The sequence below is a fragment of the Nomascus leucogenys genome, chromosome 7b (genome assembly GCF_006542625.1).
Source record: "Nomascus leucogenys isolate Asia chromosome 7b, Asia_NLE_v1, whole genome shotgun sequence".
NCBI classification, from domain to species: Eukaryota; Metazoa; Chordata; class Mammalia; order Primates; family Hylobatidae; genus Nomascus; species Nomascus leucogenys.
The window spans coordinates 104,839,476-105,093,434 of record NC_044387.1 but is presented as its reverse complement, the minus strand read 5'-3'; the positions used below and the strand labels follow the sequence as shown (position 1 = coordinate 105,093,434).

At 43.5% G+C, this 253,959-nt stretch overlaps 5 protein-coding genes and 1 pseudogene across 18 annotated transcripts; 5 read left to right on the top strand and 1 right to left on the bottom strand.

Moving 5' to 3' along the window:
- Nucleotides 1-14,344: 14,344 nt before the first annotated feature.
- ACSL1 (acyl-CoA synthetase long chain family member 1) lies at nucleotides 14,345-85,856 on the top strand. 3 transcript variants are annotated; one of them, XM_030816382.1, is made up of 22 exons: nucleotides 14,345-14,523; nucleotides 37,845-38,071; nucleotides 52,633-52,747; nucleotides 57,302-57,366; nucleotides 59,842-59,943; nucleotides 63,320-63,419; nucleotides 63,632-63,810; nucleotides 67,388-67,420; nucleotides 67,552-67,603; nucleotides 68,109-68,182; nucleotides 70,870-70,947; nucleotides 71,018-71,095; nucleotides 72,939-73,073; nucleotides 74,640-74,774; nucleotides 75,409-75,504; nucleotides 76,469-76,541; nucleotides 78,142-78,230; nucleotides 78,869-78,985; nucleotides 80,887-81,030; nucleotides 83,472-83,573; nucleotides 83,745-83,816; nucleotides 84,184-85,856. In XM_030816382.1, exons 2-22 carry the CDS (start codon nucleotides 37,877-37,879, stop codon nucleotides 84,322-84,324), a joined length of 2,175 nt encoding a protein of 724 aa, XP_030672242.1. In that variant the 5' UTR covers nucleotides 14,345-14,523; nucleotides 37,845-37,876; the 3' UTR covers nucleotides 84,325-85,856. The 3 variants fall into 3 exon arrangements, with proteins under 3 accessions (XP_030672242.1, XP_030672244.1, XP_030672243.1); XM_030816383.1 differs by lacking the exon at nucleotides 14,345-14,523 and adding an exon at nucleotides 32,871-33,099; XM_030816384.1 differs by lacking the exon at nucleotides 71,018-71,095.
- LOC100587309 lies at nucleotides 42,370-43,114 on the top strand (annotated as a pseudogene). The gene has a single exon (XR_001116128.1). The product of XR_001116128.1 is annotated as a proteoglycan 3 pseudogene (transcript).
- Nucleotides 85,857-106,770: 20,914 nt separating the features above from the next.
- On the top strand, nucleotides 106,771-147,258 carry CENPU (centromere protein U). Of its 3 annotated transcripts, XM_004088572.3 has the most exons (13): nucleotides 106,771-106,876; nucleotides 109,909-109,957; nucleotides 111,844-111,961; nucleotides 116,141-116,246; nucleotides 123,988-124,048; nucleotides 124,550-124,786; nucleotides 128,164-128,233; nucleotides 130,995-131,103; nucleotides 138,951-139,029; nucleotides 139,256-139,303; nucleotides 140,502-140,563; nucleotides 143,546-143,702; nucleotides 145,939-147,258. In XM_004088572.3, exons 1-13 carry the CDS (start codon nucleotides 106,836-106,838, stop codon nucleotides 146,050-146,052), a joined length of 1,251 nt encoding a protein of 416 aa, XP_004088620.1. In that variant the 5' UTR covers nucleotides 106,771-106,835; the 3' UTR covers nucleotides 146,053-147,258. The 3 variants fall into 3 exon arrangements, 2 of the variants coding, with proteins under 2 accessions (XP_004088620.1, XP_030672237.1); XR_001116129.1 differs by lacking the exon at nucleotides 140,502-140,563; XM_030816377.1 differs by lacking the exon at nucleotides 145,939-147,258 and having other exon boundaries at nucleotides 143,546-144,231.
- Nucleotides 146,389-190,697, bottom strand: PRIMPOL (primase and DNA directed polymerase). Of its 6 annotated transcripts, none has more exons than XM_003271478.4 (14): nucleotides 190,398-190,697; nucleotides 188,198-188,275; nucleotides 183,193-183,431; nucleotides 181,420-181,517; nucleotides 178,973-179,102; nucleotides 174,835-174,982; nucleotides 168,147-168,431; nucleotides 162,866-163,028; nucleotides 158,921-159,009; nucleotides 155,779-155,868; nucleotides 155,593-155,701; nucleotides 149,798-149,880; nucleotides 149,667-149,713; nucleotides 146,395-146,815 (listed from the first exon to the last, which is right to left on the bottom strand). In XM_003271478.4, the coding sequence occupies exons 3-14, from the start codon at nucleotides 183,370-183,372 to the stop codon at nucleotides 146,558-146,560; spliced, it is 1,680 nt and encodes a 559-aa protein (XP_003271526.1). In that variant the 5' UTR covers nucleotides 183,373-183,431; nucleotides 188,198-188,275; nucleotides 190,398-190,697; the 3' UTR covers nucleotides 146,395-146,557. The 6 variants fall into 6 exon arrangements, with proteins under 6 accessions (XP_012363630.1, XP_003271526.1, XP_030672233.1 ...); XM_030816373.1 differs by having other exon boundaries at nucleotides 190,519-190,697; XM_012508176.2 differs by lacking the exon at nucleotides 183,193-183,431 and having other exon boundaries at nucleotides 146,389-146,815.
- Nucleotides 190,698-190,714: 17 nt separating this feature from the next.
- Nucleotides 190,715-223,058, top strand: CASP3 (caspase 3). 4 transcript variants are annotated; one of them, XM_030816380.1, is made up of 7 exons: nucleotides 190,715-190,970; nucleotides 200,768-200,835; nucleotides 203,838-203,962; nucleotides 206,832-206,960; nucleotides 207,291-207,466; nucleotides 208,074-208,194; nucleotides 209,718-211,514. In XM_030816380.1, the coding sequence occupies exons 2-7, from the start codon at nucleotides 200,783-200,785 to the stop codon at nucleotides 209,945-209,947; spliced, it is 834 nt and encodes a 277-aa protein (XP_030672240.1). In that variant the 5' UTR covers nucleotides 190,715-190,970; nucleotides 200,768-200,782; the 3' UTR covers nucleotides 209,948-211,514. The 4 variants fall into 4 exon arrangements, with proteins under 4 accessions (XP_030672240.1, XP_003271520.1, XP_030672239.1 ...); XM_003271472.4 differs by lacking the exon at nucleotides 190,715-190,970 and adding an exon at nucleotides 191,683-191,909; XM_030816379.1 differs by lacking the exons at nucleotides 190,715-190,970; nucleotides 209,718-211,514 and adding exons at nucleotides 195,110-195,316; nucleotides 222,362-223,058.
- LOC115836088 (keratin-associated protein 5-5-like) lies at nucleotides 216,466-217,137 on the top strand. The gene is made up of 2 exons (XM_030816381.1): nucleotides 216,466-216,783; nucleotides 216,900-217,137. Exons 1-2 carry the CDS (start codon nucleotides 216,610-216,612, stop codon nucleotides 217,008-217,010), a joined length of 285 nt encoding a protein of 94 aa, XP_030672241.1. The 5' UTR covers nucleotides 216,466-216,609; the 3' UTR covers nucleotides 217,011-217,137.
- Nucleotides 223,059-253,959: the final 30,901 nt, after the last annotated feature.

Sequence of the window (253,959 nt, the reverse complement as noted above, 5' to 3'; positions counted from 1 at the left end):
ATTTTTGATTAATTACTTTATCTACATAGAAATTTACTATTTGAGCTGGGCACAATGACTCCCCCCTGTAATCCCAGCACTTTGGGAGGCCGAGGTGGGTGGATCACTTGAGGTCAGGAGTTCGAGACCAGTCTGGCCAACATGGCCAAATCCAGTCTCCACTAAAAATACAAAAGTTACCCGGCATGGTGGCACGTGCCTGTGATCCCAGCTGCTCAGGTGTCTGAGGCATGAAAATCACTTGAACCTGGGAGGCAGAGGTTGCAGTGAGCTGAGATCGTGCCACTGCACTCTAGCCTGGGTGACAGAGTGGAACTCTGTCTCAAAAAAAAAAAGAAAGAAAAAGAAATTTACTGTTTGAGGAATTGACTACATTATGTCAGTGAAAGCCATAAAGGAGAAAATGAGACTATTATTTTACTGTTGTCATCATAGCAAATTGTCCAGTTGAATTTCTACCATTTCGACTGTATATTAAATCTTTAATAAGCTGATATTTAATATCTGTCCTATACATTGAAAAACTATTTACAAACTCCATTTGTAAAACAGGAGCCATGCTTAAAGTCAGGATTTGATGTTTCACTTTTCGTTATTATTTATTGTGCTCCATATGACATTGAACAAACAGCAAGTGCCCGTTAAAAAATAATTCACTGTAATATTTCCCTATATTTCAATGGTTAATTTTCTTGTCTGACTTTGCCATTGCTTTCTGATTTACTCAAAGGCAAGATTGTGTTTTGTCCACTGTGGCATCGGTGGTACCCAGGACAGGCCTGTTACTGACTGGAGGGGAAAAGATCAATGAAGGTGATGGATGGATGGAACAATGGCTGAATAGACAGATGGACAGATAAATGAGTGAGTGACATAGAGCAGTAGAGACTTCTCCCAGTCTGGGGTACTAGAAACTTCCTCAAGGAACTGGCATTTGAGCTGAATCTTACAGGCGAAGGAAGATTTAGCTGTGTGAGGTGATAACAAGGGCAAACCCAGGCAAAGCCAACATCCTTAGCAAAAGCTCAATGGGCCAGAAAAGTGTGACTGCAGGAGAGTTGGCAAGCTATGGAGACATGGAAAAAAAGATTGACGAGAGAAGATACGTTTGATGTCTTTTGGCCAGGCGTGGTGGCTCACACTTGTAATCTCGGCACTTTGGGAGGCCGAGGCAGGCAGATCACAAGGTCAGGAGTTCAAGACCAGGCTGGCCAACATAGTGAAACCCCATCTCTATTAAAAATACAAAAATTAGCCAGGTGTGGTGGTACGTGCCTGTAATCCCAGCTACTCGGGGGCCTGAGGCAGGAGAATTGCTTGAACCCGAGAGGCGGAGGTTGCAGTGAGCCGAAACCATGCCATTGCACCCTAGCCTGGGTAACAGAGCGAGACTCTGCCTTAAAAAAAATAAAAATAAAAAAATAAAGACACGTTTGACGTCTTCTGAGCCCCTTGGAAGGGGTTTAAGCTCCTTGAAGGCATGCAGTTCATGGTTGCATTCCCAGATCCTAGCACATTGCGTGTGGCACTGAAAGAACGAAACAATAAACAATCCACGAATGAAGGTTGGTCCCTGGCCACTTCTCTGAAGTCATCTCCCGTCACCCTTTTCTGGCCCCTCCACGATGTCATGTAGATATTCGTGTCTTCTCTTCAACATGACTCAGAGCCTTTGTGTTTGCTTTTCCCTCTTCTGTGCTCCACCCTCACTGACCTGCCTGCTCTTCCTCTCACATGCCCGGAGACCTTCCCACTTGCCATTTCTTTGATCTTTCTGCTTGGAAAATTCTTCCTGCCTATCTTCACTTGATTCCTCCCTTCATTTGAATCTCTGTTTAAAATCTCTTTCACTTCTTTGAGAGGCCGCCCTGCCAGCCTATGAAGAGTTGCCTCTCTCCGGTCACTCCCAAATCCCCCCAACCTGCTTTATTCTTTATAGCACATACCACCACCTGATATCACTAGACAATTGTTTCTTTATTGTTGACTGCCCCCCACTCCTCTTGCTAGAATCTAGCTCTCATTCAAAAGACCTCACATAGTGGTAAGGACTTTTCTTATTTACTGCTAATTCTCTGAAGCCTAGAACAGTGTTTGAGACAAAAATAATAGTCAGTAAATATTTGTTGAGGCCAGCGCAGTGGCTCATGCCTGTAATGCTAGTGCTTTGGGAGACCTAAGCAGGAGGATCACTTGAGGCCAGGAGTTGGAGGCCAGCCTGAACAACAAAGCAGGACCGTTGTCTCTACCCATCCCTGCCAAAAAAATTAACTTAGCAGGATGTGGTGGCATGTGCCTGTCATCCCAACTACTTGGGAGGCTGAAGTGGGAGGATTGCTCGAACCCAGGAGTTCAATGCTGTAGTGAGTTATGATCATGACACTGTACTCCAGCCTGTGACAGAGTGAGACCCTGTTTCTAAAAATAAAATAAAATAAAAATAGAAATGTTTGTTGAATAAGTAAACAAGTAGTTCAAATACTTTATCCCGCAACTTAAGTTTTTTTAATAGTCGTACTCCAATTTGCCTTTACAGTAACAAAGTCTAAACTTTGAAGGTAGAATGGACCACATTAGAATTGTCTTTTCCAATCAAAGCACTTTAAAAGATGAAAATAATGAGACAGGTTAAGATCAAGTTGGAGGCCAGATCACACAGCTAATTGGAGAAAAAGCCAGAATGAGAAAACCTGGTCTCCCCAAGCCTGGCTTACCCCAACCCACACCAGTTCTTGCCATCCACTCTCCATAGAGGGACCAAGGTGAGCTTTCTAAAAGGTAAATGTGACCTGCCTCTGTCTAAAACTGCTCAGTGTCTCTCCGTACCACAGTCCAATGGTCTAAGCTGGCTGAGAAGGGCAGCCAGTTCTGCCCTGTCTCCTTTCTTTACTCCTCCAACCTCACCCTCTGTGCTGTCTCATATATCTGGGCCTCTGTATACATCAGCATTTATGCCTGAGCTTATCATTATCTGCATGGTGATTCTTATCCATTCCTCCTTCAAAATTTTATTTAAAAGTCTACTCCGCTGTGAGGCCTACCGTTATTTCTCCAGTAAATAATTAATTCCCACTGGGCACGGTGGCTCACGCTTGTAATCCCAACACTTTAGGAGGCCGAGGTGGGCAGATCACTTGATGTCGGGCGTTTGAGACCAGCCTGGCCAACATGGCGAAACCCCCTCTCTACTGAAAATACAAAAATTAGCTGGGTATGGTGGCATGCATCTGTCATCCCAGCTACTTGGGAGGCTGAGGCAGGGGAATCACTTGAACTGGGGAGGCAGAGGTTGCAGTGAGCCGAGATCACGCCACTGCACTCCAGCCTGGGCAACAGAGCGAGACTCAAAAAAAAAATTTAATTCCCCTTGTCTAAACTAATTCTAATGCTAGTACTTGTCTTATCATTGAACAAAGAATGTGGTGGAGCTTTGTCATTTTTTACTATCCAGTATTTAATAACCTCTTCCTACTTGGAGGGGTCACATCACCCTGTCTGCAACTACAGACAACAAAGCAAAGGGATCCTCTTCCTCACTCCACCCCTGGCGGCCAGGGCACAGGTGCAGGACCAAAGACTGGCAACCAGGAGCTCTTGCCTAGAATTCTGACTCCTGGGTGCGTGCAGCAAAGACAAAAGGTGGGCTGGAACCTCCTTGTGCAGCAGCTGTGGCCTGCAGTGGACTCAACCTGGTAGCAGTTACTGTGGCTGTGGTGGCTGGCAGCCTTCTGAGCAGCCTGTTCTTGTTAAGAGATGGCTGTGGTTCTTCCTGCTTCTTGGACCACACACCAGCCCAGGTCTTTCAGTCTCTGAAAGTCTCTAATTTCCTTTCAGTGAATTCTATATCTACTCATATTGCTCATGGTAAATTTTTGTTGCTTACAATCAAGAAGGCAGCTGTCTCATACTTACAGCAGTTCCTGGCCCAGAACTGTACAAAATAATAGGTGCTCAGTAAGTAGGAGTTAATAGTAAAGGTGAAAATACTTGAAAAGGAGATACATTGAAGTAGGCCAATTAACCTAAATTGTAAACTAGACCACTGTGGTTCATTTTTTTTCATTTAACATCCAAATTATGGAACCCGAATGGCATGAGCAGCCTCAGTAGGAACGACACCAGAGAGACAGAGCTTTCAAAAAATTACAATTATCGAAGTCTTTAGGAATCTCTCCAGATTATTACCAAACAGCCAGGTTCTTGGCAAAGTGGGAGCTTAGTGCATTCTGGTAGACTGTTCGACTTGAAGAAGAGACTGTGAGAGCTGAGGTATTCAAATGTGTTCAGTAGTGAGCACAAATGCCCACAATGCCATGAGCTGTCTACATTTCCAATCAAGAACTATGCTGAAAAGAACAGCCTGACAAGCATCTTAAAAATGGATTTTTAGCCATAATAAAAAATCGTTTCCCCAAAAGTTAACAATCTTTAGCTGTGTGGAGTGCAATATTATAAACAATTTTATTCAGTCAGTGAGAACATTGATATTTACCACATTGAACTAATTTCAAAAGCTGTACATTCAATATATTCATGCCAAAGACATCTCACTCAATTTTGACTACACAAGAATATCCCTAATGCAGGCTCTTGGCATTGAATTTAACAGACTCAAGGAAGAGAATGTATTTTCACAGAGATATATGGGTGTCAAACATAGGCCAGACTTTGATCCCACAGCCAAAATGCTGGAGATATCAATAATCAGATGTCTTTTTAGTGGGTTCATCAGGTAAAACATTTTATGCTAAACATTTTAGGCAAATGGCATTCTGTGGATAGATGGGAACTAGGTCATCATACTACAAGCTCCCTGAGGTCTCATATGATGTTCAACTCTGTATACCTTTCACAGCCAGGTATAAACACACACTTGCATACTCCAGCACCTACCACTGTGGCTAGCACATAATAAATGCTCAGTAAATGGTTTCACCTGATTGCATGAAGACCTGAACTTGGAATGAAACTTCCACCTATTAGCTCCAGGCTCTTGCAAATGGTAACCACGTACCTAGGAGGCTGAGATGGGGAAGACAAAACTGAGGACCTATCATGTAGCAGGCCCCTTACAACCTGCAGTGCTGGCTATACCTCATTTTCAGATGTAGAAATTGAGGCTCAGAGAGATCAGCCACAGAATTAGTGAGAGGTAGCATCAGACCTTGAACTTAGATCTCTGCAAGTACAAATCCAGTGCCTTTTCTATTCCACTGGGGCTCTTAACTGGGGACCCCAGGGAACCCATAGAATGTGGGAAATGTTTATGAGGAGGGTCTGAATCTTCCATTGCATTCCCAAGGTGGTACATGCCTCCAAAAGGCTGAGAAGTGAGCTCGTGGCTGTATGCAGGCTCTGGGCCGGTGTCAGCCTGCTGCAGGAGAGAAGAAGAGGGTGCAAATGAAAGTGGAGGATGGTGGTACGCTGCTCCACTCACAGTTTCAACATCCCTCCTAGCCAATATGCCAACTCTATGGGGTCCTGGGGTCCTGCCCCCATAGGGTATCATAGGGTGACAAATGACCTGATCCAAGTCCCATCCACTGTCCATGGTGTTTATAGACACACTCTACTCACATAAACTTAAAATACTGATGTTTGTGAGCATGTGTGTGTGTGTGTGTGTGTGTGTGTGTTGGGGTGGGGGTGGGGGATCAGAGAGACCACCGGGGCATGGATAGGGCCTGCAATGATTCTCTGTGTTGTGGTGATGTCACTGGGTTGTGATCTAAAGAGGAGAGAAAAGCCAGCAGAGTTCATACCCTAGGGATGCAGTAAGAAACAGCTATTGATGGACTAAATCTAATTTTACTCCGGATCTCTGGGCCACAGGCCTTCTTGGGTGTAAGACAGATATTGAAAACTCTGTTTTCTAAATTTAATGGGTGTTGGCCAGGCGCAGTGGCTCATGCCTGTAATCCCAGCACTTTGGGAGGCCAAGGTGAGCAGACCACCCGAGGTCAGGAGTTTGAGACCAGCCCAGCCAACATGGTGAAACACTGTCTCTATTAAAAATACAAAAATTAGCCAGTCCTGGTGGCAGGTGCCTGTAATCCTAGCTACTCAGGAGGCTGAGGCATGAGAATCACTTGAACCAGGAGGTGGAGGTTGCAGTGAGCTGAGATTGCACCACTTCACTCCAGCCTGGGTGACAGAGTGAGACTCGGTCTCAAAAATAAATAAATAAATAAATAAATAAATAAATGTAACAGGTATTTATAGAGTATTTGCTGCTACCACTAGTCATGGTACTGGGGAGCTCTGTGTAATATAAAGAAATAAAGAAAATTCTTTATGTGTGCACGTTACACAAACAAGTCATCACAGCTCAGTGTCACAAGTCCTATACTAGAAAGATGGTAGGGTGCTGTGGGAGCACTCCCAGAGGAAAGGAAGATGATACCCAGGGGAATGAGAAGGAGTTCTGTTGGAAGTAACATGTCACTTCAATTAAATAAACACATATCAAGTGCCAGGCACTGTATTGGGGATGGAAGGTGTCTAGACACAGAATATCTGCTACCAAAAAGCCCAAAGCCAGGCCCATGGAAGCACAAGAATGACAACCTGCTGCAACAAAGGCGATGTGTGTAAAGTACAGGGTGGCACAGCACTGGGAGCAACAAACTGTGTGTTTGTCCTAGGGAGAGTGATGTCTGAGTTAGGTTTGGGAGGATAAACATGAATTTACCAGCTTTCTGGTAGAAAAAAGCACAGACACAAATGTGATAGTATGTATAGAACATTCACCAGGGGCCACACACCGTACTAAGTGATATTACTGACATTATCTCACAGAGCCCTACTACTCAACTCTTTGAGGCAAACACTACTACTCTTAGTACTTGTGCACTCTTAGTACAAATTTCTTCAGACTTTATTATGTACACAGTCACGATGTGGGTAGATTGCAAAATACCCAGACAAATTCTCCTCCTTGTACCCATGTGCTTCAGTAGTTCTTTCCCATACTGAGTCTTGACTTGGTCATGTGGCTTGCTTTAGCCAACAGAACCCATCCCTGCTGTCATTCCCCTCTCCAGCAAGATGGAACTCTCCGCAGGTTAAGAGTCAAGGGTCTGGAGCCAGACTGCCTGGATTCAAGCACACAAACATGATGCAAGGGGTTTGAAAAGCATTTATGCCCTGAGGCTTGTCCCCTTTGCTGTGCTTGTAGCCATGACACCACTATTTGAACACGCTTGAGCTAGCTTGCTAAGATGGCCATGGGAAGAACTGAGGAGCCTCAGCAAATAGCCAACCATCAAACATGTAAATGAGACTATCCCAGAGCATCTGACCCCAGCTGATCCACCAGCTATTGGTGGCTGCAGGATGGAGCCTAAGAGAGACCAGCAGGAGAACCACCCAGCTGAACCTAGCCCAAGTGTCAACCCACAGAATGATGAGCTAATGAATGATTGTGGTGGTAAGCCATTAAGTTTTGGTGTGATTTGTCATACAGCAAAAGCTAATTGATAGAGGGTGCATCTTCCGAAGGACAATGTTTTGCAATTAAAATCAGCAGAAATTCTTTTCTTTATCAGGGCTACATAAATTAATAGTGCATCTTACAATTGATGATTTAGATTTGATGCAATACAGTATTATATTTACTCAGCAGATAAGAAAGATAGGGATTTGACGGTTACTTGCCTTGAGTCTCAACTAGTAAGTAGTGGAATTGGATCCAAGCTGTGTGACTCCAAACTTTTTACTCTTGACCTACAGATAGCTGGAGAGGAAAATGATATGAACTTGTTGGTGGGGAAAGCAGGGTCAGGTTTTGAAGGCTGCCTTAGAAACCCTTGCAGAGGTTGAATTTTACTAGTTGGGAATAAGTGGCCAGTCGAGTGGGAAAGATGAAGTAATTATCATTTCTTTTTGACACTGACTACATAAAATCTTCATATCACTTCCAGGAACAAAAAGGTAGAGTGCTGTGGGGATGCAGGGTGGGGTCTGGAAGCCCTGGTTTGTCAGCTCTGTGTTGGGGCAGAACTGCAATGCAGGAGAGGGCCTGAGCAGTGAGTCTGGGAGAGCTGGAGGCCTCTGACCCAGAAAAGAGAGGGGAAACCCTGGGCACCTGCGGCCTAAGCAGCTGTGGATTGTTCTCCCTCATGGAGTGGATGAAGCCAGTGGATCAAGTGCATGTTAAAACTAAAAGGGTGTGGAGAAATGGACTATGGCTTCATTAGGGCCACTGAAGACCACGAGACAATTGTCAGTAGTGTTAGAACAGTGTCAGTGTGGTGGAAATGCCTCTTCTTCACTACTGCTGAAGCCCAGGAGAGTTATACCAGCAAATCCAAGCAGTGGCACAATAACGGTGCAAGAAGCATTGCCAACTGGAGTAGATTTATTGCGAGGCTCACATAGCTTAATTTTTAGGGCTTCTCACTTATAGAAGCCCCTTGTGAGACCTTGGGAGGGGCTCTGGTAACCTAGTCACATGGTTAAATGTTTCCACAAAATTTGCAAAAGTAAGACCACATAGCTGCAATCAGTTGATACAGCACATAGCACAGTTGGTGCACTCTATGCAAAGTCTCTTCTGTCACCACCTCATCCCATTATGGTGCTGAAGTGGCCAAGGTCATCTTTGGAACCCAGTTAAGAGGAGCTGGAGCTGAACATACATTTCTTTGGGTCTGGGGAGATGTAGTTATGGAATTCACAGTGACTTGCATGTATAGCTCTAGCTTTCTCTGCACAGGAATGCCTTCAGGGGTATTTCTCCACCCTCTCTGTCAACTTATCTAGCATCCTGGCAGGAGGTTCAAGGCCAGAGATCATATCTCCACTCTCCTAAGACATCTTAGGAGATGGGCAGGGGAAGAGAAACACGGAGTGAAATGGACATAGCCGGTAGGTTTACCACTGAAAATTCTTCCAATCAGCATTCATTTAAAATGAAAAGCAATGAATTTGGTACTCATCAACATAGTTTTGATTTTGAATCGAAACTAACAATGTAAGAAAAGCCCATCAATCATGGTAAAGTCCGAATTTTCTTCCTGCAGAAAATTATATTATAAAAATGTCACATGTGGCCTTCCTCCTAAAAACCTATAACTCCAGTCTAATCGTGAGTAAAACATCAGACCACTCCCAATAGAAGTATGTTTTACAAAACACTCACCAGGATGCCTCAAAACTGTCAAGGTCCTAAAAAACAAGGATAGTCTGAGAAACCATCACAGCCAAGAGGAACCTAAGGAGGCGTGATGAGTAAATGCAGTGCCATATCCTGGTTGGGGTCCAATGCAATGCCATATCCTGGTTGGGATCCTGGGACAGAAAAAGGACACTGGGTAAAAACGGATGAAATCTGAACAATGGATGGGCTTTGGTTACAATAATGTGTCAGTATGGGCTCAATCATCATCACAAATGTTAATCTAAGATATTAATCAGTGGAAATTGGGTGGGGGATTTATGGAACTTGGCAATTTTTCTATAAATCAAAAACTGTTTTATAAAGTTTATTTAAAATGTCGCATGAAAAAAACATTCATGAGTATGCAGCCCAAAACATAGGAAAAGAACTTATTAGAGTGGTAGGAAAAAAGAATTAATAAAATTTTTAAGTTTTTTTTTCTGGATTTTGTGAAATATATGATTGCAATTATGTGGGCAACATTTTTTCCCCTTCCCTACTGCTGGAGGCCCTAGAAAGCCCAAACTTTTAAAATTTGTAGTTTACTGTGATTTCTGTTCTAATTCTAAAGGAAACATTCACTTTTGTATCCAACTTTGTATTTGTAATTTTCTTATAGAGGTTCCTTAAATTGTGTAAGTTTAAGGCTCCAAACGTGGATCTACCCTTGGTTGATATTGATCACTTCTGAGTAGTTAGAAAAATGTGTCCAACTCCACAATTGAATACCTACTCTGTGTAAATGAAGAGGACGTGCAGGGGAGTAAGAAAGACTGGGATGGTTCATGAGGATTTACGGGACACACTGCCTCCTTCCAGGCCCTTACAGTTTCACGGGGGCATGGATGTATGCCTAATATAGTTGCAGCCCCAAAATGGATTGAACAAAAAGCACTCAGTTATTGATGCCAATCTTCCTTTAACCAGCCAATTACCAAAGTCTGTAATTAAAAGCACATTGGCCATTATTAATTGATGTGGCTATACTTCAGATAGCGATGCTCAAAAGCAATAGATGCAGAAGATTAATAATAATCACAGCTTCGTAGTTCCTAATCACAAGTGGGAACTTTTGAGACAAGGCCACTGTAAACCTGCTAATCAGCTTGTCCCAGCAAGACTTGATTCTTTTTTTCTTTTCTTTTTGACATGGTCTTGCTCTGTTGCCCATGCCAAAGTGCAATGGTGCAATCACGGTTCACTGCAGTCTCGACCTCCTGGGTTCAAGAGATCCTCCCACCTCAGCCTCCCATGTAGCTGGGACCTCAGGCTACAGGTGCACACACCATGCTGAGCTAGTTTTTGTATTTTTTGTAGAGACAGGATCTCGCCATGTTGCTCACACTGGTCTGAAACTCCTGGGCTGAAGTGATCCGCCGACCTTGGCCTCCCAACATGCTGGGATTACAGGCATGTGCCACTGCACCCGGCCCAGCTCTCTTTAGCTTCTCCAGGAGATTGATCAATCAGTGTTAGGCAGATGCCAATGTGGATCTAGCCAGAATTAGCCACAACATTTTAATCAGGCCAAAATGTAACAAGGGCAGGAGAAACCGAAAAGAGACTCAAATTTCCACTAGGAAATTTGCACTACTACAATATCCAATTGGCTCTTATTCCCTTGGCTAGAGAGATGTTTGAAAAAAAAGGAAGTAGAAAGGAGGGTTAAGACTGGTTTCTTAAAGAAGTAAGTACAAAGAAGTATAAGTTCATGCTGCCTGCTTCTAAAAGAATTCTATTCCTCATAACTACATAACATTATAATGCTACTGATTCATAAGGAGTTTAAATTAATTCTATTGGAGAGGACACCAGGATTATTAGTGTTTAGTTTCATCTAGGATCTTTATTGTTTAATGTTGTTGGTCCCACAGACACATTTCAGTATACAAAAACGCTGCAGTGTTAATAGCCAAAAGAAAAGCCATTATGATGTGAATAGTGGTCATTGTCATCACTGTGACACAGTTTTTAAAAACTTTTTCTTAGAGACAGGGTCTCACTGTGTTGCTCAGGCTGATCTTGAATTCCTGGACTCAAGCAATCCTCCTGCATTTGGCTCCCAAAGTGCTAGGATTACAGGTGTGAGCCACCGCACCTGGCCCAATTTTTAAAAACAATGATGTCCTCCATTAAAAAAAAAAAAAAAAGGCTGGGCACAGTGGCTCACGCCTGTAATCCCAACACTTTGGGAGACCGAGGCAGGTGGATCACGAGGTCAGGAGATCGAGACCATCCTGGCTATCACGGTGAAACCCTATCTCTACTAAAAATACAAAAAACTAGCCGGGTGTGGTGGCGGGCGCCGGTGGTACCAGCTACTCGGGAGGCTGAGGCAGGAGAATGGCATGAACCCAGGAGGTGGAGCTTGCAGTGAGCCGAGATCGGGCCACTGCACTCCAGCCTGGGCGACAGAGCAAGACTCCGACTCAGAAAAAAAAATAAAAAAAGACTGGTTTCTTACCTAAGTCACAAACTCCCAATTATAGAGTCTGGAATCTTCATTTAACGAGAACACCAAGGGCATGGCTGTCAATCCTATGACACCGGTCTGAGGTTGGTATTATTCCTGATTTAAGGAGGATGCAGTGAGGCTTGATGCGGATTCACCCACCCCAAAGCCTGTGTTCTTAACCACTATGCAATACTGCCTCCCATCAAAGTCTCTATCTCAAGGCCACAAGACAACCCCATACATTGTAAAACTTTTTGGAGTGATTAGATAAAAAGTTTTTGTTTTTTTTTTAAGTGTTCATGCTGAAAGAGACCTAAGAGATTATTTAGCCAAGCTCCCTTATAGCCTGAGGAGAAATCTAGGTTCTAAGGAATGAAGTTGCTTCCCAATATCACCTAGAAGTTCCTGCCAGAAGGAGTCTGAACTCAGGTTTGATTCTGGGTTGTGTGCCTTTCCCACCCTTGAGTTGCAAAGCACCTGCATTAAGGGCTAGAACCCAGGGAGAGGCACCCAGTTTAAGAGAAAAGTGTCTTGAGAAGAGATAAGGTGAGACAGCCAGTGACGACCATCCACAAGTTACAGGTTGAATTGTCACCCCCATATTCCCCAAGTTCATATGTTCAGGGGTTTGTTGTTGTTGTTGTTGCTTCGAGACAGAGTCTTGCTCTGTCTCCCAGGCTGGAGTGCAGTGGCATGATCTTGGCTCACTGCAACCTCCACCTCCCTGGGTTCAAACAATTCTTCTGCCTCAGCCTCCCGAGTAGCTGGGACTACAGGTGTGCACCACCACGCCCCGCTAATTTTTGCATTTTTAGTAGAGACAGGGTTTCACCATGTTGGCCAGGCTGGTCTTGAACTCCTGACCTCAGTTGATCTGCCTGCCTCGGCCTCCCAAAGTGCTGGGATTACAGGCGTGAGCCACCGTACCTGGCCATTCAGGTATCTTAGAATGAGAACTTACGTGGAGATTACCTCATGATTACAGAGGTCATCAAGTTAAAATGAGGCAATTCGGGTGAGCCCTAGTCCAGGATGACTGGTGTCTTTATAGAAAGGAGGGATTTGCACACACACACCACAGGGAAGATGGTGTGAGGAGACATAGGGAGAAGATGGGCATCTGCAAGTCAGAGTGGCCGGGCACAGATGCTCTTTCATGAGCCTCGGAGGCAGCCAGTCCTGCCCACGCCGTGATTTTGTACTTCTAGTCTCCAGAACCAGGAGAGACCATACATTTCTGTTGTTGAAGCCACTCAGTGTGCGGTACTTCGTTCCAGCAGCCCTTGAAAAAAATAGACCACAGAACTTGGGAGGTGCCTGCAGAGGTTCTGGGGCTGAGGGACCGGTTGGAGAAGAGGAAAAAGGAGAGGCAAAGATGACAAAATCACGGGTGGGGAGGCGAGCTCTGGACAGAAAAACCAGGGATTAGCCAAGCTGGAACCAGTGAAAACGAACGTGGAGCCCATTTTTTCTAGATCTGGAAGATACAGATCTAGAGGAGATCTAGAAGGACTGAGCCGCTAGAGAGGTTGCTGGTGTGTGTGTTGCCCTCACCCCACTGCATCACTGCACCCAGCACACTGTGGGAGACACCCAGGGAAAGTCCTTCACTTATTTGTGGGAGTGACCTGCAGGGTGGCTGAGGCCTGGAGAGAACCCATGGTCAGCTTCCCCTGCCTGCAGCCCAGACATAGCCCTGCGGTGGTTGTGCCCACACTCTGGGGGCAGCCTCAGTGCCAAGTGTGGTACTGCCCTCACTAGCATTTAGCCTCTGTGCCCCAGCTTCCTCTTCTGTGAAAGGACAGTAATGACAGTACCTACCCCACCGGGTTATGAAGATTAAATAGAATAATGTGTACGCAGTGTTTGCAGCAGTGCCTGGCATCAAGCACTGGGTAAACAGTATCTGGTATTATCAAAGGCCTTTATGACAACAATCATTCTTCAAACGGCCCTCCAGCGAACGCTGGGCGCAAACCCTATGGTAACGGGGACCAAGGTTGTTAGAGGCTGAGGTTCCTGGTAGGTCCCAGGTGCTAAAAGGAAGAGCAGCCTTTGGGATGTGAGCCCGAAAACCATCGTGTTGGCTTCTGAAGCCCCCAGATGGGCCTGGCAGGGACGCGGAAGCCCTCAGAACCGCGGAAGCCCTCAGAACCGCACAGCAGGTGGCCGCCCTGGTGCAGCGCGCAGTCGGCCCTCAGCTCCCCTGCACCGGCGCGAGCTGCGGGCGCTGCCCACGTCAGGCTCTGCAGACACCAGACAGAAAAGGTCTTCCGGCCAGGCAGCGTGGGGAAACTCTGTGGGGCCGCGGTGAAAAGGGGCTCAAAGGGGCCGCGCCCGTCCGTGTCAAGGAAATACGGAGAGGAAAGCCCTTGCCTCCAGGGCCCTCGCAGCAGAATTCTGCCCGGCCTGCCAGGAGGGCCAGCAGGGCACGGGCTGAGGGTGCAGGATCCGGAGGGCGCCGCCCGCCCCTCGGGCATCGCGGGGCCCAGGGTCTGCGGGGCCTCTGAGCTGAGGCGGTCCAATGTACCCTTTGTCCTTCCTCAGATTCATTATGAAATCCGAGGCAGTCTGGGCGGCTCCAGCTGCGTTCGCCCGCCGCCGCCTCTCGACCGCCGGCCACCCGCCAGCCACGCGCGCCCAGACTGGAGGGCGGCCGGGCTCTCGGCGGGGCGGGGCCTGCCGGGGGCGGGGCCTGCGGGCGGGGCGGGGCGGGGCCGCGGGAAGGCGGGGCCGGCGCGGCGAGCGCACCAGCAGCATCCTGGCTCAGCCGCTGCGGTGGCGGGGGCGCAACGAGCTGGCCGAGGCGGCGGCGCCAGCGGCGCCTTAAATAGCATCCGGAGCCGGCGCGGGGCAGGGAGTGGGCTGCTGTGACAGCCGGCGACGGAGCGGCCGGTCCACGGAGGAGGTGAGTGCGCCCGCCGTGCGGAGCCGCGCCTGCTCCCGCGGCGGTGCCCGGGCCCCGGCCGAGGCGCTGGCTGACGTTGCCCTTCAGGGCCGAGCCCGGAGCAGCGGCCGCCGCGGAGGCGCGTGAGCCGCCCCAGGCTCGTGGGGCCGCGCCGCCTTTCCGGCCTCCTGCCCGCGGCCCCTCTTCCCTTGGCAGCCGGAGGCCTCCTGGGCGCCCGTACCGCCGCAGCTTCCTGTGTCTGAGCCGCGGGCGGCGCGGGCGCGGAGCTGGTGCGCGGCCGGGGATGCGCGCGGGACCGACCCCCGTGTGTGCGGCGGCGGGGACCGGCCGGGCGAAGCAGCCGGACGTCGCGCTTCGGCTGGGAGGAGGTGGCCCCGCCGGGCCGCTGACGTTGCCCTCGGCCGCGGCCCCCGCCTGCCCAGAGGCCGGGCTCGCGGGCGTTCGGACCGTGCGTGGGGCGAGACTGCACTCGCGCCGGCTGAGATGCCGGCCCCACGCCGCGCGCCGGCACGAGGCCCACGGGCAGCTCAGAGGCCGCTGCCAGAGGCAGACATTCTCTCGGTGTCTCCAGAGGAGTGCCCGTGGCCCCTGCACTTGGCCGTGGAGTCATTGATCTAAGGAGTGCCGGCATTTTTTGAAATTGAGAAGCAAAGATGATGTCTGTCACCTGGCAGCGTAGACGGAGAGTGGCGGTAGATGACTTGAATGGACACGTGGATTCGAGTCTGGGGACAGGCGTTCCCCCAGTCAGTGCATTGTGAGAGTGAGGAAACCCCTTCCCCACTCGTCCAATTTCAAGGTTATGGAGCGTAATTAAGAGTGACCATTCTAAAAACGTCCTCTAGTGCCCTGGCTAAGACTTTTAAGCTTCTTGGTGCAGGAGTGTCTGAAGTCCCGCGACTCGCACTGCCCTGCCTTTTATTTTCTTGACCTTTGATTAGCGTTGAGGGAAACTGGTTAAATCTTGCAGTTTCTGCCACACGTTTCACAGCTTAACCTGTGATTGTCCCAAAGAAAACAATTACTGGCTTCATGCAAGCAAAAAAATCAGACTTCTGGTTGATTGTTTCTTTCTTTTTTTTTGTTTTTTTCAAGTGGACGTGGAAGGTTAGGTTGGCTAAAACCTAAAGTTTGAGTTGTAGGTCTGTGCCGGGTAGGCTTGAGAAGATGGAGCTTTTTAAGGAACCACTGCTCGCCATCAGATTGGAGCCAGACAGTGCGGTGTGATATAGTGGAAAAGGACCAGGTCTGGGGAGACTTACTTTCTTGTTCTGACTCAACTCGGAAAACACCTCCCTAGTCTGAGGCCCCCCTCCTTATATTTGTGAACAAACTGCATTAGACTAAAATCTTTCATGAGTCCAAATTCTGTGACTAGAAAAATAAACTTGTTAGCAGCACACCTTATACCTCTCCCCTTTAAAATAGACATATTAAAGACTTCTGTTTTCTGAATTTACTGTAAATAGAATACTTAAAAAAAAAATTACCCAGACGGGCGTGGTGGCTCACTGTAATCCCAGCACTTTGGGAGGCCGAGGCGGGCAGATCACTTGAGGTCAGCAGTTCGAGACCAGCCTGACCGACATGGACCCTGTCTCTACTAAAAATACAAATAATTAGCCAGGCGTGGTGGCATGCATCTGTAGTCCCAGCTACTCGAGAGGCTGAGGCAGGAGAATCGCTTGAACTCAGGAGGCAGAAGTTGTGATGAGCTAAGATCCCACCACTGCACTCCAGACTGGGCGACAGAGCAGGACTCTGTAAAAAAAAAAAAAAAAAAAAAAGTTACCCTTCCCCACAATTATAAGCATTTTGACATACCCTTCCCCACAATTATAAGCATTTTGACATATTTACTTCCTGTCTCTGTTGTTCATATTTTGGCAGTATTTTTATTATTGTCACAGGCAGCCTGACTAAAAAGAAATCTGGGCTTTTAAGCTTTTGGTATTTGGGAGGTAGATACAAGTGACCCATGCATGTAGGGATAGGTATCTATTTATACCATACAGGTAGAGTTTTCATAGCCACCTCTACTTTTGTGTGAAGTTTAGGCTAACTGAAAGTGTACCAGCATGCCGTGGTGTATGCAGAAAAATGAACATAATTCAAATTGTGTGATAGTTTTCTCTTGTTGCCATTATATATAACCCAGGGCTTGCCACAAACTGAAATTTCTTATGCATTTACATTTAGTATTAGATGTAAAATGACTATCTCAGAGTTGCTGCCACAAACACTGGTAAAACTGGTAAAACTTTCTAGCATGCTTAATGTCTAGGTCTTGCTACATCTGTTTTGATGTAACCGTTTTGTGGAAAATGGTTGTGTGTTTGGGGAGGCTTTTGAGAAAAGATAAGGTTGTCTTGTCATCACAGCTGGGTATTTCTCCTCCTCTCTCCCTTCCAGTTTCACTTTTCTGGAAATAGCAAGACTATAGGAATAGTAATTTCTAGATATTTATAGTCAGTAACCCTAGAGGAATGTTTAGTTTTTAAGATCAATTGAATTTATTGTGTAAGTTTGCCATTTAAAACAGGTGCCCATTTGTGTTTACTGTCTCTTGTAACCAAACTCTGTTCAATTAGAATCCATTAGTAATGTTTTGTGGACAGTCTTGTTTGGATGATGCAGCACATGAGGCTCCTGTACTACAAAATAGAAAAGAAGTTTCCCTAAGGCAGCTCAAAGCTGTTGATATCCTAAAGCCTTTTTAGGCCTCACTCTCTGACGGGCAGTGATCTGACAGGAGGTAGATAAAGGTGCCGGAGTTTTTAGTGAAGGTTGGGAGTCCAACTTGGTAGTCAGACAAACACGTGATGGTCAAAAGTGCCTTTGACACTGGGGCCTGGAGAAGAATTCTCAGTGGCCAGAGCTGATCTGAAGCTGCAGGCAGTTGAGTTTGAGTTTCAACATGCTGGTACTTCAAGGGGCTTCTGAAAAGTTTTAAAGGAGCACAAGCCCTGAAGGAGAAGCTGAACTTAGTGAACTGGAGAAGGCAGGGGCAGTTTTACCAGGGTTTGTGGCAGCAACTCTAAGATTGTCATTTTACATCAAATGCTGAACATCAACGCATAAGAAATTTCAGTTTGTGGCAAGCCTTGGGTTGTATATAATGGCAAGAAGAGAAAACTATCACATAATCTGAGTTATGTTCATTTTCTACATCATGACATTTTCACTTTCTTTTTTTTTCTTTTTTCCCAGATAAGGTCTCACTCTGTCGCCCAGGTTAGAGTACAGGCACAATCATGGCTCGTTGCAGCCTCCACCTCCCTGGGCTCAGTTGATCCTCCCACCTCAGCCTCTCCAGTAGCTTAGACTATAGGCGCACATCACTATGCCCAGCTAATTTTTATATTTTTTTGTAGTTAAGTGGTTTTGCCATATTGTCCAGTTGTCTTGAACTCCTGGGCTCAAGCGATTTGCCCTCCTTGGCCTCCCCAAAGTACTAGGATTGCAGGTGTGAGCCACTGCACCCAGCCCACTTTCTCTTTCTTGACTGTGTTAGAAACAACACAGTATTCATTCACTTATGACCTTTGAGGAATCAAGAGGGGCGGGTGAAATATTGGAGACTCCTTGAAGTGTGGCTGGCTTGGAGGGTGTCACACCCTTGGACAAAAACTTAAGTGGAGGTGAGTAAGGGCCCTGCTCCCCTGTGCTGCATGCCTTAGAAGGATGTGATCATCTGGAGGCAAATAGCTTGTTGTTTGAGGCCAGGAGTTCAAGACCAGCCTGGGCAACACAGCAAGACCCCATCTCTAGAAAAAAAAAAGTAAAAACAATAAAATAAAATCTCAAAACTGGTGGTTCCATATAGGTGCCTGGGCTGATTCTCTTTATGAATTATTTGCTGGTCTTCAAGTTTAAATAAAATTCTGAAAGCTGTCTAATATCTAAAAACCACTTGCCACAGAAAAGCTGTATTCGTTTTTCATATTTTAAGAGTCATACATGCTTATTGGAGAAAATTTGGGAAATAGGAGAAATGAAGCTCTTCCAGAGATTAAATACTATTAACGTTTTGTTGTATTTCCTTCCAGTCTTTTTTCCCTTTACAATAAACAAATTTTAAGCATACATTGTTAATTAAAGATTACAATTTTGACAATTTAATCACCTAGGTTATATTGTGGGCTTTTTTCCACGTTGTTATGTATTCTTTAGAAAATAAGTTCTGAAGACAACTGCATTATTTGCTGTATGGGCCATAATTTAGTTACTTCTCCCCAATTGTTGGATATTTTTCAGAACAGTTTACCAACCTTTGTTATATGTTTAAACACGTCTTTAAAAGATAAAAAATGTTCTGCTTTAAAACTCTTGAAATTAATAATAATTTGAAAAGTGTTTTTACTAATGAATAGGTTTAATGGACTTTTGGGTTCATGTATTCTAGTCAAAAGCAGTTGAAATAGGGATTTCATGGTTTGGAAAGAGAAATGGAAAGAAGTTAGGGCATGAGAGGAGGAAACGGGGCTGCCTGTAGACCATTTCTCATTCTGGAGGGGACTTCTGATAAACGTAGGCTCTATCCATTAGCACAGCTTTGGCTGCTGTAGAAATGGGCACTTTCCCCTTAGGTTTGCTGTGGGAGAAATGTCCATATTAAGAAGGACTGAAATACTCTGAATACTATTTATTCCTTTATTAAGCAGAGTCATGAGAAAGTGCTTCCGGAGCTAGTTTCTCCCTCAGGGCCCAGGTGTCTGCCACGAAGCGGGGCTGTGGTATAGGTGACCGAGGTGGTGGCCACAGCCTGGACACGGCCAGGCTTAGGAAAGGAGCAGTGATGAGAGCAGCAGACAGAGCCAGGTGCTGCTAAGCTTCTGATGGGTTAACTCTTAGTACCCCCAGCAACCCTGTAAGGTAGGTCCTGCTGCTGTCCTTACTGTACACAAGATAAAGGAACAGGTGCAAAGATTAAGTTGCTCAAACCAGAATTTGAACCTAGGCAGTCTGGCTTCAGGGTCTGTGCTCCTAATTGCTTGGCTCTACTGCCCCTCCAGAGCTAGAAGTGTCTCAGTCCAGGAGGGCCTGGAAAGTTCCAGGGTTAGGCCGGGCGCAGTGGCTCACGCCTGTAATCCCAGCATTTTGGGAGGCCGAGGCAGGTGGACCACCCTGACAATATGGGGAAACCTCGTCTCTACTAAAAATACAAAAATTAAATGGGCGTGGTGGTGCGCGCCTGTAGTCTCAGCTACTCAGGAGGTGGAGGCAGGAGAATCGCATGAACCCAGGAGGCGGAGGCTGCAGTGAGCCAAGATTGCGCCACAGCACTCCAGCCTGGGTGACAGAGTGAGACTCTGTCTCCAAAAGAAAAAAAAAGAAAGTTCCAGGTTATACAGCTGGCAGTAAGACAGGAAGGACAGAGCTGGGTCTCCTTCGGTGTCACTGCTCCTTGATTTTACCCCCATCTCATTTACACTCTGCCTTGAATTATCTCTTTATACCACTAGAGTGCTGAAAGAGACCACAAATTTTGATTCAGCTTGGCTTAGGGAGTGATAAGATCACTTGCTATGTAGCTGTGACTTTCTAGAGAATTAAAAAATAAAAGGCTTTGCCTGCCCTGAATATCGGTCTTGTAAGGCTGGAGAACAATTGAGACGCATGATTGGCAGGGTGCAGTGGCTCACGCCTGTAATCCCAGCACTTTGGGAGGCCGAGGCGGGTGGATCGTGAGGTCAGGAGATCAAGACCATCCTGGCTAACACGGTGAAACCCTATCTCTACTAAAAATACAAAAAATTAGCCAGGCATGGTGGCGGGTGCCTGTAGTCCCAGCTACTTGGGAGGCTGCAGGGCTCGGAGGGGGGCGACTTGGCCAAGGTGACACAACCTGCCTGCCCCTCTGGCCATGCACACGTGTGGAGTTTGTTCCCAGGCCCTGTGCCTGTTCAAAGAATGGCTGGACGTCGGTATTGCCCTTGGTTTCTGCCCTGAAGTCCAGTCAGTCAGCAGTTCTGCTTATTCTGACCTACTCTCTGTGCAGTATTGCCCAACACACATGTATTTCCTCCTTGCCTTCTCAGTATTGCCATCGTGATCCAGAATTGTCACCTCCAATTTAAACAGTGAAGGCCTTTGTTAGAAGGAGGGGCAGGATGCAGAGGGGGATGGTTGCTTTTTCTAAATCACAGCTCTGATCAGATCCCTCCTAAGCAGAAGCCTTCCAGGCTCCTCTCCATAAGGCTCCAGGTGTTTATTTACCTTGCCTGTCAGGGGCTTCTGCAGCTTGGTTCCTACCTGCTATCTCCACTCCTTTCCAAACCACCATATCCTGAGGCTTCTAGAAAGCAAACTCTAGTGGCATGGGGTTAGTGGGTCTGTGTACCCAAGACACTGTACCTGGGTGCTGTCATCTGCCCAACTGACCTTCCTATGTCCTGGTCCAATGGTGTCCTTGATCCTATAGCTAAGATCAAGACACTGAAAATCTCTAGACTCAAACCTGTGCTTTTGCTGGGATAAAGTTTGTGTTGAGTACACCTAGGCTGGGTGTGGTAGCTCACGCCTGTAATCCTAGCACTTTGGGAGGCTAAGGCAGGTGGATCACCTGAGGTCAGGAGTTCAAGTCCAGCCTGGACAACATGGCGAAACCCTGTCTCTACTAAAAATACAAAAATTAGCCAGGTGTGGTGGCAGGTACCTGTAATCCCAGCTACTCAGGAGGCTGAGGCAGGAGAATCCCCTGAGCCTGGGATGCGGAGGTTGCAGTGAGCCGAGATCATGCCACTGCACTCCAGCCTAGGGTATAGAGTGAGGATCTGTGTCCAAAAAAAAAAAGTACATCTAAATGGTATGATGCCCACGTTGGCCTATTTGGAATGCCATTCCTTGTCCCACAGAGCCCTGCTCCTCAGAGGCACTTTTCCTGGAGTGACTCTCCCCTTCCTCAGCTACGCTGACTGTCATTCAGCTGTGGATGCACCAGCGATCACGCTAGTGGTTAAAATATCGAAATACTCCCATCCTGGCTAGAGAATAGCTGCTACCCAAGTGCCCCACCCTTCATGTGGAAACTAAAGGGTTAATACATGGGGCGGGCAGCAGAGGAACTTCGGAGCCCTGTTTTGGTGCACTGGCCTGTGTCTTTTCTGACTGGTTGGTGTCTGTCCGTACTGGCTATTAAATATTTTGATGAGCATCCCAGCCTCTGTCCCACGTGCGTCTTTTCATGAGTGCATATCTGGCTTCCACAGATTGGCACCCCAGCCACACTCTAAGCTCTGGGCACATGGGAGACCTAGTCATTGTCATCTCTGTGTTTTCAGCAGCGTTTAATACAGGGCCTTAGCGCTAGTAAGCAGGTAAGATTATCTAATGATGGATTGAGGGTAGGGCAGGTTCCGATGGTCAGATGTCCCATAGAAGGTGGTCTCTAACAAGAATATACATTGTAATGTTCCAGGTTTGTCTATTCTGATACTGTGCAAAACTTAGATCTTATAGCTAAGATCAAGACATCGAAAGTCTCTGGACCTAAGCCTGTGCTTTCACTGGGTGAAGTTTGTGTTTCGGAGTACGTCTGAGGTGTTTCTTTCCGTGTAGTTTCAGTTGTGTTGGAGAAGCAGGTGGCTGTGGTCTTTGCAGGGTGTGGGAGGGGAGGAGATTAGTGTTGAGCTCCAGCTAATGTTACATAACTCTACTGTAGTCTTCCTTTACCTGGTATTCTTGTGTTCAAATTGCCCCTTGTTTCTGTGCCACTAGTGAAATGGTCAAATGGCTCATTGTTCCTTCTGTAGGACAATTACCTACATTGTGCCTCAGGCAAGCTTCTGAGGCATCCCAGGATGGGGAGCTGGCGGGGGGCCTTGTCTGTCAAGCAGCCCAGCCAGGCACCTCACAGTGGACGGAACTGAGTTCTCGAGGGGGTGGCTGAGCAGCCCAGATTCCCAGGTTAGACTCTGAAGACAGCCAGTCTGTGCTTTTCTCTCCTGATGTGAGTCAGAGGCAAACTCTGCCGATGCCAAGACCTCCCTAGAGTTCAGGCAGGGTGAAGATCCTTGTCCTTGGGGTCAGGGCTGAAGCTTCAGGGTGTCTAGGACAGACCTTCAGAGGAGGCCAGCCCTGGAGCCTGGCATGGGTCTTGGCCTCAAGTCTCTGTCCTCCAGAGAGGCCGGCTCAGTCTCCTCATCCTCTCAGGCAGGCCAGGTGACAGTCACCCGTAGTGTCCTGCTCTCTCTAGCATGCTTCCCTCCATCACTGGGTGATGCTCAGTGTCTTTGCCTCCCTCTTTGATGTGACAGTCCCTTTTTGCAGGGTTTTGCAGGCACTGTCCCTCTGCCTCGCAGGTGTGGCACGCATTTCAGGGTGCTTCCATTAGCAGTTTCATTCGTTGTTGCCCACGGTGGGGAACAGATGGAGACACTAGCCAGGCAAGCCACCAAAGAGGCTGCAGGGCTGCTCAGGAGATTGAAGGACTGTCTCCAGAGTGGGGTGTATGCCCCATAGTGGCTGGCTAGACCATCCATTAGGGTGTAGAATAGAATAGAAACATTAGAACTTCTATGGATAATTATTTTTTGGCCATCTTTTAAATTCATATTTGTGTGTTTTCTAATGTTCAGAAAATATTTGCAGGATGTACATGTATATAGTTTATAGATAAAAGCATTTAATGTGAGGGGTGCATTTATTTATTAGAGTACATCATCAGAAGTTTAGAGAACCAGAAAGTTAACTCCTTCTCTAGCACCAGTATCATGAGAGACCTCTGAATGCCATTTTTTAAAAAGGAAAGAATTGGTCAATTAAAGGGGAATAGAAACTGCTCTCTGGCCAGGTTGTGATTCATGTCAAATAGGCCTGTGACTTCAGGCGAGTCAGGTTAACTCCAGAGTGGGTTTTGTCTCTGGTCCCAAAACTTAGCAGTGTGGAAGCCTCATTGGGATCAGGGTTTTATTTTTTTCTCTTTTGTTTACTATCCTATCCCCTAAGGCTGGAGCTGACTTGCATATCCTCAGTATTTGCAAATGGAATATATGGGCGTTTTTCTTGCATGATAATTAAGTATTATGCTGAGTTGGATGCTTCAAGTCAATATTCAGGTTGCCTCCTTTTGTTTAAACCTTTGGGCAGTTGGCAAGATGCAACCTACATGCCAGTCAGTTTTACTATCCCGCACATGATACCCCCACGCGGTAGAACCATAGAGCCGTGGAGGCCTCAGAAATGTCACCTGAGAGACAGGCTGTTGGGATATAACTTAAATTTTTTTAAGAAGTGGGTATAATGAAACAGCAAGATGTTGATCATTACTGAAGCTGAAGTTGGAGTCATGGGTACATAAAATATAGTTTTATGATACTACTGTGTCTACATTTGAATACATTTGAATTTTCATAATAAATTTTAAGTGAAACATGAAGGGAATATGGAGACCTGAAACTAGTGTCACCCATTCCGAGCAGGTCATGGCCGAACTGCATGGTCTCTTTTGCTTTCTGTCTTTTAAACACTGGTCGTTATTCTATAATCTTCCGCAACTTGTTAGGTTTGTTTTGATTTTGGCTTCCCCAGGGCCAGTCACCTCTTTTTATAGTTACCTGAACTCTTTGTGTAATTTTAGCACATGTCTCATGGTTGTCAACAGCACCTCTCTTCTTCCCCATACCATGAGCTAAATCCTGGTTAACCTTTTCGCTATTTCACTTGTTGCTTCCTCCAACACCACTGAAGTCTTCTACATAACAGGCACAATTTAGAGGTCAGAACAGGGTCCCATGTTTTTTGCAGGCTATGTCCAGTCCTGGGGAGCCTCACAGCCTGTGATTATCTTGTAGATTCCATTCATCTCTGCTTTTTTTTTTTCCTTTTGACGGAGTCTCTGTTGCCCAGGCTGGAGTGCAGTGGTGCCATCTTGGCTCACTGTCACCGCGCCCCCCCCCCCGCCCCCCCCCGGGTTCAATCGATTCTCCTGCCTCAGCCTCCCGAGTAGCTGGGACTACAGGTGCGCGCCATCATGCTTGGCTAATTTTTGTATTTTTAGTAGAGACGGAGTTTCGCCATGTTGGCCAGGCTGGTCACAAACTCCTGACCTCAGATGATCCACCCACCTCTGCCTCCCAAAGTGTTGGGTTTACAGGCGTAAGCCTGTAAACCTGGCCTCATCTCTGCTTTTTAAAGTAACAGCAGGTACCTTTTGAAATCTGTAAAAACTCAACTCAGAAGTGGATTTCTCCAAACTTGTGAGAGGCTGATCTTCCTCTCCCTGGGCAGAGAGGTCTTTGTGTTCTGTCTTCTCACTCATGTCCTGCTAAGCCATTTCTGTGGTTATCAGTCTCTGAAACCTTGGTCTATTTTAAGAGGTGTAAGTAACTCTACCCAACCTGTGCCCTCTTTAACCTTCTTATCCAGGTCACTGATACGTGATAGCTGTGACCTCTGTGAGCTGCGGGGTGGTGTGGACTCCTTGAAGACAAGGACTGTGTCTTGCTCTTCCCAGTCTCCCACCCCAGGCCTGGGTCCTGGCGGGGACAGGAGGGCTCTGTGAACTAAATACCCACTGGGCGAGGGCGAGCCTCCTGCAGCCAGCTGTTTCTTACTCAGCCGGTTGACAAGAATGCTGTCATGGGAGAGAGAGGCAGAAGCTCCTGGCGGTTGCCTTACAATGCCGCTGCGAGTCCCCAGTCCACCTGCTGCTCCTGCAGGGCCTCCTCCCTGTCTCTTTGCTGGCAGCACTGTCTGGCTGTTGCTAGTGTTTCTCCACCCCCTCCTGTCTCTGCCTGTTCAGACTTGGGCTGGTTCCACCCTCAGCTCTCTGGACAGCCCTCCCTGGGATGCCTGGTGCATGCGTACTGTTTTCTCCCTCCTCTAGATTCCTGGAGCACCAGGGCCCTACCTGCCGTGGTTATCAGATCTGTCTTCTGTAGCTCTGTTAACTCTTGCAGGTGTGTTTGTCTTCATTGATATCCTAAACTTGCTGAAGGCAAAGAAAACCTTGTAAGTACTTTATCCTCAGGCTTTCTGTTTGTCAGGGACTAAAGAGAGTTGGTTATCCCCCTGGAATGTTCAGAGTGTCGCTTCTTTTTTTGTGGTGTGACTCCTTTTTCAAAGAGGCACGAAAGTGGAAGTGGCTTACATAGCAGGTCAGTGGCTAAGCCGGGTCCAGCGTGGGCAGATGGGGCAAAGCATAGCTACGTATTTTCCAGCAGGGGTTTATATCCTATCTGTCATTCTGTTCTGAGGACGGGTCACTACCTAAATCCTTTGTGGAGCAGGTGGGAGATACATAAATACAAGAGGACTTTAACTGACCTGACTCACTTATAGCTTCTTTATCTGGAGAAACTTTTAAAAATACAGCTAATAGTTAGGATGGCAAGTTTTATATTATATTAATTTTTCCACAGTAAAAAATTGGAAAAAATATAGCAACATACAAAGAACAACAACATAGTAGTAAAAACACCCATAGACTCACCACATAGAATTGAAGGTTTTAACATTGACTCTTTTCTTCATATATCACTGTTCCCTGGGGCTTTTGGGTAAAGGTGGAGACTTGATTGTTTAGTCCTGGACGCCAGGATTGTGTGGCCATCTTTTCCCTTGTCTTACATAGTCTTGGAGAAGCTACCATGATGTCCATGCTGGAAGGAGGCGTAGCTCTCCCCCCTACCCGCTCTCTTCTTTTTTTTTTTTTTTTTTTTTTTTTTGGTGAGACAGAGTCTCACTCTGTCGCCCAGGCTGGAGTGCAGTGGCACAATCTCGGCTCACTGCAAGCTCCGCCTCCCGGGTTCACGCCATTCTCCTGCCTCAGCCTCCTGAGTACATGGGACTACAGGCGCCCGCCATCGTGCCCAGCTGATTTTTTTGTATTTTTAGTAGAGACGGGGTTTCACCATGTTAGCCAGGATGGTCTTGATCTCCTGACCTTGTGATCCGCCTGCCTTGGCCTCCCAAAGTGCTGGGATTACAGGCGTGAGCCACCGCGCCCGGCCATCCATGCTCATATTCTGTTTATTTCCATAGTCACCATGGGAAGATGGGAAGATCCTGACTTTGGGCAAAGCACCTGAGAGGACCCCAGGATCTAGGTACCTTCTCTGTGTGCAGTTTCTCAAACAAGTGGAGCTTCCTCTCCATCCGTGGCCCTCGGAGGAGGAGAGTGTCTGCCTAGCTTGGGGCCAGCTCTGGCTATTGTGAAAGGATGTTTGATCCTCTCTGCTGTTCAGTTGTGCTGTCTTCTCCTGGTGTGGTCTCTTGCTTCAGGGCTTACTTTGTGGTTAGCTGAGTCCAGTAAGGTGAAGAGTCTTCTGGATTATTTCAGTGGCAAAAAGCCTTTTATTTCCTTCTTTAGCTTTTGTAATAACAGGCCCTGCTTGTCTTGCCTAATACCCTAATACCCTTAGAACGTGCTGTCATGTTCTTCAACTTGCGGTCATAGAGACACAATTCCGACTCTTCCTGTGCTGAACGTCCACTGAAAGAACATGCCGTATTGATCCAGTTCGTGAGTGAGAAGTTTAATCTACACAAGCCTTTTCTGTCTTGCTCTTTGCAGAAGGGTTGCGTCAGCCTAAAAAGCGGATCTTTTCGTCTCCATCCGCTGCCACAAAGCTATTGACTGAGGCTGTCTGCCCAAGTCGGCTGCCTTCTCTAGCCCTTTTTTTTTCATTTAATATTTTTAATTGATGTGTAATAATTGCACATATTTATGGGGTACAGAGTGATACTTTAATGTGTATACAATGTATATGATCAATTTAGGGTAATTAACGTATCCATCGTCTCGAACATTTATCATTTCTTTTTTTTTATTTTATTATTATACAAGTTTTAGGGTACATGCGCACAATGTGCAGGTTTGTTACATATGCAGCCATAAAAAATGATGAGCTCATGTCCTTTGTAGGGACATGGATGAAACTGGAAATCATCATGCTCAGTAAACTATCGCAAGGACAAAAAAACAAACACCACATGTTCTCACTCATAGGTGGGAATTGAACAATGAGAACACATGGACACAAGAAGGGGAACATGACACACCGGGGACTGTTGTGGGGTGGGGGGAGGGGGGAGGGATAGCATGAGGAGATACACCTAATGCTAAATGACGAGTTAATAGGTGCAGCAAAACAACATGGCACATGTATACATATGTAACAAACCTGCCTTCTCTAGCTCTTATCAGTAAACTTCTCTGCTTCATTGTGACATATCTACAACAGTTGCTTAGCCTTATTCAATCAGTCTCGAAGACAAGTGGAGTCATCTTGCTTCTCTTAGGAAATTTTTTGAATGGAAACTTGCCCTCTTAAATATGTACCGCCAAAATTTAGTCCTGCTGTCCCACGCAAAGGCTGTACATGACCCGGATATCTTCATGGGGCATGTCCTAACTCTAATCATCATTTTCTCAAGTGGATGTACATGACAGATCTTTGTAGCTGTGTATGGAGAGAGAAGGGAGGAGAGCTATATGTTTTGTTCTGTTTGCTCTGGAGAATGCTGGGCAGGTCCTGTTGTCAGCATTCCGTGCATCTCAGGTGGCCGCCTACTAGCTCCGTGTTTCTGGGAGCATTCACCTCACTAGAGCCCTCGCTTGGGACTCTGGATCTTGTGCTTGAGTCTTGTCTGTTTCCCTGGTTTGGAAGATTCTCTTTTCTGTCACAGAAAACTCACAGAAGTTGGAATCCAGCCCTGGTATGGGGCTCTGGGCTCAAGCCTTTCTGACATTTGCTGTTTTACCTAAGAAAAGTACTTATTTGATCTCTTCCCCGGGGGCAGCCTTGATTTGTGTTAAATGAATCATCAGTCGTCTGTCCAAATCTCAGTGTATCTCAGTGTCTTCTAAAGACACTTGCCCTTAGAGTTGACGGCAGTCTTGGGCTGACATTCTACTTAAGTGAAACAATTTGAGAAATATAAAACATGATCAAAATAAGAGCAAAAGGATATTTTTATGTCCCCTTTAAATCAGTGGCTCGCACCCTTTTCTTTTTCCCCGAGTCAGCCAGGAGATGCTCTCTACTCCTTTCTGGTGTGCTGTGTGGGAGTCTGGTGGGGGGTTAGCCGGAGACTACTGAAGTTGGAAAATGCTTAATACCCCCTTTCTTTTTGGAGAATCACTGTTCTATGAATATATCCTCCAGGGACTTGCTGCAGAGATGCAGTCAGAATCACAGAGGGTCTGACACGGTCAGAATCACAGAGGGTCATTCATGACTCAGTAGATGTTTGTTAAGCACCTGTCCTTGGCTCGGGACTGTGTTAAGCACCAAGGGCATATAAAGACAGATGGGAGGAGACCCTGGCCGGGGAGAGGAAGAACCATCTACGGAGGTACTAAGTACCACTCACTGTAAGTGTAAAACAGGAGGTGCTAAGTACCACACAGGTTTACAAATAAAGAAGTCCTGGAGTTCAGAGGAAGGACTGATTGCTTCTCATAGAGGGGATTGTGTAAGACTTCTGGATGGTTGTGGAACTGCCGCCTCCTCACACATGAAGGAGGGCTCTGAGGACCCTGGAAAGTTGGGCTGGTTGCTCACAAATCACCCTCCTGTCTCCTCTTCCCAGTGTCTCTTCAGTGTTTTGCCATTCATTCTCAGGCTCAAAATTACTTCTCTTTTGTCCATTTGTATCCACTTAAGCAATTTTTAAAAATAATTAAACTTTTTTTATTGTGGTAGAATATATATAACATACAATTTGTCATGCTAATCATTTTTAAGTACACAGTTACACAATGGTATGAAGTACATTCATAGGGTTGTATAACCACTACCACCATCTCATTCCAGAATGTTTCATCATCCCGAATTGAAACTCTGTACCCGTTAAGCAGTAACGCTCATTCCTCCTCCCCCTGCCCAGCCCCCAGTAACCTCTCTGCTGCTTTCTGTCTCTGTGAATTTGCTGATTCTAGGTACCTCCTAGAAGTGAGATCATGCAGTATTTGTCCTTTGCGTCATCCATATCATGGCATGTATCCAAATTTCCTTCTTTTTAAAGGTTGGATAATATTCCATTTTATAGACTACATTTTGTTGATCCGTTCATCTGTTGGAAATTTGGGTTCGAATCCTGGGCTCTTAAAGCATTGTGCAGCCGGGTGCGGTGGCTCACACCTGTAATCCCAGCACTTTGGGAGGCCAAGGCGGGCAGATCACGAAGTCAGGAGATAAAGACCACCTTGGCTAACACGGTGAAACCCCGTCTCTACTAAAAATACAAAAAAAAAATTAGCCAGGCGTGGTGGTGGGCGCCTGAAGTTCCGGCTACTCAGGAGGCTGAGGGGGGAGAATGGCGTGAACCCGGAAGGCGGAGCTTGCAGTGAGCCGAGATCGCGCCACTGCACTCCAGCCTGGGCGACAGAGCGAGACTCCGTCTCAAAAAAAAAAAAGCATTGTGCATCGTGGCTTGTCATTATCAGTGTCACCTATGCCCTCTGTCTAGACTTGAACACCCACGCACGACTGGGCTGTTGTGCTCAGCTCTTGAGGTCTGTGGGCTTTGGCTTCAGACCCAGGCACTCATCCTGTTCTCATGTGGAACAAGGGCAGGACATTTGACTTCTGTACAGTTTCCTGATCTTTGAGCTGAAGGCAGTAACAACCCCGTGCAGTAAGGACTGTGATGAGGACGCATTTAGCCCTGTGTGCGGTCCCTTAGCACAGTGCCTGACACACAGCAAGTGCTTAAGCACAGTGGCTCCTAACAAAATCATAGCTAAGTGGATTTCCCCAAACATCTTCCTTCCCCTTTCCTATCCTGTCCTGTCCTGTCCTGTCCTGTCCTGTCCTCTGTCCTGTCCTCTGTCCTCTCCTCTCCTCTCCTCTATCCTCTCCTCTCCTCTATCCTCTCCTCTCCTCTATCCTCTCGTCTCCTCTCCCCTCCTGTATCCTCTCCTCTCCTCTCCTCTATCCTCTTGTCTCCTCTCCTCTCCTCTATCCTCTCCTCTCCTCTCGTCTCCTCTCCTCTATCCTCTCGTCTCCTCTCCTCTCCTCTCTCCTCTCGTCTCCTCTCCTCTCCTCTCTCCTCTCCTCTCCTCTCCTCTCCTCTATCCTCTCCTCTCCTCTCCTCTATCCTCTCCTCTCCTCTATCCTCTCCTCTCCTCTCCTCTCCTCTCCTCTTCTCTCCTCTATCCTCTCCTCTCCTCTATCCTCTCCTCTCCTCTATCCTCTCCTCTCCTATCCGCTTGAGCCCTATTGTTTGTTCCAGATTAATGTGCGAAAATGTGAGCCCTGAGGTCAGGAGGCACTTCTAGTAGCCTTGTCTCTGTCCCTGTGACATGAAGGATAGCTCATTTTCCTAGATGATTCTCATGTGTTGAGGACCAGCTCAGCTGTGCCTTCTCCATGCAACCCTCCCTGAGAGCAAATGCTCCCTGGTCAGATTCATTTTGCACTTACTGCTACTTTGTTATCCACTATTTTGTGTATACATTTATGTTACGTCTTTTAATTCCAAGCCCAATATAAGATTCCTGCCCCAGTATAAGATGAAAGTGTCCCAAAATTCTCCTTCGGCCTTCCTATTTAAGTCTTACCAAGGCTGTCATAGTATGAGGTGCTCTCAGCCCCTGTATTTGGAACAGCCTCAGGGAGAGAAGGCACCTTGTCCTGAAACCGTCTCTGCCAGTCCTAGTCATGGGTCCTTGTACAGGTCAACTAGCTGAATTAGACTTTTTCTAAGGCAAATTTAATGCTAGCTGGGTAATTATTTCTTAGGGTTTCACCTTACAAAGGCAAATGTTGGTTGTTACTGTAAAAAGTGCATTTAAAAATGAGTTTAAAAAGCAATAGAGTATGAGGTTTAGTTAGATAAATGTGGACCCATAGGACAAAATTTCTCCTGTTCTAATATCATTCAAATGTGTTCTTGTGACTTGGGAGAATTTTTTCACTAGTAGCACATACATGACTTCAAAAACTGCTTCAATTTCAACAACTTCAATGGAAGAGGAAAATGTGAGTGTATGCCACAGAAAACTGTTTTGATGCCTCAAAAAGTGGCTGTAGAGATGCTCCAAACCCTGTTTGAAGATGCATATTCAAAGAACTCAAATAAAATATTAATGAAATGTGATTTTTTTTTTTTTTTTTTGAGACAGAGTCTCGCTCTGTCGCCCAGGCCGGAGTGCAGTGGCGCGATCTCGGCTCACTGCAGGCTCCGCTTCCCAGGTTCATGCCATTGTCCTGCCTCAGCCACCCGAGTAGCTGGGGCTACAGGCACTCACCACCACGCCCGGCTAATTTTTTTTTTTTTTTGTATTTTTAGTAGAAACGGGGTTTCACCATGTTAGCCAGGATGGTCTTGATCTCCTGACCTCGTGATCCGCCCGCCTTGGCCTCACAAAGCGCTGGGATTACAGGCGTGAGCCACCGCGCCCAGCCTGATGAAATGTGAATTTAAAACAGTATTTGTAAAGTAATTTAGTTCTTCATGTGACTTAACTATAGATGTAGTTTAATGAATACAGAAACTGCTATAAGATATTTGACCCTGCATCCTAAAAATTTATCTGTTCAAATTCGACATGTTGTGTTTGAGATCTCTTTATTTTGGGGGGCATATATGATATCTGTGACCAATGTGAATGGTTGAGGTGTGGTCCTCATTTTACTGGTTAACAGTTAAAAGCTTTGTGTCTCACTCTTTCTCTGGTAACTTTATAAGGGGATGCGCAGGGAGTGGTTTAAGTGTAGAAGTATTCAGCTGGACTCGAATATTTCAATAAGCCAGATTTATAAAATCAGGGCATCTGCTTTGTTTCTCCTTTTTAAGTCCTTAGGAAATTCAATTGGTGATCTATAAGATCACTTTAATGAAAATTAAGTGGGTTTAAGATTTATTATACTTAGTTGGGAAGAAAAAGCCACAAGGCAGTAGGTGGGAATAACTAACTCACTGTGGAACCACCTGCATGTTTGTGATGGGATCCCAAAGGTACCCCAAATCTTTCTCCTGATGCTCAGAGTGAGGAGATGGGGCCAGAGCAGTGACCACAGTGTGGGAGATCAGTGGGATAGGGTTTGGACAGCAACCTCTGCTTCCCTCTCTAGCTGGGAGACTGGCATCTCTTTTGAGCTGCTGTACCTCCCTCTTTCTAGGGAGAGCCTGACTGCTCTTTTGGTTCAAAAGGGAATGGCTTGAGCAAATCTAACTTTAGGGAATTTGCCAAGCCAGGGTTAGGGAGCACGAATCCAACGGGTTTGGAGTGGTGCTTTGAAAGAACAGCAAATGGCCTGGCTGCTGCTCTCTTGTTCCTCCCTGAAGCCTGAGCTCTGCCCAGCTAGTGAAGGACAAAGGGGGCGCTTTCAGCCTCTGTAAATAGCCTATTGTACAAGGGGAGGAGGCGGGGCACGGAATGGCAGCATCTTGCCAGCTTGGGTTGCTGCGTTAAGGAAAGATGTCAGGCTTTCTTAATTTGCCACTGCTGGGGCAAGGGTGTTATCTATGTGGGTTTGTGTGAGGGCTGCATTCCTAGTGAAATATTCCATCAAACTGCCATTATTCATCTTGATGAAAGCTTGAGGAACTTTAGAAGGAGAGAAACATCCAGACCACCCGGTTTTTGGTTTCTAAATGGTATGAAGAGAGTACAATGTTAATGTAAGTAGAAGTTTGCAGAATTGCAGGGGAGTGTGTGTGTGTGTGTGTGTATGTATGTTTGTGTATGTGTCCTCAAGAGAAGGATGTCCTTGTGAGTCACCTCTGGCCCTAGCCACTATTTTCATGGTACAGATAAAATGGTGAAGAGGTGAACCTTTGTGTATAGTGGGCCTTGAACTCACCACATGTTCAGAGGCCAGGGTGATGGAATAAATGCTGACGTTTTTGTAAGACATTGAGCATTTAGATGGACCTCAGCACGGAGCTGTCATAATACCTGGGAGTGTGAGTACTGGCAGGGCTTTAGAAACCTGACCTCATGGTTCCTCATGGTTCAAAGGAGACTTGTGATAGTTATGTGTGTTCTCAGGGGAGAGGGTCAGTGGCTTAGCATAGTTCAGAATTATTAGCATAGGTTGGATTTAGAGTCACATTGGTTGGTGTCCCGTTCTTGACTAACATCCTGGGGAAGCCTTACGGGTCTCTGGCCTTGGTTTCTTCCTCATCAGTTTGCTTTTGTGATGTTCAGATAAGACACTGGATATGAAAGCCGTTCCAGAACACTAAGTAAATGCTAATTGCATTTTTAGTTCTTCTATCCAAAGTTTGGGTAGACGGGTACCAGGATTTCGGTTTCTGACAGTCAGTGCAGTTCAGTTTCCATCAGTGCTGCCTCGCTATGCCTGTCTCTGCCCAGGTCTATTTAAAGGAATCTTCTGTGCTGGATCTTAACACTGGGTTTGTGCCCAGATTTCCTTGGCCATTGTTACCTTCCCTATCCTTCTGTGGTTTTAGACTCCAGGTTTATAGGAAATTCAGAAAACTAACTGAGCAAACCCACTTTCTGTAAGAGTGGGGAGGAGGGTGCACAGGAGTGGCTGTAGAGGAAGGAGAAGCTGGCTGTCAGTAGCCTTGTGTGTTCCCGGCTGGGAAATACTGGCTCCTTAAGCCTTTAAGCCAGTTGAATTATATTTTTGGCAAACAGCAGCATGATTTATATGCCCAGGCTATGAGTTTATTTAGATGTTTATGTGGAAATTTGATTTTGAAAGAATAAAGAAATATTCAAACCAGAACACTATTGAAATAAGAATATAATCTGTCTGAATTTTACCATTTGTTAGCAAGTGTATGAGCCTTCGTCCTTCTTAGAGACCCCTTAGCCTAATGCTTATGTTCACATCCAACATTAAAAGGCTATTTATTGTGCCTGATTTTCTTTGGATGTTGGTCTGTCTCCATTTTTAAATACCCCAAGTGTCTTTCCCTTAATAGCAGTTAAATAGAAGGGAAAAGATTTATCATGCTATCAGTGTCTGTCTAAGAGTTGTTCTTCACGGAGATCTGGATGAGCTATTGTCTTAGTTCTTTATGCATAGACTATGGTTTTCCTATGTATAGCATTAATCAGTTTGTTCAGTGAAGTTGGCTTGCAGCTTGTTATCTGGCTGCCATCTAAGAGGCATGAATTAAACTGCTATAGTTTGTCATTATCATCCACTAAATATAGGAATTTGGCTGGATTCAAACCCTTAGTATTATAGATTAGTATCTAATGAAATGTTCTTGTACACATGCTACTAAATATATAATTTTCTAAAGTTTTTTTTTAAAGTGTTCTTTCGTAGATTTAATAAACTTTCTTGGTGTAACGCAGTCTATAGCATGGCTACTGTTGATGCTTAAAATAGACCAATTAATCCCCTGTGTCTGACTGTATTTGTTTACAGAGGAATTATTTAAGATTCTCACTCAGGGATGTGATTCTGTTGAACAGCACCTGCAAATTCACACAATCTAGGTGTTATGGGAGTTACTGTAGGAGCTTTGGGGAGAGAAGAGAGAAAGGCATGGCAGTGTGTGTCAGGGGTGAGTACTTCCTATTCAGACCTGGAGTGCTGCAGGGTGATGAAGACAACTAGAGGTGGAAGGATTTGAGGGCAAGGCAAGTTTGCACATTATATTCCTAAGGCTGCTTTGAGGTTGTGGAGTTGCAATACTGTTTCTGGAATCTGAATGCTCAGTGTCAATAGGACATGGACTTGATTTGTCTGCTTATCCCACCTGGTGTACATCCCTTCCTCAGAAAGGCCTTCTCCTGTGCCTTGCAGACCTTGCTTGTTTGATTTTTATCTTCCCTGCTAGAAGGTTAGCCCACTGAAAGTCTAGACCAGGTCATCAACACTGTCTCCCCAGCGCCTGGCCAAAGCCTGGCTCACACTAGGTGCTCAGATATGCAGAGTGACGGGAGTAGCTCAATTCCTATGTATTCGTGTATAATAAATCTGCTGTCAGCATGCTCTGGGCAATCTGTTTCTTTCTTGGTATGCCTTACCTTGGTTAAACATACCACCCAGCATCCTATCCTTCATTTCAGCGGTTTAAAAAATACATGCCCATTGTCTCTTATTGGGAAGCTGAGCAGAAAGAAAACAGTGTCTGTTTTCAGAACCGGTCCTGGCAGCAACACTCACTGATGCCTGTCCCTGCCCATGGGTGGAGCAGTGGGGTGACTTTGCTGCTGGCTGCCCATTGGCCTATCCTCCACCCCTCTGCTCTCCTGAGAAGTCAAGTGTGGATTTTGTCTGCTAGTTACCTTTAGCCCAGTGGGCAGCAGCGTGGGGCTCGGCATGTGACTTATGCCCTGAGGGACCTTGATAGGCTGGGGGAGTGCGGCTGAGCCCTGCTAACCCCCGCCCACCCCCAGGCTCACTGCCCTCTTCTGTGTCTGCAGTGGGGTGTCACCTAGCAGTCAGCTGTTGGTGGCACAGATGGTGAGTGGTTTTGTAAGTGCTGTTGCCTTCTTTCCAGAACCATGGCCTGAAGAAATCTGCTTATCTGTTCTTTCTTTGCTGTCAAGGTAAACCTTGAAATTTCGTGTGTGTGTGTGTGTGTGTGTGTGTGTGTACACTTACACGGATTCATTGTAGCAGAGATTGAATGAGCAGAGCAAATACATTATGTTGGTTCTGGTAGTATTAATGGCCTGTAAAACAGAGACCATTAAATTTAAAATTAATTTCATTTAAATTTAAACTTTAGCAGAAAATTTCTATATTTTAACAAAGAAAAAGAAATGCAAATCAAAACCACAGTGCATTTCTCTGATGACCAGTGATGATGAGCATTTTTTCATGTGTCTGTTGGTGGCATAAATGTCTTCTTTTAAGAAGTGTCTGTTCATATCCTTTGCCCACTTGTTTGTTGTTTTTCTTGTAAATTTTTGTTTTTTCTTGTAAATTTTTTTGGGTTCTTTGTAGACTTTGGATATTAGCCCTTTATCAGATGGGTAGATGGCAAAAATGTTCTCCCATTCTGTAGGTTGCCCGTTCACTCTGCTGGTAGTTTCTTTTGCCGTGCAGAAGCTTCTGAATTTTGTCTGAACACTCCTCGTAGGCAGTGTTTTTACCTGCGTGCTTTGCTTATTCTGCACTCGGGGTGAATCACAGAGCGTTGGTAGAGGAACTAATCATAACATCTAACATTTTTGAGCACTTTCTAAAGTATGTGAGGTCATTCTTACCTCTTTACATGAGTCATCTAGCAGTCAGAAAAGCCCTGCGAGATAAGGTGCTATTTCCATCTCCATTTACAGATGAGGAAACTGAGGCACAGGGAGGTGAGGTCATTTGTCCCAAATCATACAGCCCATAGGCCAGGGAGGCAGAATTTGGCTCTAGCATCTAGGGTCTTTTTTTTTCTTTTTTGAGACGGAGTCTCACTTTGTCACCCAGATTGGAGTGCAGTGGCACGATCCCGGCTCACTGCAACCCCCTGCCTCCTGGATTCAGGCAATTCTCCTGCCTCAGCCTCCTGAGTAGCTGGGATTACAGGTGCCCACCACCACACCCAGCTAATTTTTGTATTTTTTGAAGAGATGGAGTTTTCACCGTGTTGGCCAGGCTGATCTCAAACTGTTGACCTCAAGTGATCCACCTGCCTTGGCCTCCCAAAGTGCTGGGATTACAGGTGTGAGCTACCGTGCCCGGCTGCATCTAGGATCTCAAATACTATTCTGTACTTTCTCTCAAACACTGTGCTGTATTCCCTCTTTAGATATCTGGTGGTTGGTTTAAAGTTTATGCACACCAATTTATCTGTTTGTTTCTTTTGGCTATAATGTCTTGGGGAGTGTAAAAGAAACTGATCTTACCAGAATAGCCAACTATGGGTTTCCCAGCATTTATATTGCCACTATTGTGGTGTGAGGAGTACAGGAAGGTGAAATTTAGATTGATGTGTTTAACCAGTTTGGGAACTTGTTCTGAGATCTGTTGGAAGAAATAGAAACTGATGGCCCTTAGGTGGTTTGGGCTTGTACTTCCCCTTCACTCATATTCCCATTAGCCTTGACAATGAGAGTCGAGTGTTTTTGATTAAGTGGACAGACGAGAGCAGAGACATAATAGCAAAGAAGAAAATAGAAACTTAAATCTACTTATTTGAGTTTTTATGGGAAGACTTCTTCCTGAGCAAAATCTTTTTAATATGGTTAATGAAAGGAAGAGAATGGGGTTTTTTCAATACAAGGTAATGGAGAAATAGAATGAAAATGAAATCCTAAAGTGTTTTTAGAAAAATGACACTTGACAGCCAGGAGAAGCCCCGGATCATTAGATTGTGGGTTTAATGCCTGGACTGGCCGAGCAGCTACCCAATTAGATGGCTGGCCTTTGGGAATTTTGGAGTTCTGGAGAGGAGTCCTGCTTCCCTGGAATGAACATGACATTTTCCTCTTCCAACAGAATTCAGCTTAGAGAACTATCAACACAGGACAATGCAAGCCCACGAGTTGTTCCGGTATTTTCGAATGCCAGAGCTGGTTGACTTGCGACAGTACGTGCGTACTCTTCCGACCAACACGCTTATGGGCTTCGGAGCTTTTGCAGCACTCACCACTTTCTGGTACGCCACGAGACCCAAACCCCTGAAGCCACCATGTGACCTCTCCATGCAGTCAGTGGAAGTGGCGGTAAGTGGAGGGCCCAGCCTGCCTTGTGTGTTTTCTCCGCATTTCCCCAGATGAGCTAAGCCCTGTTGAATGTGATATCCATCAAGATCACAGTCACAATCAAATATTTGTTTGTAAGTGCACTTTATAAATGGAAATGTGCCCAATTACTGATGGTGGTAAATAGAGGTACAGGGCAAAATATAGGCACAGGGACAGATGAGAGGGTGTTGGTTGGGTGTCTACCTCCCGTCACATGGAAGATCATTCTAGAAATGATGTTGAGTTTCTATCCTGTGGTAGGCACTGTGGTCAGCCTGGAGGATTCCACAAGGAAAAATACAGCACAGAACCCCTGTTCTCACAGGGGTTAGATTCTGGTAGGAATGAGAGTTTTCAAACAAATGTTACCGAAAGAATGCACTCGTGGTACATCTGACACTTAGAACACATCCCTAGGCTGTTGGAAGGGACTTTGGGATTTCAAATAGAGTAGGGCTGGAGTGAGAACTTGACAGAAGAACGTGGCTGCAGAATTCGGGGCAGGACATGAAGAAACAACCCTAAGAGGCGCGTCTGGCTGGGTTGCCGAGCGCCGTGGTTGTGTGTGACTTGGGCACGCTGGAGGCTGTGCTCTCATGTTAGGAAAATGAAACTGGAACGCGGACAATTAGGGCTTAATAGGAGGGATGGCGCAAGGAAACCTTAGGATCCTTTCAGGAAGATTCTTAGTGCTCCTGTTCTCCCTGCCTTCCCTAGTGAGAAAGGCGGGGTGTGGAGAAGATGAAGAGGCCGCATGCTCACCGGTGCTTCCACTCCTCACCTGTTCTTTGCTTTTCTCTGTGGTCGCTTGCTTTCCCCTACCCAAGTCAGTCACCCTTCAGTGTTTCCCGCATTCAGCAGATACGCAGAAGAACATTGTGAAACACAAGATCCCCCCCATTTACTGCTTCCAGATGTAAGAGATGGAAGGCCTTCCACACCCTCCCGGGCTGACCACCGCAGAGGGAGTGTGTGCCCTTCCACATAAAGCCCTGGCTGGAGTCAGCATTTTTGTTATTTATGGGATTCTAGGTCTTTGTTTTATTTTAGACAAGTTCTTGGATTCATTAATGTGAAACTCTTAAAATATATAAAAGATTCTTCATTTTTATGAAAAGATTCATAAATATAGAATGACTGAACTACAGCTGAGAAAAGTTAACTTTCTACTTGATTTCTATTTAGAAGGTCAGGGTACCTTAGTATTTCACCTCAGCTAATCACACAGGCTGAGGAGTGAGTGGAATCTCCCTTTTCCTAAGGGATTCCTGTGAGGTTCTGGCATTCATTCTCTACTGGCAGAGCACCTGATGTATCACGGCAGCACTGCCATCTCTATGAAGAGTTGTTGGCAAGTGCAGTGTTAAGACATGTATAACTTAGCAGTAACTGTTAAGAAATGAGTAATTCCTATTATATGAGAAATTGTGGGGGCACTTACATGTGGTTTTAAGACTTTAGCTTAGTATAAAGGCATTGTGCCTTATTAAAATAATTACGTATGTTCTCTCTAGAACAATTGAAAACTTTAGATATGCAGCAAAAAATGAAAATCTGTAATTTTACTGCCCAGTATAGAGGCTTCCTGATTTTTCTCTCTTCATAGACATTGATTTAGCTCTGATTTTCAGAATTTGTGGGGCTCAGAAATAGATACTGAGCTTGCTTTGCCTTTTTAAAAAAGAAGTTAAAAATTTAAATTTAAAAGTAGCTCTGGAATTATGGTGCTTAATAATTACAGATGCTTTGATATAGCTAGCATCATCCTATGGACACCTAGGGCAGGGAAAGAGGAACTTGATTCACTTCATAAGGTACCGGTGAAGACCCTGTGCATCTGGCGCTGCTGCGGGGGTCTGGTGGCCGGAGTGGAATATTGTTGCTGTGTTCCTACTTTGAAAACAAGTAAGCAGGGTTTGCCAGTTCCCACCCTCACTCTGCACCCCCATCTCACATGCACAGTTTTTATCACCCTCCTCGTCCAATAACGTTTACACGGATAATAAACTGAGAAGAATCCGCACTTTTTGGTTTGGCCACTTCTCATCACAACCCACGCTGGCTGTTTCCCAGCTACTGATTTTTAAGGCAGTAGCACAGAGGTTCTTTGTAAGTTACACCTTCTGAAATTTCCTTTTAAAAATCAGGATTGTAGGGCTGGGTGCAGTGGCACATGACTGTAATCCCAGCACTTTGGGAGGCCGAGGTGAGAGGATTGCTTGAAGCCAGGAGTTTGAGACCAGCCTGGGCAACATAGCAAGACTTCATCTCTATAAATTTTTTAATTTTAATTAGTTGGGTGTGGTGGGCTCATGGCTGTAGTCCCAGCTACTCAGGAGACTGAAGTGGACGAATCATTCGAACCCAGGAGTTGGACACTGCAGTGAGCTATGACTGTGCCACTGCACTCCAGCCTGGGCAACAGAGCGAGACCTTGTCTCTAAGAAAAATAAAAATCAGGGTTGTAAAGAGGAGGTTAACACTCATGCTGGTCACCTCTAATGAAGACCTAAATTAGAGAACGGGACAGACAAGCTGGGTTAGGAACAGAATCCAAAAAGTGTTTCCTAAGTGTTGGAGCCTGGACTGATCAGGGCCCTGTCTGGAGAACCACGTCCTTGTGTCTGTAGTGGCAGCTCACAGTCATAACTGTGACGCCCTGCGTGCCAAGGAAGAACTTCCATCTTCTGAAGGATTTTGCTGCTGCTGCTCTGTGACTTTGAGAAATGGATGGAAGCAGATTTTGTGGGTTTGCTTTCTTTTTACATCACTGTCACAGATAATGCAAGATTTCCGGTGTTAGCCAGTGTTCCGGTTTAGCCTGGCTAAATGTTTTAGCCTGTTCTCTGAGATTGAAGCGCCATGGCGCCCTAGTGACAACGATCTTCACTGGAGTGACTGGAAACCTTTTGGGATTGTTCAGAGCCCAGACACACGTGGTTGCAGTTAAGCAAAGTACAGGAGCGTGTTGGAGCGGAAAGGGACCAGGGAGAAGAGGGATGGGGCAGATGTGGGACTGGACTCCAGCTTAGACCAGGCAGCCTTGGGCAAGTTCACCAGGCTTTTCTGACCTTCAGATTCCTCATATGGAAAACAGAAGTGACAGTACCTTTCCTCCTTCAGTGTTGCTAAGAGGACTGAATAGTTACACAATGTCTGCTTGGCCCACAATAAGTATGCAGCAAATGTTAGTTTTTCTCCCTTTGTCTTTTAATCTTCATATTTTATACACAAGAAAACTGAGTCCAAAGAGGTAAAATTGTATCATACAGTTAGTAGAAGGTCCAGAACTCTGTTATGCTGCCTTCATTATGGTAGTAGAAAGTTGTATATTGTAACTAGGGCTTTGGGGAAGGGGGCAGTAAACCAGGATAATAAGGAAAGTTTGGATCTGTCCAGATCAATATGAAGAGTCAGTGGCTTGAGCCTCTGAACCCAGGAGCAGGCTTGTTTGTTTGTTTGTTTATTTGGAGATAGGGTCTCACTCTGTTGCCCAGGCTGGAGTGCAGTGGTGTGGTCATAGCTCACTACAGCCTCAAACTCCTGGGCTCAAGCTGTTCTCTCACCTCTAACTCCAGAGTAGCTAGGACTGTAGGCATGCACCACCATGCCTGGCTAATTAAAAAAAATTTTTTTAGAGATGAGGTCTTGCTATGTTGCCCAGGCTGGTCTCAAACTCCTGGGCTCAAGCAGTCCTCCCACCTTGGCCTCCCAAAGTGCTGGGATTACAGGTGTGAGCCACAGCACCTGGCCTAGAGCAGGCTCTTTTGAAAATGGATATGCAGGCAAATGAGTCTAAAGGTAGTGATGGAAATGGAAGGAGCAAAACGGAGAGGTAAAATAAAAACAGAGTCTAGGCTCTGTTGGGTATAGGATCAGAAATTGTCAAGAATCGGGTAGTGGGCTAGGCACAGTGGCTGACGCCTGTAATCCTAGCACTTTGGGAGGCCAAGGTGGGTGGATCACCTGAGGTTAGGAGTTCAAGACCTGCCTGACCAATATAGTGAAACCCCGTCTCTACTAAAAATACAAAAATTAGCCAGATGTGGTGGCATGTGCCTGTAATCCCAACTACTCGGGGGGCTGAGACATGGGAATTGCTTGAACCTGGGAGACGGAGGTTGCAGTGAGCCGAGATTGCGCCACTGCACTCCAGCCTGGGCAACAGAGCGAGACTCCATCTCAAAAAAAAAAAAAAAAAGAATCAGGTAATGGTGAGGACTGGTATGAAAGGGGCACAGGACTGTGAAAACCTGAGTGGCTCTGCCCTTCCCTCATCCTCTATCCCTGAACCAGGTCAGACATAGATGGAATCAGAGCAGAAGTTGGTGTTGATGTGGTTTCAGGTCCACCTATCAGAGTTTGAGAGATTTAGGCTGTGAACCATTATGAATATAGATGAGAACCTTTATAATTGCTGAAGGAGGTAGTAGTGCAGGCAAGTCCTGTGTGCAAGACCTGCTGCTCCCAGTTAGTACGGACCCCTGTGACATTCACAGAAGCTCAGAATGTCTGAGATGCTCTGGAGGCTACCTTATCTCCGTCTGCAGCTACAACTCCGATGATCACAATCAGTGCTACGCTGGCACAGCCAGTCTGGCCCTGCTCTGGATTGGAGGCATCCTCAAGGGCTGCTTCCTGTGGAAGCAGTTTTGCTGGACTGAGGGGAGCCCCTGGAATTTTGGATACTGGGCCTTAGGGTCACCTGGGAATGGGAATGGCTGCTGTGTGGCCCTCTTTGCCAGAGGGGGCCGTTGGTGATGAGCCCCATGCAAGTGGCACCTGCCCTTCGCCTGCTCCTTCTAAGCCAGTGAGATGGAGACCCTCCAGAGAGAATATGTGAGTTTCTCTCCTTATGAGAGAGGTGGTATGGGCATTGAGATGACTGACTTGTCAAATTAGTTCAGAAAGATTTTTGACAACTACTACAAGATCATAATGTACTTGAACAAAAACCTGTGATATGTGTTATTTGTTTGTTTTTAGATATAAGAGAAGGGAATAAATTTTAGCAAGTAAAAACTTTTTTATGCCTTCAAGTCTTTCCTAAGACTTAATTTTAAGAATATCAGAACCTGGATTAAGGTTTACTTCTGGTGACTAACCCAGTTAGTCTATCACAGATTCACTGTAGATTGTTATCAGACCTTGGTTCCAGCATGGGTTCATATCTTATAATACACAGAACCAGTGCCTTGGGTATAACTGATCTTGTTTCCTAGTTGGATGACTAAATTCCACACCAAATGATCTCATGACCTCCAGGTCACATGCTGGCCGGTGGTCCTTTTGCATGAGAGATTGAAATTTATACATCCATATGTTAGCATATATATGGTTAGCAACTTGCTTTAGCATTTTAATCCTGTGCTTCATAAAGCCTGCCACAGAGGATGTGGCGCTTTGGGTTTAATTCTCCACAAGTCACAGAGAATAGTTAGCAGATCTATATTCATTCAGCAAGGACTTGAGTTTTTCTGGCATGATGTGCACAGTACCAGGGCAGAGAAAGCTGCTGCCCCCCGGGGAGCCCCAGGCCAGCAGGAAGTACCGCTCAGACCCCTTGTCCTTGGCAGAGGGTGAGAGCCATCTTGAGACTAGAGCAGTCAATGCAAGTGACTTGTTTTCATGCCATAGAACTACAGCTGTGGGTTCATTCTCAGGTAAGGATTTTGAAGAAGTAAACTAAAGGCGGCATATCCAGGCTGTGGAAGCCGTGCTCAATCAACAGCATGGTTTACAATTCAAAAGTCACACTCCACCAGAGGCCTTCTCAGTGTCATGGCCTGCATGAACAAACCACAGACCTCCAGCTCACATGCACACTGCAACAAGGACTAGCATCCTTCATCCATGTTTAGAGGGTGTATATGGAGCATATTACCAAGTAGGATTTCCCCATGTGGCTGGTGGAATCCCTCATTTCCACATAACCATACTTCACACGTGTATGCATGTAAAGGCCCACTTGCAAACTGGGAGAAGTAATTTTTACAGGAGAAGAGAACAGCTCATTGATTCTTAAGTTTTTATGAAGACTCACACCAGACTTGTGGAGGTAAAGTAAGTGTGGGCCTATAGGGGTCATGCCAGTGGAAACGCTGAGGGTGGCGAGACACCCTTCTGGACTGGAGTGGCTGGGGCCCGCTCTGAGCGGGAGCTGTTGTTGATCTTGGCAGGATTACACGTGTCTGTGCGGCAGACATTTAGAGACAAGCCTTAGTGGAAACTGCCAGGAGTGGGCAGGAAGGGAGCTGTCCAGGAAGGGCAGCTGGGGTTGAGTTGGATGGTGGTGTCACTTGCCCTCACTGACCCCAGCCTGGTGGGTCTGAAGAATGAGTGTCACAGTTAGTTGCAAGATGGGGCAATAGATGGATGATTTTGAACCAGGTGGGAGGTAGCAGGTGAATGCTGAGAGGAAGGGACGAGTATTAGGAACAGTAGTAGCATCTGGTTGTTTCTGTAGTCATTTGTAAATATGACCTAATAAATACTGTTTCTACAGTCATTTGTAAATATAAACCTAATTCTCATCTCTGGGAAGCTTCGGAACAGAAATCAGTTATCCGATGTGTAATTAACTAGAAGTGTGTGTGAGACTTCAGAAGAATCTCCTGATCCAGTGCTCTGGCTTCATCCCTATCCTTCATCCTTATGGAAATCTGGGCTGTTTTTAGGCATTAACTTCCATTTATTAACATGTGCGATTGCAGATTCCGGGTCACTATTCCCCATGGCCTGTTATTGCATGGTCTTGATAGCAACATAATTGTGCAGATGGTCAAATGAAGATGGGAGCAAAGATTTCCCCTTTTAATTCTACCCCAGCAACTTTGCTGACATGGTACTCAGAGAATTACTGAGAAGTATTCCAGCATTTGAGGACATTTGCGGCAAGCGATCCTGGCAGTTGGGGCAGTGGGGTGGTGTATTAGTCAGGGTTCTCTAGAGGGACAGAGCTAATAGGATGGATATATAGGAGTTTATTAAGGAGTATTAACTCGCACAATCAAAAAGACCCAAGTAGGCCATCTGCAAACTGAGGAGCAAGAAAGCCAGTCCAAGTACCAACACTGAAGGACTTGGAGTCTGATGTTCGAGGGCAGGAAGCATCCAGCAATGGGAGAAAGATGTAGGCTGGGAGGCTAAGCCAGTCTAGTCTTTTCATGTTTTTCTGCCTGCTTTTATCCTAGCTGTGCTGGCAGCTGATTAGATGGTGCCCACCCAGATTAAGGGTGGGTCTGCCTTTGCCAGCCCACTGACTCAAATGTTAATCTCCTTTGGCAACACCCTCAACAGACACACCCAGGATCAATACTTCATATCCTTCTGTCTAATCAAGTTGACACTCAGTATTAACCAGCATAGCTGGGATGGAGAGAGTATGCTTAGAGGGGGTGTTTTTGTTTAGAAATGTTATTCTGGCAGGGTGCAAACATCAGCATTTTCATGCCTTGAGGTGCTTCAGCACCTTTTCTAAAACTTAATGAGCTTCTTAATAAGTTATGAAAAACCTTGCTAAATTACTTTTTCTTACAAATCTCACATTACAGGAAACAACTGAGTTGCTTTCTAAGAGACCATAAGACCTGTCTGCTGACTTAGGGATGCTTTTAGGTGGCTGAATTAGGTGGGAAAAGTGTTAGAGCTGGTAATGAGCAGTGGTGATTGGGTGGGCGGCCTGCAGGGTGAGAACTGAAGGCAGAGTTTCTGATCTTTATGCCAAGACCAGGCCACCGGAGTATTAAGTGCCTGTCTTAGGAATTCAAAGAAAGAAAGAGGTTGATTGTTATATTTAAAAAACTATTTCCAGGCTCCCTTTACCCAGAAAGAAAAAGCTAAAGGTCCCTACAGATACATAGGGAATATGATAAAGCAGGTCTGAAAACACAATTTGATTTTGTACAAATGATGTCGCTTCTCACAGGCTTCATTAAACAGAGAACGTGTTTAATGACAGAAATGCGTGCTGTAATATTTACTTATGTTTAGAAACAGCCAAATGGAACCAACTGGTGCCAAATGAAAAATGACCAGCATAGGCTGTGTTTCTTGACAAAACACGTTCAGCACCCATTGTCCAAAAGCCGACCAAAGGTGGTAGATAGGAATGTGGCTCCCTTTTGAACTAGGCAGAAGTGAAGCAGATGCCTTGTATATTCAAATGGTTGGCATATAAAAATTCTACTGGCAGTCCTGTTTTCTGGAACAATGTGTATTTGTAGGAATTTGGACGTCGTGACTTCAAATTTTTTTCCCTTTCGTGGAGGCGGGAGGGTGATACTTCCCCTGTGGTCAGCTGATTTTTTTTCTGGTGATGAGATGTTTTGCGAAGTACCGTGTCAGCCTCCTACCCCCACCCCCCGTCCCTCTTCAGCAAATCCTCTGATTGGGATAGTGGGGAGCTGGGAAGTTGGAAACTGGAGATGAACTAGGAATGAAAAGAAGAAAGGTTCTGAGGGTTAGGAGCAAGTGTTGAAAAATGAGAAAACCCAGCCAGGCACAGGTGACCTGGACCCCACCTCCTCAAGGATGAAGGATGTCTCCACACACAGACGAAGGAGGTGTGGGCATGTTTGGGACCTGCCTGTGAACCGCCAAGCAAACCTTGACGTATCTGGATGTCTCGTTGAGCTAGGTTCGAAGCTCCGCTCCACCACGTGGTGGACATGGGACTGAGAAGGGAAGCGGCCCCCCGAGTCTGAGCTTCCTCATCTGGAGAGGGGCTGGCCTTTAGCAGGCTCCGTACACATTCACTCACCTTCCATCTTTCCTGCACGCCGGTGTCAGGATAGTTCTGCCCTTCTGTGCTCAGCTGGGAGGAAAGGATCTTGGGAAGTCAGCTAGTTCAATAGTGAGTATGAATAGTGAGCGTGAGGCCTCATTGTTACCTTGTGACATTTACAGTTCACTGTATTGGGGGGAAGCTGGGAATTTTAAAAATATCTGTCCATTGTCATTTAGAAATTACTGTGGAGGGGGAGTTGCCCAGGGGCTGGCCTTTAAAAGACCTAGTGTAGTATATCAAAGATGTAGTCTGCTAGATATGAGAATTGATGGCCAGAGTTCCTCTCTGAAAGGTCACTGGATGGAAAAGTAGTTTTGTGTCTGTTTACAAAAAGAAGCACATGACGGAGTTCTGAGCAGGCTAAGATGCGTGTAAAATGTAAATGCTGGGAAGGATACGGCTGGCGCTCTGTATCCGTGGATTGAAAATATTCCATGAAAATAAATGGATGGTTTTGTCTGTATTGAACATTGCCAGACATTTTTTCCTTGTCATTATTCCCTGAACAATACGGTATAACAGCTACTTATTTACATCATATTAGGTATTGCGAGTAATCTAGAGACCATTTAGAGTATACAGAAAGATGTGCATAGGTTATATGCAAATACTGTGCCATTTTATATTAGGGACTTGAGCATCTGGATTTGGGTATCCTGAAGGGGAACAGCTGTATAGACCACGTATTAGGTATTAGAAAGAACAAAAAGGAATCATTTTTACCCCCGGACTGTGGTTCTACATGCTCCTTTGCACCCTAGAGATGGATCCCGCATTAGAACCCAGCCACGTCTTTGGCAGTCTCTTTAGAAGTTACTTGGCTCTGCCTCTTCCCCTTCTACTCCTTTCCCTCCTCTCTCTCACTCTCCCTTCTCCCTTTCACCCTGCGTCCACCTCCCTATCCCTCTCTTGCATAAACAATAGCAACACAAGGGGCATTTAACTGCTATGGCCTGTAGATGCCCATTTGGAAATGGAAATGAACGAGCCTATGAGTGGTAAAGCTTGGGCTTCTCTACCCCTAAGAAATCCTCAACGGCATACTTTGCTTTTGCACTTAAATAGGGGAGTGGTACAAAATAGCTGGCCATTGTGTTCCTGTTAGTCAAATATTGGTGAGAGTTCTGGCCTTGGAAACCTTTGATATGCAGATGTTCACGGTTTTCCTGCCCTTCCTGCCCCCAAGGGGAACTTGGACTTGTTTCCTAATTCAGCCCTTGTGGGGAGACTGACCTCAGGAGGAACCTGAGCTTGTAGAGATGTTGCGGAATATACTCATGACCACCATTTCACTGTAGTGGGTTTGACTCACCATATTTTTTTTTTAACTGGGAACACTATGAAACCACATTAAAGAGGTCTATAGCAGGAGGAATAAAAGACCCATAATGCCTGCTGACTCACTGGCTCATGACTGATTTCCTACACATTCAGCTGGGGTTGTCTGCTTTGCTTGCCCTGTTTCTTGAGCCCAAGCGAGCCCCACACACTGCCCGCTGATGAGTAGGTTATGTCAGAAGGCCATAAGGGCCAAATTTAAGCTATTTTTCATCTAAATAGGCATCCCTAGAAATAGCCACGTGGACTTACCTAATACAGTATTTAAGTGCCCAGCTTTTGAAGTGGGTCTATCTTGTAAAACCTACAGGCATTTTAGGCTCCAATTGTTACAGCTTTGCTTCCCAGCACTCAGCTTGCAACCCCTTGCTTATGTAGATATAACTAAGATTGCTAACACCCAATTTTAAATATAGCATTTTTGTTCAAAGAATAGCAACACTGGGCCAGGCGCAGTGGCTCACGCCTGTAATCCCAATACTTTGGGAGGCCTGGGCGGAAGGATCACTTGAGCCCAGGAGTTTGAGACCAGCCTGGGCAACATAGTGAGACCTTGTCTCTACAAATAATAAACAAATTAGCCAAGCGAGGTGGCCTGTGTCTGTGGTTTCAGCTACTCGGGAGGCTAAGTGGGAGGATTGCTTGAGCGCAGACGGTTGAGACGGCAGTGAGCTCTGATGATGCCACTGAACTCCAGCCTGGGCAACAGAGCATGACCCTGTTTTGGAAAAAAAAAAAAAAGATTCATTATTGGAATGTGTGGTCCTTTCATAGAGCCACAGATTTTGAAGCACAGATCCTAATGTTTTGTGCCCTTCCCCTTCTTATTCAACCCCCTTTCTTGAAATTACAGTTATGTCTGACAACTGAGTGACAGTGTGACCTTTTATCCCATATCATCGAGCCTTCAATTAGTGTCTCCTTTTGGCAGATGTCTCATTTACTGCTTCATTTTCAAGCTTTTCTCATTATTCTAATTGCTAATTAGGGTAATAATAAATATCTTGCCCCAGGTTACATGTCAAGATGTTGCTTTATTGGGGATATCATTCACTTCTTTAACTTTGATTTAGCTCATTTGCATTCATGTTTCTCGGATTCCAGAAGATTATACACCACCAAAAACTTAAACCTAACTAAAAAATTACTTAGCTAAAAGTGTGTTATAAAATGGTCCTCTAGAGCAGTGGTTCTCAAAATAAAATTTAGGATGTTGACCAAGGTGGTTGACTTGTCTTGAAGGGATATGGTCTCTGTATGTCCAAAGCTAAACTTCATCTCTTTTCTGAAGCCTACCCCCAGTGCCCAGTCTTCTATTTGATTAAAGGGAACAGTTTTTCTTCTCAGCTCTCCTTCTTTCTGCCTACACCCCATTCCCTGTCAAGTCCTGTTCTGAGTGCTGCAGCATGCCCAGTGCTTGGTCCTTCCCGGCTCCCAACTCCCACTGCCCTATCCAGGTCTGTAGGAGTTGGTTTCTCCCCAGTCTCTCCCCTCCCTCCTGTTCCTCACACTGCTTACACTTCTTGTAGATTTCTTTCTAACCCCATTAGCCCATCCTCACCACTTCCCCGCTGGAAACCTTAATGTCTCTAGGAAGGTGCTTCTCAAACTTTAGCATCCCCTGGATCGCATCCCCAGAGTTACGGATTCAGCAGGTCTGGTGTGATTTGCTTTCCTAACCAGTGCCAGGTGTTCTGCAGACCACACTTTGAGAACCTTGACTCTAGGATGAGCCTGTGCACCTGAGATTTCAGGCTTGCTTCTGTCTGTTCATCCTGACTCTCCCTGCACTCTTCTGCTCAGCCAGGGCTCCCTGGAGTCCCTGTGGTCACTTAGAGACACGACGTGGGCTCCTTCAGAACAAGCTCGTGTCTTGTTCACCTTATCCCCGTCTGCCCGTTCACAGCTAGGGGAAGTCCTCCGCAGAGTGCAGAAAGTGGTGTTGCTTTTGAAGAGAGAGTGCTGAAAAAGACCGTGAATGCATTTCTGTTGTGTCAGGAGGTATAGAAAGCACCTTGTAAGCAGAACTTGGTGAGGACTCCCTGTGGGCGGCCAGGCTGCCTGCATCTCGAGGCCATGCTGAGACAACCACACTTCACCATCATACTTGATACTTATCTCTTTTCACACCCTCTCATTCTTCCTGTTTTCTATCATTTTGTTCTTTTCCCCTTTCTCTTCCTTCCTTAGCCTTGGTGCCTTAGGTGTTTCTGGTGGCTTCATGGGTTGAAAAGGCTTCTGATATTCACTACAAAGCCCCAAAATTGCTTCTGAATTTCAGGCTATTTGTTGGAGTCAAGATTGAGGTGATGGAGGACTTGTACTGTAGTTAGAGCATGTTATTGGGTGCACAAGTAATATTCTACACCATCATATTTTACAGGAAAGTTCTTCTTTAACAAAAAATAACCCTGGAAGTGGACTCATGATGTCTCCATTTTACAGAAAAGAAAACAGACTCAGCGATTAAGTAACAATAATGCATGACACTAACACGAAGATATTCTCCCATTCTTAGGCACACAAAGAATAATGTTTTTGCTTTATAAAGTAGCATGCTGTTGTTAGTAAGTATGTTTGGAATCACAGCCATAGGTATTAGAAAGTTTCTGCCAAGAGAGAGAAGACATTGTGATGATTAAAAGATATGATAGGGTCATATTTACTCCAGAAAACTATTTGCAGTTTTGGATCAAGAGTTAAAGACACATATGTAGCACACAGTAGATATTGACAGAATGTCTATAAATGTATAAGCGTAGAAAAAAGACTGGGAAGAATTTACCAAACTACTAATAGTAATCATTTTTCCTTGATATACTTCTGTATCACTTAAATGTTTTTTAAACAGTATATACGTTATAACAGGATCAGTCCTCTGTGCCGTGGATGGCAGTGGCTTGAGAAAAAGCAAAAGAGCTTGTAGGAAGAGAAGTGGATAATCCTAATAAAAATAGAAGAGTCCATGGAAACAGATCAGGCAGTCATCACCTTCTAAAGGGTCTCCCCATGAGTTCATCCCCTGGCACCCATCCATTTTCTCCTCAGCGCTGCTGCCCTACTCTGAGACCTAGCTTTTCCCCACTTCTTTTTGGTGTCTCCTATTTTCTTTCATCACACCTTAAGCCAGAAATGATTTCACTTTTGGACAGTTCTCTGCTGTTGGTACCAGAAGTTATCATATCACAGTCTAATTTCTCCAAGGGTTTCCAGACTGTTGTAAAAGTGAAGGCCTCTCTCTGAAATTAAAAAAAAAACAAATGGTAGGCTCTGACGTCATAGTCACTGAGCTTTTATTTATCAGTCTCTAAGGAGTGCTTTTTGGCTTTCTGTGGATGTCTGGATGCCTCACAGTGTCCTTTGGCCCCAGAGGACTCAGCAGCTCACACTGGAGACCTGCTACCTCTAAAGACTGCTGCTGCTACTGTGGGAGGCTAGGCCCTGCCGCCTTAGCCATCAGTCGGAGTTCTTGCACATAGCAGATGTACTCAGGAAGCCAACAGATGAAGACGACTTAGAGGAAGGTGCACAGCGACGTCAAAGCTGCACACCTAGAAATGTCGCACCTAAAACTAGTAAAGACCTGTCTCCGCACATTCATATGTATTGTAGCTGATGACTTTAACTGTTAGAGATGCTATGCAAGAAAGTGAAGTTTCTAACAGATTATATTGCGCTTGGTGAGGAGATAAAATAGTGGAAGTAGCCTCAAAAAGAATATAGGTAACATTTTAGAACTATAACCAAATGGGGTTTCATTTCCACCGGAGCCGAACAGGATCAGTCCTCTGTGCTTTGGATGGCAGTGGCTTGAGAACTGTCAATGTGTGTAGTGGTGGCAGTTTCTGGCTCTTCTCTTGCTCTCTTTGGCCTTATCCGGCAGGACCAGCACTTACAGGTCTGTGAACCTGTTTTCTTTCTTCAGGCATCTTTTTGACTTAGCCGTGGTTCCCCAAAGTCTGTGCTTACCTCCAGGCGAATGATGGGTTTACATCAGCACATCTTGCACTGCAGTCTTTCAGCACGCACTCACTGAGCAGCTGTTCTGCAGGTGGCCGCCTGGAGGGGTGCGGATACCACAGGGGCATATTAGACTTTATATTTAATTTTTAAGCATTTTATTTTTTAATGGACAAATACAAGTTATGTGTATTTATGCTGTATAATAGGAAAGAGTTCAGGACATCTATTTTTAATAAAAATGGTGACTATGTTCACTATTAGTTGATGACTGTAGTTAATAACAATGTACCATATACCTGAAATTACTAAGAGAATAGATTTTAAGTGTTCTCACTACAAATAAGTGACAAGGATGTAAAGGAATGGATGTGTTAATTAGCTTGATTTAGCCATTCCACAGCGCATACATGTTGCATCGCCTTCTGACATGCCCCCCTTTCTTTTTTGATAGGGTAGTGGTGGTGCACGAAGATCCGCACTGCTTGACAGCGACGAGCCCTTGGTGTATTTCTATGATGATGTCACAACGTTATACGAAGGTTTCCAGAGGGGAATACAGGTGTCAAGTAAGCGTTTTCCTGCATTTGTGTGGCTCCCACTCACCATGTTTCATGAAGAACGAGTGGCCTTTCAGAAATGCACATTTGCTCCTATCTTTCGCCCCCTTAGTATCGCTCAGGCCCCTCTGTGTCCACTGTAACTTTCCCAGAGTCAGTCCCAATGCTCACTGGACCCTCTAGATGTTCCCTGTGGCCCTGGGGGCTCCATGGTCAAATATGTGAGTGTCACATCCTGTATTTTATGGTGAGTCACATGTTACACCAGTGCACAATAGGCTCTGACATTTCCTGCAATAAAGAGGTCTGTTAAACTGGGCTCGATCCAGCATTTTTCATGCTTACTTGACTGTGAGACCCGTATTTTGAGAAAGAAATACTGACATCCCAGGATGGCAGTGTTCTGTTAAAGATACGTGGGAAATGTTGGCTCATGGAATTACCCTTAATTATTAACTGTGGCATAAGAAACCCTGTGATATCCAGCATACCTCCTTTCCAGCCTCTGTCCCTCCCAGGCCTCCTGTATATGGCCCTCAGGTCATACTGAACTTCTTGCAGAGCCACGACTACCTCTGCTCTCTCCCAGCCCTGAGCCTTTGTGCAGTTTTATTTTGTTTTTTAGAAACGGGGTCTTGCTATGTTGCCTAGGCTGGACTCAAACTTCTGGCCTCAAGTGATCCTCCTGCCTCAGCCTCCCAAAGCACTGGGACTACAGGTGTGAGCCACCATGCCCAGACTTGTGCACTTTTTTTTGTTTTTTGAGACAGAGTTTCGCTCTTGTTGCCCAGGCTGGAGTGCAATGGCGTGATCTTGGCTCACCGATGTAGAGTAGCTGGGATTACAGGCATGCACCACCACGCCCAGCTTATTTTGTATTTTTTAGTAGAGATGGGGTTTCTCCATGATGGTCAGGCTGGTCTCAAACTCCCAACCTCAGGTGATCCACCCACCTCGGCCTCCCAAAGTGCTGGGATTACAGGCGCGAGCCACCATGCCTGGCCATGCACCTTTTTTTCTTGATCATAAAGCCTCTTTCTACCCCCAGCCTGGGTGCTTGATGTATTCTTTAATCTTATAAAACTCACTGCATTTCACCTTTTCTCTAAAACCTTCCTGGTCTATCATTTTCATCCCCTACCCCTAAGTGAGGCGTTTCTTCCCTTTTCGCTCCCAGCACGTTATATTCCTTCTGCATAACCCCTGATGGCACAGAAGTGTTCACCTGGCATTCTGCCCCCCTTGCCCGAGCTCCTTGAGAACAGGGTGGCTGTCAGTCATCTCTTTTCACAGCACTGACAGTGCCTGGCACACAGTGAGCGCCCCACTAATGCATCCTCAGTGAAGGAGGGAGTACCTCTGGTTTCTCCACCCCTCTTTCTATTTTAGCCACTTCATTTTTGCTTATATCAGGTACTTCTCTAAAAATGGTCTTGGAATCTGTGCTTTGTTATTTTAAATCCTCTGATGCTTAGCTTTTATTTGAGCCACTGCTAGCTAGATTGTAATCTCTTTATGGTTAGGAACCATGTGGTATTGCTGGCTCTATCCCTCATGATATGTTGCATGTAGTATGCACTCAAGAAGTGCCTATTGGCCGGGCGCGGTGGCTCACACCTGTAATCCCAGCACTTTGGGAGGCCGAGGCGGGCGGATCACGAGGTCGGGAGTTCGAGACCAGCCTGACCAATATGGTGAAACTCCGTCTCTACTAAAAATACAAAAATTAGCCAGGCGTGGTGGCATGTGTCTGTAACCCCCGCTACTCAGGAGGCTGAGGCAGGAGAATCACTTGAACCGGGGAGGTGGAGGTTGCAGTGAGCCGAGATTGCACCATTGCACTCCAGCCTGGGCGACAGAGCGAGACTCTGTCTCAAAAAAAAAAAAAAAAAAAAGTGCCTGTTGTTTTTTACTTGACCCTGGTGACACTGGATGTCTCAGCTTGGTGAGTTTGTCCCAGTGTTCCCATAGCAGGTCCATTAAGCCCCACTACAAAGGAAAAGCAAGCTTACTTGTGTATTATTTAATTTATGAACATTTTCAAAGTTGGCATCAAGGTCAGGGTTTGTCTGTGGTAGTAAATATCTATCAGGTGGATCAGCCTAACATATGGCACATGAAACTGTGTGTGTGTGTGTGTGTGTGTGTGTGTGTATGTGTGTGTTCTTTACCACCACCACAGAGTGTGTATACGGTAAGTCCTCAGTTAATGTCTTTGATAGGTTCTTAGAAACTGCAACTTGAAAACGACTATAATGAAACCAGTTTTTCCCATAGGCTAATGGATATGAACAAGAGTTAAATTCCCACAGCATATTTCTAGTCACAAGAACATCACCAAACTTCTAAATAAAGACCACACTTCTTATATTAAACATGAAATAAATGTGAGCAATACATACATTTAGGAACAATTAATAAAAATAAGTAAGATAAATATTTACCTGTTTATTCCAGTTCAGGGTCATGGGTGGCTGGAGCCCATCTGGGCAGCTCAGGATGTCAGGTGGGAACTGCCCTGGCCAGGACACCCTCCCATTGTAGGGGGACTCATACTCACACCCACTCACACTCACACACTCACTCCGCTCACCCACACCCACCAGGACCATAGAGATGCACCGGTTCACCTCACAGGCACAGCTTTGGGATGTAGGAGGAACCCAGAGTTCCCAGGAAAAACCACACAGATGTGGAGAGAACTTGAAACGAAATGCCGTTATTTGAGGGCCTGCTGTATACATGTATATACATTCATGGAGGAGCGTGGCGACTTACATTGTGCTTTTGACTCTCCTCTGATCTGAAGACAAGTCTCATAACTTTTCTTTGGTCACTTGCTCCCACCGGAAAATGAAAGTCCTTCTATGGATGTGTCAGAGGTGAAGGAAAGTAAGTCTAGTCTTCTTGATCTGTACTCATTGAAGGGAGCTGCTTTGCAGGTCTCGATTTGCTTCCTTTTTTTTTTTTTTTTTCCCCAGAGGATCTTTTTATTCTAAGCTTTGATTTTCTTAAACTTAAACAAAAGAGCAAGACCCAGCACTTGGATAAGGGGTCAGAAGTTTGTTGAATGATAGAAGAAGCCCGCCTAGAGTTTTTAAACCTAGTACTTTAAAACTGCACCAAGGAAGCCGTTTATAGAGTGAGCTCCCTGCTTCTCAGTGGCTCTCATCTCTAGCTGCACTTTTGTGCTATCGGGGAGTTTCTAAAAAATACTGAGGCCCAGGCCCCCTCCCTATTCAACTGAATAAAAAATTCTAGAGCCTGGGTATAATAGAGCCTGGTATAGTATTAAGTTCCCCTGGTGAGCCTGCAGCTTAACAACTAGTTCTAGAGCTGGAGCTGGCATATGTTTTCTGTAAAAAGCCTGATAGTAAATATTTTTGGCTTTGGTGCCATATGGTCTTGGTTGCAACTACTCAACTGCAGCCTCACACAGAACAAAAATGAATGAGCGTGGCTGTGTGCCGCTATCACTGTGTCTACAAAAACAGGCAGTGGGCCTGATGTGGCCCTTGGCTGCAGTGTGCCCGTCTCTGTTTTTGAGGAATAAAATTGCATCATTTCATATGACTAATGCAATTTTTTTCCCATCTGGAAACAACATCTGATTGGACTCATCTTGTATGGCGCTTGTTATAGTCTCTGTAAATTGGAGAGGGTCCGAGAATAACTCTTCCTGTTTTCATCAGGACTGTTTTTAGGGATGGCAAAGAAGTCAGTGTGTCCAGCCTGCAACCTCCCCAGCCACACGGCTGATTCCTGAATCTGCGTGTGCAGCACACTGCCATTGTCTGGGGCATGATCCGTGTTATGGGGCCAGCCCTGCCTTCTGTCCTACTTCTTTAGGTCCTCACGTCAAATCAGAGCCTCCTCACGAACACTCAGACCTAACATGCTAAAGCCAGATGCACTATGGTCCTCTTTTGCTTCTTTGAAACCTGAATAGAAATCAGGAAACATCCCGGTATTTCCTAACTTTTGCTTCACAGATACCGCTTCATGTCCCCTCATTTTGCACCTTTTCTTTGTTTTTGTTTTTCTGCAATCGTGACTTCACCCATGTAAACTAGGATTCCAGGTAATTCTTGATACCTTTGATCATCAAAGTTTGTGCACATGAAGAATTATATTTTCCTTTCCATATTCTGAGTTAGAATGCTTTAGACTTCTTGAAAAGTTTTGATGAATACCTCTTCTGAAAAGGTATCTGTTTATCACTACAGCAGGTTCTCTTTACCACTCATCTGCTGACTCCTGGTCTAAACCAGTAGGGTGTTAAAGAGGAATCACAAATTAAATGCCCTTAAGAGTTGGATTTTGCCTTTTCTCCCCTTTGTCACCCTCTCCTGCCTCACTTAAACAAAACAGAAATAAACAAGCAAAGAAGAAATCAGACCAAAACTGAGGGAGAAAACATTTCCAATCTGAAGCCACCATTTCTTATCTGAGGACTAAAGTAGAGTCTAGCTGATGTTTAGTAGAGTGGGGTTGGGATACAAATTAAAATCTAGGAAAATTTATGTATTTTCAGCCCGTCCATTGTTTCTTATCTTTTTTTAGATAATGGCCCTTGTTTAGGCTCTCGGAAACCAGACCAACCCTATGAATGGCTTTCATATAAACAGGTGAGTTTGTATGAGACAGGCTCTGTGGACTCCGCTTGTAAGCAGGGGTGCTTCTGTATGTGAATTCTTGGAGCCGGAAGGTTTCTCCAGGGTGTATGTGCTGGACCAGCTCAGAGCCTTGCCGTAAGCATGGGTCGTCCAAGGAGAAACTTGACACAAAGGTTTGGGGAGAACAAGTTAAGGAATTTAACAGGTGGTTCAAAGCATTGTATTTCAAAGCTGATATGGATACATTGTGAAGTCAAGTATAATTTTTAAGATAAAATTCTAGAAACTCTCTCGGTCCCCCTGGCGGGATAGGATTGTTCCTCTCCACTTGAGGGGTACTAGAAAAACTCAGAAGCCGGAACGTGGAAACATGTCCTCAGTTTACAGATGAGGAGGACCTGTGTCAGGAAGAGAGGTGACTCACCCAAGGTCATGGCTGGTTAGTGGCAGAACCAGGACCAGAAGCAAGGCCTGCAGCCTCTTGTGTAGGCTTTCCTAGTGCGTGCTGCTGACCCTCAAAGCTGTCCTTGGCCAGCTCACCACCTGTGTGACCCTTACCCCCAGGCAGCTTTAGGGAAGAACACAGATGTTCGGGGAAGACACTTGTGTTACTGTATAAGCACAAAGGAAGCTGGGATCTGAGTATGGTGACCCTTGTCAGTCTCTAGTCCCCACCCATCGATGGCTACAGCTGTTGAAACAGCGGTTCATGAGTGCCAGTAGCAGTGCAGGAAGACATTGCTGTTTATTTTTATTTTATCGTGATTACAATGAATGTGGATGCCACGGCTCTTCCCCAGTCCACAGGGCACCCCGGGACAGGCAGGTGCTCCAGACATGCCAGCTCTGCTGCCTGCTGCTTCCACACAGCTGTCCTGGAAAGGCTCCCACCCCTGGCTCCCCTTCTCCTGCTCTAGGGGCAGGTAATCATGCGGATTCATGAATACAAATGCACTTCCTCCTTCTAGGTTTTGTGTGAAAGGCAGTTTAGGAGCTGGTGTATTTGGGGTGCGTCTGTGGAAGGGGTGGTTTTCTGCAGCCTCAGAGCCACACTCCTGCAGTAGTGCTTGTGGTTCTTCTTAGACTGAAGTGCATGATTTCTCCCTGTCCGTCCTCTGGGTCGACAGGATGCAGAAGGCTTTGCTTGAGAGGTGTTCATCTGTCTCTCAAGAGAAGGGGAAGCAACTTCTCACACCTCCCCTGTAGAAGGAGCTAGGAGCAGTATCTCACATGATTGGAAGGATTTCCCATTTTTATTCTGTCCTGCCAGAGCCAAATAGTAGTTTCTTGCACAAATAGTAGTTTCCAGGATCCCTCATTTTCACAAGTGTAAGAACAGCCTGTGTGTGTGTTGAACATGTGTGTGTTGTGTGTGATGGTCCTGAGGCATCATGGAATCCTCTGTGCCTCCTGGGTTACTTCTGTTGTTTATTGGCTGGAAGAGAGAAGACACGTCCATTGCAGATTGGCATTTTCAAGGCAGATTGAAAATCACTGGGGTTTCTGAAGGTGTGAATCTGTGACTTGGATACTTCATTTGGAAGCAAGTGAAGATACAAAACTGAAGCCAACTTTGGATTTGTACATTCAAATCTTTTTTTTTTTTTTTTCAATCATCCAATGAATATGACCTTTTCGTGGCTAGGAATGCCTTAAAGGTTTTTTTTTTTTTTTTAAGAATGTATGACCGATCTAGAACTATAAATGTGAGTGTATTATTCAATCATATTTACCAGCTATATAGCATCCAATTGCAGGCATTTCTCAGGTTCCGATTCCTTAAATGCAACCAAGACTTTTGAACTCATCTCTGAAGGAGAGAGTAGTAATGAGCCGGTTTGTGTCATCCTATTGTCACCTTACCACGATCAGCCTGTTCCCTGTAGGCAGGGCCAAGATGGGGCCAAGGCCCCGAACCGGTAGGGTTCCAGGCCAGGAGTAGGTATGGCCTTATTTCCTACGGGTACGTGTGTGCTTTAAGAGTGCTCTTGAGAATTTGCGAACTGAGAATAAAGAAAATAACTCCAGGCCAGGCACGGTATGGCTCACGCCTATAATCCCAGCACTTTGGGAGGCCAACGGGGGCAGATCGCCTGAGGTCAGGAGTTCAAGACCAGCCTGGCCAACATGCAAAACTGCGTCTTTACTGAAAAATAGAAAAATTAGCTGGGTGTGGTGGCAGCTGCCTGTAATCCCAGCTACTCTGGAGGCTGAGGCAGGGAGAGTTGCTTTGAACCCGGGAGGGTTCTTTGAACCCATGGGTCTTGAACCCAAGACCATGCCCTTGCACTCCAGCCTCTGGGCAAGAGAGTGAGACTCTGTCTCAAAAAAAAAAAAAATCTATCAATAAAGGAATACCTACATGTTCCCTCTCCCCTTCTGTGTGCAGCATTGCTTGCTGGCTGAGATACAAGCCTGTTGTCTGGTCAGCTTTGTTTCTGGAGTTGGGGCCCAATGCTGCTTCTGACTTTCTCCTCTCCATTTTAGGTTGCAGAATTGTCGGAGTGCATAGGCTCAGCACTGATCCAGAAGGGCTTCAAGACCGCCCCAGATCAGTTCATTGGCATCTTTGCTCAAAATAGACCTGAGGTAAGAACCAGTAGGTACTTGCTGTGCATGATTTTGAGAATTCTCAGATATAAGAGCCTAACTTCTGCTAGAGACCAGATTTTGTAGTCTGATTTCTACTAAAAGTTTTGCTTTACATTACACCTTAGAAAGTTACACATATGAAAACCTCAACCAGGGCTCACAGTGGCTCACACCTGTAATCCCAGCACTTTGGGAGGCCGAGGCGGGTGGGTCACCAGAGGTCGGGAGTTCCAGACCAGCCTGAGCAACATGGAGAAACCCCGTCTCTACTAAAAATACAAAATCAGCCAGGCCTGGTGGCACGCATCTGTAATCCCAGCTACTCAGGAGGCTGAGGCAGGGGAATCACTTGAATCTGGGAGGCAGAGGTTGCAGTGAGCCAGGATTGTGCCATTGCACTCCAGCCCGGGCAACAAAAGCGAAACTCCGTCTCAAAAAAAAAAAGAAAGAAAAGAAAACCTGAAGCAGGGCCTTTTAATTTCCTTTAAGAGAAAAAAGAAATCATTTTTCGGGGGGGATTATTTTAGTTTTTTTAAAACCAGGTTCTCAAACAAAATCCTTAGAACAGATAACAAAGGAGTCTTTTTACTTGAAGAGTCACCTCTGTGGTTAGAAAAATGTCAGTAATAAGTTATAGAGAGACTTAGATACATTTTTGTTATTAGCAGGTTCCTTTTTTTCCTTTCTGAAAGGTGTGAGGCTTTCCCTCCGGTTGGTTTCCAGAGTTTAAAATACCATGGGTGATGGGGACAGTACTCACTGCTAGCCGGCCTTCCTTTGGGCAGTCTGTCATTGGCAGTCTAGGCCCAGCACAGTTTCTGTAAACCAGTGTGTAAAAGTGTATTAGTCCATTTTCATGCTGCTGATAAAGACATACCTGAGACTGGGAAGAAAAAGAGGTTTAATTGGACTTGCAGTTTCACATGACTGGGGAGGGCTCAGAATCATGGCAGGAGGTGAAAGGCGCTCTTTACATGGTGGCAGCAAGAGAAAAATGAGGAAGAAGCGAAAGCAGAAACCCCTGATAAACCCATCAGATCTCATGAAACTTACTATCACCAAAATAGCACGGGAAAGACCAGCCCCCATGATTCAATACCTCCCCCTGGGTCCCTCCCCTCCCACAACACGTGGGAATTCTGGGAGATACAATTCAAGTTGAGATTTGGGTGGGGGCACAGCCAAAACATATCAGAAATTGAGTTTAAATGAGCAGCTCTTTTGGAAGTATTGCTTATGGTATGACTCCACAGATTAGTAGATCTAGCTGGCTTAGAAAAATGGAAGCATCTGGCTTGAAGAAATCGAATTTATTCTTATACCTGCTTGTGTCCAGAAGACCTGGTGGCTCAATCCCTGTGCTACTGACTTTTTTTATAAATGAAGATGGCTTCTTAGCGTTTTGTGGTCTTTCAAGGGGAAAACGGCATTCTCCACAGCTGGACTGTGACTGGGCTTGTAGAATTTATTTTTTTTCATCCCAAATGAACACGCATCAAAATGTTCGTTTTGATGGAATTTTATCATGAATCTAGAACTGCAAAACTAATATCTTCAAGAAGTAGGTTCCTTCCTATATTTATGGGTTCGTTCAACAAATGTTTGCTGAGCACCCACTGTATGTCAGACACTGTGGGGGTGCCAAAGCACAGTGACTCAGCCCCTCTTCCTGGGGTACCACATAAGGAAAGACAGACCTAAACACTGGTGCTTTCTCTGTCATGTGGTAAGTGTGGGCGCAGGGCAGAAGGATTATGGGAGCTCAGTCAAGGAGGACTCCCTGGAGGTGGCACCTGAGTAGAATCTCAAAGGAAATACAGGTGGGGAGGCCGAGGGAATGCCCATGTTCACACCTGTGTCGGGAGTGGAGCATTTTCCTGTGGTGGAGTGGCAGGAAAGAGAGCCTTCCTTATGCGTCACATGTGCCGAAGGAGCTTGGGCCTGATCTCCATGTTGTTGGCTGAAAATTCCTTCTGGGAAAAAACCGAAACTCAGAAGCCCAGTTCCAGGCCAAGTGGATGTGAGTGGGTTGTGCCCCCTTCCCCGGGCTGTGCCTTTATCTGTCCTGTGTGTCAGAGTTCTGCAGATGATTTCATTAGAAAGGTGCAGCCGGAGGCAGTGGGGTACCCTTGGGTATGGTAGTGAAAGAGTGATCTTTCACCTTTGTCCGGTACGTAGGGCAGTGGCTATGTGGCCAGTGCCTTCAGACACATCTTACTGCGTCTTGCATGTGGCACTGTGGCCAGTTATTGTCTCACTTCTTTCCTTCACTTTTCTAGAGGGATTTTATCAAAACAGTTTTGCTGCTAGACAAGGTACTCCTTCCCCTATTCCAGGGCATACAGTGCCCTGCTGCCAGAGGGATCTTCCTTGAGCCCCACAGCCACTGTTTTGCTGAGAAACTCTCAGTGGCTGCTCCCTGCTCTCCAGCCAGAACCGTCTGTGCCAGTCAGATCGCTCTCACCACTCCTGCTTTTGATCCTGCCGTCCCCTCTGTTAGCATCTCCCTGCCTCCCTCCGTCTCTCTCTCTCTCTCTCTCTCTCTCTTTTTCTTTCTCTTTCCAAAGGCAATCTCAGTTACACCCTCCCAACAGCATCTGTAGCTACCTTGGCCGATGGTGGGCTTTCTTATCTCTCAGTCAGTCCCTGTCTGATAATTATTGCTAATTATCTTTAAACATATTTGCCTCAATTCTTCAGGCGGATTTTAATTTCTCCTTCTTTCTTTCTCTCTTTCTCTCCTTTCCTTTCCTTTCTTTTTTCTTTTCTTTCTCAATCTCTCCTCTTTCTCTCTCTGTCCTCTCTCTCCTCTTTCTTTCTCTCTCTTTCCTTCCTTCCCTCCCTCCCTCCCTCTCTTTGTACATACATACATACATACATACATACATACATACATACATACAGGATCTCACTCTGTCACCCAGGCTGGAGTGCACTGGTGTGATCACAACTCACTGCAGCCTCAGCCTTCTGGGTTCAAGCAATCCTCCCACCTCAGCCTCTCAAGTAGCTGCGACTACAGGTGTGTGCCACCATGTCCAGGTAACTTTTGTAGAGGCAGGGTTTTGCCATGTTGCCCAGGCTGGTCTTGAACTCCTGTGCTCAACTGATTCCCCCAACCTTGGCCTCCCAAAGTGCTGGGATTACTGGTGTGAGTCAGTGTGCCTGGCCTTAATTTCTTTTTAAGAAGGGGGCAGGTGTTTTGTTCTCATTCTGAATCTCTCATAGCACCTGGCACAGAGTAGTAGATAACACAGATGTTAATTTTGCTGCGTCAAACGTTTTCACTTTGAATCTCTCTTGAGTATTGTTCTCCTTATTGATTCCATGATGACGTCTTGTTTTTTCTCCCTGACTGTTACTGTTTGTTTAGTGGGTGATTATTGAACAAGGATGCTTTGCTTATTCGATGGTGATCGTTCCACTTTACGATACCCTTGGAAATGAAGCCATCACATACATAGTCAACAAAGGTACGTTTGCCTGGATTATTGGCATAGTTATTGGTTAGGTTCAGTGACTTTACATTTGCTTACATTTGATTTGACAAAGATTTTACATGTAAATGTATATCTACCTTTTTATTCAAAGAATGTAGTACTTCAAGTATCCTTGTGCTGGATATGACAGAGTCAGTCTTTTAACATCCCAGAGCTTATTCTTCATTGTATCTCTTCGTTTACAGCTGAACTCTCTCTGGTTTTTGTTGACAAGCCAGAGAAGGCCAAACTCTTATTAGAGGGTGTAGAAAATAAGTTAATACCAGGCCTTAAAATCATAGTTCTCATGGATGCCTACGGCAGTGAACTGGTGGAACGAGGCCAGAAGTGTGGGGTGGAAATCATCAGCATGAAGGCGATGGAGGTGAGTTCCCCACCTCCTTTCCGTCTCTGAAGGCTTTTCCTGGGGCCATGTTGGCTCACATGTGCTATCCAGTGCTATCTAGTGCTATCCAGTGCTATCCAGTGCTATCCAGTGCTATCGTGCAGTCCCAGCGCTGGCCGGTCGCCTCCACAGCCCATGAAAGAGAGCAGAAACTTCTGTCTCATTGCTGGAAAAAGGATTCTACATGTGTGCCCAGTGTTAACACATCACACCTTACCCAAGTGCTTTCGGCACTCCAGTATTTATTCCAGAGCACTGACAAGCTGTGCCCAGAAATGCCAGAAATGGGAATTACAGCTTCAGGCAGGTGGAACTTTCAGTTTCTGTGTCTTCTTTGGGGTTTAATGCCTTTTACTTACTAATTTGTCTCTAATGCCAAGCCAAGTATAGAAACAGCCTCATCGTTCTTTTTCCTGGATGGCTTGTGGAGAGTCCTGGTGAATTTCCAACATACATGTTTGATTTGGTTTATTTTCATATTGACTCTTTTCAGAGTCATACCAATCACAACTTTAAAGGCAGCCATTCCAGGAGAATGAGCGTGGTCCATGCTCAGCCTGGGTGCCTGATGTCAGATGATATAAGAAGTTGATCCCTGTCAGTTGGACTTGGATTAGAGTTCCATCCAAGGAACATGGCCAGAGGAAGATCTTTTTATATGCATATCATAGCAAGTCATAGGAAAACAGAGTCAGTCCTTCTCTTTCTGAAGGCGTTAGAAATATTTTTCTGAAACTGTTATAAATAGGATTTTAAATTTTTATGTGTCGTTTTCCTCCTTCTACAAAGAATTTGAGGCTATAAGTAAGGATCCGTAGAACCTTTCCTGAGGAACCTAGTAGGCACAGGGAAGCGCGTGTGTTCTAACAGAACCTTCCCTCTTGTGCATGTATGCGCCCCTGCCCAACTCTCTCTCTCAGTAGCATCGAACGTGATTCCACAAGTGCTGACCCGGGTGCTTCCTTGTTGAATTGGGGTTTTATAGCTTGTTACCCAGCGTTTCCCCACTTCTGTTTTTTTACTTTTAACCCTCTTTTACTATAATGTAATCTCTTTTTCCCTTACCTTCCCTTTTTCTCCCCTCCCTTCCCTCAGATGCAGGAATTTTTCTGGTGTTTTTTGACTGCTGTATGATAAAGAAGTAATGTTGAAATTCAAAAATTATTTAGATGATTGAAGATTATAATATAAAGTTTATATGAAAATATTAATTTATAGAAGACATTGTTTTACACTTACCTGCTTAATATGATTTATACTTAGTTTTTAACAATATTCTGAGCAAAAGGTGAAGGTCTAAAAAAAGAATTTAAAACTAGCGTTATGGTTGATCTTGTGTTGAGTTTATATTAATGTATATTTTTACAGGATCAAAAATAGAATCATTGGTATTTGGAATGTTTGCATTTTTCAGTGTTTTAATTATGAAAATTTTAAACATACAAACAGTTGAAAGAATTGCATAGCGGACAGCTGTATGCCCAGCACCAATTGACATGACAGCTGTATACCCAGCACCAACTGACACGACAGCTGTATACCCAGCACCAATTGACAGGACAGCTGTATACCCAGCACCAACTGACACGACAGCTGTGTACCCAGCACCAACTGACACCACAGCTGTATACCCAGCACCAACCGACACGACAGCTGTATACCCAGCACCAACTGACACGACAGCTGTATACCCAGCACCAACTGACACGACAGCTGTATACCCAGCACCAACTGACATGACAGCTGTATACCCAGCACCAAGTGACGTGACAGCTGTATACCCAGCACCAATTGTCATTTTAGTATATCTGCCTCATCGCATATCAGTCCATCACTCAGTCCCTCCATTCATCTATCCATCTTATTTTTTTGATGCATTTTCAGTAAGTTGCAGATTTTATTACCCCTAAATATTATCATTAACTAGAATTCAGTTTTTGTTACGGGTGGTTTTTTTTGTCTTGGAACATAAAGATAGCAACTTTTTTTTTTTTTTTTAATAATTGTAGTATTTGGCCAGGCGCGGTGGCTCACTCCTGTAATCCCAGCACTTTGGGAGACTGAGGCGGGCAGATCACGAGGTCAGGTTGAGACCAGCCTGGCAGCATGGTGAAACACTGTCTCTACTAAAAATACAAAAAATTAGCCTGGTATGGTGACGCACACCTGTAATCCCAGCTATTCAGGAGGCTGAGGCAGGAGAATTGCTTGAACCCAGGAGGTGGAGGTTGCAGTGAGTTGAGATCGCGCCACTACACAGCAGCCTGGGTGACAGAGCGAGACTCCATCTCAAAAAATAATAATAATCATTGCAGTATTTTTCCTAAGTGATACCCTAAGAGAGATGTAAGGCTGTGAAACTTTCGTGGCAACAGTGCACTAATTTGGATAATGTTTGTTCCCAATAAATTAAGAGCCAAATTGTATGTAACTGGTGCTTTATTTTATTTAACATCAATTTTTGAAGAATTGGGCATCTCCAGAAGTTATGTAAGAATTTTTAATAGACAAGTAGAAATCTGGAGCTAATAAAGGTTATTTTGAAAAAAATGTACAGAATTATTGCTTTAGCTTTTGGCTGACCTCTAATTGGATATATTAGTTCCTGTTCTTAGTCGGTGGTCTGTCACTTACATCATTTAAAATGTAATTAAGATTGAAAACTTACTGTATGCTGGGCAGAAACTCACTAAGCCCTGAGGACACCCATCTAATTTCCACATGAACATGCTCAATGGCATGTTCGTTCCATATCCTCATTCAAGCTGTTCCATTTTAATAGGAAAAGAGTATAAATAGTTCATTTGTTAAAATTAATAGATATTAAAGTGGCCACCAAGACTGCCCTAATGCGGTACACCGAACCCCATCAGTGGTAGTGACTGGAAGCCTGCCGCTGGGAAATGCTGTGCCCGTGCAACGCGTCTGTCATTCTTAACCTTCAAGTCCATTCAGGAAGTAGTCTTAGAGGGTCTGCTGTGGCCTGTTTTATAATTGGAGGCTCCCAAATCCTATCTCCACTCTACGAGGGGAGATATTTGAGCCTTTCCAAAATGGCTAGCATTTCAAACAAGCAGAGATTGATTTTTCTTATTCTGAGATTGCAGATGTCAGTTGTGCAGAATGTGGGGGTGAGGTAGTGCTGTGCTCTGATTTGAGGAGCCTACGGAGTATCTGCAGTATCTCGTTATGGTTAAGAACAGGGCTTTATTAAAGGCCCTGATACGAAGTGGAAGCAGGGACCAGAAATGCGTGGTAAAGACTTTGGCTGCTGTTTTTTAATACATCCTATTTCAAAGACCAGTCCTAGTACCATTTATGTAGTTTTATGTAAGAGAAGAGGTAACTGGAAAATGGCTTCTCAGAACAATGAATAAATATTTTGGTACTGGTTAATTAAAACTGCCATAGTTTCTTTAATTAGAAAATTATGCTGTTTTCGAGCCCGCTGTGAATGAACCCCACAGTAAAGCCAGCTTTAAGTGACTTGATGTGACCTTATCCTTTACAGTTAGAAAACGTTTCCATTTAAGACTTTTTTTCTCTTCTAATTAAGGACCTGGGAAGAGCCAACAGACGGAAGCCCAAGGTAAGCACACCGTGTCAGACCCTGCCCTGTCCTCTTTGTAGTGTTCAATATCTTGCCTGGTACCTTGTGGCTTATAGTTCTCTTTACTGTTCTGATTTATACCAGCTTTTTTTTTTTTTAATCTTCTTTAGCCTCCAGCACCTGAAGATCTTGCAGTAATTTGTTTCACAAGTGGAACTACAGGTGAGTTTTGAGATAGAATTGCTTCCACATGTGGCAGCCAGTGGTCTGTACTCTCCCCCACCTCTTTTGGATGACTTATCAGCTAACAGTAGACGGACCGAAAGCAGAAGAGAAGGAAGCAGTTCAAGTGCTGTCTTCTTGTTGCTCTGTAAGATCTTCTCAGAGTCCAAGAGTGCCGGATAATTCCTCAAACATTTATTGAGGGTGATATTAGATTCACCTATCATCCTAGGACAGACTATATCGGTGGCTCCCAGGAAGATAATTTCTGGTTTTTCTTCTCTTATGACACGTATACCCTTTAAAATGTGTCCATATTAATAAAGGTTTTTAAAGATAAGTCAGTGAAAGGATTGCAGGTTGCTTAGGAATTTAGTGTTCAACATTTGGCTTTCACGATGTATCTAACAGTAGAGGTGTCTGAGGCCCTAATTATGTGAGGTTTCTGGGCCTCCTTCATTTCTGTCATTCTTTAACTTTGTTCTGCTTCATATATGCTCCACAGGCAACCCCAAAGGAGCAATGATCACTCATCGAAACATAGTGAGCGATTGTTCAGCTTTTGTGAAAGCAACAGAGGTAACTTTTTGGGATGTCGTCATCTTTCCTCATTGGTTGACATTAGTCCTTGAGAATGAAAGTGCTGAAGGTGGCACCACTGTGTTAGGTCCGTGTGGTATTTAGAAATGATGTGACATACGGATAAGGTCAGAACTTTAGGCCTAAGTCCACCTTCTCTCTTTTTTCACTTTGAACCTAATCGCTAACCCTTGCATGTGATAATTAAGGTGAATTGACCGATGAAGTTCACTGCAACATTTATATAGAGAAACTCTATTTGGATATCGCCCTAGAAACATGTCCAAGAAAGGACAGAGAACAGATGGACTCTCTTGTGTTTTTATCCAGTGTCCCTGTATTTGGGAAATAATTTATTTTAAATTGGCAATGATATGTTAAAAGTTTTTGAATTATTATCTGTTGTGGTCAGTGTGACTTCCATTGCACTAGAAGTATTAAAGCCTTGCACTTCAACTAATTTCCCATACTTTTAAAGTTTACTATCCAGTGTCTTAGTCTATTCAGGTTGCCATAAAAAAAAAAAAAAAAAAAAAAAGAAAACCAACCCACAGACTGGGTGGCTTATACAGCAGACATTTATTTTCTCGCAGTTCTGGAGGCTAGAAGTCCAAGATCAACTGCTGGCAAATTTGGCTTCCAGTGAGGGCGCTCTTCCTGGCTTGCGGACAGTCTCCTTCTCCTGTATCCTCACATGGCCTTTCTTCCATACATGCACAGAGAGAGAGCACTCTGTTGTCTCTTCTTCTTCTTATAAGGACACCAGCCCTATCAGATCAGGGCCCACCTCCAAAAACAGTCACAGCAGGGCCCCATCTACATTGGGAGTTAGGACGTTAACATATGAATTTAGAAGGGGGTGATGTGATTCAGTCCATAACACCAAGAGCCTATTCCAAACTTGCCTTTTAAAAAGGTGCTTACTGAACAATATAATGCCTTTTCCTTATACTCTTTTTCACATTTAACATAATTGGCTTTTGCAGTCTCTTTGGAAGTATTCTGCAGCTCTGATTTTTGTAGCAGGAGCCTGAGCTTAATGGCTTTGGGGAATGGATATGTTTGGTGGCTGCAGAAAACTGATCTTTGAGGGATCTTGCCACTTATTTTACTTGGCTCACACTTTCCAAATGCCCTTTTTAAAGGTGTATACTTTCTAAACAGAGTTCAACATTTAGTACCTTACCAAAGTGAAATTTTAATGTCCTAATTGGCCTTCAAAGAAAACTTAAAATGCATTGGTCGCTCATTGAGGCAAATGATTACAGAACTTTGTTTAAAGTCAATTACAATATCAAATCGATTACAATATCAGTATCTTCTCAGTTTTGTAAGATGTCTAATCATGATAATGGACAATATTTTTGTTCTAAATAAAAAAGTTGAAAAGTATAGATAGAATGGAGCCTGATTTCTCATTGTATTAATATAACAATTTCATCCTGAGAAGTACTACTTGGGATGCCTGTCAGACTTGAATAAAATCGAGCTGAGACGATAGCATGCTCAGCCCACATCCAGTGCTTCTGCGGCTGCTGTGTTTGCTCAGGATTCATGCTTTCATCCATTGTCACATTATCATCAAGGGTGACCCAGCTTTAGGAAAGGAAAGGGCATGGCTCAGAACTTGGTACATCATCCCCTAGGTAACGACAATGCCCTCATTTCTTAGTTGGTGTGACAGCATCTGCTGTTGGACACCCCCTGTTTTGGCCAGAATTCTTTATGTTAATAACGTGAATATTCCATACAAACTCTCACTGTGCCTGCCCTTAGTAAGGCCCATTCAGAGGGAAACCAGATGTCCAAACTTAATATCTGTGGACCCATCATGATCAGCATTTTATAGGAGAGCAAATTCCTAGGTGCCAGATCTGAGGTTGCATTAAACAAATTGTGATATGTAAAGTAGGGCTTTAAGGTATTAAAAATATTGATCAAACCCAAAATACTCTAAGGACCTTGGAAATCTACCTTCTTTTATCTTCTTTCCTCCTTTCCCTTAGCAACATAAAATGCAATTTTATGTTGAAATGGGTCCTGTATTTCTTAAGGTAAAATTGAACTTGCTGGGTACTAGGATACTGTAGTGATGAAATACTAACTGATTGGAGCACATAATCCCTTAACCTTCCAATTTGGGCAAAATTTTCCTTGTTTTGATTTAAGCCCTGAAGTGGATTTACTTTGTCATTGGGAGTGACTTCCACTTTATTCGAATAATTAAAGTATTGCTTTTTTTTTTTTTTTTTTTTATTCAGAGTCTCACTCTGTTGCCCAGGCTGGAGTGCAGTGGTGCAATCTCGGCTTACTGCAGCCTCTGCCTCCCTGATTCAAGCGATTCTGCTGCCTCAGCCTCCTGAATAGCTGGAATTACAGGCATGTGCCACCATGTCTGGCTAATTTTTGTATTTTTAGTAGGGATGGGGTTTTACCATGTTGGCCAGGCTGGTCTTGAACTCCTGACCTCAAGTGATCTGCCCACCTCGGCCTCCCAAAGTGCTGGGATCACAGGTGTGAGCCACCATGCCCCTTGCTTTTCATTTTATTCTTTGGTGAGAAGAAATTGCAAACCATAAGCAAAAACTGTTTCTCCTCAGTGTTGAGGTACTATGTGCTCAGAAATAAAATGGAAAGTTACTGGGAGTCTTAATGCTTTTCTGCCTTGCTGGTGTCTTTGCTTACAGAATACAGTCAATCCTTGCCCAGATGATACTTTGATATCTTTCTTGCCTCTCGCCCATATGTTTGAGAGAGTTGTAGAGGTAGGCATTTAATTTTGTTTTCCTTGCTTGCTTGTTTGTGTCTGTTCTGCTAAATCGTTGTGTTTTACAGAAAGCACTTCCCTTGAATGCCAGTGACACACACATTTCATTTTTACCACTTGCACACATGTATGAACAGCTCTTGGAGGTAAGTGTGACGTGCAGACTGTCGGCCCTATAGAGAATTTTTTGCTCAGCCCCGTTTTAGAAATGGTGCAGATTATTTGAAAGAATATAAATTCTTTTTCTGAGTATGAACAGGATACTTGAATTTAATCACTCATTTTAAAATTAGGAGCTCAGACTTTTGAAGGATGCTAATATGGACATGAGTCCAGAAAGACCAACTATAAAGGTAAAGTCATGATTAATTCAGTTCTACAAAGCCCAGTGAGGCTTCCATTCTGTGAGAAGTCGCTATTTTTGATTGTGCTTGTTCATAATGCACAAGTTGGCTTGCGACTAATTTTTTCAGCAATATTCTAAGTGCCCTTGGAAAAAGAGGATGATCCTTGAGTTGACCTTTGCCTAGGCTCTCTGTAATCAACCGTGTGACTAATTTTAAAACTGACCAAGAACCACCTTTTCTCCTTCTTTGACAATTTTGGATTTTATGCTGTAGGAAAAAACAGTGAGCACCATTCATTCATTTAGGGAGTAGTTACTGAGCTCTAGCTGTGTGCCCGCTGCTGTATGGGAGACAGAGGTGACTATCAGCCGCTGCTTTGGATGACAGCTGCCCTGTCGGATTTGCTCAGCCCAAAGGATCGAAGGCGATTAGATCCCATCTGCCATCTGTTCCTTCTACTTCCTGCACACCTCAGGATCTTCTGGGTTTATAAAGCAATCTCAAAGGAGTTGCTGTACCTAACGAGTTTTAGAGGTGTGCCTAGAAGGCAGGCCACACTGAACAAAAGCTTTCTGAGCTGTAATCGTTAAACAGTGAACCATGGTGTCCCTTTCTTGTGGTTTCTGCTTCTAAGCCAGAGAACATTTGTACTTCCCTTGTGTCATCTTTTGAATCTTTTCTTTTTAAATTTTAAAATAGGCAAACTGTCAGGTCCATATGGCTTGCCAGCACAGTTTGTACTAGACAGGAAAAAAATTGTGCAGTGTATTCTAGCTGAATGGCAAGCCACTCTGGTGTTAGATACCCTGGTGTCACAAATTCATCATACTTGGTGGCCTTTCAGAAACTTCTAGTTAGATTCAAACAAAAGAAAGTGAGACTTTAACAAACTTGAACTCTAGGCAAGAAGTTAAGTTTTTATTTTGAGAATAATTTAAATGTAAAGTTCTGGAAGGATATATATATATATATATATATATATATATATATACATATATATATATATATATTTTTTTTTTTTTTGAGACAGAGTCTCCCTCCGTGGCCCAGGCTGGACAGCAGTGGCACAATCTCAGCCCACTGCAATCTCCGCCTCCTGGGTTCAAGCAATTCTCCAGCCTCAGCCTCCTGAGTCACTGGGACTATGGGCACCCGCCACCAAGCCCGGCTAATTTTTGTTTTTTAGTAGAGGTGGGGTTTCGCCGTAACATGGCCAGGCTCAACTGGAACTCCTGACCTCAAGTGATCACCTGCCTCAGCCTCCCAAAGTGCTGGGATTATAGGCGTAAGCCACCGCGCCCAGCCACTAAAAATATTTAGAATATGTAATACCATGTCATTCATTGAACAGATACTTATCACCGCACTAAAAGAGTAGAATCTCTGTGGTCATCACTAAAAACAACATAGCCTGGGTTTTTTACTAAGTCCTGTATCTTCAGGATAACCCAGAGAAATACCACATTTCCATGTTGTACAATGACTAGTAAATGCCCATTTTTTAAAGTTACCTATATTTAGGAAATTTGGGATTTCTGGAAACTGGCCTGAAATGCTAAAACTGAAGTGTTGGATGTTGTCCATAAGTTGTGTAACCCCTGCTGTGATGATAAAATGTTTGTTCTTCCCATTACCCCTGTAGTGTGTAATGCTGTGTCATGGAGCTAAAATCGGATTTTTCCAAGGAGATATCAGGCTGCTCATGGATGACCTCAAGGTGCTTCAGCCCACTATCTTCCCCGTGGTTCCAAGACTGCTGAACCGGATGTTTGACCGAGTAAGTTCCAAGCGCAAAGTCCCAGGACTGGGCACTGACTTGGACGCAGGGGCTTGGGCTTGAATTGGGCTGTGCCATGTGCCGTCTGTATGACCCTGGACAGTCCTCCCAATCTTGCAGAACTTCAGTTTACTCATCTGTAAAGTTAGAATGTGTTTACCTCTCAGAGTTGTTGATAAGGATTATAAGAGAAAATGCATGAACACACTTTGTAAACCATGGTCACAATACAAGCATAAGGTGGGAGGTCATTTTATTTTTACGATAAACACTTTGAGCCTCTGCCTCCTCATGTATAACACGGACTGTTACCTCTTCTCTCCTACTGTTTGTCTCCAAAAGTTGCTAATGGGATCACATAAGAATAGTAACTATGAAATGGTTTTCTTCATTGTAAAGCTCCTTGCATGGACATGTAAAACATTACTTAATTGGCCACACTGAAAGAAGTGACAAGCCACAGCAGAGCCCAAGAGAGCACCAGCCCCTCTGCGGTGGGTATCATCACGTGGACCACACAGCCAGGGTCAGGCGCGTGGGGCATGAGCAATCTCCAGAAAGAGTTTTCACTTACTCTTTATTTTGAGGCAGGACTTCTGTTATCTCTCAGAACCTTCTTATGTTTTTAATGGTTCTTTTTAAAAGAACAGCTTTATCAACATATAATACTCTGTATAATTTGCTGATTTAAAGTGTGTAATTCAAAGGTTTTGAGTACTTTCACAGAGTTCTGCAGCCATCACTACAATCAATTTTAGAACATTTTCATTACCTCCAAGAGAAACCCTTACCTATTCCTTGTCATCTCCCAGACCCCCTCCACCCTTCAGCATCTGCTCATCTGTGTTCTAAATCTGTGTATTTCTCTATTCTGGACTTTTCTGTGGATGGAATCATGCCATATGTGCTCCTTTGTGACTGGCTTCTTTCACGAGCATCCATGTAGCACGTATTAGCACTTCATTCATTTTAACGGCCAAATAGTATTCCACTGTATGGATATAACACATTTTATTTATCCATTCCTTTTTTTTTTTTTTTTTTTTTGAGACAGGGTCTCTCTCTCTGTCATCCAGGCTAGAGTGCAGTGGTGTTATCATGGCTCACTGTAGCCTCCACCTCCAGGGCTCAAGCAGTCCTCCCACCTTAGCCTCCTGAGTAGCTGGGACCACAGGCACGTGCCACCATGCCCGGCTAATTTTTGGAGAGATGGGGTCTTACCATGTTGGCCACACTGGACTCAAACTCCTGAGCTCAGGAGATCCACCCACCTCAGCCTCCCAAAGTGCTGGGAATACAAGCGTGGGCTGCTGCACCTGGCCTATGCATTCCTACTTGATGGGCATTTGGGGATGTATGCGTCCGTTGCTCCTGGGTGTATACCGAGGTGCGGAATTGCTGGTCCTGTGCCGACCATCTGGGACCATTAGAGGACTGGCCAGGCTGTCAGAGCAGCTGTGCCATTTTGTGTTCCCCAGCTGTGTATGAGGGTTCTGATTTCTCCACACTTTTTGACTCTGGCCGTCCTAGTAGGTGTGAAAACCTTCTCATGTCTTGCCTCATTAGATTTTCGGACAAGCAAACACCACACTGAAGCGATGGCTCTTGGACTTTGCCTCCAAGAGGAAAGAAGCAGAGCTTCGCAGCGGCATCATCAGAAACAACAGCCTGTGGGACCGGCTGATCTTCCACAAAGTACAGGTAACACGTGACTCGCAGCCACTGCTCCATGGAAACCCACTTCGGTGTTCAGAGTTCTAGGAGGGCTTTTTTTGTGAGAGGGAGAGATGAAGGTAAGGGAGAGAGTAACATGTTTTTGTTAATTCTGGCACACGTTTAAAAACTAAAGGCAAAGCCATTAAGGAGGGCTCAGCTTCTAAGATCAGTAGTATTGCAGCCATTTAGGGGGGAAGGGTTCAGGGTAGTGGAGCCTTTCTCATTCTCCATTTTGCTTCATTTTTCCAGAACAAGCGTGTCACTCTTGAGGTAATTTTTCAAGCATGAGTGATAACGTGTAACAATATTATGCCCCCCAGAAGGCCAGAATTGTGGTAGTTACCACAGATCCGCCCAGTCCTGTTCTAATTCCCTGAAATAGCTTCTGCAGAGGTGGGGCTGACTTCCATCCCCGTTGGGAGGGAACAGGGCAGTCACGGGTGAAAACAAACTGTCGCCCTGTGTTGCCGTCGTGAGGGCTGTGAGTTCTCTGTGTGGCCTCCGTGTGGCCTGCAGCTATGGGTTAGGGAACGGGGTCCCAAGCAGGCCTCCTTGGTGGAGAGGCCGCTGACCGCCAGGTGTGTAACCCTCACCTTCTCCCACTCTTCCTCCCTGAAAGTCGAGCCTGGGCGGAAGAGTCCGGCTGATGGTGACAGGAGCCGCCCCGGTGTCTGCCACAGTGCTGACGTTCCTCAGAGCAGCCCTGGGCTGTCAGGTGAGGTGGATGTCACGGTGCCTGATTCTCCCACACTAGGACACCCAGTCCTCTTCTGCACCAAAAGTCGTCTGTACTCTGTGTGTGTGTGTGTGTGTGTTCTTTCTTAATTGACAAGCATATCTATATTTATGGCGTACAACATGATGTTTTGATGTATGTAATATGTAAACATTGTGGAATGGCTAAATCAAGCTAATTAACATGTGTCTTATCACCCATACTTTTTTTTTCCCACGTGGTGAGAACACTTGGAATCTACCCTGTGGGCGGTTTTCAAGTATATGATACATTGTTAGCTGTAGTCACCACGTGGTGCTATGGAGCTCTTGAACCAGTTCCTCCTGATGGAGACTGTGTCCTTTCACCAACATCACCCCTGTCCTTCCCACCCCCTACTTTGTGTGCGTGTGTTATTTTTGTTTGGAAGATATGTTATTACTTGGTTGCTTGGAGAAGCAACCATATGTATATTTTTTACCCGAGGCAGGGGAATGTGTATGTCTGCCATTTGTTGAGTTTTCTCTAGGATCAGGTACAAGACAACCTTTAGAAGCAGGTATGCAGCTGTGGAGTGGGTCACAGGTGATGAGCCTACCTGCACACCATGCTGACAGCCTGTAGTAAAGGGAGAAAGGAGGATTTGGTGACAGATGGGACATGTGTGGGGTACACATCCTGTGAATTGGCCAAGGGAGTTCACTGCCGCTGGGTGGTGACCAGTCACATAGGGGTTCTCCCTAGCTTGGCCACAGGAAGTTAAGTAGAAGGTGTACCTGGGTGACGGCTGGTGTTGGCGTAAAGCACACTGGACCATCGAATGAACTTACTGAACAGACCATTTGAAACGAGATTTCACCAGTCAGCCTTGACTTGGGAGTTAGTGAGACTTCATTGCTTGTGCACTTCCAGCAAAGGTGCGATTGTGCTCTCCTTAATAATGTTCCGTCTCTTGGTGCCCCAGTTTTATGAAGGCTACGGACAGACCGAGTGCACTGCTGGGTGCTGCCTGACCATGCCTGGAGACTGGACCGCAGGTATGGCTGGGGGAGGCTCCTTTTTGGAATTTTTTTATTCATATTGGATTATTGGTATGTCTGGAATTGGGTTAATCACTGACTGGTTCATTAACCATCTTAAACAAAAGTGCTGTGTTTCTGATCATTAGGCCCTGGGGGCAAACACTCTTGTAAGTCAGGGCACTGTGGGGAAAACACCTCCTGCAACTGAGGAGTGGCGTTGGGGATCTGACTGTAAAGCTGGTGGCAGCAGAGACTTGCCTAGACTCTACTAGTGACATCTGAGAGGGGGCCCTGTGTTCCAGATTGAGAATGTCTGGCCCAACAGAGCTTCCTGGTAATTGAGTAGGGTCTCGTTATTTGCTGGTCATTTTAAACAACAGATAGTTACTAAATTTGTACTGTGTGCTGTGCTAGGTGTTGGGACTACTGATAGGAATAAAGACAAGTCCTTTTTCTCCAAGAGTCTTTTCTCAAAAGGAAAAAGGAGGAGGACAAACAAAAATAACTGAGTATCTGTCATGGGTAAGCCTCTATGATGGGTGCTTAGGACGTACCTAATGTCAGTGTAACCTCAACAGTGTCCCTGTGAGATAAGTTCTGGTACTTCTCAGAGGAAATTATAGATTGTTGCTTAAGTAACACATAAATAATGTATGAGAATTTACGCAGCATTATCCTTTGGAGCCAGGATTTCAACCCCGGCCTGACTGCAGAACTTCCGTGCTTCCTCTCTGTCACCTGAGTAGTAAATTCTACACTGTGATAAATAAACTTCCCCAGCTTATCTGGAGTATTATAAGTATTAGCACCATTTAGTAACATAGATTCTAGAACCTAGCACTGTCTAGTGACATAATTCCACTGGAATTGATGCAGACAGTCTGTGAATCTTCTTTATGGTATTTGTTTAATTTTTAACCTCAGTTTCCTTAACAGAGAATTCGGAATACTGATCTCTAGAAGCTCAAATTATTAAAACTTAGGAAGAATGATTTGTGATATCTAATGTGATATCTAACATATCTAATGTCTGTTGTTGCTGCTTTTGGAAAAGACAACCCAGTCTTGACAGCCTTTGGCAAGAGAGTTAAGTTAGCTGTAGAAATAAGCACTGTCCCATCTTAGTAAAAACTGCAAGACATGCTTCTTCATACGCAAGGAAATAAAGGCCGTGTTGATCAGAACCAGGTGGTGCGTGAGGTTTGCCAAAGCTGCATATGTTCTCTCTTCTTACAGAGAACAAGGATGCTAAGAATTCTGTGTAAGATGAGTGCAAGTAATGGGTGGGGGCGATCGGAGGGTGGAAGCCGGGTGAAGGTTTGAGAGAGCCTGCTTCCAGGTGTTTGTAGGAACCTTCACATAGAGGCCAAATTACTCATAAATAACTCAGAGCATCACACTTGGAAAAGGTCCTGAAGACACTAAATATGTTCTTCCCTAGTCTAAGAATAGACTCTCTTAAATTATACTAGGAAGAGAATGGCTATAATTGCAGAAATCAGAAGTTTATCCCAGCTGTTTTTCTTATGTGGAATCCTGTTTGCTATCAAAATAATTTGACCTGAGGTTATGAATAGTTCCCTTAGGAATGACCATTTGCTTATTTAATATACAGGCCATGTTGGGGCCCCGATGCCGTGCAGTTTGATAAAACTTGTTGATGTAGAAGAAATGAATTACATGGCTGCTGAGGGCGAGGGCGAGGTGAGTGAAAACCATCAGTCATTTTCCCTCGCTGCCGTTTCCTGTGATCGCTGGCCTTTGCGAATGCTGTGGTATTTCCCAACAGCTCAAAGCCATTGAACTTGACTTCATTGGTGATGCTGGAGTCTGCCAGGCTTCTTTCTGAGGGTACATTTATGTTCAGCTCTCGGGGAGTGGGCAGAAGGGACACTGACGCCTGCCTTCCTCTGCCAGGCCTCATAGGGATTTGGGCTTGAGAGCCTGCAAAGAAAGGCCCAGTGGCCTCAGTTCCTGGGATGAAGCTCCTGCCTGTTGATTCCCTGGGTACCTATTAGTGAGCTGCTGGCTACTGGATGGGAAGCCTAACTACTTAAAAGTGATTTCATCTCCTGCAGGGCTTTCCAACAGCTTTGAGCCAGAACCTAAGGCAAGCATTTGCCCTACAAATTGGCCAGAGCTGAGGTAATTCAGGAAGGGAAGTAGGGGCACCGGAGATCCCTCGCAGACCGGGTGGGGCTCTGGTAACTCCCTCTGCATCCTGGAGTTTAGGGCTTCCAGTTGAAGGGTGGGGCAGACACACACGTACACACATGCACACACCAGTTTTCTCTGGAGAAACCCCAGTAAATGCTGTTCACTGATGATTTTCTTTTCTTTAGGTGTGTGTGAAAGGGCCAAATGTATTTCAGGGCTACTTGAAGGACCCAGTGAAAACAGCAGAAGCTTTGGACAAAGACGGCTGGTTACACACAGGGGACATTGGAAAATGGTTACCAGTAAGTTGCTGCCTCCTCTGGCCACAAACAGTTCTGTTCCACTGTAGGGAAGAAAATATCTTGTCTGCTGTACAGCTGCCATGTGGCAGTGGCACCCTGAATTTTCTCTTTCCCTTCCTCCTTGGTGAGTGGTATGATGTAGACTGTTCATTTCCTGCAGGGGACAGGGTTACACTTAGCATCCTTGGTTGGATTTTCACTTTCACTTCAGCAAATATGTTTTTGTTTTGATGCTTGTTTGTTTGTTGTGTTTTTTGTTTTTTGTTTTTTTTTTGAGACGGAGTCATGTTCTTGTCGCCCAGGCTGGCTGGAGTGCAATGGCATGATCTCAGCTCACTGCATCCTCCACCTCCCGGGTCCAAGCAATTCTCCTGCCTCAGCCTCCTGAGTATCTAGGATTACAGGTGCCCACCACCACACCTGGCTAATTTTTATATTTTTAGTAGAGACAGGGTTTCACCATGTTGGCCAGGCTGGTCTCGAACTCCTGACCTCAGGTGATCCACCCGCCTCGGCCTCCCAAAGTGCTGAGATTATAGGCGTGAGCCACCATGCCCGGCCTGTTTTGATGCTTAACATCAATTCTGGTTGTTGCTTCTCAACTGGAATACAAAGAGACAGTGGCTTTTTTACAATATCCGTACTGAGCTGTGATGTTGAGGCCTCAGTTAAATAAGATCTGGGGGAAGTTATGGTAGACTTCCAGCAATGTAGGATGGGCATGAATTTGGGAATAAATGTGTTTCTTAGATTTGTCATCTCATTAAAAATAGGGTGTTTCACAGATTAGACGAACTCCTTGAATTTAGTTGAATTTAGTCTCAGAACCATTTACTGTAGAGAAATTCTGAAGAGTCTATCTTAAGAGTGAGAAGCTTGTTCATGAAGCCTGACCTGTCCTACCTGTTGGTTTGACCAGTAACCTGCTGTTTTGAAGTTATTACAGTGCTGATTGCAAGCCCTAAAATTACAAATATAATTTTTATTATTGTGTATTGGCAGATTCTTGTAGATTTTAGGTGCTTACTTCTCTGGAATTTGTATTGATTAGAAAAATACCTCCCAAAATTACTTCAGATTTTGCAATACCCAAACTATTTAGAGATAAATTAAGTCCCCCTCTTCTGGTTCAAGAGAGATTAAATGTCAGTTCTAATTCTACTGTGGCACTCACGAACACATCCCATAGTCTCTCTGGACCTTGGTTTGCTCCTTTTGAAAATGGAGAACTGGTGTGGAACAAAAGAACCCTAGACACTTTCTACAGATGACTTTTGGAGGCATGAGAGTGGCCCCGGGGTGGGGATGGGTAAAAGTGGGACTAGGGTTTTGCTTACGGCACTACTGGGATGTGGCTGGTCTGGTCCAGAGATGCTAGGGCACTTCCACAGTTGACTCACTCTTCCCAAAGGGCCAAGAGCGCCCCTCCAGACATCGAGGAAGAAAACAGGAATTTGGCCTTTGCGTAGGAAACATTTCTTGAACTCTTACTCTGTGCAGAGCACTTTGAAAGGAAAAGTTGTGTGCCTGCTATTAAGGAACTGAGTCACTTGGTGAGCCAGATGTGTATGCACCTAATTCAGACAGGAGGCTACATGAGCGAGCGAAGCCTTGCTAGTGTTGACCAGTCAGTGGTGCCAAGTGGTGATGCTGAATGAGCACGGGCTCTGGGACCCCTTCTCTATCTCTGCACTTAGCCAAATAGCCTTGGACGAGTTCCTCAGTCTCTCTAAGGCTTAAGTTTTCCTCTCTGTAAAATGGGATCATAACTGACCTCTGTGGGATGTTATTAGAATTAATCAATAGTGTGTATTAAATACCTTTCACTGTTGTATTGGGATCCATCCTGGTTGGAAACCAGCCATCAGCCCATTCATAACCCCCTCCCTTCTGATCAACAGAATGGCACGTTGAAGATTATTGACCGGAAAAAGCACATATTTAAGCTGGCACAAGGAGAATACATAGCCCCTGAAAAGATTGAAAATATCTACGTGCGAAGTGAGCCTGTTGCTCAGGTGTTTGTCCACGGAGAAAGCCTGCAGGTATGTGCTTTCTGGGCCTTGAATCTTGCTGCATAGACATTGCCATTGCCTGCTACTCCAGGGGCTTTCAATGTGATTGGAAGTTTGAGACGCCTATAAATTGGCTTTCATGTCTAATCTGCTAGAATATCATTGACCTGTTACTGATTTTTGTTGCTTGGCATTTCCTACTCAGAAAAATTTATTCTCTTTAATTTCCACATTTTTATTTTACTTAGGTCTGATGTACCAAGGGAGGCTGGATAAACATACTGGGGGAGAGGGGCGTGGGTAATACATGTTTCCAATTATGAAAGAAAATATTGACATGGGTTATAAGAAAGTTTACAATTTTCAAACATATTAAACCCAGCCTATTGATGATATGCTTCCTAATCATTTTTGAGCAGATGGTGGTTGTGAACCAAGAATAGTCAAAGTTGAAAATCAAAATCAGTATTGCAGTGAAACATGTATGGTATTTGCCAAAATGTTGGACAGATGATGCCAAGGAAGAGAGGATCTGGTTTCCTGAAAATTAACCTTTTGAAAAGTTGGGTCAAATGGTATTTCTAGTTCTAGATCCCTGAGGAATCGCCACACTGACTTCCACAGTGGTTGAACTAGTTTACAGTCCCACCAACAGTGTAAAAGTGTTCCTATTTCTCCACATCCTCTCCAGCACCTGTTGTTTCCTGATTTTTTAATGATGGCCATTCTAACTGGTGTGAGATGGTATCTCATTGTGGTTTTGATTTGCATTTCTCTGATGGCCAGTGATGATGAGCATTTTTTCATGTGTCTTTTGGCTGCGTAAATGTCTTCTTTTGAGAAGTGTCTCTTCATATCCTTCAGCCACTTTTTGATGGGGTTGTTTGTTTTTTTTCTTGTAAATTTGTTTGAGTTCATTGTAGATTCTGGATATTAGCCCTCTGTCTGATGAGTAGGTTGCAAAAATTTTCTCCCATTTTGTAGGTTGCCTGTTCACTCTGATGGTAGTTTCTTTTGCTGTGCAGAAGCTCTTTAGTTTAATTAGATCCTATTTGTCAATTTTGGCTTTTGTTGCCATTGCTTTTGGTGTTTTAGACATTTGACCCAGCAATCCCATTACTGGGTATATACCCAAAGGATTATAAATCATGCTGCTATAAAGACACATGCACACGTTATGTTCATTGCGGCACTATTCACAATAACAAAGACTTGGAACCAACCCAAATGTCCAACAGTGATAGACTGGATTAAGAAAATGTGGCACATATACATCATGGATTACTATGCAGCCATAAAAAAGGATGCGTTCCTGTCCTTTATAGGGACATGGATGAAGCTGGAAACCATCATTCTCAGTAAACTATCACAAGGACAAAAAACCAAACACTGCATGTTCTCACTCATAGGTGGGAATTGAACAATGAGAACACATGGACACAGGAAGGGGAACATCACACACGAGGGCCTGTTGTGGGGTGGGGGGTGGGGGGAGGGACAGCATTAGGAGATATACCTGATGCTAAATGACGAGTTAATGGGTGCAGCACACCAACATGGCACATGTATACATATGTAACAAAGCTGCATGTTGTGCACATGTACCCTAAAACTTAAAGTATAATTAAAAAAAAGAAAAGTTGTTAGATTTTAAAATTATTTTAGGATATTTTCTTATAAGAGAATGTACTTATTTTTCTTTGAGATTGCAGCTATTTTCGTTTGATCCAGAATCTCGTTCTTTTGATTTTTAATTTTATTGATAGTAGATTATAAAGAATGGGATATTAGAGATTTTTCTCTAAAAATGAACCTATATAAATGTTATTTATTTATTTTCTTAAAGATAGGGTCTCACTCTGTTGTCCAGGCTGGAGTGTAATGGCAGTCATCGCTCATTACAGCTTCAGACTGCTGGGTTCCAGGGGATCCTCCTACCTCAGCCTTCTGAGTAGCTGGGATTACAGGTGCAAGCCACCACACCCAGCTGATTTTCAATTTTTTGGTAGAGATGGAGTCTCACTATGTTGCCCAGGCTGGTCTCGAACTCCTGGCCTCAAGTGATCCCCCTTGGCTTCCCAAAGTGCTAGGATTACAAGCATGAGACAGGCTCCCTTTTTTTCCCTTTTTTTAAAAGCAGTTATCTGATATCCATCACCTTGTTTATTTGACCCTGCTTTTAAAAAATAAGTATACAAAAGTAAATACAAATTAGAGATTTGTTAGATTGGTATTTCCAGTGGTTTTTAAAAAACATTCATTGCAAAATTCCTGATGCCTACCACATTTTAGAGCCAGGAGTTCTTAATCTGGGCCGAGTGAACTCCTGGGGGAGGGGGTAGTATGTTCTGAAGAGATGAGCCATAACTTTCATCATATTCTCCCAGGGGGCCATAAGATGAAAAATAAAGAACCACTATTTTAGAGCATTTGGATCAAGCTATGTAATAACTCATTTGTCTGTGTTGAAGGCATTTCTCATTGCAATTGTGGTACCAGATGTTGAGACATTATGTTCCTGGGCCCGAAAGAGAGGATTTGAAGGGTCCTTTGAGGAACTGTGCAGAAATAAGGTAAGGTTCTGAAGGGTCCAGTCTGTCCTCATCATAACTTGGCATTAAATGTACCTGTAGATATTCAGGGACCTCCTTTATTTTTCTTACCCTATTAGGATGTCAAAAAAGCTAATTTTTTTATTTATTTTTCTTACCCTATTTATTTATTTATTTTTCTTACCCTATTAGGATGTCAAAAAAGCTATCCTCGAAGACATGGTGAGACTTGGGAAGGATTCTGGTCTGAAACCATTTGAACAGGTATGGCCTTCATCTGAGGGCATGAATTCCTGTAAAACAAATTTTCCACTGAAGATTTTTTTACAGGTGGATTATATAAACATATGGGGTTTAAAGACATACATGAGGAATAAATAATGGAGTGGTTTGACAGGGGAAAGGTTTTTAAATCAAAAGCATTTATTCTCTTTTCCTGGACATCAGAATATGATCCTGAATCCTATTCTAAGAATAGGATGCCTGTCCTTTGTTGAGAAAGTGCAGCTTGGCTGAAATGAGAGGATGGATTGGATGGCTGGAGAGTGTTGATCCCCTCCAAGGCTTCAATGCTTTTTAGACTGGTGGCCTGTGTCCTCTTTCCTCTTTTAACTGCCTTGTTTATTGGCAGGTCAAAGGCATCACACTGCACCCTGAATTATTTTCTATCGACAATGGCCTTCTGACTCCAACAATGAAGGCAAAAAGGCCGGAGCTGCGGAACTATTTCAGGTCGCAGATAGATGAACTCTATTCCACTATCAAGGTTTAGTGTGAAGAAGAAAGCTCAGAGGAAATGGCACAGTTCCACAATCTCTCCTCCTGCTGATGGCCTTCATGTTGTTAATTTTGAATACAGCAAGTGTAGGGAAGGAAGCGTTCGTGTTTGACTTGTCCATTCGGGGTTCTTCTCATAGGAATGTTAGAGGAAACAGAACACTGCCTTACAGTCACCTCGTGTTGCAGACCATGTTTATGGTAATACACACTTTCCAAAATGAGCCTTAAAAATTGTAAAGGGGATACTACAAATGTGCTAAGTTATTTGAGACTTCCTCAGTTTAAAAAGTGGGTTTCAAATCTTCTGTCTCCCTGTTTTTCTAATCAAGGGATTAGGACTTTGCTATCTCTGAGATGTCTGCTACTTGCTGCAAATTCTGCAGCTGTCTGCTGCTCTGAAGAGTACAGTGCACTAGAGGGAAGTGTTCCCTTTAAAAATAAGAACAACTGTCCTGGCTGGAGAATCTCACAAGCAGACCAGAGATCTTTTTAAATCCCTGCTACTGTCCCTTCTCACAGGCATTCACAGAACCCTTCTGATTTGTAAGGGTTACGAAACTCATGTTCTTCTCCAGTCCCCTGTGGTTTCTGTTGGAGCATAAGGTTTCCAGGAAGTGGGAGGGCAGATCCAACTCAGAACCATGCAGATAAGGAGGCTCCGGCAAATGGGTGCTCATCAGAACACGTGGATTCTCTTTCATGGCAGAATGCTCTTGGACTCGGTTCTCCAGGCCTGATTCCCCTACTCCATCCTTTTTCAGGGGTTATTTAAAAATCTGCCTTAGATTCTATAGTGAAGACAAGCATTTCAAGAAAGAGTTACCTGGATCAGCCATGCTCAGCTGTGACGCCTGAATAACTGTCTACTTTATCTTCACTGAACCACTCACCCTGTGTAAAGGCCAACAGATTTTTAATGTGGTTTTCATATCAGAAGATCATGTTGAGATTAACTTGCCTTTTTCCCCAAAAAATAAACTCTCAGGCAAGCATTTGTTTAAAGATATTAAGGGAGTAAATATACTTGAGTACTTATTGAAATGGACAGTAATAAGCAAATGTTCTTATAATGCTACCTGATTTCTATGAAATGTGTTTGACAGGCCAAAATTCTAGGATGTAGAAATCTGGAAAGTTCATTTCCTGGGATTCACTTCTCCAGGGATTTTTTAAAGTGAATTTGGGAAATTAACAGCAGTTCACTTTATTGTGAGTCTTTGCCACATTTGACTGAATTGAGCTGTCATTTGTACATTTAAAGCAGCTGTTTTGGGATATGTGAGAGTACGTGTATTATATACAAGCACAACAGGGCTTGCACTAAAGAATTGTCATTGTAATAACACTATTTGGTAGCCTAACTTCATATATGTATTCTTAATTGCACAAAAAGTCAATAATTTGTCACCCTGGGGTTTTGAATGTTTGCTTTAAGTGTTGGCTATTTCTATGTTTTATAAACCAAAACAAAATTTCCAAAAACAAAGAAGGAAACCAAAATAAATATTTCTGCATTTCAGGTGAGTGAGGCATCTTTTTAATGTCATGTTTAATATTCGGAACAGCCTGTGACGTGCACAAGCAAGGAGCAAGAATGGCCCTGGGCCCGGAATCCTTCCCAGTTGTCTCCTTTTCTTCTTAGTCACCCTCCTCTAACTCAGCTGGCCTCAGGCACTGACAGACACTGACCCGAGCCTCCCACCAGGTTGTCTGTGGCAAAAGTCCTAACTGGTTGTGGAAAAGAAAGTCATGGTGTGAATAACAGAGAAGGTACTGAAAATGCAGCTTCCTTGCTGGAAAATATATTTCAGGCGATGCTGGCTGTAACTGGTGATTCTGTGGTGAATTTAATTCCACTATTGTATTTTAGCACTATTTAGTCATTCTCTTACTGTAGAATTATTTCAGATGTCTCTTTATAGCAGCCAACTTTTTCTTATTTCTTTTCTTCTATCTCCACCCTATTCCTTCTGTTACCTTTTTAAAGATTTTCTTTTCCACAGGTATTAATGAATCAACCCCTTAATTTCTTCCAAGCCTGTTGTGTTTAAATCAAGTTTCCTCTCTTAAATTCTGTTTGGTGTGATGATGTGCACATCAAGCCCTGTGCAGGTGCTATCTCGTCCATTCTTCCACTTTTATTTATTAAGATCCTTATCTTAGCAGGGGGCAGTGGCATGCACCTGTAGTCCCAGCTACATGGGAGGCTGAGGCAGGAGGATCCCTTGAGCCCAGGAGTTCGAGTCCAGCCTGCCCCTTAAAAGAATTTTTTTTGAGACAGAGTTTCGCTCTTGTTGCCCAGGCTGGAGTGCAATGGCACGATCTTGGCTCTCCGCAACCTCTGCCTCCCGAGTTCAAGCTATTCTCCTGCCTCAGCCTCCCGAGTAGCTGGGATTACAGGTGCATGCCACCATGCCCGGCTAATTTTTGTATTTTTAGTAGAGACAGGGTTTCATCATATTGGTCAGCTGGCCTCAAACTCCTGACCTCAGGTGATCCGCCCACCTTGGCCTCCCAAAGTGCTGGGATTACAGACGTGAGCCACTGCACCCGGCAGGAATTTTTTTTAATGAAGATCCTTCTCATGTCTTCTCAGCTTACCTTCCTCCCCTTCTCTCCTGATGAAGTGTGAGGTTCTTAAGGCCTTTCCTTTCTCCCCTCTCCCTTAGCACTGAACACAGGGCTTAGAAACTAATAGATGTTCATTAAATAAACCTTTTGAACAAATACTTGAAATTTTGAACAAAGCTCCTCTTGCAATGAGGTTGATAATAAACACTGGGCTCTTTTAAAATCATGGTGAAATACACAAAGTTAGCACCGTCACCATTTTTCAGTGTACAGTTCCGTGGCATTCAGGACATCCACACTGCTGTGCTGTCATCACTACCATCCAGCTGCATAAGCTCTTCATCTTGCCAGGCAAACTCTGTACCCATTAAACGACAACTCCCCATTCTCCCCTCCCATTAAACTCCTGGCAGCCACCACTTATTTTCTGTTTCTATTAAATTGACTAGGTACCTCATATAAGTGGAATCATACAGTGTTTGTCCTTTTGTGACTGGCTTATCTCACTCAGCATAGTGTCCCCAAGGTTCATCCATGTTGTAGCATGTGTCATAAATTTCCTTCCTTTGCAAGGCTGAATAATATTCCATTGTATGTATCGGCCACGTTTTGTTTATGCACTCATCCATCGATAGACACTCATACTGTTCTTACCTTCTGGCTGTTGTGAATACTAGTGTACAATTCTGTTGGAGTCCCTGCTTTCAATTCTTTTGTGTATATGCCCTGACGTAGAATTGCTGCATCATATGGTAATTCTGTGTTTAATTTTTTTTTGAGGAAATGCCATATTGTTTTCCATATCAACTATATCATTTTACATTTCCACCAACAATGCACGAGGGTTCCAATTTCTCCACATCCTCACTAACACTTGTTTTCTGTTAGTTTCGGAAGTAGCCATCCTAATGAGCGTGAAGTGTTGTTTCACTGTGGTTTTGATTTGCCTTTCCCTGATATCAGTCATGTTGAGCGTCTTTTCACATGCTTGATTACCGTTGGTATCTCTTCTTTGATGAAACGTCTATTCAAATCCTCTGTCCATTTTTAAAAACTGAGTTGCTTGGGGTTTTCATGCTATTGAGCTGTGGAAGTTCTCTATATGTTCTAGACATTAATCCCTAAACACTGGTTTTAATTCTTAATTTTCACTGCCCTGCTTGGGTTCCGTGCCGCCTCAACAGCACTAGAGATGTGATGGTGCTTCTTCCCTCACATGAAAACCACCTCAAAAGCCCAGTGGTCTCTCTCCAGCTGGAACAGAAAAGAAAAAATATGATTGATCCCAAGATGGTTGTTTGCCTGGCTGTGTGGCAGTGCTGTCTTCCGTCCAGGCCCCTGGCATGCTGATACCACTTCTTTCCCCAACTTCCCTGAGAGCTGAAGTCTCCAGCAGGGCCTGAGTCAGGAGGCCCAAGTGGGGAAGTGAGGGTCTGGCAAGAGCAACCCTGCTGCCCTCGGAGCTCCTCAGGGACCCCTCCCAGGCCCCAGCTCTGCCATACCCTCATTTTACATCTAAACTCAGAAAGCAATCTATTTTTAAGTCTATTTGGCATGTGGTTGTTAAATATTTTTGTCCCATTCCCTATTTGTAGATTATTGGAATAATTGTGTTGCTGCACGCCAGGAATATTTTACACAGATTACCCATTTTATACTTACAAACTTTTGAGCCAAATGCCGCCATTATTCCAGTTTGCAGATGACGAAATGGAAGCACACCAATAATTTCGTCCGTGTCATGCCCCTAGACAGAATTAGAGCTAGCCATCTGCCTCCAGAGACTGAACTCTAAACCTCATGCTGTGGATTGCTGTTCCTTCTTGTGTATTTTTGGCACTGAACTTCCTGACAAGACCTGAACTGCTTGGTGCCAACAGTTCTGCCTCCAAGCTTCAGTACAAATGGTTTTTATTCCGATCTATTGACTTTTCCTTGCCCCAATAGAGGCTAATGCCACTTCCCAGAGTTTTATTCTGGTTTTATGACTTAGCAAAAAGTGAAACCCCAAATCCATCAAGAACAAAAGCTTGATAGAAACACCACTCACCAGGTGTGGTGGCACACACCTGTAATCCCAGCACTTTGGGAGGCCGAGGCAGGAGGATTGCTTGAGCTCAGGAATTTGAGACCAGGCTGGGCAATACAATGAGACCTCATCTACAGAAAATAAAACAATTAGCCAGGCATGGTGGCATTCACCTGTAGTCCCAGCTACTTGGGACGCTGAGGTGGGTGGATTCCTTGAGCCCAGGTGGTCAAGGGTACAGTGAGCTATGATCTGCCACTGCACTCCCGCCTGGGTGACGGAACAATAACGTGTCTCAAAAACACAAAACAGATACTCTGTATTAGGAAGAACATATGCATGAGTCACAGATATGCAGGTTCATGTGATTCCCCAGAACTTCCACGAATCACCAACCATGGAGATAGTAATAGCCATAGGTATTGTGGATTTGCTAACGGGCAGTATGCTATGCTGTGCTCTTTATGCTCTCATTTAATTCTCACAAAACCCCTGTTAGATGGGTGGCCAGTCTGTGATGATGTATTTACCATCAACTGAGTGCCAGGCGCTCCTGTATGCTGTGGAGGCGCAGCAGTGAGTGTGGCAGACGAGATCCTTGCCCTTGGGAGGCTTACTTCCTAATAGAAGGAGGCAATTGACAAGAAAACAAACGAATACTGCAGATTGTGATGGATGCTTTGAAGAAAGCAGTTGTATTGACAGTGCCCATTTTTAAGTGTTGTGGTCAGAAAAAGGTCTCTTTGAGGAAGTGACATTTGGGGTGATAAGCCAAAGAATGAACAGAAAGCCTTGCAAAGCTCTGGAAGAAACGTTTTCCAACAAAAGAAGTAGTGGGTGCAAGGCCCTGGGGTGGGAAAGGGCTCGATCTATTCAAGGAACTGAAAGGAAGCTGATGTGTCTAAAGCATCACGAAGAAGGGAAAGAGTGGACTGGAAAGAAGTTGGTGATGCGGGGCAGGTTACCAGGCCCTGCTGCCCTGGAGGGAATCTCAGTTTTCCCATGGTTCAGGAGAAAAGGGTTTGGGGCAAGGAGTGACATTCCTTGAATTCCCCTTTTGGGAACAGCTGCTGAGGGATAAGAGGAGAGGCACAGAGACAGGTGAAGATAGTGTAGTGTGCGAGGGCAGCTTGAGCCAAGGGAGTGGCAGTGGCTGGAGAAGGAATTCATTTGAAAGCAGTTTGGAGGTAAAACCACTGCATGGGAGGACCCAGGAGCAGAGAGGGCTTGGGGTATGAGCATGCTGGGGTAGATGGTGGGGCTGTGCTTACTGAGGCGGGGAAGATGCCAAGGCATGTGTTTAGGAGGAGGGGATCAAGAGCTTGGACTGGAAGTTTTCCCTTGAGGCTCCTGTCAGACCACCACTTGAAGATAACACACCAGTCTGCGGCTCTGACTCAGGAGACAGCTCCAGCTGGAGAGAACAGTTCAGAAAGCCATCAGCTAGCGAAGGGATTTAGAGCTGTGGGACCTTACGAGGTAACCTGGGGAAGATGTATAGATAGGAAATGCAGTAGAGGAGGACCCAAGACAGAGTCCTGGGGCCCTCTGACAAGTGGGTTAAAGAAGAAGCCTGCAAGGGTGATTGAGAATTACCTGCCTTGCAGGAACGACCAAAAACCAAGAGTGGTGTCCCCACAGCCAAGGCAGAAAGGCATTGCGAGAAAGGCATAAGGGGCACTGGTTAAGGCATATGCTGTTAAAAGTGGAATATGTTGCCAGGCACGATGGCTCATGCCTATAATCCCAACACTTTTGAGAGGCCAAGGCGGGAGGATTGCTTGAGGCCGGGAGTTTGAGGCCAGCCTGGGCAACCATAGCAAGACCTCCGTCTGTACAATTTTTTTTTTAAGGTAGAATAATGTGGGGCTAGTCCACTGCATTCAGTAGTGGTGGTGACCCTGCCAGTAACTGCTCCAGCAGAATAGGGAGGACAGCCTGCTGGAGCACATTGAGGAATGAACTCCCAGGAGGTCAGGACAAAGGGTAAATAGCTCTATCTTGCTGTGAAGAAAGTGGAGATGAATGGATAACTGCAGAGAGATGTGGGGTTGAGAGGTTCGCTTTTGCTTGCAGGTAGTGGTGGTTTCTAAGATGGGAGATACTGGAACAGAATGACATGCTGGTGGGAGTGATCCAGCGGAGAAAGAGAATGATTTAGGAAAGGGCTACCTCAAGAGGTGGGGAGGGTTAGAACTGAAGGATAGTGGTGAGACTGGCCATTGATAGGACTCTTCCATTACAACAAGAGAAGACTTGGCAATGCGGGTTAGATGTCAGGCAAACCCGTGGTGATTGGAGTGGAAAGATTAGGGAGCTATCTGAATATTTCTGTGTCTTTGTTTGTTTGTTTGTTTGTTTTCTTTGAGACAGAGTCTCACTCTGCCGCCCAGGCTGGGGTGCAGTGGCCCAATCTCGGCCCACAGCACCCTCCACCTCCTGGGTTCAAGCGATTCTCCTTCCTCAGCCTCCTGAGTAGCTGGGACTACAGGCGTCCACTACCACGCCCCGCTAATTTTTGTATTTTTAGTAGAGATGGGGTTTCACCATATTGGCCAGGCTGGTCTTGTACTCCCGACCTTGTGATCCGCCCGCCTTGGCCCCCCAAAGTGCTGGGATTACAGGCATGAGCCACCTCGCCTGGCTGGTGCTTCTGTTTTTTGGGGTTTTTTGTTTAAGTATTACCTCCTTGTTATGGATGAGAAACGACTTGGAGGGATCAGCTATTTTGTCCAAGTTCAGATGCCTAGTAAGTGGCTGAGCTGGATTTGCTGACTCCAAGGCCTCTGAGCGCCTGGATCACCTTTTTGCTGTTGCTTCCCCTCTGATGCAAAGCCCAATGCCTTGAGCACCCTGAGTGCCCGATCATTGTTGAGTAAGTTCTCTTAAGCAGCCAATCCTCAGGTGCAGCTAAACTTTCCATTGTAATTATACCTGTTTGCAGTTCTATGTTAGTCGTGCCATAAAGGAAGATAAATGCCAGGGACTCCGGAATTTCCTTTTTATGTTTTCATATTTCCAGTTGCTGTTTCATTTCACAGTAGCCTACGCAGAAGAGAAACCTGCCACTCTGACCCCCATCGGTGCACAGCAGGTGGATAAAGAGCAGAAGGTCCCAGTAGGGCCAGAACAGGCAAGGGCCGTGGGTCAGTTAGACTGGTCAGGCCCACAGCATCCCTCCCCTTCTTCAGCCTCCAGCCCCCTCTTCTTGTATTCTGAAAATGGTTTTGCAGCCCAGAATCTGCCTGGAGGGAACTCTCCTCAGGCTCCCAGCACAGACACAATCCTTCCAACTCTTGTCAGCAGAGCAGCGTTGGCGCCCAGTGCTGAGAAACCTCCACTCCAGCTTAGTCTGGAGCCTGCCAAAGGGCCCCCTGATCCAGTGCCCTACCCTGGCCTACTCTTCACCACTGTACCCTGCAGTAGATGCCTCGATATGTGTTGGTTCAGGTTAAACTCACTTCTTTACTCAGCAAGAGTAATTAGGGAAATTTTCCCATCTTATTATTCATGCATTTGGCATAAACAGCGATCTGGAGTTTTCCTTTGGGCTCAGTCAACTCCTTTGCATGGTTCACTTGCTCCAAAGGTAGAAGTCTTGCTCAAGGAATTTTGCTTCTACACAGTGTTCTTCAGGTGCAGAGGGATTCTGTTCTTGGCCTGCAACAGGATTTCTTTTTCATAAACATATTTTGCATATAAGTTCTTAGTCACTCTTTTTTATTGAGACTTTTATCGGGTAAGGGGAGTGGGTTTGACTGTCAAATTTCTCTGGCCGAAATTGTCCTTGCTCGATACTAACTAACGCTGCAGTATTTCTCCCCAGGAACTCCAGGCAGGCTTCCTGCTTTGCATGTGGCTTGTTCAAATTGGAGAGTGAGCAACAGAAGTACCAACCCCAGAGCCCAGCTGCAGGGACAGCGAAGCACCACGCATTGAATGGGACACACACTGAGCATATGTGAAAACCAGTTTGCTCACATTCTGCACCAGGCGACATGTGCAGACACAGAAGGACTCTGGTTTTGGAGTCCCACACCCACTGATACTGCATTCCCCACCCTGCTGTGCTGCTGCCAGCGCCTGGGCCTCACCCGGGCCCAGCTGTCAGTGGGCCACACATTTGGGAGAAGTTCCAGGGCTGTTCCAGGCAGCCTCAGCCACCAGTTCCTGCTGCTGCTGTCTCCTATTGGCTACCAAATCTGGCCACCTCTCTCCATGCCCCATTCCCACTCCTTAGGGCTGAGGCCATGTCTTGCCAGGACCGTTGCACCAGCCTCTTAGTTGGCCCCCTTGCTGCCTATATTGGTCCCTGCCACTTTACCCATTCTGCAGCAAGCAAGATTTTTCTAAATCACAAGTCTTACCATGTGATTCTCCTGCTTCATTGTCCAGAGGCTTCCTATTGTTCCCTAGTCGGAACTGCTTAATGGAGTGAGAGGGGGGCTTCTCGAAATTGATTGTGCATCCAGTCACCTCAGATTTTTTTTTTTTTTTTTTCAGACAGGGTCTTGCTCTGTTGCCCAGGCTGGAGTATGTGGTATGATCACAGCTCATTGCAGCCTTGACCTCCCAGGCTTAAGGATTCTCCTGCCTCAGCCTCCCAAGTAGCTGGGATCACAGGCGTGCACCACCAAACCTGGCTAATTTGTTGATTTTTTTGTTTCTCACCATGTTGCCCAGGCTGGTCTCAAACTCCTGAGCTCAAGCGAGACTCCAGCCTCAGCCCCCTAAAGTGCTAGGATTACAGGCATGAGCCACCTTGCCCAGCCACCTGGGGATCTTAACATGAAGATTCTGATTCAATAAATCTGCAATTCTGCATTTCTAACAAGCTTCCCGGGAACACCAGTGCTGCCGGTCTTTGTGCTACACTTTGAGGAGTAGGGGACTGAAGGGCCCCTGCTTGCCTCCCTGGCCTCATTTGTTGACACTTCCCCAACTCTGTTCCAGCCATGCCTCAGTTATTCCAGCTCCCAAAGTGCATCCTGCTTTATGCTCACTGCAAAGCCTTTGGACAGGCTGGCCTCCCTCCCCAGAGCACTCTCACCCTGGCCTGGCTGCTCCTACAGGATTGGAGATGGCGCTTCCCTTAGAAGCCTTCCCTGATTCTCTAAGCCCAGGAAACAAAGAGCATGTTTGTGGCCTGGGTGAGAATGATCTTTATGCTCAGTGACAAGGGGTGAGAGAGCTGGCCTACGAGGTGTAGGGGAGCAGCCAGAGGTTTCGTTCTAGAGCAGGTTCTAGGAAGAAGGTTGCTGTGTCACCTGGGAGGCGCGTCTGCCAGGTACCATCTGCTGAGTCCATTCCTGCCTGAGCAGTAAGGGCTCCTGAGGTCAGGACACTGGCCAAACAAGGTCAGCCTCACAGCTGCGTGTCTTCTCAGGTCAACCAAAAGTGCTGTCAGAGTGAGCAGGTTCATTACAGAGTTGTGAAAACCTTTTTCAGAAAGTTCTTTTCCAAGCACAGCTTGAGGGAGAGTTATAGACACAAGACTCTGCTGTAGACATTTTACTTCTTATTTTTCTGTCCTTATTTCCTTAAAAAAAAAAAAAAAACACCTTTTCTCTGGGATGTGCTTCCATTTTCTCTTTCTCAGGTTATGCACTCGGTTTTTTACATCCGTTTCAGTTATAAAGTTACTGCTTATGCAGGTTGGAAGTCTGCCATTCCTTGGCTAAAGAAATCCTGAATTTTGCTAGCATGCTCCTGCCAGGATCCCAGCACCAGACTCTCCTGGCCCTTCAGGGAGCTGAGAATGGAATCTGAAGCATGAGACATTGCATGGTCATGATGTACTGACCAGACCTGTTTAGCCGTGTGATTGCAGCTTGGCTAGGAACAGTGCCAGTTAGGTCTGGAACAAGTAAAACAACATTAGTTACACAGCAAATAAGTTTAGCAGCCGGGTAACAGCACCCAGGAAATGTTGAAAAGCATGTGACATAAGAAGAGATCTAATGTCGTTGTTTGCTACAAAAAATCTTTCTGCCCTCTAACTGTAAAAGGCGAGGAGTGCTTCCTTTCTGGATTTTATTTCCTCTTTTTCTTAAAGGGAACATCCAAGAGAAAGTATCCTCCTCTGCTCCCCCATGCCCGCCCCCTGGGATGTGTTAAGTCTGTTTTGCAGTGTCATAGTTACAGAGGTTGAATAATGTGTCTGCTTAAAACAGATAACAACTTCATGAAACTGCCAAGTTGAGTGAGATGTTCCTGTGTACTCAATAATTAGTAAGTGCTGTAGGAAGTTATATAAGAAAGTGGGGAAATTTGAGACATCAGTTCTTTTCCTCTCCGTCATAGAGAATCATACTCTGCCTTATGGGAAATTGACAGGAATGGATTGGATAAATTGTGGAAGAATATCATTTATGTGAAAGAGGAAAAGGGTTAAGCAAGGGCAGCTAAAATGTCTAGCCTTATTCATCTTCTTGAACTGACTTTGAAGCAGTATTTACCATGTCTGAAAGTGAGCTCTGTGCTCCGATGACATCGTCCAATCTCCAGGCCTTTCTTCATCTGCCCCCTGGTGGACCCAGTGCTGAAAAGAAAATTCAACACAAAAGCTCCCTGGAGAAAAGCTTGAGTCCAATAAGAAATGGCACCCCTTCTGTGTATCGAGGGACGCCTGCATTCTTCTCTTATCTTCATGAGAATCCTGTAAGATAGCAAATAATATTCTCACTTAAAATCAAACTAATGAGGCCAGGCGCAGTGGCGGACACCTGTCATCCCAGCATTTTGGGAGGCCAAGGTGGGTGGATCTCCTGAGCCCAGGAATTTGAGACCAGCCTAGGCAACATGGCGAAACCCTGTCTATGAAAAATACAAAAATTAGCCAGGCCTGGTGGCATGTGCCTGTAATCCCAGCTACTTGGGAGGCTGAGGCAGGAGGATCGCTTGAGCCCAGGAATTTGAGACTGTAGTGAGCTATGAAGTCACCAGAGCACTCCAGCCCGGACAACAGAGTGAGACCTTGTCTCAATCCAATCAATCAATCAAAATCAAACAATTCCAAAACATGGAACTCATATATACATCAACCTCTGTCACAGGGAAGATATATTTCCACATGGAAGTGTCCAGGCCCAAGCACTCAGTTTATCCCAAGCCTCCCAAAAGTTCTGTCATTATTTTCTATAGTTTGTATAATAAAAGCAATAGTTGTTTTTTTTTTTTCCATTTCCCAAATATGAAAGCATATAACTTAAGGACCCGCCACCTAGGTGTCCTCCAGTGTCCTGAAGCCTCTGGTCCTCTAGTGTCCCTGAAGTTCCTTGCAGTTGCTCACATTGCTCCAGGTCACCTCTAGGACTCCTGACCCCGCTGCCTCCACTCCTGCGTTTTCAGCCCATCCCTTCCAGCAAGCATGCTTCACCCCATTCTGAACACTATCTCGTTAACGGCAGCGAATCCACACAGGTCTGCAGCAACCTCAGTTCTTGCTTCCTCAGAGGAAAGAATTTGAGCAAGGGGCATAAGGCAGAGTGAGAGACAGAGGCAACTTTTAGAGCCACGTGAAAGTTTATTTAAAAGTTTTAGAGCAGGAACAAAAGGAAGTAAAGTACACTTGAAAGAGGGCCAAGCAGGGACATGAGAGATTCAAGCGCTGTGTGGCCTTTGACTCGGGGTCTTATGCGTTAGCATGCTTTGAGGGAGGGGGCGGTGTTACCTCTCCCTGGATTGTTCCCTTGGGGTGGGCTGTCCTGATGTGCAGTGGCCTGCCAGCACGTGGGAGGGGCCACAAACGCAGTGTGTTTACTGAAGTTGTGCACATGCGCAGTTGAGACGTTCTCCCATCTACCAATTAAACACCATCATTTTGCCTCTTACTGCGTATGCTTGAGCTCACTCACCCAAATCCTGAGATCTTGTCCGGAAGGTGCTAATCACCAGCTTCAGATATTTTCTATTGGGAAATTGCCTTTCCCTCGTGCTGGCTGTGACCAATTATTATTGGTCTAAAATAGAGAAACAGTTTAACAGCCGTCTGGCCATCCCCTGATGGCTGCCTGACATTCCTGGTTGCAGGGGCCCTCTCCTGCCCTGCTCACGTCTGCCTGACTACCTACTGTAGCGATCCTTCCTTCCTCACTGCCCCTTAGACACACAAGGCTGTGGAGTTTAGCAAACTTTACTAACGGTTAACTGGTGGAAAGAGACCAGCACAACACAGGCACTATCTTAAAATGGAAAATATTGGCCATGGCTTCCCTAAAAAGTAACCTATCGTTCTCCTTGCGGGGAGTTTCTTTTCTGATTGGTTGGAATCTGCTGGGCACCTCCTATCCCCTCTACAGATCCTTCTCCCCTATGGCCAGCCCCCAGCCCCCACATTTTTATCAAGGGCTTATAATGAGCCTTTGTGTTCTCTTCCTGCCACCCAAACCAGGCTCCCCACCTGGTTTTCCATATCTAGAAGCTCGCAGAGATGCTGTGGTTTCCATCCCCAACAACACAAATCACTACAGAAACTCTGAGATGGCTCTTCTGGGTCAGAATCATAGGTAGGGCTCTCACACAACCTCTGCCTAGAGCACCCCGGGAGTCTCCTTCCTATGATAGCATCCACTGGCTTTATCAGGTCACCCCGCCCCAGGCATCCTGGTAGACTCCTTTCCCTCTTCCCTCTGCCCTCCCCTCACCCAAGCTGAGAATCATTGCTCTAAGCTGACAGTCTAACTGCGGAAGCAGCATGGAACAAAGTGGGTTGGAATCTAGCTTCCCTATGAATAGCTCTACAACCCTGGGCAAGTTTCTGTCATGGATTTATCTGTTTCTGCAGCATGCATTTTCCCCTTTCCCAATTTATAGCCCCCTACCCACCGCTCCAGTTCCAGCGGGAATCCAGGTGGTCCTAGGAAGCTAACGAGTGTATTCCATTTCCCTGGCCACGGGGATTGGTTCAGGGACAGTGTGGTGGTTAATGTTAGGTGTCAACTTGGCTATGCTATGGTGCCCAGTTGTTTGGTCAAACACCAGTCTAGGTATTGCCAGGAAGGCATTTTTTAGGTGTGATGACTATTTAAATCAGTAGGCTTTCACTGAAGCACATTACCCTCCGTAATGTGGGTGGGCCTCCTGCAATCTGTTGAAGGCCTTAAGACTGAGGTTTCCTGAAGAAGGAATTCTCTTCAATCCTGCAACACAGACACTCTGCCTGAGTTTCCAGGCTGTTGGGCATGCTTTGTGGATTTTGGACTCCTGATGGCAAAATCAACTCTTACCTGAATTTCCAGCCTGTGGGCCTGTTCCTAGAGATTGCAGACTTGCCAGCCTCCACATTCGCATGAGCCAGTTCTTAAAATCTCTGCCCGCTGTCCCCATATGTACATTGGTTCTGCTTTTCTGGAGAGCCCAAATACAGGTAGGTGTGGCAGCCCTTTTTCTGGGAAGGCTGGGAGATACGGAGTCTCTTTCTCTGAATGGTAGAATTCAGACAGACATGGAATGGCCCCGGGTTTCAAGCTCTGGACCAGGCTCCCAGTGTGTCTGGAATTGGTGGGTTCTTGGTCTCACTGACTTCAAGAATGAAGCCACTGTAACTGTAACTGAGTGTTACAGTTCTTAAAGGAGGCGTGTCCGGAGTTTGTTCCTTCTGATGTTCGGATGTGTTCGGAGTTTCTTCCTTCAGGTGGGTTCGTGGTCTCGCTGGCTCAGGAGTGAAGCTGCAGACCTTCGTGGTGAGTGTTATAGCTCATAAAGGCAGTGCGGACCCAAAGAGTGAGCAGCAGCAAGATTTATTGCAAAGACCGAAAGAACAAAGCTTCCTCAGTGTTGAAGGGGACCCGAGCAGGTTGCCACTGCTGGCTCGGGCAGCCTGCTTTTAATCCTTTATCTGGCCCCACCTACATCCTGCTGATTGGTCCATTTTACAGAGAGCTGATTGGTCCGTTTTGACAGGGTGCTGATTAGTGCGTTTACAATCCCTGAGCTAGACACAAAAGTTCTCCAAGTCCCCACTAGATTAGCCAGACACAGAGCACTGATTGGTGCATTTACAAACCTTGAGCTAGACACAGGGTGCTGATTGGTGTATTTATAAACCTTGAGCTAGACACAGAGTGCTGATTGGTGTATCTACAATCCCTTAGCTAGACATAAAGGTTCTGCAAGTCCCCACTAGACTCAGGAGCCCAGCTGGCTTCACCTAGTGGATCCCACACCAGGGCAGCAGGCGGAGCTGCCCGCCAGTCCCGCGCCATGTGCCCGCACTCCTCAGCCCTTGGGCGGCTGATGGGACTGGGCGCCACGGAGCAGGGGGCGGCGTTTGTCAGGGAGGCTCAGCCACACAGGAGCCCACGGTTGGGGGAAGGCTTGGGCATGGCAGGCTGCAGGTCCCGAGCCCTGCCCTGCAGGGAGGCAGCTGAGGCCCAGTAAGAATTCAAGTGCAGTGCTGGCAGGCCAGCACTGCTGGGGGGCCCGGTGCACCCTCCACAGCTGCTGGCCCAGGTGCTAAGCCCCTCACTGCCCAGGGCTGGTGGCGCCAGCCAGCCACTCCGAGTGCGGGGCCCAGCGAGCCTATGCCCACCCGGAACTCACACTGGCCGGCGAGCACCACACAGCCCCAGTTCCTGCCCGCGCCTCTCCCTCCACACCTCCCTGCAAGCAGAGGGAGCCGGCTTTGACCTTGGCCAGCCCAGAGAGGGGGTCCCATAGTGCAGCAGCGGGCTGAAGGGCTCCTCAAGTGTGGCCAGAGTGGGTGCCGAGGCTGAGGAGGTGCTGAGAGTGGGCGAGGGCTGCTGGCATGCTGTCATCTTTCAATCCCCCCTCTAAATAGGACACCCCAACTGATGTTGGGAATTTGGCCGATGACTGTTCTAGCTACTTCCTGCTGGATAGGGGCGATGAAGGGGCCCTGCAGTTGTAGTGTCCTCCAGAGGGGAGCTCTCCAGGCCAGTGAAGGTGCCAGTGGATTGGTCCAGGGGTCCTCGGTAGAAGTAGTTAGTTGAACTCATTTGGGGTTCCATTTGTAAGACCATCTGTAGCTTGACGGCCTCAATTCTAGAGGAAACAAATTTGACAAGTTTAAAAATACAGGGTCCAAAGGCAAGTAACAGCAAGATGGCTGCCACAGGACCTAGAAAGAGGAGAAGCCATGTTGCCCAACTCCAGAGGTTGGTATAAGAATTTGAAAGGCATTGCCTGATTTCAGAAGCCTTTTCCTGTAAACGCCGGGTGGCATCTCATACTATCCCTGACTGGTTAGTGTAAAAACAACACTCTTCCCCTAAGAAGGTGCAGAGTCCTCCTTTCTCAGCAGTGAGGAGGTCTAGGCCTCGGCGGTTTTGGAGAGTCACTGCTGCCAGAATCTATTTGGGATTGTAGAGTAAGGATAGATTCATTATTTCTTGCAAACTGTCTGAGAAATCCTTTGAGAGTGTGTGGTAGTAGGATAATGAAGTAGATAAACCAGCTATTCCAGTTCCTGTAGCAGTAGCCATTCCTAACCCTATAAGTAGGGGTGTCAGTTGTATGGCTCTGCACTGATGGACTTGACCTTTGAGGGGTACTGATAGAGTCTGATTTCCTGGGGCAATGTTAATGTTGGGACTTAGAAAGACTAAGGTGCAGGTGCTGGTCCAGTTAGTGGGGAGGCAGATATAGGTCGATGTTCCACATAAGAAGAATATGACTTGGCTGGGTAGACAGAATTTTACCCTGGCTTTTAAAGGAATAGGGTACACTGTTTTTTCTTTACTATTTCTATCTCTCTCTTTCTCTGACTTCTTTGTCTCTCTCTTTCTCTCTGACTCCCTCTTTGTCTCTTCCTCTCTTTCCTTCTTTTTGTCTCTGTTTCTTCCTCTCTCTCTCTGACTTCCTGTCTCTTTCTCTCTTTCCTTTGACTCCTTCTCTTTGTCTCTCTGTTTCTTCCTCTCTCTCTTTCTGTCTCTTTCCTTTCTACTGGTCTTTCCCTGCCTCTGCCAGCTGCTTATGCTGCTGTTCTCCCCTCTTCTTCCCCTTTTTGATGGCTTTGGTAGTGTAAGACTGCCACCTCCTTGGGTTCCTGCACTGCATGCAATAACTCTGTAATTTCCTTGTGGTATTTAATGGGGGTTCCCCCAGAGGTTAGGAACTCCCTTTCTTTCCATATTGCAGCATGGGCATGTAGGATTAGATAAGCATACTTGCTATCTGTATGCACATTTATTCTTTTTCCCTTTCCCAGTTCTAAGGCTCGGGTTAGTGCCACTAGTTCTGCTAACTGGGCACTGGTCCCTGGGGAAAGAGGCTTACTTTCAATGTACAGTAATATACAGTTACATTACTAACTATGGCATAACCTGCCCTTCATATACCATTCTCCACAAATGAACTTCCATTGGCATATAGGTCAAGGTCAGGACTAGCTAAGGGGACTTCTAAGAGATCATCTCGGGTGGCATAAGTCTGGACTATCATTTGTTGGCAGTCATGCTCGATTGGTTCCCCATCCTCTGGGAGAAAAGTGGCAGGGGTGAGGGCCACGCACATGCGTATTTGAAAGTCCCTCAAGGAGTAGTGCCTGTATCTAAGTAGGCGGTTGTCTGATAGCCATAAACTTCCTTTGGCACCTAGTATGCCATTTACATCATGAGTAGTGCAGACAGTGAGATCCTTTCCTTGTATTATTTTGATAGCCTCTGACACTAAGACGGCCACCGCTGCAACTACCCATAAACAGTGAGGCCAGCCTTTTGCTACTACATCAATTCCTTACTTAGGTATGCCACTGGTTGTGGGGTTGTCCCACGACTCTGAGTAAGGACTCCAAGAGCTATCCCAGCTCTCTCTGTGACGTATAAAGAGAAGTTTTGTCCTGTGGGAACGCTTAAAGCTGGAGCTTGTACTAGGGCCTGCTTTAAGGTTTTGAAGGCTGTTTCTGCCTCTGATTCCCATTCGACTAGATGAGTATTTGCCCTCTGGGTCTCCTTAATTAGAGTATAGAGGGGCCTGGCTATCTCACTGTATCTGGGGATCCATAGTCGGCAAAAGCCGGTGATTTCAAGGAATCCCCGCAACTGTTTTCATGTCTTAGGGTGAGGACAAGCCAGTATAGGCTGTATTCGTTCCTTGCTGAGGGCCCTGGTCCCTCTGGCTAAGATTAGGCCTAGATACTTGACCTGCTGTAGGCAAGGCTGGGCCTTCAACCTAGACGCCTTGTACCCTTGATTAGCTGGAAAGTTCAAGAGACCTAGAGTAGCCTGCTGGCATGAGGCTTCCGAACTGGTAGCCAAAAGTAAACCATCCACATACTGAAGGACCAGAGTGCCTGGACTTGAGAAGTGGCCTAGATCTTGGGCCAGTGCCTGAGCAAATAGATGAGGGCGATCCCTAAACCCTTGGGGTGAGACCGTCCATGTAAGTTGGGACGTGTGCTCTGTGGGATCCTCAAAGGCAAAGAGAAACTGGGAGTCAGCGTGCAGGGGAATACAGAAGAAGGAATCCTTCAGGTCCAGAACAGTGAACCATTCTGCTTCCTCTGGTATTGGAAAGAGCAGAGTATAGGGGTTGGGTACAACTGGATATAGAGGAATTACTGCCTCATTGATGAGTCTAAGATCTTGCACTAGTCTCCACTGACCATTCAGTTTTTGTACTCCTAGAATTGGGGTGTTGCAGGGACTGCTGCATTTCCTTACTAAACCTTGAGCTTTTAAATGTTTAACAATATTCTGTAATCTTTTATGAACTTCAGGCCTTAAGGGATATTGCCTTTGATAAGGAAAAGTGGTGGGATCTTTTAACCTGATTTGGACTGGGCGGGCATTTTTTTGCCCTTCCAAATTGTCCTTCCAATGCCCAGACTTCAGGGTTGATTCCCTCCTCAAGTAGGGGACAACAAATGGGTAACTTGTTCCCCATATTCATGTAGATAATAGCTCCAGCCTTGGCTAATATATCCCTCCCTAATAAGGGTGTGGGACTTTCAGGCATAACAAGAAAGGCATGTGAAAAGAGCAAAGTCTCCCAATTACAACTGAGGAGTTGAGAGAAATACCTGGTTACAGGCTGTCCCAGGATTCCTCGGATGGTAACGGACCTTGAGGACAGTCATCCAGGACAGGAGATTAACACTGAGAAGGCTGCGCCAGTCAATTTCCTGGCCCTCAATAGTTAAACATACCCGGGGCTCAGTGAGGGTGATGACATGAGCTGGCGCTTGCCCCGGGCACCCTCAGTCCTGTTGTTGGATCATCTGGTTGGGGGCTTCTGACCCAGGGAACCTTTGTCCTCTGGGGCAGTGTACCTTCCAGTGATTGCCTTGGCATAGTGGACATGGACGAGGGGGCAGCCTGTTTCTCATTGGACAATCTTTTTTAAAGTGTCCTAGTAAACCACACTGATAAGCCCTACCAGGGGATTGGCCTGCTCCATTTTCTGTCCTCTCTGAACCACCAAGGTTTGTTTGTCTGAGGGCCATGACTAAGGCTGCAGCCTTTCTCTGATCTCGCTTTTCCTTTTGGGCCTGTTCCTCTTGGTCCCTATTATAGAACACCGAGGTTGCCAGGTTTAATAATGCCTCTAGATTTTGTTCAGGGCCCAGGGCTTGCTTTTGGATCTTTCTCCTGGTATCTGCGGCTGATTGGGTAATAAACTTATCTTTTAGAATCAATTGACCCTCGAGTGATTTGGGTGACATGGGAGTGTATTTTCGTAAGGCCTCCCGTAGCCACTCGAGGAAGGCAGAAGGATTTTCTTCCTTTCCCTGAGTTATGGTGGACATCATTGAATAATTCATGGGCTTTTTTCTAATTCTCCTTAGTCCTTCTAGAACACAGGTCAACAGATGTTTACGACTCCAGTCCCCATGATCCGAGTCAAGGTCCCAGTGGGGATCCATGCTGGGGATGGCTTGCTGACCAGTAGGGAATTTGTCCCTTTCTTTAGCTGTCATTTTATCATTTACTTTACTAAGATACCAGGTATCTCCAAACTCTCGGGCTACAGCTAAAGCCGCATTCATTTCATTAAAGGCCAGGGTTTGATCTAACAGTGGCATGACCTCTCTCCAAGCAAGGTCAAAGGTTTGCCCTAGACCCTGTAGGACATCTATGTACCTATCAGGATCATCTGAAAACTTCCCCAGGTCTGCCTTGACCTGTTTTAAATCAGAGAGGGAGAAGGGGACATGTACCCAGTTTGGGCCAAATTCCCCTACCCCTACAGCTTGAAGGGGACATAACCAATACCCCGGGGGGTTTTGTGGTCCTTTGGAGATTCCTTTGCTTATTTCCTTCTGGGCAGGGGAGATTAGAGGAGGATTATCATTAATAGGAAGGGGAGCTGTAGGGAGGCTAGGATATGGGGGTAAGCTGACAGGTCCTCCTGTGGGATGTAAATTGTAAGCTTTGCATAGTTGTGTATTTTCCCTCAATGAAAAGAAAGCTTGGACATAAGGTATTTCACTCCATTTGCCTTCCCTCTTACAGAAAAGGTCAAGCTGCAGGATAGTATTGTAATTTGTACTTCCCTCAGGTGGCCATTTTTCCCCATCAGAGAGAGAATATTGGGGCCAAGCTATAGTGCAGAAAAAAATAAGCCACCTCTTTTTCAGGGTTTGTGGGTCAAATTAGTCCCAATGGCTTAGGATGCATTTCAAGGGTGAGCCTGTTGATGCCTGAGTGTTTCCCATCTGAAAGACAAAGCCACCCGCGGTTTTGGTTTGTTTTGTTTCTCCCCGTCCAAGAACCCTCAACGGTCCCTGGACCCTGCTGATCGGAATAGTTGCGCTCACCGACGCAGCAGCAGAAACAACCCCTGCCCAAGAACCCGCAACGGTCCCTGGACCCAGATGATTGGAATAGTTGCACTCACCGACGCAGCAGCAGAAACACTAGTTTTCCTCCCAGATCACATGGAGGACCGAGGAAGGTCGGATTTAGTGGCCCTTACCAATGCATTCTTGAAAACCTGCACCCTTGCCTGTCCTCCTAGACCACAAGGAGGACCAGGAAAAATTGGATTTAGTGGCCCTTACCGACACATTCTCGAAAAACTGTTAGAGTCCTAAGCATTCTCCTGTTAGTATTGGGACTTTACCCCTGTCCTATAATGATGTTATGCCCCAAAAATGAAGTGGAGGGCCATACCCTGAGGGAGGGAAGGGATGTCCAGGGTTGGAAGAGTGACACCTTTTGTCCTCACTTACATGAATAAGAAGGATACAATTTCTGAGGCTCCCTATATCATACCTTCAGGAATAGCTTTTGTTAGGCCTGCTTGTCTGAGGACAGATCCTAAAATTCCAGAAAAGATAGTACCCCCCTGCCAAGATTGTGCCACTGCACTCCAGCCTGGGCAACAGAGCAAGACTCCGTCTTGAAAAAAAAAAGATATTAAAATAAAAATAAATAGGCTGAGCACGGTGGCTCACGCCTGTAAACCCAGCACTTTGGGAGGCTGAGGCGGGCAGATCACGGGGTCAGGAGATCGAGACCCTCCTGACTAACATGGTGAAACCCCGTCTCTACTAAAAATACAAAAAAATTAGCCGGGTGTGGTGGCGGGTCCCTGTAGTCCCAGCTACTTGGGAGGTTGAGGCAGGAGAATGGCATGAACCTGGGAGGCAGAGCTTGCAGTGAACCAAAATCAGGCCACTGCACTCCAGCAACAGAGGTCCTCCTGTGGGATGTAAATTGGGCGACAGAGCAAGACTCCGTTTCAAAAAAAAAAAAAAAAAAAAAAGAACTTACTCAGGTAACCAAATAGCACCTGCACCCCAATAATTTATGGAAAAATAAATAAAAAATAAACGCAAAGCAATAGCGTTAGTAAGGGCACTTGCAGAATACCTACCAAATATCATATAAAGTTTAGAAACATACAATAATCAATACATTATTTGGGGCTATATCAAGGTAGAAAACCACAGGAATGATACACATAAAATCAGAAGAGTGGTTATTCTTTGGAGGAGGAGGATGCCATTCAGAGGGGTACCCAAGAGTATATAACAATGATTCATATCCCCATCTAGTGCTGGTTACACGAATGTTTGTTTTTATCCTTACATTACACGTTAGATTCTTTTATATGCGTGAAACGTAGTATTTTTGTCGTAGTAAAATCTACAGAACAAAATTTAGCACTTTAACAGTTTTGAAGTTTACAGTATTGTGGCATTAACTACCTTCACCTTGTGCATCCATCCACCACTATTTCCAGAAGGTTTTCATCATCCCAAACTGCTTTTGGTATCATATCCAAGAAATCATACCAAGTCCAATGTTATGAAGCTTTTGCTCTGTTTTCCTCTGTTTTAATTTTAATCTTTATATTTAGGTCTTTGATCCATTTTGCGTTAATTTTTATATGCGGTGTAAGGTAAGGGTTCAATTTCATTCTTCTGCATTACACGTTTTTAAACACAAACAAAATAAAAGAACAAAAGGAACCCTGGCCATTTACAAATGAAGGTATTGGGATAGAGGTAAAGTAACATGCTAAGCTCAGACAGCTGATAAAGGCAGCAGGGGCTGGAAGCCAAATCCTGTCGGCCTGGCAAGACGACTGTGGCCTCATACGCAACAGCTGCGAACACGGGTCTGCGCCCCCCCCCCCTTCCCTGCCCACGACTCCGGGACTCTAGCTCCTCCCCTTTCCCCACCGCACAAGGGGCCGTCGTCGCACGTGGCTCCGGGGCTTTCGGGCGCTGAAAAACTGGCGATGCGGGTGGGCGGGAAAGCCCGGAAAACTTTGGCATGATATGGACCGTAGGTAACTGGTTGTGCGGCATGGACTCCAGCTCCGGTGCGCTGTGATACCCAGGCCCAGTTTTCCCTCACGCTCCAGGCCGGGGAGGAGCCCGGGGCCGCTCAGAAAGTCCTGCGCACGCGCGCGTGCCCGGCCCGGATTGGCTGCTCGGAGCGGCGAGGGGCTTGGCGGGAGCTTCCAGTCGCTGGGGAGCGGAGAGCGGCACCATGGCTCCGCGGCGGCGGGCGCGCCCTCACAGGTCTGAGGGGTAAGTACTGCCGACCCTCGGTGCTTGGGGCCGGAGACCAGCTTGAACTGCTTCCTCGCCTGCCGCGGTTTGCGCCTCCCGGCGCTGTTCGTGCTCCACTGTGGAGCTCGCCCGAGTGGCCAATCGCCCGGGTCCCCGGCTTCCTCGTCAGTCTAGTGGGGATAACGGTGATCCCACCCGCACGGGCCTATCGGGGCCTTACACTGCCTGGCGGGTGGGAGAGACCTTAGCCAGTGTCGTGTCGTTTTGTAGGGGGGCAGTGCCGTCCAAAGTAGTGAGTCTCAAAGTGCTAGCTTGAAAGCAAAATATTCAGCAAATACTTATTGCCTACGATTTGCCAGACTTTATGTTAGTGGAGTTTACTCTGACTGGAAATCAGTTTTCTTATTTTGAAGACCCTGGTGTTTTCGTACTGCAAACCACAGACCTTAGTAAACTGGAGCACAAATCCGGCTGGGGGACTAAGCTGCCGCTTGCGGTTCTCCGGGATGGGTCATGGGTCGAGCAGTTTTTGTTTACAAAAAAAGCGAGCGTTTGGTCGGTTGTAAAGCGCGCTCTAGAATGCTGGTCGCTGATTGGTTGGCGAATGGCCATCCGAGGCCCGGCCCGGATCTGGCGGGAAGGGTCTCGGCTTGCTGCAGACGATGCACAAAACCATAGCCAAGACGATCTGAAGAGAACAGGAGTTCCCCCGGGCCTGGGAAGGCTGCCTGGAGAAGGAGGTGCTGGTGGATGCGGAGTTAGGGTGGAAAAGCTGGAGCGGGACGCCGCAGGTGGGTGGGGAAACCGAGACCAGACTCCTGTGGCCAGTGGAGGAGAATGAAGACTCCCCCAGGGCAGAAGAGGAGTAGAAAAGAATGTCCGCCTTCAATGTCAGCTGAAAAGAGTTTATCTGAAAGGCTAGTGGTTTTTGTTGTCTTTTTTTTTTTTTTTTTAACATTTTTGGGTTTGAGACTCATGAAGTCTGTTCATGCCTCCTCCCAAAACACACTAATGCACATACAACAGAATTTTTTTGTTGTTGAGACGGAGTCTCACTCTGTCGCCCAGGCTGGAGTGCAGTGGCGCAATCTCCGCCTCCCAGGTTAAAGCGATTCTCCTGCGTCAGCCTCCAGAGTAGCTGGGATTACAGGCGCTCGCCACCGTGTCCAGCTAATTTTTGTATTTTTAGTAAAGACGGGGTTTCACCGTGTTGGCCAGGATGGTCTCGATTTCCTGACCTCGTGATCCGCCCGCCTTGGGTTCCCAAAGCGCTGAGATTACAGGCATGAGCCACCGCGCCTGGTTTACCTGTGGGTTGTCACAGAGGTTTCTATCCCTCAGAAGCTCCACCTCGACTCCAGCCTAAGGCAAGGAGGAACCTTGACTTTTTTTTTCTCCCCCAAGAAAGGACAAGACAGCTCAAAGAGTTTAAGAAGTTTATGTGGTCTAGTGTGTAGTTGTGTTTCTGTTACTTGGCTATGTGACCCTTGGTAAGTCACTTAAATTTTCTGAACCCCGGAATCATCATCTATAAAATTGCCATAAAACCAATACTTGTCTTACCTGCTTCCTTAGGTTTCATGAATTAAGTAAATAAATCATGAACTTGTTAGAAATGCAGAATCCCAGATCTCACCCCAGAGGGACTGAATCAGACACTTCTGGGGTGGTGCCAAGCAACCTGTTTAACAAGCCCTCCTGAGAATTTTGATGACACTCAAGTCTGGGAACCACTGCTCTGAACAGTTTTCTAACTTTTTTTTTTTTTTTAACTGTGATTCACACTAATGATGTTTTACATCACAGTACATGTGTGGACACATCCACACATAAAACAAAAGGCTTGTGAACATAGTATATCCAGTGCAATGTTTCATTTTATATTTTCCTTTTTTGCTGTTTGTTTTTTTAAAATGCTGGCTTGGCAATCTTAAAGGACATTATAGGACAATTGATGTGATTTGGGTATGGACTGTAGATTAGCTTATGGTATCAGTGTTAAATTTCTTGATTTTAGAAATTGTACCATGAATATGCAGTATAATGCCCTCTTAGGAAAGACATATTGTAGTATTTAGGGGTGGAAGTGCACAGTATCTCCAGACACACACACACACACTCACACACACAGCACATGAGTAAAGGGCATACAGAAGGTCCTGGTACTATGTTTGCAACTTTTCTGTGAGCTTGAAATTATATCAGATAAAAGGATACTAAAACATTGGTTTAGACTAAGCTGATTTTGCTATCTACAAATGAGAAAAATATGGCTGCAATCTGCATGGCATATTTTAAAGTCGAATTATGTACTGTATTATCCCGGAGTATTCCCCCATACCCTTGTACAATGCCTGGTTGGTGGAGGATAGTCTGTACATATTCACTGACTCCTGGCACTATTATTAGTAATAATAATATATAATAACTGCCACTGTTATTTCCCGTTTTTATTATAGTCACCATTGTTACATCTGTTTTCTTGAAGCTTGTTGAAGATATATATACAACTTTATCATTTGAAGCTATGGTCCAACTGAGAGAGTGTGAAGGGAGGTCGAGGGCAGGCCCTGGATTTGAACTGATGTAAATTTTAATGCGGGCTTGTCTCCCTCCTGGCTCCGTGTTGCTGTGGGCAAGCATACATCTGTAACATAGGATTCACTTCTACCTTATAGGACTGTTAGAATTAAATGAGAAAAGGACGTAGGAGAGCAGGCACAGGATGGAGTAGGTGTCGGGGCTTAACGTTCGCCTACCTCCCCCTTGTTCAGCTCTGCAGAGAATGTCAATCACTGCTGATTGGTTAAGGCCTCAGGGAAAAAGTTAACAGCAGGATTCCAACTTTTACATGTCCCTGAGGGGGAGAGGTATGTTATTTTATACATTGGTGGTAGAATTTGACCTACAAAAAATAAATTTGTGGAATATTGGTTCTTTTTTTTTTTTTTTTTTTTTTGGTAAAAACGCGTGGAAAGGGTCATAACTATGGTGTTTCCTCAGTTATTTTAACTATTTCCTAACTCTTGTGTTTTTTTGCTGTTTAATAGCACAAGACGTTCAAAGAACACTTTAGAAAGAACACATTCCATGAAAGATGTAAGTTATCTTTTTGTGTTGTGGTTTTCTCAAAATTGACAGTACAAAATAACATTTTTTGGGTACCTCAGTTTTGTAGACTTCACTTGGCAAGTTCAGTGTTTATTGTAGTGAAAAAGTGTGTGCATTTTCCTCACACTTTTTCCGGTGTAGTGGATAAAATGACTTTTGTTAATGTTTTAGAATTTCCTTTATTTCTGAGCCTAGTTTGGTTTTATTTTCGTTTAGACAATTGACTTCATGTAACAACTGTACAGTGCTGTAAGCTTTTTTCACTTAAAGCCATTTCTCCTCATTGTACTTTTCAAGAATTGTTTGATTTCGTGATACTCCACTTAGTTCACATTACAGGTTTACTTTTCTTTAGAGTCTTAGAATAAATGTATGTTAAAGGCATGTATATTTCTTTAACTATCTTGATAGCTAATTCCAATTTTTTTTTTCCAGTGGCTTGTGTGATTGACATTGTAATCTCACATTAACAGTGTATGACAGTGCCAGGCACCCCAGAAGGAGTTCCTTCTGCTTGTTCTGCCCTGGGCTTTCTCTGTCCTGCATAGTCAACCCCAGCCTGCAGAGGATTGCTCTCTTCCCCTCTGGGAAACCCTGGGATCCCCCTGCAGGGTTTTGCTCAGCGCTCTGCTCCCACCCCAGCATTACTTCACGGGTTCTTTGGGTGGATTTCTCTCAGCTGTCCTGCCTTACCCCTGCCGTTGGTAGCCAAAGTACAGTGTGCCTCGGAGGGATTTCTGTAAGCTCCAGCCTTAGCTGGAAGCCCAGAGTGCCTGGAATGGATTCAGCTTTCCTGTCCTTCCCTCTGCAAGGCAGTGCCTTACATGTGGTGGAGGCCCCCTATGCCTTGGGAGGGGCTGGAAGACCTGCCAGCTCTCTCTGCATTCCACCCCCAAGCACTCCAGGAATGATTCTTTCACTGGGGGCATCTGAATGGTAAAGTTTTTGTATGGTTTGCCAATTTTATTTGACCTCCTTTATACCTTCCAGAATTTTCTTATTTTTGTATCTGTTAATAGTACCCTTCCACATTTTCCGGAACTACCATGAAAGTTTTTCTCATTTTATATATGTTTTCATGTTTCATTAGATTTGGGGTAGCAGACTTCATGGGTGTATCAGTATATTGAACTATAAACCCTGGTGTCCTTTAGTCAGGAGTTTTTACCCATGTGTACCCTTAAAACTGTTTATGAACTTTTGGGTATATGGGCATATTTCTGGAGACAGGACCCATTACTTTCCCTAGGTCAGAGTTTTAGGCAAACTGGCCCATGGGCCAAATCTAGCCTGCCACCTGTTTTTGTATATCCCTGCAAGCTAAGAATGGTTTTTACCTTTTTTAATGGTTGAAATAAAATGAAAAGACTATGTCATAACATGTGAACATGATATGAAATTCAAATTGCAGTGTTCAAAAGTCAAATTGTATTGGAACACAGCCATGCTCATTCTTTTCTGTGTGGTTACTGTCTGCATTCACGTGACAGTGGCTGAGTTAGTAGTCAAAACAGAAACCTTATGGCCTGCAAAGCCTAAAATAATTTACTTTCTCTTCCTTTATAGAAAAAGTTTGCCAATCCATGCCTTAGGTTATCAAAAGATTCTGTGTCCCCAAAAAGTGTTAGCTTGCTTCTTTCTTTTTATTTTAACTGAAACATTGTAATTGTACACATTTGTGGGGTACGATTTGATCTTGCCATATGTGTCTATGTTGTATAATGACCCAATCAGGGTAGGTAGTGAATCCATCACCCCATGCATAAGGATTGCTTCCTTAGGCAGCAGTGATTACAAGAATATTCTTGCCGCATAAATCAACCTATTGTTCTTTGTGAGAGCCAACTCAATGACTCAACTTTATTCACTTTTAGAAAGCTGGTCAAAAGTGCAAGCCTATTGACGTGTTCGACTTTCCTGATAATTCTGACGTTTCAAGCATTGGCAGGCTGGGTGAAAATGAGAAAGATGAAGAACCTTATGAGACCTTTGGTTAGTACTTTAAATCTTTATCCTAACATAACTCTAAAGCAACAACATTTAGGCCAGATATAATAAAAAATAGAAGTATCTTCATATACAAAAATGAGTTGCCTGCATGTAAATGTAATGTTCTCTGGGGAGTACCTGATAATTTGAATTAATTTTTCTCACTTACAGGTACATTGAAACTAAGAACGTTATCAAAGCGGCCCTCTTCTAGTAGTATTCGTTAACAATCCGGTCACATGAGGACACTTACTATAGTACTCTGTAACAAGAGGAACATAGAATACATTTCTCACTTCACTCTACCATTTGATAGAGCCATTAATTTAGGGAGGAGAAGAGTATGGGTAATTTTCCTTTGTGCTAAACTCATGGAGGCAGGGGATGCTTTGGGAGAGCCAGTGGGAGAGCTTCACCTGTGTTCCTTGGAGTGTGAGGTAAAAGGTCAGTACCTGGCTGGCCAGGAGTGTATGAGTTGTCATAGTGGGCTGCTTGTGTCACTGGGCACTCCAGAAGCCAGAAATGACAGAGAAAATGCCATTTGCCTCCACATCTAGAACTTCAGTAGTCAGGCATTTTTGCTGGAATAAGTTTTTTTTTTTTTTTTGAGACGGAGTCTCGCTCTTTCACCCAGGCTGGAGTGCAGTGGCGCAATCTTGGCTCACTGCAGGCTCTGCCCCCCAGGGTTCACGCCATTCTCCTGCCTCAGCCTCCCGCGTAGCTGGGACTACAGGCGCCCGCCACCTCGCCCGGCTAATTTTTTTTGTATTTTTAGTAGAGACGGGGTTTCACCGTGTTAGCCAGGATGGTCTTGATCTCCTGACCTCGTGATCCGCCCGCCTCGGCCTCCCAAAGTGCTGGGATTACAGGCGTGAGCCACCGCGCCCAGCCTGCTGGAATAAGTTTTAAGAGAATTTTGAAGGCTTTGGTTTAATTTTTTGTTAAAAGAAAGTATTATACATTTTATAAGGTGAAATATTCACCAGAATAATGTCTTTTATTATGACTTGATAAAAATGTCCTATTTGTCTAAAATCTAAATCTAAAAGATCTGAACCTAAAACCCCATAATTTTAAAAATGGAAATGGATTCACATACCATAAAATTCACCCTTTTAAAGTGTACATGTCATGGGTTTTTAGTTTATTCACAAGGTTGTACAACCGTCTGCATTATCTAATTCCAGAAAATTGTTACCCTGTAGAGAACCCTGTACCCATGAGTGGTCACTCCCTCCTCCCCCTTCCTTCAAGCCCCTGGCAGCCATGAATCTCCTTCCTGTCTCTACGGATTTGCCATTTCTGGACATATCAGTGGAATCCTAGACTCTGGTTCTTTGTGATTGGCTTCTTTTACTTAGTTTGTGTTTTCAGGGTTTGTCCATGTTGTAGCGTGTATCTACCTCGTTCCTACAAGTTTTTATAGCTCAGTGATACTCCATTGTTTGGATATACCACAGCTTGTTACCCATTTATCAGTTACATTTGGGTGGTTTCTATTTTTTGGCCGCTATGAGTAATGCTGCTGTGAACATTTATGTATGAGTTTTTGTGTGGACTTTTTTCACTTCTCTTGGGCATATAGTGGGAGCAGAATTGCTGAGTCCTATGGTAATTCTATTTTTAACTTTTTGAGGAACTGTTTTACAAAGCAGCTACACCACTTTACAATTCCATGGCAGTGTATGAGAGTTCCCGTTTCTGCACACCTTCACCAAAACTTACTGAGTTTTTTATTCTAGCCATCCCAGCACCTCATTGTGAGTGTGAGTGTGTGTGGTGGGGTATGGGTGGTAAAATATAGTTTACCATATTAACCTTTTTTAAGTTATTAACTCTGTAGCAGATAAATACATTCACGTTGTTGTGCAACCATCATCACCATCCATCTCCAGAACTTTTTCATCTTTCCTAACTGAAATGCTCTACCTATCAAACAACTTCCTGTTCTCCCCTCCCCTCAACTGGCAACCATCATTCTGTTTTCTAGGACTCTGATGTAAAAGGAAACATAGAATAGTTGGTTCTTTGGTAACTGGCCTATTTCACTTAGCATAATGTCTTCGGGGTTTATCTGTGTTGTAGCCTGAGTCAGAATTTTTTTTTTTTTTTTTGGAGACAAAGTCTTGCTCCGTCACCTAGGCTGAAGTGCAGTGGCGCGATCTCGGCTCACCGCAACCTCCACCTCCCGGGTTCAAGCAATTCTCCCTGCCTCAGCCTCCCGAGTGGCTGGGATTCTAGGCGCCCCCCCGCCCCCACCCCCCACAACCACCACCACCACGCCTGGCTAATTTTTGTATTTTTCAGTAGAGATGGGGCTTTGCCATATTGGCCAGGCTGGTGTTGAACTCCTGATCTCAGGTGGTCCACCTGCCTCGGCCTCCCAAAGTGCTGGGATTACAGACGTGAGCCACTGTGTCCAGCCAGAATTTCCTTTTTAAGCTGAAGAACAGTCTGTATGTACCACATTTTATTTATCTATTCATCTGTTAATGGACCCTTGGGTTACTTCTGCTTTTTGACTGTGAATAATGCTGCTATTAATACTAACATGAGTGTATCAATATCTGTTTGAGTCCCTGCTTTCTTCTCTTTTGGGCATTTACCCAGAAATGGAATTGCTGGATCGTATATATTTTATATTTTCAGGAATCACCATTTCCACAGTGCCTGTGTTCCCACCAGCAGTGCCCAAGGGTTTCAGTTTCTCCACATCCTTGCCTGTATTTGTTTGTTTCTGTTTGTTAAATAATAGCTAACCTAAGCTTAGGGTGTGAAGTACTATCTCACTGTGGTTTTGATTTGTATTTCCCTAATTACTAATGGTGTTCAGCACCTTTTCAGTGTGCTTATGGCTGACCATTTGCTTTTTTTTTCCCTTTGACCTTCTGATACGTGATTATTGGCCATTTGTATATTCTTTGAAGAAGTTTCTGTTCACCCTTTGCCTGTTTTTAAATTGGATTATTTGTCTTTTTATCTTGAAGTTGTAAGAATCCAGTTTATATGAGTGGTTGTCTGTGGACATTTGGGATTGTTCTATTTCTTTTTTCCACCCTTGTTATTCACAGCAATAGAGTAAATAAATCCCTTTGCCTCGTTGAGGGCAATACAAAGTAAACTACTAACTTAAAAATTGTGCAGTTGATATGTTCATTATTTAAGCAGCTGTTTAGTTGAAAAAATGCTGAAGTTTGCACTGTCATGCTAAACTTTGAGCATGAAGAAATGGTTGCTTGGCTCTTACCAGGCCCCCTTACAGCAGTTCAGCTCTGTCACTACTGGCCACCTCTTCTCCAAGCTCTCTACCCCTGCGATAAGTCCTGGGTCTCTCCTGTTACTCCTCTTTCCTGAGCACCCGCTAGGAGCATCTTTCTCCTCTTAGCATCTTCTTTCTGTGCCTTTCCACCAAGTTCATTTGCTCTCCTTCTCTTTTATCTTCTTCCTCATTCAGGGTATCTTTTTATGCTATCTAAAGGCTCTGGCATCCCAGAGTAAAGCAGAGAGGAAGTAAGGGAGGCCTGGAATCGCCCCAAAGGGCTTTTCATTAAAAAATACTGAGTGCCCACTATATGCAGGGTACTTTGTGAGGTGACCTCTCTAGGCCTGTAGAGTTTATAGTTTAATGCAGTGGTCTCTCATGCAGAGTGTATGACACCTGACAGGGATGAGGAAAGAAAATATTAGACTGCCGATTTATATTTTTATCTCATTAAAATTTCCCCAACCTGGGCAACATAGTGAGACCCTGTCTCTACAAATAATTAAAAAGTTACCTGGGCATGGTGGCATGTGCCTGTAGTCCCAGCTATTTGGGAGGCTAAGGCAGGAAGATCGCTTGGGCTCAGGTGCTCCAGGCTGCAGTGCGCTGAGATCGCACTACTGCACTCCAGCCTGGGCAACAGAGTGAGGCCCTGTTTCAAAAACCAAAAATAATTCCATATAAGTGCAGTAATAAAGGTTTATTATTCATAAATATTCATGTATTTATTGGTGATAGGGTTTAAAATTTTTATTGTTGAGGTGTGAGATCAAAAACATTTGGGAAGTGGCCTGTGTAATTGATTTTGATTTTGTTAGTTGAACAAAGATTGTTTTGTACTCCATTGTAAGGGAATAAACTTCAGTACTGCCCAAATAGCCAGACTTTTAAAGTTGTGCTTCTTTTTTGTCTTTTGAAAGATCCTCCTTTACATAGCACAGCCATATATGCTGATGAAGAAGAATTCTCCAAACACTGTGGACTGTCTATCCCTTCAACTCCTCCAGGAAAAGAAGCAAAAAGAAGGTACTGGTGTATTTCAAGCAATTGTTTATTCACGGTTAATGGGATTTCTGAGAAACTCTTTAAGATAGAAGCTAATAAAACAAAAGCGTTTTAAGATCCTTTGAGCCAACTTGTTATGCTTTTTCTCAAGAGAACTGAGGCATAAAAACTTTATTAATAACTGACAATTACTTATGACAATTATAATAGCTGTGATAAATGACAGAATTCACACCTGATTATCCTAGAAATCATGCCTGGGAAGATAATTTAGCTTTGAGTCAAATAAGAAAGGAGGGAAAGATTTTACAAGCATAGACTTTTAGGTGATTTTTGGGAGGTTTCCTTCATTTACAAATTCTCTAATTATCACAAATGAGATGTTTCCTTGTATATGGTAGGTGGTAATTACAAAGCAATAAAAAGCCTGTTTCAGATGCATTGTCCCTGAGGTGCATTGGTTTGAGTCTTTCAGATTTGTGTGAAGCTATAGGTCCAAAAAATCTCTATAAAAATGATTTCATAGAGAAAACTTGGGAGCAAGTTATATAATGCAGAAGAACTCTTCAATAACTAGTACTCATTTTAAATTATTATCTAGAGCAGCTCTTTGACTTAGGGACCTCTGTTGGGTAATAGGTCAGTTCTAGTTACTAAATGTATTTACCAAGTATCAAAAGTGCAGTGTTTTTTTGTTTGTTTGTTTTTTTGAGATGGAGTCTTGCTCTGTCGCCCATGCTGGAGTGCAGTGGCGCAATCTAGGCTCACTGCAAGCTTGGCCTCCTGGGTTCACGCCATTCTCCTGCCTAAGCCTCCCGAGTGGCTGGTACTACAGGCGCCCGCCACCACGCCCATCTAATTTTTTTTGTATTTTTAGTAGAGACGGGGTTTCACCGTGTTACCCAGGCTGGTCTCAATCTCCTGACCTCGTGATCCACCTACCTCGGCCTCCCAAAGTGCTGGGATTACAGGCGTGAGCCGCTGCACACGGCCAAAGCTGCAGTTTTAAAACAAATATCCCAGCTGGGCAGAAATCTGAGAAGTCATTTTGAGATTGTCTACACTAGGGAAGTTTTATAGTACTTGGTTATTTTGGAGACTCCAGCTTTTTTGTTTGTTTTTTGTTTTTTTTTTTTTTGGTTGAGATGGAGTCTCGCTCTGTCACCAGGCTGGAGTGCAGTGGCGCCATCTTGGCTCACTGTAACCTCCGCCTCCCAGGTTCAAGCAATTCTCCTGCCTCACCCTCCCGAGTAGCTTGGACTACAGGCATGTGCCACCATGCCCAGCTAATTTTTGTATTTTTTAGTAGAGATGGAGTTTCACCATGTTGGCCAGGATGGTCTCGATCTCTTGACCTCATGATCTGCCCGTCTTGGCCTCCCAAAGTGCTAGGATTACAGGCGTTAGCCACTGTGCCTGGCTGACTCCAGTTTTATATGTTACTGAAAATCAATAAAATCATACATTTGGAAAACGTGCTCTACTTTAAACAGTGGTGAATGTAATTTTTAAGCAGGAATATTTTGAGTAGGTAACACATTCACATGGTTTAAAAATACAAAAAGGTGTACAGTAAGTCTTCATATCATGTCTACTATCCACCTAGCTCCTAGAACCTGCTTCTTCCCTCTCCCTTATTATTAATTTCTCATACGTCCTTCCAGAATTTCTTGGTGCATTAAAAGTAAGTATGAATACACATTTTAACCTTTTTTTGTGTACAAAAGGCAGCATAGGTTGCTACCTAGCTTTTTTCACTTACTACATCTGAGAGATCTTTACATATCAATACACATGGAGCTTTCTCATTCTTCTACCCTTTCCACAGCATGGGTGTTCCTTAGTGTGATTATCCAGTCCTGTATGGATGGGCAGTCAGGCTGTTTCCAGTCTGTGCTGTCACTCCCAGTGCCACTGGGAGTGCCATTTCACACTTGTGCCTGTGTATCTATAGGATATAGTCATAAAAGTTAAATTCTGAGTCAAATGAAATGTGTGTTTGTCATTTTTATAGTTATTGCCACATTGCCACCTAAGTGAGATCAAACTTGGATTTTTGCCAATGTGATAGGTCAAAAATGCTATCCCAGCCTAGTTCTAATTTGTATTTTTAGGAATGATTGAGCAGCAATCATTTAAAAGCTCTTGAATTTCTCTTTCTGCAAACTGTTTATATCCTTTTTCCTATTTTCTAGTTGATGTTGGTCATTTTCTTCATGACTTCATTTAAACATTAGTGAGATTAACCCTATGTTACAGTTTTTTTTTTTTTTTTTACTGGTTCGTCTCTCTTTTGACAAAACATCTAATGGTGGTGTTTTTTTTTTCAACACAGAAAATGTTTAGTTTTATTTGATGCAGTGATATATTTATCACTCTTAGCGTTTAGGGATTTTGAGTCATAGTTAGGAAGACATCTCCCTTCGTGTTTTCTTTTAGAACTTGTATGATTTATTTTATATTAAAATCCTTGATCTTTTCTATATATAAATGCAGCTTTTCTCATTTTTTAATAATGACTTTTAAGAGCTACTTGTTAAGTTAAAAGCAAAGTTACTATCTTTATTGGGTTGAGGTAAATTTATACATTTATTTATAAAAGCTGATCTGTTAGTTTTGGATTGGGTTCTTGCTTTTCTAGTTCTTCAAGATGTATCATTAGGTTATTTATTTAAAGTTTTTCTTTTTTGATGTAGGCGCTTATAGCTGTAAACTTCCCTCTTAGTACTGCTTTTGTGGTATCCCATAGGTTTTGGTATGTTGTGTTTCCATTATCATTTGTCTCAAGAAAATTTTCAGCTTCCTTCTTAATCTCTTAATTGACCCACTGGTCCTTCATTAACGTGTTGTTTTATCTCCTGTGTTTGTATAACTTCCAAAATTCCTCCTGTTATTGATTTCTAGTTTTATTCCGCAGAGAAGATACTTGATATTTCAGTTTTTAAAAAATATTCTAAGACTTGTTTTGTGACCTATCACGTGGTCTGTACTTGAGAATGATCCATGTGCTGAGGAAAAGAATGCGTATTCTGCAGCTGTTGGATGAAATGTTCTGTAAATATCTGTTAGGTCCATTTGGTCTACAGTGCAGATTAAGTCTGCTGTTTCTTTATTGAGCTTCTGTCTGGAATATCTCTCCAGTGCTGAAAGTGGGGTGTGGAAGTCTCCAGCTAATGTATTGGGGTCTGTCTCTCCCTTTAGCTCTAATATTAGCTTCATCTATCTGGGTGTTCCAGTGTTGGGTGCATGTATGTTTAAAATTGTTATATCCTCTTGCTGAATTGACCCCTTTGTCATTATGTAGTGACCTTCTTTGTCTCTTCTTACAGTTTGTCTTAAAATCTAGTTTGTCTGAAATAAGTATAGCTACTCTGTTCTTCTTTTGGTTTCCATTGACATGGAATATCTTTTTCCATACTTCTGTTTTCAGTCTGTGTGTATCTTTATAGATGAAATGTGTTTCTTGTAGGCAACAAATCATTGGGTCTTTTTTTTTTTTTTCCCAATCAGCCACTCTGTGTCTTTTGATTGGAGAATTTAGTCCATTTACATTCAATGTTATTGCCAAGCAGGGACTTACTCATGCCGTTTTACTATTTGTTTTCTGATTGTTTTGTGGCCCTCTCTTCCTTTTCTTCCTTTCTTCCTTTTAGTAAAGGTGATTTTCTCTGGCAGTGTGATTTCTTGCTCTTTTTATGTATTTGTTGTATTTTTTATTTGAGGTTACCATATAACATATAACATATGAGTTTACCATATAACATATATAGCAGGTACTGCCATATAACCCATTATTTTATGCCGTTAACAACTTAACCCTGCTTGCATGAACAAGCAAAAAGAAAACTAATAAAAACTACACTTTTACTTTGCTCCCCCACTTTTTAACTTTTTGTTTTTACTTTTATTTTACTGTTTATGTTTTGAAAAGTTATTATTTTTGATTGGTTCATCTTTCAGTCTTTCCACTTACAATGAGAGTAGTTTACACACATCAGCTACAGTGTTATCTTTTTCCATGTACTTCATATTACCAGTGAGTTTTATCCCTTCAGATGATTTCTACTGCTCATTAATGTGCTTTTCTTTCTGCTTGAATTACTCCCTTTAGCATTTCTTTTGGGACAGGTCTGGAGTTGATAAAATTTCTCAGCTTTTGTTTGAGAAAGTCTTTATTTCTTTTTCAAGTTTGAAGGATATTTTCACCAGATATATTCTAGGGTAAAAGTTTTTTTCCTTCAACACTTTAAATATGTCATGCCACTCTCTCCTAGCCTGTCAGGTGTCCACTGAAAAGTCTGCTGCCAGACATATTGGAGCTCCATTGTAAGTTATTTGTTTCTTTTCTTTTGCTGCTTTTAGATTCTTTATCATTGACCTTTGGGTGTTTGATTATTAAATGCCTTGAGGGAGTCTTCTTTGGGTTAAAGCTGCTTGGTGTTGGTTGTATAACCTTCTTGTACTTGGTTATTGATACCTTTCTCTGGTTTAGGAAGTTCTCTGTTACTACCTTTTTGAATAAACTTTCTACCCCCTTTTCTCTACCTTTTCTTTAAGGCCAATAACTCTTTGATTTGCCGTTTTGAAGCTTTTTTCTAGACCCTATAGGCATGCTTCACGATTGTTTTTTCTTTTTTCTTTTCTTTCCTCTGACTGTATTTTCAAATAGCCTGTCTTCAAGCTCACTAATTCTTTCTTCTGCTTGATAGATTCTGCTATTAAGAGACTCTGATATATTCTTTAGTATGTCAGTTACATTTTTCAACTACTGAATTTCTGCTTGATTTTTAAAAATTATTTCAATTCTTTGTTAAAGTTAATCTGATAGAATTCTGAATTCCTTCTCTGTGTTATCTTGAATTTGAGTTTCCTCAAAACAGCTATTTTGAATTCTCTGTCTAGAAGGTCACGTATCTCCTGTTTCTCCAGGATTGGTCCCTGGTGCCTTATTTAGTTCATTTGATGAGGTCATGTTTTACTGGATGGTCTTAATGCTTGTGGATGTTTATCAGTATCTGGGCATTGAAGAGTCAGGTATTTATTGTAGTCACTGGAGTCTGGGCTTGTTTGGATCCATCATTTTTGGGAAGGCTTTCCAGATATTTGAAAGGACTTAGGTGTTGTGATCTGCATTAGGGGGTCTCATGACCCTGACTGGTGCCCTGTGCTACTGTGGCTGAGCTCGTATCCAAGATGGAAAACAAAGTCCTCTCCACTCTTCCCTCTCCTCTCCTCTCGCAGAAGAAAGGGGTCTCTTTTGGAGCCATGGGCTGTGCTGCCTGGGCCTGGGGGAGGGGTGATGCCAGTACACCCTTAGCCACACTGGTTGGTGTCTCAGTAGGTCATATGCCCCCACAGTCCACTGGCTCCAAGTCCAACTCAGCACTAGGAGTTGCCGTCCTTGTGGCCTAGACTGCCCCTCAGGCTCACCTAGGGCCCCAGAGCACTTTAGCCCATAGTGGCAAGGCTTGTCAGAGCTCAAGCTCCCACTGCTAAGATGGGCGATTCCTCTCACACCAGGACTAGTCCAAATGCTCCTTCTGTGTGTGGGCATCAGTTTAGTTCAGCCTGGTTCTGCTTTCCACTGTTACAGGACAGCACTGAATTCAAACCAAAGCTTCCAAATCACTGCACTCTCCTCCCAAGAGCACAGATTCTCGGTGCCACACAGCCACTGTTGGGAGATGGGGAAGGGGTGGCATCAGCGATTGTAGACTCTTTCCTACCCTCTTCAGTGCCTCTTTCAGCAATAGGAAGTCAAAACCAGGCACTGTGAGTACTCAGCTGACTTTTGTTTCCTGTGAAGGTGCTCCCTTTGTGTAGATAGTTGTTAAACTTGGTGTTCCTGCAGGGGACAGTCAGCGGAGCCCTCTGTTCAGCCATCTTGCTCCTGGCTGTTTCCTCTCCTGTTTTTTTCTTTATGTATAGGTGATTCTGCTCTCAGCCCTCTCTTCATCCAACCCCAGTTCACGCTCATGGTTTTAACTACCTGTGTGCCACCATTTCTCAAGTTTGTTTCTTGTCCAGCCCCTCTCCTGAGTTCCAAGATGTCTTGCACATTGGCCATATTTCTCTAGATGTCCACAGGCACCTCACTCAACAAAGGCAAAACTGAGCTCCATCCTTTTCCTTCTCATCTAGTGTCAGTGAACTTTTAGTATTCTCTAGATTAATAGTCTTGCCATTCACCCAGTCCCCCCCTTTTTTTTTTTGCACCAATCCAGCAATCTGGGAATCAGTCCTGGTATGTTCTGTCTGGCCAGTCCTATTTTTCTGGCCTGTGATTGCCTTGAAAATCCGTTTTTCCTCTCCACACCCCTGCCATCTCCCTGTGGCTGCCATGGTTTGGGGACTTCACTCTTACCAGCATTCCTGCGGTAGTTTCCTGTCTGGTCTTCTTGTCTCTTGTGCCAGCTCTCTCTGGCCTACCCTCCCATACACCTTCCAGAGTGATCTTTTGAAACCCCAGTCTCATCTTACTCCTATGTCCACCTCCTGTTAGGGCTCCCCTTTGCCTGTATGCATGGCGTAGAGGGCCCCTGTGCCCGTTTGGATCCTTGGGTGAGTAGACACTGAGGCAGTTAGGAATGGAAGAGGTTTATTAGGGATACCTGTGAAGGGTAAAGTTGGAAGAAGCAGGATTGGGCAGAGATGGCCTCAAACTGCACTGCAGCGCCTACAGTTCTGAGCAACCCACTGCGGAGCTCTGGAGGAATGAAGGCTGTTGAAAGGAGGCCTGGCCTGTACTGGGCAGAAACATCGAGGCCCCAGACCCTTGCTGTGCTTACTTGTTGGCTAGAGACTGCCCACAGCTGTGGCCTCTGCCCAGATGCTGCAGTGGATGCAGAAGGCGCTGCAGCTGGAGGCTGGGGCTGACTATAGGAGATCCATGCAGCATGCGTATGTGGGTGTCCTGCAGCCCGTCAGTCATAGCCTTTGACTTTTCCCTAGCGTTCGTTATCTTCTCTTAGAAAATACATTCTATCTGTGATCTGTTGCATCTTTCTTGAACATGCCGGGCTGTTTTACACCACCATGCTTTTACATTAACTTTTCCATCTGCTTTAAATGTCCTCCTCCACACTTGTTTTCCTGAAAAAGGTTTTTTACCAGTCAGCGCCAAGTGTCATAACTGTGATGCTTTTCCTAATACCCCAGCCGTGTCTCCACATCATCTTCTCTGTCAGATGCTTGCCAGGTCATCACTCTGCACTATCTTTGGCCTTCCCACTAGGATAGTGAACGCTTTGAAGGAAAGCCTCTCAATTTTAAAGTAATTTTATTCACTGTACTTTGCATTTTGAGTTTGGTGTTAAATAAATTTGTTGTATTGAACAGAATGAAAAGATGAGTTTTCATCTCCCATCAGAAGTTAGGGCTATTTTTTTTCCTTTTTAAAGGATAAAAGGTGTTCCCTTTTCTATCACCTAAGGATGGGCCTAGTGGATTAGCTTTTAGTACAAATGATGGCCCATATTCCTGGGACTGGTAACTTGGAGAAAAGTGCAGTTCTCAGATATCACCACAGGTGCTGCAGTAATGGAACAGGTTACTTGCTTGCCTGGGATAAACTCATATGGCCTGGGTATGGGAAGATGTGGGAGGCAGCAGTAAACCTGGGAAGGTGGCAGGCTTGTATGTGACAAATAGGATATTTCCTCATTAAATTGAGTCTGTTTTCATGTTGCATGAGCAAGTTAGACAAGACATGTGAATGTAAATGGAATGTGTACAAGATATTGATGGCTTGTACTTTTTACAGTTCAGACACTTCTGGAAATGAAGCAAGTGAAATCGAATCTATAAAAATTAGTGCAAAAAAGGTATGTAGAAGTATTCACTCTTCTACTTTAATTTGTAATATAGTTTGATTGGATGCAAATGCAGAAAATGTTCTGTAAAATATTTCGTTTCCTCTTTAGATTGGATGCAAATAGAGAAAACATTCCGTAGCAACATTTTTCATAAAGTTCTATTTTTAGAATATACTTTTATAGTAAAAAGCAAAATATTTTTGTATCTGAAGTGTTTTTCATTAAAGAGGCCTCACATCTCTATGTACTTTGTCAATTTTCATAGCATTCTTGTACTGTGGTTAGGTTGTGATTTTAAAAGGCAGAGTGAATTGTTGGGAGTGTTTATTGTAACCTTTGATTTAGGTTTCCTGTCCTATCCACTAATTAAGTTGCCGTCTTCCTAGTATGTTCAATTTTGAAGTTTAGAAGTGAGAAATGTGGACTATATATATGGTTTCCTACTATTAAGTAAGAATTATAAGCATTTCTATTTTCTAAATAAGTACTGCTGTTTTTTCTTTCTCACAGCCAGGAAGAAAGCTCAGGCCCATTAGTGATGACTCTGAAAGCACTGAAGAAAGTGATACAAGGAGAAAAGTTAAATCAGCAGAGAAAATAAGTACACAACGTCATGAGGTTATTCGAACTACAGCATCTTCAGAACTTTCAGAGAAACCAGCTGAGTTGGTCACTTCTAAAAAGACAGGACCCCTTACTGCCCAGCCCTCTGTTGAAAAAGAGAACTTGGCAATAGAAAGTCAATCGGTAAGAATGTCTGCCATCCCCTAGGAGAGCAAAAAAAGTTTATTGAAAAATTTTGGGGAAGAAGATGAAGCATTTTCTCTTTCCTTCAGATCTTTTCAGAGATAAATTTTATATTTTCCTTAATGTAATAAAAGTATTTGTTTTAGAAAATCTAGATGGTATGGTTGGGTGCGGTGGCTCACGCCTGTAATCCCAGCACTTTGGGAGACCGAGGCAGGGGGATCACCTGAGGTCAGAAGTTCAAGACCAGCCTGGGCAATATGGTGAAACCCCGTCTCTACTAAAAGTACAAAAATTAGCTGGATGGAGTGGCGCATGCCTGTAATCCCAGCTACTCAGGAGGCTGAGGCAGGAGAATTGCTTGAGCCTGGGAGGTGGAGGTTGCGGTGAGCTGAGATTGCGCCGTTGCACTCCAGCCTGGGTGACAGAGCAAGACTCGGTCTTAAAAAAAAAAAAAAAAAACTAGAAGGTATGGAAAAGAAGATAAAATCACCTATAATTCCATAACCCAAAATAACCACCATGTTTTTTGGTCTGTGCTGTTCAGTCCTTTCAGTGAGCTTTAATTACCCTAAGTGAGATCATATACTTGTTATTAAGTATTCAACAATGCATAACATTCCATTCATGGATATGCCATAGTTAATCTCTTACCAATGAAGAATTGCTATCTAAAAAATTGTAAGTGCTTTGATGAATTTTGTTGTAGCTAAATATTTGTGCATTCCTTAGAGCATTTCCTTAGAAAAAAACTGCTGATAAGAATTCTAGGTCTTAGGCAGGCGCGGTGGCTCATGCCTGTAATCCTACCACTTTGGGAGGCCCAGGCAGGCAGATCACCTGAGGTCAGGAGTTCGAGACCAGCCTGGCCAACATGGCAAAACCCCATCTCTACTAAAAATACGAAAATTAGCTGGACGTGGTGGCACATGCCTGTAATCCCAGCTACTCAGAAGGTTGTAGCAGGAGAATCAACTTGAACCCGGGAGGCGGAGGTTGGAGTGAGCTGAGACCATGCCACTGTACTGGGCAACAGAGTGAGACTCCGTCTCAAAAAGCAAAGAATTCTGGGTCTTATTGGTTCTAAAATTCTTGACATATAATATCTTTTGGTCAAGTTCTTAACATGTGATTAATTCATTTGGGCTTAATTGAATAAGTAAATTATGCTCATGTTTGAAAACTTTTTGAAGTATAATAAGTTGTCCCTGCCACCCTGTCTTCTTCACCTTTCCACCTGATAAACGTACACACAGGTAACCTTATAGTTTCTTATATATCCTTCAAATTTCCTTTTGTACATGTAAACAAATATGAATATATTTTCTTATTTTTCCTGTCTTTACACAAATTGAAGCAAACCATGATCTCTGTTGTTGATCTGTCTTGGTGAACATCCCATGTGCACTTGTGTTCTGTAAATGTCAGTTGAGGTCAAGTTGATTGATAGTGTAGTTCAGAGATTTGGTCCCCTTACTGTTTTGTTTTGGTGATGGGGCATGGTCTGCTTGATCTATCAGTTACATAGAGGTGGTATTTTTTTAACTTCTGCTAAAAGTCCATTGACTTTTGATGCAATTTTAAATATGGTGAGGTTCACATCTACCATACTGTGTTTTCCATTTGCTCCTATTTTCTCTCTCTCTTAGAACTCATTTTGGATTAGTTGAATGTTGTTTTTGTATTCCATTTTATTTTCTCTATTGGCTTCTTAGCTATACCTTTTTAAATTTTTTTCAGTGATTGCTCCTGAGTTAAAAATATACATCCTTAAATTAGCAAAGCCTATTTAGAATCAATGTGTTATCACTTCATACATTCTACTTAACAACTACCTTCCACCACATAAATGTAATTACATAACAATATTATGTATAATTCTATTTATCCATCCCCATCCTCTGTGTTGTTTTGTCATATGTTTTACTTCTATGTTACAAATTCTAACCTTACAGTATTGTCATTTCTGCTTGAAAGAGTTTTTTTTTTTTTTTAAGAAAAGTATGAGAAGCAGCAGCTCTATAGTCTTTTACCTGTTCCTCTCTCCAGTTCACTGATTGCCTGCCTGTAGATACTAGTTTCCATTTGTTATCTTTTTCCATCAGCCTACAGAATATCTTCTAGCATTTCTTTCATGGCAGGTCTGCTGGTGACAAATTCTCTCAGATTTTGTTTATCTGGAAGTGTTTTTATTTCAACTCTGTTTTTGAAGGATATTTCACTGGCTGTGGAATTCTGAGTTGACAGATTTATTCCCCAGCTCTTTATACCATTCTGTTGTCTTCTGGTCTCCATGGTTTCTGATGAGCCGTGAGTTGTCTCTTTCCCATGTACATTTACCTTGTCCTGTGCCCCCAGTGCTGCTTGTCCTTTGTTATCGATTATGTTGTTATCCCCATGATAGCGCTTTCCGGTAGGCTTTTTGTGGTCTCACCTGGCATATGGGCAGTACTCAGACAAGGACTCTTAGGACCCCCCCACCCCACAGGCACCTGTGCTCTCCTGAGCAGCTTATTCCAAGTGCCTCTCAGCTGGGTAGAATTGTCATGCCCTGCTTAGACTTCAGCTCACTGTACCCCATCTAGAAATTGTATGTGTGTGGAGTGGGGGTGGTAGTCATGCAGGTCACCTTCCAAGTTTCCCCTTTCTCCAGGAACTCAGTCTTGTGTTGCCTATTGTCCAGTGCCTGAATAAAATTGCCACCTCCCTTTCCCCCATTTTATGGTTGTTTATGGCAAGAGAGCTAGTTTGGAAGCTGTTACTTCACCATAGTTGAAACAGAAATTTGAGCTGATTCCACGTGTTGTTATCTTAAGTAATAAAAGTTCAACTTTTCCATCAAGACAACAATTGTTAAAAGTCAACTGAAAGTTTTATTTTCTCTTACTTTGTGATAGTTTTGTTTGCAATGCTTCCTTATATTAATGTAGATAATTTATATAACTAATCTGTTTTAGAACTAAATGAGAATTGTAGCTAAAGTTTTTTTTCTTCTTGAGACGGAGTCTCGCTCTATTGCCCAGGCTGGAGTGCAGTGGCGCAATCTCAGCTCACTGCAACCTCTGACTCCCTCCAGGTTCAAGCAATTCTCCTGCCTCAGCCTCCCCAGTAGCTGGGACTATAGGCACGCGCCACCACACCCTGCCAATTTTTGTAATTTTAGTAGAGATGGGGTTTCACCGTGTTGGCCAGGCTGGTCTGGAACTCCTGACCTCAAGTGATCTGCCCACCTCAGCCTTCCAAAGTGCTGGGATTACAGTCATGAGCCACTGTGCCCAGCTAAAATATTGAATGACAGTTTGGTAACAGTCTTAATCCTTATGTTTTAAGAGAAAGAAAACTTTTCTTAAAAACTTAATGCTTTTTTTTTTTTGTAGAAAATTCAGAAAAAAGGGAAGATGTCTCATGACAAAAGGAAGAAATCAAGAAGTAAAGCCGTAGGCTCAGGTAGAGAATGATGTTTTATACATTGTCACTCATTCAGGAATTTCATGAGAGAAAGAAGACCCTATTCTTAATTTGTTATAGTAGTAAATTGTAAGTACATAAAATTGCCACTTTTAAAAATTAGGAATATGTGACTTTGGAGTAACATTTTTTTCTAACGTTTTGTCATGAAAATTTTCAACATACAACTAAGGTGAAAAAAAATTATAGTATATATTCATATACCCACTACTTAGATTTTACAGTTAACATTTTATTATTTACTTTATTAGATAGGTAGTAAAGCAAGTATTAATCCATTAATCCAGTTTTTAAGGCATTTTAAAATAATGTAGACATCAGTACTTCCTCTGGAATACTTTAATATGCACATGATTAACTCCAGTTCAGTGTGTGTTTACAGTTTTTTCTTTGAATGTAAAATGTACATACAGTACAATGTGTAACTCAAGTCACTGTCAACATGTAAAGTCTTTACTCCAGAAAGTTCCCCCATGCCTCTTTCATGTCAGTCCCCACCCCATTTTCTCCAGAGGCAGTGACTTCAGGGGCGCTTTTTCTGCCATGGATTAGTTTTGCCTGTTCTGGGATTTTGTATAGATGGAATCACATAATGTGTACTCTTTTGTGTAAGGCTTCTTTCACTCAGGATAGTTTTTTTTGCAATCCATCTATGTTGTTTGGTGTCATTTTTATTACTGAGCTTATTCCATTGTGTGATTACACCACAGTTGATCCAGGCTCTTATTGATGGACAACTGAGTTGTTTTCAGGTTTTGGCTATTTGAATAAAGCTGCTGTGAACTTTTTTTTTTTCCAGACTGAGTCTTGCTCTGTCGCCAGGCTGTAGTGCAGTGGCTTGATCTCGGCTCACTGCAACTTCCGCCTCCCAGTTTCAAGCGAATCCCCTGCCTCAGCCTCCTGAGTAGCTGAGACTACAGGCCCATGCTGCCATGCCCGGCTCATTTTTTGTATTTTAGTAGAAACGGGGTTTCACCATGTTGGCTAGGATGATCTCAATCTCCTGACCTCATAATCTGCCTGCCTTGGCTTCCCAAAGTGCTGGGATTACAGATGTAAGCCACCGCACCCAGCCAGTGAACATTTTTATACACATTTTTTTGCGAACATATGTTTTCATTTCACTTGGGTAAATAAAAAGGAGTGAAGTTGCTGAGTCATAGGGTAGGCATATGTTTAATTTTACAAGAAACTGCCAAACTTTGCAAACTGCATTCCCAAAGTGGTTGTATAATATAATTTTATACTCCTACCAGAAGTTTAAATGTTTAAATGCACAGTTTAAATGTTACTAAGAATATAATGAACAACTTCATGTGAATAAATTTAAAATAGTTAGGGGAGGCTAGTGGGGAGCAGGGGAGAGGGAGAGGCTGTTCAGCGGGTACAAAGTTAGAATTAGATAGGAGGTGTAAGTTCAGGTGTTCTGTTGCACAGTAGGGTGACTATAGTTAATATTACACATTTCAAAACAGCTAGAAGAGATGATTTTTAGTCGTCTTACCACAAACAAATGATAAATGTATGAGGTGATGGATATGCTGAATACCCTCATTTGATTTTTTTACAGAATACATATATGTATTGAAACATCACACCATACCCATAAATATGTACAATTACTATGTGTCAATTAAAAACAAAATTTTAAAAGTGAGTCCACCCATCCCCCTAAAATAGAGGAAAAGGAGATACTAAACAAGGAATTAATTATGGAAGAAGAGTAGACTATCCTGCCAATGGCTTATGTTAACATACAGAAAATTGAGGGCCGGGCATGGTGGGTGCACCTGTAATCCCAGCACTTTGGGAGGCTGAGGTGAGAGACTGCTTGAGCCCAGGAGTTCAAGACCAGCCTGGGCAACATAGTGGGACCCTACCTTTACAAAAAATTTTCAAAACTAGCCAGGCATGGTGGCATACACCTGTAGTCTCAGCTGCTTGGGAGGCTAAGGTGGGAGGATCACTTGAGCCTAGGACTTCGAGGCTGTAATGAGTGGTGAGCGTGCTACTGCACTGCAGCTTGGGCAACAGAGTGAGACCCTGTCTCAAAAAAATTTTTTTTTAAGAAAAAAAATTGGGGTCTGCTTTGGAAATTGATAACAACACCTTACAGATGTATAGTAATTTATAGTTTTTGTAAATGCATTCACAGATATTTTCTTGCTTGAGTCTCAATAAAAGGGAGAGCATTGTTTTATTCCATTTATCATTGAGGAAACGGCCTCTGGAAGGTTAAATGACTTGCCTGAGATCTTATGACTAGTAAGAAAGAAGCTCAAACTAGAACCAAGGTCTTCAGATTCCTGTCTGATATATTACTGTATATTACTACAATTACTTAAATTACTACACTGAGTAATCTTGCTGTATCCTACAAGTGGCCTATCAGATAGATTAAAATTCAGAAAATACAGCTAACAATGAAGAGCTTATCCCCAGTAATGTTAAATAACAGCACAATACTAAATATACAGTAAGGTGATTAAAAGGCAGCAATGCTTTTGGTTGCTTTAGCAGAAATAGAACCAGCGAGACAGCAGTTAGAGTGAAAGTGTATGTAGGGGTTTGCGAGACTGTGCACAGGGATAAGAAGGGAGTATGGCGCCTCCTCTCTGATTGTTCAGCTGTAGCTATCTTTTACAATTTGTTGAGACTATTTTTGTGTCAGGCTTTCAGAACCCTGGACCTACAGCCAAAATATGAATAACCAGCATGTTAACTTACCTTAATATTCTAGATACTTCTGACATTGTACACATTTGGTGTCCAGAAGGAATGAAAACCAGTGACATCAAGGAGTTGAATATTGTTTTGCCTGAATTTGAGAAAACCCACCTAGAGCATAAGTAAGTCTTTTGATGATATGGTATATTTACCTAATAAATTTCCCTTGAAGCACCATTTTTGCTCATCCTACAGTTTTTGTTATGTACTATTTTCATTATCATTGTTTTAGATATTTTTACATATTATTATAATTTTTCTTTGAAGAATTCATATGTTTTTATATGTCCCAAATATGTAGACTTTTAAATTTATATTTTTGTATTAACCTTCTATCTTAGATATGTTGTGGTCAAAGATCATGGTCTGGTGATACCTTTTGTTTTTTTTTAAATTTTGAGGCTTTTTTCATGACTTGGTACGTGATCTTTGTGGAATTTCTAATCATTGGATCTAGATAGAATCTCTAATTATTGGATCTATGTTCACTTTTTCTTGGTACTTCTATTCATTTGTGCTGTATGTATTTAGAGACTTAGGAAAATCATGTTTAAAATTGCTCTGTCTTGCAGATTGAACACTTTAGTTGTCATCCACTCTATTCCTAAACATACTTTGTCTTAAAATTTATTTTACCTGATACTAATATGCATCATAGTTTTCTTTTGCTAGCATTTGCCAGATTTTTTTTTTTTTTTTTTTTTTTTGAGATGGAGCCTCTCTCTGTCTCCAGGCTGGAGTAGAGTGGAGAGATCTCGGCTCACTGAAACCTCCACCTCCCGAGTTCAAGCAATGCTCCTGCCTCAGCCTCCCAAGTAGCTGGGACTACAGGCATGTGCCACCACGCCCAGCTAATTTTTGCATTTTTAGTAGAGACAGGGTTTCACCATGTTGGCCAGGATGATCTCGATCTCCTGACCTCATGATCTGCCCACCTCAGCCTCCCAAAGTGCTGGGATTATAGACGGGAGCCACTGCACCCGGCCAGATTTTACATTCTTTTTAATTTCTTTTACTTCCAACCTTTTTGCGACCTTAAATTTTAATTTCCTTATTAGTCTTTTTAAATACAGTGTATCAGTCTTTGAATTTCAACTGTTGAGTTTAGTCCATTAACATTTATTGTAATTATCGATATATCTTGAACAATATGTTGATATATTGTTACTTCTTTAACTTTTTTATTCTACTTTTTGATGTTCTGAATTTTTTTTAACTTAAAAAAATTGTATTTGTAACTCCCCACCTTTAATTCTAAATTAAGGTAGATAGAATTTCCCCTTCTGTTGTGTGTGTTTGTCTCAGTTTTTAAGACAATAACAAAATTTACTTAGGTGTTTGATCACTTTTATCTCATGTATTTTCTTGCAATATCCTGTAGAAAAGTATTTTCTCTTATTTAAACATTTCATCCAACACCTCAGTGTGACTCTTTTATGTTGCAAAACTTCTAAATGTTCTGATTATTTTGATTATACCCTTGAATTTGAATGACAGCTTAGTTGGATATAATACTTTAGGTTCTAAATTATTTTCTTAAATACTTTGGAAACTTTGTGTTCTTTTACATCAAGTGTTGCTTTTGGAAAATTTGATGTCTGTCTAATTCTTATTTCTTTGAATGTGATCTGTTCTTTAGCTCTCTGAACTGTTATTTTTTTCTTTGATATTCTTAAATTTCACTTTATTGACTGACCTTTTCATTCCAAGGTTTTTAAATTTTTTTTATTCTATTGCTGCTGAACAAATTACTTTTTTTAATTCTAAGAATTTAAAATATTTTTATCCTGATTTTCTTTTTTGTTCTCATATTATCCTTTGCTTCATTCACTGGGAGATTTCCTCAATCTAAGAAATTAGATTTGCTGATTTATTCTTAGAAATATCCATTCTGCCATTTGTCCCATCTGTTGAGTTTTTTATTTAACTTAGCTTTTATATTAATATTTCTGCTTTTTTTTTTTTTTGAGATGGAGTCTCACTCTGTCATCCAGGCTAGAGTGCCGTAGTGCGATCTCAGTCCCTGCAACTTCCACCTCCCAGGTTGACGTGATTCACCTGCCTCAGCCTCCCAAATAGCTGGGATTACAGGCATGTGCCACCACGCCCAGCTAATTTTTTGTATTTTTAGTAGAGGTGGGGTTTCACCATGTCGGCCAGTCTGCTCTCGAACTCCTGACCTCAAGTGACCCACCCACTTTGGCCTCCCAAAGTGCTGGGATTACAGGTGTGAGCCACCACACCCAGCTATTTCTGCTGCTTGTTTTGTGTCTTGTATTCATGTTTTAAGCTGCTAATATCTTCCTTAGAATATTTGTTGGGCTAATTTCAAATTACTGGATCAGATATTCTAAAATACCTGCTTCTGGTAAGGTTTCGGATATAATATGTGTTTTCCTTTTGAAATAGTTGGGTTCCTCCAGCATCTTGTTATTCCAGCCTCTGAGCTTATTTTTCCCCTGGGCCTTTCAGCTTCTGTCAGACAGTATGTATAGAAGAAGGCCAAACCCCAGTCCCTGTTAGTGCCCATGAGTGCAGGGGGTGGGGTAAGCCCTAGGGTGGGCAGCCTCAGCGACTCATCTCACAAAACAGCCTGTCAGGCCGGGCGCAGTGGCTCACGCTTGTAATCCCAGCACTTTGGGAGGCCGAGGCGGGCGGATCACGAGGTCAGGAGATCGAGACCACCGTGAAACCCCGTCTCTACTAAAAATACAAAAAAATTAGCCGTGCGTGGTGGCGGGCGCCTGTAGTCCCAGCTACTCGGAGAGGCTGAGGCAGGAGAATGGCGTGAACCCGGGAGGCGGAGCTTGCAGTGAGCCGAGATTGCGCCACTGCACTCCAGCCTGGGTGACAGAGCAAGACTCCGTCTCAAAAAAAACAAAACAGCCTGTCAGGTCAGCACTTCACTCCTTGCCCTCCAGAGAGGAGCAGCAGGAAGAAAAGATGGACTCTGTGGGTCATCATTCTCCAGCATGGGGGTTTGGCTGGGGAAGGGTGAGGAAACAGCTGCCCAAAGTCAGTCAGCCTTCCATGTTTTTCTCTAGGCCCCACAAGTCCAACCCCAGTTTCAGTCAGGGACAGAGGTCTCAGTTGCTGCAGGGGGCAGGGGAGCGGGGCCGAGCAGATGAGAGCGGTGATGGGAAGAGGCAGGAGTCAGTTTCCTGCAGTTCTCTATTCCTGCCCTGGCCACAGCGCCACTCCTCACAGCAGTCATCCTGTCTACATGACCTCCCGCTCAGGGTTTTCACAGCTTTCTCCATTTTCTTGGTGGTATTCCCTCTGTAGCTCTGGGTGAGCTTGGGGAAAGGAGCCAGCCTGTCATGCCAACTCATTATCATTGTGAGAAGTGCCTGTTTTACTCTTCTTTATATTCCAGAGCCAGTTTCCTGTTAAAACTAGCACAGTTCTGTTAACACACCCAAGACCATCTTGCTTGTGTCATCCTTTACCTATTCACAAATCTCTTACAGGAAGCTACTGATGTTTTAGGGAAAATGGCATTGTCCCCTTCTAAATCATTTCTTATATCAAGAACTTACCACCCAGTGGGTAGTAAGGACACAGGGACAGAGGTCTGAGTTGCTGCAGTGGGTAGTAAGTTCTTGATATAAGAAAGGATTTAGAAGAGGCATAGTATTTTTCTTAGATTTATAACATTGCAGTACAACCTTGTGTTTTTGTCATACCAAATAAGAATTCTGGTGAATCACTGATCTCATTTTGTTTCCTTGACAATATGGTGTTCTCAGCCACGTGAAACACTTCACTCTTTCAAAATTAAGTCAACAACTGTTTAAGGGTCTGTTTGTAATATCCTGTACCTAGCACTCACACCTGAATAGCTTCACTGTTATATCAGTACAAACTGATGATAAGCAGTTTATGTATAAGTAGGGAAGTATGCCATGAAATGCAACATTACAAACTCTTAGAATATTCTATAACTGATTCGATTAATTGAATTTTGCCAGATGTTTAAGTTGCTAGAATTTGGAAGAGCTGTCTTGTGTAGACCATCACCTTTGTGGTTGAAAGAATCCATCAATTTATCATTACAAGCCATATGCAGAGAGGCCTGACCAGTTTTTCTTATTTAAAAAAACAAAACAAAACTTTCTTTAGATGGAGTCTCAACACAGGCTGGTCTCCAACTCCTGGGTTCAGGGGATCCTCCCACATCAGCCTCCAGAGTAGTTGAGATTACAGGCATGTGCCACCATGACTGGCTATATTTTAAAAATATTTCAACATCTGAAAATAATGATTATATTACATTAGAAATTCTTTTTTTTTAAGTGGGGCTTATGTAAATTTTCAATTGTGCTAAAATACACATAACATAAAATTTGCCATTATGTGTTTTTAAGTGCACAGGTCAGTAGTGTTAAGTATATTCACGTTGTTGTGCTACCAGTCTCCAGAACTTCTTTATCTTGCACAACTGACATTCTGTACCCATTAAATCACAATTTTCTATTCTCCACCCCATCTCCAGTGCTTGGCAACCACCCTTCTACTTTCTGTTTCTGTGAATTTGACTACTTCAAATACTTCACAGAAATGGAACCATCCAGTATTTGTCTTTTTGTGACTGGCTTATTTCACTTAGCATGTCCTCAAGGCTCATCTGTGTGATAGCTTGCATCAGAATTTCCTTCTTTGTTAAGGCTGTGTATTGTGTATATACAGATAACCATTCCTCCATTCATTGTTGATCCATTCATTCGTCAGTGGACATTTGGGTTGCTTCCACCTGTTGGCTGTTGTGAATAATGTTGCTATGAACATGGATGTATAGAAATACCTCATTATTCCTGAATTTTTTTGTTTAGTTCAATGTGTAATAACAAGTTACAACTTTTTTTTAATTAAATGTCTTCTTTTGAGATAATTGTAGAATCATGTGCAGTTGTAAGGAATAATATAGGGATTTTATCATATGCATAGGTTTGTGTATTGCATCACCGTCAGGATCCTTGTGTTCTCGTGTCCCCTCTGTCTTCATGTTGCCATTTTATAACTACACCCACAGCCCCAAGCCCTGGAAACCACTAACCTGTTCTCCATTTCTATCATTTCAAGAATGTTATATAAATGAAACTGTATACTGTGCAACCTTTTGAGATTCGCTTTTTTCCACTCAGCATAATGCCTTGGAGATTCATCCAAGCTGTTGTATGATTCCATTCCACTTCATTGCTAGGTAACATTCCATGGTATGGATATACCATGGTTTGTTTGACATTCACCCATTGAAGGAATTTGGGTTGTTTCCAGTTTGGGGCTGTTAACACACACAGTGCTGTGAACATTTGTATACATTTTTTTTGTTTGAACCTGAGCTTCTGTTTCTCTGGGATAAATGCCCAAGAGTGCAGTTGTTGGGTTATATGGTAATCGCATGTTTAGTTTTGTAAGGGACCGAGACTGTTTTCCACGGTGTATGATCTTATTTATGATCTAGATTCTGTACATCCTTGCCAGCATTTGGTGTTCTCACTAATTTTTAGCCATTGTGATAGGTGTGAAGTATAGAAATATTTTCTTTTTATTGTGTGTTAACTGTGTACACCTTGTTAAGCAACCCGTCTCTAGAACTAAAGCCTTATGAAACGGTAGCTTTGTACCCATTTGAGCAATGACTCCTCATTCCTCCCTCTCCCAGCAATCACCATTCTACTTTGTCTCTATAAATGTAACTGCTCTGGGTACCACATATGAGTGGAATCACACAATATTTGTCCTTTTGTGACTGTCTTATTTCACTCAGCATAATGTCCTCAAGGCTCATCCATGTCATAGCATGTGTCAGAATTTACTTTTTAAGGTGGAATCATGTTCAGTCATGTGTATACACATTCATGTCACTTAACAATGGGGATGTGTTCTGAGAACTGCATCCTTAGGCAGTTTTGTCATTGTGTTAACAGAGTGTACTTACACCAACTTAGATGGTGTAGCCTAGTACATGCTGTGGCTATATGATGTGTTGCCTGTTCCTCCCAGGATACGCACTTGGACAGCATGTTACTGTATTGAATACTGTAGGTAATTGTAGCATGATGGTAAGTTGTGTATCTAAACATAGAAAAGGTACAGTAAAAATATAGTATAAAAGATAAAAAATGAGCCTGGGCAACATAATAAGACACGTTTTCTGCAAAAAAGTTAAAAATTCGGTGTGGTGGCATATGCCTGTAGTCCCAGCTACACGGGAGGCTGAGGCAGGAGGATCACTGGAGTCAAGGAGTTTGAGGCTGCAGTAAGCCATGATCACACTACTCAGTCCAGCTTGGGTGACAGAGTGAGACCTTATCTCAAAAAAAAAAAAAAGATGAAATATGTTACACCTATTTGGGGCACTTTGTAATTTATTACCTAGTATTATGTAGTATACCTAACTATATGTGCTATACTTTTACACAACTAGGCAACACTATAGGTTTGTTTACACCAGCATGGCCACAAGTATGTGAATAATGCATTGTGCTATGACATTATGATGGCAACAGTGTCACTAGGTGATAAGAAATTTTTAGCTCCATTATTGTCTTATGGGTCTACCATTGTATGTGCCATCCATCGTTGACTGAGACATTGCTATGTGGTCATGATTTTGACACATTTCCTCTATCCATTCATCTATCAATGGACACTTGAGTTGTTCCCACCTTTTGGCTATTGTGAATAATGCTGCTACAAACATTGGTGTACAATTGATATTCAAGTCCATGCTTTCAATTCTTTTGTGTATATACCTAGAAGAGGAATTGCTAGATCGTGTGGTAATTCTGTGTTTAATTTATTTATTTTTTTGGAACTGCCAATACTGTTTTCCACAGTGACTATATCATTTTACATTTCCACCAGCAACACAAGGGTTCCTATTTCTGTACTTTCTCACCAACACTTGTTGTTTTCTGTTTTTGTAAATAATAGCCATCATAATGGGTGAGTGAGCCAAGCCAGGAGAATCAGAGCCTGGCCACCAGATCTCTTCTCCCCAGTGACAGAGGCCTGAGACAGTTTCTTTGAGTCAGCTTTATAGTTTCTGAAGAACTAACACCTGATTTATGGCTACTTTTTGGCTAGTCCAAATGTGTTACACACTTGCTCCTTCTTTTGCTAACATGCAAAGAGGGAGGGAATGAAGTCTGCTGGGTCTATCAGGTGGTAGGAAAAGACTGGGATTATCCATAAGCATTTCTACCTTACTCAGTATCACCTTTGAGGTTGGTCAGTATCAGGGAATTAAGATGACCCTGTACCAGAGGGCTTAGGGAAAAATATCTTTGTTCTTTTTCTTTTGCTGATACATGTTTCCAGTATTTTTTTCAGGCTGAACATTGCCATCTTAGTTATTTAAAATGGTGCTCTCATATGTTCATTACAGGATTATCCATGATAGTAAAGACGGAATCAACCTAAGTGCCCATCAACTGTGGGTTGGATAAAGAAAATATGGTACATACAGACCATGGAATACTACACAGCTATAAAAAAGAACAAAATCATGTCCTTTGCAGCAAAATGGATGCGGCTGGAGGTCGTTATCCCAAGTGAATTATTGCAGGAACAGAAAGCCAAATACCGCGTGTTCTTGCTTATAAGTGGGAGCTAAACATTGGGTACACATGGACATAAAGATGGCAACAATAGACACTGGGGACTCCTAGAGGGAAGAGAGACAGAGGGATTCAAGGACTGAAAAACAACATGTTGGGTACTATGCTCGCTACCTGAGTGATGGGGTCAGTTGTACCCCAAACTTCAGTGTCGTGCAGTATGCCCATATAACAAACCCCTTAATCTAAAAAATTGAAATTATTAAAAATAAGAGATTAAAGATATTTTTAAAATAAAAAAGGTATATGCCAAATTGTATGTGTATGTTTGTTTGTATGCTAAGCAAATGAAACACCTTTCAAAATCCATCATGGTACTCAGACTTTTTTTAATTCCTCTACAGACAAAGAGTAGAATCTAAAGTTTGTAAGGCAGCCATCGACACATTTTGTTCTAATGTTAAAGAGCAACTCATCAAAATGGTAAGCTCACTGACATACATTTGTTGGTCTAAGATTTTTTTCACTAATCCTGTAGCAGCATATTGTTGTCTTAGAAAAGCTTGCATTTGCTGGCAGTATGGTAATAAACTCATTAGAACTATTCATATTCCACATAACTGTTTTTAAACTAAATGTGATACATGTGAAACTAAGTAACATTTACTTTTGGAAAATAATGTACATATGTATTTTTTGTTTTGTGTAGCTTGAAGAAAGCCAGATGTTGAAAAATCTGAAAAGGAAGAATGCTAAGGTAAATTATTTATGTGATTAGAGTCATAGAGTCAGACACAATACTAACATGTAGAGTTACGCGAAGACTTGACTCTGGGTTTACAGCCTTTAGAGTGTGAGTAGATTTCATAATCTTGTCAGGTTGATCTTGTGGTTGATATGGTTGGTTTTATTAATGCAAGGTAAGGACTGGGGATCCTAGTCACTTGTTTTCTAAGGCTGCACGAGTGTCAAAATAATTGTTTTTATAATTAAAGACAAATTTAAGCCTTTTATTAATGTCACAAAGTTAGCTTTAAAAAGACTACCAAGTCCAAAATGACCACTTATATGGATAAATATTAATACATATTTATTGCTTTGGGGGATGTCGAAAAGCACAACCTTTTAGAATAAAGAACTGTCCCAGGTAGGACAGCCTGGGAAGGATACTGGGTTAAGGGTCAGAAGACCTCATGTCTAGTCCTGGCTCTGCTGCTTCATTGCTATACCACCTATAAGCTGTATACCACTGGGTCTGCAGTGGGTGACAAGCCATCCAACACGAGAGTCTCCTTTGCTTACCTGGAAATGGTTGGACCAAATGACCTCTGAGCGTCAGAGGTGAATCCAGGAGTGGAAGTCCACCTCTACATTTAAAATAGAAGTGGACTTGAAATACATATGTTTTCCTTCCAGTGATTGCCAGCTCTGGGATGTTTTTGTTTTTCTTTCAGTTTTAATCTCTTACTGGTCATTTTTGCATTGCTTATTACCGAGTGGGAACATTATGAATGTCTAACAATGGAGTATTAGGTAGTCACTAAAAGTGACTGAATGGCTGAGATAATAAAATATGAAATATTTCTTTTAAAATACAGAGTGGATCACAACACTCCCCTGCTTTGACAGTTTCCTAGTGTGCCTAGATAAAATCTCCTCACTTTACAGGTCACAGGGTCCAGTAAAGACCTGGCCCCTGCTTTCCTTCCTCCGGTCTTTCTGAAGTAGATACCCCTGCTTTTCTTTTCCACAGTTCTCTCTTCTTTTCCTACATATCACAAGTTGTAACTACATACTCTTTCTATGTAATGTCTGTCTTCCCCATTAGACCAAAGTCTGTGATGGTAAGAATTGGGTCTGTCTTGTTTTCCACTGCAGTTCATTACCTGGTGGCGTATGTGGCAGGGCTCAAACAGTTACAAATTAATTTTAACACAAATGATTGTGTTACTTAGATGATTTCAGATATCGAAAAGAAAAGGCAGCGTATGATTGAAGTCCAGGATGAACTGCTTCGGTAAGATACTGTCAAATCCTGTTTGAGCACTTACCTAAAAGGATGTAATTATGGTGTGTCATTTAGGGGAGTGACACTTGCTGCTGTAATGTATTAAAGCCCCAGGTTATCTTCAAGCTCCGATACTCAGTGAAGGCAGGGTATGCTGCTTAGTTGCCCCACCTTTTGGCAAACGAGAATTCCACACTGATCTATCTCCACAGTTCTGGCCTTAAGAGATATAATGCCTAGATTCTAGAATTCAGCTGCCTGGGTTGAATTCTAGAATCTACGCATTAAACTACTTGAACTGCTTGGGTTGAACCCAAGCTCTGCCACTTACTGGCTGCGCAACCTTGACCAAGTTATTTAATGTCCCAGTGTCTCAGTTCCCTCTTTTGTATATAGGCATAATAATCATCATACCTATACTTCATCGAGTGTTGCAGAAATCAGTGAGTACATATATAGAAAGTGCTTCACAGGGACAGGCGCACACAATAAGTGCTGTATAAGTGTTGACAATTGTTGTTAATGTTGTTATTGTCGGAGGGTATGCCTTGGAGTGGCATGCATGTGAATCCACTCCCAAGTGTGGGCCAGGTGAACTTACCAGGCCCTGCAGGCCAGGGCTGCCCCCAATTTCTGGTTAGGAAGACTGGAGTGCACATCAGCTGTCAGCCCCCAAGTGTGTTTTGAGGCCAGGGCTGTCGTGAGAGCTAGAGGCTTGGTAGTAAAACAGTGCTAGATGTGCTGTCTGCTCCTGAGCTTAAAAATAGCTTGAGAAAGACAGTGATATTATCAGAAAAGAATGTGTGTAATTAAAAGTTGAAACTTTTAAAAACTCAGTCAAAACTAAGTTTTAAAAAAGAGTCTGCTAGGCTGGGTACGGTGGCTCACGCCTGTAATCCCAGCACTTTGGGAGGCCGAGGTGGGCAGATCACTTGAGGTCAGGAGTTCAAGATCAGCTTGGCCGACATAGTGAAACCCCATCTCAAAAATACAAAAATTAGCCAGGTGTAGTGGCGCATGCCTGTAATCCAAGCTACTCGGGAGGTTGAGGCACGAGAATCACTTGAACCTGGGAGGCAGAGGTTGCAGGGAGCCGAGATCGTGCCAGTGCACTCCAGCCTGGGTGACAGAGTGAAACTGTGTTTCAAAAAAAAAAAAAAAAAGAGAGAGACTGCCACAGGAGTTTAAGCGGGAGAAAGCAGTTGTATAATCTGTTGGTTTCTAAATTGAGTCTCTGGACAGGTGCTGGCCTATGGTAAGGTTTTCACTGACCCAGGCCAAAATAAGAAAACTAAAGGTAAATATAATAAGCTAACATTTACAAGCCTCCTATGTGGCAGGACACTTTCCTAAATGCTTTCTATGCTAACTCCTCATCATCACAGTCCTATAAGTGCTTATAGCTACAGTCAGGCCGTACCTGGTTACACGTATCTTCAGTGTGAGACTACTGAGACATGTTTATTTATTTTATTTATTTTTGAGACAGAGTCTCGCTCTGTCGCCCAGGCTGGAGTGCAGTGGTGCTATCTTGGCTCACTGCAAGCTCCGCCTCCTGGGTTTGCACTATTCTCCTGCCTCAGCCTCCTGAATAGCTGGGACTACAGGCGCCCGCCACCGCGCCCGGCTAATTTTTTTTTTGTATTTTTAGTAGAGATGGGATTTCACCATGTTAGTCAGGATGCTCTTGATCTCCTGACCTCATGATTCACCCACCTCGGCCTCCCAAAGTGCTGGGATTACAGGTGTGAGCCACCGCGCCCAGCCTGAGACGTATTTTAAAGACTGACTTTTGTTTCTTTTCCAGATATAAATTTAGAAATTGAGAAGTGTATTTTGAAAAGGCATAATAAGAAAAACTATGGTATATCATTATTTTAACTTGCCATATGAAAACCTAAGGCACAGGGAGGTAACTTGCCCACGGGTGCAGCCCTAGGAAGTCAGGGAGCCAGGATTCACTGTCAGCTGACTGACTCCAAATCCAGCACTCCTGACCATGGCTGCCAGTTCAGTAGTGAGTTTTCCCCAGCGCTGCATTTGTTCAGTGTAAAGAATCGTTAAAGAAGACTTCGTGGCTCACTCCTGTAATCCCAGTGCTTTGGGAGGCTGGGGCGAGTGGATCACTGAGGTCAGGAGTTCGAGACCAGCCTGGCCAACATGGTGGAACCCCATCTCTACTAAAAATACAAAACTTAGCCGGACGTGGTGGTGGGCGACTGTAATCCCAGCTACTCGAGAGGCTGAGGCAGGAGAATTGAACCCGGGAGGTGGAGGTTGCAGTGAGCTGAGATCACGCCACTGCACTCCCAGCCTGGGTGACAGAGCAAGACTGTCTCAAAAAAACAAACAAAAAAGATGTTTTTATGAAATTATATTAGAGAATCGTGTTTTATATATTTGGCAAAATACAAAATTTGCCACCTTTGCCCCTCATTTTTTTGTTGGTCCATAAAACCCAAGTTATTCCTTTTTATTTTATAGATGAAGAAAGCCACTGAGAGATGAAACAGTTTGCCCCAAGTCACACATTTTCATCCAGGCACTGACAGTCTTCCACTGGTTTTATTAGACTTTGGAAAGTGGACAAGATTGGATAAGAGGAAGGAGCACTGGGAGGGCTTTTTGTCCGTGGTTTCTGTTAGACTGTAGTGCCTGGGTCCTCTGGCACGGGCCTCTGAGTGTTAGCCAAGCATACATTTGATCCAGTAGTTTCCAAGACTCGAATGGCTTGATGAATTTCAACATTTATAAGGAATATTCTTCTGTGGATGTCACTGCTAATTATTAATCATGCATTGTATTTCAGAGATTTTTTTCCTGCATTTAAACTGAAACCCAGAATCTTTTACATATTCATAGTTTCAGAGCCAAAGCAAGTCATCTAGTTGGCCAGCCCCGGTTCTTCACACTCGCTCAGCGTACTTACAACCTCAGTTTCACCACGATAGGCTGGTACATTTTATTATATGTCACTTATTTTTGTTTTAGGTTAGAGCCACAGCTGAAACAACTACAAACAAAATATGATGAACTTAAAGAGAGAAAGTCTTCCCTTAGGAATGTGGCATATTTCTTATCTAATTTAAAACAGCTTTATCAAGATTATTCAGATGTTCAAGCAAAAGAACCAAACATAAAGGAAACGGTAACTCCAATTTTACTTTTTACCATGCTTCAGAAGATGATTGCGGGAGGGCCTTTTCATGCTAGAGTATCAGAAGCTTTGGGGAAAGACAAATGCAGATACAGAATTACAGAGTCCACCTAAAATAGTATCACTATAAGCCAGTGAAACTTCATTATATCAGCACTTTTCTTAGCTACTTAATGAAGGCTGGAGGAGTAATGTCCAGAATTGCTGATTTGTGTAAGGTATTTTCACTCAGACAGCTGAATTTCATCAAGGGAAGTTTTTATTCTGTGTATAAATCTCAATTGAAAAATTACACTCTGCTGTGTTACAGCTTTCATTCATATAAGACCATTCAGCCATGTTTGAAAGACCAGCCTCTTCTGTTTAGCCCATGTTCACAGCATCTTTTGCATATGAAAAACAAGCTATTTTCCCATATAAGTGGTAGGTAGGATTTCAGAAGTTAAGAAATAGGCCAGGTGTGATAGCTCTCACCTATAATCATAGCACTTCGGGAGGCTGAGGCAAGTAGATCCCTTGAGCCCGGGAGTTCAAGACCAGCCTTGGGCGATATGGTGAAACCCCATCTCTACTAAAAATACAAAAACTAGCCAGGTGTGGTGGTGCATGCCTGTAGTCCCAGCTACTCAGGAGGCTGAGGTGTGAAGATCGCTTGAGCCTTGGAGGTCCAGGCTGCACTGAGCTGTGATCGCACTACTGCACTCCAGCCTGGGTGACAGAGCTAGACCTTGTCTCAAAAAAAAAAAAAAAGTTAAACATTAAAAAGGAATATAATGGGAAAACAAATTTATTGTTTTAATACATTTTGTAGTTGCTTCTGGATTTTTACTGCAGACTTGCCATCTGCCTCAGATTAATAGAAATGTTTAAGTTCTAGGAAAGAAATTTGTATTTGTATGCCCTAATATAATTTTATATAAAATATGTACATATAATTATATGTAATGTATACATATTTTATGATCAGATTTGTATTCACTTCTAAATTCAATGTTAAGGTTTTGACACTGATCTAAGTTAATTTTCCTGAGCCTAAGGTTTGTTTATATATTAGAGATCTGGAAATAGAATGCTTTTAAAGGTATTTTTTTTAATTACCTAACTAGTCCAAAGCTTATGATTTGGAGTTTGGTTACTAAATTTGGGGAAGTTATCTGTGGCATTGATTCAGCTTGAACATAATACTTTGGTTAAAAGCGAGGTTTAGTGTCTCTGCCTTGTCTGGAACACACCACTGGATGAGCATCCTGTTCTTGGTGTGACCTCAGTGCCTTCGTGCACTCCTGTTGTAGTAACTGTCCCTTTTGCCTTATTGAGTATAGATATTTGGGCATATGTCTTACTCTAAACGTTTAGTGACAAATGTGACTTCTTCCCCTTTATCCCTCCCTAGAGCAGGTGCCCATGGGAGCTTGAACACATTAGTTTGTCAAATATTTGTATAAAATTCCATTATCATGTGTGTGGTAGTCACAGCATGACAGCTTTTCTGCTGTCATCTTAAAGACGATATTAAACAGAGACTATCAAAGTATGATAAAATTCTGTAAGAGGAATTTAATCATGCACCCTTAGATACAATTTGCAGCTGGAAGTTTGACTTTAATTATTTCAAAATCATGAGTTGGATATTGTGTTTTATGTTGGGTTTGTATTCTAATTTTAACTTGAATCATTAAGAACATTTGGATTGGCAACCATTGAGACATTTAATTGATTCTCCCAATAAATAATTTCTTGAGATGATAGATTTGGGTTTTTTTTTTTTCTTAAGAACTTTTATGGATCTGGTGTTCTCATTCCATTAGTTCTTTCAGTTAAAGTAAAACCTATCTTACAGTTTTCTGTGTTTTAAAATAGACATGATATCAAGCACATTCTACACAGCACGAGCAGACTTGCCCAAACCAAGCCTTGACGTGTCCCAGACATGATTTCCTGTCTTCAGTAATAGAGATGATACAGTTCTTTGAATCAGCTGGTCTTCTGGGATAAGAAGATCAGGTCAAGCTTTGCAGAGCAGCTCCCTAGCAACTTTGTGATCAATTATGTTCTAAGGGAAATGGATTAAAACCAATTGTCTTAATGATCCTAGTTAAAAATGAGAGTAGTAGTAGTTAATGGAAAGCTCAATTAGAATTTGCACTGGTCATAAGATTGGGCTATGTAAGGACAAGGTTACGAGTTTTTGATATTGCTAATTATATACATTATTTTCTTTCAACAGTATGATTCATCCAGCCTTCCAGCTCTGTTATTTAAAGCAAGAACACTTCTGGGAGCCGAAAGCCATCTGCGAAATATCAACCATCAGTTGGAGAAGCTCCTTGACCAGGGATGAGAAGAGCAGTCTACTAAAATGTGCCCATAGGAAGACTAGTCTCATGCTGTTACCTTCTGAAAACTGTACGTTTATAAATAAATTGTTTTGCAAAGAAGTTATGGCCTACTTAGAATCTAAAATTTGTTATTCAAATTAAATGGCTGTGAACAATGTTAAATAGCATCAGTTTGTCCAATAGTTTTAAAGGCCATAATCATCTTTTCTGGTTAATATCTTGAGTAATTTTAGAATGTTGACACCTTAATCAGTCCCAGATATGAACTGTAATAAACTTGTAAAATTAAGTTGATGTGAACATAATTTTGATTAATTAATAAGGTGATTTCTACTGAATTTAAGTACACCAAAGCTAATTTTTAATGAAATTGGTTTACAGAAAAAACAAAAACTGGAAAGCAAAGTGATAAAACTTAGTTTATATAAACAGGTTGAATGATACATTTATCAAATCTCACAGACATCAGGCAAATTATAGCCTGGTGACAAAAGTGCCCATAGTGAATTATTCTTGTAATACTTCTATAATTAGTTCATCAGGAATTTCATCCACTTCACTGTTATAACTGAGAAGACTGTTCTCTGCAGCTTCAGCTAATTCAGCATCTTCAGTAGCTTCTAAAAAATAAGCATCATCAATGCCATTATCCCAGACAGCATCAGCAGATGCACCTGTTGACAGCCTGCTAGGTGAGGGTTTATGAGGATTCTGGGTTTCATTGCTCCTAGTTTCATCTGCTTCATCTCTTGTAAACTCTTCTTCCTTTATTTCAGTGGTGAAGGGAGAGAAAGTGGGATAGGAAAATATTTACTCAGGATATGTGATTTAACCATATACTCTATATTGAAGTAAGGTATTAAGTGACAGATACTAAAGTGAATATGCTGGAGGAATGCTGTCTCTGATATCTCACCGTGGGAATGAGTGCACTGATTCAAACATTGCTGCACTGAAGCTCAGACACACTTGAAACTCCAAATTTGAAATTACCTACAATTCTGTGCACATACTTTTCAATATTCCCCGATGGAGGAAGAGCAAGGGTGGATTTAATTTTTTTAACAAGTGGACAGTCCAGCTGAAGACAAATCAGAAGATAAATTTGCTATCTTGTCAATGGACTTAGTACCTATGCTTTAAATTTTAAAGTATTTGGCAAATCGTAAACATGGATTGCAAAAAGATTAAAAACAGTTGCCAAAATATGACTGGATTGTATATTACGTAATAGTATAGTATCAATTATTTTACCATAGAATGTCTTCAGTATAAACATTTAGTTGATCCACCCAATACATTATTTATGTAAAGAATGTCCTTATTCAGTGCAGTGGCACATGCCTGTAATCCCAGCTACTTAGGAGGCTGAGACAGGAGGACTGCTTGAGGCCAGGAGTTTGAGACCAGCCCGGGCAACATGATACCCCCCTCTCATTAAAAAAGCTACAGAATGTCTTATTCTTTCAGCTACGTGCTTAAATATTAGATAAAGGGTTTTGATGTCTGCAGTTTCAGAGTCTCAAAAATAAGAATGCATATGTATACAGTAGAGGGAGAAAACGAATGTTGCCAAATGCTAACAAATGGCAAATCTCAATGAAGGACAGACAGCAGAGTTCCTTATTGTACATTTCTGTAGGTTAGACCTTTATAATAAATTTAAAATCAGGTGACCAATGAAATAAGATGATCAGTGCAATAGAAAAGCAGGTATAAATAACACCAACTGGTAATTTAAAATATCTTTTATAAACAAAAGATGAAGCAGGAGAGGCAAAATGTTAACTGAAAACTAAGTGACAGCTACATGGGTGTTCATTATGTATCTTACTTTAAAAAGCTATGTCCAAGTAGTGGTAATACTGACCAATGGTACTTTCAACTTGGCATTTTTGAGGTGTTACTAGATAGATAAGCGGAAAAAGTAGCTTAAATATCCACTGCAACCACAAATAGCGAAATCACAATCCAGACCAACAAGGGTGATGTAGTCCTCTTCCTCTGGGAGACAAAGTTTATTTTTTAAAATTTACTTTGTTCTTGGTTATTTCAAAACACATTTTAACCTGGTATTTTGCCAGCGAATCTGGCTGTCAGTTATTTTATGTCCAGCTCTTGCAGACCAAGAATGGAATTTCCACCATTTCAAATGTATGGAGTTTTTTCGAGAGACGTGTTAAGACTGAGTAGATACCAGATTCGGTTTTCTAGAATATAAACCCAATCACTTGTTCTGCTTGTAGCAGGTAACTTCTTTTATTCTAACCATAACACTATAAAGGAAAAAGCTGACAGATGTGACCAAAAACACTAAAACAAGAACTAAAATTTAAAAGTAAAATATGTCAAAAAGAGTACTTAAGTTACTACAAAAAAGTTATAGAAAAATGGATGGAGGACAGGTAAAGGGACTTCATTATAGAAATATTAATAGTGAATCTGAAAAAAGTTCATTAAAGAAAGGCAAATTAAAACAACTGAGGTACTGCATTTTGCCTACCAGATTGGTAGTGATTCAAGGTAAACAAGCACTGCTGGCAAAGTGTGAGGTAATAGGTGCTCTCATAAATTATTTGTGGAGGTCTAATATCCTATACTTTTTATGAAGAGCAATTTGATAATAGGTACTAAAAATATTTGTGATATTTTAAGTAGAAAAAAACTGAAATAGTATGTGTGCTATCACTTCAAAAAAAAAATGAGCATATATAAATTCTCGAAGGTACGTGCCAAAACATTTGTATCATTTATTTCTGGTCAAATGAGTAAAGAAGATTCTTTCCTCTTGCTTCTTATGTATTTCCTAATTTTATGTATTTTCTTTTTTTTTTTTTCTTTTTTTTTTTTTTTGAGGCAGAGTCTCACTCTATCTCCCAGGCTGGAGTGTAGTGGCATGATATCAGCTCACTGCAACCTCCACCTCCCAGGTTCAAGGGATTCTCCTGCCTCAGCCTCCTGAGTAGCTGGGATTATAGGCATAGGCCACTACACCTGGCTAATTTTTCTATTTTTAGTAGAGATGGGGTTTCTCCACGTTGGCCAGGCTGGTCTCAAACTCATGACCTCAAGTGATCTGCCTGCCTCGGCCTCTCGAAGTGCTGGGATTACAGGCCTGAGCCACTGTGCCCGACCTAATTTTATGTATTTTCAATTCATTCTATAATGCATGTCAATTATTTGGGTAAATAAAAAATATTTAAGAGAAAAATGTTGGTTTGACAACCTGGTAATTAACCTACCAAAATTAAAACTGAATATGCCCTTTGACACAATTCTACTTCTAGAAATTCATCCTACAGATACCGATATTCAAAGAAACACAAAGATGGGAATTTTGTTACTTTGAAAAGCAAAATATGGGAAACTTCTTAAATGTCTGGGACTGATTAAACTGTACACCTTCTGAAGCAGCAGTAAAAAAAAAAAAAGGTTTGTATTATCAGATATGTGCTGAAATGGGAAAATCACTACAATATATTCCTATAATACAGTCATAAGTGAAAACAAGGTACCAAATGGGTTTCAAAACTATTTGGACACTACTCATGGCTCAGGTATACTACTGTACCAAGAACTCCCTGGTAAGGAGAAAGACACCAAAATCTGTACTTACCTCTTTGAAAAGAAACAGGAGACATACTTCAGCAGGTAATGGGAAACCTGAATCAGAAAGATAGCAAAACTATTACATATTATAGCTATCTAATTTTTACTTTGTGGTAAATGTAAAAATTAGTAACTTACAGTCAGATTTGAAGTTTTCTGCTTTACATACAGGGTCATGACATTTTTGATACCAAACTTCATTTTTCAGATCAACCAGAATCCTTTATGTTTAAAAAAAAAAAAAAGTAGTATTAATACCAAGACTGGGTAGAAAACAAAATCCAGCTGCATGCTGTTCCAAGAACTATGCCTAAGACTTGAAGATGGAGAAAAATTAAAAAGTAAAAGGATAAAGATAGATATATACCAACCAAAACGGTGATTGCCAAAAATCACACAAAATGAACTGCAGGGCAAAGAGTAGATACTGACGAAAGTTCCCCCAGGAAGATATAACAATCCTCAACCTGTACTCACCAAATAACACAGCTGCAAAATATGTGAGCAAAAATGGACAGGACCACAATGATAAACACATCTACCATAAATCAAGGTTTTTAAAAAACATATTCTCGGTTGGGCGCGGTGGCTCACACTTGTAATCCCAGCACTTTGGGAGGCCGAGGCGGGCGGATCACGAGCTCAGGAGATGGAGACCACGGTGAAACCCCGTCTCTACTAAAAATACAAAAAAAATTAGCCGGGCATGGTGGCGGGCGCCTGTAGTCCCAGCTACTCGGAGAGGCTGAGGCAGGAGAATGGCGTGAACCCGGGAGGCGGAGCTTGCAGTGAGCCGAGATCGCGCCACTGCACTCCAGCCTGGGCGACAGAGCAAGACTCCGTCTCAAAAAAAAAACAAAAAAAACAACAACAAAAAAACCATATTCTCAGTAATTTATAGATCAAATAACCACAAAAAAGGTCCAATAAGGATACAGAAAAAAATGAATGACAAAAAGCAATTAAGAAGTTTGATCTAATAGGTAAATATGAAGCAGCTCTTTATAAAACCAATTCCATGCTAGCTATAAAGTGAATTTTATCAAATTTAAAATCATCGCTTCAAACAGAACACATTATCTGAGCACAAAGCAAATTTTAGAAATAAAAGATAACTAATAGAAATCCGTAATTGGAAATTAAGAACAACTTGAAACAACCAATGGTTCAAGGAAAAATCGTGGAAATTAGAAAATGCTTAGACCTGAGTGGACTGGAAGTGTACATATTAAAATATGTGAAATGCAGCTAAAGTGACCTTTAGAAGGTAATTTATAGTCTTAAAATCTTGTGTTATGAAAGAAGAATAGCTAAAGATACATGGATTAAGTAACTAATGTGGAAAACAACGAACTGAATAAACCCTAATAAAATAAAAGGCAGGTGGCCAGGTGCGGTGGTTCACACCTTTAATCCCAGCACTATGGGACGCCAAGGCAGGTGGATCACGAGGTCAGGCATACGAGACCAGCCTGGCCAACATAGTGAAACTCCATCTCTACTGAGAATACAAAAAATTAGCTGGGCCCACGTGGTGGGGGGCACCTGTAATCCCAGCTACTCAGGAGGCTGAGGCAGGAGAATCGCTTGAACCTGGGAGGCAGAGGTTGCAGTGAGCCAAGCTGGTGCCACTGTGTTCCAGCCCGGGTGACAGTGTGAGACTCTGTCTCTAAATAAATAAATAAATAAATAAATAAATAAATAAATGGCAGGAAGTCATAAAGAGCCAAAAGTAAAAAGAATCAACGAGGCCTATATTTGAAGAAAATGAAATCAGGGTAAAATTGATTTAAAAATAAGGCAAAGACACAAATGTTATTAGAAATTAAATGCATCATATGTTTTTAAGAAAACATTGTGAACAACTTTTGTCAGTAACTTTGAAAATTTTTGTAAAATAAAGTACTATATAAAAATAAACTAAGCAAACTTAAAAAGCAACAGAAAACCGAAGCAATCCTATAATCACTAAAATTCTTAAAGATTTGATTAAATAGTTTAAAATTTTCCCACATTTTACAGAAAAGGAAGCAAGATGGTTAACATTCCCCGTGGCAGTCGGTGAGGTGTGGGGTGGGGAGGTGGTAAGGGACCTGCACCCAGGAGCAAAAAAAGGCAGGTGACTTAAGTCTAATCTTTCCTTAAACATTCTAGTAACAGAATTCCCAATTAATGGGCTAAGGCTGTGGCTCCCAAACTGTACACTAAAGTGCCCCAGGCACTGTAGGATATTGAAATATTTCCAGAAAACACAGTGATACTTGACATTTCTTGAGCAATCAGAAAACTCCTTGCTTGCAGTTCACATGTTCAATGTGACATTGCACTTCATTCCTTTCATTTATGCTCTATCTTTGTAGAGCTGGGCTTTGGGGTGTGGTTGTAATAAAAAGCACCATTAACATCAAGCCAGGCGCGGTGGCACATGCCTGTAATCCCAGCACTTTGGGAGGCCAAGGTGGGTGGATCACAAGGTCAGGAGTTCGAGACCAGCCTGGCCAACATGGTGAAACCCCATCTCTAATAAAAATACAAAAAAAATTAGCCAGGCATGGTTGGGGGCACCTGTAATCCCAGCTACTCAGGGGGCTGAGGCAGGAGAATTGCTTGAACCCAGGAGGCGGAGGTTGCAGTGAGCCGAGATCGCACCACTGCACTCCAGCCTGGGTGACAGAGCAAGACTCCATCTCAAAAAAAAAAAAAAAAAGCACCATTAACATCAATGGAGAACAAGGTATGAGTTGGGCAGGGTGGTGTCTAATCTGATTCCAGGGTTTAAGAGTGCATACATAGGCCTGGTGAGGTGGTTCACACCTGTAATCCCAGCATTTTGGGAGGCTGAGGTGGGAGGATAGCTTGAGGGCTGGAGTTCGAGGCCAACCTGGGCAACAGAGGGAGACCCTATCTACAAAAAATTTAAAAATTAACCAGCCATGGTGGCACACATGTAGTCTAAACTACTCGAGAGGCTGAAGCAGGAAGATCGCTTAAGCCCAGGAGATCGAGGCTGCAGTGAGCTGCTGCACTGTGCCCTCAAGCCTGGGCCATGCCACTGCCCTCAAGCCTGGGCGACAGGGCGAGACCCTGTCTCAAAAAAATGAAAAAATGGAGACTATACATCCCATTAATAAGTAATAGTATTTAAGAATGAAATAAGTTTTTGTTTTTTTTTTTTTTTAGTTTATGGATACTATTATTCAAACTGCTACTAAACTGTTCAGACATAAACACTTATCAAGTTGTTTGAAATTCATTACCACAGCTCGGGTATTTCTTTCGGCCTCAGAGAAAATGTGAACAAACAAAGACACCAGGGGAACCATGAGCCAAGAAAATCTGGGAACTTCTGGACCAAATGCTAGGAGTTCAGTCCTTACCTACAGAATGCTCTTTGTAGGACATTTCTGACTTTAGAATTGCATTTGGTAAATAAGTCTGGAATCGATGCATTATGAGGCACGCTTTCCGGAAATGTCACCCAGCTATGCAACTTGAGTGTAAAATGCAGGTGATTCACAACCTTGGTGCTTCATGCTGTGTGCACGGATTGCTCACTCCTGCCTCGGGTTTCCACCTGAGTCAGAAAGAGCAGGAAGGGCCAGGGGAGCCGGGCCAGATGCCCCGGGCCTTGCTCTGCCCCATTTGTGCCTTTTCATTCCTTGTATTCCTACATTATTAGTAAAGCTTGATACTGGGCAAGATTTCTGATTTGTGTGGATGTAATTCGATTATCCAATCCTCAACTTCATTAGTAATTGGGGAAATTCCCAAGAAAACTACAATATTGTTTCATATCTGCCAGATGAGCAAAACCAATTTTTTAATCCTAACAATACTGAAGTGTTGGTGAGAATATGGAACAGTAGAAGAATCTCAAAACACTGCTGGCAGGACTATAAACTGGCACATCCATTTGGGAAAACAATTTATGATCTAGTAAAATTAAATATGTACATATTCCATGACACAGCAAGTCCACTTTGAGAAACTCTAGCACGTGAATACTAGGTGATATGTATAAGAAGGTTCCCACCTTCATGGTTTATAATAGCAACCCAAATGTCCACTGTGGGAAAACAGATAAACTGTGGCATATTTACATTTATATACATGGCATGCTGCACAATAATGACACAAATAAGCAACAGCTACATGCTGCGACATGGGTGAAAATCACAGATATGCTACTGCAAGGCCAGGGAAAGGATGCGATTCAAAAACAAGCAAAAGAAAACACTGTATTGTTTATGGCCGGGCATGGTGGCTCATGCCTGTAATCCCAGCACTTTGGGAGGCCAAGGCAGGCAGATCACTTGAGGTCAGGAGTTTGAGACCAGCCCAGCCAACTGGTGAAACTCCGTCTCTACTAAAATTGCAAAAATTAACCAGGCATGGTAGCACACACTTGTAATCCCAGCTACTTCGGAGGCTAAGGCAGGAGAATCACTTGAATCAAGGAAGCGGGGGTTGCAGTGAGCTGAGATCATGCCACTGCACTCCAGCCTGGGCAACAGAGTGAGATTCCGTCTCAGAAAATAAAAAAAAGTGTGTTATCTACACTTTTGTATGTATGATATATTCTACGGTTAAAAAACAGAATAGATTATGGAGACATAATACAAGGTGTTGTGATCACCATGTGATAATGATTTTTTGGTAAGTTAATATGCATAGAGCAAAGAATAGAAGATACGTCAACTGATAGCTGCAGTTACACCCCGGCTGTGGCACTGTATCTCCTTCATGTTTTCTGCGTTATAGCTTTGTGTATTGAGCATATAGTTTTTGCAAGCTTTTTTAAAACTGAATTAATCTACGTATATCAAGTATGGCACTGAACCATGCTACCCAATGTGTCTCCAGCTTCCCAGCAAGAGCTTCCCCATCATTTCCCCATGTCCAGCACACAGGCCGCATATGCTTGAGGATACGGGAGTTGCTTTGACATGAAATAAAAAACAGCAAAATTTCTCACATCATAACTGATAACTACTGGCTATCTATCTCTATTCTAATCACATCCTTTTAGGTTTTAAAGTTCTATTTCTGGCTTTACTTCATCCTTTACTTTCCCTCCTCTTCCCATGGGCATTTTAAAGAAAATCTCTAAAACAGGGCCTGGCATATATAGCAAGCATTCAATAAATACTAGTTCCCTCAATACCACGCTGTGTCTTGAATGAGTTAACACAATCCTAGCTCCAGCTCTTAACACTGAGGAGATCCCTTCTTGAGCAAACCTGCGCACTTTCAACGTAGAGTCCGTAAGGTGGCAGTGGCCAATGGCAATAGGAAGGAGAGGCATGCTTCCCACCCTCACTGCTCCCCGCCCACGGCCTTCTCCCAGCCCTACTCAACCCCACCTTTGTCCTCTCCAGATACACTAAGGGGTTATCTTAGCAAATAAAGTACACACAAAGCTGACATGCTAGAAGCAATGCAATAATCACAACATTTAAATTAAATATCATGTAATGCTAACCATATACAACAAATAGAAATTTAATACACAGCCGAGCGCAGTGGCTCACACCTGTAATCCCAGCACTTTGGGAGGCTGAGGCGGGTGGACCACAAGGTCAGGAGTTCGAGACCAACCTGGCCAACATGGTGAAACCTTGTCTCTACTAAAAATACAAAAATTAGCTGGGTGTGGTGGCAGGTGCCTGTAATCCCGGCTACTTAGGAGGCTGAGGCAGGAGAATTGCTAGAACCTGGGAGGCAGAGGTTGCAGTGAGCCGTGATCGTGCCACTGCACTCCAGCCTGGGCGACAGAGCAAGATTTCATCTTGGAAAAAAAAAAGAAATTTAATACAACTAAATTTATTTTTAAAACAAAATAGTTTTCATATTCTCAACTTTATTTAAAAGTTATAAACATTTAAAATCTAATAATATTGGTTAAATACACAGAAATCATTAATATTACTTACATTATATTATTACTCTTATGGGCTCTTCCAATGTTTTCACACCACCGATATTTACAAATATCATAAACCAGTAATTCTTCTGGGAAAAAGTAGTTCCAACGCCGAATTCCTAAAATGCAAATAATGTTTCTAAAGCTACTATCACTCTATCATATAACAGTTAACAAAGGATGAGATTAACTTTACCTCCTTTAATGCCATCTTTATTCACCAAAGAAAGAACAAAATGATCAACTTCAGGATAGGGAGAACACTGAAAACCTTCAATGGTTTCTACTGCAACAGAGAGAATGGTTTATAAATTACAATAGCTGAAAGTTAAGAAGTTAAATTTTGATTAAATGTTGTTGAGTACAATTATGGGTTTTGCAATCTCTCAGCCTTCCCTCACTTTTTGCAATTTCAGTCAATTCATGTTTGTGACACTATAAGGAAGCAGGTAAAATTCAAACCTCTCAATTAGGTCAAATGTTAACTACTTTCATAAAAAGCATTTGAAGTAATTTCAGCTGCTGTCTTCATTTTGGCAAAGAGAAAGGCAGTCCCTCACGTGCAGGACAGGCCTAGCTCCATCAGCCCGGCTTTGGTGTTGCCATGCGCTAGCATGGCTCGCCTCCCTCAGCCTGGGCATTCTCCTGTGAACACAGGCAATCTCACAGAACTTCAGCAACAGATAAGGCCCCTGTGGTCATGAGGACTCAAGGCACAAAGATAACCACTCTGTAATCATGTTCAAACACAGACAAAACAGGAACATCTTCCAAACCACAAAAATGACCGACACCCCCGATCCCAGCTAACATAAGCAACTGCTGTTTTTTTTGTTTGTTTTTTAACAAATTACAGTGTTAATTTCTATTCTGATTTCCTTTCAGTTTTACTAAGAAAACCAGTCCTAGAATTGTCCCTGACAACACCCAACGCAGAACAAACCCCAAGCTTCCTGGTATACTCCCTCAAACCACCCATTCCAAGCCCAAATCCAATCCTCCCAGTCCTTTCCAACCCCCTCTTCCCCAGATGCCCCACTTTACGGAAGTTGCCCATGGTGTGTGCTCACCATTGCTCTCCTGGCAATACACTCAGCTGACCTGCTACAGGTGTGTGCCCTGAGACCTTTAGCTGGAAGGTACTGACAATCCAATTACATTTTCTATCTAAAAAGCTACTGTAGTAATTTAGAATGACCAATTTAAAATATCATTTAATTTTTTTTTTTTTTCTTGAGAAAGAGTCTCGCTCTGTCGCCCAGGCTGGAGTGCAGTGGCGCGATCTCGGCTCACTGCAAGCTCGGCCTTCTGGGTTCAAGCAATTCTCCTGCCTCAGCCTCCTGAGTAGCCTGGATTACAGGCATGCAACACCACGCCTTGCTGATTTTTGTATTTTTAGTAGAGATGGGGTTTCACTACGTTGGTCAGGCTGGTCTCGAACTCCTGACCTCATGATCCACCTGCCTTGGCCTCCCAAAGTGCTGGGATTACAGGCGTGAGCCACCGTACCCAGCCAGTATCATTTAATTTTTAAGGACAAGAATCTAGTTTGCTTTAAATGAAGTTTATGTTTCACTTACTAAAATAATATATATAATTGGAGAAATATTGGAAAATATATTAATGTGGAAATGTGAGAAGCAGACTCTAAATCAATGTCTATAAATACAAATAAGACAGAAGAAAATAAACCTAAGAAAATGTTATCCATATTTTAAAGCTCGTAATCATACCATACACATCATTTGAGACTAGTTTTTCTTTTAACATCACAAATGGGTGTTTTCCACATTATAAAGGCTTCATAAATTTAAATTTAACAGCTAGAGGATTTCATAGTATATAACCAATTCAATTTTGTTGTACATTTAGATTGCTGCCAGTTTTTTGCTATTATAAATAACAATATACGAAAATATGTGTATAAAAATGTTTACTGGAGGGTTTATGTAAGAAATCTTTGAAAAAAACACTCTATGTTCTTCAGCAGAGGAATGGGTAAGTTATAACAGAGCTGTACCATGAAAAACTATACAACCATTAAAAGACTGAGGAAGGTCTCTCTCTATATATAGGAAATATAGGAAAAGCTCTTCTAGGTTAAACAGCAAATGATTGCAGTGGTTACCTGCCTTTGATCATGGACAGAAGAGTGAAAAAGAACTTTACGTTTTCATTTTGTTAACCTACATTATTTTTGTAGTTTTTTGAAAAACACCATAAAATGAAAATTAGTGAATAATACTTTTTTTTTTGAGACGGAGTCTCACTCTTGTCACCCATGCTGGAGTGCAATGGCACGATCTCAGCTCACTGCAACCTCCGCCTCTCAGGTTCAAGCAATTCTCCTCCTCAGTCTCCTGAGTAGCTGGGATTACAGGCGCCCACCACGCCCTGCTAATTTTTATATTTTTAGTGGTTTCACCATGTTGGCCAGGCTGTTCTCAAACTCCCGAACTCAGGTGATCCGCCCGACTCGGCCTCCCAAAGTGTTGGGATTAGAGGCATGAGCCACCGTGCCCAGTGAATAATACTTCTTAATCAACATCTTTCTCATACTTTTTCCATTTGAGATAGAAACCCTGAAGTAGATTACTGATTGATTAATTGATTAATTGATTGGTTGAGGCAGGGTCTGATTCTGCTGCCCAGACTGGAGTGCAATGGCACCATCAAGACTCACTGTAGCTTCAACCTCCTGGCCTCAAGAGATCCTCCTGCCTCAGCCTCCTGAGTGGCTGGGACTACAGGCGTGCACCACCATTCCTGGCTAATTTTTGGATTTTTTGTAGAGACAGGGTTTTGCTAAGTTGCTCAGGATTGTCTCTAACTCCTGGGCTCGAGTGATCCTCCCGCCTCAGCCTCCCAAAGTGCTGGAATTACAGGTGTGAGCCACTGTGCTTGGCTAGAGGTAGTTTTTGAAAGATCAGTGATTATGAATCCTTAACATTGAAGATTTTAAAGGCAAAACAGATTCTGTATCCTTACATTTTGATAGGAAATTATTTTTTTAAAATTACCTGAAGTAGCTGGGTGCAGTGGCTTGCAGCTGTAACCCCAGCATTTTGGGAGGCTGAGGCAGACAGATCGTTTGAGCCCAGGAGTTCAAGACCAGCCTGGGCAACATGGTGAAATCTCATCTCTACTAAAAATGCAAAAATTAGCTGGGCGTGGTGGTGTACACCTGTAAACCCAACTACTCCAGAGGCTGAGGCAGGAGATGGCTTGAGCCTGGGAGGAGGAGGCTGCAGTGAGCCAAGATCGCACCACTGCACTCCAGCCTGGGTGACAAAGAGAGATGCTGTCTCAAAAAGAAAAACAAACATCAAAAAATTTACCTGAAGTGCCGATACTGTTAAAATATCCAACTCCTTTTTGTTTATTCTGAGATGGGTCACATGTAAGAATTCGTAAAGTATCTGAGAACCTGAAGGAGAAATAGGTAAAAGAAACAAAGCACCATTACACTGGAACTAACAAGGCCTGGCTACAGAAAGGACACTGAATTCCTAAGAGTTCCTCATTAAAATCCTTTGTTCAGCAGATAATTGTTCTAGGACATTTATGCCACATTTGCCCACAAAACCACAAACCCTACACATATAAAAAAATATGATTTGTCAATTAAAGAAAATAATTTTTTTAAAAGAGTAGGTTGGTGATTACTTACAATACTATCCTTAATTACAGAATGGATCAGGGGACTCTAGGACTGCTGAAGCCCTGTGTCCATGGTTTCATATCTGCGGATTCAACAAACCGCTGATCAAAAGTATGTTTTTTAAAAAACAATAAAAGTAGGCCAGACGCAGTGGCTCACGCCTATAATCCCAGGACTTTGGGAGGTTGAGACAGGCCGATCACTTGAGGTCAGGAGTTTGACACCAGCCTGGCCAACAGAGTGAAACCCCATCTACTAAAAATACAAAAATTAGCCGGGCATAGTGGCAAGCGCCTGTAATTCCAGCTACACGGGAGGCTGAGGCAGAAGAACTGCTTGAACCCAGGAGGCAGAGGTTGCAGTGAGCTGAGATTGCACCACTGCACTCCAGCCTGGGCGACAGAGTGAGATTCCATCTCAAAAAAATAATAAGTGAAAATAAAAAATAAAAAATAAAAAACAATAAAAATAATACAACTTAAAAACAATACAGTATAACAACTATATAGGATGTGGACTATATTAGGTACAGGTAATCTAGAAGGATTTACAGTATTATATAGGGAGGATGCGTGGGGGTTATGTGAAAATAGTACATCCTTTTATGTCTGCAGATTTTTGTATCCACAGGGGTCTTGGAATAATAATCACCCACAGACACCAGAAGACGACTATATAACTCTATTCACCAAACATAAAGAGCCTTTGAATTTTTTGTTACAACAATTTTAGAGATGGGACTTATAGGAAGAAATGAAGAAAGAAGGAGGGGTGAGAGCAAAGGGGAAAAACAGATTAAAATTAATGGAAAGAAAAGGTACATTCATAACCATAAAGGATTTAGCCTTCATTTCAAGAAGTAAAATACCTGGTATTTACTTGGAATACACAAAAGACAAGGTAACTGTATTCAGTAGAAGAACCCTCCACCTCTGTAAGATTCATATTTAAACTGCGAAAGAAACGAGATTGGGTAGTCGGGAGATTACCTGCACTTCAGGCTGCAGTTGCTTTTCCCATATGAGCTAGAACTAACAATGTTGCTCTTCGCACTTCTCCATACATGGCAGAAAGAATGTGACCTTATTCTGGTGCCAACAGGGGGTGGCAGGAATTATACAATTTTTACACTCCTGCTATTGCACTTTGCACTTTCAGAATCTCGGATACTACTACTGCTACCAACAACATTCACTGAGCAGATGTCACGGGCTGGGCACAGCTGTACATGTTTTATGTGCAGTTTTAACTTTTTAAATCCTCTCAACAACTCCATAAGATAGGTGTTAGTATCATTTCCATTTAAAAGTAGGAAACGCAGACCTTACTTCTGAAACATGTTAGTAAAAGAACTCAGAGTACAAATATATATATATATATATATGAAGAAAAACAATCCATCTTCCACCCTCCTGGGTAACGGGTGTTAACTGTGTAACCTGATACAACTATCCCTACAGCAATGTATTTTAGACAATTACTAAAATTAATTTCTAGAGAATTTTTCCTTAAAATTATATTTAAGTGGCCAGGCACGGTGGCTCACACCTGTAATCCCAGCACTTTGGGAGGCCAAGGTGGGCAGATCACTTGAAGTCAGGAGTTCAAGACCAGCTTGCCCAACATGGGGAAACCCCATCTCTACTAAAAATACAAAAATTATCTGGGCAGGTGGCACGCACCTGTAGTCCCAGCTACTTGTGAGGCTGAGGCAGGAGAATCGCTTGAACCTGTGAGGCAGAGGTTGCAGTGAGCTGAGATTGCACCACTGCACTCCAGCCTGGGCCACAGAGCAAGACTGTCTCAAAAAAAAAAATTATATTTAGAAAGGCAAAAGGAAAAGAATTATGGCAAGTTGATGGTAATTTAGTCTGAAGCTTAACCATGTTTTGGGCTGAAAAAGTTGCCAGCCTAGAAAAACACGGAATGAAGGCAAATACAGTAAGTCCTCACTTAATGCCATGGATAGATTCTTGGAAACGGCAACTCTAAGAGAAATGACATCTAGCAGGTCTTTGAATAATGTTGTTTTGTTCAACATCATTTCCTTATAACAGCTCCCCAACCTTTCTGGCACCAGGGACCGGTTTCCTGGAAGACAATCTTTACATGGGTGGGGCAGGGGCAAGGTGGGCTGGTTTCAGGCTGAAACTGTTCCACCGCAGATCATCAGGCATTAGATTCTCATAAGGAGTGTGCAACCTAGATCCCTCCCATGTGCAGTTCCCAGCAGGGTTTGCACTCCTATAAGAATCTAATGCCACTGCAGAGCTGGCAGGAGGTGGAGCTGAGGTGGGAAGGTGGTGTTGCTCGCTCGCTCACCTACTGCTCACCTCCTGCTGTGGGGTCCAGTTCCTAACCACAGACCACTGGTCTGTGACCCAGGGACCACTGCCTTATAACATGGATGAGAAAAACAACTGGATTCATCATACATCACTGTGTTTAAAGTTCAGTTTCCAATAACTTATCAACATCAAATGAAGACTTACTATAGTATTTCTGTTGAAAGATGGCTTTCACAGATTTTATTTTTATTTATTTATTTATTTTAGTTTTTAGCAATGGGGTCTCACCCTGTCAACCAGGCTGAGTGCAGTGGTGCATTCATAGCTCACTGCAGCTTTGAACTCCTGGGCTCAAGTGATCCTCCTACCTCAGCCTCCTGGGTAGCTGGGACTACAGGCACGTGCTACTATGCCTAGCCAACATTAATACTTTTAAAAAATGATCAAAACATGGGAACCTAAAGGTTCAACAACAGAACTCACAATAAATTCCAGAGTGTCAATATAATGGAAATTTACATAGGCATTAGAAGTTTTATTTACAATTAATTGTTGGCAAATTCTTAAATATTCATAAAATCAAGTAAAAAAAAACAAATGACAATCATTTAAATAATAATCTTAGAATATTTTTTGATTAAAGGAGCTATACAAATTATATGTATGTGCATACATGAAAAGAAAATGAGACATTTTAATAGTAAAATATTTCCAAATGCAATACCAGTAGTACTGTTTTCTTCTTTACAGAAGTGATAATCATTTTAGAAAAATTGGAAAATATACTAAATATAATCCTAAAAAGATACATTGAGAAAATTAAGTGTTCAAATATACATTTTACTATTATCTTTTAGCTAATGGAGAAAAGAGAAAAGTTAACTTAGAACTGTAAGAACTGGCTGGGCACAGTGGCTCACGCCTGTAATCCCAGCACTCTGGGAGGCCGAGGTGGGTGGGTCACCTGAGGTCAGGAGTTCGTGACAAGCCTGGCTAATGTGGTGAAACCCCAACTCTACTAAAAATACAAAAATTAGCCGGGTGTGGTGGTGGGCACCTGTAGTCCCAGCTAATTGGGAGGCTGAGGCAGGAGAATGGCGTGAACCCGGGAGGCAGAGGTTGCAGTGAGCCAAGATAGCGCCACTGCACTCCAGTCTGGGCGACAGAGCGATACTGTGTATCAAAAAAAAAAAAAAAAAAAAAGAGCTGTAAGAACTGACTTTTTCTTAAGGTAGAATGAATTTAGATGATTTATATTTCAGTAATATACAATGCTATTCACTGTTTAATAAATATTCATGAATACAAAATGGTTTGATGCTGCTACTACATACCTGACATTGCTCACCAAAGAAGAGAGAAAATACTGATATGCATCAGAAACATCTTTTGACTGTATAGGAAAAAATCTGTTATCTTCAGTAACCTCCAAAGCCACACGCTTTCCTATTTTTGATGATTTATAAAGCCGAAAGTTTCTATTTCTTGTATAAACTCCTACATCAAAAATTGATAAAACAACATGAAAGCATGTTTTCTGTTATTAGTTTTATAGTCAGCAAATATTAAATTTTTATATAGCATTAGTAAAAAAATAAATTTCTATATATAGCTGTAAACAAAATAAAATTAAAGCACTATAGCACTATACAAATTAAAATAAATTGCAGTCAGCATGGAGGAATGCCACATTCTGAAATAGCAAACTCGATTATTCTCCAGCAATTCTGCAACTGAAACAAATGGAAAAGCTGGATGCAGGTATTGGAAAGTCTGAGACAACCAGAGAGCTTCCAAGACAGTGAGGCTGTGCGGTGCTAAATTCCAGAGAAAAGGAAAGGACCAAGACCAACGAATATCTAGAATAAATCTAACAAATACGGATAAGATTTCTATTCAGTAAATTATACAACATTATAGGGAAACAGTAGAGAATACCTAAGTAAATAGATGGGCCTACCATGTGCATAGATTGGAAGACTCAATATTATAAAAATGTCAATTCTCCCCAAGTTGATCTACAGATTCAAGGCAATCCAAATAAAAATTCTGGCAGGATTTTTTTTGTGTAAACCGGCAAACTGACTCTAAAATTTAACTGGAAGTGCGAAAGGTCAAGAATATCCAAGAAATTTCAAAGAACAAATTTGGAGGAATTGTTTTTCCTAAAGACTTACAACAAAACTATATTAGACCGTGTGGTACCTATCTAATATCTAAAACTATACTAGACAGGAATAGATCAATAGAACAATGCAGCAGAACAGGGTTTGGAAATAGACCAAAATATATACAGCCACTGATTTATGGCAAATGTAGCGCTGCTGAGCAGTAGGTAAAGGACAGTCATTCCAACAAACAGTGCTGAGCCAAGCAGATCTCCACACAAGAAAAAATGAACCTTGACTCCTCCTCACCCAAGAAGCAAATCCTTTCCAAGTGGACTGTAGATCTAAACACAAACGCCATGCCAGGTGCCCTGGCTTGTGCCTGTAATCCCAGCATTATGGGAGGCCACGACAGGAGGATCGCTTGAGGCCTGGGCAACATAGTAGATCCTGTCTCTACAAAAAATAAACAAATAAAAAAATTGTGTTGCTCTATGATACTTAGCAAGAAAGAGAGAGAGAGAAAGAGACAGAGAGAGGGGGGGAAAGAGAAAGGAAAGGGAAAGGGAAAGGGGAGGGGGAAGGGAAGGGAGAAGGGAAGAGGGAAAGAGGAAGGGAAGGGGAAGGGGGAAGAGAAGGGAAGGTGGAAGGGGGAAAGGAAGGGAAAGGAATGGGGTAGGGAATGGGGTAGGAAAGGGGGAAGGGAAGGGAAGGGAAGGGAAGGGAAGGGAAGGGGGAAGGAAGGGGAAGGGAAGGGGGAAGGAAAGGGAGGGGAAGGGAAGGAGGAAGGAAAGGGAAGGAAAGGGAAGGGAAGGGAAGGGGGAAAGGGAAGGGGGAAAGGGAAGGGGAAGGGAAGGGAAGGAAAAGGGGAAGGGAAGTGAAGGGGGAAGGGAAGGGAAGGGGGAAGGGAAGGGAAGAGAAGGGGGAAGGGAAGGGGGAAGGGAAGGGGGAAGGGGAGGGGAAGGGAAGGGGGAAGGGAGAAGGGAAGGGAGAAGGGAAGGGAAGGGAAAGGAGAAGGGAGGGGAGGGGAGGAGAGGGAAGAAAGATTGATTTAAAAGTGTTGTCGTATGCACTTGTAGTTCTAGCTACTGGGGAGGCTTAGGCAGGAGGATTGCTTGAGCCCAGGAGTTTAAGGCTGCAGGATCGTACCACCGCACTTTAGCCTGGGAAACAGAATGAGACCTTGTCTCTAAAAGATAATAAATTAAACATAAACATAAAAGGCAAAACAATAAGTTTTTAGAAGATAAGGAAGAAAAGCAAAAGAATACCTTCATGACTTTGGGATAGGCCAACTTTCTTTAACAAGATGCAAGAAACACTGACCACAGAGGAAAACACTGATAAAATCAGACTACTACTACTATTTAATGACTTATGCTCCTCAAACATAAGTCAAGGGTGCAAAGGCAACCACAAACACACACCACAGTTTACTCTTGAACAACAAGGGTTTGAGCTAAATGGCACCACTTATATGTGATTTTTTTTTCTTTTTTGATACTGAATCTTACCCTTTTGCCCAGGCTGGAGTGCAGTGGTATAATCTTAGCGCACTGCAACCTCTGCCTCCCGGGTTCATGTGATTCTCATGTCTCAGCCTCCTGAGTAGCTGGGATTACAGGCATGCACCACCATGCCCGGCTAATTTTTGTATTTTTAGTAGAGATGGGGTTTCACCATGTTGGTCAGGCTGGTCTTGAACTCCTGACCTCAAGCGATCCACCTGCCTTGGCCTCCTAAAGTGTTGGGATTACAGGCATGAGCCAAATTTTTTTCAATAAGGATATTGGAAAATTTGGGGGGGACTTACAACAATTTGAGAAAACTCACAGATGAACCATATAGCCTAAAAAATTAGAAAATGTTAGAAAATAATTAAAAATTATTAGAAAAAGTTAAGTGTGTCATGAATGCATAAAATATATGTAGATGGCTGGTCTAAGTTATCATTTACTCTCATAAAATGTACATAAGTCTATTATAAAAAGTTAAAATTTATCCAAACATATGCACACCCTTGCTGACTGTACATAATGCCATTCGCAGTTAGGAAAAATCTAAACAACTGTTTTAAAGATAGAGTATTAAATCATAACTGCATAAGATTGACCATAGTACATACTACACTGCCATAATAATTTCTTAGCCGCCTGCTCTTGCTATTACGGTGAGCTCAGGTACCTGCTTACAACACAGTGTGATGCCAATCATCTCCATGTGAGCAGGTCATTGCACCAATCAATTGCGCTTCACAGTCAAAAGTGATCCTTGCAGTTCTCGCATATTTTTCATCGTGTTTAGTGCGATACTGTAAACCTCGAGTAACACCAGGGGACTCGTGATGCTGGAGGTGCTCCCAAGCAGAGAAATGTCATGACCTTACAGGAAAAGGCTGAATTGCTTGACAGGTACATAGACTGAGGTCTCAGCTGCTGTTGTCACCGTTTCAGATGAACGATTCATCGTGTAAACAGATGACCTAAACTTACAGTATCGATAAATACAGTACAGTACTGTAAATATGTTCCATCTTCCTTATGATTTTCTTAACAACATTTTCTTTTCTTTAGCTTACTTCACTGTAAGAATCCGGCATACAATATGTATACAAAACATGGTTAATCAACTGTTTATGTTATCAATGAGGCTTCCGGTCAAGAGTAGGCTATCAGTAATTAAGTTTTTGGGAAGTCAAAAGTTATACACCGATTTTTATCTGCATAGAGAAGTTGGTTCCCCTAAGTCCTGCACTGTTGAAGAGTCAACTGTATATGATTCCAATTACACAGTAAAAATACAGGCAAAACTAACCCATAGTGTTAGAGGACAGAACAGTTGTTACCCCTGGGACAGAGGGAGGGGTCCTGACTGGAAGGAGGATGGAGGAAGTTGGGGGTCCTGGTAATCTATTTCTTGTCTTGGGTGGTGTGGTGACAAGGGGTGTTCATTCTGTAATTAATTATGTATTTTTCTGTATAAATGTTACATACTTCAACAAAAAAAGTTTCTTATTTGGAAATGATTTCCCCATCCTCTCTGGATATGTAAGTAAATCCAGGCATATGTATCAAGAGTACCAGGGAGGTTTCCTTGCTAGTCCGGTAGCCTGACTTTCAAGGTTAGGTATGCTGTGACCTGGGGTACTGTGTTCTGCTGGGGTAGAAGTAGAGACAGGTACTGGCCACTGACGCTCTCCCTGGATCAACTTCCTGTTAACGCACTCTCCCTCACTGACTGTAGGCTAGTCCCACCCGGAGACGATATTCTGCTAATAACGCAAAACCTGTCAGGCTTGGAAGAAGGTGCCTCTGCCCGTGTGGCTGCTTGACCTCACACTCCTCTTTCTTGCCAAGTTCTGGTGCTTGATTGCCAGAGGTGCTAGAAAACATGCAATCCAGCAGGAACACATCCCTCATCTCGGTACCACTGTTGGCCTGGGAATCTGACCTACAATTTAAACCTACTTCCCCTCAACCTTTACACACTGAGCTCTCCGAGGTGTTCAAAGCCAATAGCAAAAATGCTGCTGTCTGGTGGGCGCAGTGGCTCACACCTGTAATCCCAGCACTTTGGGAGGCTGAGGGGGGTGGATCACGAGGTCAGAAGTTTGAGACTACCCTGGCCAACATGGTGAAACCCCGTCTGTACTAAAAATACAAAAATTAGCCGGGCGTGGTGGCGGGTGCCTGTAATCCCAGCTACTCAGGAGGCTGAGGGAGGAGAATCGTTTGAACCCGGGAGGCAGAGGTTGCAGTGAGCCGAGATCGCGCCACTACACTCCACCCTGGTGACAGAGCGAGACTCCGTCTTCAAAAAAAAAAAAAAGAAAAAGAAAAAAGGAAAAACCTGCTGTCATGGCTTTTGAAATGACAAGCTAGAGCCTGGGTATAAAAACGAGGTGCAGTTCACCAACGGGAGCTGTTGTGTTAGGGTCTCGATTGGCCTGTTGTTGAATCATGCTCAAGTCCTGTCAGCCCAGGGCTTCTGACATCCTCAGGCTCTGAGACCAGGGCCTAGCAAAGCCACACCAGGTTGAGAAATCACTGGTTTGAACACAGCAAGAAAGCTGATGAAACGGGCCCTGCCACTACCACTGAGATCTTTGGTGAGGAAAACGCCCAGGCTCACCGCGCCACACGAGGACTGCTTTTATACCGAGTCTGCTTTTTAAATTTCTGTACTCTGACTTAACCTCTCAGCAGTCCTGGAGGAAGCTGGTCCAACTATCCCCTGTAAAACTCCCTCAGCAGGAATCCTCTGGACATGCATAGCAGAAGCCAGCCACAGCCATCCTCTGCTGGGGCTCAGGCCGGCCTGGACCCCTCTAAGATCTCTGGAGAAAAACCTCACAGATTCCCAGCACCTGAACTTGATGGTTGCATCCTGCTGGCAACTTGGGCAGCGGAGGAAGCGAGAATCCCGAGCACGTGACGAGTGGGCACCAACCCGTCTCTCACAAAAGCACCAGGGCCGTCTGATGGAGACAGCTGTCAATCTTACTTACCGAGATCTACAAAAAGATGCTTCTCTCCCATGTTATTCTTCACAAGTAGAAATGAAAGGTCAGGACTGCTTTGCTCAGCTGACCCCAGCCTCTGCAGTTTCTTTGAATTCAATGTCCAGCTTTCCTCTGTAGCCTCTTCTGTGAACATTTTGTCGAAAGAAAATCCTTGTCTTGCAGGTGCTTCCGAAAAATGGGGAAATCCGTGGCCTGTTGTTTCTGGAGCGCTATCATCTTCACTGCCAAGCAAGTCAAGAGCAGGCTGCAAAATTTTTCTCAAAAAATTACCTAAGGAAAAAAGCTATTATGATTCACCTGATTCTTCTTCTCCACACATCGTATCTTAAGGTCTAGCCAGGAATCCACATAGGACAATTTTACACAGAAAACCATTTTCTGATTTCTGGTTTCAAAACTGAGTTGCTGCCGGGAGCAGCAGCTCACGCCTGTAATCCCAGCACTTTGGGAGGCCGAGGCGGGCGGATCACAAGGTCAGAAGATCGGGACCATCCTGGCTAACACGGTGAAACCCCGTCTCTACTAAAAATACAAAAAATTAGCCGGGTATGGTGGCGCGTGCCTGTAGTCCCAGCTACTCGGGAGGCTGAGGCAGGAGAATGGCGTGAACCCAGGAAGCGGAGCTTGCAGTGAGCCAAGATCATGCCACTGCACTCCAGCCTGGGTGACAGAGTGAGACTCCGTCTCACCAAAAAAAAAAAAAAAAAAAAAAAAAAAAAAAAGACTTGCTATAAATTGTTATATGCCACTTCTGTGACTTCCTTTTGTGAAATCTTTTACCTTTTCAATTCCATTGACTTGGGAGCCTGGTGTCGGATGTAAACAAATTATCTTAGAAGGGAAAGTTCATTTGAGAAGATGCGTCAGTGCTGCCGGTAGGACCTCAGCCTAAGAAGCTGTCATCAAGAAAACACTACTTATTAATACACACTGAGAGGACTCATCTTCACACTCAATGATTAAAGAATGAAGGGCTCTCGTGCCCTTAAGGGATCAAAAAAATAATAATAATAATGAAGAAGAAGGTTTACATGAAGAAACTGCTGCTCAGCTAATAGAAGCACTGAGGAAATCTCGGGGAGTCGGGGTGCTGGCAAATTTCTCAAGAGCTTATTTTCTCTCCTTTACCTGCCGCTACACGCCCTGCAAACCCTGGCTCTCACGGCCGTCAGCCCCTAGGCTGCTGCTCCTACCTCTGCCCCAAACTGGGCACACGGTGGACTACGGCCTCGGAGCTAATATCCACAACAAAAGCAATTCGATACATTTACTGCACTTCAACATCTATTCTAAGAACTCGGAGTAACAGCAGTACTATCGGTACCATGAAAAGTTGGTAAGAAAATCCAGAACTTCTTCAAACTCAGACATATTATTTACACCATGAAATCAAATAATTTGGCTATTAAGTTGCTTCATGTGTAACAATACTCAAGAAATGCAATACTGTAAGAAAAATTTAATTTTAATCTGTAGAACTGTTATTGTTTAGATTCATTTACCAGAAGGGCTTGGGCCCTTACATTATAACAAATGCATGCTCTAAATTCAAATTTTTCTGTCTTCACATTAGATTTAATTACTTACCTACTCAGCCAGGTGTGGTGGCTCACACCTGTAATCCCAAGCATTTTGGGAGGCTGAGGCGGGTGGATCACTTGAGGTCAGGAGTTCGAGACCAGCCTGGCCAACATGGTGAAACCCCGTCTCTACTAAAAATACAAAAATTAGCCAGGTGTGGTGCTGGGCACCTGTAATCCCAGCTACTTGGAGGCTGAGGCAAGAGAATTGCTTGAACCTGGGAGGCGGAGGTTGCAATGAGCCAAGATCATGCCACTGCACTCCAGCCTAGGTGACAGAGTGAGACTCTTGTCTCACACACACACAAAAAAAAATTACTTCCCTACACAAAGAAACAAATCCAATTTCTTGTAAAGCACTAAATGTCAAAATCAAGGCAAAAGCATTTGGTCCTTGCAATGATATGCTGGTACAGGATGGATTACTTCTGGAATGAGGGAGAGAAAGTAAACACCAAGTGAAAAGAAATCACAACATATCAAAGGACAACAAAGCAATATAAACCTAAACTGATAAAGCTAATTTTCCTGAAAACTTAACATTGCAGCTACTTGACCCCAGACATAAGAGAAGAGAGTGCATGGCTGCAGAAATGGTGGCAATGGCAGCGCTGGGAAGGCCACAGGTCTTGGAACCCTGGCATGGAGCGACCATGGCCAGGACCACGACATGATGACTGTCACCAGCATCAATGCTAACACACTGGTCCAGCAAACCACACTGCTTTCTACTTCCCTTCCAGGATCTTATTGCCCCCAACCCTCATGAGGACAGGAACTATCTTATTTGCTGGAAATAACTCAAAAGACTAGTCAGTCATAGAAATTTCAGGTATGACAGCAAACTGGCAGAAGAGTATTTTTAGGCAGATCAAGATCTATGATCTCTTACATTTAACTGAATTCTCTTTTCTGAAAGGCTGACAACAGCAACTAGAAATGTCATCAAAAGACACACTAAGGGAAGAAACAAGGAAAAATTCTGAATTACTTCATATTCTCTGCACCTCTGGATCTGGCAGCTCCTAATTCTAGGGGAAAGGGGCTGAGGTGACAGGCCAGGACAAGGCCTGATCACATCTCTCTAGCCACACTAGACCATTCACTGTCCCCAAATTAGCCACGCACTCTTATCTCTATAGTTTTGCTTATGCTGTTCGGACTATAAAGCCTTTCTTACCTTTGACTATACAATGAAATCTTACTGAAAGCCCAGATGAATGCCATCGGCTTTCAGAAGCTACCTGTAGCAGAAACTGCTGGTATCTCACAAATTTCTATCCTCTCCTTCTTCCTGAGCAAGAGATTCTCAGCTTTCGGCCTGTGGCTAGTAGTCACGGAGCACACGATGACCAGTAAACAGCAAGCAAACAAATAGCCTGTTTGGTGCTCTGCCTCCACACCCTGACAGCAGTCCCTCCTCACTATTCACGCATTCATTTCAGAAGGGATTTATTCAGATACCACCGAGCATGAAGGCTACACACTGCAGAAAGGCAGCAAGCACGGGGGGCTGGAGTCAGAGACAGCTCAGTTTCTGTTTTGGCTTTGCCACCTGCCAGCTCTGTGACTTTGGTCAAGTCTAAACCTTAACATTCCCCAGCTGCTTAACAGGAATAACAACAGCACCTACCTTTTGGAGTTGCTGTAAGGAGTAAACAAGAAAATGAAATTAAGGAGTTAACACAGTGCCTGGCACATGTAACTGCTTAAAAAGCCTTGGTTGTGCAGCCTTAGGACAAGTCCCTAAAGGTATTTATTAATACCTTCTGAATGAATGCATGAATGTTAAGGAGGACCAGGTGAACAGACCACATCGTGTTAGAGAGCAGCAACGGCAAGTGCAAAGGCCCAAACAGTAAGAAAATGTGGCCCAGGATAGGAGCTGAATGAAAAGGGCAGGGTGGCGGGAGATGAGGCTGCCGACTTGTATTTATAATCGCTGTTGTTATTCTTATATTAATAATATTAGTAATATTATTGATATTTTTATTATGGGCTAAGCTCTGGAAATACAAAAGTAAGAAGCAGTCCCTGCCCTAGAAAAACATTAAGTAGAATAGAGGAGATGACAAAGAAAACAGGAAATGACCTCAGGAAGTGGTAAATGCTTTGACACAAGCCCTGGAGGTTCTCTGCAACCCAGAGGAACACTAATCTAAGTAAGGCTTAGGGTTTGAGATGTGACAGGAACAGCTTCTCACACGGCTTGATGTCTACAGAATCCTAACAGGCCAGGTGAATCTGGAGGCACAACGGTTTAGACAGCGGCATCGAAAAGTTCAAAGGCCCAAGGACTAGAGGAAATGTGGCCCAGGATAGGAGCTGAATGCAAAGGGCAGGGTGGCAGAAGATGAGGCTGGAGCACAGCGGGCCTCGCTTTGCAAGCTAAGGCATCCACACTTTTGCCTGAAGGCAGCGAATAATCACTGGAGGGTTTGAGGCACACAGGTGGCAGAATCGGCTCACTCTAGCCAGCTGACTGGCTAAGTAGGGCAAGAGGCACAGAGAGGGCAAGGATGATACCAACGTGTCTACTTGGGTAACCGGTGACACCACTCACTGATACGCACATCACAGAGAAAATGTGCCTCTGGGGAAGGATGAGGAGCTCAGCACAGGACATGCCAAGTTGGAACTGTCTGTGTGGGGAGTGTTTAGAGGCAGTTGGCTGGATGGGTCTGACATCTAGAACAATCTGGGCTGAAGATAGATTTCAGAGTCATCAGCATAGGTGCATATCAAAGCCATGATGGTGGCTGATCATCAAGGGTGAGGATAGAGTGGGAAGAGGGTCAAAGATGGACTCTACCATTACTAATACCTAAGGGGTTATGAGAAAACATTTTAAATGGTTCATTTTCAAGCCATGATAAATCTAAGTACTGGCAACCAGGCTGCAAATGTAACCAACCACACGGCTCATGCACCTAGAAAGTCACAATAAGTGAACAGAATGTAGGAGGGTCAGCCCATAAAAAGGAAGAAAGTCTGTTATTGGAAAATCAAAACTCAAGTGGGGAAGGGGCTGGGGTATAACCTTATAAGGGGGATAACGAAACTTAGCTGATGTCTGGGAAGATTGTTAACCCCACAGTACTCAGCCAATGAGGAACTGGGGGAGGGAATTGCGTGCTAGGAGATAAATTACCTGCTGTAACTGCCCTGAATGTGCCTGTCTACCAGACACCCAATCTTTTTTTTTTTTTTTTTTTTTTTTGAGACGGAGTCTCGCTCTGTAGCCCAGGCTGGAGTGCAGTGGCGCGATCTCGGCTCACTGCAAGCTCCGCCTCCCGGGTTCACGCCATTCTCCTGCCTCAGCCTCTCCAAGTAGCTGGGACTACAGGCGCCCGCCACCACGCCCGGCTAATTTTTTTTTTTGTATTTTTTTAGTAGAGATGGGGTTTCATCGTGGTCTCGATCTCCTGACCTCGTGATCCGCCCGCCTCGGCCTCCCAAAGTGCTGGGATTACAAGCGTGAGCCATCGCGCCCGGCCGAGACACCCAATCTTGTAAGGTCGTTATTAAAAGTCTCACTTTCGGTCAGGCACAGTGGCTCATGCCTGTAATCCCAGCACTTTGGGAGGCCGAGGCGGGCAGATCACAAGGTCAGGGGATCAAGACCATCCTGGCTAATATGGTGAAACTCCGCCTCTACTAAAAATACAAAAACTTAGCTGGGCATGGTGGCACACGCCTGTAGTCCCAGCTACTCGGGAGGCTGAGGCAGGAGAATCACTTGAACCTGGGAGGAGAAAGTTGCAGTGAGCCAAGAACGTGCCACTGCACTCCAGCCTGGGCGACAGAGTGAGACTCCATCTCAAAAAAAAAAAAAGTCTCACTTTCACTGTTCTCCATGCCTCTAAGTCCACTCTTTGGGTTTGGATGGGTGACTGTGTTTCTCACAGGATGAGGGAGAGAGACTGAGAAGGAATGTCCAGCTGAGCTACCAGGAAACAGGCAGGTGACGAGAGCCTTGTGAAAACAGCATGGTGGGTCTCTGTGGCCACCTTCCCCCAATCCAGAAATCACGTTCCTGGCTTTCATGCCAGTGCTTTAGTGACTATGTCCAGGCCTTTACTCTAGGTGGCCGTGAAACTCTAAGACACTAGCAGCTCTGAACCGAATTACCTGTTACCTGAGCTTCAGTCAATCATCTGCTATTTGGACCCTTGCCCTACCCCTGCTTTGATAAGCACTCAGGATTTGGCTTTTATTCAGACCTTCATATGGTGTTCCCATTCTAACTACATGTTTCTTCTTTGGACTGACTTTGTTTTACACCTGGGCCCAGGCCTGAGATAAATAATCTGGTTTCACTTTCAGACTCGTACATCTAGAATTATCCCAACCCTGAAGCTCTGCCTGGAACAATAAACAAGCCATCTTTGATACGACCTGGGACCGAAGCCCCAAAACAAGGCCGAAACAAAGGTCAGAAATCCAGAAACGAGACTGCAGATAAGGCTTGAAATGGAAAGGCCTCTCATGTACTTTCCAGGAAACTGAAATAAATCATGTTGGAGCAGAAACCACTATCTGGACATGGATGGCCATCCCAGTATCTATGATTAGAGATGCAAATGCCAAAGATGTCCTGAATAGGTTGATGTGTCTAGAACAGAAAGACAGGTCTAAAGCTAAGGGAAGATCTTGAAAACATGAAGAAGCACGTTGCCATTTTTTTTTTTTTTTGAGACAGGGTCTCACTCTGTTGCCTAGGCTGGAGTGCAGTGGTGGGATCTTGGCTCACCACAACCTCTGCCTCCTGGGTTCAAGCAATCCTTGTGCCTCAGCATCCCGAGTAGCTGGGACTACAGGCATGCACCACCATGCCCGGCTAATTAGTAGAGACAGGGTTTCGCCAGCTTGGCCAGGCTGGTCTCAAACTCCTAGCCTCAAGTGAGCCGCCCACCATGGCCTCCCAAAGTGCTGGAATTGCAGGTGTCAGCCACTGCACTCAGCCCACATCGCATTTTTTAGGATAAGTTAATGACCATAAAACTTGATAAGTACGCACAAAATTTTAAGAGGAATAAGAACATATGAGTTTTGAATACAACTCCATGATTTTCAAAAAGCCGTGTACTTACCAACATGAATATTATCTTTAAATGCCACATCATGGAGCTGAAATATTAAATGCCGGCTGAATTTTTCATCAGTGCTAGAATCCAAGTTCAAAACATCTTCAGCTGAGCAATTAACACCGTATAACTCTTGAAGTGCTTTACACACATACTAAAAACACAAGTAAAATGCAAATAATTTATACTTTTTGTTTTAAAATTTTTCTATGAGCAATAAGCATCTCTTTATATATCATCTATGAATTAAAAGGTCATTAATTTCTGATCAGGTGCGGTGGCTCATGCCTGTAATCCCAGCACTTTGGGAGGCCAAGGCGGGCAGATTACTTGAAGTCAGAAGTTTGAGACCAGCCTAGTCAATATGGTAAAACCCAGTCTCTACTAAAAACATAAAAATTAGCCAGGCATGGTGGTGGGTGTCTATAAGTCCCAGCTACTCAGGAGGCCAAGGCAGGAAGATCACCTGAACCCAGGAGGTGGAGGTTGCAGTCAGCCAAGATGGTGCCAATGCACTCCAGTCTGGGTGATAGAGACTCCATCTCAAAAAAAAAAAATGTCATTAATTCATTTTTTTAAATGGTTTTAATTACCAGAAAGTGTCTACTTCATATTGAGCCTGAATCCAGCTCTAAGAATACAGCCTCTGAGACTACATGGCGCTGGGCATGAAGCCCATGCGCAACAGAAAGGCAGCAAGCACTGGGGCTGGAGTCAGAGACAGCTCAGTGTCAGTTTTGGCTTTGCCATCTGCCAGCTCTATGACTTTGGTCAAATCTAAACCTTAACATCTCCCAGCTGCCAAACAGGAATAATAATAGCAGCTGCCTTTTGGAGTTGCTGTAAGGAATAAACAAGAAAATGAAATTTTTAGCACAGCACCTGGCACATGTAACTGCTTAAAAGCCTTGGTTGTGCAGCCTTAGGACAAGTCCCCAAAGCTTCAATTTTCTCATTTGCAAAATGAAGCTACTAAGAACTACCATGCAATATTATCTTGACATGAGCAAAAATGTTTATGAACTGCCGTCAATTTAGATACCTAAAAGTTAGGCAATAAATTGTATTTTTAATGATATTTTGGCATTCTTATAACACCACACTCCCCTCATGCCCTCTGGCTTTACTCTTCTGTAAATTCTTTCTCAGAGAGGGCTTCCTTGATTTCCCTCTCTACATCAAATTCCCCCTGTATACTCTTTTTCTCTTTATAGACTTACACAGCTACAATTTTCGGTTGATTTATGTGATTAGTTTGACATGTTTCCTCTGTATTACAGGGGCTCTTACTCCTTATTTGTTCTTTCCCTCTGTAGAAACAGAATCCCGATTTTTAGCTAGATTGGAGGCCATCCAGAACAAAGACTACATTTCCCAGGCTCCTCTGCAGCAGGGTGTGGCTGCTGAGTCTGGCCAATGGGATGTGAGAAGGAAAGTACGCCACTTCTAAGTGATCCTCTAACAGGCAAAGGGCATGCCCTCCCCTTCTCCATTTGTACTGACTAGAATGCAGACACAGTGGTATGAGCCATCTTGGACAATGGAGGAAGGCAACATCTTAGGGACAGCAAAGCAACAAGCCTAGTCCCTCACAGTACAGAGCCACATTAGATATTACTTGGGGGAGAAATAGGTTTCTGTCTTGTCTAAGCCAGTTTTATTATGGCAGCTAAATCTATCCTAATGTATTATCCTCCATTAGACTACAAAGTGTATGCCATCAGAAATTATGTCTCTTTGACTTACCACTTGGTAATCCTAGTGCCTGGGCACAGGGCCTGATACTTAGTGGAGACTAAAAACTGTTTGACGAATGAAGTCAACTTCTGCACTTTCGGAGCCAGAGAATAAATTTAGTGACGCTTTAGGTAGGACAAGTAATCATATTCTCCTAAGTTCTATTTCCCAAGATTAACTTTAATTAAAACTTTAAGTTACTTAAATAATTAAATTATAAAATCCGTAAGTTAAACTTATATGAGTGGATAATGTTGCCCTGAAACATGGTCCTAATAAAATACATTAGCACCAGAATTCATTCTAACTGGGGAGAAGGGGCTTATTGAAATGTGTCAGTTTAGCCACTGAACCAAAGGGTATTTTACATTATCACCAGTTATTATTAGCCATCTGCTAAATTAACATAAGAGCTAACCTAATTATGCCTCCTCACGATAAGACTCAAAGGAAAAAGTACTTACTGGATTATAAACTTATTGCATACAAAGTAACCAATAAATGAAATTAATTTCAATGTAATCATTATAAAAAGCATTATATTAAGTAATCCAATGAGAACTGTTCTATCTACACGGTAAACATGTTAAATAAAAATGCTGTATAATTTTGAACTTAGATTTCTACAGTTTCTTCCAACAGTTTTGCTGATGCAGAAGATTAGCTGCTCAAGACTCATTTGGATAAAGTGGTATAAAGAATAAGGAGAAAAAAATTCTAAACACCTACATGTCTTTGCCATACCAGTGTTTATTAATATGTGTTACAAATGAAATTTGCTCCAGTGTTCATTTCATTAGAAATATTCCTAGTTTCTAATGCAATGTGGTACTTCTTTGTTAATATGCAATGTTAAGTGGCAGTGAAAATCTCTGAATCGAGGTTCCTTGTAGCCCACGGAGAAACTACACGAGAAATCTTACTTTAGACTGTAGAAGAAATTCAATACTTATGAATTATTAAAAACATAATTAGGCCAGGCACAATGGCTCACGCCTATAATCCCAGCACTTTGGGAGGCCGAGATGGGTATATCACTTGAGGCCAGGAGTTCAAGACCAGCCTGGCCAACATGGCAAAACCCTATCTCTACTAAAAATACAAAAATTAGCCAGGTATGGTGGTACACACTTGCAATCCCAGCTACTCGGGAGGCTGAGGCAGAAGAATTGCTTGAACCTGGGGGGTGGAGATTGCAATGAGCTGAGATCACACCACTGCACTCCAGCCTGGGCGACAGAGCGAGACTCTGTCTCAAAAATAATAATAATAATAATAATTAAGGTTTAAAATTAAACAGAATTTACCAGCTGTAATGAAATAAGCATCTAAATTTATTTTTAGGGGTTCAATGGCTATTTGAAGAAAAACATAATTTGGGGTTTTTTGGGGGAGAGGTGGGGGACTTTATATATGTTTCTTCTGCTTCAAAGCCAGGATAAAGCTAACATTCTATATACTTTTTAAATAGCATTCACATACATTTTCACAAAGCTTTAAAATCAAGCATGTAGAAGTCCAACAGAGAATACTAGCAGATATTCTTTATCAAAAACATTTTAATTTGGATATATTTTAAAAGTTATAAAACGGGTAATCTATAACATTATTATTCAGTTAACATTTAAAAGAAAAATAGCTAGTCAATAAGTGTCAGTACCTACACTTAGGCTGAATAATAGTCAATACAATTTTAACACAACTTCCTGTGATACAATCTGAAAATTTTTTTTGAAATAATCCTAATAGAACTTAGCTGCACAAGTCCATGCTATTCCTTTTATTAGTAACTTCCTGGTTGACACAGCTAAATCAAAAATAAAGAACTACAATATTTTTTCTCTTAGTTAAAAATAGTGATAACTATATTTATAGACAAGATTTTACCATTACTAGCTGTAGGGCCTTGAATAGGAATTAGTTTCATCTGGGCCTTAATTTCCTCATTTCGAGAGGGACAAGATAAGATGATTTCCAAAATTCCTGCAAGCTCGAAAATTCCAATACTATTTGTAGTCAGTGTTCTTGAGGTTCATCTCAGTACCCAATTTTTACAGTAAAAATTATTTTGCCTGGCTTTTACCAAAGTCAGCTATTTGTAATGGAAGTCAGAGAATTAATATATAATTTTAAAATATAGAAAATTTCCAAACTGACATCTTTTTCAAAGCATTTTTTTTACCAGACAGTAAAATTGCAAACTATATGAATACAAATTGATCTTTCCTTCCTTTTTCACAGTTTACTCATAGAAATAATATTAAAAAATCCTAAAGTCAAAAGGAAGAGTAGCAAGAAAAAGAAGAGATACAGAACCTACATATTATGTAGGCTGAATTGACTGAATGAATAAGCCAATGAAGAGATGAATAGATAGAAATAAGAAAAACTTGAATTGTCCATTTACCTCAATGAGTAATGCAACCATCTTTTTCCCATCAGCTCCTGGGTTGGCAGGTTTGTTAAATTCCAAATCAAAATAAAGCTTGCACACAGCATTTTCAGGAATAACTTCATAGCAGTGTAAGAGATTTTTTCTAAATTGAATAATTCAAGATTGTTAAATTGATATCTTATACCTTGATTGATTGATTGATTGAGACTGAGTCAGCTCTGTTGCCCAGGCTGGACTGCAGTGGTGTGATCTCAGTTCACTGCAACCTCCTCCTCCTGGGTTCAAGCGATTCTCCTGCCTCAGCCTCCCGAGTAGCTGGGACTACAGGCATGCACCAGCACGCCTGGTTAATTTTTGCATTTTTAGTAGAGACAGGGTTTACGCCATGTTGGCCAGGCTGATCTTGAACTCCTGGCTTCAAGTGATCCACCTGCCTCAGCCTCCCAAAGTGCTGGGATTACAGACCTGAGCCACCACGCCCAGCCTCTATCTTATACCTTTTAAATCAGGGCAGTCTATCTTACATTACAAGTACTGGGTTAACTATGCTTTCACTACATACAAGTATGAAATAAGAACATGATAAAATGAACTGTTCACCATAGGTTTATGGCTCATCGTATCAAGGGTTTCCATCAAGCAAAATGCAACAGTTATATCCTGTAACATTATTTAACTGGAAAATACAGTCAATCTTACAGTGTTATTTATTCACAGATGAGTTTGATATTGTGTAATACCTCTATATTTGTTTTTAGTGTTACCATGAAACAAATTTTCTTTGAAAAAAAAATGTTCTTTTCAGGATTCCATATTCTTGGGATTCCATTAATTTTCCATGAGAATTTTTAAATTCTGTATTTTCATTGGAAGATCATATTTTAAAAATTGGTTAAAAAGTTAAGAATCACCTGATTTTGATAAGCTCTCAACGCTCACGTTTGCAGTTACATTCTTTCTGGCATTAAAAGGAATGACTTTGACATGGGTTAAATAGGGAGAGACGCTGACTTAATTTGCAAATGATAATTTGGGCTAAGTGATATTCAGATGGCATCCTATACAAATTAAGGACTTGTAGTAATTTGAAGAGGGAAAAGTTATGTGAAAATTGTATCACCAGGTGGTACAGGTAGTGGAGGAACTCAACACACACATACACATACACACACACACACACCCTGTAGCAGTCAGTTCCATATTCACATGGGAAGATGAGACTGAGTTTCAGCAAAACATCTGTCACGTTATCTTAATGATTTTCGTTCAACTCTAACTGGTTTTGCATGTATATAAACATAAATAAATCCAGTTTCATATTTGAAGCTACTTAGCAACATTTGAATAAAAGTATTCTAAGTCAATATAGGGCATGCTAACAATTTACTCTCCTTTTCCATACATTACGCAAGTCTGAGAAATACTTGAATACGGCTGGGTGCGGTGGCTCATGCCGGTAATCCCAGCACTTTGGGAGGCCGAGGCAGGCAGATCATCTGAGGTCAGGAGCTCGAGACCAGCCTGACCAATATAATGAAATCCTATCTCTACTAAAAATACAAAAATTAGCCAGGCATGGTCGCAGGTGCCTGTAATCCCAGCTACTTGGGAGACTGAGACAGGAGAATCGCTTGAACACAGGGAGGTTGCAGTGAGCCGAGATTGCACCACTGCACTCCAGCCTGGGCAACAACAGTGAAACTCTGTCTCAAAAAAAATTAAAAAAAATTTTTTTAAAAAGAAATACTTGAATAGATCACTCAGTCAAAATAAAGCTAATAAGCCAGGTGCGGTGGCTCACACCTGTAATCCCAACACTTTGGGAGGCCAAGGTGGGTGGATTACCTGAGGTCAGGAGTTCGAGACCAGCCTGGTCAACATGGTGAAACCCCGTCTCTACCAAAAACATAAAAATGAGCCGGGCATGGTGGTGGGCGCCTGTAATCCCAGCAACTCAGGAGGCTGAGGCAGAAGAACCACTTGCACTCGGGAGGCAGAGGCTGCAGTGAGCCGAGACCATGGCACTGCACTCCAGTCTGGGCAACAAGAGTAAAACTCCATCTCAAAAAAATTAAGAAATTAAAACTAAAACTAATAACAAATAATTTAAAATAGTAATAATAAAGTCAAGATAAAGCAGATATTACTAGGTAAGTAACATAAATATTCCTTTGTGATTAATAGTATAAGTTAATACCTGCTTGCAAAAGAGAAATTTCAAAACTCCCTTTGAGTACACACATATATTCGTGTATGTGCATGATTATTTTCTCCCAGCACCTGGTGAGATACTCAAGCATTGCTATGACAAGAAAACTCCAGAATTCAATTCTAAGAGCAACTAGTAGTGTGGTCACGAACTGTGGAAGCCAATTCAGCCTGAACTAATTTCACCAAAATTCCTATGCAAAAGAAATGGAACTCTAGCTTAATGTGTGGTTCTGCTGCATGCTACCTACCTGGATTTATAGTAAAACCAAAATTCAGCATAGGTTGTCACAAGGTAAATACGTTGTCCATCTCCCACTTTGCATTCCAAAGCAAATACATGAACATCCTACATAAAATCAAAAAATAATTCAGAAAAATTCATAAAATGCAAACCTAAACTCAACTGTAGCTATTGAATGTTCATAAAGAATTTTTCATTCCAGTTTTCAGAAACTGGAATTTGAACATTTGTATTATTAAAAACAAGACAAAGTCACTAAGTTTATGCCATTCAAAATCTAATTATACCTATTTTTTAATCATTCATATAAAAGGTGAAAACAATTAGAATATGCAGACCAAAGAGAAAAAAGGAGAGAAACCACTCTTAAAAATATTACTTGTATGACTTCCTATGATAGTTTTATTTCTTAGTTTATGAAATTAAACATATTTTTCAAAACTAATTATTATTATAAATGATTTGGGCTAAAATTAATTGGTAAATTCCCTAGTACATATAAAAATGTATGTAGGAGCCATTTTTTTTTTGAAACAGAGTCTTACTCTGTTGCCCAGGCTGGAGTGCAGTGGTGTGATCTCTAATCACTGCAACCTCTGTCTCCAGGGTTCAAGTGATTCTCCTGCCTCAGCCTCCCAAGTAGCTGAGATTACAGGTGCCCACTACCACACCCCACTAATTTTTTGTATTTTTAGTAGAGATGAGGTTTCACCATGCTGGCCAGGCTGGTCTCGAACTCCTGACCTCAAAGTGATTTGCCTGCCTCAGCCTCCTAAAGTGCTAGGATTACAGGCGTGAGCCACCGCACCCAGCTGGAACCATTTTTTTAAAGGTTAATTACTGCGGTAGTTGTTTAAATATAATTGCTCATGCCTCCTGCCATAAAGTTTCTTCTAATAGAGGAATACATCCACAAGTTCTTTTGTTTCCTCTTAGCTAAAGGTAGCTGGTGAGCCTATTTTTCTTTTCATGAGTGAAAAATCACAGGACTCAGTTGCTTAACCTTAACAAAAATCTTTTTGAAATAAATTTTATAGACTGGTGATTAGGAAGTCCAACAAGCATACCCCTATCTATATCTTTTTAAAACTCAAGTTCAAATGAATCTGTCAGTATTTTAATTTCTGCTGCTTGAATTAGGTTTACCCAAAATGACTAAGAAAGGTACTTCTTAAACCATTCTCATGAGATTTGAGTAAGCCTATCCTTACTAGAGAGAGGTCCTTCTAAAACTTCCAGCACTTGGAGCTTTTATACAGCAACAGTGATCAGACTCACAGCACATTTATGCTATCATATAAGCATCTTATCTTTTCTTTCGTATTTCTTTATATATTCCTCACAGTGCCCCCCCCAAAAAAAGAATGTGCAATACACATCTGTTGCTTTAGTTTTTATTTTTGAGCACCGTATTCCTTGAAAGGCTAACACTTCTTTCTCCCACTTGCTAAATGTGTTGAAATAAATATGGTTCCCCTCCCTCTAAGCATAAAGCTTCATTTAAATATCATCACAATTTTTAAAAACTAATTGATACTAGATGTGTCATTCTTTTTCATTACTAATATAAATTAAATGGTTAATGATTCACAGGAATATTTTTCCTAAATATGTGCCATTAAGATTGCCATTAAATTTTCTTGGTAGAATACATGGCCTGAAATGAAGACAAATGATAGATTTTTTTTTTTTAGAGAATTGAAATTATAATGAAAAAGAAGAAGAAAGAAGAAGAGGAAGTGGAAGAGGAGGAAGAAGAAGAGGAGGAGGAGGAAATTACTTCTTTACAGCTTTTAACAAAATTAAAAGCTTGAGCTTGTCGATGAAATAGTCTCCAAATGGAGGGTGGTTCTTCTGGCTTGGACAATCTTGGTCTATACACTGAGGACAATGGTTTCCTCTCATAATGAGATGCTCGTTCTTCAATTTGCTTCAGTTTTGCTTCCCATTTTCTATTCATTGGTTCAGAAGTGTGGAGAGAATAAATCCTATCCCACGTAATATTTCTATCAATTACGACTAAAACAAACAACAAACAAAAAGGCCATTAATTTCTTTGTTTAGAATATATTTTGTTTGATAAAGTTTCAAAACTCACTTCCTGACACTTATTTTCTTGTTTATTCTTTGCATGAAGTTTTACCACAGAACGAGAGCAAGGCTGGTTATCAGAAATTCTTAGATCTTGGTTCTTCATCTAATGGTATTATGACCTTAGACAGGTTAATGAAGCTCCCTGAATCTTAGTTTAATCAACTGAAAAATGGGAATCAATATCATCTTGAGTACTTTATATACTTAGCTTGAAGATAAATGTGATAAGACATAAGCAAATGTTCTCTAAATTACAAAGCCTCATGTAAATACATGTGCTTTTTGTATCATTATGGTTTTTACTATAACCATTTTATTGTATCATGTGCTATGACCTTGTCCACCCATTCTTGTGCTATTATTTCTCAGTGTAGAATTCATTTCTAGATACCAATGTACAGCTCTTAGTTCCCTTTTCCTATTTCTGTCCATGTCTCCTCTTCTCTCTCAACACAACTTTTAGTTGGGCTAGTTTTGGATGTCTGTAGTAATGGATGATTTTTCTTTCTATATAATACTTCCATGTCAACCATGCCTGGGTAAGGGGGCCAGGCAATAATTTTCCAATTTGGGATTATAATTCATTTACAAAAGAAAAAGAATAGGTTTTTAGAAGAGTGGGAAAACTTTCACTCTAGATTAAAAACAGCCAAATCAGCCACAAACCCCTTGCCATTTTTCCCATCAAGAGATGGCACCTAAAGTCACTCTCGTACTGACTCTCAGCTCGGCCATGTGACTTGTTTTCGGCCAACATCACGTTTAAAAAGTGAAGCAAGCAGAGGTTTAATGAGTGCCTTTGCAGCAGACTTGGCTATCCTAGAGTCCCGCCCTGAGATTGCCATGCCATAACTCGAGCCTCATAGAGGATGAAAGCCCACATGGAAAAGAACCAAGGAATTGCAGCCAACAGCCAGCATAAGCAGTCTGATATGTGAGTTGGGCCATTCCGGACATCCAGCCGTCATCTGAATTCAACGCGTTAGTAAGCCTGAGTCCCAGAGAGACCTACCAAACTGCCCAGCCAAGCCACAGAGCTATAAGAAAAAATAAATTTGGTTGTTTTGTCTTTTTTAAGCCAGTAAGTTTGGGGCTGGCTTTGACATAGAAACAGGTAATTAACAGAGTTCCTCTCTTCATTAATATCATCTCTGCCATAATTTACCTATGTGGAAAATAGATATATTGGGGCTTTAAGTGAAATAATATGTACTAAATCATTTAACAGTAAAGTCCTATTTCTTTGGTAACACATTTGTGCTTATTGAGTTGATAAACATTGTCTTGAATTTTAGCAGAAAACTTTGCAGCAACACAAACTCATTGGCAAATGAATATTTCCTGGAAGGAAAACCAGAATCTCCCTAAAAGATTAAGAAAGGGGGCCAGGCGCGGTGGCTCCCGCCTGTATTCCCAGCACTTTGGGAGGCTGAGGCGGGTGGATCATGAGGTCAGGAGTTCAAGACCAGCCTGACCAAGATGGTGAAACCCCGTCTCTACTAAAAATACGAAAATTAGCTGGGCATGGTGGTGGGTACCTATAATCCCAGCTACTCAGGAGGCCGAGGCAAGAGAACAGTTTGAACCAGGAGTGGAGGTGCCAGTGAGCCGAGATCACCACCACTGCACTCTAGCCTGGGTGACAGGGCAAGACTCCATTCCAAAAAAAAAAAAAAAAAAAAAAAAAGATTACAAGAGGGTAGACCGGGCGCCGTGGCTCATGCCTGTAATCCCAGCACTTTGGGAGACAGAGGAGGGCAGATTACCTGAGGTCAGGAGTTCAAGACCAGCCTGACCAATGTGGTGAAATCCCATCTCTACTAAAAATACAAAAATTAGGCGTGGTGGCGGGCACTTGTAGTCCCAAATACTTGGGAGGCTGAGATAGGAAAATTGCTTAAACCCAGGAGGCAGAGATTGCAGTGAGCTGAAATTATGACACTGCACTCTAGCCTCCTGAGTAGCTGGGACTACTCCACCTCAAAAGAAAAGAAAAAAAAAGGGAGTAGAACATCATGACCTTGTTAGAAAAAAAACAAAGGCATATCATCCGCAGATTTCAAATTTGACATCAATCATAACAGACCTGAGGAAGATTATTCTCTCAGAGTTATACCTAATCCACATATAAATTACATAAACAAATATGATTCTAAAGGTACTAACGTAAATTTCATAACAGGTATGCTTAGGGAAAATATCAATTCACTGGATGGAGGAGATGAAGCAATTTTTTTAAAAACTGCTTTGGCCAGGTGCAGTGGCTCACGCCTGTAATCCCAGCACTTTGGGAGGCCAAGGCAGGTGGATCCCGAGATCAGGAGATCGAGACCATCCTGGCTAACACAGTGAAACCCTGTCTGTACTAAAAATACAAAACAAATTAGCCAGGCGTGGTGGTGGGCGCCTGTAGTCCCAGCTACTCAGGAGGCTGAGGCAGGAGAATGGCGTGAACCTGGGAGGCGGAGCTTGCAGTGAGCCAAGATCGTGCCACTGCACTCTAGCCTGGGCGACAGAGCAAGACTTTGTCTCAAAAAAAAAAAAACAAAAAAAAAACTGCTTTAACTTGTCAATACAAAGTGATATGGCTCCTTATTGCTAGATTCTGAGTATTCAGTTACTTTGATCTGCTTCACATACAGCTAAAAATCTGCTACACTTAGATAAACCTGAGAAACTTTCTATCATGAAGTTTATTAACTTTTAACAAAGTCCATTGATTATTAGTAAAGAAAATAAATACAGAATGCAATCACATCTGAGTCTAGCTAGTATCTAACTAATAACTGACTACAAATGACTATGTGGATATTCATACTTCGTGACACTGAAATTTTATCATGAAAAATTGTTTGATTTTGTAAAAATCCTGGTAGGACCATGGGAGTATGTCATACATGAACATCATGGAGTCACAATGAAAAAACAGCTTAAGACTCACTGAACTGGGGAAACCATGAGCATCAACAGAAGAAGAAAGAGAAGTTCAGTATATATCATGCCCCCTTCACGTCTGCACAGCTTGAAAGTTTTAACAGCTGGGGTGAGCATCAGAAGACAACTGGGGCTTGGTCTAGTCCAGCAGGAAGGGTTGAATTACAAAAAGCAAAGGAAATGAACAGTAAGGCATTTGGCATTCTGGTTTGGGACTATCACATTCCTCATCCCTCCCCTCTGGGGGAATATGTCACCATATTAGAAATGCTTTTAATTCCCGGTGGTGAAAGAGTGTTGCCTTTCTTTTACATAATTGTGTATCAATGCTCCTTTCCACTCAGGGACTGTAACTATTTTTGGTAATAGTTTCCAAGTTCCAAAGGAAAATGTTTATTGTATTTTAAAAGATTGGGCTCTGCCCAGGCACAGTGGCTCACACCTGTAATCCCAGCACTTTGGGAGGGCCAGGCAGGCGGATCACAAGGTCAAGAGTTCGAGACCAGCCTGGCCAACATGGTGAAACCCCATCTCTACTAAAAAAAAAATAATAAAATAAAAGATTGGGCTCAAAGAGTTTCTATTATTTACTTCTTAACATTGCACAGAATGTTTGTTTAACCATGTTTGATTATTTAAGCATGGTCAATACCAATCTTTCAACTGAAGATGGTGGAGCTAGAAAAAAGGCTATGTTAGTCCTTTTTGAGTAACTATAGTGGGAGAAGAAGCAGTGGGGATGGAAGGGGACAGATGACTAAGTAGACCCAGCTTCCCTGCGTTTATGCCCAGACTTGCCCAGCTATGACACTTGATGGCCTGGATCCCAGGAGCAGCTGAAGGAGGGGGCACATGCTTCATATTTACTGGTTTCTGGGGGGACCTGAAGCCGGCCTGGCTATGGTTCTTCCTAGCCTAGTTCTCTCAGTTTCTTTCTTTCTCTTTCTCTCCTTCCTTCCTTCCTTCCCTCCCTCCTTTCTTTCCTTCCTTCCTCCCTCCCTTTTTTCTTTTCTTTTTTTCTCATCACTGGTCAATTCCTATTTCCCAACTCCAACTTCTCCCTCTACCCTGAGATTAGATTCATCAGTATTTTGTGTTTTCTGCCAATACTCTAGTTCTACGATTTGGTAATATCCTGGTATTTGACAATATTCTCTTAATATAATCCCTTTTCTAGCCTCTTGGAATGCATTTTTACTATTTCTCCCACTGCTAAAGTATTTATTATAAAGTATGTGATCAAAAAGCATTTACAAAAGTATTATTATATAAGTTCACTTTCTGGATGAGTAACACTTTAAGAAATTGAGTATAAGTGACTGGATTTTCTTTTTTTCTCCTGCTTCAGTCACTTTGCCTTTCTATGCTTGAGCAGAAGTAACTCGTATTTAAATTTCCCCAAATCCTCTTTAAGGAGTAAGAAAACACGCAGCGATATACTGTGCTTTTTTTTTTCCAGTTCCTCCTTTCCATCCTTCCCACAGGATCTCCCATCCAAATAGCATAATTCTGGCAGACCGATCACCCTTAAAACCATTTTCATCACTTTTCACAGGGATAATGATTCACAGCAACATTCAACTCACACAGGTAAACTAACGTCATGAAGTCTAAACTCCCCTCCAGAATCTGGCCCTAAATCATTTACCTATTTCATTTCTTACACTTCCACCATCTCACCAAATGAATTGATAATGACCTCTCCTTTCTCCTGAGCCACTCCAGAAACCTCCCCCCACCCGGCACGTTTCTCTTACCTGGAATGCCCCACGTTGCCTTTCCCGAATTCTTCCCCTTCCGGGCCCAGATCACTTTCTGTCACCTCTGGGATACCTCTGTAAAGAGAAATTACTGGCTTCAGCCAGAAGACACTGCCTCCAGCCTACTGCTTTGCTATAATTAAAATGTGTGGCTGGGCGCGGTGGCTCATGCCTGTAATCTCAGCACTTTGGGAGGCTGAGGTGGGTGGATCACCTGAGGTTAGCCTGGCCAACATGGTGAAACCCCGTCTCTACTAGAAATACAAAAATTAGTTGGGCGTAGTGGTAGGCACCTGTAATCCCAGCTACTTGGGAGGCTGAGGCAGGAGAATCATGTGAACCCAGGAGGCGGAGGTTGCAGTGAGCCGAGATTGCACCACTGCACTCCAGCCTGGGAAACAAGGGTAAAACTACGTCTCAAAAAAAAAAGTTAGTAGATTAAGTAAATTAGCATGATTTACAGGATACCAGAAAACTGCTGCTAATGCTTTCTCATTCTGGCAAGAAAGTTTCGCACAGGAAGGGGTGTGGGCATCACAATGGGATAAGGACTAGTTCAACCACACTATTCCCTTCTTTGCAAATTACTGCTCTGCAGAGCCACTGTTAGGGTTGGGAGTGGGTCCTATTTCTCAGTTTTATTGAGGCACAAAAAGGACTGTCAAACATTGGTGTTCACTCAATTCAGGAGGGATAAAGAAAGGCCTAAGTCTTATTTGTGGGATCTGAGTTTAACTCCTGTGACTCTCTTTTTAGCAAGAGCAAACTACTTAACCCCTTTTTTTTTCTTTTTTTGAGACAGAGTCTTGCTCTGTTGCCCAGGTTAGAGTGCAGTGGCACAATCTCGGCTCACTGCAACCTCTGCCTCCCGGCTTCAAGTGATTCTCCTGCCTCAGCCTCCCAAGTAGCTGGGATTACAGGCACCCACCACTGCATCCGGCTAATTTTTTTTTGTATTTTTAGTAAAGACAGGGTTTCACCATCTTGGCCAGGCTGGTCTCGAACTCCTGACCTCGTGATCCACCTGCCTCGGCCTCCCAAAGTCCTGGGATTACAGTCATGAGCCACCGCGCCCAGACTTAACCTCTTTAAACGCGGCCTTAACCTCTTTAAACCTTATCCTGTTTAAATTGGAATTCCTATCCCGAAGGATTGTTGAAAGGATGAAACAAACAAATGTATTATGAAAATGTAAAGGCATGCAATAAACTCTCAGCAGGTGGTAACCATATATAAAACTAAGTATATTTCTGTGCAGAATATAGTCCCTATAGTCGAATAGGCGCAAGTGTTAGAAACAGGATCTGCCATGGGGTCCGTGATCTGACTTCTGAATGTCAAGAACCTTTTGAAATCTGATGCAGAACGTCGTGCTCACATGTGTTGGTGAATTCTTCTGCGAAAACGATTCAGTTTGCTTCAGGGTCTAAAATGAGTTCATGACCCAAAATAGGAAGGGGATCAGTAGGGCAGTGTATAGCACACCCTTGACGTAACCATTAATAACTCTATCTTAGGAAAAGACCCCATTTTTATATTTCATAGGGCATTTGCCAACAAGGATACTATACTTTAATAAACAAATAAAAAAATGGTCCGCATCCAACCAGATAAGGACACAAACAAGCACCCTCTTCCACGACCAGTTCTCACCACAGGACTCTGCGATTATAAAAGATGAGGCCTTAATTGACAGCTCCAAACAGCCGGCTTAATTGACGCTGTCTTTGCAGCAGGACCTCTCGGCCCAAACCAGGCTTCTTTTCCTTCTTCACTCCCTGTGGATTGGTTCGTTAATCTCTTTGTCCTATCTTTTTTCCTCATGATGTTAAATGCTACTTTGCTGTGGGATGCTTAACTTGTAACATTTATATGTGGATTAAGTACACTACTATGTACGGTTTGCAATACTGACTGATGAGTGGAGCGGCTTGAGCCTGTGTGTCCAGGCTCTGACTACCCAGTGACCAGCAGGTGCTGAGAATTACCTCCTTGGGAACTCCACGAGCTCGTGGCTTTTGTGATTGAAAGAGCGTCCATAGAAGCCTGACATGGTGGAAAACACAGCATGCGTGGACCTGGTTATTTCTAGCCTGGCACCCTGGTGACAGGAGGTTAAGGCTTTTGATTTAGGGAGAGGGACCTGGGGGTAACCCAAAGAAAGGCCTCAGGTCATCGCAGAGGAGACAGAAATTACCGGGGGCGTCCCAGCCTGCTCCTCTCCTTCCCAGAGCTCAAACTGGACAGGAGGCCTGGCTTTGTCTCCCTTCTAGGTACCCGTTGGGCCTGGCGCGGTTTCCAAGTCTCCCTCAATTTACCTCCAGAATCCCGCGCTGGGAGCGGAAGCCCGCGAACTCTCAGGAAGACCTAGATTTCAAATCCGGGGCGGGGGCGCCGGGCCGGGCCTCGGGGCGGGACCAAAGCGTGAAGACTGGCGCGGGGCGCGAGGGCGGGACCGGGGCGTGAGGGCGGGCGCGGGGCGCGAGGGCGGGACCGGGGCGCGGGGGCGGGACCGGGGCGTGAGGACGGGCGCGGGGCGCGGGGCGGGGCGTGCTGCAGTGGGCGGGCGCCTCCCAGGGCCCAGCCTGGGGCTGGGTTCTCCGGCGGGCGGGAGCTGGGGGACGGGCCCCAGCGGAGGGGGCGCGAGGGGCCGACAGGGGCGGGCCGGAGGCGGGGCTGGCACTGGAGCCCATCTCCCGGCGGCCGGCCGCGGAAGCAGTGCAGACGCGGGTCCCAGCGGGTGGCTGCTACTGTGAGGCGGTTGTGGAAGGTATGAGGAGGCTGTGCGGTGACTGCCGCCCTCGCTCCGGGCCATCAGCCCTGCCCCTGCTCCTTGCGTCTTCCCAGGACCGGCGCTCGCCCGGGGACCTGCCCGGTCTGGGCGGCGGAGCGTTTGTTTTGCCACCTCACCCGGGCGGGGGCGAGCAGTGAAGCCCCGCGGAGCGAGAGACCTGGCCCGGGGGCGGGAGCCTGGGCCGGGGCCGGGGCCAGGGAAGCCAGGCAGCGGGTTAAGACTTTTGATTTAGGGAGAGGGACCTGGGGGTAACCTAAGGAAAGGCCTCTCAGATCATCGGAGGGGAGACCTGGCCCGGGGGCGGGAGGCTGGGCTGGGACCGGGGAGGCCGGGCAGCGGGAGGCCTGGCCAGGGGAACCGAGCCCGGGGCCGGGGAGGCCGGGCAGCGCGAGGCCTGGCTAGGGGAACCGAGCCCGGGGCCGGGAGGTCGGGCACGGGGCACCGAGCTCCGAGGGCGGGAGACCTGGCGGCCGGGCCGGGTGCCGGGAGGCCGGGTCAGGCGGCGGGAGGCAGCGGCAAGCTGGGAAACGGACGACGCTACCGCCGGCGGAGGAGTGTCCCCGGGAAGCGGTGCTGGGAGGGCTGGGGCGACCGGGTGCTGACTGTGAGATACTCGCCCTCGGGGCTGATCCTTCCGATTTTGGACTAGGCTTCCGTCTCTGCTGCCTTCCATGCCTGGGGCCTGGATTATCTCTTCCAGAGAGCTAGTTGCAGGGTTTAAACTCCAATTCCTTTTCGGCCCTGCAGAGTTTCGTGATTGCTCGCGGCTCATACCCGTGGCTGTGTATCCGTGGCCACAGCTCGTTGGCGTCGCCTTGAAATCCCAGACCATGAGGAGTTAGCGAGCCCTGCTCACACTCGGCGCTCTGGTTTTCGGTGGGTGTGCCCTGCACCTGCCTCTTTCCCCCATTCTCAGTAAGTGGCACCCAAGCAGGAAACCGGAAAACATCGTTCTCAGCCCCCTCTCGCCCACCCACTTCTTTTCCTGCTTAGTCACCAAGCCTTGTCTACCTTGTAAATGTCTGCCAGATCTGTCCGCGTCTCTCCATCTCTGATTTCAGCCGTCTGACTACAGCAGCCTCTTCCCTGGTCTCTCCACTTCCAGACCCGCCTGCTCCTTTGCAGTCCACTTTTTACAGCACAGGCAGAGGGATCTTTATGAAATGAAAGTCTAGAAAGCTCCTCCTTTGCCCTTAGGTTAATCCCAGCACTTAATGTGGCTAACAAACCCCTGCATGTGTTGGGTCCTGAGTGCCCCCACCCCTCCTTGTCTTTAGCACCGATTCACTTTCTGCACAGCAGTGCTGACCTTCATACCTAGTGTCTGCCTGCAACAACTCTGCATTCTCTTTCTCCCGCCATCACATTTGATTAGAAGTAAGAGCTGCTACTTAAATTTCTTCTTTCATTAAACAGTTCAAGGTTAAATCTTCCTATGCTGTGTTCTTTCTGCAGCCAGCATTCCCTAAGAGAGATGTGTGATATCCTTTGCAGTTGCTTGTTTACTATCTTCCCTGCCAGATTTGCAAGCAAACTCCAGGAGGGACGGACTTGGTTTATCTTGGTGTCCTTAGTGTCTTGCCCCAAATGCGGGGCCTGGCACAACACAGTGAATGCCCATCCATTGTATTTTTACTTTTATGCCCTATCTAGAAAAAGTAGACCTGGTTTAGGATTATTTGGCAAATAGTAATTAGAAAAGAAATGGTAGAGGTGACATATGGAGTCACTGAAACGATGTAAACCTGCAAGATAGCTGAAAGAGGGCCAGGCAAGGTGGTTAGACCAGACCGTATCAGAATGGGCTCAGCCACTGTGAATGTGCGTGCTGTGGTTACATAATCTCTAAAAATGAAACGTAAAGCTTAAATCATCTCTATCACAGCCCGATGCTTGGGCTTTGGTTTTGTTTTGCCTTTTTGCAAAAGAAGGTTTTTGAAAGTGAAAAATATTTTAGTGAATGGACAAAGAGTTTATTGGAGTATGGCAATGAAACCTGTTCAAAGTAAGAGACATTAGACATTGTACCTAGTTAAATCAGATTTGCTTTTGCTATCCTGAATAAAGGCCTTGCCTCTTGCCATCTGAAGATATAGGCAGTTATAATGCTTCTTTACTGTTTTGTTTTCAAACCTCATTTAACACAATCTCCTACTGCTTCATCCCCCTACAAGGCAGTCTTTATTTTGATGAATGATATATTACATTGCTTCTGGTGCCTACTATTAGATCTTTAAGCTCTGCCCCAAAGATAGGAAGCACTGGTGTTTGGGCCTAAAAAAAGATGTGAGAATTCTTAGATTTATATAATGTTCTTTCTCTGCATGTTTTGTTCTCACCTTCACATGTTGCCTGTAGAGCTTCTTTGCATTACATTAAGGAAATCAAGTTACCTGATATGTATTGGACACCGTCTGGCATCTGCTTTGTTGAGCCACTTTTGAATACCGGTGAGCATCGGTATAAGCCCTGCATAGAGATAGGGTTTGTCTCTTCCACTGCTTGATACTCTCAGGGTCTAGTATAGTACTCTGCACACAGTTGGTGTTCAGTAAATTGTTATGGTGCAAATATCAAATGAGTAAATACTACTGAATCTGACTTTTGGCAGTTTCAGTCTTCCAGACAGCAGGCTTTCTTCAAGCGGCTTTACACCTGAATCTGATTCTGCAAAGTAGTCATCCTTGGTGGGAGTGGTGACGCTTTAAAGTCATCTGTAATTTTTATAAAAAGGCATCCGAGATCCTCCGTTTTACACTTATATCATACAAATCATTTAGATCTGTGAAAGCTTTCCCATTTTCTCCTTTTGTCCGTCCAAAAACACCATCCTAGGACTTCACTTGGCACAGGGAAGACAGATCTTTTGCACATAGTAAGTGCCGTTTTTTCTGACTTGTGTCATAAATTCGGAGGCTTTGAATAGTGGGGAGTGCTCTATACTGTCTTCCTGGTCACGTGGCCCATGCCAGAGGAAAGGAAAGGATGGTTTGTTTGTATAGTACAATGGAACTTATTTCAATTTATTCTGTATTTGATTTTACATTCCTGTTCTCATATTCTTACCTTAATTACGTAACAAATATTAAAAGATTGACTTCACCAGGCCCAGTGACAATAGCCAGTTTGATCATTCTTACTTGTACCGAAATGAATTCAGAGACCAGATGGGAAAAGATTTTGATGAAACCTCTGGTACATTACAACTGAAGTCTTTTCTTGTCCAAACTATTGTGAGACAGATGTTCTTTCTGTTTCATTTGCTAAATCTGGAAACGTGACTGCTTTTGAGACTTTGTCCTCTCTGACAGATAATAAATATAATCCTGATATTTTTCAAGTTGTTTGACAGAAGTGTAATCTCCCCAGAAGTCCTGCTGGACAGGCTTCACTTTTCCTTTGGAGGAACACAGAGATATAGGAAATATGTTTTAAAGACATATACCGAACACTGAACAGAAAGCCAGTTATTTTACTTTTATTATTATTATTTTTAGACACAGAGTCTTGCTGTGTCACCCAAGCTCAAGTGATCCTCTTGCCTCAGCCTCCTGAGTAGCTGGGACTACAGGTGTGCACCACCATGCCAGGCTACTTGTTTTTACTTTTTTGTAGAGATGGGGTCTCTCTGTGTTGCCCAGACTGGTCTTGAACACATGATCTCAAGCAGTCCGCCCACCTTGGCCTCCCAAAGTGCTGGGATTATAGGCGCGAGCCACGGTGTCTGGCCTATTTCACTTTAGAAGTAAATTGAATGTCACATGCAGAGTTTGTTAAATTTTTTAAAAAAATTTTTTTGAAAAAGAAGGAAAGAAAAAATAAAAGTAAACTACCTAGTCGCATTAGAAATGCCATACTCATTTTTGCCATTTTTTCATTCATTAGAATTCAGTGCATCATGTTATTTTGGTATCTCTGCAGTAAGTTTCTATCATTTATGTTCTTTGTCTTATTTAAAGCTTCTGAGATTATGGATTTTTGTTTCCTTCCCTGAAGTTAAGTGTTATCACTCCTATATAGTACTAAGCTGTCTACAGAATAGTGGGAGTCTGCCCTCTTGAGTTGGGAAGTTCCTAGTTTGAATCCTGGCCATGCCATTTTAAAGTTCATTAACTTCTCTTAGCCTCAGTCACCTGAACTCTGCAGTGGGGATCCTTATGCCTCAGAGTGTCATTGGGAGGACTCACGAAAAATATGCTTGTACTTTGAGTTCAGTACCTAGCCTGTATGAGCCAGCAGTAAGAGGGACGGTCATCACGCAGCGCTTTGCACACAGCTGTCACGCCACATGCAGCACTGTTCTTCCTTTGGTTACTGTTTTGGTAAATCTTTACCAGTAAATGTTTCTTAAAAGCATTTACATTCGTGGACGTGATTCAGAAACTAACAGAGTTGTTTTTTAGGTCTCACTTTGAGATTTAAAAACCCTTAGGGCAGAGACCAGATTTTATTTCTTACCTCAGAGTTTCCCTGTAGGACAGGAACCAGCAGCAGCCTAATGGCGGATAACAGATGAGCTGATTAAGAATTTTAGAGATTTAAAATTTAAATTAGGACTGCCAGTTTTAGAGACTGGCACATAAATGTTTTCATTTAAGGCAGTGACTGTTTCCCTTAGGATATGATTTTTTATCCTTCTAAGATGAGATCACCATCCTCAGAATAATTTGTACCCCGCTGGGCACTAGCTAATGGAGGTGATGTCATGCTAAGCAGCACTTCAGTGAGTTTTGCGGGAACCAAAGCTCTGCTCCCAGGAGTGTGGATTTGGTGCTTTCACGTGGAAAAAGCGGATGATGACAAGTAGAGAGCAAATGTGCACATGTCTGATGCTGTAAGGATTTCATCTACCATCATATAAATTTTTAGAAGTATATCAAAATAAACTGATAACTGAGGCAACATACGTTGTTCAGATACTAATAATGAAGTTAATGAAGTCCACTATAGTATTTGTTCCTGAGAAATCTTTATCAAATAGACAATATTTTAAATCCTATTGTAGAAGAATTTTTTTTTTCAGCCACCAACTCTCTTACTAAAACAAAATTTATCTGTTGTGTCTAATATTAGAAATGATTAATTTATAATTATCTGTATTGATCGGTCTTTCTGAATTTTTCAACTTTATTGACTTGATGTATAGAAAGAAAATGACTTTTATGGAAAGTCACCTAATATTTAGAGGAGATCTTAGATTGGTCTGAGCCAAGAAGCAAATATTATAGTACTCTGAAAAGCTGGTCACTATCTAAAGTTTCCATTACCAGTCACAAGGAGAGAATAATTTTATCCCACAGTTTTATTGTTGGCAAAAGACACAAGTTTATTAAAAGTCAGTATTTCAGTGTAAGAGTCACTAGACTGTTTGCAGAAGTGTTCCAAAGAGATCTTTAGGTCCTTGGTTGTCTGTGGAACCTGATCAGCATTTAGGGGTTCCTGAGCACAGACTGTGAACCCTGCATTTGGCAAGTGCATTCAGACAGCCAATTTGAGGCAGACTGGGGGCTAGAAAGGATACTGCCAGGAGCTCCAGGTTCAGCTTCCAAAGTTGTTAAGTCTTATTTCCCAGTTTTTAAATTAGACTTCATTTTTTAGAGCAGTTTTAGAATCAAACCAAAATTGAGAAGAATGTACAGAGACATCCTGCCTGCCCCCCAACACATGCATAGTCTCCCCCATTATCAACATCCTGCACCAGAGTGGTACATTCTTATAAAGGAACCCACACTGACACACACTGACACGTCATCACCCAAACTCCATTGTTCACAATCAAGTTCACTCTTGGTGCTGTTTATCCTATGGGTTTGGACAAATTTACAAGGACTTGTATCCACCATTATAGTGTCACACAGAGTGGTTTCACTGCCTTAAAAATTCTCCATGCTGGCTGGGCACGGTGGCTCACGCCTGTAATCCCAGCACTTTGGGAGGCTGAGGCAGGCGGATCATGAGGTCAGGAGTTTGAGACCAGCCTGGCCAACATGGTGAAACCCCATCTCTACTAAAAATACAAAAATTAGCTTGGCATGGTGGTATGCGCCTGTAATCCCAGCTACTCGGGAGGCTGAGGCAGGAGAATCGCTTGAAACCTGAAGGTGGAGGTTGCAGTGAGCCAAGACCGTGCCACTGCACTCCAGCCTGGGCAATAAGAGTGAAACTCCATCTCAAAAAAAAAAAAAAAAAAAAAATTCTCTGTGCTGTCTCCCTCCCTCCTAGCCACTGGCAACCACTGACCTTTTTACTCTCTCCATAGTTTTGCCTTTTCCAGACTGTCAGATAGTTGGAATCATGCGGTATATATGGCCTTTTCAAACTGGCTTCTTTCACTTAGTAATAATGCATTTAAAGTGTCCTGCATGTCTTCATGGCTTGCTAGCTCATTTCTTTTTAGTGCTCAATAATATTCTGTTCTCTGGATATACCACAGTTTATTTATTCATTCACCGACTGAAGGACCTCTTAGTTGCTTCTAGTTTTGACAGTTATGAATAAAACTACTATAAACATCTGTGTGCAGGCTTTTGTGTGAACATAAGTTTTCAACTCCTTTGGGTGAATACCAAAGAGTGTGTATTTACCATATGGCTGGATCATATGGTAAGAGTATGTTTAGTTTTGTAGGAAACCACCAAACTGTCTTCAGAGTTGGCTGTACCGTTTTGTATCTCCACGAGCAGTGATTGAGAATCCCTGTTGCTCCACATCCTCACCAGCATTTGGTGTTGATGGTGTTCTGGATTTTGGCCATTCTGCTAGGTGTGTAGTGGTATCTCATTGTTGCTTTAATTAGCATTTCCCATTATTTGCAGTCTGTGTATCTTTGATGAGGCCCACTGGATTTTCACTTTAGATTTTCTATAGATTGGCCATAAAGTCTTGAAACAAAGATATTTTCTCATGGATTATAATGCAATATCAGTAAACTATTATGTGTTCACCTATGTTTCCAGACTTGTTAGCTACCCTGTACTGTTCTCTCAGTTAATCAAGTTAACCACAATTTGTTTCTCAACCACAGGTGGCTAATGATTTTGTCTGTGGTCTGTCCGCTTTGAATTGATGTGCATGGGGGGCAAGTTGGTCTTTATGATATTTATGGTTCAAGGAAGTTCAAGATTTCCTGGTACCTAATACATGTTTATTGTACATATGAAAGAAAAAAAGAAAGGCAGATAGACGGGAACACGGTACTGAGCATGATAGAGGCAAGGAAGGGTGGCCACTTTGATAGGAGAATACCCTGATTTTTGTCACTCTCGAAACAGGGCCAAGAGTTGAAATTGGCTAGAACAATCTTGACCTTTGTTGATATTATTTTATAGAATAATATTTGTTACTATTTTCTCACTTTAAAAAATGCAATGTTATAGAAAAATTAGAAGATATGGAGGAATGTTAAGGAGTAAATAAGTTGTCAGTAATGTCATCACCCAGACAGCCACTATTAATAAATATGTTAATATGTGAAGACATACTAATATGTAATATGTACTGAGTGACTAATGGCAGGTCACTTAGTAGCTGTCTGCGTTTTCAGATCAACTGTCATGGTATGGCGATGCTTATGTTCAGGTACCCTTATTAGTTATTGTTGTTAATCCCTTTCTGCGCCCAATTTATAAACTAAACTTTTTCATAGGTATGTATGTATAGGAAAAAACATGCTGCATATAGGGTTTAGTACTGTATTTGGTTTCAAGCATCTACTGGGGGACTTGGGAGGTACCCCCTGCCCCTGCCCCGCAGATATACTACTGTGTAATTATTCTTCTATCTAAAGTAAGATCTAATGGAAGATAGGAACTTTGTCCTGTCTTCCACTCTGTCCTATTTCCCAGGATGATACCTGGCACAAAGTCTTTGTTTACTGACAAACTAAAAGATGATTTATCCCAATTATACTCACATCTTCCCTTGGTTTTCCAGAAAGCCTACAGGAAGTAAGACGGTAGAAAAGCAAAGTCTTCGTAGAAATGCAGAGCATAGACTGGCTCTTGAGAAGGTCAAATATCACCCTCTCCTGTGGTTAAATTGAGATGGTAGCACTGGCTGTCTTCTATATTACTACTGCACCTTTCCCCACCAGGGGTGCACACAAAACTGGGAGAGAGGGGAGGAAGGAGCTTAGCTTTGTCTTAATAGAAGGGAAGAAATTATGTTTTCCAAGAGAGCTTGATCAAAATTGGGGACTTTGGTAAAGGGTTTCAGTTTGGGAAGATAAGAAAGTTCTGGGATGGATTCCAACAATGTAACTACTCAATGCCACTGAACTGTACACTTAAAAATGGTAAATTTTATGTCTATTTTACCACAGTTTTAAAGATTAAAATTTTTTAAAGTGGGGGAAGTTACCTAGGACTTTCTAGAAGGACTTTTGAGGGTGAGCAAGTTCTGTTTTAGGATTGTGTATTATTTTGGTGTTTCTGATTGTATCATAGGAGTGAGGTTAAAGTTGTATTTTGACTGGAATTTTTGACATTGTCAGGGTTTCTAGAGTGTGGAGAAGGTCATTCAATATTTTTTGTTCTTGTTTTTTGTTTTGCCTTTGTTCTTGTTTTCCTCTATTTAGGGAGGTGGATTGCCATGGGTAGCACCTGTGCTTCTGAGAAGCCAGAAAATGCCTGGTAGAACTCCAGAAAAGTAGTAAGGAGCTGGCTTCTTCAGAGGCAGCATAGCAGAGTGGGAAGAGGGCCCTGTCACTTAGCTTGTGACTGTCGACAAAGTCACCTAACTACCAGAAGTTGGGTTTTCTGACTTTTAGAATTTTGAAAAGATTAAAAATGAGTGCCTTGCAAAGTACCTGGTATATATTAAGTGCTCAATAAGTGATAGTTGCTTTGATTCTAAGAACTGGTTCCCCTTGTGAGATATAATTGTGTGATGGAAGAATGAAAGCAGAAACTTCAGTGTCTACTTTTACGTTTCCTGGGCCATTTTACTACCCTAAATGAGAAGCTGGGCTTCCAAAACCCAGTTTAAAAGTAAAGACTAGGCCGGGTGCAGTGGTTCTTGCCTGTAATCCCAGCACTTTAGGAGGCCTAGGTGGGCAGATCACTTGAATGCAGGAGTTTGAGACCAGCCTGGGCAATACAGCAAGACCCTATGTCTACAAAAAATACAAAAATTAGCCAGACATGGTGGCGCATGCCTGTAATCCCAGCTACTTGGGAGGCTGAGGCGGGAGAATTTGAGTCCAGGAGATCGAAGCTGCAGTGAGCCACGATTGCGCCGTTGCCCTCCAGCCTGGGTGACAGAGTGAGACCCTGCCTCAAAAGAAAACAAAAAAAAAAGAATAAAGATTAATGGAGATTTGGAACATCTCGATACTGTATCTTGGGAATCTAAGCATTGTAGAATTGTGTTATGTGAGTTGTACCATTGTGGTGGGAAGTTTTTCATTTTTGTTTTAACTGTGTTGAGTTGCAGTTCTTAGAAATGACCCGACGTGTTGTCTTACAAAAGAAATAAACTGTAATCTATATCTTGATCTGATGAGGGTATGTAAATATAAAAAATCGAGCTGTATACTTTCTATATGCTTTATGTAATTCACTATATATAATTCATCACTCAATTAAAAAGAGAGAGGCTAAATTGTATGTACCATTGCAAAGAAATCATTATCCCCAGAACTGACTCACATACACCTTTAACAGCAGAGGGGGAACTGAGGTATTAATTTGGAAAAATAGTCACTGGGATAATTAATATAATGCAGTGGTTTTATGACTGATTTTATATTAACTTCTATTTTCTTCGTATTCTAGTTAATAAAGGTATCCATGGAGAACACTGAAAACTCAGTGGATTCAAAATCCATTAAAAATTTGGAACTGTGAGTATTTAAATTGAATTCTTTATAATCAGAGAAAGATGGGGATGTGTAATACAGCAAACCTCGAGGAGGGGGGAAAGAGGAAAGAGAGTGGTCTCTCTTTCAGGCCAGAGAGACCAAGTGACTTCCTACCTCAGACAGCTGTGTGGCTTTGCAGAAACTAACTTTTCTCCTCTGAACCTCATCTTTAACATGGGGCTAAAACTTTCACAGAAGTGAAGGGAAGATGAAAGGAATGGCCTAGTAGGGTGTGTGACCCATAGCTGGAAACCTAGTCCTGGAACCAAAAGGACACCACAGGAGAGGCAGGACTCCCAAGCCCCAGTGCTTTCTGCCCTCCCGAATCGCTCTGTAGGATTAGAGAGTTTAGGTTTGGGAGTTTTTTGACCTCTTGTTTATGAGTTTTTACGACTAAAATGCAATGCCAATTTTCAGTCTGGGGACAAATTGCCTAGTTATGGAGGAATTTTACCCTTTTCTTTCCCGTGTCTTTTTGGGATATTCTGCTTATTAATGCTTCCAATAACTAGCAGATGGAAAAAGGAAAAAGATAAAACTCAAATTCACTTTTTAATTCATATCTGTTATTATTTATTTGGGATCTCTCGTAATACTTTAAATTCTGAAAGTTTATTTCTGAAACCCAGTATTATTATTCTCGGCTGCCCTGAAAATTACAAACTAATTTTATTACTAAACAATATGATTACAGAAATACTATTAAGTTACCAGTAAAGATTTCACAATTTTGTTTAGCAAAGGGATTTTTCTAGAAAGTAAACTTTTAAAATGCAGTCTCATTTTAGAGAGTCGTTGTTGTCATTTAAATCATTTTTGCCACTGTAGTGGCTTGCTCCTGTAATCCCAGCTATGTGGGAGCTGTGGCAGGAGGGTCACTTGAGGTGGAGAGTTCGAAACCAGCCTGGGCAACATAACGAGACCCTGTCTCTACAAAAAAACAAAAACAATTAGTTCACCATGGTGTGTGTGCTTGTAGTCAGTCCTAGCTACACGCCAGAGGTTACAGTGAAGTAAGACCCCATCTCTTTAAAAAAATCCTTTGAAAGTGATTTACACATTTTCCTACTACTTCTTTTTTTCTTTCTTTTTTGAGACAGGGTCTTGCTCTGTCACCCAGGCTGGAGTGCAGTGATGTAATTATGGCTCACTGCACTCCTGGGCTCCAGTAATCCTCCCGAGTAGCTAGGACTACAGACATGTGCCACCATGCCTGGTTATTTTTGTTTTTTATTTTGGTAGAGATGGGGGTCTTGCTGTGTTACCCAGGCTGGTCCCCAATTCCTGGCCTCAAGGGATCCTCCTGCCTCGGCCTCCCAAAGTGCTGGGATTACAGGCGTGAACCACTCTGCCTGGCCCTACCTTTTCATGTCATGCAGAACACCACTTCAATAACAAGTTGCACGGGAGCCCCAGCCAGGTTTAGGGTTGTTTTGATCCTGTGTTAAGTTGCCCTTACAGTCCCGGCTTTCACAGCCTCTGCCTTTTATTAGGAGTATCCCCTCTTGGACTAGCTATCATATGTTTGTAAAGTACCTACCTCCTTAGGAGGCAGCCAGAGCAAGTGGGGAATGGGTGTCGGGAGCTGGGAGTCATAAGTCCCATGATCCATTATCTGTATGACTCAAAGGTCAAGTCACGCTTTCAGGATTTAACTTTAATCTGTAAATGTGAGGCTATTCACCTCTGGCTAAAAATAATAACTGTTTTCTGACCTTGACTCCTTTAATTTACTACATTTAATCTTTTTTCCAACAGTATTTTTGGAATTGTGTATAATGTGAGATACTCTTAAGGTTAAGTGCATGAGTATATGGACTGTAGGTGTTAGTGTTTGGCAGTTCCTAGACCTGTTTTTGCCTGACTCTTGGTCTAGATCAGGGATCAAGCTTGAGGCCTGTTTTTATCAAATTTTGTTGGAATATAGGCACACCCATTCCCTTACATATTGTCCTAAGCCCGCTTCACCAGGATAATTGAGTAGCTATGGCTGGGCACAGTGGCTCACAACTGTAATCCCAGCACTTTTGGAGGCCAAGGCAGGAGGATCACTTGAGGCCAGGAGTTCAAGACTAGCCTGGGCAACATAGCGAGATCCTGTCTCTACAAAAAAAATACAGCAATTAGCTGGGCATGGTGGGGCATGCCTGTCTGTAGTCCTAGCTACTCGGAAGGCTGAGGAAGGAGTATCACTGGAGCCCAAGAGTTCAAAGCTGCAGTGAGCTACGATGGCATCATTGCACTCCAGCTTGGGTGACAGAGCCAGACCATGTCTCAAAAAAAAAAAAAAAAAAAAAATAGAATTGAGTAGCCGTGACAGAAACCAGATGGCCCACAAGCCTAAAACACTTAATATTTAGCCCATTAAAAAAAAAGTTTACTGACCCCTAATCTAGATAGCAGAGGTTTTTTTTAGATAAGTGACTTCCAGACAGATATTTTCAATTATTTACAATAATGCTTTTATATACTAATAAATTACTAATTTGTTTAGCTCATGGGGTTTAAGGAATAATTTATGAATTGTGATAAATACTGTGCTTTGAGTTATATTTGCATTTTGTTGATTTCCCATCATTTCAGGGTAATTTTTAAGATTTTTACTCTTACCTCAAAGGATAAAATATTTCACAAAGTTAATAAGTAATTTTTAAATTATAAAGGTATTTGATGAAATTTTGAAGAATTTAGCGGAAAATGTAAAACATGGAAGTTAAAAGCCTGAACTTTGAAGTCCAACAGATGCTTTCCTTCCTTCTTGGCTGTGACACAATATTTGCATAACCTTCAGCAAATTACTTAGCCTCATGTCAGGTCATTTTCTCATCTGTATAACTGTTGATGTGAAATTGAAATGAAGACAGCCTGGTTTATAACATTCAACAAGTGTTAACTGTTACTGTGAGTTATAAAAATTGCGCTAATGTAAACAGAAAGCATGGTCATTTCTACCTTTGTAAAGCTATTATTTGATTTCTAAACAGAAAGATCATACATGGAAGCAAATCAATGGACTCTGGAATATCCCTGGACAACAGTTATAAAATGGATTATCCTGAGATGGGTTTATGTATAATAATTAATAATAAGAATTTTCATAAAAGCACTGGTATGTGTCTTACGTAATTTTTAATCCTTTTCAAATATTTGTGCCATTTACGTTTGATATAATATTAAAAGCAGTATTACTGAGGTATTAGACAGTAAACTGTGACACAGACTAGCTGTGAAGTAGAGATTGGGCAGGACCTACAGGTCCTGTGATACACTGTGAACGCTTTACTCTTCTGCCCAACTTCACAGCCTCCTCTTGCTGGCCTCCTATCTGTATGCTTGGTTGCTTCTGCCCTGACTTCTCTGTAGCCCTTGCTTCTTTTTCTTCTTTCTACTCCCTCTTTGATCCCAATGGAAGGTTCTCAAAAAAACAGTTAAGTGGTAGTATTTATTTTTTCCCCAGAAACTGCAAGACATATCACAAGCATTGCCTTATTTAATTTTATGACCTGGAAAGTAACGATAAGATTCTGAAAGGTTAAAGACCTTGCACAGTTACACAGTATGGCGGCAGAGCTAGGTCTGTGTGGCTCCAAAGCCCAAGCTCTAAATCCGTCTTCTGTTCTGCTTCACTTCCTTGTATCTTCATGTGCTCTGTTGGCTGTCTTCTCTTACCCTACGATACTCCCCATCTTAGAGAGACCTTTTTTTTACTCTGTTCCTTTTAATTCCTTTGATATTTTATCTCCTTCCCTTCTTCCTTAAATTTTGAATACATGTAGTTTAAGCTTGTACTCTTCGTTTGTTTCCATTCCTTCTTGAGTCTTTTTCTATTTTCTGTCTCTACTACTAAAACTGCTTGCTTTAAATTTACCACGGCCTTATCACCAGATCCCCCTCTCGATTTCTGTACTATGTACAACTTGAACGTAGTACTACATTTGAGAATGTTTTTTTAGAAATACAGGTAATAAAATCCTTCACAATGCCAAAAAAGCTAATTAATATTTGGTGTATTGTTATTTTTTCTTGGCAGTTCTTTTTAAAGCTTGATTTTATTCATAACGTATAAGCAATGTTGTATTCTGCTTGTTTCACTTAAAGTAATAGCATTTTTCATATTGCTGCATAATTTTCATATCTGTTATAATGATTATATAATACTGCACCCCAAAACTACCATTCACTTAATTTGAATAATTTACTGTATGAATGAACATTATGGCTGTTACCCTTTTAAATTGATGCTGTGATAATTCTTTGAATTGGCATATTAATCATATTAGAGTTAATTTTTAATTAGAGAAGCTGTAGTAGATCTAACGTGGGCCAGTACCTATCAGAGTGGTGGTGAAAATGGAAGAAAGCCAGGTTACAATGGGAAGACAGCAGGGTTTGTGTCAGATTAGTTATAAGGAGTGAGAAGAGAATAGTTGAAAATGGAGCTCTAAATGGCACCAGTTTTATTGCTTTTGGCTATAAGTTGAGCCTTCAACCATTAACTTAAAAACACAACACCTTGTTTACTTCTGCTTTAGGCATATTTGAAAATTTACTTCTAGATATTCTGCCTCACATTTCTAGTTAGGATACCTCCTTCCTATAGAATTTTGCACTGTTGGCTCTATTGTTTAAAAAACCAAAAACAAGCTTATCATTCCACTACCACCAGCACCTCCCCCCACATATTTAGACCAGCCATCTGGGTTTTGCCCAGTGAGCTCCTTTCCTACTCTGCAATGTAAAGGTCCGGTTCTCATAAGATCTCTGGCGGGCTGCTGTTGGGCCAGGCGCCATGGCTCACACACGTAATCCCGACAGCAGGAGGATCCTTGAGCACCAAAGTTCAAGATCATTCTGGGCAACGTAGGGAAATCCCATCTCTACAAAATAGAAAAAAGGTAGCAGGGTGTGGTGGTGCACACCTGTAGTCCCAGCTACTCGGGAGGCTGAGGTGGGAAGATATCTTGAATCTGGGAGGTTGAGGCTGCAGTGAGCTGTGGTTGCTGTACTCTAGCCTGGGCCACAGAGCAAGATCCTGTCTAAAAAATAAAAATAAAAAGGCAGCCAACACATCAGCACCAGAAGCCAGTGACCTTGTCACGCAGCTGAGATAATCAACAACATTTTGGAGATATGTGTAGACTTTCTGTATTTAATCTTCATACCCATCAAATTTGCTCAATTCTGAGGGATATTTCCCACCAAGATTTAGCATTTTGAAATCTGAGTGCATCATGCAGTCACTCTGTACATTAATGTGGAAGGTTCTCTAAAGGAATGGTAGAAAGCCCAGGAGCCCTGGATACAGTCCCAGCATAGCTTTATCACTTTGGACTGGTTTGTTAACTCTACTGCATGTCCCACATCTGCACGAGTGAAACTAGTAATAATACAACTCTCATGGCGATTGGAAGGATTAGAGATTAGCCATAGCAGAATACGTGATGAACAGTAATAATGTTTGGGCGTGTTCCTCGAAGACACTCTAAATGTTGTCATGCTATCTTAAAATTGTTGGGAAGTTAGAAGCAGAGAAACGCAGTTCTTCTGAGTGTGACAGATGTGTGTATGTATTATAGGATTGTATTGTTTTCTAGTTTTATTTTTTTAAACAATGATGATTTCCCCATGGCAACATTTTATCTGTGAAAATGACAATATAGTATATCCCATTATATAAGTTAGTATAGCTTGTCTAACCAGACCCCTAGTGTTAGACATTTGTTTGTGTTTTTCACTACTAAACAGCCATGAAAGAGATCATTTTGGCTATAACACTGATAAGGTTATATTATGAAGTATCGTATAAGCTACAAAATTGAAGAAATTTTGTGTCACCATGTTCAAAATAGTTAGAATTCTCTTACCATTTAAAAGGAAGAATTTATTGTGGACTTTTGAATTGCTGAGTAGTTAATTTCATTTCAAAGTAGTTATTCTTTGTTTTCAATACAATTAAAAGTAATTCTTTCTGTTCCAAGGAATGGCATCTCGGTCTGGTACAGATGTCGATGCAGCAAACCTCAGGGAAACATTCAGAAACTTGAAATATGAAGTCAGGAATAAAAATGATCTTACACGGGAAGAAATTGTGGAATTGATGCGTGATGGTAAGAAGAAACAATTAGAAGAATGAACTTCATTGTACAATTAATTTTATACTATGGTCTAGCAATAATTATATGTATAATAAAATATGAGAATTGTGGAATTATACTGTACATAACCTTAATCTTACATACTTTAGTAACAAGTTTAAGAAAAGTTATTTATGCCAATTTCCTAAAATGGTTTGAGATGTGTTGCCATGCCCCAGGTTAGGTTAAGATGATCTCTTAGTTTTATTCTCAGTTTCTTCATCATGTTCCTATACACTATATCTGAAGTTGTTGAATAAAGTCATGGATTTTTTTTCCTTTTATTTCCAAATGTCTTTCCAGTTTCTAAAGAAGATCACAGCAAAAGGAGCAGTTTTGTTTGTGTGCTTCTGAGCCATGGTGAAGAAGGAATAATTTTTGGAACAAATGGACCTGTTGACTTGAGAAAAATAACAAACTTTTTCAGAGGGGATCGTTGTAGAAGTCTAACTGGAAAACCCAAACTTTTCATTATTCAGGTAATGTCTAACTGAGTGATTTGGTTATTGACGATTAAGCATGGGTTACTTTTCTCAATTTTAAATTATCCAAAGGATAATTTTTTTCCTGAAGCTAATGAACTACTGTTACTTTTCATTTATTTACCACTTAAAAGATACAGAGTAAATTTTAGTTTTATACTTATATCAAAAAGGCTCAGCATAATTAACATCCTTTTTTTTTCTTTTTTTTAAGACAGAGTCTCGCTCTGTCGCTCTGTCGCCCAGGCTGGAGTGCAGTGGCGTGATCTCGGCTCACTGCAAGCTCCGCCTCCCGGGTTCACACCATTCTCCTGCCTCAGCCTCCTGAGTAGCAGGGACTACAGGCACCTGCCACCATGCCTGGCTAATTTTTTGTATTTTTTTTTAATAGAGACGGGGTTTCACCATGTTAGCCAGGATGGTCTCGATCTCCTGACCTTGTGATCCACCCGCCTTGGCCTCCCAAAGTGCTGGGATTACAGGTGTGAGCCACTGCGCCTGGCCAATTGACATCCATTTTTACATAGCATTTCGATTTTATGGAAATAAGTTATATGTTCACACACAAATTTTTATAAATAAATATTTATTTTCTAACACCCAGGCCTGCCGTGGTACAGAACTGGACTGTGGCATTGAGACAGACAGTGGTGTTGATGATGACATGGCGTGTCATAAAATACCAGTGGAGGCGGACTTCTTGTATGCATACTCCACAGCACCTGGTGAGAAAGTTACTCATAATGAATGTTACATGTTGATTTAAATGAATTAACTGTGACTAATCATAGAGTTATGCAATGAAGAGTGTGTTTCAGGGACTGTCAAGATTTTGATATCCCTAAAGATATCAAAACTTGTCTATATTTTAGGGAACCTTCATCAACGAGAAGTCTCAAAAAGTTGTCTTTAGCCAAAAGTTTGGCTAGAAAATATGTATACATAGCTGGGAGCAGTGACTCACACCTGTAATCCTAGCGCTTTGGGAGGCTGAGGCAGGCGGATCACTTGAGGTCAGGAGTTCAAAACCAGCCTGGTCAACATGGTGAAACCTCGTCCCTACTAAAAATACAGAAAAATTAGCTGGGCGTGGTGGCACACACCTGTAATCCCAGCTACTTGGGAGGCTGAGGCAGGAGAATAGCTTGAACCTGGAAGGCAAAGGTTGCGGTGAGCCAAGACTGCACCACTGCACTCCAGCCTGGGCGACAGAGCGAGACTCCGTCTCAAAAAAAGGAAAAAAGAAAATATGCGTATGTAGAGTAGACTAGCACAATATCATTCATTGGACTTAATATCAGGTAGAATATTATGCGGCAACAGGGGCCAAGTCAGAGCTTCCCCTGCATCTTAGAGAAGAAGAGAGGTGCATTTCTCAGGAGTTATTTGAAAGGTAGTAAATAAAAAAGATAAACATGACTACAAGAGGATAGATGTGGAGTGGGAGAAAATAAGGTAAAAAATGATACATGAATATGCCATTAACCTCCACGTTTTTACTGTTCTGCTGCACATGTCATCATCTAAATAAATATTTGTTGATTATACCACCATTTACTTACACAACTAAGGGTGTCAGAGAGTTTGGAAATTTAAGGTAAATGTATTCTTAAGCAGTGTTGCATTTTAAAATATGCTCAATATGGTTTATCTTATCCTCTAGGCATCTTTCCAAGCAAAGAACCTCTAAGTTGAAAGCAATGGATCTAACAGTTAACCTAGAAAAAAAAGTATGATAAATACACTATTTTCCCTTTTTGGACCTTTTGAATACTCGGTAGTGTGTTTATTATACTTTATTCAGATGCTCTATAGACAAGTAGGACACTCAAAGCAATTTATTTCTTGGCTAAGTCAGTATTAAAATAAGGTGAAATCTGATTGGAACACTGTGCTACTTATAATGATCCTTTTTATGCATCTTTACTTTTGCATCTTACCTTCTGCGTGTTTGCTGTTCTCGCCTATTGAAAGGGGAGTCCAGAAAGTAAAACTTTCAATAATTCAGTGTTCGTGAAGCTGGTCCCCGGCCAGCTTTGCTGAAAGCAGGGGGTGTACGCATAGCGCACATTCTTCCTTCTTCATCATCATTTCTTCTGAAACCAAAGGTGTCTTTCTTTTTTTCTTTGTATGGCTAATAAGACTTGTGTAAGTTTATGCTTATTTTTGCCTTTGTGACTACATAACAATTTATAGAATCAACTAAAATCAGCTATCCGTGGTATTTTGGTTGTATTTTGCCTTTTAGGTTATTATTCTTGGCGAAATTCAAAGGATGGCTCCTGGTTCATCCAGTCGCTTTGTGCCATGCTGAAACAGTACGCCGACAAGCTTGAATTTATGCACATTCTTACCCGGGTTAACCGAAAGGTGGCAACAGAATTTGAGTCCTTTTCCCTTGATGCTACTTTTCATGCAAAGAAACAGATTCCATGTATTGTTTCCATGCTCACAAAAGAACTCTATTTTTATCACTAAAGAAATGGTTGGTCGGTGGTTTTTTTTAGTTTGTATGCCAAGTGAGAAGATGGTATATTTGGTACTGTATTTCCCTCTCATTTTGACCTACTCTCATGCTGCAGAGGGTACTTTAAGGACATACTCCTTCCATCAAGTAGAACCACTATGAAGCTACCTCAAACTTCCAGCTAGGTAGTTGCAATTGAATTAAATTAGGAATAAATAAAAATGGATACTGGTGCAGGCATTATGAGAGGCAATGATTGTTAATTTACAGCTTTCATGATTAGTAAGTTACAGTGATGCTGTGCTATGAATTTTCAAGTAATCGTGAAAAAGTTAAACATTGAAGTAATGAATTTTTATCATATTCCCCCCACTTAAGACTGTGTATTCTAGTTTTGTCAAACTATAGAAATGATGATGTGGAAGAACTTAGGCATCTGTGGGCATGGTCAAAGGCTCAAACCTTTATTTTATAATTGATATACAAAGATGGCTTAACTGCATTTTTAGACCATTTATCTGGGATTATGGTTTTGTGATGTTTGTCCTGAACACTTTTGTTGTAAAAAATAATAATAATGTTTAATATTGAGAAAGAAACTAATATTTTATGTGAGAGAAAGTGTGGGCAAACTAACTTGACTTTTAAGGCTAAAACTTAACATTCATAGAGGGGTGGAATTTTAACTGTAAGGTGCTACAATGCAGCTGATCTACCAGCATAAATACCTTCTGATTTGTCCCTATGCATATCAGTTGAGCTTCATATACCAGCAATATATCTGAAGAGCTGTTATATAAAAACCCCAAACTGTTGATTATTAGCCAGGTAATCTGAACAAATTCTATAGGAACATATGAAAGTACGACTTAAATAATAAAAAGTGGAATATAAGGAAAGCAATAAATGGATGGGCTGAGCTGCCTGTAACTTGAGAGCAGATGGTTTGAGCCTGAGCAGAGACATGACTCAGCCTGTTCCGTGAAGGCAGAGCCATGGACCATGCAGGAAGGGCCTACAGCCCATACACACTGGTGTGTGTGGATGATGCTGCCAGGGCACCATTGCCAAGTAAGAAAGTGAAGCAAATCAGAAACTTGTGAAGTGGAAATGTTCTAAAGGTGGTGAGTCACAATAAAAATCATAGCACTCTTTGTAGCAAAATTCTTAAGTATGTTATTTTCTGTTGAAGTTTACAATCAAAGGAAAATAGTAATGTTGTATACTGTTTACTGAAAGAAAAAGACCATGGCATATAGGACTCTAGACAACATCCAGCCGGAGGCCAGAGCTGAGCACCGAGCCCGGGAGGCAGGCTCCAAGCCTCAGCAGGTGCTGAGCCGTCACTGCCCCAAGTCTCACTGGCTGTCAGTATGGCATTTCACGGGAGATTTCTTGTTGCTCAAAAAATGAGCTCGCATTTGTCAATGACAGTTTCTTTTTTCTTACTAGATCTGTAACTTTTGTAAATACACATAGCATGTAATGGTATCTTAAAGTGTGTTCCTGCGTGACAATTTTGTACAAATTTGTTATTTTCCATTTTTATTTCAAAATATACATTCAAACTTAAAATTACCAATGTCTTCGAGTTTTTTGTTGCTGTTGTTTTTGATGTTGTGCTACTAATTGGAAGTTAAAATGTTTTTAATCAGAAGCTTGATTTGGAAGGGTCAAAGAGCCAGAACCCTAGCCTAGTTTTTTGAGGTGGTGGCAGTTACTGAACAGGGCAGACAGATGGCTTATGCTTCCCAAGTCCTCGCAGAAGGTCCTGACCCTAAAATGACTACAATGCCAGGAGATACTTTGTTTGCATAGATCTCAGGCCTTAAATGTGACCATATGTGTGAATTTGAAACTTTTTCCACAAGATAAATTTTAAATGTGTCTAATGGGAAGAACAACCTAAGAGAATATACAACAAGCCGTTGTTGTTTACTGATGGCCTCCTCTGGGCGCTAGGATTTTGACAGAGGAATTTGCTGTCTTTTTACTTCATATGCTTAGAAAAAGAATATAGGAAAGTGGGGTTGTGGGTGATTTAAAATTTCTTCCAATATTTCTATAATGAAAATATATTACTTTTAAATCAGAAACAAAATAAAATTGTCCGAATTAGGAAAAGGGGACTTCTGTTTCTGAGGAGTAAAGAGTAGCATGAATGAGTTCTTTAAGGCCATATGAAAGCGGTGGTTCTATAAAGTGTTGAGGATAATCTGGCTTATTCTAGTCTCCCTGTTAAGTAAAGAGGTTTCAGATACAAAGGAAAAGACCAGCAACCCAATAGGAAAATAAGCCAAGGACATGAACAGACAGTTCACAGAAAAAAGAAAACCCAAATGTCCCTTAAATTCAATAAAGAGCTTGATCTGCATCATAATAAGAGAAATGCACATTAAAGTATCATCCATCATCTATCAGACCGGCAAAAACCCCAGTTTGGTAACATATTCTGTTGGTAAGATGTGAGAAATGTATACTCTCCCATTGATGGGAGTATGATACGGTAAAATTATCTGTGGAGGGGAATCTGACAATACCTATCAAATTATTTGTTCTTTGAAGTAGCAGTCCCATTTCTTGGAATCCAGCCTATCCATACACCTATGTGTGTACAAAATTATATATAAGCTTTTCATCACAATGTTGTTTTGGTGTTAAAAAAGGGCAGCAACTCAGCTGTGAAGTGTTATGGGAAGTCAGGGACCCCGAACGGAGGGACCTGCTGAGGCCGTGACAGAGGAACAGAAATTGTGAAGATTTCATGGACATTTATCACTTCCCCAGCCAATACTCTTGTGATTTCCTATGCCTGTCTTTGCTTTGATCTCTTGGTCCCATCATCTTCGTAAGCTGAGGATGTGTGTTGCCTCAGGACCCTGTGATGATTGCGTTAACTGCACAGATTGTTCGTAGGGCATGTGTGTTTGAACAGTGTGAAATCTGGGTACCTTAGGAATAGGATAACAGCAATTTTTCAGGGAACAAAGGAGATAGCCTTAAAGTCTGGCTGCCTGTGGGCCAGGCGGAACAGAGCCATATTTCTCTTATTACCGAAAACAGATAAGAGAAATATTGCTGAATATAAAGTGTTGAGGAAAATCTGGAAAATATAAAGTGTTGAGGAAAATAGGGAATATTAATAATTAACAGCCCTGGGAGAAGAATGCATTCCCGGGCGGGGGGCCTCTAAAATGGCTGCTGTGGGGGTGTCTGCCTTACGCAGTTGCAGATAAGGGATGAAACACACCCTGGCCTCCTGCAGCGCCCCCAGGCTTGCTAGGATTAGGAAATTCCAGCCTGGTGAATTCTAGTCAGACTGGTTCTCTGCGCTTGAACCCTGTTAAGATGTTTATCAATGACAATGCGAGCACAGCGGGACATGGAAGTTCATTAGTGATTCCCGTTTCGCCCTGACCTTGTGATCCCGCCCTGACCTTCTGCCTTGTGATCTTTCGTCGCCCTTGAAGCATGTGATCTCTGTGACCCACACCTTATTTGTACACTCCCTCCCCTTTGAAAATTGCTAATAAAAACTTGCTGGTTTTACGGCTCAGGGGGCATCACGGAACCTGCCAACATGTGATGTCTCCCCCGGACACCCAGCTTTAAAATTTCTCTCTTGTACTCTTTCCCTTCTCAGACTGGCCGACACTTAGAGAAATAGAAAAGAACCTATGTGAAATATCGGGGGCTGGTGTCCACCGATAGTGAAGGAGACAGGTTAGATACACTGGAGCTTCCACACAGGAGAGAGGGAAGGAACTGGAGGAGAAGGTGAGTTGAAAGATTTGGCGGTTTCATCGTCTGGGAAGTGAGGAGCGCCTCTGCCCGGCCGCCCCGTCTGGGAAGTGAGGAGCGCCTCTGCCCGCCACCCACCGTCTGGGAAATGAGGAGCGCCTCTGCCCGGCCACCCACCGTCTGGGAAGTGAGGATCGCCTCTGCCTGGCCACCCCGTCTAGGAAGTGAGGAGCGCCTCTGCCCGGCCACCCACCGTCTGGGAAGTGAGGAGCGCCTCTGCCCGGCCACCCCGTCTGGGAAGTGAGGAGCACCTCTGCCCAGCCACCCATCGTCTGGGAAGTGAGGAACACCTCTGCCCGGCCACCCCGTCTGGGAAGTGAGGAGCGCCTCTGCCTGGCCACCCATCGTCTGGGAAGTGAGGGGAGCCTCTGCTCGGCCACCCATTGTCTGGGAAGTGAGGAGCGCCTCTGCCCAGCCACCCATCGTCTGGGAAGTGAGGAGCACCTCTGCCCGGCCACCCATCGTCTGGGAAGTGAGGAGCACCTCTGCCCGGCCGCCCCGTCTGGGAAGTGAGGAGCACCTCTGCCCGGCCGCCCCGTCTGGGAAGTGAGGAGCGCCTCTGCCCGGCCACCCCGTCCGGGAAGTGAGGAGCGCCTCTGCCCGGCCACCCCGTCTGGGAAGTGAGGAGCACCTCTGCCCGGCCGCCCCATCCGGGAAGTGAGGAGCACCTCTGCCCAGCCACCCCGTCTGGGAAGTGAGGAGCACCTCTGCCTGGCCGCCCCATCCGGGAAGTGAGGAGCGCCTCTGCCCGGCCACCCATCGTCTGGGAAGTGAGGAGCACCTCTGCCCGGCCACCCATCGTCTGGGAAGTGAGGAGCGCCTCTGCCCGGCCACCCATCATCTGGGAAGTGAGGAGCGCCTCTGCCCGGCCGCCCCGTCTGGGAAGTGAGGAGCGCCTCTGCCCAGCCGCCCCGTCTGGGAAGTGAGGAGCGCCTCTGCCCGGCCGCCCATTGTCTGGGAAGTGAGGAGCGCCTCTCCCCGGCCACCCATTGTCTGGGAAGTGAGGAGCGCCTCGGCCCGGCCGCCCTGTCTGGGAAGCGAGGAGCGCCTCGGCCCGGCCGCCCCGTCTGGGAAGTGAGGAGCGCCTCTGCCCGGCCACCCATCGTCTGGGAAGTGAGGGGTGCCTCTGCCCGGCCACCTATCGTCTGAGAAGTGAGGAGCGTCTCTGCCTGGCTGCCCCGTCTGGGAAGTGAGGAGCGCCTCTACCCGGCCGCCCCGTGTCTGGGAAGAAGTGAGGAGCGCCTCTGCCTGGCCGCTCTGTCTGGGAGGTCTACCACTGAGGCCAGAAGCAATGTGGGGGCTGGACGTGGTGGCTCACGCCTGTGGTCCCGGCACTCTGGGGGGCGAGGCGGGTTGATCACTTAGGGCTAGGAGTTCGAGACCAGTCTGGCCAACTTGGCGAAACATGAAAAATACAACAGACAAACCAACCAACCAACTCAGTGACAACAAAACAGGTCTACCCTGGAGTCATACTCTAATTTTTTCTATTTTCCCCCCTTTCTGATCCTTTATCCCACTTTCTTTTTCTTCCTCTTCCTTCTCCCTCTTCTTTGTCAAATAGAGGATTGAGTTATTATCACTGATCCATATAAAGTCCCTCTCTCATTTATTTTAACTCCCACCCCCCATTTCTATTCCCCGACTTCCCATGTGTAACCTTCCTAATATGTTTGATACGCATCTTTTTGTTTGTATGTATTTTTAGAAAATGTTTATTGTTTTTGTGTGCAAAAAAAATAAAAAAAAAAAAGATTTGGGGGTTTTGTTTTTAAGTGAGAGAGATTTGAATAGGTTTAATGCTGATGGTGGGGATCCAGTTAAGAGAAAGACTGAAAATACTAGAGGGAAAGGTAACTGACAGTAAAGAGTTCCTAAGAACCCCAAGCAGTAAATTCTAGCCTAGCTGGGGGTGCGGTGTGAAGAAGCGAAGAACCTTTATTTATTTATTTTTTTTAATGGGCCGGGTGTGAAGCTACATTTGTAGTTTTGCGGCAGGAAGTTCCCTTACTGTAACTTCTATATTTTCTGTGAAGCAGAAGACAAGAACTCTGTTCAAAGTTAGGGAGATGATAAATTGAGGGCTAGAAGAGTAAGGCAGGCTTGAAACAATCATTGTCACGAATGCGAGTTGACCATAGATTAGTAAGGTCGCTGGGCCATGTGTAGGGGCCCAGTTGAAACCAGCGATTACAAATGTGCAGTGGTTCCAGGCTGTGCAGCTGTGTGAATCTACCTGATGACCCTCGGTTGCTTGGGTACTGCCATGGATAGCACATGTGTTGGCTTTGTCCAACTTTGGGCTTTTGGCCGCATTGATTTTAAAAAGACAGAGGAGCCACAGATTTGGGAGTACTGCAAAATGACTTTCCAAATTGATGAACCATGGACTCTAAGCTAGATAGACAGAGAAATGAAAAGAAGGGACTAATAGGGAATAAGACGTGTGATCCATGACCCATGGCCCTGATGGACGTGAAGATCCACTGTTGTGGGAGGAGTGGAACACTAACACTGAATGATGGAGGCTGTGGTCAGAAACAGGTCAATGATGGAGGCTGTGGTCAGAAACAGGTCAATGATGGAGGCTGTGGTCGGAAACAGGTCAATGATGGAAGCTGTGGTCGGAAACAGGTCAATGATGGAGGCTGTGGTCGGAAACAGGTCAATGATGGAGGCTGTGGTTGGAAACAGGTCAATGATGGAGGCTGTGGTCAAACAGGTCAATGATGGAGGCTGTGGTCAAACAGGTCAATGATGGAGGCTGTGGTCAGAAACAGGTCAATGATGGAGGCTGTGGTCGGAAACAGGTCAATGATGGAGGCTGTGGTCGGAAACAGGTCAATGATGGAGGCTGTGGTCAAACAGGTCAATGATGGAGGCTGTGGTCGGAAACAGGTCAATGATGGAGGCTGTGGTCAAACAGGTCAATGATGGAGGCTGTGGTCGGAAACAGGTCAATGATGGAGGCTGTGGTCAGAAACAGGTCAATGATGGAGGCTGTGGTCGGAAACAGGTCAATGATGGAGGCTGTGGTCGGAAACAGGTCAATGATGGAGGCTGTGGTCGGAAACAGGTCAATGATGGAGGCTGTGGTCAAACAGGTCAATGATGGAGGCTGTGGTCAAACAGGTCAATGATGGAGGCTGTGGTCGGAAACAGGTCAGCGATGGAGGCTGTGGTCAGAAACAGGTTGAATTGGAGGCGCACACATTTGGTCATGAAAATGGTGGGACTAAGAAGAATGAAGTGGCATGCAAGAGACCATTATAGAAATGATGTGGAACTCAGAGTGAGGATGTTGGGTGTGTGCTCTTCTGTATGGACATTGACTTTATGCTAAAATGAGATTCACTATGTGGGAACATAGTAATAAAATAATGTGGCTGGGCGCGGTGGCTCACACCTGTAATCCCAACACTTCGGAAGGCTGAGGCGGGCGGATAGCAAGGTCAGAGTTTGAGACCAGCCTGGCCAGCATGGTGAAACCCATCTGTACTAAAAATACAGAAATTAGCCGGGCATGGTGGTGGGCACCTGTAATCACAGCTACTCGAGAGGCTGAGACAGGAGAATCGCTTGAACCCGGGAGGTAGAGGTTGCAGTGAGCCGAGACCATGCCTTTGCACTCCAGCCTGGGCGACAGAGCAAGACTCCATCTCAAAAAAAAGATAATGTGGTATAACTTAGTTGTGTTTACAAACTTTTGATTTTATGGATTTGAAAAAAATCCATCTTTCATTTTTGCCAGATTTTTTAAAGCTATCACCCATTATTCAGAACAAGAAAGACATTTTAACTCCCACCTCCTCATTTCCCTCTCAACCCCAAAATAAGTAGGGGCATAATCCCAGATTAAAGGATAATACTTCCAAGGAAACGCTTATCACACATGCACACACACACATTCCTCAGGATCTAACCTTATGCAAGTTGAAACTGCATTCGGGAAGCAATACTCTAATCTACTAAAATAAAATTTCACTTAACACTTGAAATAAACTTGAACTCAAAAAATTTCCCTCCTTGGTGAGACTCTGGCAGTGAGAAGCAGCTGTGACTAGAAATGGCACTGATTTGTCCCTTAGGAACCTTTTTATAAAACATGTTTGTTGTGCCCTTTATTATGTCATCATTATCAGTAAGATGTCAGAACTTTCCACAGATTAAATAAATACTCCAATTTAAGTCATTTCTTTTCAGATTTGTCTGAATTTCAGTTGATCAAGAGCAAGAAAATGTGAATGGTCACATGTGAAAGTCTGTGGGTCCATTGCATAGACAATTAAGAAATAATGGATAACAGATTCAAGTCAAATGCAGTACGCATGTGGGTGTGTGGCCCAGCCTGTTAGGGCACTGATCAAGTGATCTTGGCCAAATTACAACTTCTGTTGTCTACATTTGAAGACTCAGGCCCTTTCAGCTCTAATATTGTATATAAAAGTAAAAGGCGGCCGGGTGCAGTGGCTCATGCCTGTAATCCCAGCACTTTGGGAGGCCGAGGCAGGCAGATCATGAGGTCAGGAGTTCGAGACCAGCCTGACCAACATGGTGAAACCCCACCTCTACTAAAATACAAAAATTAGCCAGGCATGGTGGCGGGTGCCTGTAGTCCCAGCTACTCAGGAGGCTGAGGCAGGAGAATCACTTGAACCCGGGAGGCAGAGGTTGCAGTGAGCCAAGATCGTGTCATTGCATTCCAGCCTGGGCAATAGAGTGAGACTCCACCTCAAAAAAAAAAAAAAAGTAAAAGGCACTTTGAGTGTGTAGAGACTGTTCACAACTCCACTTTTTTTTTGAGACAAAGTCTTGCTGTTGCCCAGGCTAGAATGCAGGAGCACAATCACAGCTCACTGTAGCCTCAACCTCCCAAACTCAAGTTATCCTCCCACCTTAGCCTCCCAAGTAGTTGGCACCACAGGTGTGTGCTACCACACCCTGCCAATTTTTTTTTAATTTTTTGTAGAGACAAGATCTCGCTATGTTGTCCAAGCTAGTTTCAAATTCCTAGACTTACGGTATCCTCCTGCCTCCCAAAGTGCTGGGATTACAGGTGTGAGCCACCACAAATGGCAGCGACTCTTCATTTTGACAGGCCATAGTTCTCAAACTTTAACATACATCATAGTCATCATATTAAAAATGACAATGCCAGGTCCTCATACTCTAGGATTCTGGTTCTTAATGTTGTTAAAGAGATGCAGAGACTCAAGAATCTTCGTGTTGTTAAAGAAAAAAATTGTTCATGACACTCGAGAAAGAAGGATAAGGCAGACATTGTTTAGGGGGACTATTGCAATAGCTGTAGAGAATGCCACGATGGGGTTTTGCAGTCAGTCGGGGCAAGAAATTAGGCTCTACTCCAAATACAAGGAAAAGTGGGAATTTATAGTTGAGTTGGTGGGGGTGACGGGAGGATCAGAGGAGACATCAGGGATATGGGGGATTCCAGCTAAATCGACTCTAACAGGATTCTTGCTGAAGGCAGGCCAGAGTGATTAGACGTCACCTGGGGGTTGGTGGAGGATGAGGAACCCAATCAGATATCAAGGTTGGGGCGTTCTGGCTAAACTGACTTAGCAGGCTTCTGGCTAAAATTGGACAATGCAAAGATGAACAAAGAAGTCCAGAAGTCAGAGCCTTGTGGAGAAGAGAGTTCAGAGGTGCCTGCTTAGAGATTGGCGAGAGAGAGAATCTTCGTCAGGGTCTAACAAGCACTTCAGGTGGTCCCCATGCCATTTTTCCTAGGATCACGCCTGAAGAAACACTGCTGATGTCTATGTCACAGTCCTTTCTGTCTTACCCATGAACCAAGTGAGAAGACAGCATTGGCCAGCAGTTTTTACTATTTCTCTTTAACTCAGGTTTGGACTTTAAACTTTCATCTGCCTCTCTCTCCTACTTTCACAGTGTCTGGAATGTTTTCTCAATGCCAACGATCAATTCTCTGATTCTCCAGACACCAGCTGGATGTCCTACATTCAATTCTAACACTATCTACCTGGAGTTAGCACAGACCCCACAGGTTAAGGGCTCACTCCCACAAGACCCTCACAACTTCAGATGTTGGTTGCAAGGCCTGGCCACCTGCACTTCTGACCCACTGGCTATAATTCAGGGGTTCCTGCTGAAACTGTAATAGGTCCATCGCCCAACACAGGCATCAAGTCAGTACACCAAGACACCCGGTTGTGCAGAGAAAGCGGTATTATTGTGGAGCCACCAAACAAGAAGACAGGAGGAAACCTTTAAATCCATCTCCCCAAGGAGTTTGGGGCTCGGGCTATTTTTTTTTGTTTTTGAGACGGAGTCTCGCTTTGTCGCCAGGCTGGAGTCCAGTGGTGTGATTTCAGCTCACTGCAATCTCTTGCCACCCGGGTTCAAGCGATTCTCCTGCCTCAGCCTCCCGAGTAGCTGGGATTACAGGCGCCCACCACCACACCCGGCTAATTTTTGTATTTTTAGTAGAGACAGGGTTTCCACCATGTTGGCCAGGATGGTCTTGATCTCCTCACCTTGTAATCCACCCGCCCGCCTTGGCCTCCCAAAGTGCTGGGATTATAGGCCTGAGTCACCACGCCCAGCCTGGGCTTGGGCTTTTAAGGGTTTTGGAGTGGGCAGAAGTGTGGAGATGGTGGTTTGGCTGAATAGTGCGGTGTGAAGTCATGGGACAGGAAGATGAAGAAGCTGTATTCTCACATTGATTTGGTTCCTCTGTGGGGGTCTTCAAAGTGGTTGGTTGCAGCTGCTTTGCTGGAATTCAGGTCTGAGAAAAACATCTTAAGCAATCCTCAAACAAAAGTCTTAGGATTCTAATGTCAGAGATCTTGTCTATAGGAATAACGGGAATGCAAATGGTCGGTGTCAGGTGCTATGAGACTTTAAGCAATGAGGAAGGGGCCAGAGAGCAGCCTGATAGATGCTGAATTATAACCGTGTTTCATTCTTGTCAACTCTGGGGATGCCTTCCTCACAACTTCCTCCTCAGGTTTCATAACACATTACAATCAGTCACAGAACTCGGGAACACACTTTACTTACATTTACCAACTTAAGATAAATAATACAACTTAGGAACAGCCAAATGGAAGAAAGGCATAGGACCAGGCGTCGGGGAGGGGCACGGAGCAGCCCTGCCACCTCCCAGGCACCAGCCTTCCAACACTGATGTCTTCACCAGCCTGGAGTTTCTATACAGCTCAATCTCCAGCTTCCCCTTTCCCTTGCATAAGGCAAAGGTCAGGGACAGAGTGAAAGTTCCAACCTTTTAAACATTTAGTCTTTCCGATGACCAGCCACATCCTGAGTATCTAGGGGCCACACTCTAGATCACCTAACTGGCATAAACACAGGTGTGATCAAAAGGAATTCATTATGAATAACAAGACTCCCATCAGGCCTGGCGCGGTGGCTCACACCTGTAATTCCAGCACTTTGGGAGGCTAAGGCGGGTGAATCACTTGAGGTCAGGAGTTCAAGACCAGCCTGGCCAACACAGTGAAACCTCATCTCTACTAAAAATACAAAAATAAATTAGCCAGGCATTGTGGCAGGCACCTGTAATCCCAGCTACTCAGGAGGCTGAGGCAGGAGAATCGCTTGAACCTGGGAGGCAGAGGTTGCAGTGAGCCGAGATCACACCACTGCACTCCAGCCTGGGTGACAGAGCAAGACTCTGTCTCAAAAAAAAAAAAAAAAAAAACAAGAAAAAAGAAAAAAAACTCCTATCACTTAGGCAATTCCAAGGGTTTAGGGAACTCTGTGCCGGGAACAGGGACAAAAACCAGATAGATAGATATATATACATATATCTATATACATAACCAGATACATATATACATATATATAACCAGATACATATATATATATGCTTTTTAAAAATAGAATTTCAACTTTTAGATTTGGGGGCATATATGCAGGTTTGCATCATGGGTATATGGCATAATGCTGAGGTTTGGAGTATGACTGATTCTGTCACCCGGATAGTGAGCATAGTTCCCAGCAGTTAGTTTTTCAACCCTTGCCCACTCCCTCTCTCCTCCCTCTAGGAGTCCCCAATGGTGGTGTTGCCATCTTTATGTCCTGAGTACCAATGTTTAGCTCGCACTTACCAGTGAGAACATGCCATGTTTGACTTTTCCTGTATTAATTTGCTTAAGATAATGACCAAATATATTTCTTATTATACCATATATATATATATATATATATAAATCTTGTAGCTAAGGAGTCGTCTTTGTACCTGTAGGCAGTATTTACAATGCACGCATCAAGTCAGTACACCAAGACAACTGGTTGTAGCAGAGAAAGAGGTTTAATCGTAGGGTCACCAAACAAGAAGATAGGAGGAAACCTCAAATCCATCTCCCCAAAAAGTTTGGGATTAGGGATTTTTTTCAGTAGCTGAATATAACTGGCCAGTGCAGAAGAGCCTGTGAAGGTGGAAAACGGAGGAAGGAGGACCCTATGCCGGAGAAGTGATGGAGTCTTGAAGTCTTGGAAGATGGTGGCAAGGGAGATGCCAGAGACGAGACAAAACCTAATAATTCTGTTAAACTTCTGCAATCTAACAATCTTCTATGGGAGTTTATTATATCTCCATATCCTATGTTCACTTATAGTGAGAAATAAAAATAAAATCATAAGCCCCCCACAACTGACTAAATGGATCCCATTGTGAAAGGAGAATATCTTGAGCCTCCAAAATCACTAAGGAAAATTCAAGCTGGAAACTTCTTAGGACAAACCTGCCTCCCATTCTCTTCAAAGTTATTCCTCTGCTCGAGGAGCTAGATGCATATCTGATTGCCGGCTTTGGAAAGGCTAACCAGAAACTCAAAAGAATGCTACAGTTTGTTACCACCTATCTGTGACCTGGAAGCTCCCTCCCTCCCCACTTGAGTCTTCCTGCTTTTGTTTCAAGCTGTCCGGCCTTTCCAGACCAAACCAATGTACTTCTCATGTATATTGATTGATGTCTCATGTCTCCCTAAATCGTATAAAACCAAGCTGTGCCCCAACCACCTTGGGCATGTATCATCAGGATTTCATGAAGCTGTGTCATGGGCTCATTCCCCAACCTTGAAAAAATAAACTTTCTAAATGAACTGAGACCTGTCTCAGATTTTCTGGGTTCACATTGTTTTGGTCAAGGGGACTCCCCAAGTAACTTTGAAAACTGAGTTCTAGGCTGTGAGGGGATGGGAGGTCAGAGGTCAGACGCACCTTGTTGCACACCCCCACCTCGCTAACCCCCTTAGGCTTTCTTCCCTAGGGGCTAAACAGAAACCAGCTCTTTCCTTTTTTTTTTTCTTTTTCTTTTTTTTAGAGACGGAATCTTGCCCTGTCGCCCAGGCTGGAGTGCAGTGGTTCGATTTTGGCTCACTGCAACCACCGCCTCCCAGGTTCAAGCAATTCTCCTCCCTCAGCTTCCCGAGTAACTGCGACTACAAGCACATGCCACCACGCCTGGCTAATTTCTTTTGTATTTTTAGTAGAGATGGGGTTTCCCCATGTTGCCCAGGCTGGTCTTGAACTCCTGAGCTCAGGCAATCCGCCCGCCTCGGCCTCCCAAAGTGCTAGGGTTACAGGCGTGAGCCACTGCACCCAGCCAAAACCAGCTCTTTCAAAAGACTCCAGCGCTGATATCAGCAACTGCCTGAGGCTTCCCCACCCTTTTGCAGTTTCCGTATAACAATTAACCAGCATTCCCTCCTGATAAGAGACCCCTGACTGCAGAGTGGTTCTGGCCAATCTTCAGAAGCTGAACGCAGAGAGCCTGTGTGTCCCTGCTTTGTCTTGTGATGTATAAGGCCTAACCGTAATGCATTTAAATGTGAAGTCTCCACCCCAAAGTGAACATGGAACACATGTTGCATGCATGTTAGCCTACTACACATGCACGAGCCTCCTCTTCGTTAATATTCGTAGCTCCTCCTGTAATCTGCTGAATATGTATACTTAGCCAACCTGCTCAACATAAATTCCTGTTCCCTTTACCCCTCCTTTGAAGTACCTGTTTCCAGCTTCTGGCCCAAGGCTACGCTTTCCAGCCTGTCAGAATGGCTGCCTGCAAGCAGCAACCCTTGAGCAGAAAGGAAGCTCTCCTTTCCAAATTTATAAATGTCATCATACTTCAGTTTACAATAGTATGTAATTTTTTGACCTCTAAGTTCTCCAAGGTCCTTCCCCATTTTTAAGGCTTTCAAAATTAACTGATGATTCTACTAAAAAGCTAAAAATAGTTTTTTTGTTTCCAAATAGTCAGAACATAATATAGTCAAAAGCACCATATAGAAATAGTTCCCTGTTTCCAGCCAATGCGGCTGTGTCTCTGTTTTGAACATTTGCCTCCAGAGTGTTGCTGATGCAGTTCAAACAGAAAGGACTGAGAAATAAAATTTGCAAGTGGTTTCTGTTGAGAGTTTCTATTGTTTATAAGTCTGCGAGAATTAGTTACGTTACGGCAGGGAGTGAGAGAGAGAAGCAGCGAGTACCAAAACCTTGCTGAGCTCCTACCTGCCCTCCACATTTCTTGCCCGCCCCCCATGGCTACCTGCCCCCTGCGATGAACTCGAGACCTTGAAATGAGAAACCGTTCAGATTTGTCTGGCGTGTGCACATCACCTGTGGTCTAACTAATCTCCCTGAAAGAAACCAAAATATTTCACCCCAAAATACCCTTCTTTGACATATTTTGAGATGGCTGTTCAGAGGGCCTGTGAGCATGGGCAGCCCTGCAAAGGTGTCTGGTTGGGGGAGATTTGCATCTGCAGGGAAAATCAGCAGTGATACAGTCAGGCTTAGAGTTCCTCCCTTGTCTGGATCTAGAAAAGATTAACTGAGAGTGACATATTTAAAGAGCTGAAAGAAACATTTCCCATCTATTCTCTCTGAGGGTTGCCACCTGCAAGGTTTCATCTACATAACAAGACCACCTTTGCAGGCCAGGCCTCCTCTTCTCTCCCTCCCATAACCTGTCTTGCCATTAGAAACTGATTTACCACCATAACCTGCTTTTAGCCATGCTCTGAGGCCCCATTCTTTCCGTAACCTCGAGATGGCATAAAGAGGTCAACCATCTGGCCATTTCTTTGAGTTCTTATATTTTGTAGGACTCCCATATATATTAACAAATTTGTATGCCTTTTCTCCTATTAATATGCCTTTTGTCAGTTGATTTTTCAGTGAACCTTCAGCGGGTGAAGGAGAAGTTTTCTCTTGGCCCCTACAATCCCTTTACCCTAAACCAGGCTGATACAAAAATTAAATGATGTAATTATTTTAAAATCTGCTTTTGTTGGGCACAGTGACTCACACCTGTAATCCCAGCACTTTGGGAGCCCAAGGCAGGAGGATTGCTTGAGTCCAGGAATTTGAGACCAGCCTGGCCAACATAGCAAGACCCTATCTCTACAAAAAAATTTTAAAAATCAGTCAAGTGCTGCCTGCAGTCCCAGCTGCTTGGGAGGCTGAGGTGGGAGGATCCCTTGAGCCCAGTAATTGAAGGCTGCAGTGAGCTGTGATTGCACAACTGACTGCACGCCAGCCTGGGCTCAGAGCAAGACTGTCTCAAATTAAAAAGTAAGTAAATAAATAAATAAAAAGTATCTGCTTTTAATGGACAGATTTGTTCTTTCTAATTTACTTCCTGCCACTTTATTAATCAACTTGGTAGGCTGAAAAAAAGTTTTTAAATCTTGTCTTTATAAATGAGAAAAGAAAATAGCTTTTATCCAAGGAAGGTGAGTTCTTTAAAATTATCAGGCCCAGAGAGACTTTTTTTTTGAGACAGTCTTGCTCTGTCACCCAGGCTGGAGTGCAGTGGCACAATCTTGGCTCACTGCAACCTCTGCCTCCTGGATGCAAGCGATTCTCCTGTCTCAGCCTCCCGAGTAGCTGGGATTACAGGCATGCCACCACGCCTGGATAAATTTTGTATTTTTAGTAGAGATGGGGTCTCACCATGTTGGCCAGGCTGGTCTCGAACTCCTGACCTCAGGTGATCCGTCCACCTTAGCCTCCCAAAGTGCTGGGATTATAGATGTGAGCCACTGCATGTGGCCCAGAGAGACATTAAGATGAGCCAGCAACCACGTTGTACTTCCCTCTTGAGCGATATATTCATCTTCTGAGACTTCTTGCTGTTGCCATAATAGCTATAAATTAACCTAATAATAATGTACTTGACACTATAACCCACACACTATAGCTTAACAATGTATAGCCAATCATTAATGTTATTTCTGTAAACCAATGAGACTTCCTGTCATACAACTTTGTATCAGCCCACTGCTTGTCCCCTTTGCCTTTAAAAAACCTGCTTGTAGCTTTCAGTGCCTGCAGATCCTAGGAGCCCCCAGCCGAGGACGTCAGATCTCATCATCCTTGCTGCTTTGCCACCCCATTCCCCTCAATAAAGTGGTTTGATCCCCCCAGCCAAAAACAAAAACAAACAAACAAAATTGGCTTGTAACAAAGGCCAAACAAAGTATTTTTAATACAAACAGGGTTTCACTGTGTTAGCCAGGATGGTCTCAATCTCCTGACCTTGTGATCCGCCCACCTTGGCCTCCAAAAGTGCTGGGATTACAGGCATGAGCCACTGCGCCTGGCCCCTTTACTTTCTTAATAAACTTGTTTTGAATTAACTTGACGGAGTCGCCTTAAATTCTTTCTTGCGTGAGATCCAAGAACCTGCTCTTGGGGGTCTGGATTGGGACCCCTTTCTAATAACATTTTGGTTTATTCAATGAGCTCATGAAAAAGAAAGATGGGCTAGACTCCAGACCACTCTAGTACATTTGTGTCCCTAAAGTTATCCTGCTAAAATATTAACATGATTTCTATGGATGCTTGCCAGGTCCAACCCACAGACGCTGGCCAAACAACGGATGAAAGAATGCACTCAAGACACTGGTATCCAGTGAAAGAGCGGGCTAGGGGACTGGGCCGTGCACAGACCCTGAGGAGGGTGCTGTAAGGAGTCAGCAGCCGTGGCCCTGACAAGTTGGTGCTGCAGGCATTTATTTAGTACAGATTTAATGACAAAGGCTTTGAGTCAACACACTTGTGGGTAATTAACATGGTCGCCCTCCCTGGAGAGAGTAGTCCCACATGGATGATTAAAGGCCAGGTTCTGAGCCTACGTAAACTAACTTATCTAGATCAGTTTCTTTACATCCCCTTGTTATCTAACCTAAGCTCTTAAGATAATTCAGCTGCCTTCAGCCAAACTCTCTTCGGAAGGTATGTAAACTCCCAGCCTTCCGAGAAGGTTTGTGTCCTTTTCCTATAATTTTTCCTACCACCCTGATTGCTCTCCTACAATTCTCTTCATAAATTTCTCCTAAATCCCACCACCGCCAACCAAGTCACTGATGGAAGCTTGTTGTGAACGTTTATCTATGAGCCATAGGCCCATCTACTTTATGTTCAAGCCCTGATGTAAATGTCCCTCATGTCACGGCACTGATACTAACTATGAAACCTCCGTGGAGCGGGGCATAATTGAAAATTGCATCAAGTAAATTCCAGAAAATTCAAAGTTGACATCTGAACTTTCTTTGGAGTTTGTTGGGCACCTCGTTTTTCAGCATGTGAAACTCACAGGCAAACTATGACTAAGAAATATTTTTCACAGGCCAAGCATGGTGGCTCACGCTTGTAATCCCAGAATTTTGGGAGGCCGAGGCAGGTGGATCACCTGAGGTCAGGAGTTTGAGACCAGTCTGGCCAACATGGTGAAACCCTATCTCTAGTAAAAAAAAAAAAAAAAAAAAAAAAAATACAAAAATTAGCTGGGCATGGTGGCAGGCACCTATAATCCCAGCTACTCGGGAGGCTGAGGCAGGAGAATCCCTTGAACCCAGGAGGCAGAGGTTGCAGTAAGCAGAGATCGTGGATATCACACCATTGCACTCCAGCCTGGGTGACGAGTGAAACTCCATCTCAAAAATTAAAAAAAAAAAAGAAAAAATATTTTTCACAAACTGCCATCACAGTTCATTTCAACTCAGAATCCTCCCCTCCCTGCCCCAGCTCCCATATCCACCTTTTCTCCATTGTGTTTTGTGTAGTTTGGCTAATAACAGCTTGGGATCCTCTAGCTAGCTGCCACTTCCCCAATCTGAACTCCAGTTTCTGCTTCCCTAAAATAGAAACAATAATATTGTCAAAAGACGAAATTACAACAAATTTAGTTTAAAGATCTAATTGGCTTAATTAGCAATTCATGAATTAGATAACATCTCTGTAAAAATAGACAGGTGCTCCGATGGGCTGAGCAGAAGAGATTGGCTTTGTAAACCAAAAATAAAATTCTGAGCCTCCCACTATCTGAACAGGCCCCTTCTCTTGGCAAGGGCATTACAAAGTTAACCTGAAAAACTAATTCAGGCCACGATGGGAAGAGGGAAACAGATATGCTTCATTATACCTTCCTCCCTTTTGGAGTTACAGATAGAACAGACTCTTTAAGTCTGATAAGAAACATTTACAATCTATTCTCTCTGAAGCTTGTCCTCTGGAGGCTTCATCTGTCTGATAAAACCTTGGTTTCCACAACCCCTTATTGTAACCCAGACATCCTTTCTGTTTAATAACTCTTTCAACCAATCCCCAATCAGAAAATCTTTAAATCTACCTGCGACCTGAAAACCCCCACTTGGAGTTGTCACAGCTTTCCAGACCAAACCAATGTACATCTTACATGTATTGATTGATGTCTCATGTCTCCCCAAAGTATAAAACCAAGCTGTGCCCCACCCACCTTAGCACGTGTTGTCAGGACCTCCTGAGGTTGTGCCACAGGCACATCCTAAACCTTGGCAAAATAAACTTTCTAAATTGATCGCGACCTGCCTCAGATACCTTTCATTTACAGCTTTATAGGCAAAAAGGAGCTGAAACAAGGAACAAACAGTGGATTGGTCATTTCAAAGTTACTTTCCTTATAGAGTTAAAACAGAGGGAATTTTTTGTCATGCTGGCTCAGGTAAACTAGGCCCCTTCTGATTGGTTCCTGTGTCTCCTGTTTTTTTGAAAACTGGCCCATTCAAAGTTCAGTTTGATTATGTGGCACCTAGCATGAGGAACTCCATTCTGGTTTGGTCTGGTCTGGTCTGGTGGGCCTAGTGCAGGAGCTCAGTCCGAAGCAGTGGCCTCCCATAAATTCATTTAATAGTCTTCCTTCAAAGTAGAAGTGATATGAGAATTTTTAAACAGATAACAGCAGGAAAGGTGTCTAACAAATTAAAGTACTATAGAACCATGTAAATTTTTCTAAATATACCCCACAGTTTGATACCATTAAAGATGTCAGTAAGGCTAAGAAAACTGTTCTATTTACTTATCAACACTTGATATAGCTCTCAGCTTTGTGCCAGCCTCTATGCTAAGCGGGATTCTAAACATTAACTCATGTAATCCTCTTATCAACCTTAGGAGATATCCTCAATTCACTGAGGGAAAACTGAAGTAACCTGACCAGGGTCACAGCGTATTATGAAATGGCAGGGTTGGGATTTGAACTCAAGAGCCTTACTGTAGACTCTGTGCTCTGAGCCACCATGCTAAGCCATCTAGAGAGAGATGTCCTGTGTTACTGTGGCAGCTGTGTTAGCAGGTTTAGCCCTAAACGTACAGACAATCCCTGGGGTATCTACAGTTTCCATTCAACGTTTATAGAGTGCTTACAATTTGTTTGCCAGGCATTGTGCTAGGTGCTGGGACTACAGAGCAAAAAGACTCATCTCAGGCCTTTGAGGAACCTGTCAGATGGTTGGTGAGACAAACAAGGAATACCTACATGATCATGTAAAATATATATTTGGTCTTCCATGGTGTCTTGGCATACAGCTAAAACCCTTAGAACCTCCAAAGTGCTGTCTTTTTGTATGCTAATGAGTTGACTGAAGGCTGGCAGCACCCAGGTGGCTTCAGTATAGGGGCTGGTCACAAGAAAGACCAAGGCAGGATTAGAGAGTTGGGACTTTCAGCCCCACCCCCAACCTCCCGGGAGGAGAGAGAGGCTGAGGTTAAGTTGATCACCAATGGCTAACGGTGAATTAATTGTATCTATGTAATGAAGCTTCCATAAAAACCCAAAAGGGTTTGAGGAACTTCTGGATAGCTGAACACATGGAGGTTCCTGTAGGGTGGTGCCCAGGGAGGGTGTGGAAGCTGCCTTCCAATTTCCTCATACCTCACCCTATGCATATCTTCACCTGTATCCTTTGTAATATTCTTTATAATAAATCTGTTAATGTAGGTGTTTCCCTGAGTCCTGTGAGCCACTCTAGCAAATTAATTGAGTCCAGCGAGGGGGTGTGCAAACCCCAGCTGGTAGGAGGTCAGTCAGAAGCACGGGCGAAACAATCTGTGGCTTCTGATTATCATCAGAAGTGGGGGTGTGGGGGACAGTCTTGGGGACTGAGTCCTTGACCTGTGGGATCTGACACTGTTTCCAGGTGGATGGCGTCAGAATTGAATTAGAGGACACTCAGCTGCTATTGGCTGCTGTAGAATTGCTTGGTCCTTGGAGAAACCTCACACATCTGGGCACAGAAGTATTTTGTGTTATGGGAAAGCTGAGGAAAAATATTTTTGAGTTTTTCCATACTCAACCTGGTAAGAAGCTTTCTCTTCATTCCAAGTCAATAGGAGTAAACTGAGTCCAAGAAAATTCCAGAGCATGAGAAGTCTAGCCTCTACCTTATCCTAGATAATGAATTGGCCAGCCTCCTAAACTGTACCTACTTATCTGTCAGAAAGCAAAGCAAGAGATCTGGGTGACTCACTGGGAGCTGTGGCTTACGCCTGTAATCCCAGCACTTTGGGAGGCCCAGGTGGGCAGATCACAAGGTCAAGAGTTCAAGACCAGCCTGGCCAATATGGCGAAACCCCATCTCTACTATAAATACAAAAATTAGCTGGGCATGGTGGCACACGCCTGTAATCCCAGCTACTCTGGAAGCTAAGGCAGGAGAATCGCTTGAACCTGGGAGGCAGAGGCTGCAGTGAGCCGAGATTGCACCACTGCCCTCCAGCATGGGCGACAGAGCGAGACTTTGATTCAAAATAATAATAATAATAATAATAAATCTTGGTGACTCAAGAACTTAAAAAAATACACATAATTCTGGTCAATCCCAAGGCAGGTCAGTGTAAGGGCTATGTTCAACTCAATTAAATTGGACCCAAGCACCCTGGGGAATGGAGGTCTTAAGGAGATGGCATATCCTGCTTCACACAGACTACTCAGGGACCAGGCCAAGCTAAGCCAGCACAGCTCAGCTTTTTAGGGACTGATCTTAACACCCATGTGGGATCCTGGATTAGACCTTGCCCTGGGAAGGAACACTGATTTCCCCATTGGGTTTTTACAAAGTGGTAGGGTATGGAGAGGAAGAACTATCACAACGGTGGAGTAAGTGGTAGAAAGAAACAGATCTGGGGTGAAAGGTTTATGCTTGGAATTCATTCCTTAGTGTTAATGGAGTTTATTCTGAGCCATTATGAGTGACCATGGCCCAGGGAGGTCTCATGAGGACCTAAGAAATTGTGCCTGGGATGGTCAGGTTACAGTTTGGTTTTATACATTTTAGGGAGACAGGAGTTACAGGCAAAGATGTAAACCAATACATATAAAGTATACATTGGTTTTGAGACTGGCAGGCAGGTTGGTTCCCTACTTTAAGATGGTCTGGAGGAAAAGCATAAGGAGGCCCCCACTCAAGCTCTAGCTTATCTAACTCTCAGCCAGTCAGCAACAAAAGACCCAAGGAGAGATTAACTGCAAGCTCTTATTTCAGGGGAGCTGGGGACTTCCCCAGAGCCCTACACGTAAAGTTAAACTCCAGCCTGCAATTACTCCTTCCTCATTTTAATACCAAAAGTCATACATGTTGAACCACTGGCAAGCAGGAGAAAAGCCCCTCCTATGTGTGCCCTGATGTAACCCATTGCTTCACAAAGACCCTAAAACTAACCCACACACTGTTCTCCGGGAGCAGCCCATTCTTTGCACTTTCTCCGTGCTGGCTCCCTTGAGCGCAAGCTAAAATAAACTTTCTCTTTGCTGCTATGTCTGGTGATCTCTCTTGACTTCGAGCCTGGGAGATTACATGAACCTGCAACTGCCCTAATGGGGTCCCCTTGCCTGCTGACTAGACAGAGCTGATTTATCAAGGAAGGGGAATTGCAATAGAGTTTAATTCGCACAGAGCCAGTTGTGGGGGAGAGCGGAGTTTTATTTTTACTCAAATCAGTCTCCTTGAAAACTCATGGATCAGGGTTTTTAGGGATAATTTGGTGGGTAGGGGGTCAGAAAGTGAGACAGTGCTGCTTGGTCAGGTGAGAGATGAAATCATAGGGAGCTGAAGCTTGTCGTCTTGAGCTAAGTCAGTTCCTGAATGAGGGTCACAAGATCAGATGACCCGTTTATCGATCTGGGTGGTGCCAGCTGATCCATTGAGTGCAGGGTCTGCAAAATATTTCAAAGCACTGATTTTATGTTTTACAATAGTGATGTTATCGGCTGGGCGCAGTGGCTCACGCCTGTAATCCCAGCACTTTGGGAGGCCGATGTGGGCGGATCACCTAAGGTCAGGAGCTCGAGACCAGCCTGACCAACACAGAGAAACCCTGTCTCTATTAACAATACAAAATTAGCTGGGCATGGTGGCCCATGCCTGTAATCCCAGCTACTTGGGAGGCTAAGGCAGGAGAATCACTTGAACCCAGAAGGCGGAGGTTGCAGCGAGCCAAGATCGCCCAGCTAATGCTACATACAATGTATGAAGAAGCAGGTTGAACCACTGTGCAAGCGTTAGAAAAACCCCTCCTGTAGATCCCTTGATGGAACCCTGCCTTTCACAAAGGCCCGATAAAACTAACCCACACAGGCGTCTCAGGGAACAGTCCATTCTTTGTTCTTTCTTGAGCACAAGCTAAAATAAACTTTCTTTAGGAGGCCAAGGCTGGTAGATCACCTGAGGTCACAAGTTGGAGACCAGCCTGGGCAATATGGCGAAACCCTGTCTCTACTAAAAATACAAAAAATTAGCCAGGCGTGGTGGCAGGCGCCTGTAATCCCAGCTACTTGGGAGGGTGAGGCAGGAGAATCGCTTGAACCCGGGAGGCAGAGGTTGCCGTGAGCTGAGATTGTGCCACTGAACTCCAGCTTGGGCAGCAGAGTGAGACTCCATCTCAAAATAAATAAATAAATAAATAAATAAACAAACAAACAAACAAAGTTTCTCTTTGCTGCTATATCTGGTGATCTCTCTCAATTTCTAACATGGGACATTACAGGAACCCAGGGCATTGGTAACAGTTGACCTGGAAAGGCAGGAAGGACATCCGGAAACATGGGCTTACAGGTCATAGGTGAATTCAAATATATATATATATATATATATATATATTTTTTTTTTTTTTTTTGTGAGACGGAGTCTCACTCTGTCACCCAGGCTGGAGTGCAGTGGTGTGATCTCAGCTCACTGCAACCTCTGCCTCCCAGGTTCAAGCAATCCTTCTGCCTCAGCTTCCCAAGTAGCTGGGATTACAGGCATGCGCCACTACGCCTGGCTAATTTTTTTGGATTTTTAGTAGAGGCGGGGTTTCACCATGTTGGCCAGGTTGGTCTCGAACTGCTGACCTTGTGATCCATCCACCTTAGCCTCCCAAAGTGCTGGGATTACAGGCATGAGCCACCGTGCCGGATTGTATATTTTTCTTTATTCTGGGGTACATGTGCAGAACGTGCAGGTTTGTTACATAGGTATACACGTGCCATGGTGGTTTGCTGCACGCATCAACCTGTCATCTACATTAGGTATTTCTCCTAATGCTATCCCTTCCCCAGACTCCCCACCCGCAACAGGCCCCAGTGTGTGATATTCCCCTTCCTGTGTCCATGTGTTCTCATTGTTCAACTTCCACTTATGAGTAAGAACATGTGGTGTTTGGTTTTCTATGCTTGTGTTAGTTTGCTGAGAATGATGGTGTCCAGCTTCATCCATGTCCCTGCAAAGGACATGAACTCACCCTTTTTTATGGCTGCATGGTATTCCATGGTGTATATGTGCCACATTTTCTTTATCCAGTCTATAACTAATGAGCATTTGGGTTGGTTCCAAGTCTTTGCTATTGTGAACAGTGCTGCAATACACATATGTGTGCAGGTGTCTTTATAGTAGAATCATTTCTAATACTTTGGGTATATACCCAGTAATGGGATTGCTGGGTCAAATGGTATTTCTGGTTCTAGATCCTTGAGAAATTGCCACACTGTCTTCCACAATGGTTGAACTAATTTATACTACCACCAACAGTGTAAAACTGTTCCTATTTCTCTACATCCTCTCCAGCATCTGTTGTTTCCTGACTTTTTAATGATCGCCATTCTAACTGGTGTGAGATGGTATCTCATTGTGGTTTTGATTTGCATTTCTCTAATGACCAGCAATGATGAGCTTTTTTTCGTATGATTGTTGGCTGCATAAATGTCTTCTTTTGAGAAGTATCTGTTCATATCCTTCACCCACTTTTTGATGGGGTTGTTTTTTTCTTGTAAATTTGTTGAAGTTCTTTGTAGATTCTGGATATTAGCCCTTTGTCAGATGGATAGATTGCAAAAATTTTCTCCAATTCTGTAGGTTGCCTGTTCACTCTGATGATAATTTCTTTTGCTGTGTAGAAGTTCTTTAGTTTAATTGGATCCCATTTGTCAATTTTGGCTTTTGTTGCCACTCCTTTTGATATTTTAGTCATGAAGTCTTTGTCCATGCCTATGTCCTGAATTGCCTAGGTTTTTCTTCTAGGGTTTTTATGGTTTTAGGTCTTACATTTAAGTCTTTAATCCATCTTGAGTTAATTTTTGTATAAGGTGCAAGGAAGGAGTCCAGTTTCAGTCTTCTGCATACAGCTAGCCAGTTTTCCCAACACCGTTTAATAAATAGGGAATCCTTTCCCCATTGCTTGTTTTTGTCAGATTTGTCAAAGGTCATATGGCTGTAGATGTGTGGCATTATTTCTGAGATCTCTGTTCTGTTCCATTGGTCTATATATCTGTTTTGATACCAGTACTATGCTGTTTTGGTTTCTGTAGCCTTGTAGTATAGTTTGAAGTCCAGTATTATGATGTGTCCAGCTTTGTTCTTTTGGCTTAGGATTGTCTTGGCTGTGCAGGCTCTTTTTTGGTTCCATATGAAATGTAAAGTAGTTTTTTCCAGTTCTGTGAAGAAAGTCAATGGTAGCTTGACGGGGATAGCATTGAATCTATAAATTACTTTGGGCAGTATGGCCATTTTCACGATATTAATCTTTCCTATCCATGAGCATGGAATTTTTTCCCATTGTTTGTGTCCTTTCCTATTTCCTTGAGCAGTGGTTTGAAGTTCTCCTTGAAAAGGTCCTTCACATCCCTTGTAAGTTGGATTCTTAGGTATTATATTCTCTTTGTAGTAATTGTGAATGGGAGTTCATTCATGATTTGGCTCTGCTTGTCTACTATTGCTATATAAGAATGCTTGTGATTTTTGCACATTGATTTTGTATCCTGAGACTTTGCTGAAGTTGCTTATCAGCTTAAGGAGATTTTGGGCTGAGACAAAGGGGTTTTATAAATACACAATCATGTCATCTGCAAACACAGACAATTTGACTTCCTCTCTTCCTATGTGAATACCCTATATTTCTTTCTCTTGTTGATTGTCCTGGCCAGAACTTCCAATACTATGTCGAATAGGAGTTGTGAGAGAAGGCATCCTTGTCTTGTGCCAGTTTTCAAAGGGAATGCTTCCAGTTTTTGCCCATTCAGTATGATATTGGCTGTGGGTTTGTCATAAATAGCTCTTATAATTTGAGATAATACCTAGTTTATTGAGAGTTTTTAGCATGAAGGGGTGTTGAATTTTGTCAAAGGCCTTTTCTGCATCTATTAAGATAGGCATGTGGTTTTTGTCCTTGGATCTGTTTATGTGATGGATTACATTTATTGATTTGTGTATGTTAAACCAGCCTTGCATCCTAGGGATGAAGCTGACTTGATCGTGGTGGATAAGCTTTTTGATGTGCTGCTGGATTCGGTTTGCCAATATTTTATTGAGGATATTTGCATCAATGTTCATCAGGGATATTGGCCTGAAATTTTCTTTTTTTGTTGTGTCTCTGCCAGGTTTTGGTATCAGGATGATGCTGGCCTCATAAAGTGAGTTATGGAGAAATCCCTATTTTTCTAGTGTTTGGAATAGTTTCAGAAGGAATGGTACCAGCTCCTCTTTGTACCTCTGGTAGAATTTGGCTGTGAATCTGTCTGGTCCTGGACTTTTTTTGGTTGGTAGGCTATTAATTACTGCCTCAATTTCAGAACTTGTTATTGGTCTATTCGGGGATTCAACTTCTTCCTGGTTTAGACTTGGGAGGGTGTATGTGTCCAGGAATGTATCCATTTCTTCTAGATTTTCTAATTTATTTGTATAGAGGTGTTTATAGTATTCTCTGATAGTAGTTTGTATTTCTGTGGGATCACTGGTGATATCCCCTTTATCATTTTTTATTGTGTCTATTTGATTCTTCTCTCTTTTCTTTATTAGTCTGGGTAGTGATCTATCTACTTTGTTGATCTTTTCAAAAAACCAGCTCCTGAATTCATTGACTTTTTGAAGGGTTTTTTGTGTCTCTATTTGGGGAGACCCTAACCCAGCGGCACTAGAGGAGTTAAAGACACACACACAGAAATATAGAGGTGTGAAGTGGGAAATCAGGGGTCTCACAGACTTTGGAGCTGAGAGCCCTGAACAGAGATTTGCCCACGTACTTATTAACAGCAAGCCAGTCATTAGCATTGTTTCTATAGATATTCAATTAACTAAAAGTATCCCTTATGGGAAACGAAGGGATGGGCCGAATTAAAGGAATAGGTTGGACTTGTTAACTGCAGCAGGAGCATGTCCTTAAGGCACAGATCACTCATGCTATTTTTTGTGGCTTAAAAATGCCTTTAAGTGGTTTTCCACCCTCGATGGGCCAGGTGTTCTTGCCCTCATTCCGGTAAACCACAACCTTCCAGCTTGGGCATTAGGGCCATTATGAACATGTTACAGTGTTGCAGAGATTTTGTTTATTGCCAGTTTTGGGGCCAGTTTATGGCCAGATTTTGGGGGGCCTGTTCCCAACATCTGTCTTCTTCAGTTCAGCTCTGATCTTAGTTATTTCTTGTCTTCTGCTAGCTCTTGAATTTGTTTGCTCTTGTTTCTCTAGTTCTTTTTTTTTTTTTTTTTTGAGACGCAGTTTTGCTCTTGTTGCCCAGGCTGGAGTGCAATGGCTCAATCTCAGCTCACTGCAACCTCTGCCTCCTGGGTTCAAGCAATTCTCCCACCTCAGCCTCCCAAGTAGCTGGGATTACAGGCATGCGGCACCACACTTGGCTAATTTTTTGTATTTAGTAGAGACAGGGTTTCACCATGTTGGTCAGGCTGGTCTGGAACTCCCGACCTCAGGTGATGCACCTGCCTCAACCTCCTAAAGTGCTAGGATTACAGGTGTGAGCCACCACGCCCAGCCGTTTCTCTAGTTCTTTTAATTGTGATGTTAGGGTGTCGATTTCAGATCTTTTCTGCTTTCTCTTGTGGGCATTTAGTGCTATATATTTCCCTCTAAACACTGCTTTAGCTGTGTCCCAGAGATTCTGGTATGTTGTGTCTTTGTTCTCACTGGTTTCAAATAACTTATTTATTTCTGCCTTAATTTTGTTATTTACCCAGTAGTCATTCAGGAGCAGGTTGTTCAGTTTCTATGTAGTGTGGTTTTGAGTGAGTTTCTTAATCCTGAGTTCTAATTTGATTGCACTGTGGTGTGAGAGACTGTTATAATTTCCGTTCTTTTTTTTTTTTTTTTTTTTTTTTTGAGACAGAGTCTCACTCTGTTGCCCAGGCTGGAGTGCAGTGGCGCAATCTTGGCTCACTGCAAGCTCCACCTCCTGGGTTCACACCATTCTCTTGCCTCAGCCTCCCAAGTAGCTGGGACTATAGGCGCCCACCACCGCGCCTGGCTAATTTTTTGTATTTTTAGTAGAGATGGGGTTTCACCATATTAGCCAGTATGGTCTCCATCTCCTGACCTCATGATCCGCCCGACTCAGCCTCCAAAGAGCTGGGATTACAGGAGTCAGCCACCACACCCAGCCATAATTTCTGTTCTTTTGCATTTGCTGGGGAATATTTTACTTCCAATTATGTGGTCAATTTTAGAATAAGTGCGATGTGGTGGTGAGAAGAATGTATATTCTGTTGATCTGAGGTGGAGAGTTCTGTAGATGTCTATTAGGTCTGCTTGGTCCAGAGCTGAGTTCAAGTCCTGCATAGCCTTGTTAATTTTATGACTCATTGATCTGTCTAATATTGACAGTGGGGTCTTAAAGTCTCCCACTATTATTGTGTGGGAGTCTGAGTCTCTTTATAGGTCTCTAAGAACTTGCTTTATGAATCTGGGTGCTCCTGTATTGGGTGCATATATATTTAGGATAGTTAGCTCTTCTTGTTGCATTGGTCCCTTTACCATTATGAAATGCCCTTCTTTGTCTCTTTTGATCTTTGTTGATATAAAGTCTGTTTTATCAGAGACTAGGATTGCAACCCCTGCTCTTTTTTGTTTTCCATTTGCTTGGTAAATATTCCTCCATCCCTTTATTTTGAGCCTATGTGTGTCTTTGCACATGAGATGGGTCTCCCGAATACAGCACACTGATGGATCTTGACTCTTTATCCAATATGCCAGTCTGTGTCTTTTAATTGGGGCATTTAGCCCACTTATATTCAAATTTAATATTGTTATGTGTGAATCTGATCCTGTCATTATGATGCTAGCTGGCTATTTTGCCTGTTAGTTGATGCAGTTTCTTCATAGTGTCGATGGCCTTTAAAATTTGGTATGTTTTTGCAGTCACTAGTACCAGTTTTTCCTCCCCATGTTTAGTGCTTCCTTCAGGAGCTCTTGTAAGGCAGGCCTGGTGGTGACAAAATCTCTCAGCATTTGCTTGTCTGTAAAGGATTTTATTTCTCCTTCACTTATGAAGCTTAGCTTGGCTGGATATGAAACTCTAGGTTGAAAATTCTTTTCTTTAAAAATGTTAAACTTTCTGGCTTATAGGGTTTCTGCAGGGAGATCCGCTGTTAGTCTGAGGGGCTTCCTTTTGTGGGTAACCCAACCTTTCTCTTTGGCTGCCCTTAACATTTTTTCTTTCATTTCATCCATGGTGAATCTGACGATTATATGTCTTGGGGTTGCTTTTCTCCAGGAGAATCTTTGTGGTGTTCTCTGTATTTCCTGAATTCGAATGTTGGCCTGTCTTGCTAGGTTGGGGAAGTTCTCCTGGGTAATATCCTGAAGAGTGTTTTCCACCTTGGTTCCATTCTCTCTGTCACTTTCAGGTACACAAATGTAGGTTTGGTCTTTTCACATAGTCCCATATTTCTTGGAGGCTTTGTTCATTCCTTTTCGTTCTTTTCCTTTAACCTTGTCTTCACTCTTTATGTCATTAAGTTGATCTTCAATCTCTGATATCCTTTCTTCTGCTTGATTGATTAGGCTATTGATACTTGTGTATGCTTCATGAAGTTCTTGTGCTGTGTTTTTCAGCTCCATCAGGTCATTTATGTTCTTCTCTAAACTGGTTATTCTAGTTAGCAATTCCTCTAACCTTTTTTCAAGGTTCTTAGCTTCCTTGCATTGGGTTAGAACATGCTCCTTTAGCTCAGAGGAGTTTGTTATTACCCACTTTCTGAAGCCTACTTCTATCAATTTGTCAAACTCATTCCTTGTCCAGTTTTGTTCCCTTGCTTGTGAGGAGTTGTGATCCTTTGGAGGAAAAGCGACATTCTGGTTTTTGGAATTTTCAGCTTTTTTGTGCCGGTTTCTCCCCATTTTCGTGGATTTATCTACCTTTGGTCTTTTATATTGGTGACCTTCAGGTGGGGTTTCTGAGTGGATGTCCTTTTTGTTGATGTTGATGCTTTTCCTTTTTGTTTGTTAGTTTTTCCTTCTAACAGTCAGGCCCCTCTGCTGCAGGTCCGCTGGAGTTTGCTGGAGGTCCACTCCAGACCCTATTTGCCTGGGTATCACGAGCGGAGGCTGCAGAACAGCAAAGATTGCTGCCTCTTCCTTCCTCTGGAAGCTTTGTCCCAGAGGGGCACATACCAGATGCCAGCCGGAGCTCTCCTGTGTGAGGTGGTTGTTGACCCCTTCTGTGGGATGCCTCCCAGTCAGGAGACATAGGGATCAGGGACCCACCTGAGAAGGCAGTCTGTTCCTTAGCAGAGCTTGAACACTGTGCTGGGAGATCCGCTATTCTCTTTAGGGCTGTCAGGCAGGGACGTTTAAGTCTCCTGAAGCTGTGCCCACAACCGCCACTTCCCCCAGGTGCTCTGTCCCAGGGAGATGGGTGTTTTATCTATAAGCCCCTGACTGGGGCTGCTGCCTTTTTTTCAGAGGTGCAGCGCCCAGAGAGGAGGAATCTAGAGAGGCGGTCTGGCTACCCAGCTGCAGTGTGCTCCTCCCAGTTTGAACTTCCAGAGCTTTGTTTACACTGTGAGGGGAAAACCGCTTACTCAAGCCTCAGTAAGGGCAGATGCCCCTCTCCCCACCAAGCTCGAATGTCCCAGGTCAACTTCAGCTGCTGTGTTGGCAGCGAGAGTTCCAAGCCAGTGGATGTTAGCTTGCTGGGCTCCGTGGGGGTGGGATCCGCTGAGCTAGATCACTTGGCTCCCTGGCTTCAGCCCCCTTTCCAGGGGAGGGAATGGCTCTGTCTCGCTGGCATTCCAGGCACCACTGGGGTAAGAAAAGAAACTCCTACAGCTAGCTCAGTGTCTGCCCAAACGGCCACCCAGTTTTGTGCTTGAAACGCAGGGCCCTGGTGGCATAGGTACCAGAGGGAATCTCCTGGTCCATGGGTTGCAAAGATCATGGGAAAAGTGTAGTATCTGGGGCAGAGTGCACTGTCCCTCCCGGCACAGTCCCTCGGAGATTCCCTTGGCTAGAGGAGGGAGTTCCCCGACCCTTTGTGCTTCTGGGGTGAGGCAATGCCCCACCCTGCTATGGCTCACCCTCCGTGGGCTGCACCCACTGTCTAACCAGTCCCAGTGAGATGAGCCGGGTACCTCAGTTGGACATGCAGAAATCACCCGCCTTCTGCATGGATCTTGCTGGGAGCTGCAGACTGCCGCTGTTCCTATTCGGCCATCTTGAGAGATCTCCAGCCTGTTTTTGAAGGAAAAATATCATATTTGTAAAAAAGATCAACATCATATGGGAAACACTTATTTCGGGAAACACTTCTATTGTAGGAAATATCTGTGGAAAAAATCAACAGATGAGTCAATGTGTGTCTAGGATACAGAATTGTAACCAGCCAACTGGTTCTTTTTGTCCACTGCCTAGACAGAGCTGATTTATCAAGACAGGGGAATTGCAATTGAGAAAGAGTTTAATTTACCCAGAGCTGGCTCTAGGGGAGACCAGAGTTTTATTATTACTCAAATCAGTCTCCCCAAAACTTTGGGGATCAGAGTTTTTAAGGATAACTTGGTGGGTAGGGAATCGGAAATTGGGGAGTGCTGATTGGTTGGCTTGCAAATGAAATAATAGGGAGTCCCAGCTGTCCTCTTGAGTTGAGTCAGTTCCTAGAAGGTGGCCACAAGACCTGATGAGCTAGTGCCAGCTGGTACACTGGAATGCAGGGTCTGCAAAATATCTTAATCACTGACCTCAGGTTTTTCAACAATGACTCCTAAACCATCGTTTCTAATCTCGTGGCTAATGTATTAGTCCTGTAAAGACATTTTAGTCCCCAGGCAAGAGGGGGTTTATTTTTGGAAAGGGATGTTATCATGTTTTCATCAAACCATACACTAAACTCCTCTCAAAGTCAGTTCAGCCTATGCCCAGGGATGAACAAGGGCAGCCTGGAGGTCAGAAGCCAGATGGAGTCGGTTAGGTCAGATCTCTTTCACTGTCATAATTTTCTCAGCTATAATTTTTGCAAAGGTGGTTTCAGAATAATACTCAGTAAGACATTCTAGATCCTTTTGTATGGTGTCATAAGTCTCTTTCCACATCCAGGTACATCTTGGGTTCTACAAACCAAGAGTCAAGCTGAGGAGTCAGGCATCTGGCCAAAAGGCCAAGAAGCCAATATCTTATATGTGATGTTTCAGGCCCAACCCTAGGAAATTCCAAAGGCTTTTCCTGGTAGGCCTGGGCGGGGAGAGCTGCCCTCCTCACCCTAGACTTGGCCCACAGTCTGGGTCCCCCTGGCCAGCCGTGATGCTGCACGTATCTGCATTCCTAGCTCAGACACACCACCCAGAGACTTCCTTATCTGCAGACTGTGAGCTGAGGTCTTTCTTGGGGTCCCTCTTGAGACCACGCTGTTGTGGGCCATGAAGACATTTTTGATCACTCTGACTCAGCATTCAGTATTTTAACACCCCTAGCCCTCACCCTTCTCTTCCTCCCAAACAAACCTGCAAGAGCCTTTTGCTGGAGTTGCGTCAGTGGTGAGATGACCCCTATTGATCCATCTGACCTGCTCCTGGTGCTGTTCTCGGGGGAAAAATAAAATGTGGAGGAGGCGACACTCTCGCCACTTGCCTCTTGCTTACGCCACTGCAGGAGGCGATGAAAGCCTTTCGTCTTGGTGTGCTGTTTAAATCCACCGCTTGGACACCGAGTGGCTCAGCTCTCTCCAGCTCAGCTGTTGACAGAGAGGTTAATGCAATGTATTTTCTAGTTGTAACTAAAAGGTCAGTATTAGAACTATTCCAGCAAAAGTAACCAAAGATACAACCTGCCAGGAAAAGCCTGAGGCAGCCGCCGCTATCCTCTGCAGTGTTCCAGTGCCACTGCCTCCCTGATAAATGTGTCAGTCACATCACCTTCAGCTCAAGCACATCCTTGTTTGTCAATAAGGACCATTTGTCTAAAGTTTCAGCAAGGACATAGTTTTAGTTTCCAAATAGTCAATATGAATAATTTTTTCAAAAACTCACACCTGAAGTCTTCAAAATGAGCTTTTTCTCTAGCTAAAGTTAGCAATTTATCAGTGCTAACTTATGCTAGATAATTTCTTGGGCAACGATATGTTCCAGAAAGAGGCAAATATCACAGATGAGAGAGAAAGCAATGCTTTCTATTTCTTAGATTGCTTTGAAATAGGATTGTGTATATAAAGAGACTAAGCTGCCATTTGAACATGAGTTTGTCGTAGACCTCCTTTAACCTAAGTGTTAAGAACCATGTCCTGTGAGGAAGTAGAGGGCTGATGGGGGCTGCACAGAGGGGTGCGCTGGCAAAGGCTGGCAGGGCCAGGAGGGGCAGTGGGCTGACTCGGTGTGTATATGCTTATGTGTGTGCATGTGTGCATGCACTTGCACATGCCTGGGCGTACACTCGCTCAAAGGTTCAGTTCAGCACACCTATTTTCAGGATTCTAGTCCATCAGGGATAAAAACTTAAGGCAATTAGAGGTTTTTATCCCCTTAAATTTATGTCATTAATGGAAGAAAGAATGGATATTTGTTTACTCATTAAAAAGTATAGACAGGGCCAGGTGTGGTGGCTCACGCCTATAATCCCAGCACTTTGGGAGGCCGAGGCAGGTGGATTACCTGAGGTCAGGAGTTCGAGACCAGCCTGGCCAACATGGTGAAACCCCGTCTCTGCTAAAAAGATACAAAAATGAGCCAGCCACGGTGGGCTCCTGTAATCTCAGCTACTCAGGAGGCTGAGGCAGGAGAATTGCCTGAACCCGGGAGGCAGAGGTTGCAGTGAGCCAATATCACACCATTGCACTTTAGCCTGAGCAACAAGAGTGAAACTCTGTCTCAAGAAAAAACAACAAAAAAAGTGTAGACAGTGGCTGGGCGCAGTGGCTCATGCCTGTAATCCCAGCACTTTGGGAGGCCAAGGCAGGCATATTGCCTGAGGTCAGGAGTTTGAGACTAGCCTGGCCAACATGGTAAAACCCTGTCCCTACTAAAAATACAAAAAAAATCAGGGCATGGTGGCGGGCACCTGTAATCCCAGCTACTTGGGAGGCTAAGGCAGAAGAGTCTCTTGAACCCAGTAGGCGGAGATTGCAGTGAGCCGAGATCACACCACTATACTCCAGCCTGGGCAACAAGGGCGAAACTCTGTCTCAAAAAAAAAAAAAAAAAAAAAGTGTAGACTTATAAGTGCTTAATAAATGAAAGCTATTATTATTATTATCGCTACTATTCTCAAAAGTTTAAAGGGATATTTTCCCCCATCTTACACAGATCAAACAAGAGGAGCATCTTGCCTTGGACTTGGCAACTCATATTTTTTTCCTTCACCTATCAAGGTAGACTCAGTCTCATAATATGACGGGATAGTTTTGAAAAGATTATCAAAGGCAAGGAGCTCTCAGCCAGTCCCCTGCATTATTCCTGAAGGGAAGCAGCACGGTTTCCTGCATTACCAAACTTGCCCATTCTTGGCAGCAAATGGCCCAAAAAGCAGCGTCTAAGATCTTTATAGGTTATCTCGGCTCTTCAAGGGGTGATACATTCTTTGCATGCTGAGCATACATTTCTCAATTCACCAACTCCAGCATCCCAGAAATTTAATTTTCTCTGTTTAAGTCAAGTTACCTGAGCCTTATTAGTAGAAAACTTGTCAGTCAGGTCAAGCTCAGTCCATTCAGAGTGGACTCAGCTCTGAGGCCCACACCAGTGACTCACTCTAGTGCTCCTGTCACCAGGTCCTCTCCCTCTCCTGCTTGGAGCATGTTTACCGAGGCAGGCTGGGCAGGGGTGGGTAGAATTAGGTCTGCGTTATCTTTCTGTGTCACACCTGGTTGTTAAACTTGAAACCCAGTAACTGAATGCCCTTGTCCTCTAGTTCTGCTGAGACAGTTCTCCTGGGGGCCTTGAAGGTCTCATGCCTAAAAACCAAATTGGCAGCGTGGGAGCAGGAAGTAGAGTAGAAGGAAGAGGGCATGCAGATGATGAGGGCAGATCAGCTAACATCTCCTAATATCGTTTTGCCACACATGCTTATCATCGTAGTTACTCTTCTCCATGCAAAGCACTTTATAAACATCATCTCCCTTAATTCTCACATGAGTCTTATGAACTATTATTAGCCCAATTTTATAACTGAGGAAATGAATGCTCAGAGGTTAAAGAACATGCCTAAGGTCACCCAGCAGTAAGTGGTGGAGCCGGAACATGAATCCAGATGTTTCTGGTTCCCATTGCTTTCCTCTTTTCACTAGTCCCCCACTACACCCTTCCCCAAAAGGACACTAAATTGAAAACAAGCCAAAGCATGTGCTAGGGTCTAGCAGACTGCAGACGCCTGTAAAACAGCCCGAGAGTACAACTCACGTCCGGTTCTTAGAGTTCGGCCTTGTGAGCAGCCCGTGTAGGGAGCATCAGCCAAGCAAAGAGAAGGTCCGAAAGGATTGGGCCCCAGAATGGCCCTTCCTTTAGAGTAGCTGGACAAAAGAGCAGAAGAGCAGATGATCTCCAATCCTTACGAAGCATCTGAATCAATGTCAGGGACCTCGTCTTTTCCCTCCCCTCCCCTCCCCTCCCCTTTTCTTATGAGACAGAGTCTTGTTTTTTTGCCCAGGCTGGAGTGCAGTGGTGCTATCTCGGCTCACTGCAACCTCCACCTCCCGGGTTCAAGCAATTCTCCCACCTCAGCCTCCCAAGGAACTGGGATTATAGGTGCACGCCCCCACACCCCACTAATTTTTTGTATTTTTAGTAGAGACAGGGTCTCACCATGTTGGTCAGGCTGGTCTCAAACTCCTGACCTCCAGTGATCCGCCCACCTTGGCCTCCCAAAGTGCTGGGATTACAGGCGTAAGCCACCATGCCCAGCCAAGACCCTGTTTTCTAATGGCTGCTTTTAAGATGGCCAGAGAACTAGATGTCATTACACCTTTTAAATAAACCAACTTAAAGGAGAGCCAAAGAGGAGTAAGTTCAAGAGATTTATTGTGCAATATCGTAACTATAGTTAATAATAATGTATTGTGTTCTTAAAAATTGCTAAGACAGTATATTTTAAGTGTTCCTACCGCAAAAAATGATACATACGTGAAGTAATACATATGTTAATTAGCTCAATCGAACCATTCCACAATGTATATATAGTTCAAAACCATATGTTTGAAAACATATTGTGTGCATGATAAATAGTAAAGTTTTTATTACTAAATTAAATTAGAACTTAAAAATAAATGAATTAAAAGGAAGTTAATCTAGTCCCAGGACACAGTGGAAAAGCTATTGTCTTAATTTGCTTTGTGTTGCTATAACAGAATACTTGACACTGGGTAATTTAAAAAGAAAAGAAATTGGCCGGACACGGTGGCTTACGCCTGTAATCCCAGCACTTTGGGAGGCCGAGGCAGGTGGATCACCTGAGGTCAGGAGTTCAAGACCAGGCTGGCCAACATGCTGAAACCCCATCTCTACTAAAAATACAAAAATTAGCCGGGCATGGTGGTGGGCACCTGTGATCTCAGCTACTCAGGAGGCTGACACAGGAGAATTGCTGGAACCCGGGAGGCGGAGGTTGCAGTGAGCTGAGATTGTGCCATTGCGCGCCAGCTTGGGCAACAACAGCGAGACTCCGCCTCAAAAAAAAAAAAAAGAAAGAAAGAAAGAGATGAATTTGGCTCATGATTCTGGAGGCTAGGAAGTCCAAGAGTGAGCAGCACATCTAGTGAGGGCCTCACGCTGTTTGACTCATGGAATATGCAAAAGAGACAGGCATGAGAGGTGGAGCTCACTTTATAACAATCTGCCTCTCAGAAACAAATTCAGTCCCGCAAGAGTGAAAACTCACTTCTTCCCAAGAGAGGGCGTTATCTATTCATGAGGGATCTACCCCCTAACCCAAACACCTCCCCACTTCCCAACACCACCACCTTGGGAATCAAATTTCAATATGAGCTTCAGCTGGGACATACTCAACCATGGCACTAAACAACAACCTTAAACCACATGGGTTTGAACTGCACGGGTCCACTTATACATGGATTTTCTTCTGCCTCTGCCACCCCCGAGACAGCAAGACCATTCCCTCATCTTCCTCCTCCTCCTCACTCTACTCAATGTGAAGATGACAAGGATGAAGACCTTTCAGATGATCGACTTCCACTTAATGAAGAGTAAACATATTTTCTCTTTCTTATGATTTTCTTAATAGTTTTTCTCCAGCTTACATTATTGTAAGAATATAGCATATAATACGTATAACAAAAAATATGGGTTAATCAATGCTTTATGTTCTCAGTAAGGCTTCTAGTCAACAGTAGGCTATTAATGTTTAAGTTTGGGGAGTCAAAAAGTTATATGTGGATTTTGGCTGGGCGTGATGGCTCACACCTGTAATCCATGCACTTTGGGAGGCCGAGGCAGGCAGATCACCTGAGGTTGGGAGTTCGAGACCAGCCTGACCAATCTGGAGAAACCCTGTCTCTACTAAAAATACCAAATTACCTGGGTGTGGTGTTGCATGCCTGTAATCCCAGCTACTTGGGAGGCTGAGGCAGGAGAATCACTTGAAACTGGGAGGCAGAGGTTGCGGTGAGCCGAGATCGCGCCATTGCACTCCAGCGTAGGCAACAAGAGCGAAACTCCGTCTAAAAAAAAAAAAAAGTTATATGTGGATTTTTGACTGTGTGGGAGTCAGTGCCCCTAATCTCTGTGTTGTTCAAGGGTCAACTATAGGTTGGAGAGTCAACTTTGGTTGAAAATCGGCAGGTCCCTATTCTTCGATGCATATGCTGATTTGTTAATTAAATCTCTGAATTTCTTGGCAATAAATTTAAAACATTGTATTTTTGTACTTTTCTTCTTGATTTTCTATTCAATTCCATTCGTTTCTTATCTGTCACCTTAGGATCCAGAAAGTAAAGAAGCAACAGCTGCTGCAGCTGAGGGAGCTGAGCTGGGATCACCAAATGGTGCTGGGCGTGGGCATCAGCAAAGAAACAGGAGCGAGAGTTCTAGCAAGGATAGTTTTGGCCACAAACATAGCTCTAGGCAAGGAGTAACTACACAGACACACAGCAGAGTTGGGTACGGGGATGCCGGGGTAGAGTATGGTGTGGCCTGGGACTCCGAAACAAAGTGGAGGAGAGAAATAGGAAGCAGCATTGCAACCTGGAAAGTTCAAGGGCTTTGGAGTCAGCAAGGTCAGGCTGTGAATCCTGACTTCTCCACTCATTTGCTACATGACCTTGGGCCTTTTAGTTAACCTCAGTTTTCTTCTAAAATGATTATCATAACTAACCTCATTTCCGTCCTTGCAGAGCAGTTGTGAAGATTAAATATGTGTATGAAGCACATGGTTTAGCACTTAACAGGCAATCAGTTCTGTCCTGCTTTAAGGCTCATTTACTTCCCACGGGATCCTCCGTGGTTTCCATCAGATCCTTGGAGCTCGTGAGGGTTGGATTCCCTGCCCTCCTATGTGCTAGTGCTGTGAGATCAAGGTGCAAACGGGTGCTGCAGAGAGCTGGGGGAACGCCAGCACTGAAAGATCCTTGCTGTGTTTCATTTGCTAGTGATGGGTGATGATTTACCCCACACACTTAAAACAAATTTAGCCTCTGACAGTTTTTGTGGCCTGAAGTCCAGGCACGGTTTAGCTGGATCCTCTGTTCAGAGTCTCACTGTGTCCGGAATTGGTGGGTTCTTGGTCTCACTGACTTCAAGAATGAAGCCACGGACCCTCGCGGTGAGTGTTATAGCTCTTAAGGTGGCGCGTCTGGAGTTGTTCATTCCTTCTGACGTTCGGATGTGTTCAGAGTTTCTTCCTTCTGGTGGGTTCGTGGTCTCGCTGGCTCAGGAGTGAAGCTGCAGACCTTCGTGGTGAGTGTTACAGCTCTTAAGGTGGCGCGTCTGGAGTTGTTCGTTCCTCCCAGTGAGTTCGTGGTCTCGCTGGCTCAGGAGTGAAGCTGCAGACCTTCGCGGTGAGTGTTGCAGCTCATAAAAGCAGTGTGGACCCAAAGAGTGAGCAGTAGCAAGATTTATTGCAAACAGCGAAAGAACAAAGCTTCCACACTGTGGAAGGTGACCCGAGCCGGTTGCCACCGCTGGCTTGCGCAGCCTGCTTTTATTCTCTTATCTGGCCCCATCCACATCCTGCTGATTGGTAGAGCCCAGTGGTCTGTTTTGACAGGGCGCTGATTGGTGCGTTTACAATCCCTGAGCTAACACAAAGGTTCTCCACGTTCCCACCAGATTAGCTAGATACAGAGTGTGGACACAAAGGTTCTCCAAGGCCCCACCAGAGTAACTAGATACAGAGTGTCGATTGGTGCATTCACAAACCCTTAGCTAGACACAGGGTGCTGATTGGTGTGTTTACAATCCCTGAGCTAGACATAAAGGTTCTCCACGTCCCCGCCAGACTCAGGAGCCCAGCTGGCTTCATCCAGTGGATCCGGCACCGGGGCTGCAGGTGGAGCTGCCTGCCAGTCTCGCGCCATGTGCCCGCCCTCCTCAGCACTTGGGTGGTCGATGGGACCGGGCGCCGTGGAGCAGGGGGCGGCACTCGTCGAGGAGGCTCGGGCCGCACAGGAGCCCAGGGAGTCGGGGGGAGGCTCAGGCATGGCGGGCTGCAGGTCCCGAGCCCTACCCCGCAGGGAGGCAGCTAAGGCCCGGCGAGAAATTGAGCACAGCAGCTGCTGGCCCAGGTGCTAAGCCTCTCACTGCCCCGGGCCGGTGGGGCCGGCCGGCCACTCGGAGTGCGGGGTCCGCCTAGCCCACGCCCACCCGGAACTCCAGCCGGCCCGCAAGCACCGCGAGCAGCCCCGGTTCCCGCCCGCGCCTCTCCCTCCACACCTCCCTGCAAGCTGAGGGAGTCGGCTCCGGCCTTGGCCAGCCAAGAAAGGGGCTCCCACAGTGCAGCGGCGGGCTAAAGGGCTCCTCAAGTGCCGCCAAAGTGGGAGCCCAGGCAGAGGAGGTACCGAGAGCGAGCGAGGGCTGTGAGGACTGCCAGCATGCTGTCACCTCTCACCACCAACTAAAATCAAGGTACTGGCTGGGCTTTCTGTGTGTGTGTGTGTGTGTGTGTGTGTGTGTTGTGTGTGTATGGTAGAGAAGGAGTCTCACTATGTTGTTCAGGCTGGTCTTGAACTCCTGGCCTCAAGTAATCCTGTCACCTCTGCCTCCCAAAAGCCTGTGAAATCAGCTCTTGATTCACTTGGAAATTCACCAAATGAATTTTCTTCTTGCCAGACTTACATATTCTACAGGGGTGAGCCACTGTACCTGGCCCTACGGGGGTGAGCCACTGTGCCTGGCCTTGGGACTGTGTTCTCATCTGGAGGTTTGACTCCAAAATAAACTGTTTCCAAGTTCATAAAGGTTATTGGCAGGATTCATTTCCTTGTAGTGTGGGACTGAAGTCCTGTTCTTTTCTGGCTGTTGGACAGGGTCCATCGTAGCATCTGCAGGTCACCCTCGCCCTTGCCACCTGGCCCCACACAGGCAGTTCACAATGAGGCAATTTGCTTCTCAAAGCTCAGCAGGAGGATCTTGCTCACATCAAACACCTGCTTCCTTCTAGAAAGGCCTGGACTCTTTTAAAAAGCTCACCTGGTCAGGTCAAGCTCACTTAGGATCGTTTCCTTTTTAAAAAATTAACTCAGAGTAAATTGATTAGAGACCTTAGTTACATCTGCAAAACCTCTTCATTTCTGCCATACAGCCTCTGCCCCAATCCTGGGAGTGAGCTCCCATCGTACTGACACGTCCTGCCCACTTGCAGGGGGTGCAAGCACACCAGGAATGCCCACCAGGGGGCAGGGATTTGGGGGCCACCTCCGAATTCCACTTCCCAGACCTGCTTAACCATGCCCAGCTCCAAGAGGACTGGGGGCCACACCTTAACAACGCGTGAGGAACGCTGGGAAGATGCCTGGGAATCAGCTCCCGATTCACTTGGAAATTCACCAGGTGAATCTTCTTCTTGCCGGATTTAGATTTTCTACAAAATCCCGGCAAAAATAATAGATGTCACACGCTGTAAGAATATCGTCTTTCTGGGAAACATTAGGCCCTGAGAAAACATCTCACCATCCCAGACCCCTGCCCTTCTGTTTGCCCGACAGAACATCTTAAGTGGTTATGTGCAGCCGGAGGAACACGGGGCACAGGGCCTGAGATCTAATTCTGGAAATACTCTCAATCTAAATATGGGGACACTGAGGCCCAGAAAGGACCAAGCTCATGCAGCCGTTGCTCTGGGTCTCTTGTAGTGCTGCCTTGACTGAGATTTCCATGGGCTGGTTGGGCCTGGCTGTCAGAAGAGAGAAGTATCAATTCATTAGGATTCCTAGCAACTGTGCAACAGCTAGAAAATGGGAAACAGACTAGCCAGTGTGGATGGCTGGGACATTTTCCACATAACATTTACATTCCTGAATGACTACAGCTGTGAAGAGACATTGGTGAGAATTGTTTTCAAATTACTGGAAGTTGAATTAATTACTTGAATTGAGGAGAATTTCTTTAGTATAAAATCTTTAAAAAAATTTTTTTTTTTTTTTTTTTTTTTTGAGACAGGGTGTCCCTCTGTCACCCAGGCTGGGGTCCAGTGATGCAATCACAGCTTACTGCAGCCTCAACCTCCCAGACTCAGGCGATCTTCCTGCCTCAGCCTCCAGAATAGCTGGAACTACAGGTGCATGCCACCACCCTTGGCTTGGCTATTTTTTTTTTTTTTTTGAAACAGAATCTTGCTCTGTCGCCCAGGCTAGAGGGTAGTGGCATGATCTCAGCTTACTGCAACTTGCGCCTCCTGGGTTCAAGCAATTCTCCTGCCTCAGCTTCCTGAGTAGCTGGGGTTACAGGCATGCACCACCACGCCTAGCTAATTTTTGTATTTTTAGTAGAGATGGGGTTTCACCATGTTGGCCAGGCTGGTCTTGAACTCCTGACCTCAGGTGATCTGCCCGCCTTGGCCTCCCAGAGTGCTGGGACTACAGGCATGAGCCACTGCACCCAGCTGCCTAGCTATTTTTTTAAAAAATTACTTGTAAAGATGGGGTCTCACTATGTTGCCCCGGCTGGTCTTGATCTCCCGTGCTCAAGCGATCCTTCTGCCTCAGCCTTCCAAAATGCTAGGATTACAGGTATGAGCCACTGCACCTAGCTCCCTTTTTTTCTCATTTGTAATAGAAAAATAAATTTTGTATTTGTATTAATAATCTCCACGAGGCGCACCACATTTTGAAGGTAAGTAGCTTACAAAGCCTCTCAAGGTCGAATTAAAACGGCTACAAAATTATCTTGCTTATTATTCTCTGTGCAGATGACTGACATCAGATAGCTCTGCTTCTCTTCACTACCCTCACCCCTCCAAATGATGTCTACATCTCCTTTAGGCTAAGCTTTTTAGTGAAACTTGATGGCGTGAGTTTTCTCTTAGGGAAGACGCCCCCATGATGACTGAGGAGGGCTAGACTTGAGAAAGAATTGTGGTGGTAAAAACCGAGATTTTAAAAGTCAGATGGGAAGAATGGCTCTTGGTGTGTGCAGGGCAGATCCCATAGCCCGTCCTAGCCCAGGTCTCCAGTGCGTGGGAATATAAAGAGTGAAGTGGTGTTAGTGTGCACTCGTTTTAGTAAGTGGTGCCTGTGGCTGAGCCGAGCACTGGAACCATGCTGGCTTCAGAGGGATTCTCAGCAGTGCTGGGACCAGAGCCAGACCCCAAGGATACGAAGCCATCAGAATTCTCATGCGCTGTTGTTGGGAATGCAAAATTGGGCAGCCACTTGGGAATTCAGTTTGGCGGTTGAGTTAAACATACACTTACTGAATGAGCCAGCCATTCTACTCCTAGCTATTCAAGAGAAATAAAAATATACATCTACAAAACTTGAACATGAATGTTTAAAGCACCATATTCATAATAGCACAAAAAGAAAACAACACAAATGTCCACTCAGGGGAAAATGGACAAACAAATTGAGGTATAGTCATACAATGGAATAGCATTCACCAATCAAACAGGACGAACTACTAATACACAGAATGTGGATGGATATCTGAACTATGTTGCTGAATGAAAGAGACCCAAGAGTGCATACTCTATTATTTCATTTATTTAGAAGTTCATTTATATAAGGCAAAAACCAAGCCAAAGCAAGAGAAATCAGATGAATGCTTGCCTGGAGCAGGGATTAGGAGTTTCTCAGCTACAACAAGGCACAGGGAGATTGGAGGGGTCAGGGAAATGTCCTATATCTTGGTGGTGGTAATAGCTACACAGGTGTATACATTTGTTAAAACTCATGAAACGAATCTTAAATGAGTGCATTTTATTGTATGTAAAGTATCCATTATTGTATGAATATCAAACCCCAATAAAGTTGCTTTTTAAAAGTGAACCAGATACAGAGTTTCCACTGGAGAAAACCCTGAGGTAGATCCCTCTGTGTGTCTCTAGACACAACTGAAATTGATGCTGTGTTTCTCACCTCCAGTGAAATTCCTACTTAATTTATATAAAAATACTACAAGGACCAAAATGGAGTATGTGCTTTTCTCTCTATTCCTCCTGCTGAGTTTAGCTAGAAAGCCTAGACATTATTTGTAAGACAAATATCAGAAGACTCTGAAAGTGGATGGAGCAAGGAAGGCTATGTAGGGACCTGGGAACCCAGGGCATGACATGGCAGTGAGTGAGTCACTGAGTTTTCTTTTTGTCTCACGTATCTTGGGTCGGACACTGGAGAAGCTGGCAACCCAGAAACACCAATGGGCATGGATTAAAAAAAAGAAAAAAGCCAAAGAAAGCCTGCTATGTCTAGCTAAGGACAAGGAAACGGGCAGCCTGGCAAGACGGAAAACTTTTAGACAATAACCACTCTACTCCAGCCAAACACCACAAAAAAAAAAAAAAAAGAAAGAAACCCTTGGCTCCACTTCCGCCCTGTCAGCAAAGGCACCCCCAAGCAACAGAGCTTGTTCTTCCTGCAGTGGGTACTGTTTTTTCTAAGAAAAATTAACATTTTTCAATTATACTGGCTATGCTTTGGTGTAATTCATGGCTAATGACAATAATAAAATAGTAACGGTGCCTCCTTCTGGGGGAGCTAGTATATCCAAATGGCCCTTATAAGACTCCTTCTGTAACGACTATATTGCTAGCTCTCCAATCCAAG

Coding starts and splice junctions, on each gene's coding strand:
- ACSL1 (XM_030816382.1), top strand. CDS start 37,877: ATGCAAGCCCACGAGTTGTTCCGGTATTTTCGAATGCCAGAGCTGGTT. Junction 73,074..74,639: donor TGAACCGGATGTTTGACCGA/GTAAGTTCCAAG, acceptor TTGCCTCATTAG/ATTTTCGGACAAGCAAACAC. Junction 76,542..78,141: donor GCCTGGAGACTGGACCGCAG/GTATGGCTGGGG, acceptor TTTAATATACAG/GCCATGTTGGGGCCCCGATG.
- CENPU (XM_030816377.1), top strand. CDS start 106,836: ATGGCTCCGCGGCGGCGGGCGCGCCCTCACAGGTCTGAGGG. Junction 106,877..109,908: donor CGCCCTCACAGGTCTGAGGG/GTAAGTACTGCC, acceptor GCTGTTTAATAG/CACAAGACGTTCAAAGAACA. Junction 139,030..139,255: donor AAGAGCAACTCATCAAAATG/GTAAGCTCACTG, acceptor TGTTTTGTGTAG/CTTGAAGAAAGCCAGATGTT.
- PRIMPOL (XM_003271478.4), bottom strand. CDS start 183,372: ATGAATAGAAAATGGGAAGCAAAACTGAAGCAAATTGAAGAACGAGCA. Junction 168,432..174,834: donor TAAAGATAATATTCATGTTG/GTAAGTACACGG, acceptor TTTTTTCCTTAG/GTAATTTTTTGAGAAAAATT. Junction 155,702..155,778: donor TAAAGATGGCATTAAAGGAG/GTAAAGTTAATC, acceptor TTTGCATTTTAG/GAATTCGGCGTTGGAACTAC.
- CASP3 (XM_030816378.1), top strand. CDS start 195,152: ATGCCTCAGAGTGTCATTGGGAGGACTCACGAAAAATATGCTTGTACT. Junction 195,317..200,767: donor TTCCTTTGGTTACTGTTTTG/GTAAATCTTTAC, acceptor TTCGTATTCTAG/TTAATAAAGGTATCCATGGA. Junction 203,963..206,831: donor GAATTTTCATAAAAGCACTG/GTATGTGTCTTA, acceptor TTCTGTTCCAAG/GAATGGCATCTCGGTCTGGT.
- LOC115836088 (XM_030816381.1), top strand. CDS start 216,610: ATGATGGAGGCTGTGGTCGGAAACAGGTCAATGATGGAGGCTGTGGTC. Junction 216,784..216,899: donor GAGGCTGTGGTCGGAAACAG/GTCAATGATGGA, acceptor GGTCGGAAACAG/GTCAGCGATGGAGGCTGTGG.